At 36.9% G+C, this 233,312-nt stretch overlaps 1 protein-coding gene across 2 annotated transcripts; it reads left to right on the plus strand.

Moving 5' to 3' along the window:
- The first annotated feature begins 17,591 nt into the window (after window positions 1-17,591).
- Window positions 17,592-208,619, plus strand: LOC129067573 (regulating synaptic membrane exocytosis protein 1-like). Of its 2 annotated transcripts, XM_054569621.1 has the most exons (4): window positions 17,592-17,933; window positions 92,896-92,976; window positions 204,892-205,105; window positions 208,522-208,619. In XM_054569621.1, exons 1-4 carry the CDS (start codon window positions 17,770-17,772, stop codon window positions 208,579-208,581), a joined length of 519 nt encoding a protein of 172 aa, XP_054425596.1. In that variant the 5' UTR covers window positions 17,592-17,769; the 3' UTR covers window positions 208,582-208,619. The 2 variants fall into 2 exon arrangements, with proteins under 2 accessions (XP_054425596.1, XP_054425597.1); XM_054569622.1 differs by lacking the exon at window positions 92,896-92,976.
- Window positions 208,620-233,312: the final 24,693 nt, after the last annotated feature.

Below are 233,312 nucleotides of genomic sequence, written 5' to 3' on the forward strand. Positions count from 1 at the left end.
ATGTGACAATAAAAGCAAATATCAGGGGGGAAATGGGGACAACCGTAACTGAACAACCATTTAAAAAAAAAAAAAAGCAAATGTCAGAGTCATGTAGAACCACGGACCAAGGAATGCAGGAGGCCTCCAGAAACTGGAAGAAGCAAGGACACAGATTCTCACCCAGAGCCTCCACTAGGGACACGGACTGCTGACGAGGATTTTAGCCAAGTGCCACTTACTGGATATCTGACCTACAGCACGATAAGCCACAAAGATGTAGGTCATTTCTTACAGCAGCAATAAGAAACGAATATAGAGAGGCTTACCATAATGGGCAAGGGGAAGGAGTCTGGCCCACTGTCAAACAGGGAGATGTGAGGGAAGGGCAGCCCTGAGCTAAGCACCTTCTGAAAGAGGCCCGAGGAAAAGCCCCCCAGCAGGTGCGCCAGAGCCAGGGCCTGACTTGTCCTGGCCAAGCTCGGAACCTTAAATATCCCACGTCTTCTGCTCTCTCTTTCCCCAACCCCGAAATGGTTAATGCCCCTTTACATTCAAGACAGGGCACACCTAAAACGGATTAAGCATCCCCTTGGTTCTATAAGTTTGTTTTTACTTTGTATTCCATTGTGTGATGGAAATTGGTATTTTCAGACAGAATTAGTTTTGCGTATTGTGTTTACTCCTTTCCAACTGTCATGGTAGGCATGCAACATGATATATTTAAATTTTCCTGTCTTCGTCTGAAAAATGAGGAAATGTTACTACCTACCTCGTGAAGTTGCAAGCAGGTCAACGGAGCACGCTGCCTGGTTCTTCCCGGACACCTAGAACAGCAGCCCTCGTGTGATCGCCGTCCCGCTGTTGCCCTCATCGTCACGCCCCCCCAGAACTGCTTACTGCCTGGCCCACAGTAAATGCTGTAAGGTGTGTTTTATGTAAATAAAAGCAAATGAGAAATCAGGCAGGGCCTGGAAATAGGTGACTCTGAAGACCAAATCCATAGATTTCACACACTTGAGGGGGGTTGGAGATTTTTGTGAAGATTAGCTGTGACAAATAAAATCTACACACAGAGTATTGCATCCTGTCTTACCGTGCAACCACTTTGTCCGCTTCAAATAAAGTATGATTATTTCAAGTAGCACTTCTAGAGTTTATTTAATGGAATTAACAATAATTGGATGCTTTTTCTCTTCCTGTATGATCAGATCATTGTGACTACAAAACATTTGAAGAAAAGGTTAGCTATTTGCTCCATAAACAAACAAAAATATATATATATCTCTGTATAGCTTTTTTCCACAGAAATATCCCTGCATTTCCCCATGTTACTTATGTTTTCTTTCTTAACTATTACACTTATAATATATTGGGCACTTAGACTTTATTTAACTCATTTGCTGCAGTGGCGCCTGTCTTTAATATCAACTATTCAATAGCAAATAAACTTTGCACAGGGCAATGGCAATGCACTTTCCAGAATAAATGTATTGGTTTAATCATTTGCATCAACTGGCATCCACATGGCTGGTTGGTCTCCTTAAAGGATGGTGTTACATTAGGGTCTCAGCCCTTCTCTCTGTTTCTGGTAGCTTGAATATTTGGCAGCAGGAGAGCCAGATCAAGCTTGTTGAGTGGGAAATAAACTACTGCCGGGTTTAATGGATACTGGTCATCTAAACCCCACGATTACTCCGTTCATGAGCTTCTTATACCAGCCTTGGGATGAGTCATGACAGAGGGTGACAGACATCAATTGCTGAATCATTCTGTCTACTCAGCTGTTTAGCACCTTTTATCTTTTTTTTACATTTAAAAATTTATTGACCACCAACTTACACTATACAAAAAAAAAACTCAAGATGGATAAAACACTTAAATATAAGTCACAACACCATTAAAGTCCTAGAGGAGAATATAGGCAGGAAACTCTCAGATATCCCACGCAGCAATATTTTCACCGATATGTCCCCTTAAGCAAGGGACATAAAGGAACACATAAACAAATGGGACTTCATCAAAATAAAAAGCTTCTGCATGATTAAAGAAGACATCAGCAAAATTAAAAGTGAACCAACCATATGAGAAAATATATTTGCCAATGGTACCTCTGACAAGGGTTTGATCTCTAAAATATATAAAAAACTCACACCACTCCACTACAAGAAGACAAACAATCCAATTTAAAAATGGGCAAAGGATCTGAACAGACACTTCTCCAAGGACATACACAGGGCCCAGAGACATATGAAAAGATGCTCATCAGAAAAATGCAAATTAAAGCCACAATGAGATACCACTTCACACCAGTCAGAATGGCTACCGTAAACAAATCAACAAACAATGGATGCTGGTGAGGCTGTGGAGAAAAGGGAACCCTAGTCCACTGTTGGTAGGAATGCAGACCGGTACAACCACTGTGGAAAACAGTTTGGAACTTCCTAAAAAAGCTAAAAATGGAACTGCCTTTTGACCCAGCAATTCCACTGCTTGGATTGTACCTTAAGAATCCCAAAACACCAATTCAAAAGAACCTATGCACCCCAATATTCATAGCAGCACAATTTACAATAGCCAAGTGCTGGAAGCAACCTAAGTGCTCATCAGTAAACCGGTGGATCAAAAAACTATGGGTCATTTACACAATGGAATATTACGCAGCAGAAAGAAAGAAAGAGCTACTACCCTTTGAGAGAGCAGGGATGGAACTGGAGAGCATTATGCTAAGTGAAATAAGCCAGAGGGTGAAAGACAAATGCCATATGATTTCATCTATAAGTAGAACCTAATCAACAAAACAAACAAGAAAGGAAAATATAACCAGCAACATTGAAAGAAAAAAAGAAACTGATAGAAACAAGAGGGAAGAAAGGGGACATGGGGAAAGGAAGGGGAAGGGCCAAATCGAGGAACATATATAAAGGACCCATGGACAAAGCCAAAGTGGGGAAGGATTGAGGGTGGGACAGGGGAAAGTGGTGGCGGGAAAATGGAGACAAATGTTTTTGAACAATAAAAAAATGAAAAAAAATTTATTGAATAATAATTCTTGTTATGAGTTTAGAATTACAGGTACACTTACATTCCTGGTTCAGTTTGAATTGAGTTTCAGTTGGGATAAATATTAGTATTATTATTGTTATTATTATTATTTTAATTGTTCAAGTACAATTGTCTCCATTTTCCCACCACCTCTTTCCCCCACCCCACCCATCCCCACCTCCCACCCTCAATCCTACCCGCTTTGCCTTTGTCCATGGGTCTTTTATACATGATTCTTGATGACCCTCCCCCTTCTTTTATCTGGTGGATGCTCTCTGGATGGGTATTAACATGTGATACAAACACATTTATACTTTGTGCCCATTTCCATTATTTCATCACCATGGCTCTTATCCAGATTTCCTTGTCCCACATTTTCCAATATTTCTCCTCCCAAACACATTAACCAAAAAGTTAAGGCATTCACCTACCCATGAGACTCCATGTATTACTTTAGGCCAATTTTTTTTCATGAAAAGTGATTGACCAATTGCACTGCCCAAATCTGTGCCTATTGAGAATATTTCCCCTCACTGCTATCTCTCAGGGTCACCCTTGAGACCAATCCATATGCAAGGGTCACCTACACATCAGCCATGGAAAAGAAAGTCTTCCTTTCTCCTTATTTAGCTGGACATAAGGGACTTTTCATGAAGCCATGGTTATGTACTGGTAGATAACTGAGATTTGGGCCATCTGTTCATACAGCACATTTATGCCCTCTGGCCCTGCTTATGTCTAATAACAGATAGAAAATTTACATCTTAGAACTATTACTTTCGTACATATGTCTTATGACATCATAGAGCTGGCATAACTCAGATTGTTATGGGCAGTTTTGGCCTCATGGCTTCTTGGTATCCCACGGTCAGTGTGCCCCATCCCTACCAGGGCCCAATGTCATGCTAAGAGCCATTTGTCTTCAGTGTACAATTTGCTGCTTCAGATAGCATGGCCTTGATCAAGAACCACAGAGGTCAATATTGTGATTCTTCTATTGGATTGTGACACATCACATCCTTTTCCTCTGCATATATCTGTATCTACCTTGTTTCTGATGGCTAAACACCACCTGACCTCTATAATTTTGGGATCCTATTATACTCATTTCTGTCAGGAAGCCCAGCCCTATAATAGCATCTCCTACTGTCAGCTCTGACCTAGAGAGGACAACCACCATCGAAATTTTAAAAGATACTAGTGCCCTTTTCACCAGCTTGTTGGTTTTTTTTTTTTTTTTTTGATAAATGAAATGTCATATAGGCTTTTGTTCAGAAGCTGTTTGGCTGTTGGTTTTTATGACTTTACATGATATATCCATGCCAGCATACTCCTTTTTCTGAGTCTCCTGCTCCTTACTTCCAATGTACCCCATCAGGTCTGGTCTTTCTAATTCATTTATTGTGGTCCTTCACTTTCTCCATGTTTTGAAGAGCCATTCCAGAAATATGTCAACATTGTCTCCCCAAATCCCATGTTCATATCAATAAAGTCTCTGTAATCTAACTTTATTTCCAGACCTGTTTGATCTAGCACACTCAGGAGCCAGTCCATGTATGTTACAACTCCTCAGTTCCTTCTGGTGTATGTTGGCTAGGTCCCACAGATCCTTCAGGGTATAAACATTGTTCTGTCTTAGCAGGCCCAGCATGACCTCAGTTGGGTTATATTGTGAACCTACTTGCTTTTAGTATGATGGCCAATAAGGGAAGCATAGTAACATCTGTTGGGAGATACTGCTTCTGTCTTCAAATGAGGGGAGAGCTTCAGCATTTGACACAAAGAAGTGGACTGTCTGTCTCAGAGAGTTCAAAGTCCTCTGGGGACTCAGTGCTTTTTGAGTACATAGACCCAGATGTCCTTATCCCATGTCTTGGACTTCAAACCGTTCAGATTCAGGCTCTGATTGTGGTATAGCAGACTTGCAGAAGTTGAGAGTTCTACCATCTATGAATATCTACTGCTCTTATAATTAAGCACTGTTTCTGAATATCATTTTTTCCTGTCCTCCAGCTGCAGATGATGAGGCTCTTTATATATGCTCCCAAGGAGGACCTTTGACTTTTATACATAGACTTTAATTGATGGTTAATCACCCTCAGTCTTTTAACATCTTTATCCAATGCATCAGTCACACCCAGTAGCAGCCATCCAATTCCATAGTCTTTATAATTATACAACTGTCATATTGCTCAAATGCCTGGGACATTCCACTCATTAGAGAAATCCTGTCTATTGGTGTCCCATCCCAGCTCACTACCAGTAAAACTTTTAACTATTGTGTTGTTTCTGGGTAATAAGGCCTATACATATTCTTCCTGCCATTGATGAGCTCTTTATTGCCAGCTGGCCAGCAGGTGACTCAGCTCCAAAATCCCATTTTTGAATCTGCTTCTTTGGACCACTCCTGACAGCAAATGTTGTGGTTCAGGTTCCCAGGGAAACAGATTCGAAAAGTTTATGAGAAACATGCAAGAGGTTTATTGTGGTGTGCTTTTGAGAACCCCTCCTGTGGGAGCAAGGAAGGGAGAAAATTTGAACTGACGCACAGTTGCAACAGTGAACGCCACCAATTGCACAGGGATCTCTAAAGTTAAAGCGCCCCCTCTCTTTTTACACCAACTAAAGAGTTGGATTTTGCACTCTTTCAGCATTGGCCAGTGATGGAATGCAGACTTCCTCTAGGATGGGAATGTATAAGGTGAAGCAGCTTTCTTAGTCTAAAGACACAGCTGTGATCTGTGAGCAGCCAAACTCGGCATAAGGGGCAATAAGTGCATCAGTTCTGAAGGGGGATCTCAGTGAAAGTTGACAACATTTAGATGTAATTTCTCAGTAATATAGAATACTGCATCCAAGATCTCTGAAGCAGAGTCAGTTGAAAAATATAAGATTAAATTGGTGAATTGAAAAAACAAACATGTAGGAACTTAAGATGAAGGAAATGGGGATGATGTTATTGTCATGGATGGTAGAATTTCTCAGGACTTAATGAGACCAGTGATTTCATGACTCAATGACTCCATAATTTTATTATGCTCATCTTTATTTTGAAGTAGGATCATTCTCTCTAGACTACATTGAATGCATATGTTGTAGTACTATACCAGAGAAGGGATAAAATACATAGCTTAAACATTGTTTGGATGAAGTGTGTTTCAATGCAGAATAAAATGTTGTACTACTTTCAACACTAACTCCATAGAATTTTTCTACCTACCGAAAACTACATGACAACCTACATCAGACCATGTGGCCAAGGTAACAGTATGCACTGTGGTATGGAGAAAGGATGCTTACTTGTGGGCTCAGGCAACTAAGCCCCAACCTTGAGGCTGGGATCAATCCCTTAAGACACAAGTTTGTAAGGGTGGAATAGATGTAGATGAGAGCACCATTTGAGGTAAATAAAATATAAAATAAATGTAGTCACCAGCTTTCTCAGATTTTATTTTGTAATATTTATAGTTACAGAAGCCTGCAGAAATAATAGATAACAGTCCCATGTGCCATCACCCAGCTTCCCTCAAAAGTGACATCTTATATAACTGATAAAATAGCAAAACCAAGAAATTGACATTGGTACAATATTGTTAACTAGACCTTATTTGATTTTCAACATTTCTTACACATCCATTCATGTATGTGTGTTTGTGCAGTTCACACCCATTCTACCCCTCATCCCTTTTCTCTGCAAACCTTAATCTACTATCTCTATAATTTTATAAATTCCAGAATGTTATATAACTGCAACTACATCTCATGTGACCTTTTAGAATTATGGGCATACTTTATTTTATTGAACTTCACTTTATTGCATTCTTAGAAACGGAATTTTACTTATTTATTTATTTATTTATTTATTTATTACAAATTGAAGGTTTGTGGCAACCCTGTGTAGAGCAAGTTTATTGACACCATTTTTCCAAAAGGCTCAGATGATGGTTAGCATTTTTGCAATAAACTATTTTAATTAAGGCATGGACATTGTTTTTTTATAGATATAATGTTATTGCAAATTTTATAGACTATAGTTATAGTGTAAGCATAACTTTTATATGCATTTGGGAAACTAAAAATTTTATGTAACACACTTTATTGTGGTAGCTGGAACCAAACCCACACTGTCTCCAAGGTCTGCCAGATCTCTTTTCACTCAACATAATTCTCTCAAGATCTGTCCAAGTTGTTGTGTATATCAGTAGTTAACTCCTTATTATTGCCTAGCAGAATTCCGTCGGCGTGAACCAGATTTCTTTAACATTCACCCAGAGGAGGACTTTGAGTGGTTTGAGATTTTTTACTAGTATTAATAAAGCTGCCATAAACATTTGTATGTAGGTTTTTATATGAATATATGTTTTTATTTCTCTTGGAATAATGTTTAAAATTGTGATTGTTGGATTATTGGATGAGTGAATGTGTAGTTTCATAAGGAATGCTAAACCATTTTCCAAAGTGGCTATAACATTTTGCATTACCACCAGCAATATGTAAGAGATCCATTTTCTCGGCCTCCTTGCTAGCATTTAGTATTATTGCTAATTTTTAAAATAAATTTATTGGGGTGACATTGTTTGATACCATACAAGTTTCAAGTGCATGATTCTATAATACATCATCTGTGTATCGCATTATATGCTCACTACCCAGTCTAGTCCCCTTCGGTCACCATGTATTTGACCCCCTTTACTCTCTTCATCCTCCACCACCCCCTTTCTGGTAACCACCGTGCCATTATCTGTGTCTGTGGTTTTGCTTGTTTGTTGCCTTCTGTTTTAGATCCCACACATGAATGAGTGAAATCTTATGGTTCTTGTCTGTTTTTGTCTGAGCTATTTTGCTTAGCATGATACTCTCAATATCTATCCATGTTGTCACAAATGGCAGTAATTTGTTCATTCTTATGGCTGAGTAGTATTCCATTGTATATATCTATACCACATCTTTTTTTACCCAATCATCCATCTAAGGACACTTAGGCTGTTTCTATGTCTTGGCTACCGTATTATAACTATTTTTATTTTAGCACTACTACTAAGTCTATAGAGATATCTCATTGTGCTTTTAATTTGCATTTCTCTAATCATATTGACAAATGAGCAGATATGACTCAAGTAAATTTGCTACATTACTACTTCTGATTTTATTACCCATATCTTTTCATTAGAATGATACTCTTATTTCACATACACAAAATTCTTCAACTACTCATTAAATACTGCCTGTTATTATTATTCACTGCCTTTTCTACTTTATAATGTTAGAGACAGCTAGACTCAAAAAACTGGTGGAATCTTTAATATTACATAGAGAAAAACTGACATATAGAAATACTAAGTAATTTTTTCAAGACTGGCTGCTGCACAGAGCTGGCATGGGACTCCAGGTGAGCAGTGTCTTGGTTCAGCACCCTTTTTTTGGCACAATTATGGGTTGATGTTTGGTCTCTCCAACTAAACTGGACATCTGTGTGTGTGTGTGCCTTTTCTTTTTTTACCTGTTTCTGCATCAAGAATATTCCCCTGAATATAACAAGTGCTCAAAATATGCCTATTTGCTTATTAATAGACTGAGAGTTACAAACATCTCCCTTCTAACTTCATTTTTCAAACCTGTTTTTGGCGACATGCCTTTCTTTGAAATACCCAGCTCTTGCTTGATTTTCAGTCCAGGTAAAGTCTGCACCCCAGTGATGTGTGTGTACACGTGTGCGCGTGGTTGATGAATGCTTTTAGGTTTACTGCTTTTTCTAGTACTCTAGCCTTGCTGTACCCTTAATCAGAGGACAATAAGACATTATGTATTATGCTTTAATTTCACAAATAATGTCAAGGTCCATCTAGCTGGATAGGTGAAAACCACCCTACCTGGGCTACCCTATGCACCGTCATGCTTCTTAGACATTGTAAACCATGAAATAAATGACAATTATGGAAACTTACCAAAAAACAGATTAAAATAGGTATTTGACTGAATTTGAGCCAAAATCTGATATCCACTGTCAGCCAAATACTTTCAGTGAAATCTCTTGAGAGCCAAATGTTCTTTGAAGCCAGAAAGGCTATGGTAATGAGGGTCTGTAATAGCTGAGTTCCCCTGGCTTTGAGGAAAGCATACAGCTGGCATGGCAGGGAGAAGAGAAAGATGCTCAGAGGAGCAGAAAGCAGGCAGTTCATTGAGGTGCTCTACCTGCTCTTTCTCCCAAACATACTAGAGGTAGACAACCATGGGGATGGGGGAAAATGACTCCCATTACATAGGAAAAAATGACAGAAAACTAGTTAAAAAGGAAGGTAAATAAAACTAAAGTTCAGCTGAAAAAGGAGAAAAACAAGGTGCCAGTGATTATAGGTTTCCAAATTGTCAAAGAATTGTAGGAGTTGTGGTAATTGCAATCAGTGAGGAGAAGTTTGAATTTGTGATTTTTGACAATGATACAGTTTGTGGGTATTCAAAGCCTAAGGATTTGTCATGAAAATGGATGTTGCATGGAATGGATTTGGGATTGAAATATGGAGAGGTCAAGGCGTTGGGTGGGTCATCCGCAGGGATGCTGAAGATATTTTTCATGAGTGCATCTTAGGACACTCATGAGGAAAAATGTGGGCTAAAGTCAGGTAAATGAGAGTTAGTGATCAGGAGGTTGACAGAATAATTCTAAGGAAAAAACAAAGTAGGGTAAATCAAAAAATAGAAGAAATCTTGCAAATTGGAGGGAGAATACTAATCTGGAATTTACATGGAAGGATCAAGGAAAGTTCTGGTTTTACCTCTGGCCCTGAAGAATATAGAAAATGAGAGAGGCAATCAATCATCTACACTGGTCATGCTAAATAATATCAACAGATATTGATAATACCCCCCCCCCCCCCCACTGTTGAAAGGAGTAAATAAGATAACACATGTAGACATCCAGCACAGGCCAGGCACACATAATATGCTCAGGAAGTATTATTGCTATTATAAGAATGCTGAGAATATTTAAAGGAGATATAATTATCTCCATTTTAAAGATAAGGAAATTCAATCTCAAGAAGACTAAGTAACCCCCCTCAATTCTGTAGGGTTAATTAGTGCCAGAATAAGCAGTCAAGCCCTTACGTTCTTCTATCAGTTTTCCCACTTGCCTGTAGGTGTTGTGGCACTATGAATAGAAGCACATGTCTTATCCAGGGATGGCCTGTGTAGGGCTGACTTGCTCATCTCAAACCTGGAAGCTGAAAATAGAAAACTAAGCAAGAACTTGCCAGAAAACAGTATGAGAAGTTGGGTTCGATCAGAGTATCACTTTAGGAAGGAGTGTCTGTTTCAGTCTGATAGTTGTGGTCCCTCTTTCTTTTAATAAAACACTATTTTGAGCAAAATAAAATTAATAAATGCTAAATTCAGTAAAGGTGTTTTTGAGCTCATTTTTAAAAAAATAGTGCTTATAAAATAGTCTAGCCTTAGAATTATTATCCATGGCCATTTTCCATTAAGGATACTTTCTAGTTTTGTAGGTGGGTAAAAGTTAACATATCTTTCTAAGTCAATTCAATTTGTCATACTCTCTAAGAAAAAGTTTAATCACTCACATAGTTGGGAAGATGGCATCAAGACTCTGGCACTTCAATCTAACCAGTGTAAATCCTCAGAAGGCATTCTCAGAAGAAAAAAAGCTAATAAATAGTTAAGACATCTAAGATGGAAACTTTTCATATTACCTAAAATCAAAAATATAGAATTCTCAAGAAATTATTCAATGCAAAGAAGGAAATTGGAAGAAAATAGAAATGGAGGAATTATTTGCAAACAGTGCCAATTTTGCATTCTAAGTTTGACTAATATGGAAGACAAGTAGTCTCGGAAGAATGCAAAAAGAAAAAGTCCGTGAACTCTATTTTTGATTCGGGGGAGAGACATTAAAAGGAAATCACTCAAAGAAAGAATAGCTAAGATTATTACTTAGTTGGAAGAAGTATGCCCAAAGCTGGTATGACCCACCAGAAGGGAATAGAATGATGTCTCTCCTTCTAATTCCAAGGACAAATGCATTCCCATACATTGAATTCCTCATGAAATAAATGACAATTGTGGAAACTTACTAAAAAACAGATTAAAATAGGTATTTGACTGAATTTGAGCCAAAATCTGATATCCACTGTCAGCCAAATACTTTCAGTGAAATCTCTTGAGAGCCAAATGTTCTTTGAAGCCAGAAAAACTATATTTTTGCAAATTACTGTAACTATGTATAAATAGGATGCCCATATACTTTATTATCCAAATTAGAATACTTTTAAGTGAAAGGAGAGCTGTTGATAATAATGCCACCAGAATAGATACAAACTCAGATGGTCCCGGACATACCGGATATGTGATAACTTTATATAGAAACCATTCTTGTGTAAAGGATTATGGCGGTGCTCATGAAAAGGGTGGTGAGAAAATATGTAGGTAGATGTGGTGATAACAAGTCAAAACTCTAGGATTGTAGTTCACTGGTTAATCAACATTGCATCTCAATAGGTGCTAAAGACATTCCTAACTGATTTATTTCAAAATTTTCTAGAAATTAAAAACACTTAAATAACATAACTTTAACATACAGAATCCTGAAATCACAAATACCACTTGCTTACTCCTTGGACTAGAAATTAGCTAGTACTTTGTCCTTATTTTTTACCTGCATGTGCATGTGTATGTAAACTTTTGTTGATTATGCATTAGTCGGTTCTTCAATTTTCTCATTGTGAAAAGAGTAACAAAGTCCCCTTCAGCTCTCAGGTGAATCTTTGATAGAAGCAATCCTCAAGAAAAAAAAAAATCATCTTAAAAAACAAACTTTAGTTAGGAAAAAAAACATTTTGGTTAGATGGATCAATTAGCAATTAATTCAAATATATTTCTCTTTTTGAGAGTTTAAACGATGATGATGATGACAACGATAATGAAAGGTTCTTGCCACTCCTCCCCCACCACTTATGCCTCGCTCACAACATGCGCACACACACCCATCTCAGTGCATGAAACCACCACCCACCCCCTTACTGCTCAGCCCCAAACAGGAATCATAACTGATATCTTCTCCTCCCAAATCCCTCACATCTCATGTTAGCAGGTCTCTCCAGGTTCTACTCGCAAAGGACATCTTAAATATGTCCACTTTCCTCCATTCAGATGGCATCATACAGTCCAAGCTACAGTAAATATCTCCCCTAAGCAGGCACCCTCTCCTACTCCTCTTTCCTGCCACCCATTTCCTGCCACCACAGGCAGAGTGATCTTTTCAAAAATATGAAGCATATCACTTAACTCCCTGCTTAAGCTGTTCAGTGGCTTCCCATTGCACAGGAATAAAATAGGAGTTCTTGTCGTGTCTAGGTAGGTCTGTATCAGCTCGTCTGTCACCATTTTCTCCTCCCCTCACGAGGTCTTGCCCCCCTGGACCAACTTTCTGTTCCTCCAGAGCGCTGCCCTTTCCTGACTCACCGGCTTGTCTCTAGCCTTTCCTCATCTTATGACACGGGCCCAGCTCTTCTTGGGCTAGTTCCTTCTTACCTGTCAAATCTCTGCTCACAAGTCCCCTTCCTTAGACTCCCATGACTACCTATCTTCCCACAGTTTACTTTCTATTATATTTGGCAGGTTACTTTCCAGAGCAATTATCATGATCCAACTGTTCTTATGTTCATTCCTTTATGTCTTTCTCCTCCAGCTGCATTGTAAGCATCTAGAGCAGAGGTCAACAAATTTTTTCCTGTAAAATGGCAGAGAGTAAATATTTTTGACTTTGTAGGATATATGGTCTCTATTGTATATACTCTCTGATTGTAACATGAAAGCTGCTATAGATAATAAATCAATGGGTGTGGCTCTGTTTCAATAAAACTTTATTTACAAACACAGGCTTTTGGCTGCATTTGGCTCACAGTCCATAGCTTGCCAATTCCCTCTAGGACCATTACTCCAAGTGCATTGTTCTCTTCCATATTCTCAGCACTTGGCACAAACCAGGTGCTGCACACATTCACAAACTTTTATCCTTACCAAAACCCTGGAAGGTGGATATTGTTATTTTCATTTATAGATGAACAAAATAAGGCTCAGTGAGGTTTACTAATCTACCCATACTCACAGAACTATTGTATTTGTTTCCCAGGGCTGCTATAACAAAGTGCCACGAACTGCACCAACTACTCAAAACAGCAGGAATAATTTTCTCAGAATGTGGAAGCTAGAAATCCAAAGTCCAGGTGTTAGCAGGGCCACGCTTCTGCTGAAGTCTCTAGATGAGAATCCTTCCTTCCTTCTTCCAGCTTCTGGTGGCTTCTGGGGTTTCTTGGTTCAGGGCAGCATAGCTCCTTGTCTACCTCTGCTTTCACATAGCCTTCTCTGTGTCTGTCTGTATCTTCAAATGGCATTTCCCCTCACATGTCTGTGTATTCTTTCCTCTTACGATATAACCTCATTTTAACTAATTTCATCTGTAAAGGCCCATTTCTAAATAAGGTCACATTCTGAGGTTCTGAGTGCACATGAATTTGGGGGTAGATAGGATTAAGCCAACTACCACTTTCAAATAGTGGAGTATGAACTTGACTCCATTCTGATGATTTTCTACTCTGAAGTCATAATCTCAGCTATTAACAGTTAACAGTGGTATCCAATTTTAGAGTTATTTTGAGAAATGATGATTTGATAGTATCAGTGGAGCAGATAGCTAAAACACTTACCTTAAAGGAGTTTAAGTCATCATTTCTGACTAGTACCCTCTGAAAGGGCATCTGATACATATCTTACAAATAGAGATTTAAGACGTTTTCCTCCAGATATCATTGGTTGAGGAAAGAGAATCACATTAGGAGTTTCACAGTCTCTCTAGTTCACATCTTTGAATAGCAGTTTTTTAAGCCAGGGTTTTTTCCAAAACTTGTCTAAAGCACGTTTTCCCCTTTAGGGGAGAACAAAGGTCTGTTATAGCCCAAAGACATTTGGAAAATGCCAGGCCAAACCAAGTAAAGCAGATTTCTTTACTGAAGTAAATAATTGCTTCTTAGCACTGTTTATTTGTTAAGGTGCCTTGTGAACTTCTAGAAGGTTGGTATTGTACATATTTTCCCAGGTTTATCAAACTTTTTTCTGTAGAGCCTATCTAGGAACTAATCTTGTGTGTTGCACACTTTGGTACACCACCTTTGGGTGTTTGCTTGCTTATCTAAGATCAGATAAATTCTGCTTTTCTGGAGGTCGATTTGTATAAAGTTTATATGTCTTTGGATTTTAGAAATTGGTTTTGAACCCCTCCACAATGCGTGAGATTTCCAATCAAAGGGGAGACTCATGGGTTACACCATGGTAACTACTAATTTATTGGTCAATTCATTCACTCATTTTTCTCATGTCTTCACACACATTTCATATACACTTTTGGTGCCCAAGGAAGTAGCTATGAACATAAAAATGATCAAGATCAGACTTTGTTGTTATTAGGTCATCCAGATAATACACCCAAATCACCATTTTCCAAAGTAATTTTAATAAATGAAACCAGTGGCCTGAGTTGTGCCCCCCTAATCCCCAGTACCTCAGAATGTGACTGTATTAATTACCTTTAAGAGTTAATTAAAGTTAAATGAGGTGATAAAGGTGGGGCCCTGATCCAACAGGAATAATGTCCATGTGAGTATAAGCAGAGGTGCCAGGGAGGGCCTGCACAGAGAAAAGGCCGTGTGACAACACAGAAAAAAGGTGGCCGTCTGCAAGCCACGGAGAGGGGCCTCAGGAAAAATCTAACCTGCCAGCATCTTGATCTTGGATTTCTATTCTTTAGAATGATGAGAAAATACATTTCTGTTGTTTAAGCCACCCAGTCTGTGGAATTTTGTTACAGCTGCCTGAGCAAATAAAAACGCCACTGTTGATTGCTCATGCGGCCCCTGGCTTTAAGAGCTTTACTCAGCTAGTTCCAATGTTCATTGAGGATTTATTCCTTCATTTGTATTTAAAGGAATTTCAGGAGGACCAACTTGATTGTAAATCTCTTGAGGACAAGGCCTTTGTCTGTTGCATCTCCACAGTGACTAGAAGAGACAGGCGTCTGATAGAATCAAGGTGTCATCTGCATTTCTACTCCCTTTTGTGCATTAAAAATTGAGGGTTGTCCTAACTCATTTCTTAGAAAGAGCAAGAAATAAGAAAAAGAGAACTACAGAGTATTATACACATAGCCAGATGTTTCAAATATGTCTTCTCATTAATATTTCTTTTCTATTTTGCGGTAAATATCTGTACCTTATTCTTCAGATGAGAAAACAGACACTCAGAAAGGACTAGTGATTTTGCCAAAATCATAAAATCGCTGGTAGGGCCAGAGTTCAAACAATTCCCCCCACCCCCCTGAATATATGCTGGTCTGAGGGAAACAATGATAATTTTTTTAAAAATGAAGAAATGATGCTGATTCAAGTAATTTCACCAATTACTTAACTAGAGGAAAGAAAAAACCTGTCAGGCAGCAGCACTTATGAAAAAGAACTGGATATTTCAGTGGCCTATGTGCTTATTTCAGGGATACCCTTGTAACTGACATGGCTACCAAAAAGTTAGGCCAATGTGAAGTTGTGAAATACAAATAATGATTATAAAGCACTAGTAAGTGCCAGACACTGGTTTTGGTTCTTTCCATGTATTCTTGATATCACTGCTCTGGAAGGAAAGTGAAAAACCACAAGACAGTCCAAAGGCTGGTGACTACAAGGACTGGCTTTAAAATCATGCGACACAATTACTGGTTGGATAAATTGGGAAGGGTTACTCTGGAGAAAATTGAAGATGATATGATAGACACCCATATAATTGCAAGAGTTTCAGGTACAAGAGGGATTTAGACATAGAAATAAATTTAAGAGGTTACAAGCTTTCCATTATTGAAAGTATTCAAACAGATGGACACCATGTAGAAGCAACACCTGTATCAGTGGGAGATCAAGTGGTTACAAACTTAAATTCCCTAAACTTGAAGATTTTAGGATTTTTAGGATCCATAAATGTCATCATCTTCTTCATGATAAAAATTAGGATTGGATGGAAAAAAATAATATTAGTGCTAGATTCCTCCTGGAACTACAAAAAGAATTCTCTAGGAGGGAAGCGTATCGATTCTCTTATCACCATTGATAAAACAAAATTGTTGTTCAATTTGAACATTTCTCTCTATATAGTTTCTTTTATAATTATGTTAACAAAATAATTCGGTCTCCAGGTCTCAAAGCTGATAACTGCCTTTTTTTGAAATGATTGTCTTCAGTGGGGAAGGATTGAGGGTGGGAGGTGGGGGTGGTTGGGGCAGGGGAAAGTGGTGGCAGGAAAATGGAGACAAATGTACTTGAACAATAAAAAAATTAAAAAAAGAAATGATGGTCTTTATCATCAAGAGAAGTTCATCTTTTATGCCTATCAGTGGGCCAGGCATTGAGCAGAAGCTTCTTACAATATGATTCGTTGGGTGTATTTTCTTATCTGGGATTAGTATTTCCTGAGAAGTACCCACAGAGGCTAAGAAGTGAGTGCATGATGATAGCGAGCATCATTAGAAAAATTAAGAGTAGATAATTCATTTCCAAGCACGGGAGAAGTGTGGCTATGTGAGATGATAGGGCTACCCGCAGCCCAAAACGACAAATTAAAGAGTTGCCGTGTTGTGGGGTATCTCGAGGAGAAATTGGGATAAATTGCAGACCAGTCCTAACGAGGGTGGGTCAAAAAAGACACTGCATACAATGCACCCAGAAAACCTAGGCTGTTGGAGGTGTGTGCGTGTGTATCAACATTATTTTTAAATTTTCCTTGTTGTGGCTATAGATTCTTGACTAGTAATGAGAAAGATAAGGTCTCAGGGGGGAAAAAATGCATCTAAAGGTGTTCCAGGCTGCTGTTGAGAACACCGTGGGCACTCAAATAATGCGAACGTTCCGTAATGAAGATGGTATCGAGGATGATGATGATTAACGCAACCCATGGAAAAGCAGGGATGGGGAGGATGATATAGACCAGGATCCAGGAAAGGAGGATGACTCACGGGCGAGGGGTACCTGGGGATAGAGCGATGTGGGGTGCACGTTGGCGAGCGCGAGGGGAGCGGCTGGGGCACGCGTGGCTCGGGCCAGGGGAGTGGGCGGGTGGGTGCCCGTGGGCGGAGCGGCTCCGGGACTGAGCGGCTGGCAGCTGTGTCTGCGAGAGCAGCAGCATCACCCGGGAGCGAAGCCTCCGAGACTCCGCCTAACTGACACCCAAACTCTCCCTCTCCCTCCCGCAGCCCCAAACTGGGGGCAGCCCTGCCTGGGAGCAGCCTCGGCGGCTGCCGCGGCCCCAGCCCCGGCCCCGCCCCCGCCCCGCGCGCCCAGCCCGCGACGCCCGGATCGGCAGAGCCTGGCGCGAGCCCTCGCCCCCTCGCCGCGCCCGCCGCGCTTGCCGCGCCCGCCGCGCCTCTGCCTGCCCGCCCCCGCCGGCCGAGGCTGGGCTGCGGGAGGCGGCCGGGCAGCCCCGAGCCTCGCTAGGGCGACCAAAACAAAGGCAGCATCCGGGGCTGGGTGGATGCAAACAACCATGAAAGACTGGGTTCGCTCTTTCCCCGGCTCTGCTGCTGTCGCCGCGGCCGGGAGGGCTCCGCTGTGAAAGGAAGCAGGGGCGCAGCTGCTGCTGGGCGTGAATCCGAAAGGTGAGAGCCCAAGAGCCAGAGGAGGGGGCTGGCAGGCCACGAAAATGTCCTCGGCCGTGGGGCCCCGCGGTCCTCGCCCACCCACGGTGCCTCCCCCCATGCAAGAGCTGCCCGACCTGAGCCACCTGACCGAGGAGGAGAGGAACATTATCATGGCAGTGATGGACCGGCAGAAGGAAGAGGAGGAAAAAGAAGAAGCCATGCTCAAGTAAGCCACCCCCCGCCGCGCCATCCGAGCCTCCGTGCCTCCAGCGGTCCATTCACCACTCACTCACCCAATCCTCTCTGCTGTGTGGGGGAGGGGCGGGCGAGGGTGCTGGGTGCGGGCGGAGGCGCCCGCCTTCGGGCCGGGGGCGCTGGGCTTGAGCAGGGAAGAGGCTAGGGGGATGGCAGGAACGAGAGGCTGCCACTGAGTGGAGAGCGCAGGAGCCTGGAGAGGATGGCTTGAGACTGGGGTGCAGAGAAGGGTTAGGTGCACAGAGACCACCCTGGGGCTGGGATATGCCGAGGCTGAGAAGAGCGGATCCCACCCATGTGGAAGGAAGAGCCCTGGGCTGAGAGTAGGTTAGGGGCTGGGAGACCAGTGGAAGAAAGGGGAGGTGGGAAGAAGAGGTGCTGAGAATAGCTCCTCTTCTCTTCTTGGAGTTGTTTAGCAGGGTTACCCCAGTGAAGGGTGTCAGTATTTTCATAAGAAAAAATGCTTATTTTTAGTGTTCATTTTGGTACTCATTCATCTCACAGATCAAGGTTGGGTCTTTTTGGGGGGGCAGTTGCCATTTTGGGTACCCTGCCTCCCAGCTTCTCTTTAACCTTTTATTCCCAGTCTTTTACGCAAAATGCCTCCGTGAAGACACATTTTTCTCACCCCTCTATAATGCCATTGGCAATGCAAAGTTTTTAATAATGGAAGAAGCTGATGGGAACTCCGGTCAGAGTAAAATAGAGGTTCCGTTCCTCTTTCTTGGGTTCCAAGAGACTTCTGGGGCCTGCTCACTTCCTGGTGCAAGCGGTACAGTAGGGGACGGGATGTTTGCACACATCTCCCCTTTTAAGGGATTCCTGTCCAGTGTCCCATTTCCTGTGTCTGGGGAGGGGATGGGGCCCACAGCCGGTGGGGCAGGAGTGCGCTGCTACAAGGTGCTGGCATCCAGAGTTGGTTCTCCTTGCTCCTCAGCATCGCACCTGGAGGGGCACCGAAGGGGACTTCAACATTGCCTTCCCTTGGGAGGTCTTCCTGTATTCAGGAAAGTTTTCAGCTTAGGGGTGAGGGAATTTAGAGACCCTGAGGAACCAAAGGGAACCTGTTGCATCTTGCATTAGCTGACAGTAAAGAAGAGGCAGGGAGCGAACACAGGCGACAGCCAGGCACAGAGCACACCCAGCACGGCCTCTCCCCCACCCCCTAGGGTTGCCTCCTGAAGAGAAGATGCTGCCCCCGGAGGTTTCTTCCACTTCCCCTCAGTGCAGCAGTGCCTCCCAGGACAGAAGGGAGGGAGGCTATATTCACAGACTGATGGGTTCCCACCAGTGTAACTGCTTCCCAGATGGGAGAGGGGAATATTGAGGTAGAGCTGTGGGTGTTGGGTCACAGCAAAAGAGCACAAAGTCAGTCATCACTGCCCTCTCCTTATAGACTCAGAAAAGGACCGTTAACTTGGAAGGCCAGAGCTGGCCTTGTTCTATAAAGAGCAGCAGGTTTCTGAATTCCCTGCTCCTTCTCATCCAAAAAAACAAATACTTTAAGCCTGCCGGCTTGCGGGAGGCAGAACCCTCGTTAATCTGCTGTCTGTCCCTAGTGGAACAATGACGTCCCTGGTGCTGCAGGCTTCCCCTCTTCTGAGATTGGAAGTAATGGATTGTGTCTGATGGCGCTGCTGTCTGTCTGTCTGGTTGTCAGTCCGTCTGTCCTCAGGGGTTGCAGCCCTGGCCACTTGTCCTGGGCACCTTTTCTGCTGGTCAGGGTTTACAGGTTTGCTGCTGTTCCTTTCGGTGTTCGCTGCACACAGCAGGTGGATGGAGGCCTCCAGCAGCCAGTGAACAGCACAGGCTGCTGCTTGACAGGGTCCGAATAGGAAGGGGAAGGCACAGTGCAAGTAGTGGCCATCACGCTCCGTTATTGGCTGTTTCAGGGATGGCCGAGAGTGAGAGATTTTAAGTGGGAGGTGAGTTTTAGGACAGAATCTCAAACCTGCTAACTGCCTAAGGGCAGCAATGATAAGATTGTATGGGCATTTATAGACGAATAAAAATCAGGAGCATGGTCCAATTGCTCTCATCTTTCCCGCTGCTGTTCCTGTGACTGCTGTCCCCTGGCTTGCGAATGTTGTTCCTTTATAGCAGGGATTCACAAAATACTACAGTATGTGATGCTGTTATACAACAGCGTTCTATAATCCGGAACCTCTACATTAACTTTACCAATCAGCCTCCACTGCTAATGTCTTGGCCTTTTGTGCAGTGGCACACTGGTGAGTGTTTTGGAGTACCAGTTTGCTGCCATGTAAGCATGTCAGACTGGCTGCAATTAGTGGAACAGCGCTGTGTGTTTTTCTAGAGTGCACTTTATACCTTAAAAAACGGGGATCATAGGGGCTATTCGGATGGCACATACCTATATACGGAAACTTAATGAACATAGTCAAAGGTGTTGGCCTTTAGAAAAACTTTGCATAAAAATAGATCGGAAAACAGGATGCTTTCCACAGGGTCTTAAATGTTTGTTAAATCAGAGATACGTTTTTGTGGTAATGCTTAGTCTCTCATATCGCATATCTGAGAAATTCTCAATACATCATACAAAGTTAAAGTTCTGGTAACAGGGCAATTAGACTTAAAATTCACTTTTGTCATTACTGCAGAACCATCACCTTGCACTACCTACTGTGCATGCTCTTTCTTTTCACAACGCATAAAGATAGGCATTAATACAGAGAAGATAGATAGATAGAACAGTGATGGGTAAATATGCCAAGGAAACATTACAAAATATCAATTAAAATATAGTGATACCGTTTCATCAGCCTTGATTGTAAATTACTACTTGAATTTGGTCTTGATAATATCTTTACATGTGTATAAGTGGAAGAGAATAATTAAGGTACTTTCACCTCAAGTTTTTGGAAAAATTTTATTTGAAATTATAAGTACTTTGTTGGCAAAGTACACTGATTTTAAATACCATTGGTATATTACAAGAAATAGTTGATCCCTGGAAATAATTTTTAATGATTGATTTAATTATTTGAAAAGAAGAGGTCTTTTCTTAATTTTAGTAGAGTTTTGCGGTGTGTGTGTGTTCTAAAGACTTTTTGAAACTTAACTTCCTCAATGAATACTCCTTTAAGTAACTCTCACCAGACACCATAAGCCAATATATTACCTGTGTTGGACACTGCATTACCTGGGACCTGAATCAGATAAGATCTCATTAGATCTGAAATCTTATTCCTTTTTTATAAAAGCTTCATAGAGAAAGGAGCTATAAAATAGAACAGTAGAGAAGAGAAAAAAAATAGAAATAGAGTTAAAGGGATGGCTTGAGAATGGCGATTGAGAGCCATACTGGAATATTTAATAAAACTACTAACATTTATTGAGCATTTACCTCATGCCGGCCATTATTCTAAGTGGTTATTGACTCACATGCCAAATAGTTGAACTATGCTCAAGTTCAATATATGTATATTTGAATTTTCACAACAGCCTGCACAGAAGGTAAGTTAGGTCATACGATCCTCAAATCCTCATCTTATACTCAGAGAGTTCCAGTAATACCCTCAGCTGACTCACATAACATGGCGCAATCAGCATTCATACCTAGAGCTTTTGTTCTTTTTTAAAAAAATGTTTCAGTTATAGTTGAGTATAATGCAGACCTTTTATTCTAAGTCCAAATATTTTCCCACACATTACACTCTCCTACCAAGAAGAAGCTTGTAGTTCATTTACCTTTTTCTTAAATTAATTTCCTCTTTCCTTGGCATCAGAAAGTGGTTTGGCAAAAAGTTCGGTTGATTAGAAGTTCAACTGCTGCTTCTAGGAGGGCTGCAGCTTCACACACACTCTGTTTAATAGAGTTTTCCTGTGGATTGAGGACAGAGGAATTGTCTCCAGTTCAAAGACTAAAAAGCATCATGTTATGGGGAAAGGCCATTAACCTTGGATCCAAGCATTTTAGGGCTCTAGATCTAGTTCTGCACTTACTCTGTACATGTAGGCAAGAAATTAAACTGGGATTCCATGAGACTCCATTTTTCTTATGAATCCTGCAATTCATGGCTTGAATTGATTTACAAAGGGAATTGACTTTGGACTTCTCGTCTTAATAGGGAGCCAGATGCTAATCTTTCAAACATCCATAATATCCACTTCCGTTGTGTGAGGAGAAAGAAAGTAGGAGTAAAAGTCTTGTAACTCCAGCCTTTCTTTCTCCATTTTCTCCCTCCAAGCAATTACAATATTGTGGCCTGAAATGTATCCATAAGGCTCTCAATACGAGAGACCCCAATTAGCAACCCGGAAGAGACGGAAATGTAGACTGTGGCAGCTGGGGAGGGGTAAGGAAAGAGTCCCCATGTGTGCAAGCATCATGCTTTCATTGGGGTTTGCAAAGATGTTCTTGTTGTACAGCCAAAATTATTCTATCACTGCTGAGGCAGGGTGGGTATGGAGGGGAAAAAAAAGGCAGCAGTAATGAGAGAAAGTGAAAAAACAATGAGCAGGGGTCTTCTTGTTCCAGGGAGATGTGGTGTTAGGTAGAAAAACACAGGAGGAGAAAACTTACAACTTTTTACTCAGAGTCTAGTCTCCTTCACACCATTAATGGATAGGGTTAAGTTTAGGGAAGGCTAACTCTGAACTCCACTGGAGTTTTCCACTTTCAACAAAAACCTATCTTAGTAAATGTGCATGCTCAGTATTGAGTTCTCCAATACTCATGGAGAAAACATAGAAAAGGGCAGCCTGAAAAATGGAAGAAGTGAGGTCTTAAGGGGAATGGAGGGTAAGAGACATAACCATTAGTTCACATTTTTTGCCAACCTGTCTTGACTTTCTTTCAACTTGTTTGTGTTCCTTCTTAACCAGAACTGAGGGGGCACCCTTGTTTAAGTAAATAGATTACAAATTGGAAGTGGAATATGGAAACCTGTGTGGGCTATATGTGCTGCTGCTGACTTGAATAGAAACACTACATCTTGAGAGTGTTATTTCCTCAGCTTGTTAAATGGGGAGAACGATTTCTGTTAAACATGTATAGCAAGCTTCCTGGAAAGACATCAAATATAGGAATTCCTGAAATAATATTGTTCTCTCATATCTCTAATATGCAGATGGACAGGGTTTTTGTACCCTGGATTATAAAGTCCATTGTGTTGCATTTCATTTTATTTTTATGGGCTACTTTATATTTTGAAGCAACTCTTTACATTTTGTCCTATGATATCAGTTGGATAGTTTAGAGCTGGTCTCAAGAGTTGAAGTACATTCGTCCAAGGAATATGGCAACTAGAGTAATAGAACACAACCCACATACATTGACTCTAAGGCTTTACTGGTCTTGTAAGTTTTAACAAGTGGGCATTGTGGTTGGTTTCTGTCTTCTTTTGGAGGGTTGTCTTGGTGTCTCTGTGTAGCAGGCATTTGGCTGGGTACTTTACATATTTTATGCTGCCTCATGCTCACCTCCTCATGAGAAGCCCACCCCGTCAGTATTCTGTTTATTTTCTAATATTAGTGAAATTCTCAGAACTAGCTAGGTACCTTCCTGACCCTTTGTTAATGACATTTGACCCTGGTGTCCAGAGAATAAAACTTAAAAGGAGCAAGAGAAGAATTTCACAGGGCTCCGTGGCGCTCTTTACACTATTCCAAGTCCCCCTGCCTCTACTCTAGACCTGTCCACTGGTGACTCACTGACCCCATGTGCACCTGGGGATTTTCTGATCTCCTTGCTTGCTTGCTCATGGTATTGTCTAATACCTTAGCACGTTTCCACCATCCTCCTCCATTATGAGGTTATCTCTTCTCCCTCCTATTGCTCTGAATTTTGTTTAGTAGGTAGTAGGCTATTTCTAACAAAGTATCATCTCATATTCAATTCAACAATGAGACATTGTTTCAGGTATCAGAATTGGGTCATATTGGTGCCGTTTCAGTAGAATGGAGTCCTCTGCTGACAACCTGATGTTGGCTCAGTTCCTGCCATGTTTTAATTGGTAGGTTTGAAAACTGTCATGGCCAGAACGGGAGGTGAGCATCACATAGCTGGATAGAGTAATGGACTAGATTCTGGCCTCAGTTTCTTTATGTGTAAAGTGGAGCTGACAATGCCTGCCCTTCTTACTTTATGAGCCTTTAACATAATAGAGGAGGAACTTTTAAAGTTCAAATTGCTACACCAAAGAAAGGTTCCATTATTATCTTTACTGTAAAACTATAGAGGAATCCAAGATCACCTTTACCTGTGATTGTTGCAGCTACTAGGGGTCCTGCGGAGATGCATTCTTGTAGAGCCATCCATCCACCGGGTCACGCTCGCTGGGCAGTGTGTTTGGGGCTGCAGCTACCGTTGTGAGAATCTGGCAAGGAGACAAGAGGTGAAATGAGTCCAGGATTAGATCTGAGGTTATATTTACCTTCTTTGCATTCTTCTTTCTTTCTCATTAAATAACTCATAAATGTCTGTAGCACAAAAATCAATGTGGGCAAAATGATAAATTTCGAAATACCTAAAAGGCAACAATCCTAATTAAAAAAAAAAGAGAAGAGAAAGCTTTGGGTCATTTCCTCATCTTTTGGTAGAAAAAAAATGTAGAGAAATAGGCTGATGATTTTAGTGTCACTGAATTTAATAAATTATTATTATTTTTCAAGAAGTAGATGAATGAAGGGCCATATACTTGTGGGGCAGTAGTTTTCTCCTTATGTTAGTCTACTATTGGGTGATGTAATGGATTGTATGTGTTTAAGATTTTTAAAAGATTTTGTTCTGGATCTTAGGTTTTCTGTATGTATATTCTCATGCTCTTATATCAAGTTTGTATACTCTTCATTTGATCTAGGTCAGTTTTCTGTGGATGGCAAGAGGAGAATAGCCCCCGGAATTGACTGTAAATATTCGTACCTCTGTTGCTTTTTGTGAAAATTTTCTGTTCACATGAATCTTTATTTAAAGACAAAATAGAGTTGTTTAAAAAGATGTTAGTTTGCCCAGGACAGTGTCTGTTTATGCCTGTTTGGTGCTATAACTATTGATAGTATGTCTTTTTCTCAATTTTGAGTTTCAATTTGGATGATAAATTATATTGTTTTCCTCTTTATAAATTTTGCTTTCCCTGACCCAAATTATTCATTTTAAACTTCAGGAGAGCAATTAACAGTGATAAGATATATCTAATCAATAAATAATGCAAGCAAGTTGTACCCAAAGAATCTTGAAACTTATTATTTGGTGAAGGAAAAGCCTTTCCTGAGAAGGAGGTGTCTTTGATGGAGCCTCAGTGGGTTGCTACCTTGTAGTGCAAAGTAAAATTTCAAAACATTTTCAAATAACAGCAGCTATGGATTGCAACTGCACCCAGGGCTCTCTGTATGATAATTCCCCTTTGGGCCTTGAAGAAAAGCCTGCAGTTTGGAGGAGACATTTAAGTAGATTTTAGAATGCAGTATTTTGATAACTCTTCTGAAGTTTAGATAGGAAAATAAGGTAATATCATAGAAAGTAATTTTGTGGAACTTGAAAATAATTAATGTGCTTAATTAGACAGTAGCTCCTTTAAAGAACCATAATGAACCAAACAGATATCTTTAGATGATGTAAAGGATAATACTTTACTAATGATTTATATATTATTCAGTATATGCATTTTTAATTCCCTGCTATTGTACCAGGTAATTATTGTCTGGAAGATACCATTATATTTACATAGAGAAGGCATGGAAGTTACAAACCATTTTAGGTGTCTGTACTGTCATATAAATGTCTCACACAGTTTAGCTTTTTTTTTTTTAATGGGCTCTCATGCATGATACATATTTTTACTAAAGGGAGCTAGTATAGTAGTAGTTATTGATGAAGTTTTCTGGCTATATTTACTAGACTTTGTGTAGTCTATTCAATTAGCTTCCAACTTTCTGTGCTCAAAGCATTTTTGATCGATATTTGAGAAATGTTCTTATTCTCAAGAATATCAAGTTATTTTAACCTTGTAAGGGATCAGTGCACAAGCATCATGTGCCTCATTATTATCTTGACCATTTAAACATAGCTCTTAACAAATGCAATGAGAAGGTCTTTATTCAGGAGGTCTAGCTGTTTTGTTTTCAATCTATGGTGTTTACATTTTAGAAAACTAGGCAGGTGGTATCTGAAATATCTAAGGAATGTATAAATCAGTGTATCAGGTTTCTTCAAATACAGGATAGTAGACATATGCACATACAGGCATTCTATCCAGGTCAGGAAGATTGCTTAGTGTATTAGTAGAAATAGATGAAAACAAAAGTAAAGTAGTTGAATGACTTTTTCTCTTCTATTTCACACAGCTTAGCAACTTTATCTCCCTTTGCTATCTCTGTCTTGTAATATATTGCAGCTTAAGTCTTCTTACCTAACCTTTCTTTTCTGGGAAAAAATGGATCTATTTTACATCCTTGTAGCTGAAATAAAGGAATATTGACATGAGCTAGCTCATTTTTTTGGATATTAAAATTTAGGTAAAAGTAAAAATAGTACAGAAATTCTACTTTTATATTCTTCATGAGCATCATGAAAATTGTCATAAAAACATAATTTGAAAAAATATAGTAAAGTATTCTTGTAACTAAGTTATATATTTCCATTTACAGAAGTCTCTGTACCCTAGGCCAAATCTGATATATATATCATAGCCACCTAATATATAGCAACTTGAAGTAAACACTTGATACTAGTCTGAAAAGTAAACTGTCGTCTGAGTATTGTGCCAGACACATTCATTAGAAAGCGATAGTGTGCTACTTGGAGCTCCAAAGCCCTTAGCTGTAATAGTCACTATTGAGTAGAACTATGATCGCTAACGAGTCAGGTGGCTATCTAGTCCCTGCTGTCCATAAAGGCAGCATAGTTTGTGATTCTTGGAGGGCCACATGCAACAATACAAAACAAAACAAAGCAAAAACATAGTCCCAGGCCACAAGGAGCAGACACGAGGTAGTGCAAATCTAAAAAGAATACAAGAGATGTATATTCTGGAAAAATTCTAAATATTAGGTAATTCAAAATAGTGCAGAAATGATAAAGTGGTAGTTATAATAAGAACTGGAAGAGTTCATGGAGCTCTCTCTTGCCCTTCCTTCTATAATTCCATTTCCTACTTATTTGCCTTCTAATATCCTATGTCCACATTCAGTCCTCTCTTGATTCTCAAATGTTGGTCTTCCCTTTGGTCTACTCTCGACCTTTTACTCCTTCCTTTTTTTATGCAGTATCTGGTCAATGTTAAGCACACTCCCAGCTTTAGTCCTACTTAATGATTCCCAAATATATATTATTACATTAGAATTTTCTTCTCAATTCTGAAGTATCTAATTATCTGCTAAATAGCTCCACCTGGATGTCTCATAGGTACTGCAAACTGTGACCTATCATAAATTTCCTAACTTTGTGCTTAAACATGGTGTTTTTCTGTAATCGCTGTCATTATGGGTAGCATCATCATCAAACTCCTTATTCAGCCCACTGTCAAATCTGGCAGATCTACCTTAGCGTAGATTCTCATCGCTGCTCCCCTGGATGCAACAACCTTTCATTCATTTCCCCGCCACTAGTCAGACCTCCTCCCATCTGATGTTCACACTGAGGTCAGAGGAATCTCTCTAAAATTCATCTGATTATGTCCCTTTAGTAAGACCCTTTGCTTTCGCGGTAAAGTGTAAACCATAATCTGCACCCTGCTTACTGTCTCCTTTCACTGGTGCACGCGCAGCCTCCTGCCGCAGCCTTACTGAGCTAGTTCTCAAAGTATCATCATTGCTTCCTAACTCGGTGGCTCCACTGTGCTTTACTCTTTGTTAGGAATTTCCTTCTTAATCTACTTAATTTGTATGGAACATTTCAAATTAGCTTGGGACACCTCACCTCAGACTTCCCAGATTAATTTTAGTATTTGTCCTCTGTGCACATCTTTGTCATAGCCTTTTTCACGTGACAGCCTCACCTTGGTACAGCATAAGCAGGATCATTCTTATTGGGATCCCTCATATAAACACAAGCCTGGCAGGTAATAGTTGCCTGAACTTTTAAAACTGTGTGTATGAATGAATGAATAGATTTTCAGGATGTGGAGTGGAGGAGTCACCTAAGGCTGCTGGATGGATTAGTAAAGTATGAGTGGGTGGATGGAGTGGGAAGGTTATTCTAACTATGGGAATTCTAACAGCAAAATCTGAAAGCAGAGAAGGAGCTGAGTGTTTTTCAGAGAACCAGATTGGCCAGCATTTACGATGAGAATCTACTAGATATTGGATATTACAAGGTTAAATTGAAATACAATGTTCAGATGCTCTGCTTTCCTCTTAATTTATCATTATGTCTTTTTGAAGGACAGTGTTCTTGTAGTGTTTTAATGTCATTGCAGGAAGATGTAAATAATACATTTTAAGAAGTTATCTTCTGGATAGACACACTTAATGGAACCATTTCCTTTGAATTAAAACATTGCTAACTTTAGTAACAGTTTGAAGTATAATATATATTCTCTGATTTAATATTTAGAATTAGATCAGATGCACATGACCATAAGGTGTTGTCCTAATTATATTTTTAATTAGAAAAATGCCCCTCAGTTAGGTCATTTCTCTAGACTTAAATTCCTTGAAAGCAGTTGTTTTCTTAGTCATCTTTGCATTTTTGTTGCGGCCCCCTGTGGTTGATGCATAGTAGGGCCTCAATAAGTGCTTGTTGACCTGAAATCACAGGCTCTTTCTGTCAGGACACAAAAGCACTGGCCTTCGCCATAACGCAGCTGGACTGAGTCGAGGCATAGATGGGAGCTGAGAGAGCGTCTCGTTCCGAGCTGGCCAGGGGGGCGCAAGCCACTTCCTGTGCCTCCAGCAGCATGGCTGACAAACCTTGGAGACCTCGGAGGGCTCTGAATGTCCAGGCTATCAACTGATGAGAACTGGCAATCAGACAGAAACCTTTTAACCACTGAAGATTTATTCCAACTTTACTCTTAGGAAGAGAAAACTGAGGCCCAGAAACACTTTCAGGTTTTCATTATTAATTAGTGAGACAGCCAGCGAGGTATAAGACTTCGGCTCTTTTTCCCTTGGTCCATTGTTTTTTTCCCACCGTCACACTCTCTCCGTATGGTTTCCATTTGCCATCAAATTTAAACAGTTTATTTTTCAAATTTGTTTTGATTTACCTGCTCTGTAAGATTATATATATCCTGTTATAGAAGACTCCAAGGGAACCTCCAATTATCTATTGATTTTGAGTTTGGTTATTGTATTATTCCAAAAAGGTGGATGATTGCCAGGAACTAAGGAATATTTTATTTAAAGTTTGCCTTTGCAATGATATTTATTGCAATTATATTTATGCTTTATCAATACTTCTTAATTGTGATCATTTTATTTTTATTTTTTAATACTTCTCTAAAAGACAGTGTTTTTAATATATAGTAATCTATGATTTAAAATAGCATTTCCTCCCATGTTTTTGAATTATGTACTTATTAAAATCATGTTTTATTTTTCACTTAGAAAAGCCAGTTGGCTTTTGTTCACTGTGAGAAGAGCTTGCTTTGGTCCCCCCTCATTTGGAGCGCTGGCTTCAGGTAGACTGTTGGTCAGTGACCCAGCAAAAGAATCAGCAGGGTGGGAAGGGAATGCAAATTCACATATACATCCATGAACACACATCTCTACATGCATCTACGTGTGTAAATTTTCACACCCACATACCTGGAAACTTAAAACATTCTTTCTATAAAGTATCTTTTACAAAAGTTAATTTTATTTCACTCACAGAACTTGCCTTTTGTAGGAGGATATACATTTTATTTTAAGTAAAATTAAAATTAAATGTAAAATTAAAATCTCTAATGAATGCTGCACAGGACAATATATAATATTTTGATAAGGCAACATAGACCAGGAATTTTAACTGAGATCAGGCTGGCCAGGGCTGGCTCTCCACAGATGATGGTGAGGACTGCAAACTGAGATCTGAGAATGAGTAGGAGGTAATTATGCAAATAGGGCATAAAGGTTCTTGTAGGCAGGAGGAACAGTGGGTCTTGGTGGGAGGGGGAGTGGTGATTCTGGAGAAGTGGAAAGAGGCCACCACGGTGGAAAAGGGGAAAGTCCAGAGGAGGCCCAGGGGGATGTGACTTGAGAGGACTTGGGGGAGGTGGGCAGAAGCCTGACAACGTGGGGGTATCCCAAGTCACGGTATGAAGTTTTTTCTTTATCTGAAGAAGCAAAAGGTTTTGAAGAGAGATATGATATAATACTACTGGTATCTTAAAAAGGCCATTCTGGCTGTCGTATCAAGAACCAATTGATGAAGGCCCAGGGCACATCAGTTAGCGGATAAAATGGCTGGGCTGGGAGTTTACTGCAGAAGTCCAGGAAAAAGTGGTTAGAAGCAAGAACGTTGGTGGGGATGGCAAAATGTTAAGGTTTCAGACAGATGTGGGAAGCAAAAGCCACCTTTAGAAAAAGGATTTTATATGAGCTGAACCCTGACTTGTGCCACCAAGCTGTGGGAGTATCTGGAAGAATGGAAGGAAGACCCTAAATGTGGTTTTCGTTGTTTGGCTTTACAGGCCGAGGATAGGATGTGTTGGAAATGGAAATTTATGAGTCATCTAGATACAGGTGGCAACGAAGTGGCAGGTTAGGATGAATGACTAGATTCAGAGAAGGAGAAAGCCATGAAATGAGCCTTAAGGAACTTCACTTTTAAAAGTGATGTTTTCCAGCTGAATGAGGAAGAGGACAGTAACCTTGCAAAGACCATAGGGAAGAAAGGTAGGATAAAACCAAGAAACCCTTGTTACACCAAATGAAAGAAAAGAGGGTATTTTATCTCACTAAGGTGATTAAAGTAAAAAAAAAAAAAGTAAAGAGGGTATTTTATCTCACTAAGGTGATTCATGATGATGAAGGCAACATCACATGTTGGTCAAAGTAATGAGCAACTAGAATTCTTACACGTTGTTTGTGGGAGCATAATATGGTACGACTACTTTAGAAAACTGTTTAGTTCTTAAAAAGTTAACCATGCACCTATATTATGACTCAAGAAGTCCTTACATAGATATTTATAGAAGAAAAATGAAAACATGTACTTACAAAAACTCTTACATGAGAACATTCATAACAGCCTTCTTCATAAGAGCCCTAAACTGAAAATAACTATGTTATACTCATTCCATGAAAATCTATTCAGCAATAAAGAGGAACAAACTTCTGACACATGAACAGTATAGATGAATCTCAATATCATAATGCCGAATAAAAAAGTCAGACACAAATAGTGAAGACCTTATGATTTTATTTACATAAAGCTCTCAGCAAACTAATCCATGGTGTTATAAATCAGATTGGTGTTCTCTTTTATGGTAGCAGGGGTGAGGGGTTGACAGAAAATGGATAAGAGGCAATTTTCTGGAGGGATAGTAGTGGTTTATGTGTTGATAGGTATGTGTATTGTACATGCTATGCATTTGTCAAATTGATCAAATTGTACACTTAAGGTCTATGCATTTCACTGTGTGTAAATTATATCTGAATTAATAAAAAATATTCTGCTGAGGCATCAAATACAATGAGAACTGATAAATAGCTATTGGATTCAGCAACAAGGGGATCATTGGTGACTTCAGAAAAAGGTTTTTCTATGAAGTGATGGGGCCAGAGCTAGATTGGAATGGTTAGAGTTGAGAGGAAAGTAAATAAATATATATGTAGTTATTATGGGCAAATCTGTCAAGAAGTTTGGGAAGAGAGATATGAGGGGATACCTGGAGGGAATTGAGGAGACTCTTTTAAGTAGAATTTAAATCTGGGCACAGTGTTAAACAGAATAAACATAGGATGTTTAAAAGTTGATGGAAATAATACAGTGAACAAAATGGTTTAAATGAAAGAGAAAGGGTATAGGTTTGTTTTTGGGAAGATGAGGGACCAAGTATCTGATGGTTTCTGTTTTCTCCTGTGAAGCAGCAGTTGAGTCATCTTCTGAGAGTGATTGGAGTTAGAGGCTTGAGGAGGAGGAAGAAAGTTTGAGATTGTTGAGAAGGCAGGAGTGTGGCTTTACCAGAGAAGATGATTACTGACCTACAGAGTGAGGCATGTTGGGCCATGTGCAAGATGAGTCAACAGAGGGAGAGACTGACAAAGACATGCAGAGAAGAGAGGCCATTTGGCCCCTGAGACTTCAAGAGAAGAGTCTTTCATCTTGACCTCCCAGGCTGAGTCACCATGCGGCCTGGCTGAACACTTTGCTCTGTAACTTTGATCTGAGCTAGCTTGAGTAGTTTCCTGTTATTTTTCTTTTGACCAAAAGAGAGCCTGATTAGGACTTTGTAGTTGTTATTTTTCCACACATTACATAGGTATTATCAAGTCTGCATCTTGAGTTTTCATGTAAAAAAAAGAGAAAATTTTCATTCAATAATGGGTCCATACATGCTTATGTTATATGTGCATATGCATGCATATATGTGTGTATGTGTATATACACACACAAATGAAATCTCCATAAATGAGTTCTCTGGTATCAAGGTAAATTGTCCTTCCCTTTTCTACATACATCTTTTCAGTTCCTGTTTTTGTCCTTTGTCCCAGGATGCCCCTTTTTATTTTAACTTGAAAGCATTTGGAGATACAGAATAAAGAGTGACATGATTTGCTTCAGATCCTTTACCATGAGGGACAGTTTGGGACACACAATGTGATAGGAAAAAAAGCTCTGGCCATTCTAGATTGACTTGCTTCCCATCTTCATGGCTGTACAGTCATTTAGATTTGTTGTAGGTCAGGTTTCCCAGAAGCAGACTCTGAGGTGGAGATTATTGTACAGGAAGGTTTTAGAGGGTGTCTTCAGGATTAATAGCTGAGTGGGAAGAGAAGCAGGAAGGTTGGAGAGTGGGAGAAGTTAGGCTGCAGTGCAGACACAGTAAGGCCTGAGTCAGCCCCCTGGGAGCTGTGAAACTAGTTATAATGGTTTTGCATTGAACAGTCATTGATTGATGCCACCTGGGGAATGGGACCTGGCCTTTGGAGAGGTGGCTCTCTTCAGCAGAGGGTCAAAGTCAAAGCGGGGGTGGTTATCAACTAAGTACAACCCCAATATGTGGAGGAGGATGTCCCTCAGTCTTGAAAGGGGCATCTGGGCAGCTTAGCACAGCATCCACTTAATAATTTTAGCTGAAAATCAAAATAAGAAACTTGGAAAAGTTAAATATTTCTTAACTGCCTAAAAATTAGAGGAAGTCACAGGTTAAATATGAAGCCAACTGGATGAGAATAAACCTAAGATTTATGAGCAAATTTGAACCTTTAAATCAGTTGTTAAGAGAGTCCAGATTGTAGGCCTCTTTTAGGGATTGACACTATCACCCAAATCCTAAGTTATAAGTCTTTCTATAGAACAGTTACAGATGCCTGTGAGGCAATGAATAAGATTTGTGGAGGGTAGTAGCTTAACTTGAGACTGATTTGTCTTTCTCGTACATGTAATTGAAAAGGTATTCTTTCATTAAACTTTTAGCTCTGTAAGATATCTTCCCACCAGTTTTTTTGTAACTAAGATAGCCTACTGGGAACTTCAGACAGGATGGAATATATGCAATAATTGGATTTTAATTCAATGCCATATGTTTGGAAAATCCCTTCCTTCCATTTAGGCCTCCCTACCTCTTCTCTTGGACTGTGTGTCTTGAATAAGCACCAAACTCTGAGAACTCCTTGCTACATAGGAAAATAGAGCCATAAATTATAAAAGATCTCTTCAGTGTTCAGTTTAAATATCCCTGTTACGTTAAAAGTATTTACTTGTCAGAAAAATTAACATAATCAACTTTCAGATATTTGTAGCTTACCATAATAAAATTTTATTTCCTACTTGGTTCCTACTTGGTGGGTTGGGTGGCCCTCTTCCATCTAGAAGTAATGGTCATTAGAACATGTGGCCGCAGCCGGTAGAGACAGGGAATGGAGGATATAGAATTAGCATATGTTACTACTGCTCATGGACCATTGGCCAGGCCCAGGCTGGAGAGGGTGGGAAATGCAGGAGAGTGCACAGAATATTTTGTAAAGCATCCCAACAATTTGGAATACTTTAAAAGTAAATATTAATTAAGCTACTTGTTTCTGAAAAGGAGCTAGTTTACTTTTCTTGATATAGAAATAATTAACTGGTTGATGATAGAAATCAGTACTTAGATTCATGGAATTTGAGACAAAGGGCTTAAGCATCCAGATCAGTGGTTCCCATGCTGTGTCTGGTGGAGTTTTCCCAGAGCGTTGGAGGGTGATGTTAACAGGGCAAGGAGAAGGCATGGAGCACAGGGTCTTGGCATCTACGTGCTTGGCACAGCTTCATTCCCAGCTCAGTGCCTTCATCTATTTTATATTTTGTGATTTGGGGATCTTACTGGGAAAGAAGAGCTCTGTAGCAAAAAGCTATATCTGAAAATTACCCATCTATTCCAGTACTTTCCTTTTGTAGATATAGATGTCTATCCATTTAACCAATGCTTTTGAGCACCTGTTACGCAGCAGGCCCCTCTAAAGCCTACATTCTGGTGTGTCCCAGAGAGCTTCAGTGACTTCCCAGTGTCAGAATAAGATCTAGAACCCATTTCCCTAACTCTTCGTCCTGCTTGTAATGACAGTAAGATTGTTCCCTGAAAATATTCTGGAGACCTCTGGAAAATCCTGGTAAGGAAATGGCTGTCTAGGGAGTATCTACACTTCCCACGGAGGAGAATGGCTTCTATTTTGGAGAAAGGACACAAATCTCCTTGAAGTTATTTTAAGTCAAAAATATGGGCAATGTTTGGAGTTCCTTCCTTTCTCACTTCTAAGATTTAATTGGCCCATAAATTCTTCTCTCAGAGTACAGTATGTTTCCTTTACGACAAAGTATTATCATCAACAACTAGCATTTGCACCTATAGCAAAAGTGCTCTTATGCACACTCCTCATTTATTCTTACTATGACTCTGTGAATTCAGTAAGACAATTATCACCTCTATCATCACTCTACATAAAAGACAATAGACCAAAAATTACCCAGGTCCAGATTAGACAGCACAAGTATTAAATATTCTAATGGAACCGGTAAATAAAGTAGCTATTATTACAATCAGATACTAAAATACAAGTAATAAACAAGTGTTTCTCTAATGTATACTCTTATCACTAGGAGTAATAATAATTACTATGGGATGCTGGGAAGTGAGTGCCTGAATGTGTGGATTTCAGAATCGAAGAAGCCGGGTTTGAATCTGGGGCTCACCTCTTACTTTGTGATGTTGATAAAGTCATTCTTCGTCCCAGATGTCCCATCTGTGCAACAGGAATGGGTGGGAGGAGTAGATGAAATAACACTGGTCATGCAATGCATTTGGCACAACGCTTCCTACCTGGGCAGCATTAACAACTTTTGGCTATAATAATTGGTATTTTATAATAGCATGAATTTAAACAGTACTATGCACCCATTATTCACATCTCTTTGAGTATAAAGACAGGTACAACCACACTGTGTGAGCACTGTTCCAGCTTGAAAATACATTACTTGCTCTGTTGATACTCTATAAGGGAATTCTGAGTCTCAGTTGGAGCTTTAGTTCTGACATTGTGCTAAGCTAGAAAACTCCTATTCATTGTAGTGATTTTAGCACAATGCAGTTACCTGAGCTTTAGGAACACATAGAAGTTGGGTGCTTTTTTCTGTCAAACTCAGGTAATATCCCTTATTTGAGCAGTACTTTGGAATAGATTTACCTGGCATTAAGCTTACAGATTTAATTTTTCACGTTTGTTGTTTTACTAAGGGAACATTTTGATTAACCTATTTAATTTATAATCACAGATGAATGGATGGAGTTTTACATGCATAATTCATGTGGTCTGTATTCAATGGGAAAGAATACCCTATCTTGAGTTTTAGCATGGAGGACTACCTCTGACTGGAGTTACTCTCTTTTTATAGGATGCCTTATTAAAAAGTGAACAGATTTGCACATTGAGTCACTAACATTCCTAAGGAAATACAATAAATACTGGATAAATCTAAAAATAATCTTCAAAAACTTTCAATGTTAGGCTAGTGTAGGTAGACTTGTACTGGTGAGCAGCTGACAGAACACTGATATTTTAATACAAAATTAAGGGTGATGAGGGTAATTTTCCAATATTTTGAAAAAACATATACATTATAGCTGGTGCCTTCACTGAGATTAAGACATAATGAAAATATCTTGAAAATAAAGGTATAATAAAACATATAAGCATTGCTACCGAGCTCTAGCTCATAGCAAGTATGCCTCCGTAATACCATATATAGCAAAATGCCTGCTTTTAAATCATGAGAATATCAAGTGTATATAATAAAAGCCTGTGTTTTATAGGTGAAACTCTGGTAATTTGAATCTATATTCCATAGGATTTAATGCAAATTTTGTAAAAGATAACGTTTCTTCTAGATTTGTCTCTATTCTTCATCTGGCAAGTGATTTGTAGGAATCAGTGTAACTGAGAATTAGTCCTTAATTTTGTTTCCTTCAAATGTGACATTGAGAGGCCGAGGTACTTGCCTTTATCCAAGCCGGCGTTGCTGAGGGTTGGTGAGAGGGCTTGGGGGTGTGAAAGGGGAGCGGTTATCTTCCCTTTTGCCCTTCTGGGCTCTTGGTTCAAGTGCGACTGGTGGCTTCCCTCCCACCAACCCCCAAAGAGGGCACTTTTTGGCTTTTAGTTTCTGTTTTTAGTTATTTAGGGAAGAAATAATGGTAATTTGGGCAGAAATGTAGGCACTGTATCTTCTTTCTTCCCTTCTTTGCTCTTATTCCTCCTCATTACAGGAGGCAGAAATATGAGAGCCTCAGTGGGGAATTTTCCCAGAAGCGAGAGATGAAGCAGCCTTCCCTCTGTAATGCCAGTCATTTCCGGGGAGGAGTGGTTCTTTTTGTTTGACCCTTGGGCTCTCCCCGGCTGGGTAAACGTGCCTCTTTGAGCCATTCCCTCAGAGCTGCCTGAAGACCTTCTGGAGGAGAGGACCTGGGCAGATAGGAGAGGGGCACTGTTCTGAGAAGCTTCCTCTGTTCAACCTCTCCTAGGAGAGACAGCCAGCCGCTCCGGGTGAAGTCAGCATCCCTAAATCCATGGGTGGCTGCTTAGTGTATTCAGTTTACTTGTAGGCTCTGAGAGGGGTTACAGACAGAACAGAAACTGTAGAACAGAGGCGGAACAGTGCATTTAGAAAGGAAGAGGATGCTGTGTTGGCTGCATAGTCATTGGTAAAGTTTGAGCACCCCCTATTATTTTCCCTTCAGCATGATGTTACAATATGGTTTGCTCAAGCCTAAATGAACCTTTTCATTTGGTAATTAACATTTTACAGTGTTTTTCCTACCCCCATATATTTTTTGTTTAGAAAATTAAGAGCCAGAGCCAAAGGCAATGAGTAAAATGTTTGTTTTTCAAAGAGTATATATTTAAACCCATAAGAGATGATTAGAGGGTAAAATGAGAAAGTCGAAAATCATTTAATCAAGGGGATGAGGGTGGAGGAGGGTAGAGCGGGGATAAATGGTGATAGACAGAGGCAGTAGACTGGGGGCCCCATTGGCTTGGGGCAGTGAACACACAGTACAGTATGCAGGTGATGTGTGTGGAATTGCGCGCCTGACACCTGTATACTTTTGTTAACCAGTGTCACCCATAAATAAATTTAATAAAAAGAAAAAATAAAAAGAAACAAATCATTTAATCTGAATTTCCTTGATTTTCCCACATATTAATAATTTGAATTTACTGTCGTTATGATTTATTAGATTATACCCTAAGAATCCTGAATCACCAATTCAAAAGAACTTGTATTTTTTAAAAATGTTTCTGGATTGTCTTTTACAAACATTAAGTGATAGATACAGTCACTGAGTGAGTTTAGTGACATACCTTTCATGTCATGCATTTTGACATGTGTGAAGAGTTTATGAAAACTGTAGGGTAAATCGACATCCTAGTCACAAGTTAGCTTAAGGATTCCTGGATTCTAGTCTTGATTCTACTTTTTCTAATCTAACCCTCTAGGGTTTCTGAGTTTCCAAGAATGTTTCATTTATTTTAATTAATTAATTGCTTAATTAAAATAGTGTTTTGGCCCTGGCTTGCATCAGGAAATACAGAGGTGTACTGAAATTAACAACAGTTATGTGATTGTGTAAGTTACTGCTGAGTTTATGAAACTTTCAGGAAGCTCTGTTTTTTATGTATATGTCAGAGCTAGTTTTTAATTTATCTGAAGTGGTTTGTAATTTTTGGTAATGCCGGTAATAAAATTTATACAGTTTGGATCTGAGAAAAAAAATAGCATAGACTCAGCCTGTGATTAAATGCAATTTGGATGCTAAAATGCCCTTCCTGGCCCTCTGCATATGGTAGTCGTTGTGTTTTCTTCTCTCCTGCCATCGAACACAAAGGCAGCCTGCAGAGGAGGCAGCCCGCCTCTTTCCGACACTGATTACTGCTGTAACTGCGTGATCAGGGGACTTCAGCCTGACTGTCCCTGTCTCTGTTTAGAAATCTAAACTGCAGCAGAGGAAAGTTAATTCACACCAGGAAAGAACTTTTTAGTAGGAAGGCTGTGAAAATCAGGCAGAGAGAGATATTTCTCTGCACATATATTTTCCTGGATCGGGAGAAAATTAAAAAATAACTGCCTATTTGATAGACTGTCAGATAAGCTGACAGTCCAAGTCTTAAGGGGAAATTTGAACATTCCATATTTTTAAAATGCATAACTTTAGAAGGGTTGAGAAAAAGTAAAATGAAGGTTTCAGTGTATTTGACTGTGGAAGCTTTGGGACATAGTGAAATATTGTGCACTTTTGGACTGGACATATTTTAGTCAATATGCTGGCTGGGAGATCCCTGGGCTGACAACAGGGTCTGGCAGCATCGCTAGTGGCCAGTTGGTGCACAATGTCCCATCCGTGGATACACACTGGGCCACATTATGCTTACTAAACTCTCAGAATACTTACGATTTAAAAAAAAACAACAACTGGGCATGAAGTCTCATATTCTATATTGATAATATGCAATTATCAGTGTTACAGTTTTCCTATGTATTTAGAGTTTTTAAAAAACAATTTTAAGACTGTGGAGTGAAGGATTTATATTTATTAGGGCCAGGTTGGCTAAATTCAACTAAATGCCTTCTTCTGCCACTCTGAACTATCAGCCAAATTTTATGACTTGAACTCATTCTTCCCTACTCGCTTTCTTGGTCTTGTCAAGGTACTTATCCCCTCCGCTCTGTTCTGCATCCTTTGTGCTCCAGGTTTTCTTTTTAGAGGTACTTTCTGTATCTTTTAGTGTCGTGTGTGGTACACAATGTTATTTTTGGAGTCCCTTTGCATGTATGCTCTGTGACCTAAGTAGAGTGCAGCCTCACAAAACAAAGGAAGTTAGTTGGGACTCTTTTTAAGTGAATTTAGATATTCCAGGGAAGGTGTGTAAAAGGTGTCCTCAGAAAGTTTGCCCCAGGCATAAGGTTATATAATTTTTTACTATCCTTTGGTCTAGTAAACAGCAAAGAACTTGGGGAGAACTAGTAGCTCCAAAGGATGAACTAAATCTGTCAGCCTGGCTCCAGGAGGATGACCAGATTGGAAGAGAATGCAAGGAGACCAGGGTGAGAATTTTTCACTGAATCACTGCAAGGTTGAAGATGACAGTGGAATCCAATATAATTTGGGCATTAGGCTCTGAAGGCAGTGCAGTAGGTAAAGTAAAATTTGAGTATTGGTAAAATTACTTTTAGAACCTCTTTGGAAGGAGCCACACTGAAGGCAAACACATCATCTCTGTTATATCCCATACAGGCAATGTTCCTTCGGCATTGGGTGCGGCAGTTCCATTGAGCACCAGATTAAGTGGTTGGCTTGCGTTTTTAGGTCCATATTCTTTTTGTGTCATTGAATCCATTGGATACCACAGTCTTGCTCACAGAGAAGTCTCCCGTGGATGAGAGCCATACAGGAGCTGAGGCTGCCCTTGGGCAGAAGAGTCTCATGCTCACTCAGGGTAAATGCTTATAAAGAGACTTGGAATGGTGAATGGATTTCTGCCTACGATTTAAACAGTTTTCTTATTTATCTCTGTCATATGCATATGGTTAAATTCTTGTAAGTTAAAATCTGTATGATGCAAATGCACTATTTTTGTGGTCAACTGGCAATAGCAAAGGAAAGAAGCTTTCCTGGATTCTCATACTCTGTTTCTTGGGTGACTTAGCACTGGAAATAAAAATATCCACTGTTAAAGATTTCTCTCTTCTCGATATATTACTTCTACAGAAATAGGATAAACTTGTTCTGACAAAATCTCATTCACCACAGCTTTGAAACATGCAAAACTTGTGAAACCTTTGCTTCCTTCATACACATCAGCCTAAAAGTAGAGGATTGAAGGGGACTTATTTGCTAAAAATCTGTTGGTGCTTACAAAATGGAAGACACCATCCGGCCCTGGTGCGTCAGTATGTAGCGAGGAACACATGCTGCAGGCCTTTATAGAACTGCCATCTGGATTTGGCCTTACTGTTTCTCTCACGTTCGATGTCTCTTAAGTTTGACCTTACTGCCTGTCCCCTGGAGACCTCTGGGAGTCGAGTCCCACCAGTGGTGCTTCTGCCAAATGGAGGAAATCTCTTCTCACCAGTGCTGCAACTCTGGTATTTAGTTTCGAAAAGCGTGGCCTTCTGTCCTCAAACTTTTGCTGCTTTCCCTTAGATAGAGGATTTTTAATATCCTTAAGCTCATATCCTGAAACTAGCCATTAAAGTCCAGAGGAGAATTTGGAATTAAGTGTTCAAAACTTGATGGTGAAGAAGTAGGCTTAGAAACTGGCACTCAGCCTTGCCTTTACTACAGTAAAAGAATGTGTTTCAAAGAGGCAGCTACAGTTCTTCTATTGTTTTAGGTGATACACTTTTCACTTAATCCAAATGTTTATTATTGAAACATTTGGAAACAAAATCTCTGAAACTCAAAGTCTTTACCTCTTCACCATCCTTCCTCAGGTTCTTCATTTCTTACACCATTGTGTCTCTAATAAAGCAAACATAAAACACTGATATGTAAATACTGAAACAGAATTTGTTCTACCTTTTTATTGCTGTTAATCATACTTTATATTATATTATAAATATATTTTTTATTTGTAGTGACTTATCTTTAATGACTCTTATTTCATATGCTAATATATTTATTTAAAATGTCATAGCACTGTCCCCAAGGATGGGCCCATAATCTTCCCCAAACAATGACTTGTTGCAATCACAGGGAATCTTTAATGGTAAAGAACATACTCAGGAGGTCTGGATAAAATGTTTGGCAAATATTAGCCCTTAGAAATGAACACAAGCTTAAACATTCAATTTAATTGAACAAATATTTATTGTGTAAGTATTATGTGCCAGGTGCTGAATCATATTGCCCAAAAGAAAAATCTATTAGTAAAATAAATAGAATTTTAAGAGAGGAAAGTATTTGCTATTTTTTTGAACTCAGTGGCATGGGAAAAAAGTATTTAATGTTTCGATATTATTTTGCAAACGAAAGACAAATATCTTTAATTACAAAATCCTAGGTAAAAACATATGTAAAAAATGGACTTCATGCAAGCTTCTTGAATTTCACACTATTCTTTGTTCTGAAAACAACTGACTACAATCAGATATGATTTGAACTTTTTAACGGAAACAAACTCAGACTTACTTTTTCTTTATTTAGCCAAAAGGTATTTTGATCTGATTATTAAATCTGTGTGCTAATGCCTTACGATATCCATAATTTCTGAACTCTGTGTTGCCTGTTTTGCATTAAAAAACTTATAGTTATTTGAAGTATGTGAAATAGGTTGTTATTTAATAGATTAGTAATACAGTTTTATAATGCAAAATATTTGTAAGCAAGTGTGTTATAATAAAATATTTCTGGGAGGTAGTTAGTCTTGGCTCATCAATCAATAGGACAAATGGACAATTGGATGCTCCACGGGGAGGCTGGAAGGCTGAAAGGAGAGGCTAGTTGCTAGAACGTCAATTATACAGGGTGGGGCAAAAGTAGGTTTACAGCTGTGAGTATGCTAACCACAGAATGTATTCTTGTATTATTATTTATTAATTAGTGTATTATTTTTCATATGAACAATATAAACCTACTTTTGCCTCACCCTATATTTTGACCAACATTAATTTTTTATACTACTATTTTATTTTTGGAAAATCAGTTTTTTAAAAATAAATACATTTTATAATCTTTTAAAATGTGCTTGATGGATCTATTGCCCCCCCCCCCACCCAAGTTTGTTACTATATATACTGGGATTTTCATAATGTAACACCCTTAAATAGAGAACAGTTGCATCTAATCCTATTTAAAATGGTTGCTAAGGGACTATTCATAGGAACTTAGAAATGACTCAAGATCTCTCTTTAAAGAGTAAGGGAGAAAAAGTGAAGAAAATTTATAGACAGAATTTTGACATATGGCTTTTGCCGTGTAATTTTTGGTGTTTAGGATGTAGGGATCACATATGGCTTTTGCCGTGTAATTTTTGGTGTTTAGGATGTAGGAACCATTCCCAAAGCTGTGAAGGTCTGGGCCTTCTGGTGGGCCCTGAACCTCACCCCGCTGCACTGGCATCCTGTGCTCCGGAGGACTTCCCCGGGGAAGGCAGGTTTATGCAGCTGAGTTGGGGTAAGATGGATACATCCTTCCTCCACAACCAAGGTGTGGGAGAAAATGGTAACTAGAGTTTTGATCCGTATCTTTACTAACCAACCCCTTCAAAATAGGAAGTGAGAGTAATTACTGGGAGTAGGGTAGGGAATGAAGCTGGTGGACCCGGTGTGCTCAGTTCCTCAGTGCCCATTTTAGGAAACGTGGAGACCTATCTCATGGTGCTCTGTTTCTGTTGTTTCAGGATGAATGTGCAATATATATTTTCCCCTTCGTCTTCAAGAGTGTATTTTATATTACTTGGGGGCTAGGAAAACATGAACTACAGGGATTGCCATAGACCAGGTGGATTATGCTTCTGTTAAAAACATTGTCATTAACTTTTTCTCCATTTGCAAATATTCAAGAGCTTGTAAGAGGGAACTTTGAATGCCCAAGCAGACATGTCTTCTGACAAACAGAAAATAGCAATCGTTTTGCCCACAAAATATTTAAGAGTGGGTACAAGGGCTTTTTAAATTTGAGAGCTGGCCAGAGATTTTAGAGCAAAGAACATAGTGAAACATTTCCAATCGTAAGTAAAAAGGTTATGGTGAATTAGTTCTCAGGTAGGGGGTGGGTAGGCAGGGAAGAGTAATTGGGGGAAAAATAGGGACAGCCGTAATTGAACAATTAAAAACCCCCCAAAAACTAAAGGCGCTCATAGACACAGAGAGCAAGCTGATGGTTACCAGAGAGCGGGGGGAGTGGAGTGATGGGTGAAAAAAGGTGAAAGGGATCAGGAAGTACAAACTTCCAGCTATAAAAGAAGTCAGTCACAGGATGTAATGTACAGCATAGGGAATATGGTCAGTGATATTATAGTAACTTTGTTCAGTGACAGATGGCTACTAGGCTTATGGTGATCACTTTGTAAGGTGTATAAATAGCAAATCACTATTCTGTACACCTGAAACCAATATAATATTGTATATCAACTATACTTTAATAAAAAGAATGACCTCAATATTTATTCTCAGTAAAAGTTTATTGAGAAACTAATGGTGGGACTATGGAAAGATTAAATATACAACTTGAAGAATAAAGATATCAATTTATTGTTAGATGTTTTTATTTAAAGCAAGAGCTAAATAGTTATGTCCATATATCAATGCTAGCTAATGTTTATTGACTATAAAATCCTTATTCTATAAAACCACTGAAATCAAGTGGGAAATTGTTGCAGTATCCATATCACTTTATCAAAGAGCTTTGAGGTCTATCCAAGGCACCGTAATTCATTATTTGCTTTTTAGGGAGAAAACCTAACCCTTCAGGGAAAGATGGCATCAGGTTGCTAGCCTCTCAAGTCCACACAAATAAAATATTAGAAAACATAGAATATGCTACACATTTAAAGCTTCTTTTGCTGGATTTAGGTTGTGTGAGGGTCAGGGTCTTCCTAAATTGATAATCTTTGTGCTTCCCGCAGAACTCTGAGGCCCTTTCATACAGTGGCCACTCAGCAAATAATTGAGTGTATGACCATGTGTACTCCTTTGATTTAATCCTGTTTGAGAAGCTAGATTTTTAAAATGATAGTACCAATTGCCACCAGGCAAAAATATTGCTAAATTATACACATAAACCTCAGGCTTCCTATTCTTATATGTGGGGATGATTTGGTGTTTTCTCATCACACTGAACCCTTGTCCATCTGTATATTGATGACTTTTCTATTTACAAGGTATTCTGACTAAGGTTACATATGTACATACATTTTTTTTCCTTCCCAGGTCTTTATCTGTCCCCAAGCTTGTCACATATGCCTTTTCATCTTTGCCTCCACTTTCTTTCCAACTCTGGTCAGGTGGTTCCAGAGTAAACCAGCCATGTGCCATAGTGAGATAATCAGCCTTTCTTTAAAAAAAACAATGTAAAAGGCCAGCATCATGGAGTAAGTGTGCTCTGTGTAGGTGGCCTGAGCTATTTTCCAGTCATTCACATTCCTTCTTTTCACACACCTGTGTGTCTTTCTTGCTCAAGAATATGCACTATCCTTTGCTCCTCCGATGTTTCCTCTCCCTCACATGTTAGAACAAGGTGTAGTGACTGAGAATGACAGAGCTCAGGCAAGCCACTTAGCCTCTCTGTGCCTCAGTTTCCTCTTCTCACAGGATTGTTTGGAAGATTATATGAATTAATATTTATAAAGCACTTCAAACAGTGCCAGGCATATAGTGCACATCCTTAGATTATTTGATAAGTAAAATAAGTGAAAATGGCTGTGGTAGATAATTAGAGGCGACTAAAACTGTGATGTTTGAAAAGTGGAGTAGGAATTCCTCACTTCTAGTGCAAAGGGTTTTGAAGTACATGGGCTTGTGCGTGAAGGAGCTGGAATGAGCACCAGGGAGAGCTGTTTGACCTGATCGGTCAAGTCACTTCCAGTAAAAGCCAGCTAGAGTAGCATTCAAAAAGGTCGTTCCATGGATTAGCATGTATGAGGGAGAGTTTATAAACTGTTTCCAAAGAATCAGAGCATTTTTGAACAGACTCCTTAGTTGAACCCATTGCCCCACTGAACAATAATGAAATTTTACTTTCTCATATTCCTTTTAAAAATTCTCTGTCTGCTCTTCTTTTAGTGGTTGATACGTTACCTAAAACATTTGCTATTTGTATTTCTAAAGACTCATTCTATTTTTGAGTAATTCTAAACTGATTTTTAAATTAATCTTATAAAATTATTATTTAGATTTCTGACTATATTACTCATTTGCTAACCTGGAAGTCATTAATAGCTAGTCAAATGAGAAACTGAGAATACATTTTTTAAAAAGTCTTTAAGAATCCAAAAGGGATGCTACTCAGTGAGCAAGTTGAATCTCAAGGACTTGATTCACAAGCAAACCCTTTGTGGTTTCAAATGAACCTGTTTATTCTAACTTGTTTAGGTTGTGATTTAATTGATTCATTTAGATAATTACTTACGTGTTGCTAATTAGGAGGAGAAGAGGGAGAACCAGAGGTAGACACATTCACTTATTCATCCATTCACTGCTTATTTACTGAGTGTCTACTGTTAGGGAATGTTACAATACAGTGAGAGCCAGATAAAGTTCCTACCTTTATGGAGCTTACATTCTAGTGCAGCAAATACATAATATGGTGCAGTTGGAGGTATTTGTATTTTAGTGGTTGAGTAAAGACTTACATTATTATTCTGCTTCTTCCTGTGTGGCCATGCCAAATTTTTTGACTTCTTTATACTTTGACTACTTTATACTTCACCTTCTCTATATGTGAAGTGTGAATAATAACATTACTTACTTCCTAGGGTTGTTTTGAAGATTAAATTATAGATATAGATAGATAGATAAAATGTGCTTAAAACAATGCCTGGAACATAAGTGCTATGTAAATATTTGTTATTATTAAGTAGTTATATAACATTGCATCAAGTAAAAGTATAAATGGAATGGGGCAGAAGCAGGATAAAGGAGACCATTCAGCAGTCTATTGCAGAAATTAAGGTATGAGATTATGATAGCTTGAACTAGAACAGTAGTAAGGAGGGGTTGAGTAGAGATTGAGCGCATGATATATACCAATTGTGGAGTTTACAAGAGCTTCTTACAGATTTGATTGAGTGCGAAGGGGCAAGAATGATTCCAGTTTTCTGCCCGAGTACCCAAACGATTGAGGTGCCATTTACTAAGATGGTGTATAATTGGAGAAGAGGTCTAATTGGGCCAAGGTGCAACATGGGACATAATTTTGAGATGCTGATTAGATATATAGCTGGAAGATAATGAGTGGGTAGTTGAATATTCAAGTTTGGAGTATAGGGAAATGTTGGGGCCAGGGATATAAATTTGGAGTGGTTAGATTATAGATATTTTAGAAAACCATTGAACTTGTATTTGACCACCAAGACTAACGGTAGACAATGAAGAGAAGAGGGCTGAAGATTGAGCTGTGGGATTGCTAATTTTTAGATGTAAAGAAGAGGAAGTAGAGCCTGGAAAGGAGACAGAAAAGAGGTAACCAGTAAGATAGGAAGACTAAAAAAGTGTGAAATCATGGAAACCAAGTGAAGAACCAGTTTTAAGAAGGGGAAATAAAAAAAAAAGCCTGCTGAATCCTTGTGAGGAACTGAGTAACAAAGAAGGCTAAGAGTTGCCCATTGGGTGAGCCAAAGTGGAGGTCACTGGTATCCTTGTCAAGAGTAGGCACCTTGGAATAGTTAGGAACAAAACATAATTTTAGTAGATTCAAGACAGAATGGGAAAGTTCAATGATAATTTTCTTGAAGAATTTTGACATCAAAGGGATGGAGATGTGAGGTGTTATTTGGAGAGGAGGTGGGGTTAAGTTTTTCTTTTCTAAAGGGAGATATATCATAAGTCAATGTGCAACTGAGAATGGATCAAATAATAGTTTAAAAGAAAAATCTTAATGGTATAGAGGAGAGAGAGGACAATTATAGAATCAAAGACCTTAAATAGGCAAGAAGGATGAATGTGAATAGAAAGAAGTAAAGGAGTAGACTGTAGATATGAGCACGGTCAGTTCATCCACTGTAACTGAGAAGAGGTGTATTAAATAGGCACAAAACCAGAAGGTGGTAGATGGGAAAGTTATGGGAAAATGTGGAAATTCTCTTTTGATTATTTCTCTTCTAAGAAATACTGTGATCACTGAAAACAATGAGAAGGTAAGGGGTGTTCAAGAAGAAAGGAGAAAATGCAAAACAGTATGTAGTCTAAGAGAGTGGGTGAAATAATTCACAAGAAAAAAATACAGAGTTGTCAGCAATATGGAGGAATTTTGAAGTTTGGAATTATAAATTTAATCTGAATTTGGTTAGCACGGGTGTGTGATTTTTCCTTCAGCCATGTTCAGCTGTTCGGTTGTACACAGGAGGTAAGTGGAGAGCTGGATTTCCAGGATTAGAATTTTGTCAGGTGAATATGAACACTCAGTAAAAGGGCATCATATTCATTGAGGCTGTGTGTCACACTGTGATTAGAGTCCATGAAAACTAAGTGGATAAAGGGATAGAGTCAGTGAATTGTAGGTACTTCTGGGCTAAAGAATTGTGAAGAGGGGTTTCTGGAGTGAGGGAGCGGCAGAAGAGAAAGTGACGCTAAGGGAGCAGGACGTTTATAGTTGATATTGGGTAATAGCAAGTTCCAGCATGTGATTGTGGCAGTGGGTAGCCATGGCAGTGAACCAGATCCCTGGAAATAGAGATGGAGCACCTGAGAGTCCATTGGTTGGATGAATCATCTATATGTGCCTTTGAAATTATGAGGACCGGTGTTCTAGTCTGTTTGGGCTGCTTTAACAAAATACCATGGCCCATGGCTGATAAGCAACAGAAATTTATTTCTCACCATTCTGAAGGATGGAAGCCTGAGATCCTTTGTGAAGCCCTTTTCCAGGATGCCAACTGCCATCTTTTCATTGTATCCTCACATGGCAGAAAGGATTAGAGCTCTCTGGAGTCCCTTTTATAAGGGCACTAATGACCTCCCAAGGTATCACCTCCTAATCCCATTCCACTGGGGGTTAGGATTTCAATATGAATTTGGGGAGGAGCAAGGACATAAACATTCAGTCCATTGCAGTTGGTGCAGGAGTAGTAGTGAAGAGAAAGATAGTGAGTCTCTATAAAACTCTACAGTGCCTGGGGGTTTGTTTCCAGGAAGCAATAAAGGAGATGGGTGATTATGTAGATTCATGGCCTATGCTTTGACATCTTTAGAAAGTGTTCTATGAGGAAAGCGATATTCAGAAACCTGGGGAGATAAAAAGGTGCATCAGACAGTCATCTTCAGGAGTTTGAAGTCATTTTGTAGGGGAGAGGAAAACCTTGCATGTGTAGTTTAAAACCTTGCATGTGTAGTTTCAAAGCAGGGTAAGTGGGATACCAGAAGCAATAGAGGTATAGCTAAAACACAAAGAGGGGTCTAGTAGAAGAATCTACTTCCAGATGTGGGATCAAGGTGAAGTTGTTTGTTAGAAGTGTCTTTCCAGTGGCATTGAAGGCTGGAAAAGATTTTAGCACAGAGAAAGGGAATTGGGAGCTTCACCCACAGGGAAGAATGTAAGCAAAGGTATGAAAATAAGGACTTCCAAAGAAGCAGCAAAGAGTGCCTTTTTGGCTTTCAGGATGCATGAAGAGGGTGAAAAAGAGAGACCTGGAGAGTCTGATTGGGGCCAGATCAAAGGAATCTAATGCCAAAGAAAGGCCTTTCACTCCATTAGAGGAAGGAGTGGAGTAAGACGTAAAGACATACCAAACGTTTTTTGAGCAAAAGAATGATATGGTCAGTTGTAGACTTCAGGAAGAGAAATTATGCATCTCAAATATCTAATGGATAGAGGAGAGAGTGTCTAGGAAAAAGACAAGTTAATGGCACAGTGAGGGAGTAAATTATATTTGTTTTACAATTTATGAACACCTACTGTGGTCGGTGCTAGCAGTGCTGTTTGCATTGGAAAAGTACTGAAGGGGACAAATACTGAAGTCTAATAGAAAGTCATCCAGTAACTGTTGACAAGTGATTGGATGTAGTATTGAGAAGGGGAGAGAGAAAAGTGAAGAAAATGACAAGGTTTTTCAGTTTGGCTGGTATGAAGGAACATTATGTTATAAACAGAGGACAAAGGCAAAGGAAGAAAGAAGAATTGGTGGGAAGGTTGTCTGCTCACTTTCGGGATAGTGAATTTAAGATGCAGGTTAGCCTCCAGATAAAAGTATCCCTCAGGCACTTTAAAATTGAAGACTGACACTTAGGAGTCAGCAGTGTAGTACAGTGTAGTACTGATCATGAAAGTCATGATACCAGGTAAAAATGCTAAGGAAAAGGTGGGTGTAAGAGAGAAGCAAATTATGTCTATGACAGGTCTTTGTGGCATATTTTTATGGGGAAGAATGAGGAGAAATAGCCAGAGATTGAGACTGATAAGGGGTAGTGAGGTCAGCCACAGAGTAAGCCTCTGAGATTGTAATGTCACTGAATACAAGAGAAAACATATTTTTAAAAAAAGAATGAAAGAGCTATTTAATTTTATGAAAGGATTCAGAAGCTAAGAACAAGAATTGAAAATATGCCATCAGATCTTGTAACTAAGAAATCACAATTGATGGACGTAGCAAAACATTAATGACAAAAAACACCACCGCAACAGCTTCAACTTTGACTCTGACTAATACACTGGCAATGTTTTATCATTAGGGGAGAAAAAAGACACCAAAAAAAACTCACTGTTAACATTAGAATATATTCAGATTTCTAGTTGAGGGAACCAATTGATATAAGATTCAAGGAGTGCGACTCATTTCTGCCAGCCCTGATGGAATAGTAAACTATGGTGTAATAGAGTTGATGTTTATAATATGAGACATGAGTCTTTAAGAAAAGATCCATTCGCTTAAAAATACTTAGTTTTAAAATCAGTGGTGGTAAGTGCAATGTGGTATACTGAATTGGATCTAGGAACAGTAAGAGAATGTCAGTGGAAAAATTGGTAAAATGCAAATAAAGTGTGTAGTTTATAGTCATGCACCAATGGTAATCCCTTAGTATAGAAATGGATGCATGATGGGACGTTAGGGAGACTGGGGTGAATGTTCATGGAAACTTTGCACTATATTTGTAGCTTTTTGTAAATCTAAAATTGTTCCAAAGTAAAAAGCTTATTTTAAAAAATTTGACCCACAACATCCAGTGGTACATGTAATATAAAAAGATTTTCAATTCAGTTAGTTAAATGAATAAGCTCTTAGAACTTACATAGGTAAATTTTAGTTAATGAAAATTTTATTTATAAGGACTAACTAATTCCACAGGTGTTGTTTGTATAAATGAGGCATTATTGTTCTGAGACTAAATAGTAATACTGAATTAAGTATCTTTCAAGTCAGCACTTTTTATAGTTGACTATTAGATGTATAGCCTAAATAGCTAACATTGAGGGACCCTATCTGCACAATGAAATGGACTGCATTTCTATATTCGTATTTGGTCTTTCTTCATAAAAAATAATTTATATTTATGTTTTTCCTTGCTAAGAATTTAAGACCAGAAAGACACATGTGCCCATTGTTTACAAACTAACAACGTGCTCTAACTAAAGGAAGTGCTCATTTGGTTTTGCTGGGATGTATTTCAGCCTAGTGGGCGATGGTTTACATGTATGACTCACATTAACCAAAAGCGAGGCCATGGCCCCGGGGGGTCCGGGGTAAACCGGCACCTGTGCAGCGGAGGCAGGGCCACTCTCTCTGGTCTCACGGGAGCCAGTGACGTTGTTTGGAATACATTCCCTCCTTAAGCCACTTTCCTGTCTAAAGGAAGTTCAAGTTCCAAACTCCTGTTTATCCAATATAGTGTGTTAAAATTCCCAGGTAATTTCAACCACCTGTACACCCCTTGCTGTGGTATGAATTCTGCTGAGCTTAGTGATTCACAGATATGGACTGCGATTTGGGGCTTTGTAGAATCATATTTATTGAATGCATTTTGGCCATATAAGGAGTTTGCCTACTACATTACCAAGCACAGAAGCCAAAATTATTAATGAAAAGGAGGTGGCAAATTATCAAAGGCTTTTTCTCCATGCAGGTATTGAATCATTCAAAATTTAAAATTTTCTTGGATATTACACTTTCTCTAGCGGGAATCACAAATCTAAAATATAGTCATTTTACACAAATAGCAACAAAAAGAACCTCTTTGTTTTTATTATGCAAATACAGTTGAGGAAACTGACCACCATATCACATAGTGTTTCCTTTATGAGAATCCCTAGTGATACTTCCTTTTTTTTTTTTTGTCAGCACTTATCCCAAGCAGTTGTTTGGTTAGTTATTTTATGGCTTTTTTTGTTATTTTGTTTTGTTTTGGCTGCTGTGAAAATTAGAACAAAATTTGCATCTTACGTTTTAACCACTATGTTGGATCTAATGGTATACACATGTTTACTCACCCAATTTCACCCGATTTTCCCATTCTTATTTTTACTTAGTTCCACTCTTCTCTCTCTTTCTCTCTCTCACACACACCTGCACACACACACACACACACTCTCTCTCTGTTGCATACATTTCTGTGTCCTTCCTCAAATTATTTTTTACTGTGGTAAAATACACATGACTTAAAATGTATTGTTTCAACCATTTGTAAGTGTACAACTCAGTGGCATTAAATGTATTCACAATACTGTGCAATCATTGCCACTATCTATACAGAAACCGAAATCATCCCTAACAAAAACTCTGCGCACATTAAGCAACTTTCCCTTCTCCTTTCCTCCCATTTCCTGGTAACCTTAATTGTATTTTTGATCTTTATGAAGTTGCCTATCTTATCTTAGGTACTTCATAAAAATAGAATCATACAATATTTGTCCTTCTGTGTCTGGCTTATTTCGCCAAGCACAGTGCTTTCAATGTCTATCCATGTTGCAGCATATATCAAAATTTCATTTCTCTTTATAGCTGAATAATACTTTCTCAAACCCTTTATGCAAGAAGGCAGAATTTAAAGAAGAAAGAGGAGGAGAAAGATGGAGAATGAAATGAAATGAAATATGAGAATGTGCCTAAGACATAGTAAGTGCTCCACAAAAATAATAGCTTGAGAAAATATTGATGTCACTTTGTTGCCAACCAAGAACTGCCTCTGGAATAAACTGTGAGTTAAATGAAATTAGTGTTGACGACTTTTCTCCTTCCAGTCTCAGGGCCTCTCTCCTGCCCTCCACTGCTTTCGCTCTTCCCTTCCAGAGCACGAGGCTCCCCCTCCGCTTGTCACATGGCCCCTGTTTAAGTCCATTTTGTGAACTCCTCATCAGTACCTTAGGATTCAGTTCTGAGTTATCCTGAACAGGCTACCATGTGACATGTTTACTGCTACTACTGCTAAATACAAAATAAAAAACAACACCAAAAATTAATAAAAGTGAATGTAATACTATTATTTTTGTTTAGTTTAAAGGAATTAGAATTCTGATGTTGACATTTCAGAGCCCACAACTGTCCAACGTGGTGATGATTTTCCTCAGGGCACAAGGTGGTAGGTAAGATAGGAGCCCAGGTTTTTCAGTCTCCAAGCCATGTTACCACCCTGTGGTAAGGACAGCCCTGTCAGCAATGGTCATGGGGCAAGTTCCAGAATAGGACACTAAGGGCATGAGGCGGGGTGCTGTGCCTCTCTCCGTGACTTCTTAAAATGGGGTTTGGGAAATCATACTGCCTAGAAATATTTTGATGCTTTTTCTGCATAGAAAAGGAAGATCGATTCTAACGTCGGTTTGGTTTGGGCCATTACTCAGCTAATCCTATGTATATATTTTCCCAAACTACCTTGGCATTACATTCTCTTTCCCCTCACTTTCTGGAAAGTTGTTTGTTGCATTGTAGGTTGGTTCTGTTAAGCACTTGTACGCATCATACCTTAAGTAGTTTTACTTTACCATTGGAAACATTCTTTCATCTTAGTGGTTAGTAACTGAGAACTAAGTTAGAGCTTGCAATTTGATGAGGAACACAGAACACACTTTTAATGCCCTGAGTTCTCTACCAAGCATTTGGTAGACAAATCAAAGTGCATGCATCATAAAGAAAGCCAAGTTCCTATCTTTGCCTCTAGGGAAAACAGGGCTTGCTGACCCAGCGAACAGTATTCTTTTGGGATTTATTCTCAGGTTAGTTCTGATGAAGAAGTCTGGGGACTGAAAAAATATAAAGGTTTGTTGTACCTGTCTCTGCATTTCCCTCTTTCTTTATACACAAGAAAATATTGCTAGAAATCTCTTTGAGAGCGTTGCCTTCGCCAACGTGACACTACCTCTTATTTTTAGATGTTAAATCTCCCCCTTTGGAAGAGTGTGCGATAACAGTTTGAGTTCCTCAGCTGCAGGGACTGTGCAGTCCTGCTCTGGCCTGGAAAACTGGAACCTAGAAGGTGCTCAAGGAACACTGGAGTGTATGCATCAGTGCATTAATAACTACACGTAGAAAATTGTAATATACACTGTTCTTTACAAAGCAAGTGGGTTACTTGGGAATATTTCTGAGGTTTCTCTGTCATCTTTCATTTTGAGATTATAACACCTTTCAACCCCTGGAGTTTTCAAATTGGACAACTCAACGCCCCCCGGCGTGTGCCTCCCCGCCCCTTGCCGGGCCTTCCTTGCTGCAGTCCAGGACAGTCAGTGTGCTGCTGGCCCAGCCAGAGTGCAATTTATTATGCGTATGATGGAGGTAATAAGGCTTTACATAGAGTTTTTATGAGAAAAGAAATCAGGACAGGGTCAGGCACCTCATAAAGTAATTATTATTTTCACTCTTTTGTTTGAATTAGGAGTTGTGAGGAGTTGTGAGAACAGGTGGGATAAATTGTTGTCAAAAGGCTACAAAGGAGGAAGTTAACTATAAATACTATTGGAAAAAATGATTTAATAGACAACTGGTGTTCTATTAAGTTGGAATATTTGTTTGACATGGTATGTGATAAAATGATTACTTAAATAAAATAACAATTTTTCATTCATATTATCAATTACATCCTAGAGCAGAACTTGTGAGTTGATGCAAAGGTACAAACTAGTCCATCTGTTAAAGATAATAACTGCATTTCTACATAATCTAATTTGAAGGAAGAGAGAAAAATTTAGACATCAAAATAAAGATAGGACTTTGTACAAACAGTAAAAACTAAGAATTAACATTACTTTGAGTGGTTATGATTTTAGTCAGCGATGTTGTTTTCTTACTATATTATTTATACAGATTTTGTCTCTGGTTTTAAAGCTAATGTTTCTGGTGCTTCCTCATAGAAACCATAGACTCTATTATATGTTTAATCAGTTAGGTGGAGAATTGGTAAAGTGTTTAATTAATTTAGCTAGTTTAGACATGAACTTTTTATTGTTCAAATCAAAATATATTCCTCCTGTAAGAAACTTTTCTCTATATAGTGATATAAATATTTTATCTCATTTTCACATTAGTAACGGAGGTCCAAATTTAAAGATTCAATATAATCAAACATGAAAGAATGTAAATAACACACTAAAAACACAATCATAAAGTCGTTTTCATAAAACTAATGCAATCTTTAGATGTCCACATCAATATCTATTCAGCACTGAACAAATAAATCTGAAACATTTTCTCACATCATCAGCAGAATCAAACCAAGTATTCCTAGCACTTTTAGGAGATAGTTGATATCCCTCAAATAAGTTAATGAGTAAAGTTTTATAGAATTCAAGATATAACAGTAACCCAAACACTTCCTCTTGTTAACATCAGCGTGGCAACTTTTATATTAATGAGGATGTGAACTTCAACTACATAGGTACATTTCATCTTATCACTTTATAAAAGCAGTAATCTCTATTAATATTAATTACTAACTAGATCACCGCAAGTCATAGACATTGTGATATCATAGATGGCTGTATGATACAATGATATGATAAAGTAAGGTATTATGAAATTCATTTCACCTATTAGAAAACTGAGTGAAGGTCATACACCCTTAAGTGGCAAACCAACATATATTCTAAGTCCATTTAGATTTGAAGCCAGGTTTCTCCTCTTTTTTTTTCCCCATATTGCCACTCCAAGATGCTCCCATTCCAAGGTGAACTTTATCTGAACTGATTAAAGGTAGAGAAAGAAGGCAGAAGAAACTTGAAAAAGAATGAATGACAATAACTTATATTCTTCATTTGTTTTTACTCTCACGTGGGCTATGGGGAGAAGACAGAAATATCCTTCAGCCACCCTTTTACCGCTCTGCCCTTACCTTTCAAACTGACAGAGCATGGCTACTTATATATAAACCTACAAGAGTTACTCTGTCGATATAGACATTTGAAGTATTTAGACCTGACTGAGTCCACAATTTTCTTACTTGTTATTGTGCAATTCTGTGCAATGGTTTGTAAAATTATTACAGCTAACTGCATAACATAATAAACTCAAACAATGTTGAATATGCATTAGTGTTTCCTGTGATGAATAAAGAGTCACAGTGTATTAGAATTGAGAGGCTAGTTTTGGCTGAATAAAGGCAGATGTTATTCACTGATTAGACAAAATTCAGTGAAATTCTTAAGGGCCTGAAATATGGAGTATATGACTGTGAACTTCGGTGTTTAAATATATGGTAGGTTTCTTCTTTGATTACATGGTAGGAAAATATATTGTTGAATGGTATTGAAGGATATTGTTTAATTGCTAGAGAAATCAGATTAAATGGCCAGGTAAGTAAATTGATGGTTGGCCAATTTTCTTTCTGCAACTGCACAATATTATGTAAGATTCTACAGTTGGCTTATATTAAGAGTCCAGGAAGAGTCTTTATATTCTTCATAAAGCAGACAAGTTAGTATGCTCTGTAAAAATTGTGAAAATCAGAACTCTAACATTTTCAAGTAAAAAAAAACGCGTGATTATTCTTTTCTTAAAAATGTGAACAAATGGGAGTGGGTGAATGAAAAGGGAAACTCTTCCCTTGACCCTAACCCTGTTCTGCAGAGTGTGATGGTGCAGGCATCATTGTTTTGTATGTATCAACAACTTTGCAGGTATGTATATATACATCCTTACCTATACATCCAATTGCAATGGAGAACTCATTTTATTTGAACTGTTCTGCAATCTGATTTTTTTTCTATTTAACAGTATATCCTTGCCATCTTTTCATTTAAAGATTTTATTTTATATTTTAAATTTATTTTTTTGGGGGGGGACAGGAGGGAGAAAGAGAAGGAGAGAAACATCAGGTGAGAAAGAAACATTGGTTGCCTCTTGAACTTGTCCCAAGTGGGGACTAAACATGCTACCTAGGCACGTGCCCTGACCAGGAATTCAACTGGCGACCTTTCCCTTTGTGAGATGATGCCCAACCAACTGAACCACACCGGTCAAAGCCATTTTTTTTCATTTAGAACATATGGATTGGCCTTATTTTTAATATTGTCCCACTGTAAGCATGTGGTAATGTTTATTTAAACAATAGATTTAATCCAACTTTTATCTCATTAAAGTCTCTATGAATCACTGAATTTTGGAAAAGTAGGAAAAAGGACATGTATAAACTAAAAATTTACCCATAAACAACACATATCTATTTATTGTTTATTAACCAATCACATATACAATAAACCAGCTAATACACTTTTTGCCTTCAGCAAGTCCTTGAATTTCCACAAAGCACTGCATAGTACTGTGCTTGTTAATCTTTGCTGCACATTAGATTTTAAAAATCTTTTCCAGGCTGCACCAATTAAATTAGAATCTCTAGGGTGGGACCTGGGCTTTGCAAACCCTGACATATGATCCCAATGCAGCCAATGGTGAAAACCACTGACTCAGAAAGAGTAGGTTGTTTTAAAGGAGAGAAGCAGAGAGGAAGCAAGAAAAAATTCCAATAAATCCGCCTGTCATCAAGAATTTAATATATGTCACAAAGTTGTCCATATAATGCTAATTCCTTTTTTTTGGATGAGACTGAAAGTCTCCATTTTCTGGCTTAATTTGGTTAGCAGAAGTAAGGAGAGAAATTACAACATCTTGCTGTGCACTGGAGTGGTCCTAGTACCAGTTGTAATTGCTCATGGCATTTCTCCTTCACTGCGCTTGTCTGGGGTGTATTTTATATTTTCCACTTTTCCCCTAACTCTTTAATCCTTTCTCTCCCCTGGTAAAGGGTACTCTTCTGGAGAACAGGGCTTCCAGCTGTTTCATTTCAGAGCTGTATCCCTAGGTGCTGGCGCAGCGCTGACACAGTTGCACTTGGTCAATAAGTGGCTCCAGGAATTAATGATGAGCACTTTGGTTCATCAGACGGGGGTAAAAGGTAGTCAGGGAACAGAAGCAGCTGCCACGGGAGCAGGTTACTTTGGTTTTCACTCTTTCAATTCTCTTGTATGTCAGATTGAGAACAAAGTGAATTTTATTTGGGGATATCAGAATGTATTTCACTTACAAATGAATTCTCTATAAGAAAAATGTACTTGCGACAGGTGATTTTCGTGTCATATACAAATGGGGGAAAGTCTGAGAAAATGATAATAAAGATTATTAGGAAGAAAAAAGACATTTTATTCACCATGGTAGTGGGTACATTCTTCAAGAAGGCAGAGCAACTATTGTGTACTTTTGCAAAAAGCTTGTCCTGTATTTAAGCAAGGAGTAATTGGAAGGAAACTTGGTTTCCGTGAAAGTCCATTTTCACCAGAAGAGAGAAGATTTGGCATGGAATGAAGATGGCATCTAAAGGAAGCCGCAAGGGCCACTTCAGCAGGTTTTAAAACGAAATTATAAGAAAATATTCTAAAAGTTCAATTGAGGCAACTGAAAATATGAAAGTTGTCATGTTTTGTGACTAACCCTAAAATTAATGGGGCAGGTATGGCACTGGAAAGGATAGGAATGATTCTAATTTGCTCCAGGATTCTGTAAAAACCCTGCTGTGAAACCTAATTCCATCATTGGAGAAAAAACAGACTATTTGAGCCTATCTTTGCAAAATTTTATTTGTGTATTTGAGGAGATTATGAATAATATTTTCATGGGCAAAGACATTATATAGATAATGACAAATATAGTCAAAGTTAGATAGACTTGATTTCACTGCTGTGTAAATTCAGAAATAGGAAAGTCCCAGATGTATGAGAATCAAGGTATGAGTACATAAGATATGGATGTGTAAAAATGAATAGTATTTTTGTCATGTTTAAAATCATAATTATCTTCAATAAATAATTTATTCCCTGTATTTTTTATACCTTTGTATCCATACTTTCAAAACAGTTTCAACTCTTTTATCAGAATGAAGGTAATAGTGAAATGAGATTATTTTTATAATTCTATCATGCCCTTTCTCCCCTACCAAAGCCAGGACACTTTCATGCAGTTGTTTTATTATGTAGTTTATTATGAACATCTTCAGTTGTCCTGTGTTTCAGTTTTTAATCATTATTAATATTATATACAGGCCTCACTATAAATGTCTTCTCTTAAGACAAAGGGATCTAGCATTTGTGATTTCAAGAGGCCATTTTCAAACAGAATTTGATGGCAATACTGGTTTGTTAAAAGTGATTATCTTAATTAAAGAAAATAAACTAGATTGTCTATTGAAATGCATACAGTTCATTATTTTCTAGTATCTTCATTTCTAATAATACTATTTCTTATTCTGTGCCAACTGAGAAAAGGGCAGAGAAGTAGTATTTTAATAATGTTAAGTTACGGCATTAAGAAAAGTTCTAATTACTATTTAGAGATATATTGCAAGACCAGTTAAATATGATCTCTTTCTTCATAATTTATTTTAAAGTATTTTGCAAATTAAGATAACAAACTTATGATTGTTATAATAAAACCTAAAACTCAATAAAACTTCTATCATGTTCAATATAATCATCTTCCAGATTTTAGGAGGTATGAGCATATCATAGAGTTTGAATTATATTGCTGGTGGAAAACCCTAGAGATTAGTCAGTCCATTACACTGTTTTACAGATAAGAAACTGGGGCCCAACTTAGTTACTTAGGAAATTATGAGCCATGAGTAGTATCCACGCTCCCTGGATTCCTGGCCTGCTGCTCTTTTGTGTTGTGTTTTTACTGACTTTTAAGTGAATAAGGCCCAAGTATTTGTCCTTTACCATCCTGCCAGTGTGTTAACAAACTCAGAATTCTTTTTTCATTGTGAAAATAAAAATTATCCTCTTTCTCCACCCTAAAGCCGGCCTGAAGATGTACAAATGGAAATGATGTTAGCACAGCCCGAGCTGGAAGATGTCTCGTGTATTTAGATTAGGTGAAAGTAAAGGTCAGGATTGGGAAAGTCAAGGTGGATTAAAGGAAAAACCAGTGTAAGTACTAAGACCAGCCATCCACTAAAAATATAAAGCAGAGATTGGCCATGTATTGATCCATTTTTTATTATGAAGCCACTAAAAATAGAAATAAATCTCTGTATAATTAGTCATTGTTGACACTAATATTTTTGACTTTTGGAATAGAGTTTTGTAATTATAATTTCATATATTCATGTACAAGTGCTATTCAAAACACCAACTTTGAATACATTGACCCTAAGGAATTTAATTCTCTCCAGTTCAAAAATAGGAAACTCTGAATAATTTTATCGGAAGGCTACTATACCTGCATTTAAAAGGGCCATGTAAGACTGCAGGAGAAATACTTAGTGTTTTATATTTAAATACAGGGTATTTATGTGAAAGCCTCAATTTCCATATGCTTATGCCATATAAAAGAGCAGAAAGAAAGACTGACAGGAGTATCTTAGGAATGGACCCAAAGAAATGTAACCAGATTTTGCAAGGAGTATACTCTACCATGTATAAAGGAATTTAAGGATGACCGTTCACAAACAGACTGGATAATCTGTCATCTTTTAATAGTAATGATGAATTTATCATTAATGATGATTAGTGGATGTCATTCTAGGATACATATCTTGACATACAAATGTTCTAAAACATGCCTTGGATTTTTAAAAATCATTGACAGATGGAAATACCCCTAGAATAAAATGTTATAGAGTGTGATCGACAAGTATGTTAGTTTGGGGAAATAAACTTGATAGAAGTTACGTATCTGAGTAAATGATGAACAAGATAGAAGGACAATAAAGGCTGTTTATTGGGTTCCTAATATTCCCTTTTTTCCTTTACAAATATGTATCAGGCATATACTTATGTGGCAGGTGCTGTTCTGTTCATTGGAGGATATAACAATGACCCAAATGGACAGCAATCCCTGACCTCAAGTATCTTACATTCTAGTGATGTGTACTTCTTGCTATCAAAAGCCAATCATCTGTGCCTTGTATACATACAAGGAATGGGATAGTAGGGAGTAAGGTGGAAGATGGAGAGACAGAGGTTAGAACAGGGAGTGGTGAAGGGCAAAAAACTTGTGAAGAGGGTAGAGCAAGTTCTGGAGCTTTCTCCACTATGCAGCTTTTCCAACTCCACCTCTACCTGAAGTGTCCTCTCATGTACCCTAGTAGGTCTCTTTTTCCATTTGTGCAGTAATCATATCTCATTCCGCTTCCCCATATGTTTTCTTGCCTTTTCTCTCCTCTTAACTCTGAGCTGCTCTAAGCCCAGCTCAGGTCTCTTTGTATCCCAGAGCCAGCCATAGAGGCTGGCACACAGTAGGTGCTCTGCAATAGTTGTTTAGTGAATAAGGATAGCAGTTATCTGACAAAGTATTTGGTTGTTGTGGAGACCTGCATCTCTGTATTTGACTATCTGTATTGCACTGGGAACTGAAATGGGCTTTTTTGACTGAAAAATGATGATAGAAAATATCTTTCTCTTTGAATTTTCTAAGACCAAATATCAGAGGCAGGAAGAATAGTTACTGTAGAGGAGTTTTAGTGGCCCCACTTCCTTGAAATAATGCCTATAAGCTCTTCCTCAATCACAAATAACCACAACTGGATAAAAAAGTAATGTGAATTTAGCTTCAGAACAGTCCCATAGGCATATTTTCCAATCAGATTTCCATTTTTAATTTTATTTTTAATTGAGTGTATTGGGGTGACATTGGTTAATGAAACTATATAGGTTTCAGGTGTACAATTCTATAATACATCAATCATATATTGTAGTGTGTGTCCACCAGTTCCCTATCATCACCATTTACCCTACTATGCCTTCTCCTACCTCCCCACCCACCTTTCCCTTTGGTAAGCACCATGCTGCTGTCTGTGTCTATGAGGGTATTTTCCCCCTTAATCCATTTTAATATAGTCATTCTAGACCTGCTACCATCAAGTTGCTCACTATTGGAAATAATTTCAGATCTTAGAACCAATTTAATAATCTCTTAACTATTTAGTAATTTTATAAAAACACAATCTGCAAAACAAAAACCCAATGCAAACCTCTCACACTGTGGGCCTTACTAGACAATAAGTGGAAATCCATCCCTTTGAGCGTACAGCAGATGAACATGTGCTTGAATTAGTGCCGGGAGAGCTCTCCCACCTCCTCAGGTTTCCATGACAAGTACTGTTTTAAGTTCTCTCTCAACTCTGTGCAAAAAATCTGGGATGTGGGAGTAAAGGGTGAGCATCGGTGTGTGCTAAGTTCAAACAGTTAAAATTAAATTCCAAGAACTCCCTAGGAAGAACTTTGCATCAACCTGACCCAGCATTACCTGTGGTGTTTGCTTCAGCAAATCATTTAAAACATGTTAACTGTTGTCTTTGGTTTCAAGTTAATAGAGTGTTTTGAAAACTATTGGCACAGAACATAAGAGCAGATGAAAATGGAACCTATTAACACTGTATATAGGTTGTGATGAATCACAGTTTGTCAGCTTTCAAGTATTACAATTATCTATCTAAAAATACACTACTGTACTCTGTCACCATCCCTAGCTGTTTACCTTGCTTGCCACTTTAAAAACTTCTAATGCGGTTACATGTTTGTTTTTAGGTTGTAATGTTAGCATTCTTCAATAGTTTTTACTTACCAATTATCTTTTAATTGCCATGTATTTGTCTTTGGAGATAAATATAGTACCTCACTAATCACAGTAATTGTGGGAGGGCATTGGCAGCATTACTGGGATTTATAGATTAATCATTGTTGCGGGGAGGAGGGAAGTCGAGGTTAGTTGGATTTCATTAGTGCTACTAATTGAAAAGAGGAAAAAATTAATACAGACTTTGATCCTGGACTCTGAGTCTGAGGGATAACTGTCAAATGGTACCAGTTCCTGCTGTTTAATAGTAAACATAGTGGTGTTTTACCAGCACACCTGCCTGATTATTGGAACTCAGAAAACGTCTGCCAATAGTATGCTTATTCAAAATGGCCCTGAATTGTATTTGTAGTAAGACCACCTTTCCCTCCAGAATTAATGTGTATGTACATGCTTGTTTGCCCCTAACAAAAGGGATGAGGTAAACCTTTGTAAAATTAAACTATCGTTAACACTGAGACCAATGATAAAGTAAGCATATTAAATATAAAGTCAGAGTGAAGTCAGTGCTGTTGGAGTGGGGATGGGGAGAGGAGAGAAAGGAACATACAGAGAGAAAAGCAGAAGATAGCCGGGTGGGTTGGTTTTCTGAGAGGTTTTCTTGCTCTCCTGGGTGAGACGAGAGAATGACCTTAAAAATGAAACTTTTTCCTCAATTTTCAGATAAATACTTAATTTGATATATGATGAAAACTATTAAATTCAAACAGAGGTGAAGGATGAATATTTATCAAGTCAAAATGGATTTCTCCTCCATATAATTTTCTCCACATCTTATTCTGTAAATCAGAAAAGATCATTTATGTACCAATTAAACATGTGGCAGAACACAATCTTACCTGATTTAGATGCTGTAGATTATTTTTCTAATACCATATATTTTTTACACATATGCTGTCATCATTTTAGTAAGAAAAATGTATGATCACACCCCTGGAAAAAATTTGGTTTACACAGCATAGAATTATCTCTCTGAAATACACTATGGTCTAGACAAGACATGGTAGGTGAGTGAAGTATAAGAGGAAAAAAAAATGCTTGCTCTTGCTGGGAGGAGAGAGGAGCCGGTTGGCAGCCTGCGGGTTGCTGTTCTCACCCATTTGTTTTTGCTTGTCTCCCAATTTATTGCTACAGCCATTCTTTCTGACTAAGACCCACCCGATACGCCCGTAAAAATGTGAATAAGTACAAGTTGTGACTCATGATACAGGAACTGGGTGGACTTTCTCTTGTCAAAACCATGATTCTCAAAGTTTAAAGTAGATTCTATGAACACGATATTGAAGTCTCCTTCTCATGATTGTCCACCCTTCCCTCTTAGATATTACAGATAGGAGCTTTCCTAGAAGTAATGCTTCATTGTGAACATCAAGGAATCACAATGTAAAGTGTGAAATGTTGAAAAATTAACTAGAGTTGTTCATGCTGGAGACCTACTGGGTAACACCTCCAGGTCACATCCCAGAAGGAAGAGACCAAGAAATCGCCGTGACAGTATTCTCTGGGTACTGATGCAGCCCAACAGCAAACTCGAAGGAAAGGAAATTGTGAGGGGTGGTTACAAGAGGCTAACTAAGGGTGGAGAAGCTCTGCATGTATAAATAACCAACTGCCTACCTAAGCCACCTGAAGCAAAAATGATCAACAAGGAAGGCAATCAAATGCCCACACAAAGCAGGATATTCAGTGCAGTTCTCCCTTTGGAAACAGTAACCTGGAACAATGAGTAGAATTATCTTGAGAAGAAAGTACAGCTTCCTCTATGGAACTTGCCCTAGATTTTATAGTTGGCATTAAAATCATGAACAGCCAAATTTAGAGAATTTTCTGGTAGGTTAGAGAAGTTCTAGAATGGAGACTTTGGCTTTGGGGAATAAAATGCCTCCAGTGGCTGCTCTTCTCTCCAGCACTATGGCCATTTCACAAGACTGACTCTGATGAGGAAGCCCTCCAGAGCCCGCCTTTGCTAAAAAAGAACTGTGATGTGAATGAGAAGTTACTCCCTAACCCTTTTTTCTGTACCCTTAACTCTCAGCTGTCTGGGCCTCTGTCAGAAAGGATGGCTATAGCAATAAAAAATGATAAGTTTGGGTCTCCTGGCAATAGCCCCTATCCCTGGTGCCTTCCAAAAGTCATCTGTTAACATAACAAAAGATAACTTTACTGCTCTCAATGAAAGCAATTCCAAGGGCTTAGGAGCTCAGTGCACAGAAGTGAGCCCTTTTAGTTCTTGCCTCCACAGTATCTCCTGCCCCAATTTCAGGCAAGGCAAGGCTTGTAGATCTGGGAGAAGGGCCCCAGGTACAGGAGGCAATTCACACTAACTTCCCATCACTACTTTCCTAAATGTGATTCCAGTTCTATAAGACCATCCTTTGTGCCAGTTGATAGCTTGCCTTTCAAAAATGGACCATTGGAGGATTTTTGTGTGGACAATGGTTTGCCAAACTTTTTTTTTTATATTCTTCTTCTTAGATTGTTTCTGGGACAATGCTTTAGAATGTTGAGAGGTGAGACCATGTACCATCATGGTGCCAGGGAGGACAAGTCTATTTCATTACGCAGGTCTTTGTGGCGTCCCTTGTCATAGTTGTAATCACAGCACATGATAGTCTTTTCTACTCTGTTGGTAAGGCCAGCACAGGTAACTCCACATTTCCTCAACATGGAGTCATGTAGGCAACTGAGTCTGTGTTTATTGCTCTCTCATTAATAGGAGGATTAAAAATATTCGTAATATTTACCAAATGACAGACATGTACAGGTAGTTTTTTTAGAACCATGGAGGGATTTTTTTTAATGTATTATCTTTTGCTATATTGTCAGAAATTTCCTGGTATTTTGTAGGGAGACAGCAAAAGCAACAAAAAACATGTGGCTTAGAATCAAAGATAGAAACAGAATACTAAACATAAAAATTAAATGCTTATAGATTATAATTTTCCTGAAAGTCTGTCTGAATATTAATAATTATCCATGGACAGTTTACCTAAATGTACCTGTACTAATTTAGAACACTACTTTCAAATGAGAAATGTGTGCAAATATTAAATGTAAATTTATGTAAATAATATAAGTATCCATAGGTATTTAAAGACATATTGAAAAGGAAAAATGTATACTAAAAGGAAAATATATGTGTATTAAGATCAGAGGTGAGTTCAAATCTTGATTCAAAAAATAACTTAAGTATTTCTAAGAGTAAGATAAAGTTTATGTTACTTGTTCTCACATACTGCATTTATACCTGAAGTAGTATTGACATGTCTGTATTAAAACAAAACCAACAAAAAAAACCTTTACCTACCATTATCATAAATAATTATTTTTTATTTATTGCTTGAGTTATCTAGAGGTGAAATTTCACCCACAGATTTTAACTTTAAATTTTGAATTTGGCTACATCATCTGGCTATGCTTAGCTACTTGAATCCTGTGATATTTGTGACCAAGCAGAACAAGATTCCTTTAAGAACAATATCGTTGATCTGTGTTCATTTTAAGGTTATGTAGCAGGGAAAACTATACATTTTATGTTGGATTATTCCGTGTGTGTGTGTGTGTGTGTGTGTGTGTGTACGCGCGCGCGTATTTGCCCACAGACTCAGGACTCTTGGAAGAGTAAGAGTTTACAATTTCTGTGAAGCGAAAGTTTCACAAGGATTTGGGATCAGCCACTATTTGTAAAGGACAAATCTTCCTCTTTAATTTGTTGAATTTTACCTTTGCTCAAAACTCGCACTGCTTTAATAATCAGTAATTTTAACCATCCACTGGTCCTACGCACATCGAAAGGTAGCCTTTTAATGTGGCGTAGCGTAATGCAAACTGGTTATTTAAGGCGGTTCAACTTTGTTCAGCATGTACCATATAATATAGGCAATAAGCAAATTTTCCTTCTCAAAAGTGGCAATTAATTATCATAAATGTCAAGATTGCAGCTATCATGGTCTTTTTGCTCCCAAATTATTTGGACATATCAACTTAATGATGGAGTATTTGAGCACCAAAGTTTTGACCCATTCTGAGTAGCAACCCTCAAATGTAAAATTGCCAATCCAAATTCTTCAATGGTTAAGCCCAACTATGTGTTAGGAAGTTGGAAACTGATAGACTTAAGATATTTTATGTTATTCGACAACACAAATAGGTTATTTTGTTACTAGTTTTAATTTACCGTATAGGAAAATAAATTCCTTTAAAATAATTTTAATTAACCATTTTTCCTTAATTTTCTTGGAACACACACTCGCATAAAATAAAATGAATATAATAAATGATGCCTGTCAACGCTTAAGTATTACTTATATTAATGGTAAAATCTTATGAATATAAATTTGGAACGGCATTAGGGTTTATTTTCATATTTACAATGTGTCTTATTGTAAAAATGTATCTAATAAGGCATTTAGTATTTAAAATAGGATGTATGTGCATGTGATTCTGCATTGTTTAAGACTTTTAAGTGAATGCTGTGTACGTATTTTTAAAAGAAAAGGCTGCTAGGAAATAGATGTGTAAGCATCGAACTGCGTAGATAAGAATAGGCGCTCCTTCCTCCTGCGGGCTCCACTGGTGGTACAGTGGAGGTGTGGAGGGCAAGGCAGGTGTCACCTGCCATCTCTCCCGTCGCCAGGACTTCAGCCAGGGCACACCCTACCTGCTCAACTATGCCGGAAAGTCCTGCTTTTGATGTAGGAAAGGTTGAGTTTGAAGAGGGTTGTGGAAGATGTAGTTTTAGAAAAGGTGAGGCTAGTGTGAGGTGGGTGTCTGAGGGAAGAGGACAAAGAATGTCCACCACCCTGGCAGGAGGCAGAAGAGTAATGAGGCCAGTAAGAAGGGCTTCAAATAGAATTATGTGAAATAAGGCTGGGAAGTTTCTCTGAAAAACAGGAAGATTTAGTTATAAAAGCAGTCAAAATCATAGTGTGAACTTTATTTGTTCTACATAGAAATCATGTGAAATATCTTGGCCTAGAGATACTCAGATAAAATATTACCAAGTCTGAACTGAAATGCAGGTCCTGAGACTATAAATAAAGTTCTTTTCTACTGACTTCTAGTGATTTATCGAGATGTGACTGGTTACTACCTGTAGGGGAAGGTTCTGAAGAAGATTTGATCACTTTTGGAAAAAAATAACACCCATGTTTTCTTTATGTATCTGACTGTGGTATGTGTAAATTGTCTTGACCTCTACCTAAGTTGTCTTCTTAACAGTTGTGATGATAAAATGGGTAATTTGGAAAGAATTTAATAAAGGAACTCACCACAAAGACACAGGCTGTGTGTAGGACAGGCAACTAGGTATTGTGAAGTAAGTCAGAGCCACTAACAGCAGCGGCCATGCCTCCCTAGCCCTGAAGAAATAAGTAGAAAGCCAGGGAGCTGTGTGAAAACGGACAGAGGTGGGGGGGCGTGTGGCACTCACTGGCGGGGCACTCACCGGTGTGCTCTCTGACAGAGAGAATGCTGGGGAGATAAATACCTCATCCAAGTTCACTGTCCACCTTCCTGGTCTCCTGCAGGTGCCTTCCCATGGCAAAGCCAACCCAGATGCAGAGGGGAATGAATCCCATTGATGCCGTTGGGACAGCTGAGCCTCTCAGGCCATAAGAGCAGGGTGGACAGGGGATAAACACCGGATCTCAAGAGACAAACGAAATGTCCAGCACGCAGCCATACCCACCAGTTACTCATTTACAAATGCCAGTTTCATTATTTTCTTCTTGTCACATATTACTTAGAATTCTCTTACTCATTTGTGTATTCCATGCTTCTTTTCTTTTCTCTTTTTTTTGGAACAGCTTTTTTTTTCCTTAATTTAATCTTTATTGTATTTTTTCCCATTATCATTTAGTCCGCTTATGCCCTGCTTGCCGCAGCAATCACCACACTGTTGTCCGTGTCCATGAGCCCTTTTTCCTTTTTGCTCAGTCCTTCCGCCCCCTAACCTCTGCCCCCACTAGCTGTCACCTCAGACTCATAAATGGAGAGCATGCTGATTTTCTGTCCTCTCTCGCTCCATTGGAGCAAAGATCTCATCAGTCCTATTCTCCCTTCTACCTCTGGTTCTCAGGATGGTGTATTGCATGTGGTAGAAGCTGTTATTTGTTGACTGAATACAGGAATAATAATGCATTAAACAGTACACTCATGTATATACACATATATTACACATATTATAAAAATTTAATAGATATATGGATAGTACATATGTCTGTATAAATACTCCAAATGTTTTAGTTGACAGGCATTATGTTTTATAATAGTTTTAGCCTAAGTAGAATGTAACACACAGATCTCAATAAAGCAGCATCTCATTAAAAACTTGTTCAAGGATTTTAAGTGAATATATTCACAATGGATAAATAAATGTATTCAGTAAATAAAGGGATTACTTTCATAAAACATCCATTGAAATCAGCATATGGTCAAACTTGAGTTTATTTTATGCATCATAGGTTATAAATATCCATTTAGTTCATTTATTCAGCATTTGACATAGGCTACAAATATATTGCTAAGCCTGGAGAATAAAGTAATCATCAGTATTCATCACATATTTCTGGCTTTCCTTCTTCTAGGCACTTGCTAGGATTGTACTTCCCACTCTCTTAGTTTAGGCATGGTCATACAACTTGCTTTGGTCAATGATATATGAAGAGAAATGACATTTAATACTTCTGAGTATAAGCACCTAAGGACCAGTGTTGGGTTTTCGGCTTTTCCTTCCTCTGCCCTGGAAGTTCACGATGATACCGATGGAATGAGAACACTGTGGCACACAGTCCCCACCTGCCTGGGATGAACTTGCCAAATCAATGGGAAAAATAAACCTTTGTGATTTCAAACCACTAAGATTTAGGAGCTGTTGGTCTTGTAGCATATCTTAGTTGATTTGGAATGGTACAGCAAGGTAAATGAGATTAAAGTTTGGCTCTTAGGCATCTCATAATTTAATGAAGGAGATAGCCTGAAAAGTAAATTATTTTATAAAGCAACTTAGGAAATGGTCAGTATAGGTGTCAGAGCCCACAAGAACATGAAAAAATGAAACTTCTACAAGAGTTAAGGAAGGATTCGAGAAGAGGTGATACTGCCCTGACCGAGTTGCTCTGTTGGTTGGAGCGTCGCCCTGTACACCAAAAGGTTGCAGGTTCTATCCCCAATTAGAGCACATACCAGAGTTGTGGATTCAGTGCCTGGTTGGGGTATGTACAAGAGGCAATCAACCAATGTTTCTCTCTGACATTGATGTTTCTCTTTCTCTCTCTCCCCTTCCCCCCCTCCCATTTCCTGTCTCTCTAAGATCAATTAAAACAAAAAAGAAGAGGTGATACTAAAACATGGTGTACAGGAAAAATTTAAAGGTTTATAAGGTAAAAAAGAGTTAGAGAAGCATATCAAGGTGAGGAGAAGCATAGGGCATGGGAAGTTTGCAGAATGACAAAAAGCCCTGACTTTTCCTCATGGATTTATACCCACAAGAAACACTTGGATCAGCTTTGGAGCTCTTCAGCACAAGATAATGAAGTGGTGGAGAATACAGCCTCTGGAGCAAGATTACTTGGATTTGAACCCCAGTTTGGTGTGTGTCATTTTAGGCATGCTATATAGCTTTCTAAGATTCAGTTTTTCCCTATTAAGTTAGAGACAAGGATGCTGTGAAAATTAAATGAAATGGTATTTTTTATGGAGTTAACAAAATGCTTGACACAGAACAAGTGTGCACGATGTAAATTTCATAGTTATTACTAGGAATATTCTATGATCCATAATAATGCCATGGATGGAGGTGAGAGAAGGTTGGGCAGGAGGGACAGGCAGTGCTGACCCAAAGGAGAAGATAAGGAAGGCCCCCGCAGGCTGAAGTGACCTGGAACCCTCCTGGGCTGTCAGAACACGGCTGCCTTGGGGATGTGTAAAGACAACTGGGCCTCTGGCCTTGCCACATCATATTCCTCTTGTTTTTAGTCTTTATACATTAGGAAAATCGAAGTTTACCCATCAACCCTATAAATAGAGGCAGGGCATAAGCTAAGTCAGGCCTGCAAAGCAGAGGCAAGGAGCAATTAGCACGACCCCGGGTACACCCAGCATTGGGTCCCTGCTGCCTTGTCTTGCCCCTCATGATCAGACCAATGCATTTCACATTGTGCTGAAGACATTTTTGCAGTATGAGAATTTATCCTTCTAAGTCCTTTTGGGTGTATTTTTATGCCGTCCAATGCAATATCTTAATGTGGATTCAGGGTATAGAAGGAATAGGAATGGAAGAGTGGATATGACTTGCAACTTTGATCTTAGTCTCCTGTGTTAGGATGTGAGCTTCCTTGAGAATGTCACCGCCCAGAGCCCTGGGTCTGTGCAGAGGAAGTTAACAAGAAAGGCCTTTTAAGTCATATAGTGTGCTTTCTTCTTTCTCCAAAGATCAGGAGACAAGAGTGAGAGAGAAACACTCTGCTTTTGCTTTCCGATTATCATTAAATATATTTTTGTAGACAACTGCCAGTTGCTTCCTACACACTGTAGTGGGCTTTAGAGTCAGACTGTCTCAGATAACATTCCAAACTTGTCACTTGTTTTGTGGGAAAATTAGCTACTCTAAGCTTCAGTGTTCTTACCTAAAAAATGAGGATATTAACTATACCCTCCTCACAGGAGGAATAAAATGAGATAAGCCATCTCATGATCTCTACAGATGTTAAACTAATTTAACTCAAATGGTTGTGAATCCTCAGGTCTTCAGGCGATAGTATATAAAATGTTGATGATAATTTTCCATTGAACGGTTAAGGAGTAAGTGGAACTCTCCTATACTGCTGGCAGGAATGGAATGTAAAATGGTGTGGTCACTTTGGAGAAGAGTTTGGCAGTTTCTTATAAAATTCACATACACTTGCTATATAGCTCAGCAGTTCCACTTCTAGTTATTTACTCAGGAGAAATGAAGACATATACTTCACAGAGACCTATCCTCAATAGTCATGGAAGTTTTATTCATAATAGGTAAAAACTGGACACAACAAAATGACCATCAACCAGCGGGTGAATGAACAAGCTGTGATACATCCATAGATGGAGTAGTACTCAGCTCTAAAAAGAACCTAATGACTTATACATGCAACAACACCAATGAATCTTAAAAATATGTTAAATGAAAAAGTCAGACAAAAAAGACATATTGGATAATTCCATTTATTTAACATCCTAGAAAGGACAAAATCATAGAGCTAAAAAAGACATTAGTAGTTGTTGTGGCATAGGGCAGAGGAAGAGGGCAGGATGTTGACTACAGAGAAAGGACTTTTTTGGGTAATAGAAATGTTCTATGTTTTGACTGGGATGGTGGTACAAGATTGTATGCGTTCATCAAAGCACATGTAAACTGTACACTTTAAATGAGGGAATTTCATTGTATGTAGATTATATCTCAATTTAAAAAAAGCTTAAGGAAGTAGTTATAACGGAAACCTCTAGGTAGGGAAAACATCAGATACTAGTCAAGAATTTGCAACCCAGAAAATCATTCTAGAAAGGAGACACCAGTAACTTGGACACTGAATAGTTAGCCTCCCAACAGTGGAGTCTTGTGCATTTGAGCCTATCATTAGAATTTGGTCATGGTGAATTAAGTCAAATGTGAATAAAAATAAAATGCCTCTTAGAAAACCTGAAGTCCCAAGTTTATTAGAATAATTCTAGCAGTCCCTTTCATAATTTGTGTATGAGCATTTGAGAGCTATGACTTGTTCAGGTTTTAAGACATTTAAAAAAATACCTTGCTGTCTAAGCTTTCCTCCAAACACATTTTTTTCCTAACACAGTGTCTACCTTTAAAGTCAGTTTCTAAATGCTATAGTCTGATACTTTTTTTTATCCAAAGTGATGAAATAACACAAACTTCCTTTTAAAAAGGAGGAAAATGTAAAAGGAAGACTTACTGAAGCATGGCTCTTGTAAATGCTTATTTTTCATATTTACATATTTTATTGGACTGCCTTTACAAAGAAAGCCCAAAGTCTAAGATAACATTTAAAATGCAGAGTCATATTATAAGTAGTTGTAAAAATTGGCATTTAAATTCTTTCTTAAATTTTTTAGAAGATTCCATACCAGAACTGCCTTTTGACCCAGCAATTGTACTGCTTGGAATATACCCCAGGAATCCTGAAACACCAATTCAAAAGAAGTTATGCACCCCTACGTTCATAGCAGTGCTATTTACAATAGCCAAGGTCTAGAAACAACCTAAGTGCCCATCAGTAGATGAGTGGATCAAAAAACTGTGGTATATTTACACAATGGAATGCTACGCAGCAGAAAGGAAGAAGGAGTTCCTACCCTGTGGGACAGCATGGATGGAACTGGAGAGCATTATGCGAAGTGAAATAAGCCAGTCTGTGAAAGACAAACACCATATGATCTCACTTATAAAAGGAATCTAATGAACAAAATAAATTACTGAGCAAAATAGAACCAGGGACATGGAAACATGGAACAGACTGACAGCTGCCAGAGGGGAGGAAGATAACGGTGGAAAAAAGAGGAAGGGATCAAAGAACATGTATGAATGACCCACGGACATGGAGAGCCGTATGGGGGTTGGCTGTGGGAGTGGGAGGGCGGGCTGGGTGGAGGAGGGCAAAGGCAAAAAGATTGGGACACCTGTAACAGAACAACTATAATAAAAAAATAAATAAATTCTTACAATCAGCCTGAAGAATCAAATATACTGTTGGCTCAATGACTGTAGGATTGGAAGACATGAGGAATCAAATTAAAAATACATGAAGATTAGGACACTGCTTCCATACTTGTTTTGTAGCCTGATCAGTGATGGAATGTTTAGATCATGTTTCCTTTAACAGATTGAAAGTATGGTAAATGGAGACTTTTTTCCTTATTATTATTTTTTAACCTAAGTCCTATTTCAGCTTGAGCTTGGTTAAATAGGTATTGAAGGAATTTTTTGTCTTGCTCTCAGAATATGGCACTGATCACACAAACTTATGATATTTATTCAACTACATTTTTATATAGAACAAACAATTTTGGAGTGCCTCTATTTCAAATGGACTAAAAGAATACTTAAAAAAACAATATTGTACAATTTGATAATGCTTGAGTGTCTTCAATGCATTTTATACATAACACTGTGTTTGCTGCTGTCCAGAACTCTCCAAGATGGAGTCCAGAAATGTGTTATTCTCACTATGTTCGATAATAATGAGGCAAATAAATTTGTTTACCTAACATTTCCTAGTGGTAAGTGGCAAGCCATGCCTAGAACTGAGTTCTAACTCCTTGCCCTCTGCTATACCATACTGTCTTTCTAAGATAATATTCTTGCTCCCTAGTAAGATGAAAATTGGGTAATTGTTTTTGGGTGTGTAGTTATGTTTTCCATCCAGGTCTTGTGGGGTGAAATCAGATGGAGCGTTGAAAACAGGTTCAAACTGGTGGCCTCATGGCAGTTCCATCGTGTCCAAGCCTGACCGTGACGTACACTGAGTAATGACAATGTAACAGCATTACATTCTGCTATGTGGACTTGGCAGCAGACCTATGTGGGATGATTTGTGAGACTCCAGGAATAGCCTTATAACCCTCCAGGCTTTTCCCCCATTGTCTCCCAAAATTCTCCAGTAATTCTGTTCTTTGAATGAATGTACTAATATATAGCCATTATCTATATCAAAGAATTTTTTTCTAACACATTTATTCATTTATTCAACAAACATATATCGACCACCTATCATGTACCTGATAATTTTCTTGGAGATACAGAAATAAATAAAGTGAACAAAGTTCTGTGTCATGGAGATTTTGATCATTTTCATTGATATTATTATGAATTAACTTCAGCTAAAATCAGGAAACTTTTGAGGACTTCAGAAAATCATACCGAATGAGTATAATTAGTTTATGAGAGAAGGTAGGGTTCCATTCTCAGAGCTTAGGCCTCAAGTAAGCCGCCCACTAGGAAATACCTGGACATGCGGAACTTGGGTATCATGAGGACATGCTAGGCAGAGGTTGTAGGAAGAAGAGTCTATTTTAAAACTGTATGCAAAGATATCTCCCATGGGGCCTAGCAGTCTTTCTAGAGGAAAGAGAAATTAGCTGTAAATCTCTCAGTGCACAAGCATTTACCTCTCAAATGTCTGTGGAATGACTAGAGTGTCCCAACTAGTGTTAGCTGTGTTTACTGTTTCTTCTTAAAGTTGGCAGGGTGGAGGCGATGAAGATTGGGCTTCAAAAGGGGTTGGTTTCAAGCTATAGGTTGGGCTAGATTTGCTGCACATGTCTTGGGTTTGTTTTATGGTAATTGACACTTAAGAGGGCAAGCCACAATGCATGATTGCAAATGCACATGTTAAGCCCTCTCGTCACATCTTGTCAATCGGCTAACTTGCTATTGGCCAAAGCAAGTCACCTGACCAAGCCCAAACTCAAGGAGCAGAAAGTATACTTTGACTACCATGATGTTAAAACAAATGACATGGCTAAACCCAATAAAAAGATGTGGAGAAAAGCTATGGGAGTGAGAGAGTGAATATTTTTGAACAATAATTTAACCAACCACATGAGAAAATAACTTTAAGGGTAGAGAAGTAGATCCACTGATATAAAATTGTCTATGAAAGTATGCTAACATTCTGACTTATTTCTAATTATGTTTTTATTATTTAATACTCTCCCATTACAACTGTTCTTTCCCCTTTCAAAACTGGTTTCTTTCCTTACAATAAAAACAAACTTACCTCTTAGAATAAAGGCGTATTGAAATAGCTTAATTTAGTGACTTCCAGCCAACTCTCCAGGATTCTTGAACCAATTAGGCTGAGTTTTCAGTGTATGAGTAAGAAAGCCCAAACAAATACACCTGCTCTTCTTTTGAAACCTTTGAGTTACAGCAGCTCTAATAAAGACCAAGCATTACAGCTCTGAGACTATTTTCAAGTTTCTCCTCAAACAAATAGATTGAGGTTACAGGAGTGTGCTTTTTACAGCATTGCCTTTGGAGTCCTAAACTATTTATACCTATAGAGAAGATAGACTAAAGAGATTTGGAATATAGTGATGGCTAGCTTTCACATATTAATATTATCTTTAAAATAATAGAAATTGATATGACTTATGACTTTTTGCATTTTTCAAAATTTTTATAATAGAAATAATTTTAAAAAACTCGTTATAAGATCTTGCTCTTAGAAATTGCAACTAATGCTCAAAATGTCTTAGAAAATAAATGTCACTTAGCATATTAAAAGACATATGGCATAAGACATTTCAGTTCTACATAATATGTAGACTGAGTATTTCAGAATACCAATTTTAGGATTTTTTCAGATGTAAATACAAGTACATTTCTTAAGTAATATTTTGTGGAAACCCTGGAGGCAAATTTACCTTTTAAATAATCTACATATAATTTATGACATGTAGTATGTTTAAACATATAGTACCATGGTTTATCCTTTTACTGAACTCTATTTTCAACACTCCTTTAACTTCTTTATGTATATGTAATAATTCATCTTGATGAAAAATATTTCTACAAAAAACAAATTTCTTAGCTTTAATGATATTTATATATAGCCTTCTGATTCTGACAAGTATAAAGGAATACATTTTTCATTGTGAAAAAGTGTATTAATTGTTTGACTTCCATAGTCGTTTATTGGAATTATTGTTTTCCAAAAAACATTAAATTACATTCTACTTGCATGAAAGAAGGCATACACTTAAATTAAAAGATTTTTGCCTTCTTTATTTGAGCTAGCAGTTCTTTTTTATTTATTTTTTATTTTTATTGATATAATTTATGAGATCTGTCCAGAAAAAGTACAGCCATTGTTAATATAAAGAGAATGGTTTTTGCAACATTGTAAAACCAAGGAGAGTGGGCTGGAATGTGCATGTGTGAACAATGATTTCTTCACTGTACTAGTCAGTGGGGATGGTAGACACCCTTGAGTGAGCATGTGTACTGTGTGGCTGTCTCCTTCAAAATGACTGAGCAAGTAGAGCAACAAGTATGCATCAAATTTTGCATTAAGCTTGAACATCCCTTCATGTTAACTATTCAGAAGACTACAGCTAGGGGCAACTGGGGGATGTCAGCTTCGTCACAACAATGCTTCTGTTCGAGCATCATGTCTCATGCAGAGTGTTTTGGTGAAACATCAAATTACCCAGGTGCTCAGCCCCCCACAGCCCAGATTTGGCACTCTGTGCCTTCTGGCTTTTCCCAAAACTAAAATCACCTTTGAAAGGGAGAAGATTTCAGACCTTCAGTGAGATTTAGGGAACTACAATTTGGGGTAACTATGCGAGTTCCAAGATGCCTACTTTGAAGGGGGCTGAGGCATCATTGTCCTATGTACAATGTTTCTTGTATCTTTTTAAATAAATGTCTCTATTTTTTCATATTACATGGTTGGGTACCTTCGGTGCAGACCTCATACTTACAATAAAATTTACTGATTTGAAGTGTTTAGTTTGATGAGTGTCAACAATTGTCTATAACTCTGTCACTACATCTCAACAAGATATGATACGTTCTCAATTCCCCCTCCACACACACCCCCAATCAGATGCAACTGTGTTCTGATTCTTTTCACCACTGATTACTTTTTACCTATTCTTGAACTTTATAAAAATTGAATTGTACAGTAATAAGTTTTTTGTCCAGCTTCTTTGCTCAACAAAATTTTTTTTGAGATGTATTCACACTGCCGCACAAATCAGGACTATATTCCGTTGTATGTATATACTTTAATTCTTTTAACCAACCTTTCTACTGATGAACATCTGTGTTGTTTCCACTGTAGGCTATTATTAATAAGGCTACTATAAATATGTTTATACCAGTCATTTTGTAGACATACAAAAGGTAGACATTTCATTTCTCAAGGGTAAATATCTAGAAATATCTCTGGGTCATAGGATACCTTGCTTTTTTATTGATTTATAAGAATTCTGTCTATATTCTGGATATAAGCCTTGTATGTGTATACATATAAAATATATATGTAAGATATATAGTGTAAATATTTCCTCTTAGTCTGAGAATTGCATATTTATGATTTTAATACTGTCTTTGGAGGCAAAATTTTTAATTTTGTTAAGTCAAATGTTTAAATGTTTATTATTCATGAGGAATCAGTAATTTTTAACTACTTAGTGTCAAAACCCAAAATAGTATTTCCAAAATATTGCCATCATTTTGACTTACATTGCAATAAAATTATGGGTGATTTTTTTAAAACAGTATTATAATATACATTTTATTTGCATTCTTCTATTAATATGGCATATATTCTTTTTAAAAATATATTTTAGAGCCCTGGCTGGTGTGGCTCAGTGGATTAAGTGCTAGCCTGTGAACCAAGGGGTCACTGGTTCGATTCCCAGTCAGGGCACATGCCTGGGTTGCAGGCCAGGTCCTCAGTGAGGGGTGCGCAAGAGGCAACCACACATTGCTGTTTCTCTCCCTCTCTTTCTCCCTCTCTTCCCCTCTGTTTAAAAATAAATAAAGTCTTTAAAATATATATATATATATATATATATTTTAGATTATGCTATTACAGTTGTCCCAAATTTTTCCTCTTTGCCCCCGACCCCAGTACCCCTTCTCCCTCCAGCAACCCTGCTTCCCTTAATTCATGTCCATGGGTCATGCATATAAGTTGTTTGGCTTCTCCATTTCCTATACTATTCTTGACATACCCCTGTCTTTTTCGTACATACCAATTATGTTTCTTGATCCCAGCACCTCTCCCCCCATCCTCCCTTTTGCCCCTCCCAGCTAATAACCCTCCAAATGATCTCCATATCTATGATCCTGTTCCTGTTCAGGTTGTTGCTTAGTTTGTTTTTTTTAAGATTTAGTTGTTTATAGTTATGAATTTGTTGTCCTTTTAATGTTCATAGTTTTGGTCTTCTTTCTTAAATAAGTCCCTTTAACATTTCATGTAATACTGGCTCGGTGATGATGAACTCCTTTAGCTTTACCTTGTCTGGGAAGCACTTTATCTGCCCTTCCATTCTAATGATAGCTTTGTTGGATAGAGTAATCTAGATTGTAGGTCCTTGCCTTTCATGATTTTGAATACTTCTTGCCAGTCCCTTCTTGACTGCAAAGTTTCCTTTGAGAAATCAACTGATAATCTTATTGGATCTTCTCCGTAGGTAACTCTCTCCTTTTCTCTTGCTGCTTGTAAGAGTCTCTCTTTATCTTTAACCTTTGGCATTTTAATTATCATGTGTCTTGGTGTGTTCATCTTTGGTCCAACTTGTTTGCAACTCTTCTGTGCTTCCTAGACGTGTATGTCTGTTTCCTTTACCAAATTAGGACGGTTTTCTTTCATTATTTTTTCAAATAAGTTTTCAATATCTAGCTTTTCCTCTTCTCCTTCTGGCATTCCTGTGATTTGGATATTGGTATGTTTAAAGTTGTCCTAGAGGTTCCTAAGTCTATCCTCATTTTCTGGAATAATTTTTTTCTCCCTGATGTTCTGATTGCATGCTTTTTCCTTCATTGTGTTACAAATCATTGGTTTGATTCTTGGTTTCCTCCTCCCCACTGTTGATTCACTCTAGATTTTGCTTTATTTCACTTAGTGTAACCTTCATTTCTTCCCCTATGTTTTTGTCATACTCAATGAGGTCTTTGAGCATCCTAATCACCAGTGTTTTGAACCCTGCATCTGATAGGTTGGCCATCTCCATTTTATTTAGTCCTTTTTCTGGGGCTTCATACTGTTATTCATTTGGGCCATATTTCTTTGTGTCCTCATTTCAGCACCCTCCCTGTGTTTGTTCCTGTGTATTAGGTAGAGCTGCTTTGACTCCCTATAAAAGCACCCATCTGGATGAATGTGGCTTCTTTAAATCCTTGATTTTGAACTTCATACAGTTTGATTTTCAGATGGTTCTGGTTATTATTTGTTTTGAGAAATATTGTAATTCTGTCTGTGGTTGCAAGAGGAGGTGAAGTGTGTCTACCTACACCTCCATCTTGACAGGAAGTCCCCAAATTACAGGTAAATTTAATAGATAAAGACAATCTTGTCAAAATCATATCTTTGTGGTTAATTTAGTACTTAATTTTATACATAAGAGAAAAAATGGAAAGTTTTTCAGTAAGGTGCCCTGGCTGGTGTGGCTCAGTGGATTAAGTACTGGATTGCAAACTGAAAGGTACCTGGTTTGATTCCCAGTCAGGATACATGCCTGGGTTGTAGGCCAGGTCCTCAATTGGGGGCATGTGAGAGGTAACTGATCGATGTAGCTCTCATACATGGATGTTTCCCTCTCTCTAAAAATAAATAAATAAAATATTTTTAAAAAGAAACTTTTTCAGTAAGGTAATTAAGTGGTTTTAGAGAAAATATTTCATATCCCCTCAGATTTTCTGTACAGAAAATAAGATACACAATATTTGCCTGAAAAAAATATATAAAGTGCATTTATGAACAACCATGTTAAGACTATAATATTTTCTCCAGTATTAGGATAACAGACATAATTTACCTATTGTAATCATTATATTTTTATTCCCCCTATGTCTAATTTAGGAATTGCAAAGAAGGACGTTAGGGTTTCTATGCCTGTTTACTCACTTCTCGTAAAGTTTACACAGGTATATTGATTGCTTTCTGTGTAAAATCCAATCAACCAGCAAACAAAAACTATGGGCATTGCACAAAAAACTGTTAGTTTAGGGCACAATCTGTCCAATTTGGTGAGTTTGAATTGAATGCGTAATCATGAAAGCATTAAGTAACTTCTGTGTGTCATTTCTCTGTGAAATTAATATATGAGTGGAGAAAACATGTATACAAAACTATGTGTCTTACTTGGAAGATAAACTTTCTGAATTTGGTGATATATTTCTTCAATGGACCAAAATTTGAGGCAATTGATCATGTTCAAGCAAACATAGTAATGCTTTTAGACTAAGAGATCACCAATGGAAAATATTCCCTACCAAAGTTAAGTGCTATATGTACTATACTATGATATCATTTTGACAAATTTACCAAGCATTGACTCTGTCCTTTAGAGAATTCATATTTTTATGTTGTAATTACTGTATTACTTTATTATTTCCCAAACTAAATGTTATTCCTTGGAAAATGCTACGTATTAGGCTTCTGTTCTAGAGGTAAACAATAAACACTAACATTTTGAAGATTCTAAAAATTTATGGGGCAAAAACACTACTTAACCTGTTTAACTTAATATTTCCCTAATTTGTTTGACAATTAAATAATTTTCATTCCATGTTTTAACACTTACTTAGTTCCTGTGGAATATTTCCGTGAAATAGTCTTTCTGAGATGCTAATTTCATGTAACATTTCAAATTTAGTGAGATGTCATCATAATATTTATTATTTATTATATGTATACTAGATGGCAGTGTATGATCTGTAAGAAATATTAAATTTTCTAACCTTAATAAAAATTGCATCTTTTAATTTTTTGTATGATATTTTAACTTTTTATGTGATTTTAGTTTGCTTTTCTCAAAAGAATTTAGATATAAAACATTGGTAAAATAGAAATTTAAACTTATAACCAAGAAAAAAGTGAGATCATTAACATGTTTACTGTGTCAACAGAGTTGTTATGATAAGCTTTAGGTTTTCTCTGAACTTCCCTGGAACCCTGGCCAATAGGAATCATGATGGGTATTTGTAATAAACAAGGAATGACATTTTTCTTAGTGCTGTATTAAAAAAAACTGTGAAATGAATGTGGAGTTGTATAAAAAGCACTCCAACTGATGTAATGGACAGTGACCTCACAATATTTTACAGTAAAGGCAGAAACCAACTTCATACAGCTATTTCTTGTATCGACCCGTCATAAAAGCTGAGGGCAGTTAAACATTAAAATGCAGTTCAGGGAAAGCTATTTTATGAGGGACTATGATAATGTGGTCAAAGTTAGGGAGACTTCTTGTGGTTGAGCTTCCTCTAAGGAAAGGACTCAGACTGTCTAGCAGCATGAATGAATGGCTCATTCTTCATCAGTGGTTCCCAAACACCTGCCTGGACATATTAGAATCACCCACAGAAGCTACTCATATGAAAATCCCTGGGCTCAAACTCCAGCTTTGCAGTTCTGGGCTGCGACCCAAGAAATTTGTCCCTTTAAAAACCTCTTCAGATGAATCTGATATATGACCACATTTGGAAGCCACTCATAGATAATTTTCTCTGAATATCACGTCTGTCAGTTGGCCTTTTTATATGACCTGGCTATTAGAGAGAGTTATAAAATTTAAGTTTGTATTTCTTCATGTGGACCTAGAGCAAAAATATTGTACAACAAAGGGAGCCAACTTCTAACAGAGTTGTTATTCCAAAGAACACAGTTTAGAGTGGGCCTATCTCTGGAACACATGCCTAAGGTGAGATCACTGAGGAACTGGTGAGTGAGAGAAGCGAAGAGAGGATGAAGGGGACACAGGACCACTGAATATGGATGTGTGAAGAGATGGTCTTTTTAAAAGGCAGCAGACTTGTTCCATACAGCTTTTCAGGGGCTGATAGAGGACCCATGTGTGGAAGTTACAAAGAGACAAATTTCAGTAAACATTTTAAAAAGAATATTCCCATAGTTGCAAATCTGTAACAATAGAATCAGCTATGTCAAGGCTCGTGAGTTCTTTGTGGCTTTAGGTTTGCCTACAGCAGAAGCATGCATGCTCTAGAAGGGGACAGTCACGTGGATGGAAGGTGTGACAAATTTCCATTTTCAAGTTTGGAAATACCTAAAGTTTTCCTGAGTCCATGGATTTGTAAAGAAGAGTTATATACTAAGTAAATTCCAGGAGTGACTGAGCCACTGGAACTCTGGAAACAACACTAAAGAGCAAGGTGACTATTAGTTATATATGGTGATGTAATTTAAAGTATTTTATTACCTTTGAGAACACTAAGTGACATGATAGTACACATATACATTAAAAGTATAATAAACTAGAGTTTTACTCTTTAAAATAAATGTACTTAATATTTAATTTTTTAGGGGGGGAGAAACAGCCATTATTGCATTATCTATCTAGATTCCTACCCTTAATCTTACTATTTTTATCTGTTTGAAGTTAATTATTTTTTTATATTAAACAAAAAATAATTTAAGCAACTTCCAGGAAATAAATATACACATAACAGGGCTTTGTAAATGCTACATCAAATGGTTATTTAACCTGCCTACAATATGGCATTGTTGTGAGGATCAAATGAGTTGATGCAAATAAAGAGCTTAAAAAAGTCCATGCATAATAAATGCTCAATAAGTGTAAGTTATTATTATTCCCGACTGATTTTTAGGTTGTGATCATAGCACTTGGCATGGTGCATGGCACAGAGAAAGTGCCCTGTAAGTATATATTCATTGATCACAAAGACATCTGAAGCATCAGGGCTGCCCAGTCAAGGCTTTGGATTATTCTTCTATTTCATATCCTATTTCCAAAGCAGACATTTCTTGAACTTCTTCCCAGTACTTGAGCTGCGGCTATTAAACAAAGTTTCTCATGCCTATATAAGGGCTGATTTTTTAGAAGATACTGGTGAAGGATTAATGAGCATCCTTAACCTAGAAGACTTCATGGAATTTAGTACATTTGAGTTGAATTTTGAAAGGACTAAAATTAATGCAAAGGGAAAAAGAGGCAGATAATTTTAAATAAGAAAAATGGCATATGGAGTGGAGATGAAAATCATATTGTAAAAATTTGAGAGGTATTTGCCTGACTTGGAAAATGCGCTGTTATGAATTAAGAGGGAGAGATTACTAAACAAAGGAATTTGTAGGTGAGTTATCCTGGAACTAGGTAACTTGGAACTACTGCTCGTATTTGGTTTGGTAGAGAATGTGAAGCCCTTTTGTAGAAGCTGTGAATTGGAGAAATTAGAGATTGAGGAAGAATACGTGAGTAGTTCATTCAAGAGAGAAAATGAGTTTGGAAGTAGTAGACATAAATATGAAACAGCAATTTCAAGATCCTTCAAGGAAACAGCCAGAGGACTCGGTGACTTTCTGGCCATTAAGGAGAGTGGAAGGTCATCGTGGCATCAAGATGGTGAATGTCAGTAATGGGAAGGTTTAATTGACTACTATGAAGAATTTGGGAGGTGCTTAAGTTTGAGAGGGGAGGAATATTGAGTTCAGCATTTTAGTCTGTTCAAGCTCAGTTGTTACAAGAGGTTTAGGGTAGATAGAGACTTAAGGACTGATTGGTAAAGGGAGGTGAGGTCTTGAAATGACAATTCAGGACCCAGCAGCCCATTTGAAGCCACAAGGAGGAGAGTTTTATCAAGTCAAGTAGAGCAGAGGGCTTGGATATTGTTTACCTTTGTGCATGAGGAGAATGAAGTCCTGTTTCCTGGACTATCTTTCCAAACATCACAGCTTTCATTAGCATATTTCTAGTTACCTATTTGGATGAAGGGAATGAAAAAAAGTCATTTACAAGATTTTTTTCTCTCTCTAAATACACAAAAAATTAATACAAAAAAGTAAACATTCAAGTATTAAAGTTCCCATTGAAGTGTCAAAATGATTTGGTTTCATTATTTGTCATATTTTAGGTAAAAGAAGCATTGTGGCCTCTTGAGAAATATTTCACTTATAATACAAATGGATAGTGTATATTTCTTGTATGCCACTTTGCTATTTATGCACAAGTAATAGTCTACCTACAATATATTTTCACATCTCATTGGCTGCAGTTTTTCTCTAAGTTTCTAGGCAGGTGACTCAATTGAGAAAATAGTTACAATTAATTTAAAGTAATGCTTAAAGTTTCATTAATGCTTTTTCATGTTCCATTTTCCCATTTTATTTTATCTATTTAAAATCCACTTAAATCCCACCAAGGAACTATTACGGATCTCTGGTAGATATTTATTTAGCTCTCTGGCTCCCTGATGAGGAAGGAGAAAGAATGCTTGTGGAGAAAAGGCATATTTAGATACATAAAAACTACCCTAAAATCATTATTCAAAGAGCTGTGGTTTTGTGTTACAAATAAAAAAACAGGAAAATCATTAGTTGTTAAAAAGCTTTGCCAATATCTTTACAGATACCATTCATCCCTCTCTACCACCAAATTGTGTTCTTTACCCTTGCAATTTACGCAAATTCCGTTATTGAGACTATAGATAACAATGATCTAACAACTGTCTATTACTCTTCTACAGCATTGAAATGGGGCAAGGAGATGTGAGGTGTTTTAAAACTTGAAATATTCAATTATAATTGTGATCTTGCTAAAATTTGAATGAAAATGAAATAATTTAATTGCTAAAACGAGTGTTTCCTAGATATCATGTGATTTTTGAAATGATGAATTATGCTTCTCAGATATTGTGGTGTTTCACAAATAAATTGTACCTTAAGTAGCACCACGTACAATGTATGACATATGACCAAATGACATGACATGTGGAATTCTTAGTGCAGCTCCTGGACCACTGTGGGCACTAAAAATTTTAGCTGACACTATTCACTGTTATTTTTCTGTTTTGTTGTTGTGTTATTTTCATGCCTAAATATGTTTACATTTGTTGAAATTCATCTTGTTTTGCTGAAGTGCTTTTTTTCCTTGTTATTGAATTTATTGGGGTGACATTGGTTAATAAAATTATACAGGTTTCAGGTGTGCGATTCTACACTACATCATCTGTATATTGTATTGTGTGTTCACCACCACAAGTTAAGTCTCCTTCTTCCATCACCTTTCATCCCACCTTTATTCTCTTCTACCTCCTCCACCCTCCTTTCCCTCTGGTAATCACCGTAATGTCTGTGCCTATTAATTTGTTTTTTTCTTAATCCCTTCAATTTTTCCCTCCTCTCCTTTCTTCTCTTCTGTTTCTGCCTCCCTCGTACCTACGAGGTGGGGGCCTCTCAAAAACACAAAATCGCCTTCTGGAGGGCGGGCCCCTTGTAGCACAGGCTTCCCCTGCTGGGTGAGTGTTCTAGGAACCCATCTGTATCCCTGTATCCGTGTAGTAGCTGATGTTGTGAGAGGCTGCATTCGGCTTCAGTGAATTTTTTCTAAAAACTTCTTTCAATGCATTTGCCCATTTCATGACAGGTGATTTATATGAGCACACCTGCCCACACTGTGCTGAGTGTTCAGAAGTTTTTGACCAAAAACGGCATGACCCCATGCCCGACCCTCCCTATCCACCCAACCTTGCCCCAAGAGACTCCCTTTTTGTTTCTCTGGATGAAAAAAAAACTCCAAAAAATTTTGCCCGTGTGGCAGACGTGAAACAAAAAATAGCAAAAACACTAAAAGGCATCAAAATCAATGAGTTCAAAAACTATTTTGACCAGTGCAAAAAAAAGTGTCAATACGTGTATTGCATCCAATGGAGAGTACTTTGAAGGTGACTGAAGTTTAACATGTAAGAATAAATACTCAATTTTTTTATAAATAAATTCCTTTTTTTGGGTCCCCCCTTGTATAACTTCTCCCTTTCCGAAAGTTAATTTCCCCAATTAAAATTATGTCTGTAAGTATTAAAAAGACCATCTTCTGTTCTTCTCTCCTCTTTTCTCAGTTCAGCTTTTGTCTACATTTGCAGCAATTGTCTACATTCTCTATCCTTATTTTCACATCACCTCTTTTCCTATTGACCCACTGCAATTTCACCTGAGCCCATCTCTTTTTACCCTTGGAGAGTTCAGGCTGTGATTTCAGACCTCATCTTACTTGATGCCTCTGCTACATTGACTATATATATTGATTGTTTCCTCCCTCTGGAAATTCTTTACTTTTTACTACATAGATATTTCTTCCTCTGTGGAATGAACAGAAGTTCTCTCTTGCAAGTTTAGTGTCAGGAAATTGCTGGTCTTCCTGATTTTGCTAAAGCTGTGTTGTGTTTTGCAGGCTGCCAGTGGCTTTTGGAGACTGTGTACAGGCTAGTGAGTAGCAAAATGTAAAAGGGTCAGTGGGTGGGAGATAGCAGCAGATATAAATCCATTGGTATGTAAAATATTTCAAGAATTGGAGAAACTACTTGTTTCAATAGAAAACGTTAGCTTAGATAAAGAGGTTAATTGGCCGTATTACTGAAATACTGGAATCAATATTAGGACCTTGTAAAACCAAGCCTTTTAGCATTCCGGAGACATAAAGGATGATAAACTGGGCAGATTAAATAATCCAAAGACTCGGGACTTGACTTCTCTCCTATTATTTTCTTTCTTATTAGTCTGAAAAATTTGTTTTTCCACAATTTAAAATCGCCCATTAACCACTGTAGTGATTCTTTATCTTGTTTTCACCTTTATTTTGTCTAGTTTTGTGAATAATTTCCTGGCTTCTTTAGGGGAGGTTAGCAGGCCTTATCATTCACTGTGAAAAATGGCAGCTAGTTTTCCTTTTCTTATAATTAGGAACCTACTTCTCCTGTCCTCATTGTATTTTTTAAAACAATCATTAGTCTTATGTAGCTTCTGAGGGTTCCCAAAGACACATCAGAGGTATGGTAAGCACTGAGGAAAGTCCACTTTCTCCTTCTGGTGTAGAATTTTCACTGTTCCATCTTCATCTTGTGGGTAGTAGTCATCATACTCATTTGTTCACTGTTAACTGACATAAATATGCGATTTTTAAAAACTAATTTTTAAATTAATATTTTCAACTTTTTTGTTTTAGTATTTGTAATGGAAATGAGATCACTTCTGAAGTCCTCCTTTGAAAAATATATTTGAGTAGATTTTTGTCAATTGCATTACAGTATATTTGTCATGCGAATGAATTTTAAAAATCTTTTTGGTTCTTGTTCTTAAGTAAACTCTTTTTCTATACCAGATGACCTGTGTTGCATTTCACATTCTGGACTATTCCCATTGTTCTTATGGTCACTCTACATTTCTAATATAACTCAACCTGACACCCTGATATAGTCATTGTTCTGCTATTACATTTGGAGAATATTGACTTTTGATACTAGAATAATTTTTAAACATTATTTTAGTATAAAATATTCAAATTATTTGAATAGTTTCAGCAAGGTACCTACCTATATTATGAAACAAATGGTATTGAAACATACCTGAGATCCTGGACTTTGTAACTTTGTGACTGATTTTTATTAGTTGGCATTCGTGTTTCAGGTATTAATGGCAGGAGGCTTTTTTTTTTGTAATGATGGAAAGGACATTCCCTTGATGCCAAATAGAACCTTTGACATCAAATTTGATACAAATCTTGACTTTTGAAAAAATCAATATTTGCAATATATTACTGGAAAAATAGTGTAATCTCTCAGATCTGTAATTTCTTCATCTGTCAAGAGGGACAATCATATCTCCTTACAGGATATTGTGAAAACTAAATGAGATATACTGTGAACATTTTGGTACATAATAGGTATTTATAAATAAACAGAAGTTCTTATTTCCTATACTATTTAGAAAAATCAGAATAAGGGATTAATTTTCTGTCTTTACTATTAAGATGTTGCTTTATGTACAATCGTTTTAAAGCTTTATTTGATAAAGTATGAGTACAGGAGATGTTAAAATTATATCTCACTGGTTTAAAGCAATTACATACTTGGCATTAAAAAGTGTTTTCCACTAAATTAGTCATATGCTGACAAATACATTTTTTCTTGCTCAGAACCTTAGTTAAATAAAAACAAATTAGGAGAGTTATTCAAATCAAAAAACTTATTAGTCAGGAATTAATTTATATTTTATAAATATTTTATGGAATTCTGTAAGCCTACAAAAAAAGTATCCTCTAGAATCTGTTCTAAATCACTAAATTTTAGCATACAAAATTACTTATTCAAGCTTGATTGGCTTTTTTAACTTATTCTCTCATTTGACAAAGATTTAGTGGCTTTTATGTGAGGCCTGTGCTAGGTTCTTGCAGTATGTCAGTGAACCAGAGCTCCTTACTCTTGAGTGGTTCATATTTCACCAGGGGGAGGCAATACATTTTAGTAGGTAGCTGAACAAGGTCTAAGGTATTCAAAGTTTGGGGCTATGGTGGTGAAGGAGAAGCAGAGTACAGTTTTAAGTAGGATAATCAAAGTAGGAACCATCAAAAACTGACCTGTGAGTGAAAACTTGAAGGAGGTAACAGGGTATGTCATACCAACATCAGGCAAGAGCATTCCAGACAGAAGGAAGGGTTGGTGCAAATGCCTCAAGGCAAGACCACGCCTGGTGTGTCTGAGGAAGACCAGCATGGAGGCTGCTGTGTCTGGAACAGAGTAATCAGCAGGGGGAGGGAGCCATAGGAGATGAAGTCCAAGAGTTATAGGAGGCCAGATTATATTCTAAAAACTCTGGCATTTTAGGTGAGTAAACTGGAGAGCTATTGCAAGATTTTGAGCAAAGGAGTCGTGGTCTGATTTTTCTTTCAGAAGAGTCCGTTTGGCTGTTGTGCTGAGAATAAACCCTAGGAGGACAAATGTAAATGCCTGACAACCACTTAAAAGTCCATGGTGGGAATCCAAGTAGGTGATAGTGGCTCAGGACTATTGTGGAGGAGGTGAGAAATGGTCAGATTTGGCATCTAGTTTGAAAGTAGAACCAATCTGGTGGATTAGATGGACACCAAGTGTGAAAGAAAAGAGGAGCCAAGTCTAAAGTTTTTAGCTTGAATAGCTAAAGAAATGTATTTGCAATTCAGCCAAGATTAGAGATGCCTGTTGGCAGATGGATGGATGGTGGGGAAAGATGAAGAATTCCATCTTGGAAGTGTTGATTTTGAGAAGCTTATTAGAAAGTCAAAGGAAAATACTGAGAAAGCAGTTGGATGTCTGGTGGTAATAGAGGATTGAGTTGAAGATAGGGATTTTGCAGGTATTTTAGGTACTTTTGGCTAATGACAGGCAGAAGAGCGGTGCGAAGCCCTGAATCTGAGTTTTAGAAGGAAGTGGCAGCTACAAACCTGTGAGGTCTCTTCTTTTCTATTTTTCCTGGTTTATGTATTTTTAATCAGTGGTCAGCAAATCAGAAGATTGCATATTTGAAAAACGTTTCATTCTCTTAAACCTATGTTGTTTTAGCTGCCCCTAAGGTCCCTTAGGACAAATGGAGACTAGGATAATAATATTTGGTGAGTAAGCGCAAATACACTCCCCTGTTTGGGTGTGATTATTGCCTTCATTGATCCCTATAGGAGAAACCTAGTAAAATTCTAAAACCAAAAGATTGAGAACAAAATGTAAACGTCACAGTCTCTCAGCTTTAGTGCACAACAACTCGTTTCCAGGCATTAGTCGTGAAAGATAAAACCATTTTGATCAAGTTCAAAAAAGAGATAAGGTTTCATAAAATAGTGAGGTTTGGTTTGTTTGTTTGTTTGTTTGTTTGTTTGCAGATGTGGGAGGGGAGGGCACTAGTGATTGCAGGCACCAAAATGGAAACTGAAAAGAGAGAAAGTAATTATGTAAATTGTAATTTTGGTGAGGCCTTGAGGATTTTTAATTTACATACTGTATTTGGAAGCACACTTAGTTCTTTTTGGAGAGATGAAAGCCTTTGTAGCCTCATCGGCAGGATATGGCAGTGCTAGTTTCTCCCGTGTGTAGTGCACGGGAGAGTAGAAGTGGCTGAGTGGGCAGTTGGCAGCCATTCATCGCATTGATTGCAGTCATTCATAAAACCCAGAAGCACTGAGGGCGGAGACAGGAGCTTCCCTTGAGGTGGTTGCAGAATGTCTCATTTGCATAAATCTTCAGTGTTGCCTGAATAGGGAGGGGATGCTCACGTGCAGTTTGAAGACTGCTAAGAGCCCAAGTCTGATAAATCCCTGAGTAATTAAATACTTTGCAAAGAATAAGAAGTTAAAATCTTTGAACTCCTAGTCTCTCAACCTGTAGTAAGTCTGGGAAGTCAGCATTGTGGCACCATTTGTGGCCTCCTTCTGTCTGGCTGAAGGAATAAATCATATGTAGAGAAATAGCCGCAACATGCTGAAATATCATTGTGCTTCTCAGAGTATGAGGGGTCTATCTTATTATAATAACTTTAATGCATGGGAGATAGTAGAAAGTGCTGGGGCTAGACATTTTCTTTACATTAGAACTGTCAAAACTCTTATATTTTATCCCTCCAAAACTGAGATATGCAAGACACAACAATTATAACTTTAGAGCTATGGTAATTTACTCAGGCTAATAAAAATCATGTTTCTTTATGTCTTTATGAATTTGAGCATTGGGCTTTCTTATATCTAGAAAAAAATTCAGCTAAAAAGAAATGAAATTAGAAAATGTAGGAATATGTATTATAGAATGTATATTACCATAGTTTAGAGGCCCCTTAAATTGGTTGAAAAATTAGCAATCTGAAATAAATAGTTCTTCCCCCCTAAAAACTCAGATCCAGTAGCTAGCTATATCACTTTAGTCCTGTGGCCAGGATATATGTTGCATGAAAAATATATTGTTGTCCTGCTTTTAAAAAATTAATTAAAGCATATTAATTGATTCAAGTAAATATATTTTAAGTTAAGTATATTATCAGTTAATTCTAAATATATTGCTTTTGAGTATTTATGTTTAGTTCCATTATCTAATAGAACTTAAAAGTTCAGATATTTAAATAAAGTTTTCATTTGAATGACTCTGTACTATGAACAGACAGGAGCAGTATGTCAACTATTGTAATTTTAAACCAAGATTACTGGGTACTTGAGATTAGATGACAATTTTCCTACACAGACATTGTCTTTCACTCAAAAAAAATGTTTTGCTTAGAAACCTCCCTAATGCTGGCTGATATCCCACATTTATTAGAAAAGAATCACTTAAAAGCATATTTAAGGAAAACTAATTAGGTAGCAGATTTATTTCAAAGCTTTGTTATTAAATATCTGAAACTTTAAGGATAAAAAGAAATGAACTAAGAAGGCTGCATAGAGTTTCCTACAGATACAGTTCTTCAAAAATTTTCCAAAGTTGGTGGTATTGCCGATATTTTCACAAACCAGTATATGTAGATGAAAACATCCTGTTTGCGCTATTTTAAGTTGGGTGAGAGTTGCTAAAGATTTTCCAGTGCTATGAAATTTAACTTCCTGGACATTGTACTCTACATAAATTAGATTAAAATTTCAGAGTCCAGAAATCCTAGGATGTTACTTCTCCCTAACAACTGTCTTATCGAATGTTCTCTTAGCTCTGCAGTCTGAGTGGCCGTCTCCTCCCATAAAACTGCAACAAAACAGAAGGCCTTGTGGTTCTTGTAGATGTTCTGGACTCAGATCTCTTGACCAATCCATTAAGAGTTTAGAAGAATCTCTTGACAAGTCACTTTTTTTCTTTACTCCTGGAGGGACATGTGTTGAGGCTTTGCAATGGCACCGTTTTCTTTTATCTTCGTGTTACAAACCGATTTTAAGTCTCACTTGACCTTGTTTGGCTGGTGGGGGCGGGGTGGCGGGGTGTGTGTGTGTGTGTGTGTGTGTCTGTGTCTCTGTCTGTGTGTGTGTGTCTGCGTGCGCGCGTGCACACCGTGTTCATGTCTCCCTGTACCATTTCTTTCAGAGGTGGAGAATTTAGCCCTTGCAGCCTTTAGCTCTGGGAAAAGTTTATCTGCCACTGCCTCATCAGTGATCCACTTCTGGAAAAAACATGACTGGCCCTAAATATAAGCAGTGTAGTCAGCCCTCCAAGAAACCTCTGTGAAAGTTTTAAGAACCCGATTTATGTTTGAGAATCCTGGGTCCCAAAGGGGTATTTCCATTTAGAAAAGTCTAACGTGGGGGTCTCAGCTTTATAACTAAGGCATCCTTATTTAAAGCAGTGTTTGTTTTAAAGCCTTTGAGGTGGAGGAATATCTGAGCTATGGGGGTGTTTTATGATTTCTGCCCATCAGTCTCTCCAGTGCCTGGATGCCCTGTTGACATGAGGGTAAGAGTGTGTCCTCCTGCTGCCCTTTGGAATTCTGTCGAGTCCTCTGCCTTCCTCATTTCTTTATCCTGTGATGGAGGACTTCAGACACAAAGACCTTTTACTACTTTTTCACATTGTTAATGTATCTTCTCTATTTACTTTACACACATGCGCACACATACTTCATATGCGAATATTTTCTTCTAACTCTTCCTCTTTGCTTAGCTGGAAGGGGATTTTGAACATGAGGCTGTCCAGGAGGTCCCTTAGATCTCTCTTTGCATTAGGAGGAAGACCTATGTTGTGATGATGGCATGAAGGGTCTGTGTCTTTTAGTAAAGTAGCCAAAGCTACGGAAATTTCTGCTCATCTTATAACATACCAGCACAGCAGCTGTTCCTATTTTTAAAGCTTTCAGATGTCTTCATATGGTGAGGCCAAAGCTTTCAGTAGCGTTTCGTCTATGGGGAGAGCTGCTGACAGTCATTTATTGGTGCTAAAAGAAAAGTCCAATACAGAGGCTAGCACAGATTTTATCTGGGCATAACTGAGCTCTTGGAAGCCTGAATCAACGATTTCTAGAACTGAGGGCTTTTCCAGGGCCTCCAGGTTAATATTCAAGGGGCTTGCAAAGATTTTCCCCCAGACTGTGTTTTTAGTACCGTGTTTAATTTCCAGGTTTGTTCTACCCTTTTGATAATTAATAGTGCGTTGTGCTGTCTATCATGCGCCCCAGGTGTGTTGTCAGGGACATGGCGAAGCCTGCTGTCTGCAAAACACCAAGAAATGCTGAAACCCAGCCCCACCAACCTTCACCGTGAGTATGGCATTGGTTTTATTGCCTGAAAATGTCATCTCTTACACAAATCACTGGTTACAGAATTTATTAATTCACACTGCATGTGGGCATAGATACTCTGGGCTACTCTGGTGTATACGTAATAAAAAGGCTACTGTTGAATTAGATAAAGTGATCTGTAAACAAGAGGTCTGTAGTAAGTATATTTGTTAAGTGATGTTTCTAATGCTGTATTAGAAGCATAAAACTAATTAGAGGAAAGGGACACATTTTGGGGGCTCTCGGGCAACAGATTCTGTCCCTTTTGGACTTGGAATGTACATGGGCTGGAGACTAAGTCTCCGTGAAAGTAGTGGGGCAGGTATGCAGGGAGGGGCGGAGCAGGAGAATAGGGGGAATGAATGCACAGGCCGTCCATTGCCCACCTTTGCACTAGTTATTTAAAAGCAGTGGGCAGTCTGAAAGAGTGGATTGCCCATCTTTTTTCATTTTTGGTACAGTAGCATCAGGTGTAGATACTAGTGACCAACCCAAGGGCAAAGCAGGAAGTAGAGAAGAAACCAAATAAGTAAACTCTGGGTTGCAAATGTGGATTTTGATTAAATAAAATGTAAAGAGCTTTGAAATTCTGCAGAGTAGCAAGATACAATCAATTTTCTGAGAAGAACTGTACTTCCGGTAAGAAAAATTAAACAGTTCCTTAAAATGTCTCACCAGCGACAATAGTTATGGCCAAGTAGTCACTACTGGGGAAGTACCTCCTTCCAAGATTTTAAGCAAAAGCCTTTGAAGAAATGTGTCCTAAGAGTGACTTTTAAATAGATCTCTTTAGCTATCTGAAAATTCTTTGAAGCAAAACCAAAATAAAGTGATACAATTATAAAAAGTCTCCAAGGAGAAAAGTAAATTTTTTAATACTTTTGCTGTGACAAGTCATTTTTATTAGCATTGGTAAAGACCAAAATTAAATGATATATTTAAATGCCTATATTTTGTATATTACATACAGTCATAAATAATTTGAAATTATTTATGCTTTAGGATATAATATTTTGTTAAATAAATTTCAAGAGGCTTCATAGGTGGTTATATATTTTATCTCAGTAAGTGTATTTGAATACCATTGAATATCATCCTACATTTAATCAGTACTTTTTAAGGAATAAAAATAATTTTTATTTAGCCATAATAAAGATGTTTTATAAGTATATTGAAAATAAGTACAAAGCTTGAAGTGCTGTTAATGATGTTGCCATGTTTTTAATACTGTAAAGCCATTTTCTGATGATGGAAAAACTTACGATTCTCACTTTCAATCTTATGTTCTAGGTCATAAAAAATATTTTACTTATATTAGGTTTCAAGCCATTTCTTGTAAAGTTTTTTGAGGAATTCACATTTATTTTAAAATATGTTCCACACATTGAGATTCCATTTAAATTGTCATCCCTCCCAAGAAGACTTTAGATTTCTAACCCTTTTTAAATTTTTTTTTTAACTTTCCATAGGCTTATAGTTGTAGAAATCTGTAACTTACCTTGTACTTACTGGAACTTTCTTGGTGGCCCCTCTGAGTATAGTGGCTGAAAGTAAAGAGGTTCTTTGGCTTCTCTTTTCTGACAATCCCTTTGCCTATCACATACATTTTTAACTAAATAGTAAGCCTCTCTGTGAGTGACTTGAAGAATTTAAAATTTGCACTCATTCCTTATTTCTGCTGATTCTCTTTAGATAGTGGTATGTGCCACATATGTGCCTTTCTAGGTTAATATGAAAGGACAACGATAAATTGAAGTTAGGGAGTGATTAAACTTGAGCTCTAGCTTGTAGGTCATTGTTTTTCAATTTGTAAGTCCTAACCTCTTTGTGGGTCTGAAAATCAATAAAGGCTAGTTTTTGTTTATTTTTTATTTTGAATGGAATAGATTAGAAAATATAAGAATGCAACTCTGACTGGTATTGGTAGGGCAAATTTAGATTTCAGTGTGTGATAACCAGGTCAAAATATAAACAAACACTACATTTAATTATAAGGTTGTGATAATGGGTTTTAATTAGAAGAGTGACTTAGATTTTTATTCTATGTCTATGTGTGTATATATAAAATACATTACTTTGGCAGAGATAGGGAAAATGGAGTATGAATGTGATGTGGGCAAAACTTAGAGAGAAGCATATCAGTTAATAGACTATTGTAATAGTCCAGAGAAATAGGATATGGTCTTGACCTATAGCAGAAGCAGAGGGTGTAAGAAGGAAACATCCCAAGAGCTGAGTAAGAAGTCAAATGGGGAGTTCGAGACTGTCATTTTAATATGATTTGTAAAGGAAATGTTTGGGGGACTATCATATCTTTGATTTGGGTGATTAAGAACCATTGCCCGAACGACAGAATTAAAGAATCAAACCAGGCCCAAGGGTAGGTGGGCAGTGAGCAGTTAAGATTTTGATATGATGACTCTGTGGTACCTGTGCTTTATTGAAGGGTGTTAAGCCGAAGAGGTAGTTGGGTATATGAATCTGAAGCTCTCAGTTAACTGGGAAAGTAGATGCCCTCACCGAAGGATATCTAATTAGGAGAAAAATACCAGAGAAAGCTGTATGTAAAAACAATGCCTAAGAAGTGGGTAAAGGAGGAGGATCCCCAACTCAAATTAAAACTAAGAGTTAAAGGTGGAGAACCAGAAGTCAAGGTAGCAGAGGGATACAGGGAGAATGGCCAGCACTATCAAATGCAGCAGAAAATCAGTAAATAACTTTAGAAATTGAAAGTGCCCTTTCAGTTTGGCCATATAAAGGTCAAGGGAGACATTTATCATAGCAGTTTTATATATAAGTGGGTGGAAATACTCTATTTCTGTGGGTGTGAGGAGGAAATGAGAAGTGAGGAAAAGGAGCTTGATTGCACATGCCTTTTCCAAAACCCTGAGGAGAAGAAGAGAGAGAGAGTGGTATACAGAGGACTAGGAAGTAGTGTGACTGTACTTGTGTCACTTGGTTACGCAAGTCTAGATTGATGAATACACATGTCAATATAACATATTTTTGATAACTGTGTACATAAACATCCAAAGATATTTTTAGTTATTAAAATGCCGCTCAGTCACATTTTAAGCATGCTGCATAAGTTGTCATCATTTGAAGTAATATATAAAAATATTAGTGGAGTTCAACAAAATGAGGCTTATGCCTACTATTCCTTAGGTACATGATACATTAGATAAATAAAATAGAATTTCTGTCTTAAGAATCCCTCTGAAATTGGGGGCAGCAATTATATAATCAAATAAATTATAATACACGATAAGTTCAACACTAGAAATATGTTTAAAAAGAGAGAAAATGATTTATTCTTTTCGGGGTTGGTGTGGTCAGGGAGGTATTTACAGACCCTCCAATAGTTAGTATGAAATTTGAAGGATGAATAGTTCAGGAGGTAGGCACTTGCGGTTCAGAGTTTCAGGAGAGAACAGTTGCCCTGAGGCCTGACATACCAGCTTGTGCTGGTGTAATTGAAAACGTGAATTCAAGGCTGGAGCTTACAACTGTGTTTGTGTGTACATAGTAGTACATAGGGTAGGATGTTATGTGTGTTTGGGGAAGTGAGTGTGGGTATAAAATGAGAGAGAGAGGAAGAAGGGACACAGGATGGGGAAGTATCGCATCAGAATCTCTGAGGAACAGGACACCTGTGGAATTTGGAGAAAATTATCAATATGTGAGTTTCCTCTTAATACTGTATTTTGAAATTTGACATAACATTATGGGGTTTTTATGTTTTTCAAAGTGACTAGGAATATAAATGCCTTAGTTTGGTTTTACTTTTAAATACCACATTTTAAACTTTGATATAACATAATGGAGTTTTATGTTTTTCAAAGTGAACATGGATTTTAAAAGTCTAAGAAACACTTGTGCATTCATCAGTCTCAATCATGGATGTTAGTGGGAATGAGTAGGAGAGGTAGGAGGCAGGGCGGGTTTGAGAATGTTTCGCAGGTAGTATAATTATGGTGATTCATTAGATGTGATGATGAAGCAAAGAAGAGATGGAATAACTCACTTTAGCTCAAGAGATTAAGTGGATATGATAAAATTAAAAGAGAATTAATTTAGGTACTAAAACAAGTTTAGGTTTCACATTAGACTTGTATATTAGTAGCCAATTAAAATATCCAGAAGGCAGTTGGCAATTCATATCCCAAACTCAGGAGAGACTTAGATGAGGTAAACTAATTTGTGAGCAATTACTTTATAGTAAAAACCATAAAGATAAACGAAATAGCATAGGAATGTGTAGAGCTAGAAGGAAAGATTGTAAAAGGCAGTATAGAGGGTCTCACCAGCACTCAAACAAAGAGCAGAGGAATTAAGTAAATTATTCAAGATCATGCAAGAATAAACTGGTTTTTCTGGAACTTTCTGTGTTTCAGTACTGAAAGTCCCATGTCCTGGGAACCCCTTTAGTCCTGGGGAAACTGGAACAGTTAATCACACCAGAGCTGGTAAAGTTGGCATTCGAAAGTGAAAATACAGAAAAAGAATATAAAGCCAAAGAAAAACTATGTTTTTCAAATAAAGTGGATGGTGACATTATTAGAAAAAAAGTGAGTCCAGAGAGGTATATAGATCCTAATTCAGTTCAGCCTTTTTGTTTTGCTTTGTTTTTGTTGGTGATTGCCTGTTTGTAAAATTAAGATATAATTCACACATCATACATACAACTTACCTTTTTAAAGGGTACAATTTAGGGGTTTTCACAAAATTGTGCAACTGTCACCATTATGTAACTTCAGCACATTTTGACCCTCAGAGAGAAACATAATATCCATTTGCAATTATCCCCTGTTCCCCCTCAAAACCTGGCTCTTGGCAACTACTGATCTACTTTCTGTCTCTATGAATTTGCCTATTCTTAACATTTAATATAAATGAAATTATACAATCTGTGGTTATTGATGTCTGTTTTTTTATTAGAATGTTTTCAAGATTCATTCATTTTATAGCATATACCAGTACCTCATTCCTTTTATTGCCAAATAATATTTCATTGTATGTATATACTAGTTTTTTGTTTATCCATTCATAACTTGGTGGACACTTGGTTTGTTTTCTATTTTTATGCAGTTATATATAAGGCTGCTTTTAACTTTTATGTACAAGGGTTTGAGTAGACGTATGTTCTTAGTTCTCTTGAGTATAAACATAGGAATGGAATTACTGGGCCATGTGGTAAATGTACATTTGCTTTGTTTGGGAACTGTCAGGCTCTGCTCCATTTATACTTCTTCCAGCAATGTAAGAGGATTCCAGTTTCTCTGCGTCCTTGACACTTGTTACTATTGGTCTCTTTTATTGTAGCCATCATTGTGGGTGTGAAGTGGATAAATAGTTTTCTTATGGTGGTTTGATTTGTACTTCCCTAATGAATAGTAATGTTGGAACATCTTTTCATGTGCTCATTGGCTATTTGTATTGCATAATGAAGGGAGGAGACTCCAAGTCGTGTGTGTAAATCTCTAATATGCTTAATAGGTCTTCTGTTCATTGAATATATAATGTATAGGTACATATTTTTTCATAATGTCTTAAGCAACTTAGGTACACAACTGTATCTTCAGTGGCATATATGTAAGTGAAAATTTTAGAACTATCAATTTTATTACTTGAGGTAGCTTTGTATAGAACTTTAAATATTGAAGAAAAAGTTATGAAAAGTAAAATTAAGGAAAAGCTGAAACATAATTATATTTTGCCATTTTAAGGAATTTTTGTGATTTTCACTCTGATAGTCTATTGAGATAGAAGATTTAATAATTTTGTGTGTGTATATACTATAGAGGAAGTAGATATTTAAAAATCTATACTAGACAAAAATATTACTCCTTTCTGAAAGATATCTCATTTACTCAGTAAAATTCATCCAAGAAGAAAGTGAACATGCTTTTACATGCAAAGGCTCTTTAGCTATATATTTTACTATAAATGAAGATATTATTCAGAGACAGCTCTTCTATATTATTTTTAGACACATTTTTATTTCAAAATTGTAATGAGCTTTATTTTTTTGTTAAGTTGAAAATTGTTTTTATACAATAGTATGAAGTGGTGTTCAATGCCACAGCCTGTAGTTTTATTACCAGCTGTGGTAGGGATCATATTGAGCAGGTATATTAGAAAAATAGACTTCCAAATAAAAAATATACATTTTTGTCTTTTAGAATTAAGTACAGTCAGTAACTTAAAAATAGGTAACACTAGGAATGCTGACATTTTCAATTTATGGTTATAATTAGGAAGTGACAGAATTAAAAAAAAAATGTGGCTTTTACAAGTCTTCAATTTCTTTCTGTGATTTGATGTTTTACGCAAATCATTCTCTGCCAGTTCACAAATCTTACAAAGCCTCTATTTCTGCTGTAACTAATTTAAGGTAATGTATTTTTTTCTGACTCTCAGAAGAGAAGGTGTCTTCTTTAACTTCTGGATGTGGTTAGTTCTGTAAGAGTAGTGCAATAGTTGTTTTTTAGGTAACTGCTGTGTCTTGTGGAGCTTGGCTATTATTAATTACTTTCACCAAGTATCCCTTGTTGGCTAAACTATGTCTTCTGTTAATGATACTCTGAGCAGTCCCTATGTTGGTGACATTAGAGAACCTTATTCATTGTATACTGTCTGTGCCTTTTATTCTTGTGAGTAGAAGATGTGTTGGCCAAATACATTTTTTTTCTCCTCCTGTGCAGAGCTCTGACTTGAATCCTATTCTTTTATGATTTTGTTGATTCTATCAGGAAGCCTAAAGGTCTCTTTCATCTTAAGTCTGGGACCAGTCCCAAGCAGCCAGCTCAATGGATTTCCATTCTTTCAGCTTCCCTGGGCCAAACTTAAGACAAACAGTATTTATCCACAGGAACAAAATATTATTTAAAAAAATATATCCTAAAAATACTAAGGATTTACAAGCCCAGAAGATTTTTGATTGGCATGTAATGGTAGCTTTACATCAAGCCATGCAATGAAGGCAAAAACTGAGCTTTGATGATGGTTGCACTTGACCTGCATATGGCAGACAAGACACAAATGAACCTTGGTAGTGACTTGCCCCATAGTCACTTAGTGGGAAATGGGCATGTCTAGGACTGGAATCCAGGTTTCTGGATTCATAGTCCAGGGTGGATTCAAAATGTGCAGATAATCTGTGCTGTTACCAAGAAGAATTTTGCAAATCCTCAGGGAATAATGAGTAAACCATGGCCTTAAAGGTTAAACCATGTATTTATAGTCCTTGCTCTGGACTCACTTGGTGGGTGACATTGGCCCAGGTGTTTTACTTTCTTAAATCTTAGTTTTCCCATCTGGAAAATAGGAACACTATTACTTCTAGTTATCTCATTGGGAATTTTTGAGAGTGAAAGGAGAGAGTACATAAGAGAGTTGTATATAGGTACTATAAAATATTCATACAATGTACAATGAATAACCTCTACATTATTCATCATTTCACCCATTTAACAAATATTTACCAGTACTTACAGTGTGCTCATATTGGCACAATTTAAAAAACATTTTTTGGCCAATTCAATCAAAACATATAGCTGCATCTTTTCATAGCTATTATGAAAGAAGTGGTATAAAAATGCACTGGGGCACTTTTAAAAATGATACACACTACCTCACACTGCCCCATTGTATGTCAAATGCTCCATCCTGTGCTTGAGTAGGGAAGCCAAGACATGTATATTTGGAAAATTTCCCCAAGTTATCCTGACATTCTCTCTTAATTTAGAACCACTGGTATGTACCACTGAGACGCTTAGTAAAAATGAAGATTAGCGGGGGTGAAGGATAATTCAATAAATCAAAATTAATATCAGTATCACTGAAATGGACTTCTCTTCCCAAACTCATGTAGTGTAGATACAAAGGGAGATAAATATTGGCAATGTTGTTGTTATAAAGCTGCTGTGCCTTGGGGCCCAGCCTGGCTACTCTGTGAATCACTGCTATTTCTCTTGCTCTTCTACAGTCTTTTGTCCAGGATGAGAATGGTCTGTCTGTACCAAGAAAATAGATGGTGGTTGTGCAAAAACAGGAAGTGTATAGCAAAAGGAGAATCTGCACCCACTTGCTACTTCTGTGCTGGTATTAGAAGGAAGGGATTAAATTAAAAGATCATACAGAGGACCTTGGACAAACTATGCAGCAGATTAATGTTCATTTAGTAAAAAATGATTTTGGTAGGTAAGTGAATGAACTCATCTGTAATGCATGTAACAAATATTAAACATTGAGACTATGTCTACAATATCTTTAGCAATTTTAGTTAGCATATATAGTTGAGGCCATTGGTTAGACAATTTCAGAACATGGTAAACTAAAGCAGACCTTTTAAGTCTTATTTAACTCCAGGCAATATTAAATAAGATTTCCATTATTTTCAAATGACTCATATGTAGCACATATTTTGACATTCATTCATTCATTTTACTTATTTACTTGATAAATGTTAGAGACTTAGAAAACATTTAAGAGGATATAGCTTAGTTAAGCTGACAGGTAAACAGATAAGTACAACAGTTATGATGTGAAGGCTGTGAAGGAATTTAGAGATTCCATGAACACAGAGATCTAACTCAAAACTGTAGATCGGGAAAACTTGCTAGAGCCAGTAATCCTTGGAATTTTATCATATTTATATTAACAATTATATGTTACCTGATATTTTTCTGTAATTCTTTAAAAAATGTACACTGAGCGTAAGTTATGTTCCAAATACTGTGCTAAATTAGAGGATAAGGGAAGGAATACTTCACCCCTCCCCAATAATATTAGGTATAGGTTCTGCCCTCAAGTAGTTTATAATATAACTTGGGAGAGGGAGGTATATGGATGGATGGATGGATGGATGAGTAGATAGGTGGGTAGACTGGATGAGTTGATGCTTATGTAGGTATAAAAGATACCTTACAATACAAGTAAATGTCAAAAGTAAAGTGAATTACTTAAAAATGTACATGAAACTTCCTCAAAGTGGGCGATAGATACATGAATAATTGTTGCAGAGGTGATCTGGATCCAGGAAAAACTACAGAGGGAAAAGAAGGACTTTATCTTTCCTTCAAGAATGAGTTGTAATGAGAAAGGACAGATTTGGGCGTTCCTGACTAAGAAAATGACTTGGGTAAAAATGGTCAGCGTGAGAATGAAGCAGGCAGGCAAAGGGGGCGTTCAATATATAATCTAGTTCAAGAAGCATATTTGGCAAAAGAGTTGGGACCAGTTTATAGAGATCCTTGAAATCCAGACTCTGGAAACTGGTTTTACTCTGAAAGGAGATATGAAAAGTATCTGAACATGGAGTTTCCCAGCTTAAAGGAATATTTTAGGATGATAAATTTTTCAGAAGTTTGCATGATGGATGATAATAAAGCCTTCCTGGAAAGAAAGAGACCAATTATTAGGTGACTAAAATAGACCAGACATAGTTAATAATAGTAAGAATAATGATTGTGGTTATAGAAGAAATGGATGAGAGGCATATTGAAGGAGAAAGCAGCAGGCTTTTGTGAATTTAGCAAAGTGACTGTAGCAAAGAAAGGAACAAGGAAGAGGAAAGCCCCAAAGACAAAAAATGCCCAAGAATTTGAGCCTGCGAGTTGCCTTAGGCAAGTTAATGAAAAAAATAAGGAAGTGGAAAAGGGACATAGCTCTAGGGAATTATATTCCCTGAAGTATGCACATCTTTTCTGATGCCTTAGGGAGATCCACAGGAAAGAAGACTGGTACAGCATAGAGAAGTATTTCATGTTAGAGCATCAAAAAGGAAAAGAACATACATTTACATTTTCTAACCTCTCACCAACTTTCATTATTCATAAAGTCAGGGCAGAAGAGTGTCTAGTTTTAGCCATTTGCGGTTCTCTATCAACTGTGGTAACTACGTAATTGTAGTTATATTCTATTTTGTTTTAGGCACTTCATGTGCATTTAACCCTCACAAAACTTTATAAAATACCACTATTATTTTCATTTTACAAATAAGGAAACTGAGGCACAGAGATGTAAATTACTTGCATATGCACACACATCCACTAAGACTGAGGCCAAGACTTGAAGCCAGGCAGCTGGACTCACAAGCCTATGTGCCAGACTTCCTCAGAGGGAGTCACTCCTGGTACTTCATCTCAGTGACCTAACTGAGGATCCATTGGCATTTAGCTTCTTGCTCAATCCTGGGCTATGCTCTAGAAGGTTAGAAGACAAGAATGCCATCGGGTTCTTATTCAAAAAATTAACACTTAGTTGTGCATATGGTTGGCAAAATACGTAATCAGTGAGTAAGTCATGCTCTTCGTGGTACTCATGGTGGATATAAAATTTATAGACCTAGAAGAATGTGCAAAATTGCTCAGTGACTTCTTGAATCTAATTTCTTTTATTTATTGTTGTTCAGTTACAGTTGTCTCCATTTTCCCCCATTACTGTCCCCTACCCACCCTCCACATCCCACATTCAACCCTCCCCCCCAATTCCACAAATAAGCAGACTCATTTGTTTTGCTTGCAGAAAAAGGGGTTGATATTTAATTTAAAGATGAACTCCTGCAACACTTTAAGACAATATGAGTCATTTGTCAATGAATTGCATGCTGCCCTTTTGACATGTTTTCTTTGGTTGCTATAGTTGATTTTCAAGAAAAGGAAAAACCTCATTAACTTTAACAGATTTTTTATATCTTGTTTCCCCTCCTGCAGTGTTCACTTCTGAAAGGCAAAGACTGTATTTTTATAAAAGGCATTCATCTACTATTATATGTAATACTCTGTTATACCACTAGAACTTTATATCAATTGCTTTCTTTTGGTTTGAATTACACTTTCATTTCATTTGAATAATGAGTACCAATTAAAAAATGATTTGAAGATGGGTTCTGTTATCCCCTTTATTGCGAAGGCTAAACTGAGCTGATAAACATTAAGAAGTGGAGAATATGGGTATTGAAAGCCTCCTTCATTTGTCCCTCTGATTTTTCTAACTCCGCCTTTTCTTGCAATGCCAGAGAGCTATTTCCACCATCTGTTATGCCTTGGAAGCTTTAAAAGTGTTAAAGTAGTTAGGCTGGTCCTTTTCAGTGTCATTTACTGTGAGCTCAGAGGATAGTTTTTGGGCTATAATTATGAAAAAAGTTCAGGCTTGAAAAAAAGTGGGGGAACTTGGGGGATATATATATATATATATATATATATATATATGGATACATGCACACACATATACATACATACACAAATAGATATAGATATGTTTGTGTGTATGTGTTTGAATTAAAATAAAGTTTAGGTGTTTTGCAATTATGATTAGTGGGCATTCAATTTTTCACTTTTAACAGAGGGAGACTCTCGTTTTCCACTGTACTGTCCACTGAAGTCAGCACAGTATCTTCTATATACATAAGGGCACTCAGGTAGTATGTTGTTTGATTCCAAATAAGACAGAAGTGAACTCCGTGACCTTTTTCACATCATACCCCACCAAACACATGCACAGTCACGCACACACATCCTTCTTCACCTTCTTTTTTCTATTTGTGCCACTTCCATTTTCCCAGTTGTCCAGATGGGAACCCCCTGAGTCATGTCCAGCCTTTCTCTTCCCTGTGCTCTCTTCATGTAATGTCATAGGGTCCCGTCAACTCTAATTCTGAACCCTCTCTCACATCCGTTCCTTCTTTCTATTCTCATTGCCATGCTCTGATGTCAAACTCTTTCCCTTTTCCTTGGAGTTGGAAGCTTAATTGACCTTTTTGTCTCCTACCTGTTCACCAGTCTAAACAGTCCCACTCAGCTTGGTAGGAGCAGTCACCTTCTCAGAGGCCCTCAGGCTTCATAGCCCATGAATAAATTACTGCCCAGTGCCTGGCTTCTAATCTCCCACAATGCCTTCTCTTGGTCATGTTTTACAAAATTGCATTGTTCCTTACTCACTGAAGATGCTCTCCACTCCTTTTTCCATCTTGAGCCTTCCTGGTCCTCCACATTCCCACCCTCACTCTCCTTTACACAAATACTTATAGTTGACTAATGCAGACTTAAAGTTTACCAACACACAGTGGGGCGCTTAGAGACGGCCCATACCAGCTCCTGACAGCTGACTGTTAAATTTTCAAAAATTTTACAAGCTATTTAAAATTAAATTATATAAACTTACTTTAGGTATGTTTTATTAAAACAAATGTAGTAAATACTCAAAACTCACCATTTCCTAATTATTTTATTACCTGTGACTATTTATGCTCTTGAGTTATTCACAATCAGTAAATACATAATAGAAATACTGTATGATGGAAATATTGTGGTAGCACTTATTTTACCATTTCTACATTAAAGTGACATCACATTTGTTGTTTGAAATCTTCCTTAGTGGGAGTAGTTACACCATGGGAATTGGCAAACTATAAATTGGCGTTTTTGTTTTTTTTGTAGAAACTATACAAAAAATAAAGTATTGCATTTATCAGCACAGTGCTGCAAATACATTCTGTTGCTTCTCTCATTCCTGCCATGGTAAAGGCTCTCTCCTTTGCCTGTTACGTCCCTTACGTTGTCTGACACACACTCACAACATACACACACACATTATATATTCAATAAACTCCTCTTAGTCACTTTAACTGGTTGAGAAGTCACTCCTTCTCCAAGATTTCCTAGGCCTCCCCCAGGTACTCTTTTCTCCTTTGTCCTAGTTTTGTAGTGTGAATGCTTTTATTTTAGCATATGTTATCACTTGTTAAACTTGGTATTGCTAGATTTAGATAATAAAAAATTGACTTTCAGATAAATAATATTTTTTTAATGTGTGTCCCATGCAATGATACTTGCGGCATACTTTTACTGCAAAAGTACTTGTTACTCAACCGCTCAAATTTACCTAGGTGTCCTATATCGGTTAACCCTGACTACTAAAGTTTTTTATTTAATGTTTACTATTCCTAGTAGAGAGCAACCAGATCTTTATTCAATGGTGTCCATAGTGTCTAACACGGAAATTGGACCATAATAAGGAAGTTTTAGGGTTTTTAAATCAAATAATACCTAAACTGCTCTCTTATCTTATTCCTTACCTAACATGTATTCTTACATATTTCTGTTGGATGAAATCAGGAAACATGTTTGTGGAATTGGAAATGACATGATAAGTTTTGTATTTTATAATGATAACTTTATATGCTAGGTGGGAAATGGTTTAGAAAGCGGAGATGTTGGAATTAAGGAAACCAGATAGGAAGCGAAGGAACTGGGCCAGACAAACGATGACAGTACGCGATCCAAGGAACTGACAGTGCCTTGCAATAGGGAGGAGAGCATGGATATAAACAAAAATGTGGAGAGGGAACAGCTAGACATGATCACCGCATATAGATATTAAATGAGGAGAAAAGAGAAATGACTCTGAAGTTTTTGCTTGAATAGTGGAGTGGATGGTGGTGCTTTTTTAACTGAGAGAGAAATATAAGATGTATAGCAGACTGGGAGCAGATTGAAAAGTTCAGTTTGTGACATGCTAGGTTTGAAATGCTGTGACCAGTCATGACATGAAAATAATTTCAGCCATCAGTACAGAATGGGCCCTGACAATTAAAATGGGGTACTAGCCAATTGGAATGGACAATGGCCATGAACCGTTATACAGTGCTCTTGCTGGGTGAGACTGTTTTAAACTCTGTAAAGGTGTCCAATAGGGAATCATTAGTATGGGTGTGGAACTCAGAAGGGAATTTGCATCTGGAGGTTTTGCAGTCCTTGACTTGAAAGTGATATTGATGCTCTGGGAGAAGATAAGATGACCTATAAAATATTTGAAGAAGAGGTGAAAAGATGGATCTCTAGACTATATTAATATTTACAGGGTGGGCAGAAGAAGTCAAAATAGTAAAAAAAGAAAAAGATGGAGTGGTTAGATTTTGTGTATGGTAGAGATGATGGATTATGTGGCTTCCACTTCAAACTCCACATTTTTTTCCGATGGGCTAATTTTTACCTTAGAACTGAAGTTACATATATCAAGGGGTCTCTGTGCAATACCAAGCACCACAGAGACTTGGAGGCTTGACCTTTTGTGCTGGGGTAACTCCACCCTTGGTTGGAGCTATTGGTTGCGGAGGGATACAAAATGTCATTATCACTTCAGGAGGATCTGCTAGGACTGAAAACAAAGGTATTCTGACAGGAAGGGATGTGTACTTATTAGTCTGGGGCTCAAAGTGGATTGATTGCCCAGCAGCCTCTCTGGCTTCAGTCTGTGACAGGAGAAGAAAGGGCTTGGAAATAGGAAGTTGCCTGTGGTGTTTCATTGATTGTGTCCTTAGAGAGCTTTTGCTGTTGTTATATTTCTCAAACTTGATGAAAGGAGCAATTTTGAGTTGATGAGAAAGCATTTGCATTTGAACAGTGGGTTGTTCTAGTTCTGTTACTCAAGGAGTTCCTGAGGAAACTAAAGCCTGCCAGAGTCCATATGGTCTGGAATAGAACACTATGCTCAAGCTCAAATTTGTGTGGGTCAGCAGGCCACTAAGATTTTTTTCTTCCAATTCTGAAAGGTTGCTTAATCATTTCTCTTGTTATTGCAAATGTTACAATAATAATTATAAATGGTTCTTTGCTTCCTAAAGCAGCAAATCTAAATTCTTCCACTTGACGTCAATATCCACACTAGCCTGACTTTGGTAATTCCTCAAATTATTCCAACAGCTTTGCCTGGTCTGAGTCCCTGATTGTAATATGGGTAATCATGTTGTTTCCTGCTTTAATGCCTTTATCTTATTCCTATCCTCAAAATTTCATCTAATTTCTTAGAAAACTTTAAAAATCTGTGTATACCCATTAACATAGTTATCCCATTTATGGGAATATTTCTGACAGAAATATGGCAGCAATATGAAGCATTATGTGTACAAGGATACTTACTGCAACAAATTGAAATATACATCAGTAGGAAAATGATTGAGTAAATTATGGTATTGTCCTGCTGTGGAATCCTTTTAATTCATGTGAAGCTATTAAAAATAACCAAATGCCTTCACCTGCCCAATGCGTGAACTTTGATAAATAAACTTAACATTGTGATTGGCACACAACAAAGTTATAATAAAGGTTAGCCATTACTACTACTATTATTATATCTGTTATTAGAAAGCATATCAAAAATACACTTTGAATGAATAAAGCATTTTCTGTGTTACCATCTACATATAGGATCCAGTTGTTAATACAATATCATATGTATGTGCCTAAATAGAACTGATTCAAATTATTATAATTATTAAACAACTTGTAAAGCACAGGTACAAGTCTAGCAAAAGGGATCCTGGCTCTGAGCAGCTAATTTGCCAACAGTTCAATATGAGCTCTGTACCTAAGGGTGTGTATAAACAATGGAAGAAATATTGAAGAATACACTCATAATTTTCTATAGTGGTTTATTATATAAGTGGGACCGGAGTGGAGGAGGGGACTATTCTACTTGAACATTGCTCTTGTTTGAATTGTCATAATAAACATGTATTACTTTTGTAATTAAAATGAAATTAAAAATAATGCTTCTCTAGAACATGGACTAGCACATTGACAGGTGCTCGATATTTGGTAACTATTATTGTCATCATTATAACTGCCTCAAGTTCAACAAACTCTAGAAATCTTCCCTGACAACCTCTACCATATGCTTGTGACCACTGAAGCACAGATACATACAGCTTATTTACAATACATTTAAATTCATGTAAAAAGAGGCTTTGTTCAATATGGGCTTGCCTCCGTGAAAATGTTGTTTTGTTCCTAAAGTATAGTATTTTAAAGACCGAGTTACATTTTATACTTAACTTCATCACATAGTAGCTGAAATGTATTACAAACAGAGTAATTTCAATCAGTTTATTCTGAATGAATAATAATATGAGCCTCAGATTCTTAATCACATTTGGTGGTAATCATTGATTGATTCATTCATTCAACAGATACATATTGAGCATCTGCTGACTACCAGTCACCTATACTAGGTGCCAAGAATGCACCAGTGGACAGACAGATAAGGCTCATGCTGTCATGATTTTGTTTCTAGATAGGGTGACACTCAAATAAACCTATGTTTACATATATTTGTATGTATGTATAGATAAATCGATAAAATCATTAGAGAATGTGATGAGAGCTAGGAATTTAATGAATAGGGTGCTTTGATAGAAAATAACAGAGGGGACTACTTTAAATACAGAGATCAGATAGACCCTCTATGAGAGACCTAGAAACTGAGAGATGGGAAGAAGCAGTCTAGGAAAAGCTGGGACATGTGTGGCCCCAGTAGGAGAGGCAGTCAGCTCCCAAGTGGGAAGGACCATGTTCTGTGGTCCAGGGTGACCAGAGCCCTCTAAGTAGAGCCAGAGAGGCCCAAGGTGAGATTGGAAAAGCAGACCTAGGCCAGGCGTTGCAGGGAACAATAAGGACTGGGCTTGTTTTCAAGGTGATATTCTAAGATAATAGCATGCATTAATATTAGACCATACTCTTAAAAGGCTTCATGAAACGTACTTTAAAACAGTTAAGATAATACAGGATGCTATCATATATAAGAATACTCTAGAGTGTATATCTGTATAAAATATCACATGTTGATCACAAATAATATTTAAAGAACTAAAATGAATACAGAAAAAAATAACAAGTCTCTTCCAGGTTCAAAATTACCAGCCTCCACTAAATGCTGTGTCGTTTATCTAGGGCACTTTTTAAAACCCATACTGAAAGAAATATAGTAACTGCTTTATTTTTATAAATGACTTCCTTTAAATTGCAGACTTTATTTTTGAGATTGCCTCAAGACTATGTGAGTCACTTGTCTTTTTACATTTAAAAAAACTTTAAATTTATAACAGAATTTTATGTCAGTTTACCCAGAACATCAGAATGTGTTTTTTTTTAAAGTCTAATGTTATTCTGTTTACTTTCCCATTTATTTGACCATGTCCTTTTTTCAGTAGTACATCCTAAAACCCAGATCCTTTGTACTTTTTTTAGGTCATACAAATGACTGTGTCTATAATGAATATCCCCAAAACTGAGTGTAGTTTATTCAGCATTCATTTACTCATCAAAGATAAGCCCATGCTGTGTACCAAGAACTAGGCTAAATGCTGTAAAGGAAACAGAGGTGATGTTAGACCTGATCCCTACCTTCAAGTATGTTCAGGTTAGTAGCAGAGTTTCGGTCTCATACTCAAGTGAGAAGTAGAGCCTTTAATGTTTATATACAAAAAAGGGGGACAAATAAAAGGTTGGCCCAAAAGTCCATTTAGTTTTTTCCATAAAAGACATATTTTTCATTTTCACCAATAACTTTATTGATTTGGATATTTTGAATATGTCTGCTATCTCCCACATGATAGAATGTTGATTGTTCCTCAATTAATGTCGTGATGTGATCACTATCAACTTCAACTGGTCTACCTGACCATGGAGCATCGTCCAGTGAGAAATCTCCAGCACAAAACTTCGCAAACCATTTTTGATATGTTTGATCACTCACAGCACCTTCTCCATACCTTGCACAAATCTTTTTTTTTTTGCATTCCAGTTGTGTTTTTACGTTTCTTGAAATAATACAGCATAATATGCCAAAAACGTTGGTTATTTTTCTTCCATCTTTAATGTTAAAGTGGCTACACAAAGATTCACCAATTTCGATTAGTTTTTTTAAATGCATGCCAATATAACAGTTGTCACAATACAATCTAACAAAATTGTTTCTAATGAAGTTAAAGACAAGTGAGCACTGCTAGAGCCATCTTACAGAAAAAAACAAATGAGCTTTTTAGCTAACCCAACTGTAGGAGTTTAGGGAAGTCATAGATCAAGTGGAATAAATTGTAATAGGAATTTATGAATGAAGAAATTACTTTTAGCTACCAAAACACACGCAAAAGCATGTTAACCTGTTCATTATCCTTTACACCTAAAGTGACATTAAATGAAGAGGTTTAAAGAATTATTCAATCCAGCCTTCTTGCTTAAGATATGACATGGAGGTTCAGAGAGGTTAAATTAGAATACCTGCCTCCTGTTACCCAGGGAGATTGTGCTGGAATTTGGTGGTTTCCTGGACTGGCAGAACTGCATGCCTTTCACCCTTAAGGAGCCATAGGTGCCAGTTTGCAACAGGAATGTTATGCATAAGAACAAGGCTGCTACAGAAAATGTACCTTAGTCCTTTTTTATTTTTAAATAATTACATTTCATTTTCAGTGGACTGCTAATTGGAATTTGAATGAGCAAGTACACTTTAATCGGATTCTTCTTATCTAAATACACAGAAGATGGTTAAGAAGAAATTAGATTTAATAAAAATCGGTTAAGACCTTGATCAGTCACATGTAAAGCTGCCTCTTGATGTTCAGGCGGTTTCAGCACCAGAATGCTCTGTAAAGAGAGGTTTTTGAGTCTTAGACCTCAACATTTGAAAGAAGAGAAAAGAAGACTATTTTACCTACAGGTCTCAGATATTAACTTGCCTCAAGGTCTCTCAAGGCCTCTTTCTTCTGTGACTTCATTTACATTCTCGTTGTCCTTGTTTTCAATGCTCTGAGGAGAGTGAAAGCTCCAGGTGGAACCTGTACTGCCATCTGTTTGTTCTCAAGCCCAAAGTTCATGACATGCAGAATAGAAACATCGACAGGAGCATTGCTATTTTGATGTGATTGGCATCTTGACTTCTGGTTGAATATTTTTCAAATACGAAGGCTTCCTGGGTAGAAATCAATCACAGTATAAAAAGTTGCTGTTTCTTCACCTTATCTTTGATTTAAAAAAAAAAAGACAAAACAACCACAAATTTGTCCAGCTGACCATGTCCACTTGGAGCTTCTAAAGAGTGAAAACTTTGAATAGTTGTAGATTGAACCTATATAAATGTTCTTTTCCAGGACTATAATTATTTTCAAATTATAAAGTTTATGTATTTTGGTACATAGGGCATTCTATCTATATTTTCATATAATGGCAGGGAGGAGGAGATTTCCTTACAGTTTTTAAAATTGGATTTCTTATGAAAATTATGGCTTAGATATGCATATTATATGTTTATTTAAGTTAAATGGTCACAAATTAACTTTTTTTACATTGTCATTGATCAGATGAACACAGTTCAAGAAATTTTGATAGTCAACATTTCCATTATGATTTCAGGAAGTGTTTTATTTTCTAAAAATGTTCCTCCAAGTGACTATAATTCAAGGGCATTAAACCCTAAGTCAGGTGGAGAATGATTAGTGATGGTTACAGTTTGTTTTATCAATACAGCTTCTGGAAGATTGCAACTGGAATTCTTCCAACTACTTTTGTTTATTTTCACCTCCCTTGTCATTTCTAATATAGAGGATTTATGTGAGGCATTCAGTGTTATTACTTTAAACTTGATCTTCAAAAAGAAATCCAAATCATTTGGGGTCTGGGAAAAAAATTTATTACAGAAAAAAAGAAAATGTTTCCAGGAATATATGTAGTAGAAACTATCTTCGCTTCTTTACTCTGCCATTTGCTGACATGCCAAGTAAATGAACAGTTCAAATAATGGCCAACTACTGGATGATAAATGTGCTGAGAGTAAGTACCTGCCCTTGAGAAGCAAGCACTAGAAGATGCTGCATGGTATTGATATAAAACATTCTAATGGCCTTTAGAGAGGTAATTGGATAAAGTCATGGGGATATTTGGCTGTAGTCTAAATACAGATCTTTAAATACTTATCAAGGATGAGTTTAACAGATACACTCACGCACTCACTCACTCAGTCGCAGAGTTTCACTCCATTTCTGAGTTTTATCCAAATGTTATTTTCTGGACTTAGCTGTTGCACATACTCTTCTGTTCCATGATGACCACTCAGAAGACCTTGTCAATATTACCAGCTATTCTTTGAACAATGGCTAGTAAAATGACTTGGAAACAGAAGTTCAAGTTTTGCCAGTGAAATGAATGGAAAATATATTTCAAACATATTTAAAAGTTTATTATAATTCCTCCCTTAAATTACATTGCTTTGCATACCTCTGTCTCCAAAGCTTAACCATGGTCCTTAGTGCCCAGGGAAGGAAGAGGTGGGTACACTGCTGCTACAAAGATTTCATTGTTCTGCTTTTGTGTCTCAAAGCTGACTCTTCTATTATTGTCTTCAACAAAGAAATGCTTTTGAAATATAGGCTTTGTTAGAAATAAATAGATTTTCTGAATTATGTTAGATTCATTAATATATCAAGAACTAGGTTAAGATCATAGAATTTTCTTTATTGAATAGAATGAATACTCTTTCTGTTTTGAAGGCTAAGCCGTGGTTCCCTGCTCCTCTAGGAAGAAAGGACATGGGACGTGGAGGAAGTCCACTGAGCTCTTCCCCAGGTATTATTGTTTATAAAGAGAAAGAAGATGAGGCAGAACTCTGAAAGGCTGAGCTTAAACCTGAAAGGCACTGTTGAAAATTAAGAGAAAATGATTTAATTTAGAAATAATCATTTCTAAATTGAATTTCCAAATTTAAAATTAGTTCCTTAAACATTTTTGCCTCAGACTACATTTTCTCTGTACTTGTAAGTACGAAAGTGTTAATTTATAAACTAACTCCTCTTATGGTAATACAGCATGAACTTGGGCAAACTGCTATATCTTTGGTTTTCAGTTTTCCATTATGTAATGTGTGTGTGTGTGTGTGTGTGTGTGTGTGTGTGTGTGTGTGTGTGTGTGTAACAGAGGACCCCTTCTGTATTAATTAGCTTACACTACCATAATAAAATACCATTGTCTGGGGGAAGAAAACAACAGAAATTTATTTATTTAAGTTATAATTGATATGCAACATTATATACATTATATAAATTTCAGGAATGATTTGATACTTGTATACAATGTGAAATGATCACCATAATATATCTAGTCACCATCACAATAAAAAATTACAAAAAGCTTCTTTCTTGTGATGAGAACTTTTAAAATCTACTCTCCTACAACCTTCAAATATACATTACGGTGCCATTGACTGCAGTTACCATGTTGCACACTGCATTCCTACGACCTATTTGTCTCACAAGTGGAAGTAACAGCAATTTATTTTCTCATACTTCTGGAGACTGGAAATTCTAGATTAGGATTTCCAGCATGATCAGTTTCTTGTAAAGGCTTTTGTCTGGCTTGTAAATGGCCACCTTCTCTCTGTGTCCTCACGTGGCCTTCCTTTGGTGCATGTGCGTGGAGAAAAAGAACTAGCTCTCTGGTGTCTCTTCTTGTAAGGACACCAATCCGATTGGATCAGGCCCCCAATCTCATGACCTCACTTAACTGTACATACTTTCTTAGTATGGGCCTTATATCCCAGTACAGCCACACTGTATTTGGGGACAAAGGCTTCAACACATGGATTTAGAGAGGACATCAACATTCATTCCATAGCACCTTCAAGCCTAAAGTATTGTTTTCATATACTCTGATGTTAAGCCAATCTCACTTTAATTTAATGAGGTTGGCTATAAATAACATTCATGTCTAAATGCAAAATTATATTTAAAAATTTAAAACCTTGTCTCCCAGCTAATGCTAAGTGCTTACATTTTATAACTTTAGGTTCTATACTTTCGTTATTATGTTTTTAAAATTTACAACTAGCAGAATCAAACTTAGACTGGGATAAGAAAACAATATAGCAGAGGGGTTCAGGGATAGCTCAAGGTATACCATCAGGACTCCAGGTGCTCCTTTATAATCTGTGTTTTATTCTCCTTTATTGGTGTGTTTTCTCTGCCACTGTGTATAAAGATGCCAGAAAATGACAAACTCATCCATGAGCTTGCAATACCACCTAGCCATAGCGCTAACTGATGTCTAGCATCCTTCTACAGAGGGACTGTGAAGATAAGGAGCAGGAACACAGCCTGGCGCAAATCCCTGAAGGGACAGAGATGGAATAAAATTGTGAGAACTGATTTTGAAGACCCACTATGCTGTTGGAGGGGCAGGTCTCAAAAAAAAAAAAAAGGAATGTTGGTGCAAAGCTACTTCTAATCTACCTAATAATATTTTACTGGGTTTGATTAATTATACAAACTTCAAATTAATAATGAAATTAATTTATAGATGTAACAATTGATAGGCAGTAACTAATCAGAGGTAGTAACTGGTCTATCATCATTAATAAAGTTAAAGTTTGCATATGGAATGACAGACCAATTTACGTCAATATAGTTTTAGTGGAGTTTTAGATTTGTTTAGCTAAATCACATTTTCCTTAGAGCAGTACCAAAATTTGTGTGAAATATTTCTCAATGACTGCTCCTCACAGAAAGTATAATACTGAAGTAAATTAATTACTTTTGGAAGGAGGCATAGCTCACATATATAATTTTAGAAAAGTGATAAAATAAACTTTTTCATATTAATGAAGAGTTCAATTACCCACCACTAAAATGATTAAATCTTGACATACATTTTCAATTTTAGCTTCATTTTAGAACAGTAGAGAATAGAAATAAGAATAATATATTTATAAGCCAGGATATACTTATGCGCAGCAAGGTTTCTTTGCAGAGATATTCAAAATTTCTGGTTATAAAAAGCAAGCCAACTAAAATTCACAAGGAATGCAAAAGCTGTAAAATAAAATAGCCATTTAAAATATTTAATGAAGTGTGAACAAAACTCTTGTGCTTCATATGGTCGTCCCTTTCATCAATTTCTTCTCTAAAGCCTGAACAATTAGGCTGGGATGTTAAAAATCGTTGCAAAACTTAAATAGCACTTTGGAGAATGAGGTGTTTTGAAGAAGGTGTTATTGCATAAGAACTGCAAACATAAAAATAATTTTATCTCATCACAGAAATCAGGGTGTGCTATGTGAGATGGGTGAAAAGAGAAGAGGGAAATTTTAAAATTATGGGCAGAAGAATGCTTGTGAATATGCAGAAGAGAAACTAGCTAATGAGGCTACTATTTTAGAAACTCTTCTTTTTTTAATGTTAACTGAAAGTTAATGGGCATTAAAAATGAGTAAAGCATATTTAAGTTGCCTTTTTTAAAAAACTGTCTTTTGTAGTTAGTGCTGTACCAACCTTCTCCAGAAAACAGGTAAAATAGTTGCTCTTCTTGTAAACTTCTAATGGTGGAATAATTTAAAAAGTATAGGAACTGAAAGATGCCGCTTGTTCATTTTTAGAATTATGGGTGAAAAATCTGATACCTACAGTGTGCAAGGATTGCTGAGAAAATTTAGAGGCTGCTTCCAGGCCCCCCTTTAACTTTGTGTGAATGCTTTCAATGCTCTCTCTATTATTTAGAGGCATTCACTTAGATTGTTTGGATTTTTAGTATCTCTGTCTCTCAAATGTAGAATATTTATTGTGGTCCAGGCTCTAGTGGTCCAGCCATTTATTTACCACTCTGCTGGGTAGAGACTGCCCCTTTCTTGTTGAGTTTTGTGTGCAGGTCACTTTATCAGCAGGCCCTTTCCTGGTGCCTTCATCTAGAACAACAGTCTTCCTGACTTTTCCTCTCTGTGCTGCCGCTAATCCTTACGGCTCACATCACGGCCTGCATTCAAGTGTTTATCTGTTTGTGATTGGTTTATGTCTGTCTCCTCATTAGAATGTAAACTCCCAGAGAGCAGGGAACAGGAATCTCTTCACTGCTGTTTCCTGCATACCTAGAATAATGCCTGGTAAATGGTCACTGCTTAATACATTTTTCGCTGAAAGGAACGCTAAATAAATAAACCTGTATTTCCTCATATTTATTAAATACCTCCCGTTATGTTGATTGCTTTTCACTTTATTTCTTTATTTGTTTCAGATTTATTTATTTATTTATTTATTTATTTATTTATTTTAGAGAGGGGGAAGGGAGGGAGAAAGAAAAAAACATCGATGTGAGAGAGATGCATCAGTTGGCTGCCTCTCATATGCACCCGGACTGGGAACAAACCTTCAGCCTAGGTATGCGCCCTGACCCTGGAATCCAGTCACATCTAGCTGGTGACCTTTTGCTTTGTGGGAGGACGCCCAACCAACTGAGCTACACAGGTCAGGGCTGTTGATTATTTCTTAGAATTTCTTTTAATTTCAGGTTGTTTTACTACTTGTACCATACTTTTTTAATTACTATAACTTTAAAATATACATTCATACATAAGAAAGGAAATGGTCCTCCATTTCTTCACTGTGTCAAATATATTCTACCTCTTTTTTATTTTTTTCAGGATGAGGTTTAGAATAATTCTGTGAGATTCCAATGATCCTCTTATTATATATTAATGCTAAATTTGTAAATGAGTTTGCCTATTTAAATACTGAGTTTTCTAATTCCAGATCAAGGATAGCATTTCACTTAAATCTCATTTATGTGTATTGTGTTACCTCTATAGTCTTTTAAATTTTATCCTTCATAATTCAAGTTATGGTTTTTGTGTTTTTTTGTTTCCATTTTTTAGTAGGATCCATTTCCACTATTTTCTCTGACTATAGTGTAGGAATGCTTTTAATTGCTTTTTTACTTATTAAAACTGATAAGCTGATCAAAATCTAGTTTTGATATTGTAATTTAATTTTAATTTGTTATGCTTTCAAGGTAGCAATCATCCCAAATGTCAGTAACTTGACTGCCTCTTTCCTAATTTTTAGATTTCTTACTTTCTTATTGAAATGCATTGGAAATGACTCTCAGAACAATACAAAATAATGGCGATGACTTGTCCTTGTTTTGCTCCTGACTTGAATGGAAATGCTACTCGTGTTACAATACGCATGGCCCTGGCTATTAGTTGGTGAGATAGAAAAATAGATATACAGAGATTCAGACAGAAATATGCTTATGATATATATGTATCTTTTGTTCTCTATGTGTTGTTAAGTTCCCTCATAAGATTCTGTTGGGTGTATAAATTGGCAAGAATCCCAGTTTCCTTGGATGGTTTCAGTGTAGAAACATTTTGACAGCTTGAAACAACTGGGAGTCTGGCATTTTTGAGATAAGGAAATACAGTTCTTTGAGAACTTTTAAAATTTCTCCAGTATTCTTAATATTTAAGTATTATACCTCATGTAATTAATGTTAGTAGCACATTGCTGTTCACCAGTGTAGCATCAAGTGGTCAGGATGCCTGAATTTTCAGCCAGCCGTAGCACCATTGTTTGTCAGTGGTGGGAGAAGATGTTTTCAAGGGGCGCATTTCCCATCTTTCATAGTTAGCCCATACTTCTGATCTTCCCCTCTCATACTGCTATTGGAACTTTTTTTCATAATTTCTCCCACTTCTGTGTCATTTTACTGCTTTTAAGGATAGTTGAATGTCAACTTTCAGTATCATATTACAATTTGGATTGAAATTTTCTTGATCAGAGAGACATCTCTCAAAATTTGAGACATTAAGTTGATGTTCCCTATTTTTAGCATAAGGATAAGCTTTTCTAGTTTAATATTTTTCATTCATTTCAATCAGTTTCCAGGAACTGGGACCTGCAGTGGGCAAGGAACAGTATAAACTTGCACTTTTGTCTTCTCTTTCTTTGTTATCAATACATGATATGGCTTCTTATAAGTCATGTGGCAAAAATGTCCTGATTTATAGCTAAAGCAGAAAAAAATTAATTGGGATATAATTTGGAATAATAATTTAAACTTCCTCCTATAAATAAGTTATTTTTTATTGATTGAGTTCGAGATACAGAAAATTTTCAAGTTACAAAAATAGATTCATCAAGTATATTTGGAATAGATTAATAACACTATGTAAAAATATTTTGAAAAACTAATGGCTAAAAAGTTCATTGCCTCTAAGCTTTGGTATAATGGTTCCTTCTACATTTTTTTTTCTTTTCATCTTTTCACTATTACAGTTGTCTATTCTTCATACTATGGTGACACTTCAAGTGTACCCATCCAAACTAATCTCATCTGAAAACAAGCAAACAAACTCTACCCTAATGCATTCACCTTACTTATACTACTGTTCTACCTTCTACTTCCTGTTTACTAATAAACCTTATCAATGGAAGGGACTACTTCTTTCCCTACCTTGGTTTGACTGTTGCCCTGGTCACTATATTGCAACCTGCCCCTTGACCACAGATAAATTTCTAATTGCCTAATTCAGTTGATTTGTTTTCATTGTCATATTGCTTACTCAGTTTTAGACATTTGCCACTGTTGGTAATTCTCTCCTTTATAAAAATCTCTCCTTTCATTACTTTTGCAGATACTAACCTATTCAGGTCCTCTAAATAATCCCTTTCTCAAGATTTCCTTCCAAATCTTCTTCTATTCATTTCTTAAATGTTTTTCAACTCCCTCTATGATGTACACATAAACAGACACACACAATCACAGAGAGACAAATTATAATGTCCATTCTCTTTACTGAATATTGCTATCTGTATATTTCTGTCATTTTATATTTAAAACACCCAAGCAAAACACAAACAATCTGCTTTTAGTCAGTTTATTTCCCAGTGTCAATTAAAGTCATCAATTCCACTCTTTCTTGGAAGCCAGAAATCTCAGAGTCAGCCTAAAGAAGGAAACTTGATCTCCTGAGATTACCATATGAGACCCTTGACAGTTTGACCACTTACTACATACATTCCCACATCCTACATCAGCTCAGTCTTACTCTGCATCCCTATTGTGCTCTTTAGTCTTAAATATCACGCTTCTTTGCCTATCTGTGTATGAGGGGGGAGCCCCCAAAACCTGGAATTTATTTGTAAAAAATTGTGTAATTATTCTTCTCATGTTTAAACTTCAGCCACCTTCAAAGTACTCTCCACTTGAAGCAATACACCTATGAAGACATTATTTCCACTGCTCAAAACAGTTTTTGAACTCATTGATTTTGATGCCTTTTACTGCTTCTACTGTTTTTTTTTTTGTTTCATCTCTTTCATATCAGCAAAACATTTCCCTTTGAGGTCTTTTTTTCACCCGAGGAAACAAAATAAGTCACCCAGAGATTGGGTGAATAGAGAGGGTGGGGCACAGGGTTCATGCTGTTTTTGGTCAAATACTGCTGAATGCTCAGGGTGTTGTGGGCAGGGGCACTTGTAAACCACCCATCATGAAATGGGCAAACATGTTGAAAGAGTCATCAAAGAAAATTCACTGAAGCTAAACATAGCCTCTCACAACACCACCAGCCAGTACCCAGGTATTAATGGATTCCTAGAACACTTACCTGGCAACCCAAGCCTGTACTACAAGGGGCCTGCCCTCCAGAAGATAATCCTGGGGTCTTTTTTGGGTCCTCCCTTGTATTTTACTTTGTTCTTCTGTTCTAAAAGATCTTCTCTTGTTGTACAACATAAGCAATGAAAGTTTGCTAAGTACATAAAAGTCAACAAAGAAGGATAGAAAAAAATGTCAAGCATTTCATTTCATTTCCATGGATGAATGCAGCCCAATAATTTGACTAATCTAGTACTCAATTTTATCATTTATTTAGATGCAAACTCTAGTATAAATAGTTTCCTAGGGCTATGTTATAATGAATTTGTAGTCTTTAGGTTTCATGACAGTCAGTGACCAAGGTCATCTCTCTGGTATTCTGCGTGGCAGAACGATCTTATTCAGCACAAATTGTGGTATGGCAAAATTTCTCTGTAAATGAATGGAAAGGAGGACGTGGAAGTCCTCAAAAGATGTAGAAACACTTACTTTATAATCTTCGTATTCCTATCATGTGCGCTAGTCAAACCATTTAAAAATCATTTAAAGTTAAAACTAAAGGCACAATAGGGGAGAAATGTGTTAAAATTCCCCATTGTGTCCTGGCTGGTGTGGTTCAATGGGTTGAGCGCTAGCCTGCAAATCAAAAGGTTGCTTGTTCAATTCCCTGTCAGGGCACATACCTGGGTTGTAGGCCAAGTCCCCAGTTGGGGGCATGAGAGAGGCAGCTGATAGATGTATCTCTCACACATCCATGTTTCTCTCCCTCTCTTTCTCCCTCCCTTCCTCTTTCTCTAAAAGTAAATTAATAAAATCTTTTAAAAAAATTTCCCCATTGCATCAGCAACAGGCCATGGGACTAGATCCAAACTTTATTTTATGACCCTTTCTGGTCCATCTTATGGCTACATGCAGTCTCGGTTATAACTTGTAAACTTTCCCACAAATCTTAGTAGGTTAAAAACACAGAGAAAAAAAATCAAGAAATTTGGATTATCAGGACATTTTTTTAATTGTAGTAAAACCGGTATATACCATTTTATAAGCTGCAGGTGCACAGCATTATAATCTGTTATTTGTATACACTATAAAGTGATCCGCACCATCAGTCTGGTTACCAGGACTTGACGCCTTAAAAAGTTGTTTGAACTCTGTCTTAAAAGCAACTGTCACTGAGCCTCCAACAAGAGGAAGAAATAATGTTATTAGCCAAAAAAATGTTTTAAAATGCATAGAATATGAAAGGTGATATAGCACTCCTGACACCATTATAATTAGACTTAGCAACAGTACCCTCAAACTCTGGGAAGGGAAATTTTTAAAAAGTAGGTTGAAAATAGCATCTAAAGATAAAATGTTTAAAAATACCTCAGTGGGCACTGGTGAGAACAGAAGACCAAATCTGCGCAGGGAAGGGGTGTCCGGAAGCTCCCGCCGCACTCACGTAATCACATCATCTCAGGCAGGGGAGTCCGCGTGGCAGCCTGAGGAGGTGGCAGTGGTGGACTTTACTGAGCAAAGGCAAAAAGCTTGTGCATTCAGAAACAAGGTCACTCATAATGCCTCTGGACCCCGCAGAGCTGTGCGAATGGGTAACCAGGACAGAATCAGGCAGGGTGCAAAGGAAAAAAAAAAGGATTGGGCAGGATAACAGTGGTTAGCAGATGAAGAAGTTGAAAGCCAAAAGTATAGGAAAAAGTAGAACTCACCTAGACTGCTGTTTACCCTTTCATCGAATGAAAGAAAAAAGCTAAACCCATATCAGACATCCCATAAAGAAATAAGGACTCAGTGGAGTAATTGTCCTTGGTCCTAACAGAACCTGTGTACTTAAAACTCCTAGCTTCTCCTCTCTTGTGTCTTTATCTCCTGCATGAACAGGGTCACCGATGTGATTTTTAGCCCCTAATGAGACATCTGCTTTTAAGCTTTTTCCACAACAGTCAGTCTACAAGGTGGGCAGATCATAAGAGAATTAGCACGACTCAGCAACTGAAGTAGGGGCAGAGATAAGGGAGGGCTCAGAAATAGCTCCTAAGGTGATTATGGGGGTGATTGTATTGTGGGTTGGATGTGGGGAGAATGATCTATCAATATCCCCATGTGTTCAGTGATCTCATTGTCAGATCTTCCAGCCCTTTGCCTTAGTTCTCTTTAGCATATCTGCAACATTTAACTCCCTCACCTAAACTTTTCCTTCTTGAAAAATACCTCTTTTCCTATCTCCTGTGGCATCAGACTGTAAGTTCCTTAAGGTCAGTGGTCATAGCCATTTTACTCTCCATAGCATTTTACAGAATGCCTGACTGCTTGCTGAGTAGGTAAACAAAAGAATGAATGAAACAGTTCAGCCATCTTCCTATTTCTATTTCCACTGACTCCTAATTTTGAGCTTGCTAAAATTATGAAATATACCACTTTGCTTGTGGGTATAAATGTGTGTGCATGCGTCATAAGAATTCATCTGGGCTCTCTACCTAAATAATCACTGCTATACTATACCCAAATGTATGTCTTTAACAAAAGTGGTCAAATACTAATTAGATATTTCTACTTTGTACAGCCTTATACTTTTAATTAACTGTCTACAATGTGAGTCCTCTTTTTTCGATTAAATGTTAAGCAATTTGAAGAATAGGGCCACAGCTCCTCCTTCTTTTCTCTGCCATTTAGGAACTAATACTGAGCTGATTAGTGAATTTTTGCTGATTAATCAGTTGCTAGGAGACAGTTTATTGCTCCTAGATTTTGAACAAATTATTTATTATTTGAAAAAATTTTACTTTTTTTCCTTAAATTCAGGTAAGTAAGTAGACAGAACAATTGTCAGGTGCAGAGAAGACAGAGGGTAATACCCTTTCATTAGCTGCCTCTGTTACAGGTTTCTCTGGAATTCAGGGCCTGTTGTGCTGGTGAGCAAGGCTCTTTTCATCAGCATTTACTTATTCATCTAAAAACATTTATTGAATGTCTACCCTGAGTTTCATTCTGGGGATAAAATAGTGAACTAGACAGATTTGGTCTCTGCTGATATAGTACATGTAGATTGGGGGGAGGCAAAGATATTAAGAAAATGCTGAGAAATTTTTGAAAGTTCAGTTTTCTGCAGGTAAAGAATACAGTACACATAGATGGGACGACTAAAGGAGAGTGTTCAAATAGTATCTATCTGAGAAAGTAGCATTTATGTTGAGTCTTGAAGGATGACTAACTAGCTATTCAATAAATCAAAACAAACAATCAAACAAAAAACGGAAGTGAAGTCTTGTGGAAAAAGATGCAGTCCAGGTGTCCGTTCCAAGGCACGTGGGGGACTTCTGAGTGTGCTGGGACCTAGGAGGGCACTTGTCTATTTAATGCACGCTGGACAAGAGGAATAGAACTGCTAGTTCAGGTTGGAGAGAGATGTGCAGCAAGATTAAAATAAAGCTTCTTGGCATTGGTAGAGAATCCGGGTTCTCTTAGGAATGTGATATGAAGCCCTTTGAGACCTTTTGAGCTAGAGAGTCACATGATCCAAATTATCTAAGAAAAGGTTGCTCTGTTAAATTTTAGCATTATGGGCTATGGCAATAAATTATTAAATGTGTTCAGGTTAAATTGTATGTTGTGAGCATATATTTTATGAAAGCATGCATAGTGGGGTTATTAGTCTTAGGGTATTTTTTGCAAAGGCAGCCCTGGATTGGGAATCTAGATACCTGTGTATCAATTATACCTCTCTCTGTGCCTGCGTAGGTGATGTACAAACCACTGCTTTGGTTCTTAGTTTCTTAAATGTTACTAAGGTATCTTTTATCTCAATGGCTCTTAAAGTTTCTTTAAACACTGTAGCTATATAAATCTACTCATTTATTAGTAGCAATAACATATATATTGGGCCAAGTAGATCTATTTAGAGAATGTCTGGAAAATAATTCCAGTGTTACTGATTCCTATATGGAGACAGCTAATAAATCTTATACATGGGCCTTTCCCTGACAAAAGCAGCAATGTAATTTATAAATATTATCTCATAGTAAGCACAGGATTTATAAGTACAGGACTTAGGATGCTTTTACTTTAATTCTGATTTTTCTAACCTAATTCTTTTTATTCACCAACTATCTGCCGGGTGTCCAATGTGCATGTGAACTGTAATGGCTACATAGGTAGAACAAGGCAGAGTATGTGACCCTCACAAGTACCTAGAGTCATGGGGAAGACAGACATGGGAACGTGTGATGGCACTATAATGCCATTGTTATGTAAAAGGATTAACTGACTACCCTAGAAGAGGGAAAAGAATCCAGAAGAGAGAAAAGCAATTTGCTTAAGGAGAGAGTAATGACATTTATAAACCTTGGTTCAACATTTTTACTTTTGCCTCAATTCCTCAATTTCAAATGTTAGGTGCAATAAAGCAATCTTGGTGCTATTTTTTAAAATAGCATTATTGAAATAAAATTTACATAGTATAAATTTAGCAAGTTAAAGTGTAAATTTCAGTGCTTTTTATTATATTCACAGACTCATGCAACTATCATCACTGTGTAATTGCAGAATATTTTCATCACCCCCTCCCCAAAAATATCCACACCAATTCACAATTAATTCCCTGTATTCCACTACACCCAACCCCTGGAAACCACTAATTTACTTTCTGTATCTGAAGGTTTGTTGAATTTGAACATTTAATGTAAGTGGAATTATAAAATATGTGATCTTTTATGACTAGCTTCTTTCATTTTAGCATAATTTTTCAAAGTTCTATCCAATGTTGAACCACGTAACATGCACCAATACTCTATTCCTGTTTGTTGTTGGATAATATTTAATTCTATAGATATACCATTTTGTTTAGTCTTTCTTCAGTTGAGGGAAATTGGGTTGTTTCCACTTTTTTTACTACTATGAATAATGTTGCTATGAACATTCACATACAAGTGTTTATATGAATACATATTTTCAATTCTTATGGCTATGTAAATAGCAGCGTAATAGCCGGTTCATGTGAAGACTCGGTGTTTAACATTTTGCATACTGGAAAACTGTTTTCCAAAGCATGTGAACCTACTTTTATACTCCCACAGTCAATGACTGAGGTTTCTGATCTCTCCGCATCTTTGCCTTGTTATTGTCAATCTCTTTTATATTAGCTATCCCAGCGGGTATGAAGTATTATGTCACTGTGGTGTTGATGGGCAAGTCTTAATGAAGAATGAAATTGAGCATATTTTCATGTACTTATTGGTCATGGTGCATCTTCTTTGGACAAATGTCTGATCAAATTCTCTTTTTTAAAAAAATTGGGTTATTTCCTTTTTTATTGTTTAACTCTCCGGAGGTCACAGTCAAAAAAATTACAGCATAGGCTGTGTGTATCCGATAGATATGTTCATTACGAGTATGTGCTGAAATGAGAAAAAAATTAAAAACACTGCAAATGTGTATTTATTATATTATATAATAAATACATGATTTTAAAATTCATTTTCCATTACAGTCAAGAAATTATTAAACCAAGAAATGTAAAAAAACATGAAGAATAAATTTTTCTTTTCACCTATCAGAAACATGGATATTGCTAAAAAATGCAACAAAAAATATGTTTACCATTAATCAGAATCTTCAATAGTTGGCTCTGTAAAACATTTGTAACAGTCACTGCAAACAATATTGCTATATTCAAGGCATAAGCACTTTTCACAACACTTGCAAAAATATTTTGATGAGCGACTCATTTTGGATGCACAGCACCTAACACATCTTTTTCTTTTTCTGCTTGTCGTGGGAGCCGTATCTATGTTGTAGGTAGAATTTCCTTCACTTTGTGTTTGAAATTGATAAAGTTTCAGGTGTAAAGGCTTATACACACCTGTAGAGATTTCTTTTTTATTAGTTCTGACACTAACTGCATTATGAGGATTCTAATAAATATTCTGCTCCTTATTTTCACATTGCTGTTCAGCATATGAATAGACTGAGCATATATTCCTGCAATATTCAGAATTGTGTAGAATGGAACCATAGGCCATCTTCTGGTTTTCCTGGCCACATTATACGCACCTATCCTTTGGTCCACAGTGTCTACTCCTGACTACATTTGGTTGTTACTATTCTATTATGTCAGGCTTTTGTAAATATAAATTTATGGCATCATCAAAAAATGCATACTTGAAACTGAAATTACATTTTTTTTTCCTTTTTGGACTTATGAGATACAAGTGTGCAATCTGCCAAAAGCAAAGAAGTTGAAATTTTCAGGCCAGTTTTTAGAAGACACAAATTCAGAGGGTAGTTGGGGTTTATTCTTTCGAACAGTACCTACATATGAAGGTCTATTCTTTTTCAAGTCAGAGGTGAGATTTATATAGGGCCCGGCAGAAGTAACCTATTCTTCTGCTTGATTGTGGTTAGTAGGGTAATACTATGGGTGTAATAATTTACAGTTTTAATTTGAACATTTCACCTACAATGTCCTATGGTGTGCTTGACCGTGATCTTGTTATGTTATGGAATTACATGCTTATACTTTTATAATAAAAGATTTTGTAATAAAAAAGAGGCGTTATTTGTGCTGGACCCTTATATCTGCTGTAATATGACATCCTAATGAGTAAATGAATTCTGCAAGCCTTTGATTACGTATGCTGGTTTATTATTGATCAGTTTAGGACCTTCGGACTGCTTACTGGCATATATTTCAAGATTTCTTATGTAAAATACTTCTGAATCGACGATAGCAAAAATGTTTATACCATATTGACTGGGCTTGGGTGGAATACATTGTCCAAAACCACATTTGCCTCTAAATCTAGGTAAAAATTCATCTATTGTTACTTTTTGTCCTATAGAGTAACATAATTTACAGTTTATTAGAAGTGCTGAGAGAATGTCTCTCATGGCTGCTAATTTGTCCATTTTTAGGTGCAGGCTTGTCATCAAACCTGATACAATTATGAATAAATCAAAATCTCCATAAAGATATCGTAAACATAAAAAGTTCAACCCTACTCCCATCTGTAGACCATAATCTGGCAAATTTAACTGATTCCTACGGTGTAAACCAGTTAGGTGTAAGAGGCCTAAAAATGCTTTCCATTCAGTTTTGTCTATTCATTTAGCATCTCTTTCTCGTGGCTTGAGATAGAATCAGTGTATTTATTTGCATATAATAAAATTATATCTAAAATATCATTTTTCATAAAGCACTTACAAGTTTAAAGTTCTGTCTTGGCATTTTTTTTGCATTTGGATGAACTAATGGAAGTTGACAAAATATTCTGAGGCTGTTTTCTAATTTGTCTTATTGGATTTTTCCTCCATTTTAATTCTTTATCCTTTCCAAAAATACTCTTCATTCATGTCTAATTCATCTTCACTTTTTCCACTGAAATACTTTGCTCAGTATCTCAATCTTCTGAACCAACTTCCACAGAGTTTTCATCTTCTAAATCACTTTCATTTTCACATTTGACTCCATCATTCTCATCATTGGACTGGTGTAGCATTTGCTGAAGTTCTTCAATATCTCTTGGATTATTCAATCAATATGTCTTTCCAGACATTTTCCATGTTAAATGAAAACAACAACAACCCAGAAAGCTGACTTTGAAGTTCACCAAAAAACAAACAAACAACTACACCAACAGTGACTTTGGAGTTCATGGTATCTCTAAGATACAATTTATTACCCTTATGAAATGTGGTATATATTTCACCCTTATGAAATGTGCTGTAACCAAACCAATGGCTTAAACACTATGGCTTAACATTAGTCATGTACAAATGTGCAGCTAGTCATGACCTTGATTTATGCACCTGATATATGTAACAATATTTAAGAAAAGAGTTTGTATCTCTCAGATCAGCTCTGACCTCTGCAGGGTTAATCATGTTATTTTTTTAAATTGCTACAGTAGAGAAATCAATGGATTTTTGCATCCTGTACTCTTGCTGAGCTTGCTTGTTATTGTTTTAAAAAATTATGGCTTCCTTATAATTTTCTTCCGTATAGAAGATCATATCATCTACAGATAAGAATACTTTCTTTGACCCACTCATTTACTGATGGGCACTTGGGCTGTTTCTAGCACTTGGCTATTATAAATTGTGCTGCTATGAACATTGGGATGCATAGGTTCTTTTGAATTGGTGTTTCAGGATTCTTAAAGTATAATCTCAGCAGTGGAATTACTGGGTCAAAAGGCAGTTCTATTTTTAGTTTTCTGAGGAAATCCCAAAATGTTTTCCATATGGCTGTGCCAGTCTGTCTTCCCACCAACAGTGAACTAGGGTTCCCTTTTCTCCACAGCCTCGCCAGCACTTGTTTGTTGATTTTTTTATGATGGCCACTCTGACTGGTGTGAAGTGGTATCTCACTGTGGTTTTAATTTGCATCTCTCTGATGTCTAGTCATTCTGAGCATCTTGTCTCTAGGCCCTCTGCACACCCTCCTTGGAGAAGTGTCTATTCAGGTCCTTTGCCCATTTTTTAATTGGGTTATTTGTCTTCCTGGAGAGTGAGTCATTATATATTTTGGAGATCAAACCCTTGTCCGAGGTATCATTAACAAATATATTTTCCCATACAGTTGGCTCCCTTTTCATTTTACTGATGGTTTCTTTAGCTGTGCAGAAGCTTCTTATTTTGATGAAGTCCCCTTTGTTTATTCTTTCCTTTATGTCCCTTGCCCTAGGGGACATGTCATTGAAAATATTGCTGCGTGGAATATCCAAGATTTTCCTTCCTATGTTTTCCTCCAGGACTTTTATGGTGTCACGACTTATATTTAAGTCTTTTATTCATGTTGAGTTTATTTTTGTGTATGCTACATTTGCACAATGGAATACTACGCAGCAGAAAGAAAGAAGGAGCTCCTATGCTTCATGACAGCATGGATGGAACTGGAGAGTATTACACTACATGAAATAAGCCAGGCAGCGAAAAACAAATACATGCTTTCACCTGTTACTGGAACCTAATCAACAAAACACACAAGCAAGCAAAATATAACCAGAGACATTGAAATAAAGAACAAACTGACAGTAACCAGAGGGGAGCAGGGAGAGAGATAATGGGGGAAAGAAGGGGAAGGGTCATCAAGGAACATGTACGGAGGACCCATGGACAAAGCCTAGGGGGGTTGGGGAGGGTAATGGGAGGAAAGTAGAGACAAGTGTTCTTGAACAACAATAAAAAAAGGTCACTTTTACATATTTTCTTTCATTGTTTCCAGATGCCTTTTTAAAATTTTTCTTGCCTAATTGTCTGGAACAGATCCCCCAGTATAATTTTGAACAGATGTGATGAAAGCAGACATCCTTGTGTTGTTCACAACTTGGGGGAAAAACTCAGTCATTCTCTATCATATGGTATTAGCTGTGAGTTTTTCATAGATGACATTTATCAGATTGAGAAAGTTCTGTTTTATTTCTAGTTTACTAAATTTTTTGTCATCGTGAAGTTTTGGATTTTTCAGTTGCTTTATCTGCATTTTTTGGGTGATCATGTGGGTTTTTGTCCTTTATTCTATTAATTTTGTATATTGCATTAATTGACTTTCATACAGTAAAACCACCCTTGCATTCCTGTAATATTACACTTGATCATGGTGTATAGTCTTTGTATATGTTGCTAGATTCAATTTTTTAGAAATTTGTTGATGACTTTTGCATATATATATACATAAGGTATATTGGTCTGAAGTTTCCTTTACGAAGATCATGTCTTTTTCTTCCTTTTGTTGTCAGGACAATACTGTTTTAATACTCTACACTTCTGGTCTTCTTTTATTGTTTCCTGTCTTCTTGCTCTCAGTTTAGTTTACTTTTCTTTTTCTAATTAAGAAACTAACCTCCCAGGCTCTTGGTTTGCACAGATCCTTTGGGTTGAGGCAGCTGGTTTTGAAGGCTACTATGAAGCTAGGAAAAGAGGAATGGGAGTAGGGCAAGTGAAAATACTGTAAAGCACACTCTTAACCAAGATTGAGCCATTTATTCTTGAGTAATTGCTTCTTGGAGTGTTGTAAGTTGTGTTTATTTTCAGAGTTCTGAAAAAAATCATTTTTGATAAGTTTGCCAGTGTTCTCATTACTTGAATGGAAGGTAGAATTTTTGAAGGTCTACCTCTCCCATTCTAGGACTACTTCACTCTGCAATGTCACTTTAACTGAATTTAAAAGAAGGAACATGATCCACAAAATTTTGGAGAGGCATTGATTGTACATTTATGTGAACAAAAGTTAATGATGATGCGATGTAGATGGTAATTATAATCTTTTAAAAATGCCTGCTAATTGGGGAAAATAAAACATGCTTGACAGTCATGGAGTATGTGCCAATAACATGACACCCTGACGATTTTCATACAGTGGGAATCCTGGTTATTTTTGCTCTAATGAGGACATGCTAATGTTTGCAGGGACCTTGCTAAAATATTTCATTTTATTAAATGAGTTGAGTCCATTAAGTCTTTAAAAGGATGCCGTTGGAGAAGAGTTCCCATGGCAGCACACCCTTTGTGGGTCAGTCACGGCGGCCTGTGTGCCAGGCATGGGCAGAGACGAATGCGTGGCCGTGATGGCTGCTGTAGGAGAGCAGCCTGCCATCCACTTCCGTTAGTGTTTATCTCCCATTGTTAGCCCTGCTCTATGTTAATATTAAAATATTTTATTCAGTTATTAACAGAGTTTCATGCTAATGGGAGCACATTAAGGCTGAGATCGATTTCCAGGCAGAGCAGTAGTGGTCGTAATCATTCTTTTTTTTGTGATTGAATGATACACAGTTGTCCTGAAGGTTAGCTGCTAAACCTGCCCTTTGCTTCTTGAGGAAGTAAATCAAGTGCCTCTCTGGATGGGATTTTTGTCCATATCCCCAGTTAAATGTGAAAAGCCAAATTCTATTATTTTATGACACACAGTGGAAAACTGACACTAAATAGGGTGAGATAAAAAAAATCAGCAGGGTGGATGTTCATAGTGCATCACGCTAACCCAGGAACACGAGGGAATCTGTGTGTCCGCAGCAGAATCCAGCGGCCAAGGTAGCAGGAAGTGAGGCCAGAAAGGTTCCACAACTGCAGGTCCTTGTCATCCACTGGAAGGATGTTGGATTTTGCCCTGTGTGAGTGGGGAGGCATAGCAGAGTTTGGCCAGAGAAGTGCCATGGCTGGAGGGACATTTTAATCTGGTCACTCTGGCTGCTGTGCTGAGTATGGCCGTAGGGATGCAAGAGCAGAAGCAAGGGCATCACTTGGGGGCCATTGCAGTAATGCTGGTTGTAGGCAATGACTTCGATAAGAGTAGTTAGCAGTCTAGGTTTTAAAAATTTGTTGGAGTCTGGATTTATGTGGCGAGTGGAGCTCAAGGGATGTCTTTGCAGATAAAATGTAGAATGTGAGAAAAAAAGAGTCAAATATCAAGTTTTTTTGGGGGGGGTGCTAAACAAATGTAAAAACGGAATATCCATTTATTAATTTACTGAGCTAGGAAAGATTTTTAAAGGGACATAGTTTGTGTACCTGATGGGGGAGGGGGAATGAGTAGGGCGGTTGGAATACCAGGAGCTCAGTGTTAGACATGTGAAATTTGAGATGCCTGTTAGACATCAGAGATGGAGTTGTGGAGTAAGCACTTATATACACAGATCCAGAGTTTAAGGAAACATCTGAGCTGGAGGTATATTTGAGAGTTATCAGTGTACAGATAGCATTTGAAGGAGAGGGCACTGGTAGAAAAAAAGCAGTGAGCCCTGGTATGAGCCTTTGGTCATTCTGCTGTTTAGAGTCAGAAAATAAGAGAAGGAAACCCAGAGAGTGTGGTGTCCTGGAAGCCAAGTGTGCAGTGTCCCTTAGGGACAGAGTGAGCAGATAAGGACTGCAGATAGACAATCTGGTTTATCAAAATAGAGATGATTATTCAATTGGGCAGATAATCTCCCCAACATGGGGAATTTATTATTTCCACAGGAATTTTACTCTGTAGTTCAGAATGCTGCTAAATGTTTTAATGGATGGTATAAAGGATACTGAAATGGAATTAACAAGAAGTCCTTTGCTGGTTCATTAGATGAGACAGTAGCAACGGAAGGGGATGGTGTAATTCATACCCTATATGGTAGTACCGTCAAGTTCTGGTGTGAAACGTATAAATTCCATGGCTCTTAATAATTTCATGAGGAAGACTCTTATTTGTTACATAAATGTTAGATGTATGAGAAAAATTTGATCTCATAGGATGCAAATACTTACATAAATTTAGAGAAGAATCAGATTTGGGAGTTTTTGAGCAGTACATGTGTCCTCTCAGAAAATTATTCCTGGCCTTCAATTTAGAATTTGATGTACATATTAAACTAGTATTATATCTGAGACTCCCTTTATAGATCATAGTCAACACAAACCATGGTCAGCAACTGAAGTCACTAATAATTGTTGTGTTTACTTGACTTTTAAGAAAACTCTAAATCAAATGAGAAAATTAAAAGAAGAAAACACATGAAATTACTTTGTTGTATATAACGACCTGTGCATGTGTTAGATTAATTAGTACAGAAAACCCTTTCACATTTTTTTGAGGTGGTCTGTGATATAGGTAATGCAAACAGGGAGTAATCAAAGTATAATTTTGGATTTTGTAGTGTAATTTGAATGGCTATAGACCTAAAATTCTAGAAAATTATTTTACCTTGATTATCTGACTAAAGAAGCTAGAAAGTTATTTAAATACTTGAATATCTTCCCTTTGTTTTTCTCATTGGCTTCTGTGCTCTTAGCTCTCAGGAATAGAGTGTGAGTGATATGCCTTGGCAGGGGCACGAGAGTGGTGGGATTTTGTCAGTTTCGTTTTTGAAATCTGGTAGTTGATGCTTTTTCCCCACAGACTGAATTTGCATATATTGTCCCAGGCCTTGGTCATGATTTTGTATTCCTCATTGTCTTGTAAGATCCTTGAGGATAGGGTCATGACTTGCTTAAGTTTTTGTCTCTGTGCTGAGGTTTACCAAAGCCTCCAGTGAAACAAACTCTTAAAGAGCTTAGGCTTTAAAGGCTGAAAACTAGACTTTGAATCTTGGCCTTATAGCTTTTATGACAGGTCTCTCAACCTCTCAGAGCCTGTTTTATTACTTGAAAATGACAATAATTATATGTATTTGAAATAATCTCTCAAGATGAGTTCTATATATAATCTTTACACTCAATATGACAGTAAATTAATAATTAATAATTAATACTACTAATGTAATGATATTCAGTGATACAGTTTGTATACTTAGCAGAGTATTTCTCCTATCTACTTTGGAGGCACTGGAAATAATGAAGTGCCTGTATTGCAAACCCCTTCTCAAATACTCTATCAGGGGTGTCCAACCTTTTGGCATCTCCGGGCCACACTGGAAGAAGAGTTGTCTGGGGCCACACACTAAATACACTATGACATGTAATTACACACACACAAAAAAACCCCTCATAATGTTTTAAGTAAATTTACAATTTGTGTTGGGCTGCATTCATATCCACCCTGGACTGCATATAGCCTGTGAGCTGCAGGTTGGACACTCCTGGCAAAATGGCGAGAGTATAAACCTTTATAATAAAATTAAAAAAAAAAACCTTAGATTTTTTTCCCCTTAAAACCTGTCACTGATTTCTTTTGGGGAAAAACTTCGTTCTGAATAGCCCCTTAAGACCTGCTGTGAACCTCCGCCTTGACCCACTCAGCCTCTTTAGCTCTGTCTTCCAACAGCTATGGCCTTCCTTCTGCTGTCTTAATATGCCAAATTGCATCCTGTCTCAAGGATTTACTACTGCCAGGGTCCCTCTAACACTCCTTCCTGGCCTCTATCTACTGGTCAACTCCTGGTTTTCTTTTACTTCTCAGCTTAAGAGTGCACTCGACATTTCAACGGTATTTGATGGTATGTGGCCGGAGGAGTAAGGAATGCTGGAATCCTCTTCCCATGGAGTTCCCAAGAACATAAATCATGACAAAGGAACCCTGTCCCATTTAGTGAGCTAGTTCTCAGTATCCCCAAAGAAGACTTTGATGAAGCAAGTTGGATAACATGGGTTAGATTGAAAGGAGATGCTCCAGAAGGGGTTCTGGGTCCATTTTCCTATAAACAATGAGAGTCTCTGGGATGCTTGACCTCTCAGCATCATCACCATGTTTAAAAAGAAATCCCTCACTCGTGGACCTAGGCAAGGATCAAATTTAAAAATTCTAGAAGCAAAAGGCATGAAAGATTCTTTGTGGATTGGGCGCAATCAATGCTGCAATTAGACCATTAGTTTCAAATTTCCTCTCTTATAATCTAGCGATAATGAGGGAGAGTTTTTCATTTCTTTACATTGTCCGAATAGAAGAGTGCCCTGCTCCCTTGTTTCCCCAGACAACAGAATCTGTCTGCTTCTTCCCAGGTTCTTCCTGAATGGGCCTTACTGGTGCTCAGAGGAGCCACTGCCAGCAACGTTCATTGTGATCTCAGAGAAGTTAGTCTCCTTGAAGGTCCCTATTTTTGTTTTCCATTAGAGGTAGTGAACCAACCCCCCAAATCTGAGTTCATTCTGCCAATCACAGTACAAAGTGTCCTGATTTTTTTCAGGCTTCCCTTTTTCTTAGTGAGGCCTGGGAGTGACAAGGGTACCCTCTCTCCTTTCTCACCAGGGAACCTAGTCTGATTTCTCTCCATAAGAACTCCCAGAAGAACTGGCTTATCAAAACTGTGGCATCCCAGTTCCTTCAGAGGCAGATGCCAAGATGGGATGAAGAAGTTTTATTAGGGAAAATGCTGAGTGTGAGAGAAAGTAGAAAGTCAGAAAGGGATAGGAGAGCCATTAGATGCAAATCTGGCTCCTAGCGAAGGTTGGAAGGAGAGGTAAGGAAGGTTGGGTGAAAATGTCCTAAATTGCTGTTATAGTCTACGGACGGTTTGATAAGGCCATCAGAGAGCTTTTAAAACATGATTGCTGGCAGGATGTGCGAATACCTTTTTGCTAGAAAGAAGTTGGCCTTCGTATCTCTGCCTTGCTCAGTGATTGGCTGGGAGCAGCCCATAGGAGGTGTGGTCTCCACATTAGCAAGGACAGGTTTTCAGAGCACTGAAGATTGGGTCCTTGGCCAGTTATACCTCCTAATGCAGCAATTACCATGAAAGGCAACAAAATGCAGTGGTAAAGAGAGGGGCTCTGGATCTCTACTATGGTGTTAGTTTTAATCCCAGCTCTGCCACTTATGAACTGTGTGATGTAAGGCACATTATTTGCCTTCCCTATGCCTCCATTTTCTCATCAGTAAAGTGAGGGCAATAGCGCCATCTAGTAGAGTTGCTCTGATGTTTAAATGAGTTAATACATGTAAACCTTTAGAAGGGTGCCTAGCACATAGTAAGTGCCCAGAAACACATGACTAACAGAATGGCCTTGAGCAAAGTTATTTAACCTCACATTCTCATTTTCCTCATCTCATGATGACAAAGCATGTGTCTTGTGGCTCTTGTTGAAATTAAATGAGATTGTTTTATGTAAAGCTCCTAGAATGGTGACTGACATGGGATAAACTCTGAATAAATAGTAGTATGATAATGTTCTAAGTAGTTTTTTCTTCATTTAAAGCTATTCTAGATACATTTCCTAATTAAAGTTGTAATGATTGCGATGGAGTAGATGATTTAATTCCCTCTAATTTGGCTACACTTGTAGAAACATGTCTATAGATACATAAAGGTTAATGATCTTGCCGGATCTTATGTTACAAAGTGCTGACTCACTTTAGGTTGGAATTGTCTCTTAATTCTTCACCCAAGAAGGCTTTAAATGAGACCCTCTTTTAAAAAAAAATAAAAACTTTAATAAATTTGCTTCCTTCTGTCAAAATTAAAGCACTCAAATAGGTATATCTAAAGAAATTCACGTTTGAGACACATATAGTAGAGGCTCTCAGAGTGCTATTGTAGGGGCTTTTAGTGTTGAAACTGACAGTTTTCATGATCAGGACTTGTCAGTGATATACTCAATACAATAACAAGGCTTTTAAAACATTTACTAAGCCTATACCATTTTTCAGGTACTTGGGGGATACAAAGGTGACATATCCGGACAAGTAGATAAACACAATAGCATGCAGTAAACGCTATATCATGCTTAAGCCCACAGTGTCTGGTAAGCAAAGAAAGGTCACAGTGTCATTTGGGATTAGAATTGCCTGAGTAACAAAAACAAAATACCCCACATAACAACATCAAAGTTTATTTCTCTTTCAAGTCCAAAAAGGGTGCAGAAATCAATCTAGGAGGTGTACGGCCCTGCGCAATGTCAGGAGCTCAGACTTCTCTGATCCTGTTACTCCTCTGGGGGTAGCATCTTTTCCCAAGGTCAATTACGGTCCATCCATATTTGCTGATGTACAGTTATCATGTCTGCTTTGAGACAGCAGGAAGGGAGAAGAGGAGAACACAGGACTTAATCTCACCTTTGAAGGGTAATTCCCAGAAGGGAGGGATGTGTGTGTGTGTGTGTGTGTGTGTGTGTGTGTGTGTCCCTTGACCAGAAGGTGGTTACATGGCCACATCTATAAGCAAAGGAAATTTGGAAATATTTTTATTCCAAGTCATTATGTGCCAGGTAAAATGATAGGTATCTTACAATGAAAGAGGGGGAAAAAATGGGTATCAGGAGACAACTAGCAATTCTGCGACAAAACACAACCCATCTAGGAGTGGGAGTAGAAGAAACTATAAAGTGTTATTAATAAAATAATATTATTAGTGTATGACATTTTAACTTACAAGTATATTGACATTCAAAAATATTTACAGAACATTCAGTCTACTTAAAACCCATGCAACAAATTTTCAGGCAAAACATTTAACTTGCTTGCTAGTAAAGATGAAAGGGTTTGGAGCCTGCTGCAGGTAAATCTTAGCTGTTCTCCGAATAGAATGGAGTTCTCTGTGTACCTGTTTAAACTTGATGGGCATTTCAATTATTATTGTCCCCAGATTGCTACATGTAAATGCTTTTGTGAAAGTGGAAAAGCTTGTGAAGAAGTAGGTGATCTTTCTTTCTAACATATTCCAATATATTATATACATGTACATTATAGCACATATTTGTTGCAGTGTAGAAGAAAAACTTCCTATTTGATTCTTTAGTATATTGTTGCTAACTTCAGGCAAAATACTTACTAATGAGTTCAGTAAGCATTAAATAATTAAGTAATTAGGTTTCTAAGTACTGTGTATTATGCAGGAATCTTTGGTGGGTTGTATGTATATTTAAGAGGGTTTTAGTCATATTTGGTGATAGGGGAGATTTTGGAGAGATGGGAATGCTTTGTTACCTTTTCCCATTTAAATTACTGGAAGATAGGTTCACAGCATCTGAAAATTCATGATCCAACACATTTTAAGGAACATATTAGGTGCAGATAAAGAGGAATACCTCTAATTAATGAATCCTAAAACTGGAGAACAGAGTAGAAAGGAGACTGACTAGGAAGGCAGAGACTTTCTTTTAAATTATATTCTAAATGTAATGTGAAATACTGAAGACTTTATAACTGACAGCAAACACACGCGCGCGCGCACACACACACACACACACACCCCCCCCCCCCCCAGCAATATGTAAATATATAAATGTTAGTTTCTTCTATCACTTTTAGCTGCTTTACCCGTGCACAAGTTCTCCCTCTATGGCAACAGTTGAGAACTGCAGGCTTTTTTTTTTTTTTTTTTAAAGCACAGCTCTGAGTTTGGAGTGATTTTGAATTATTTAGCTTTTACAGAAGAAATTTGACAAAGAAAAGAAGACAATAGTTCAATGTTATCTAGGGAGATTTTCAGTGTTATTTAAGTTATCTAATTCTATAAAGAACTATTTTACATCCTAAAAGGGCAAGAAAATTAAATATTTGATGTTGATAGCTAACAAAGTTTAAGCTTAACTTATAATATAGGAGAATGTCATACTTATATGTTGTATATAAATAACACAGTATGTTTCTAATGTAATCAAAGTTTTTCAAACATTTTAAGGTTTTATGTAATTCATATGTAATGCAGTAACTTTTATCATGGTGTTTTGTAGTTGTGGGGTTTGTTTGGTTATTTTAATGTTGCTAGAATTAGCTCTCAAAAAATCTAGACTTAATATATATTTACTCTAAGAAAATATGACCTGATCTGATGCAATATTTTTCTAGTCACTGTTTAAAATAAGAAGAAAAAGAGAAACACTTCCAGTGATTATTATTTGAAATATGTATTATGTTATTTGAACTATGTAGACATAGATAAAGCTTTGGAATCTTTATTACTTTATAAGGCTTTTGCATTTTCAGGCCATTTATATCTTAATGAGTCAAGAATTTCATTGAATTAATGAGATAGAATTGTTATGTACTGTACTATGCAGGTATCTAGTTTGTGTAAAATACTGAAACCAACGTTATTTCATGTTAAATTGTTATCTATATATGTACATGTATATAAAACATGTATATGTAAATGTATACAAATATAAGTTTTCTTTATAGATGTGTTTAAATAAGCACATCTTATAGTATTTAATAGGAATCAAGTTTTTAGCTCATATTATTTCAGGTACTGTGTTGAGAATTTTATGTAAGCTAACTTGTAAGAGATTGAGCCCTTTAAGTATCACCTTTATTTTTCACATAAGAAGTGTGTGTTTTAGTGAGGCTAAGCTACTTGTCCAATAACACATCATTAGGGTTTCAGTAGGTTACTTATCAAAACAATGAGGACATAAAACAGGATTCTTATGTATTAATAAGCTTTAAAGGAAATGTATTTGTAAGTTTTTGAAGGGAGTTTTGTAACTTGCCTCTGAATTATTTCTGTTGGTACACCTCTCTTTTAGCCTACAGATTTCATTTTTAGTTTCTTCCTTGTTGACTTTTTTCTTTATTGTAATGATTTCCATCTTCTTCTGTTTTCTATGATTTCTTTACAAATTCTTTTTTGGCTTTATTCTAGAAGTTTTCTCTAGAAAGATGTGTTCTTAATTCTGAGTCCAATAATATAGACTTGGATGTTATTCCAGTTTGCACATGATTTTCAGTTTTGAATTCCTCATTTGTGGAGCAGAGATGCTAATCTCGACTTCATAGACTTATTGTGAAGATTAAATGAAATAATGAATATAAAATTCCTGACATATTGAAGACACCGAAATGGTATTTGTTATTTTAATAGTATTTTAATTCCATGACTTCAGCTTTGTCAGTATCTCCAGTCAGAAATGGGTTTCTTCAGCTTCAGTTTGTTCATTAACTAAACTAACATGCAAAATAGAGACAGACTCATAGACAGAGAGCAGGCTGACAGCTCTGTGGAGGCGGGGAGCAGTTGGAGGGTGGAAGGATGGAGCAAAAAAGAAAAAGAACTCACAGACATGGATAGCAGTGCGGTGATTGCTAGGGGGAGGGGCTGGAAGAGGGCATAAGGATAATAAATGGTAATGGAAAAATACAACAAAAAATAAACTACTTACAAAAAAAAAGAGCCCTGGCTGGTGTGGCTCAGTGGTTTGAGTGCCAGCCTGCTAACCAAAGGGTTGCCGGTTTGATTCCCAGTCAGGGCACATGATAGGGTTGCGGGCCGGGTCCCCAGTTGGGGGTACATGGACGGCAACCACTCATTGATGTTTCTCTCCCTTTCTTTCTCCCTCCTTTCCCCACTTTCTAAAAATAAATAAATAAAATCTTAAAAAAATGGGTTTCTTAAGTCTACTCACTTTTCAACAGTGCAGATCATCTTCACCTGATGGCGGAGGACATCCATCAGCTTTCCTCTTCATAGAACAACAGTAGTAAATCAAATAATGTTCTTCCAAAGTCTGCTTTGTGCCAAGCAGCGTGTTGGGTACTGTTCCTTAGGCCATCTTAAGTCTCATAATAATTCTGAAAGAGTGACTTTTTTGGTGCCACCTAAATAATAAGTGGTAGAGCTGAGATTTGAATACAGGTTTCCTAAATATCTTTTCATTTTTACTATGTACTCTTGACATTTTTCTTAGGCTTTTATGTACATTTGCCTCTTTGAATTTGGTTACACTCACAGATACAGTATGGCAGTAAATAGGGCAACTTTGTCCCTCCCTCCCAGTGTAAAGAAGTGAAGTGACTTACCCAAAAAGATGGCAGAGTTGAAATTCAAAGCCAGCTTAACTTCTATGTGCTATCTCTGCTGCTACTCTAAAATAGGGCTAATAATTTTTGGTGATTTTTTCTATGTCTTTAGATGGTAGTTTTTAACTAAAATGTGATATCAGTAATCTGTCATATATTGTTACTCTGCCAATATTGTACATAGAAATATAACTTCTCATTTTCTACAATAATATTGTATCTAGTAAAACTGCCAAGTTTAGTTGCTGGCTAGGACCCCTTTGTATTAGTTACCTGATCCTTCACTCACACAAAGGAACTTGACACAACTGCAATCATTTATTATCCTTTATGGCTTCTGTAGGTCAGGAATTTGAGGACAGTGTGTGAGTAGGTGGTGTGTATAATAGAGACGCAGCAGTGTGGGAGTAACAGAGGCACAGATTCCCTCCTGAGGTTGAAGGTAGATGTCAGCTGGTGCTACATTTGCCTAAAGCGTGACGAGGGCTTTAAGGTCCACTTCCAACATGACTCACTTACGTAGCTGGCAAGTTTGTACTAAAAAGTTGGTTCCTCTACAGATGGATCTGTCCGTGGGGTGTTTGAGTGACCTCACAACATGGTAGCTAGTCTCCACCAGGCAAGCTCTCTGAAAAATCAGGATAGAAGCTACAATGCTTTTATGACCTAGACTTGGAAATCACATACCATCACGTCCCTTGTGTTCTACTGGTCATGCAGGCCAGCTCTGATTCATCGTGGAAAGGGACTGCATAGGGCCTGAATCTCAGAGATGTAGATTATTGGTGATCACTGTGGAGGCTGACTACCACATTTTTCATGGGAAGCAACAGTATTTTGTCATTTACCCAGAACAGAGAGGCAGTGTATTATGTCTGAAAGCAGAGATATGCTCAGATAGGAAACATTTTACAAAACATTTATGGTTCTTCATTGTGAACTGAACAAAGTATAAACACCTTAGCTTGGCACTGCAAGCTCTCCAAAATTCTTTTCCTAACATACTTTTCCCTTCTCTTTTTAACAGGAATAATCTACCCATTTGGGGCCCAGAATAGGTTCAGGAAGTCATCAGAACTCTGGAATTATGTAAATAGTGTATGTAGAAATATATGTGCATTTTTTTGGCTGAGAAATTTTCTAGATTTTCTATTGTTCCTCAGGAATAGTTTAAATGACAACTGCTACATTAAATCCCATCTAATAAACAGAAAGACTATTCCCACCCTCACTACTTCTCCCAAAACTATGTAGTATTTTGTTTTTGACATGTAATGCTATATTTTGCATACTAACTTCTGTCACCATTTTATGAGTTCATGTCTCATCTCCCAACAAAATTTCTAAGGCTTGGGGGTAGAAGTCATTTCTAAATTATTTTGCTTTTCCCAAAACTTTTACTTTTCCAATTCCACTAAAATGTGTTTATTTAGAAAATTTGCAATATTTGAAATGAGATAATAAAATAATTCTCACCCATCTTCTGCAGTTTAAGCTCTAAGTTTGATGGAAAATACAAAACAATGAATTTAATCATTCATACGTGCAAGCATGAATGATTGTAAATGTATTCATTTATTAATTTTGGCCAATCTAGTTGGACAGACAGATTTTTTAGTGTAAAAAAATGACCTTTTATTTTTTATAAGCATTCCAAGACCAAAGGCATTCTTCTGGTTTATTGTCTACCACACAAAATCTGCTTTACATCAGAAATGGATGAACCCAGAGTCTGGGCCCAGGAGACTTTGTGGTTCATTAGCTTGGAAGACTTAAATTACCAAATAGCTCGTGTGGTCCTGTGATTGAAGCAAACAACCTCTGCTTCACTGAAGGGGCAACCATGAGGGTAAGCTACATAAAATGATAAATTTGACAACATCTCTACCACCAAAACTTTTAAAGACTAGTGTAACACATATAACTGGAAGCACTTGGGAATGCCCTCAAAGAATGTAAATAATGCAATTCAAACAGTTTTATTATTTCCTAATAATAAGATAATGTAAATATCCTTTTGTTTTTATGGGTGCAATCCAATCTCCCTAGCAAATTCTTAGAAATGAACTAAAAATATCATTCTGCACTTAGGAATTTACACTTGCCAACCTCTTCATTGATAAGAAATGTCCTTGTTCTCAACCTCTTTTCTTGATTACCTCTTACCCTCATTAAGTTATCACACGAGACTAAATCCTGTGCTGTAACTAATCCAATAACAACTACTTTCATTTTTTGTGAATTTTTTTTATGGAAGTAGGGATGACATTAGAAACTCAAGGATTATAAGATATACTTTGCGCAGTTTGGATTATAATACACTTATTTCACAGATGCTCAAGATAGTATTAATAATAGTGGTCTTGATTTTTATCTTTTGCTCTGCTGTTGAGAGAGTAAGTGTGCCAGAGACAGCCATTTTCATTTCCATGTGTATTTGTCTTTGCTTAGTTAGGGCAATCTGCAAAATTACTTGTCTTTAGAATTCAGATTAAAGAAAAGGTAAATAATCAAACAGATACACACTAGGTGTACAGGCTATCAAATTATTATAAAATGTAGTAAAACATATTCTGGATTCTTACTGGCTGTGTTAAGAACAGTGATTATTTAATATAGCTAAGTAGTTACCAATAGTTCTTATCTAATCATGCAATATCAATTTAATAAACAGAAAGTTGTAGCCCAGTGCAAGTCTAAATTTCTTTACCATAATATTTCTACTGTATAGCCTCTAAAAAGATATTTAATAAGAAGTAGATATTCAGGTATTTGTCAAGCTATTAAGTATATTGACTTAAAAAGTCTGTATAATTATTCAAATGCTATCCTTATCACAGACTTCTTTGAAATGTTTTATTTTTAATGTTGTACCTATATAGAGTGATGAAAATATAATTTGTGATTTGGAATTTCATATATAACTTGGGGATCTGCACAATCTTCTATCTAGGCCAATGATGGAAGCTGAGTAATGTTTGAAAGCCTTGTCCAAAATCAGTATCATTTTTCAACATGGAAAATGAAATGCTTCCTTTCTCAGCTTCTGCATTATCACACTAGTGATGAGTCAACACAACTTTTAGCCAAATCTCCTAACAAGACAAATGAAAGCATGAATATCTTTCAGTAGAGTTAGTTGAATCTGCATATATTAAAATGGGATATTCCTTAAAATATATTAGAGGTTAAAAGTACTCAGAATTCATATTTTTTTCACCAAACATATAGGCTCTTTAGAGACATCTGGATTCTGAAAGAAGAGCCTGTATAAAAGTAGAGATTCAATAAATACCCATGGATTATTCATATCTATGAGCCCATTTCTCTCTCAGAACCAGCTGAACCAAATCTAGACCGGCTTACTTATGTTCAGAAACATACCATTGTGGTATTGAAGAAAACTGACAATGGAGTTACTAGATATTAAAATGATTTTACTTGACCCCAAAAGAATTTTTTCTCTATTAGTTTCTATAGAAATTTTGATTTTAATCTCAGCAGAACACACTTGTAAATTTTAAATTTTACTTAACCTGTTATGCTGTTAATATTAGCATAATAGATATTTAAAACTAATATATCAAAAAGTAACGGAAGAAGTATAAATTATACATGCTATGTAAATATTTTCAGTGCAATGAAATTTTCCATATTTTTTGCTATAATTTTTAGATACTTTGCCATCCTTCTTATAATATGATTTATTCATTTTTCTTAACATCTTAGATGATGTAAGGAAGCCATTGAATCCAAAATATATATGATCGGCTTAAACACGATTACATCGTGTAACTGGAAGAGCAAAAGTAAAGAGGTGTTACTTTCAATTGCTCACCTTTGTTTCCAGCCTTATTTTACCAAGTAGGTCAAAGATCAGAGAAAGGAGATTTATTTCAAACTTTCCTCCTCTAACTGTTCTACTACTGAGAAAGAAGGCACACAAAGTAAAAAGCAGAGGAACAGTTTAAATATACTTTATGTTGATTTTCAACTTTGGTTCTATTATTTATCTATTATTTCATTCTAACTAACCTTATTTGAAAGCTTTGAGATCTTGTTGGAATAAAAAATAAGTAAAATAATAACGATGCATGGCCTGATAATTTTAGGAACTCTGTATCTTGTGATCATAGAACTTTCCCTTGTAAACCTTTGGGTTACTTGCATCACTCCCATGTGAGCAGAGATTGCCAGATGGCCATAAAGAGTAATAAGAACAAACAAGAAGAAGACAGCTTGAGACTGCATTAAAAGAAGTGCTAAAAGGAGAGATATCACCTCCAATTTTCTGTGTGGTAGAAGCGTGGGAATTTTTGTTCTACCACTTCCTCTATCTTTTGCAGTATATAAATGAGTAAATGATACTCTGTCAGAGCCCATTCCCCACTCTTTATTCCCCAGCTTATCCATCCAAGAAATTATTTTCATTTATAATTTAGAATAGCAGTTTATCTATATGTGAAAGTATGATTTGCTAGTGAGTCTAAATAAGCAATCATTATTCTTGTAACTGGGATTAAAATATAGAAGATGTTCCTCAATATGGAAAAGTAATTACAAAATTCTCATACTATCAAACTGATGTAAACTAAAATCTAGGGGAAATAATTGGACAGGCAAAAGCTGAATGTGGGTAAATATTCAAGGAGCAATAAAAATAAATCTACAGTGTGGTCTGGTTTCCAAGATATGTAGTGGTCACTGCTAGACAAAGAGGAAACCTGCTTTGAATGTCAGTATGATGCATTTGTGGTGAAATCCTTAAACTTTAACATCTATTCAATCAGCCATTTATCACTCAAATGCTTATTACTTGAGCCTTTATTAGATATACAGCAATACAGTATTAAGGGAGAGAAAAAGAAGAGCAGAAGAGAAAGCCTTTGCCTTTGAAGTTATGACAGTAGAAATGGAAAGAAGTAAGGATATATATGATAATTAGAACACGTAAGCAAATGTTTGATAATACAGTCTCAAATGTTGGCTTTAAGACAAAACAATGAGGGACGTTCTCAAGGAAGTCTCTTGTAAAGGGTCCTATTGGACCACTAATGCATTTGTATTGGAGGAGAAGAGTTGGGAAAAAAACAAATGTGTAGAGAACATAGAGAGCAAGTAAAGGTATACAGTTAAGAGAGAGAAGGAGGGAGAGGGTGACATGCCCAGTGCAAGGTGTGTGCTTGTGTGGAGGTATGTGTGCATGGAAATACGTGTTAGGGTATTTCTGGTCTTAAAAACAATAGGTTGTTCTGAATTAAACAAAAAGAATGGATTGTATGGGAGGCCTAAAAGTAAAGCAGAGAACTTACTCTTCGTCAGTCAGAAGCACTTCATCACTTATTCATGGTCTTCCTTGGTTGTTTCATAGGTTGACTGTTCAGACTCTTCCCATAGACTCTAGCTTCTAAGTGCTCTCTCTAGAGTACTAGAGTTTGGAGTCTGGATTTTCTAGAGCATTGTACTCTTTCATTTTAGCTGGAAATGGTATTTTGGAAGAGAGGACAGGATACCCCTGGAACATCATGGCTTTGTATTTATTCATGAGGGTTTAATTAAGAGAAATTTTATTTGTATACATTCTCTGTAAATAGAAATGCTTAATTGCATTTTGTCAGATTTATCCCCACTTTTAAAGATGAAACTTAGAATTTTAAAAAATAAAATGTGTAAAGTAAATTCATAATATGAAACAACAGAGAAGAGTAGAATCTGAATGAAACACCCTGTGTATCAAATGTGTATCTATGGTTTGTGGCTCTGATTATTTCTTTCCTCTGCCTCACACGACCACTTATATTCTCATGCATTCATTCAGAGGGGTCTTGGGAATGCTTATGAGTGGTACAGTTCTTGCTCACAAACTGTCTTTGCTTTTTAGGGGAAACAGACACGTAGATTCCCAGCTCAAACTAATAAGACACTAGCTATGTGGAAGCATTGTAGGGTAAGTAAAGAGCACTATGGAGTGCCTAAAGAAGAAACAGCTGTCCATACTATGGGGATTTGTACAGATGGGGTGATAAAAGGCTAAGAAAGATTTCCAGAGGAGAGACATAAGATTTGGGTCCTAAGAGCTAAGTAGACATTTCCCAGGAAGTGAAGAAGGAAAGAGAGCATTCCATGCTTGCCTGACTCTCCTGTTAATTTGGTAACTCACTCTTGCTTTTTCCAGTCTGTTTTTTTCTCTTCTGTTGCATTTTTCTCGTCCACCTTAGATTCACAGGTGTTTTGTTTTGTTTTGTTTTGTTTTGTTTTGTTTTGTTTTGTTGTCTGTCAGTGGTGCCTAGTTAGCTTTCATTCACTAACCATCCACACTGAAGTCCTCCTGGTAAGTTGTGTGTTTAATGCTGACTTCAGTGGGTGGTACAGGACTTTGCATGGATACCGGGCTCTTATTTCACCATATGAGCTCCCGCTATTGCTTACCTTACCCTGGGCAGGTAGTGTTTTATGTAAACTACCTAATTATATGATCTGGACTCCTAACTATCATTCAAGTCTATACTTAGGTGTTTTGGACCTTGGCCATGTGTCTCTTTTCAATTAGAAATTCCATGGATTGGCGCTTACCTCCAAAATGGCCAGATGCTCTTGCTTGTTTTTCATGTACTCTGCCTTTTTACTAGTATTCTAATCATTAAAGAAAACCCTTAAGGGATTAAAAAGCAGCAACTTTGTGAGGTCTGATTTATAGAAAAAGATTTTTAAAAAGATTTACTGCCTGCAGCATGTTTGCATAGTAACCAGAAATGCCATTTAGTCTTTCTCTATATAAATGGTAATTTGGTATTGGGCAAGCACAAATGTCTGAGGAATGAGAAAAATAAAATGATACCTAAGGCCAGCATTTCTCATGCACACTCAGTGGTTCAAGAGTTCTAATTATTTTCTTTTGGTTCTATGTTTTTACTTCAATTGAAGGATTCATTTACCAGTAGAGTTCTTAGATATAGTAAAGGTGCCCAGTTTAATTTAAATTTCAGGTAAATAATAAGTACTTTGTTAGTATATCCCTAGGTTTTATTACATGCCTAAAATTTTTAGTTTGTACATATTATATTAAAACTCATGTCCCTCAATAAGGCGTACTAAGAAGTTATTCATTGTCTATCTGAAATTGCAATTTTACTGGATTAAATCTGACAACCCTATTTATTAGTAATAAAGATTACTATTTGTTAAATCTGGCAACCCTATTTATTAGTAATAAAGGTTAAATTTCTCTTTTTCAGGGATGATTCATAATTGAAGGACATTTTCATAGTACAGACTTGTGTTTTTGCAGTCAGTGTTTCTCAGACTGGGTAACTGTGGAAAGAACTTTGTTGGCTCTCAGGGATGCCTTTTTCCTTGGACATGTTTCTAGGCATCTGCTCCTTACTCAAGATTTTAAAATACTCCTTTTAAAATCCCTCTGTAAAATTATTCTTTATTATCTGGGCCATTATTAAACAGAACAAATACAAAGAGAGAGAATTTGGGGAATTTGGAGCTCAAGGAATAGTAAAGATCCTTTAGTTCAAATAACTTTTTACTCCAGTCAATGAATAGAGCCACGGCTTTTGGCGTTAATTGACTTATTAATAAGTTAACAAGTTAAGCTGGGAATGATCCCCAAACTTCCAGTTCTTGGTCCTATGCTATGAGATATGTAAATATGAGGATGTGTGCTCACTCTTCCACAAGGCAATTAAGATGAATGGTGCTAAATAAGTAAGGGGAGGAAATTAATTGAATGCGATATCCTTTTTAAATGCATTGGTTTGGGCGTTATGAACCATAACTAACAACTTTCAATAGCACTAATTGGTTACTGTACTCTATCAGTCTTCCATTGCCAATGTTCAAGGGCAAGAGCCATACTGTTTAGTTTAAATCCTTGCCTCATCACCAATTAGCTCCATTACTTGAGCCAAGTAACCTCTCTGTTCCTCTATGTCTTTACCTGTTAAAAGGGGGAATTATAGTAGTGATATCTATATCAAAAATAATGGTAAGAAATACATGAGAACACATGTAAAGACTCTCTAACAATATCTGACACTAGTTAGGGTTACCTATTATTGTGTTATTATAATTCTTGATATTGTTAATACATCAAGGAGCCTACAAATGGTGAGGTTAATTTCCCAACCGCTGTCAGAGTAATTGTGATTAAGAATGTGATTAAAAAAACTGTAAGTTATATATAGATTTTTAGTGATTTTATAGCAGGTTTAAGGTTATAGCTTGTAGTGTTTTCTAAGTTATTGCTGTAATAATTTGTAAAAGGTAATGAATGGACCCCTGCTCCAATTTTACCAACTACAGGCAAATATCCAAGTTCCTTTCCTGTTGTCTTGAGTGATACATCTGAGATTAAGCCGAATTTTTTTCAACTTTTCAACATTAATTAGAAAAATGTGCCCACAATAGGACAGTAGTACTTGAATTTGTGAGTTTATGCAATCCTTTTAGAGATTTTATATGTATATGTGTGTGTGTGTGTGTATACACTATTCAGAAAGTGTCCAGCCATGTCATATGAAAAATAGAGACATTCATTGAAAAAGATACAAGATAAAAAGAAACATTGTACATAGGACAATGACACTTCAGTTCCCTTCAAAATAGGTACCTTGGGACCTCACATAGTTCCCCCAATCATCATAAGTTTCCCCATCATATTTTCCTGAAGCTCATCGACAATCTGAAATCTCTTTCCTTTCAAAGGTGATTTTAGTTTGGGGAAAAAGCCAGAAGTTGCAGGGTGCCAAATCTGGGCTGTAGTGGGGCTGAGTCACCTGGGTGATTTGATGTGTAGCCTAAAAACTCTGCACCAGACATGATGCATGAGTGGGCACGTCGTGATGAAGCTGCCAATCACCAATTGCCCATAGCTGTGGCTTTCTAAATTATCTGAATAGTTTCCTCAGAGGAATGATCAAGGTCAATGCAAAATTTATTGCAGATACGTTGCTCCACTTGCTCAGCCATTTTTAATGCAATGGCCACATAGTACACATGCTCACTGATGCTGTCTACCACCCCCACTGACTAGCACACTGAAGTCATCATTGTTCATGCATGCAGATTCCTGTCCGCTCTCCTTGGCTCCCAGGTTACATCAATATTGAACAAACTGTTCTTGTTATATTAACAACAGTTGGACTTTTCCCAGACAGACTATATTTCTGTTTATGTGTATGTTTACATTTATATTTAACATTCAGTCTCTTTAAGTGGCTTCCCAAGAAACTCAATTTTTCACCCATGAGAAGAAGAGAAAGAAAAGCAGGATAGTTTCCTGCTATAGTTCTGGTAATTCTAATTAGAGGTTTATAACCAGAAAAGTCTGGAGTAAGTTTCCAGATTTACTGGCTACGATGTGTTAAATTCCCTTCACTGTTGATTCCCTGTAGATTTTTCTTTATTTCGCTTAATGTAGCCTTCATTTCTCCCTTATGCTTTTGCTATATTTAATGTGTCTCTGAGCATCCTTCTCATTAGTGTTTTGAACTCTGCATCTGACAAGTTGGCTATCTCTATTTTGTTTAGCTCTTTTTCTGGGGTTTTGCTCTGTTCTTTCATTTGGGACTTAATTTCTTTGCTTCCTCATTTTCGCAGCCTCCCTCTGTTTGTTTCTATGTATTAGGTAGAACTTCTTTGACTCTCTGGCTTAGTAGTGTGGCCTCTTGTAGAAAAATGCTCCTGTAAGTTGGATGGGACAAAGCTTAGGTAATCGCCAGGGTGAGGCAACTTGTGTGAACCAGGTTGATGGAGTCTCAAATATGGTGTCACTGCTCTGTGGCTCTCTGTGGGGAAGACCTCAGAAAAGGAACAATGGCCTCTGCCTGTCCTCTGGAATTTTGTCCAGGAGGAAACTATCCCTTGGCACTTGTCCTGTTGCCAGGCACTTCAGTTTCTTTCCATATGTCACAGGTGCCCTTCAAACCACTGCACCGGTGCTGAGCCCAGAAGGAGTGATTCTGTGTAATTTCTAAGATTGTTGTGGACCCTTTAAGGGGAGACACTTAAGAACCCTGTAGTTTCTTCTGCTGCCCCAACCCCCACTGGTTTTTACAGCGAGAAGTTATGAGGACTAATCTTCCTGCCACTGAAATCCTGTGTTGGGTGGTCTGGTGTGGGTTGAGATCCCTCATTCACAAGATATCTCTCCTGATTTTTATTTGCCACATGTGGGCGTGGAACCAGCCTGTTCTGCATCTCTGCATCTCCTCATCTCCACATCTCTGCATCTCCTCCCCTTCTATCTGTCTGGATGAATGTGGCTTCTTTAAATCTTTGGTTGTCAGACTTCCATACAGCCTGGTTTTTCGTTGATTCTGGGTGATAGTTGTTTTGTAATTTTTGCTGTGGTTGTGCAAGGAGGTGAGCCATGTTTATCTATACCTCCATCTTGACCAAAAGTTCAGAATTTCTTTACTTTCTCAAAAGTTGTTGATAAAGAGTCAAATGGAATAGTAGAGAAAGGCAGCACCTTCATGGTGTGCAATGATGTCTGTGGAAAATTCTGCCCATTCATTTTTTCACAGATGTTTGTATGTTAATTTATGTATTCCTGAATGTATCCATGCACCCACTCATTGGTCAAACATGAATTGAGGACTACAGTCTGTGCTAGATATCAGAAATAAAAAGACAAGTACATATAGTTATTGAATTGCTGTCCTCTGTTTGCAATTTGTATTAGAGCCTACAAAATAATCAATTCTAGTTCTAGTCTCTGTTCTGTAGGTCTGGCACTGAAAGAAATCCGGTAAAATGTTGCAGAATGTTATCACCTGATAACTGGGTAACTGGGGAAATTATAATTTCCATATTAGCAGTGACCACATCTTTAACACTCTATACCCACTGTGCCTAGCAGAGTTCAAGGTATAGAGTAGGTAAATAGTTATTTAATGAGTGTGGTAATACAAAGATACAGGATTGTGTCATTTAGGTTCAAACAGACCGAAACTATCTAAAGTTTTCACTCATATAAAAAGCTTCTCTCAAGCTAGAAATTGAAATGTCCAACATGGGAATTTCTAAGAGGGAAGCGAAGCAGTATAACCTCTGTGCCTGCTTTTAGATCAATAAGTACAACTTAGCCTGAACTTTCTCCTAGCAACCAGTGTCTCAGAATCAGTATCACATACAGACCAGAAACAACAGCTGTGATTCATATAAAGTGGCTTATTAAGATGATGAAGTACTTTGCAGCTATCTGGCCCATAACTCTTTACCATCATAAGCCTCTGTGTGATCTGAGTTATGTGTATTTGTTTCCTTATTCTGACAGCAGTTTGCAGGTTGGGGGATGGGGATGGCGGGCAGCGTTCTATGTTGGCATGTGGTTGAAGTGACAGGAGGATTTTAGCAGCTCGTGGGTGGGTGTTCGGGGAGCAGGTGGCAATGGGAGAAGGAAGTGACTGTCATGATTCGGTGGCATTTGGGGGTGTGTATAGGCAGGCATAAAAAAAGAGTTGGGTATTCTAAAAACACTTTGGTATTCTCATGATGAGAAACATAATCCAGGGCATTTTGGTGTTCAAAGGCAAAGCCTTTCAGTTTGTCATTCTGGGAAGAGTTTTAGGAAATGAACCCAAGGAGTTAAAGATAAACTAGAGCAGAAATGGATTTTGTATAGGCTATTAACAAAACCTGCATGATCACTTGATTTTTGAGGCAATGCTTCGGCAGTTCAGTAGTAGGCCTTTTTATGCTCTTATTTTCTTAGAGGGGAAACAGTTTCAACCTTGGCATTTCCGTTGTTGGTTGATTTGAGAGACCTCACTTGCCTCAAATGAAATGAAGCTGTTTCAGCATTTGATTGGAGCCATTTCACCAGCTGGTTACCTTTAGCCCGTGGCATCATGTGGCATACAAGTGCTGAACCGCACCTAGAATTGCTCATTTCTAGAAATCTGGGCACTGTGACTGGTATAACAGAAGAGCCTCTTCTGTTACTGATGTGAACAACATGATTCCAGACTCTTCTGGGATGTGGAGAGAATAAGTTTTGAGTCAGTTCTCTGTTGAACAAACAAACAAATAAATATTAATTTCTACCCTCCCAGTTTCCAAAAAGACACTATGGAATTCTTCAGTGAGGAAGGTTAAACAACATAGATATGAAAAACCTTAATACATTAACCACAATGGCATTACAAAGATATTTCTAAAAATGAAGTCTTTTTTTCAAATAGGCTTTTGATAAGCTGTGGTCATTTGTAAACATTGTCACATCAGAACCATAAAAAAGACCTCTGTACTCAAAATCTGACAAAACAGTTTTTCAGAATTCAGTGTAGTGTTTAAAGATAAGAAAGAATATCCTTCAAGTGCCCAACTCACTTTAGGGACATGATAAGGCTTAAACACCTTAAATTTATAAGTTTAAACATTCACAAGCTCATGTTAAAACAGGAAAAATGGGGGTTTAAAATAAGTGTTTACTTAGACATGTATTAATCAGGACTACAAAGGGGGAACAAATCAAGGTCAGGCATGTGGTAAATCAGCAGTTGTGTGGAACAGCGGTGGTGCTAAGAGGGAGCCCCTCCTGTGTATCTGTCCTCAGAGGATTCGCGGGGCAGGCGCACTAGAAGTAATGAGGGCCTCTCTTGCTCCTCTGGGGTTTGCAGGGATCTCCTGCGAAGGGGTGTAGAGGGCTCTGACATTGCTTGTGCTGGGATTTCTCCAAGTTACCACAATGGGGTTTTTTCCTGTTGCCTGGAGCTGGATGGGTTATAAGAGAATTCCTATGCAATGATTGTTTTAGAGTGTCTGTTTCATAGGTGTCTCCTAGTATATTTATATTTTATAACTTGAAATAATGGTTTCCTTCAATTAAAAGTGATATTCGAAAGAATTTGGAATAGCATTTCACTGAGAATTTAACATGCAAATAACCTTGATTTGATTCTAACAGTTCCAACATAGTTTCGGAAAGCTGTTTTTTAAAAAAAGAATCATTTCTTCCCCAGAAATCACCATTCACAAAATGCTTTCCAATAAGAAGAAATACCAGTATTTTTTAGAAGTATCAATGTGTGTTAGCATATTACCTATTTTGATTGTCTATTGCTAAACATTTTACTATTAGCAGTATAGGTCATATGGAAATTAATTTAATGATTCTTACATACTTTTTCAGCAATGAAAAGCAAAAGCTATGAAACTCATTTCTCTTACTCTTTACAAATTCAGGCAAAAAAATGTCTTTTTTTTTTTTCCTAAAGTGGATCTTCCTTTCTACCTGACATTCATTTTGGCAGTATGAGGAAACTGCAAATGGGTTGATCATGTATATTGTCAAGTATATTGACATTTTAGTGGGATTCACATAATCTTGGTGTTAAGGCAGAGCTGATGGCTTCATTTGCAAGTGAGCTGCATTGTTAAAATCCTTTAACACTTCCTGACCTCTTGGAAAATGATCCTTTATCTAGCATCTAAAGGAGTTGAGGGCTGTATAACTTTATATTAGATGCTTAGTCTGGTTGTATGATTTGAGCAGTAATTGGTTTGCATTTTACCAGTGGATCATGATTAATTTTAATAAGCTAAAAAAAATTTAACCCAATGTATGAGTCTATTGTGTCAAATAGATTTGTTAAATATAAGTACAATGGTTTAAAGCATTTACAGGTCTTTAAAACACTGATATAACTAATAAGGCCTTCTTTGGTTGGCAAGCTTAATGAACCCACTAATAAGGAAGGGGAAAGAAATACTGTATCATGAAATTACTGCCATACTTCCCCTAAAATTATCTTCCCTCTTTTTTTTTTTTGCATAACCAAAGAATATAAGCCAAAATTGTTAATTTTATACTCACAAAGACTGCATATTAGCATTGTTCACAGCACACAGGTTTTAATGCTAAGACAAGGAATATTTCAAAATAGTATTCTGGATTTCCTACTAACAGATTCTATGGCATGGAATAGAAGATGATTAATATCTGTCAATTTTTGTTGTTTCATCTGCAAAATGAAAAGTAGAACTGGGTTGTGTCTATAGCTTTATAAATTGTATTTTTTTTATGCCTCACTTTTTCTTTCACATGGTTACTCCATTGCAAGACTAGAAAAGACAGACTAGTGTCCAGTTACTCTTTCCAACCATCTGTTACTTGGAGCTGAATGAGAGCAATAACGAGACTTCATAAATAATAGTCACAGACTTTTCTGGGCAACATGACAATAGCGGGATGTTTAGAAATGCGTGTTTAGATTTTGATCCTTAGCATCTAGGCCAGTGCTCATATTTTGCAGATTAGAAATACTAAGCCCTGAGGAACACACCTGGAGTCAAGTTAGAGAATTCCTTGAACTACAATTCAGAGCTCTTGGCTAATATACGTATTTGGGGGAAATGGGTGACATTTAAAAAAATGAAATTTGCACTCTTTCATGTATTATTATTATTATTATTATGATGTAAATTACATGGGTACTTTTGAGATGAAATGTTTCACCGAAATGCAGAATCTACTATGTAAAGAACATCAGTGCCATACACTGTGCCTAATCATTAAACAAATCCTAGGGAACCAAAACCAGTTTAATATGTATATATGTCCTCTTTCCACTGACCCATTCTTTATGTTTGTTATTGCTTTAGCCCACTTATTTCATTAAATAATAATTTTGGTTCAATTATGGATGTTTTAAAGTTAGGTAATTTGACTTGCTCTTCGTGGTCCTTGTTTATAGGCTATTAACAATGTAGTTTACCATATATCCGATAATAGATGCAACTTTGAAATCTAAAAATTTTGGCCTTTTCACAACTCTGGATGGGTGAATTGTTAGGTAAAAGAACATTTTGTTATCTCATTTTACTTTGTACTCTCATAATTTTGCCAACAAAATTATTAATTTAAGTGTTACCTTTAATGTTAGAAGTTCCTTTTAGGTGTTGAGGATATGAATAATTGTATTAATAATATTTTTTTTTAACTCTTAATACTCCCACCCCTTGAAAGCCTATTTGTTATCTGATAGTCATTTCAGGCATTTTTATCGTCCTGCTAGACAGAACACATTGGGCTCTAATATTCTGTTACCAGAAAGGGGACTGGACCCTGCGGAGCCCTGCCTTGGGCTGGCCTGTAGTGTGTGGCTTCTTGACTTCATGCAGAGAGGTTTCACAGCACGAGTCCAGGTGATTCTGAGGGACAGTGAGACAAGGACGGGCCCAGGATACATGAAACAGCGAGAGAGCGTAAGCGGGGCTGCTTTGGCTCTCTAGAGACTTTATGGGAAGGAAGTGAGCAAGATGGAGCTGCTCTCACCTCACTGGAGGGCCAGAGAAAGAAGCCTTGGGGACAGGTTCAGGGGGTGAGCCTGGGCTGACCTGCTACTGCCCATTGCTCCCTGGTTCCCAGTCTTGTGGCACTCTCAGAGTTTAGGAGAAAGAAAATTCACCCTGCAAGGAGGTTCGAGTGGGCATGCCCCAAGGAGGGTGCACACTGGCTTCTTTCTCTTGAGGGGTTTTACTTGCTTTCCAAAGGTGGAGATTTTATTTTACGGGAGATCTCAGGAGAGATCTCCATAGAATATTCATCAGCTTTTCCAGGTGTGCCCTTTCAAGGTTGCTGTCTCCACTGATTGGCCAGCGTGGGGTCGGGGTCTAAACTGCATGACCAGTGATAAGCCATGGAATCAAAGGCCACCCTGGGGGTGAGGCCCAGCACTGGTTTTGCCTGTTGCTAGTCACCTGAGGCTTTCCACCCTGGTGACCTTCTGTATCTGGCTGTAAATTGCCTGGCCAGTTTTTTCAGCTGTCTCAGTTTCCCCATTTCTCATGCCACGGAATTCCCCTAGCTTCTTACTAACCTGATCAATACTTTTCTAGAGCATACTGACTAACTTCATGCTTAGGCTTGTGTATGCAACCATTCAGACACATACTTTACACATACATTAATTTCTTTTATTAAGTACTGAAGCCAGCCAGTCTTCCTAGATTTTTGTTCATTTTTGGGTCACTTAGAGAGATTTTGAAAATGTATCTGACTTAATAAGAAAATGGTATAATGTGAAGTCCTGTAAAGCTGTGTGGATATATATTCCAAATAATATCAAAAGTAACAGTTTTTTTCTTAATGACTTAAAATGAAGGAGGCATGCTTATTTATTTAAAATCAGAGGATGAATCCAGCTTTTCTTTTTGTGAGATGATAGCTCAACTTTATGGTGCAAGGTTTTACTGATATGTGTGTGATGTCCATTTTACTAACACATTTTAAATTATATCGTTACTCTTATTAACTTTTCCTGTCTTATATGACATGGCTCCATTCCCTGCAAGTTTGTTCCCCTCCTACACACCAAGCATACACTGGCAAAAATTAACTAGAGCCTGTGCACAAACTTTCAGGCAGTGTGGATACATAGAATTTAGGTATTTTTATTATTTGCTAAGCATATATGCTGAGTGCTGTGCAAGCATCAGACAGACATCTTCCTTCTTTCCCACCATTTAATCTTAAAAGCGATCTTGTAATGAAGCTCCTTTTATCATTTTTGTGTAATAGATAAGGAAACTGAGCCCATGCAAACAAAACTTATAAAGGGCAGAGCAAGGCTTCATACCAAGGCTTTCCTTGCCCCAAAGTCCAACTCTAAACTACCCCATTATTCTACTGGTCCCATGATGAAGAAAAAGTCCTTTATCGCACTTGTTGCTCAAATTCCCAGGTGTTGCTTTACATTATATTTTGTCTTCCTGTATTACAGTGTTTCTGGGTATCATAAAAACATCCTTTCTAAATGAGCATATGCTAAGACAGTAGCATATAGAATATTGTCATTAGTTTTATCAAAAATTTACTAAACTCCAACTCTATCAATCCAGATCAGATACTTTATAAAACTAAGTGGTCTTCCCCTAGTAGAAAGAGGCTAAGTTTGGTTAGTCTTCTCTACACATTCCCAATAGCTTAGGTAAGAAATTCCGCTGGTCAGAAACTGCCCTCTTACGTAGAAAGACCATGTGAATATATTTTTACAGAAGTATCTTTTAGTACTTGTGCCTTAATATTCTGATGAGTTCCTACTAATATTATATACAAAGAATGTTTTCAAACTCTAGGTAAATAAAAGAAAAAACATTTAAATTACTCCTAAACTCACCAGCCACATATAGTTAAGTCTTAAAATGTATATCAATATATTTTATGTCAATAAACATTCTACCACATTATATATAACATTTGGAGAGTATGTCACTGTATAGGTGTGTCATAATTTATTTCAATTTTTTTTATCAATAGACACTTAAGTTGTCTCCAATTTTCCCAAATGATCAATGATGCTGCATCAAACACCTCTGTGCATCCTCTATATGTTGCATATTTTAACTTCCTTAATTGAGGTTAACATGATATGTTTAGGGATTACAAATAAATAACAAGCTAATATAATCTATCTCAAAGAATGCTTCTAATGGAGCTGCCTCTTCTTTTCACACTGTAAAGGTCCTTCGCAGTGGTCCCCAGCCTCCTTCCTGCCCATCTGTGGACTCCCTCTGCAGTACCTCTGGAGCTCCACCCCTGTCTCGCCCACTCCCAGCCTGGTCTATGGAAAAATTGTCTCCGAGATTTATACCACCATACTTAGTGATGAAGCGAAACCTATTTTACTTCAAAAGAGACATTAATTTCTATGCTTCTGACTACTCTACAACTAACAACTTTAACACACAAGTGTAGAAAAACATTAGAGCAAATTTAAACAATTATCGATGTGAACTTTGTTGTTTCAATCACGATATTCTTCCCAATATTAACTTCAAAGCCACCTGCGCCGTATGCTTATGTATAACTGCAGTTCTGATGACATAAATAGAAATAACAGTGCCCAAAGTGTAACACAGCAGTTATTTGTAGCTGTCTTCTAAAGCTTACAATGGAAACTAACACTGCCAGCACCTTTGTTCGGCTGATAACATTCTCATGTATAGAACTAACCAGAATTTTAACTTCCAATCCATTCTTAATCCTATACTCTACCATTGAACTAAGCTTAAATAAAAGGCTTTACACAAACATGAAAAAAAAGAAAGAAAGGAAAATAAAAATTGTCTTCCATGAAACCAGTCCCTGATGCCAAAAAGGTTTGGACTGCCAGTCCTTAGCATTCAAAACATAGAAAAATACTCAAAATGGGTTTACAGGATTTCTCTGATTTCTCCAAGTGAGTCTCATGTAATGGCTAAAGAAGCAAAATAGTATATTTGAAATTATGTTTTATATCCAATTCAGGTGTTGTCTGAAGCTTGTTTTCGGGTGATTTTTAATCGTTAAGACTATTTCTTTGGAGTATTTTGTATATTAAAAGAATATGCCTTCTTTTACTCACTATTCTCACAGTGAACTCTTTCAGTCAGGTATTTGAACTTATCATTTTATATTTTACCCTAATTCCTCTTGAAGAAATTCTGCAAACCTGTGTTTGAGTAGTGTTCTCTATTCTGAATGTTAATAACCTTTATAATGTGAAAAGGAAAGGCAACTCCATTAGAAATAATCTTTGAAGTTGGTTATATTAGATTGTTATTTATTTGTCAACTCTAAACACAACATGTTAACCTCAATTGAGGAAAAAGAAAAAAATGCAACATACAGAGGAAGCACAAGAGTGTTTTATATAGCATTGTTAATCATTTGGAAAATTTGGAGATAACTCATTGTTCTAATGATCAGAAATCACCCACAAGTAAAATTCAGACAATACCTGAATTTGATATGAAAATGAATTTCAACTTTTCTACTTTGCTTCTTTAGCTTTTACACTACACCCACTTGGTGCTAATTATAATTTTTGCCATGTTTCAATTTATCTTAGAATCTGTGGCGTGTAATGCCACAGTCGGAGAATACACGCACACGCAAGATCATTTTGCATCACTGATACTGTGAATGCAAATAAGAAATTCCTGAAAAGGCTAGTTCCGCTGCTCTGCCAAAACAATCCCTCTTATAAAAGAAGAGAGAGAAAAGGAAGTAATAAAAAATAGAAGTGTAAATAGTTGACATTTTTATCTTTCTACCTTAAAATCTAGAAAAATTCAGTTAATAAAATCAAACTGTTATCCCATAATGTTTTGCATGCACTATAAGACACTTGCAAAAAATTCCTGTGATTATGAATGTAATGTCAACATAAAAATTGATCAACATTAAAATTGGGTGTGGTTACATAATGGACTTTTATATCTAAGTCATTTGTTTTTTGTTTTTGTTTTTAAAGGATGTGTTCTGTTGAAAATATTTGGTTTCACTCTAAAATTTTGTCTGTTCTTTTGAGAACATTCAATTTAACAATGAAATTGTCAAATATAGTCTGACATTGCTTTTAACTAGAATTTTTCCCTTTTCTATCTGATTTACTACACCTCAATGCTATTTACTGATATGATTATTTCTGCTAAATTTTAATGAAAAAATTTCAAAATTTATATTATAGTTTATATGTTCATTTAAAAAAGAAATATCAATTAAACATATATAACAAAGAGAAGTAAACCCACAGTATAATCAAAAGCCAATAACCTCCATGTATATTTTGGTACATAACACTCCAGATATATACATATAGTTTTGCTTTTCCAGTTTTTTTCCAGATAACAACATATAATTAACATTTAAATGTATTAGTAAATAATCTTTTATAGAAGCACTTACCACAAAATGTAGTCTCTATTTCTACAACATAATAATTAATGCTCAAAAGAAAATAGGTTTTGCATTAAATAAGTCTGGAAAACTTTTCAAAGGTGCCAGAGTAATTCAGTGGTAAACAACAAATAGTTCTGAAACATTTGGATATTCATATGCAAATAATAAATAATTTAGATCCTTAACTCACATCATCTATCAAAATTAACTTAAAATACATCATATATCTAAAAGTGAGAGCTACAACTAGGAAAACATAGGAGAAAATATTAGTACTTTTTATTAGGCAAAGAATTCTTTGAATAGATTCAAATGTATAAAACATAACAGAAAAAATCGATAAAGGAATTTTATCAAAATTAACTTCTGTTCTTGAAAGATGCTGTTAGGAAAATGACTCCAAACCATGAACTTGGAGAAAAAAATGTAAAACAAATTTCTAATAAAAGATGTGTACCAAGAATAACTAAATTAAGAACATGACAAACTCCCCATAATGTACAAAATATTAGAACAGACACTTTACCAAAGAAGAGAAATAAAGGTCAAAAGCACATGAAAATATGTGCAACATCTTTAGTTATCAGGGAAATGCAGATAAAAACCAAAATAATGTACTTTTCACACCCACTAGAATGGCTAAAATTAAAGACAGAAAATAACAAGTATGAACCAAGACTCGGTGCAACTGAAACTCTCCGGCATTGATGTTGGGAATGTAAAATGATAAGCCACTTTGGAAAACACTTTGGCAACTTATTACCATGTGAAATGCATAGTTAACGTACTACCCACAAATCAAATTCCTAGATATTTAACCAATAGAAATAAAAACTCATGTCCTCCCAAAGACTTATATGCTTATGCTTGTAATAGTTTTATTCACAATAGTCTAGATTTGGAAACAACTCAAATGTCCAAATAGAGGAATAAACGAAACCTGGTATATCTCTGCAATGGACTATTACAACTCAGCAAAAATAAAAAACAGAAAACAAAACCCTAGCCATATACACAAAAATATGAATGAATCTTTCAAACATCATGCTAAGTAAAAGGAGCTACACTCAGTAGACTACACTCTACAGATTTCCATTTGCATGAAATTCTAGAAAAAGAGAAAAATGCTAAGATCAGAAAGAGTAGTAGTTGCCAGGGACTAGGAGAGAGGAGGGGGTTGATTAACTGCAAAGGGACCTACGGGTATGTGTAGAGGTTGTGATGTTTTATGTCTTGATTGTTAAATGCATCAAGCTGTACACTAAAAAATGATGAATTGTATTGTATTAAATTGTACTTCAATCACCTTGACTTATAGAAGAAAAAAAAGACTGCAGAACTCTAGCTCTCTCTTGGAGATTTACAAAGCATATTCATATCTTAAAAGCTCTAAGACAGAGAGAAATAATTTTTATTTAACTTTAACACCCTGGCAAATCTAAAATATTGTCATGGATAAAATATGTTGTACCTTATTTAAAATAGTTTCAGGGGTTTTTTGCAATTATAAAACAGCTGAATATTATTTCATTAAAACAAACTCAAATAAATTTGCAAAAGTTTAAATCTTTTGCTACATATTGGCATATGTCTCCAGAAATGCTGCGATTTCATATTTATGAGAACGACTGTTTCCACAGCCTCACAGGGTATTTGTTGTATGTTGTTTATATGGTTTTCAACTTCATAGGTAAAGAGTGTTATGTTTTTTTAATTTGCATTTTTTCACTATTAATGAATATGGATATATTCCAGAGATTAATTGATCATTTACAATGTTTCTATTTTTAATTTTCTATATACATTCTTTGTTTTCCACTCCCCTTCCACACTTAGGTCTTTGTATTTTTTATTAATGTTTAAGAACTTTTTAAATAAAAATCCTATGATATGATAAAAATCCTATGACTGTTTTTCAATTTCAAATTTGATATTTTATGTTTCATGTTTAGATAATAGAAATTTTCCTTTATTGTATATGTCCTTGGAATCATTTTAAAGATAGTATTTTCTTTGCAAAAAAAATACTGCTGCTAATGTGGATGCAAAATAAAATATTTTGGTTCACATTAACTGGTTCAATAATTGCACCGATGGTGGCTAATCAGTGGTCATATGACTCTTAGGAATCCTCGAGAAGTTGCTGAACTCCCGAGACCAGCCCGGGTGGTTTGTCAACGTTAGCTTCAGGTTCCGTATTTACATAACCATCAGGAATGTTTGGCAAGTTCTGTCTGATGCTTTTCTCCTCATCTATGTGAGTGTGTGAAACAAAGAGTGGATTGAAAAATGGGATAGGTTGGAGGTTTTATTGTTGGAGGAGTGTGTTGATATGGAAGAAACTTGGGCGTGTTTAGACCCTATAGTCAACAGTTCTGGAACAATTTGAAGTTAAAGAGGAGGATGGCTGATGAACTAGAATTCCTGAGAATGATGTAGGGGCCCGCATCCACATGTTTTGAGGAATTAGTCCTGATTAGGAGGAAATAATTAACTACTGGGACTAGAAGAAAGGACGAGAACAGGGATAGAATATTTACAAACAAGATGAAGTACTTTGAGGTGAATCCTATCCCGATGGGCACTATTATTTTGCTTTATTGTTTTTATTTATTATTTTTAGCAACATCATTTTCTGTAAGTTGTATTCTGGAGACAGGTGGCAAATGAATGCCTTTGAAAACTCATACTGAGAACTGAAATTTTAGATTTTATTTTTGCAAACATAGAATTCCAGAGGAACATATTTTACTTTTGTAGAATATTTACCTTGAATATTTGTTTCAGGCCAATAGGTCATGTAAAATAGATATTTTGGATCATTTTTAACAATTTCTGCTAAGACATTTGTACTTCCTTGTTTTTTAATTTAAGCTCTACTTTTCTGCTGTCCTCCTTGAATCTTTGCACAGAATAGATATTTTTTAAAATACTAGTTTAGTTACAGGAAATAAATTTTAAAGTCATATGATCAAGAAAGTAAATACTGTTTATTATATGAATTACTCAAATACCTCTGTTTATTATAGAAAGATTATGATATGCAGTTACCAAAAAAAAAACCAACCTGTTTGTTATATAGCCTTGAATGGTACGCTTTGTAACATGAAGTGACCTGTGTAAAGAAGCCATAGATATTTTTTAAAGCAATTCCATGTTTCTAGTTTTAGATGCTTAGTGCTTTTTTGTGCAGCCCTGCACACTGCAGAGATTGATTTTCTATTTGTGCTCCCCGTTGCAGTTTTGAGCTTCTTTGAATAAGCTCATCAGACATAACTACTTACTAGGGCTTTATTTCCGAGAAGCAGCATCGTGACACAACAATTCCACAATTCCAAATTAGATCTAAATGCAATCCATGGAATTTTCAGTTTCACAGTTTCTTTGAAGGCCTGGTATATACTACAGAGGAGGGATTCTCTGATGGAGTAATTCTAGAAATGATGGTCACATGAAACATTGCTGGGATACCTTATCTTAATTTCTGCCAACCAGGCTTAACTATTTTGTTAATTGCCTGAATTAAATACCTTGCAGTCAAAAATTTAAACAGGTGAACATAAGGCATGAAAGACAGGAAGCAAATGAAACAACAAAAAAAAGTTTTCAAAAAGTTTACCTGTGAGGTCTGTAAGCTTTGGGGGCTAGTTTACAGCTGTTCTGATCTAGCTGACAATGTAGAAGGGAGTGAATTAGAGGAGATACAAACTTAATCCAAATTCTCTTTCCATAAAATTTACACTAGACCTCTAAAAAGAAACAAGTTAGTATTAATTATATTGTGGCATTAGGTCGCTTTTAACATCATCTTCCTAATCTGAAAGTGCTTGTTAATTCTGTGTTCTTTACGTGGTCTACAAATGAAAAACCCATTTGGATACTGTTTTGAACTATGAGCCAAAGTCATTGGGTTTATTGGGCATTTAATTTTGATTTGTTTCACATTTCCATTATCCCAGGTACCAAGCAAGTAATGGTGCATTCAGGCCCATTACTATGACTAGCACAACTTAATTATTCAACAATTCTTCTCGGTGTTTGGATATAGACTGAATAAAACACAAATTCCTCCCCCCCCCCATAGAGCTTACATTGTATTGTAGAGAGACAGAAAATAAATAAACAAATCATATATCATATTAGAAGATGATAAATGGCAGGGAAAGGAAAAACAAGTGGAATCAGAAGTCTCACAGGGAAGGATATATCTGTATATTCAAATAGGATGGTGGGGGTAAGGCTTGCTGAGAAAGTGACATTTGGGTAAGTACTTGAAAGAGATACAAGAGTGAGCCAAACATGCATGTATCTATATACAGGAAAAGGTTTGAGGCAGGTGGAACAGCGGGTGAAAATGCCCGAGGCCAGGATTCCCAATGAGTTCAAAGAACAGTAGGGGTCAACATGGCTGGAGAGGAGGGAGTGAGGAGAGTGGAAATAAAGCAAGAATGGCAACAGATTTGTGGCTATACTTGTAAACCGTTGATGTGAAAGACTATAATGCAGACTTCATAAGCGGTAACTGAATTGTGCATTAACATACTGAAATTTACTTGTAAAATTAGAGTTTTACTTTCTTTCATGGAAAGGATGGCCTGGTTTTCAGCAGTAAAATTAGAATTGAAAGTATAAGCATATATTTTAAGAAATAAGAAGAGAGAAGTTACACTAAAAATATGAAATTACTTAGAAAACGTAATGTGTCTCAATCTGAATTTTAACCATTTATATTTAATACAGTGGCTTTAATTTACTGTAGTCTTAAACTCATCCTGGTCAGCTTGAGTTCTTTTAGTCCCTTGTGCAGTTCCTCAGAGTCAAATTCAGTTCTTGAAAGCAGAACTGACCTATATGTTTTAGTGAAAGTTAATCAATGAGTGTGCTGTGAAGGTCCTAGAGTGGCAGTTGTGTATACAGGAAGGGCAGCTCCGACCGGCACATTTTGATTCTTGGTTGTGTGTCCCAAGCAGCATCCATTGTGTGTGTTTGTGTGTGTGTGTGTGTGTGTGTGTGTGTGTGTGTGTTTTATTCAATATAGTTACCTGAAAGAGAACTACCAGATCTACCTCCATTCTTCCTCCTTTTACAAAAGGATGGTATTCTTGATTGTTAGTTTTACTGTATCATTTCGCAGTGGGCCTCCTATGACAGCCATGTTCTCAGTCACTAGGGGGCCTCTAAGATATTATTCAGAACACTTTGGGTCAATTCCCTTTCCTGTCTTATGAGCTGTTAATTATCTAAGACTTCTACTTGGCTGAAAGGGTCTTGAGAGAACATGATGAAGGCCCCCTCAGATCTCAAAAATAGAAACTAAAGTTTTCTGCTTTAGAGTATTTTCTTTTCAAGTATTACTTTTAAGAGTCACTTTTGTGGCCCTAGGAAAATGGAGTAAAATGCAAAAAGACAAGCTGAGAAAAAAACAGATTTTTATTATGGTACCAGTGGTACAAATTCTAGTTTCAGAAACCAGGAAGACTGGGAGGAGAAATGATATTTTCAGGTGTGGGTTATACTCCTCTCATTTAAAACATTAAAAAAAAAATTAAGGCTGCCTTCTGAAATCTTTTAATATTCTTTTACAATAAGGTGAAATTCAGAGTTACTCTTACAAGAAATACTGAGCTTTGAGAGAAAAGTTATGTAAATTCTATATATCCGAAATATCACTATTATGTTACTTAAATGAAATTATAATCCTTTTTTGAGAGGATAGTGTTTGGATCAAAGGGATTCCCAAGAACAAAAGAAATTATCTCTGTTGGCCTTGAGTGCGACCTGAATTCCCTCAGGACTTGTCCCTATGAGCCTCTTGTGGTTCGGGAGGATTGGTCAGAAAGCTTTTGTCTGGCCTTTTGGTTAAAATAGCATATCCATCAAGACACCTAAAATCTGTGATGATCCATCCACAGTAGTGAAATATATGCATATGTATATCATATTCTTAGGTAAGGTAGTGTTTTTAAGTAGAAATGGTGGACAGTGGGCAAAAAATAAGAACTAAAAATACCCTTATTTACCATATTACAGCAAGAGCTATTTTGGCTCATAGTCTAAGAGTCTAATCTTGCACCAGTGGTTCAGAGGCTCTTGCAAGGAAACATTCAAAAATAACCAGCTCTGTTGGTGTCTGAGTGCTTTCCGTCCTCTGAGGGCCCTGCCTCAGGGCTGGGGCTTAGCCAGCACAGCCTCTGTTTGTTTCTGCCTGAGGTCAGAGTGTTCTCCTGAGCCCTGAGCTTGACGACATCTTCTCCTTTAATGTCCACAATGAAATATTTCATCAATAGCCTGCTGGGAAATGGGATTAAATATAAAAATGTTAATGAAAGAGTCCATTATCACATCAACTTATTTTTCTTACCTTTAAACTTTAATCATGAGAAATAGATTGAGAATAGAGAGTAAATTCATTATTCAGGCCTTAGATTAAGCTACTGGAATTCTTACTGGAATTAAAATAAGTGAGAAAGGCGCTGAGATAGCAGTCTATAAACTCATCCATGCTTTTATCCTGTGACCCACTGTCACTATCCTGCCCTGGTCGTAGGCATGATCCAGGGAAGGAAGGCAGGGCTGCAGACAAATATCGGGCAAAGAAGGGGCGCAGGACCGAGGGGAGCAGATGGAGCCCAGCTGCTATAGAAGAATGAGGGTGTGGCTGGAAGCAGGGCTACCTTGGGATTGAGTTCAGAGTAGACCAGCCATGCCATAAGATTGACGAGGAAGCAGTGGCAGAGAACAAGATAGTGGTGAGCGGCAAGGGCAAGTGCAGGAGATGTGGAGGCAGGATAAACCAGTGAGGAAGCAAAGGTTCAGCCTTGGTCACCACTCCTGACAGTTTGGCAATGAAGGCAAAGGATGAAAACTTTTTATTATAAAACAATCCACAGGTTATGATATCCAATTGTAGTATATATAGTCTAGTTCATCTAACTGTAGTTATAAAGCCAAGTTCAATAACAGTAAGACAGTGGACATTCTAATAATGTTTAATGTAGAATCAGGAAGTCAGAAAGTAGAGGCGGTAAGTGTCAGTGCACAACTTAAGCAACAAAATACAGTCCCCCACATCGCTCAGATCTGTATAGTGCTGAGGTATAACGTAAGGTCAGCAAACAAGAGAAGACCTTGGATATAATTTTTGCTCTGTAGACACATGGCCTTTGTTTGGAGAGAAATAGTAAGGACAATGTAGGGAAAAGCATCCTAAGTGCCTTAATATGTCTTGGTGCTTTCATTACTGAGTCTTGCTATCTATTTTGGCAGTTTATTCTAATATTTCAACATTTTTCTAGAGGAAGCATTTATTTAATGTTGTAAATATAAACTTAAACTCCATACATAAATAATTATTACTGTGTGAGACAGTTACTTTCCTTATTTGAGCCAAGGTACATTTTTTTAAGTGTAACATTGAAAAATCTATGCTGAAGGCATGGTCAGAGAAATTAAAGAGAATCCCATGGCTACAGTTCTCAAAACTCAGAGAATCACTATGGGTAAAGAAAAAAAAATGATTTTTTAAGAGGCTCAAAGGGCAAATAGTGATAAAAAGTTTATAAAATTCCCATGGCCCTGCTGAGGAACTAATTCTGAGCATAGTTTTGTGCAGTATGACTCAACTATGTCACAGATTGCAATATTTTTTTATTAGAAAGAACTATTTTGACTGAGACGACTCAATTCATGAGGCGTGGCCATCACATTATTTTTCTATTTTCAGTAAAAACTGCCTCCTTCAGGCTCAGCAAGGTTCTCTCTTTCCTACTGTGAGTCCATCTCTCTTAAAGCCATCTTGGTCCAATTCTGTCACTTTTCAGTCACTTTTTAGTTAATAAGAATACACTGTGTTAAGAGTGAGTTTATCCACCATCTGTAATATTTCAATATCACAGTGAACAAGTTTCTTCCTTCCACACCGTGTTCTTCCCTCTCTCCTCTGTAGAGGGCGCATGTGGCCAGAACCTACAGTGCACAGTGTGGACTTTAGGGTAGAAGACATGGCCATTCTTCACACCCTTGCCTCTTTCTTTCCTGCTCTTGCCTTTTGGGGCTGGGGTTTGGAGGTGAGAGTGGGAAAAGAGAATCCTCAGGTGGCATTTATGAATTGCCTGACCTTGCTCAGTGTGTCCTCACCGTTTCTCTAACTAGCCTAGGTTTTCCTCTCTGGGGTAGGTGTCAAATACCAGGCTTCTGGCAGGCATTTGTGGTGGGCTTTTAGGAGATTCTAAAGGAACGTGCATATGTAAAGTATTCCAGTGGGGGACACCTAAGAAGGCTCTATTTATCCTGCTTCTAGCTACCTTTCCTTGCCAAACATTGGATGTGCAGTCGGTCAACACTCTCTACCGCCTCTTATTCCAGTACCAATGACATCAGGTCCTCTTTTGAGACAAGAGGCCATTACTAGTCCCCAACTTGGTGGATGGAAGTATCTGGTTCACAGATCTTGGAGAAAGAGAAAGTGAAGAGGAGGGGAGGGTAAAAAGAAAGCCACCACCGTGTCAGTTCAGTAATTTTACCCAAAGCAGCCGCTTTTCTTGCCCACAGGCCTCTTCAGTCTAAGGAAGGGCAGAAACTGGTTTAACTTATTTTATCTTTGAGAGTATGAAGAATAGGATCTGCTTTCAATTTTAGTTTCTTTTCTCAAAAAGGCAACATCTTTTCAGTCATCTTGTTCCATGTTTAGGGGGGGGGGGAGGAGAGAAGAAAGGACTTTGCACCATTTTTATAGTAATATTGAAAGTTTACTGTGTAATTGGGGGTTCTATACTAACTTACTTGAAATGGAGGCCCAGAAAAGTTAAGTATCTTGTCAAAGATCATACAGCCAGCGAGTGGCAGAGCCGAATTTACACCTGGGCTGTCACGCAACAGGGGCTGTGTTCCAACCACTGCCTCTTCAGGCTTGTAAGATGTGATGCCATAGTTTGTGGGTTTGTGGAGGCAGGATTCTGAGCTGATTGGCCATGGACCTTAGAGGACAGGCTGGGAACTCTCCTCTTCCAGTGAGGATTTCGAGTCATAATGCTGTGAAGCCTCACTAAAGCTTGGTGTTAGCTACAGGACAGTAGCACTCACTGAGTCCAGGGGTGGTAAGACCTACTGCGTTTAAATTTACTTTTTGTCCAAATAAAAAGCTTATTGAAAAAATTATAATTATTTTAGTGCACACTTCTTTGACCATCTAGTTAACATTCTAATTTGCAAGTATTGTATAATTCAGTGGCCATTTAACTTTTTTTCATCTAATATACCCCAAGGCAATCAACAATAGATTAGTTGACCAAAGAAGTTGTAAAAAATGATGTTGAGAGATTAGTGGTAGATGCAAGCAAGAGGGAAACAGATGGATAATTTTATGCACTCTTGATGATATGATTTTGCATTGCTAAACTTTCACAATCTATAGCAGATCTCCTAGAATTCTGTACTATTTCTTGGCAAGACAGTGGTGTGCATAGTTAAGTTTCAAGGGGTTAAAGCTGTGTTGAATTGCTCTCCAACTCAGCTGCGTTTTCTCAAGTGAAATGTTGGTCTGTCTCACTGAGATGAGAGTGTGCTTCTTACAACATCACAGCCCTCTGGGGCTCCCCATGTTGCTGGGCTGCCAGTCAGGGCCTGCTGCCTCAGTAGCACATGTGTGTAGTAGCATGTTCTCCACTGTCAGTCAGAGCACCCAATCTGGGTCACTTGAGAGATGCTGGAGTATCTCGCAGAATGCCAGGGAGAAGGATGAAGAAGAACCAGAATAACACTGAGAGAGAGTGACTGGTCCCCAAGGGAATGCTGGAAACTTTCACCGTTAGCCTTTTATCTTTGTATGCCGGCTTACTTTGCTGGCTGGTCATGGATCTCTTGCTTTCGCTTCCTTTTCTTTTGTTAAAATTAGAAAATATTTAGCATTTACATCCTCTGGAGGGTAAGCATGGTGTATACTATAAAGCTGAAATCTGACTGACCTAGATTTTGTAGTTCAATTTTGCCACTTGCCGGTTATACCACTTTGCATGAATCATTTAACCTCAGTTTCATTATGTAATAAGCAATTTATTGGGTTTCAGGGAGAACTAAATAAGATTCTATATATAAAGCATCTGTATTTTTTGAATATATGTTATTATCTTCATTGTTGATTAAATGGCTGCTTGACTAATAATGTAACAAAAACATAGTTGTGTGTGACATTTTATTCGCTCCGGTGCTTATAAATGTGCACTCCTGCTATAAAAGGGAAACTGCAAGGTTGCATCAACAGACTGATGGGGAGCTTGCTGCTGGGAGAGCGCCACTGCGTTTACACAGGTCTACTTTGTGACACAGGAGGGTAAACCTGATTTGATCCATTTACGATGGTCCTCTGGCTAGAGAGACAAGAAAAGCAGGTCTATGCTTTTCCTCAGGGATAGCCTCCTACTTCCTGAGGAGAACGCTGGAGTGTGATTCGGTTCAGGAGCCAAGGCTCTTTCTACAAAAGTGTCTTTTAGGATCTTGCCTGAAGCCTGACCAGCCTTAGTATAGGTCTGGCTCCTCTCTCTAATAGCTCCAAACTCTTTGTACTCAGCATGAGCAGTGACTCTCTATGTTCTCTTCTTCTCCCCCCACCCTCCACCCTGGTCACACATACATATTTGTATCTCTGGTTCACACAGAAATCTTTACGTTATCGTCTCCTTTGATCTGATATGCTAGGTATCATATCTATGTTGCCTTTCTGTGTTTATGAAATTTCTAAGGAAAAAAGAGAATCTGTAAACCCTTGGCTTTTATGGTTAAGTATTAGTTTCATTCTTTATGAGTCAGCCAACTAGCTCTGTGCCTGTAGTAATTTGTCACTTTGTAGACACAGAATTGGATCGTTTGCACCATGGGATGAGTTGGGGTAAAGATTAAACTGAGTGTGGGAGCCTTACTCAGGGAGCCTGCTTAGCAGCTCACTAAAAATTCATGAATTTTGCTCATAAGGCATATGCAATTAGCTCCCTAAAGGGAGGTACATTTCGTTCCTTTGTGAAGAATAATGCTGGAAATCAAGCAAAGTCTAATGTCTGGTATTGGAAGAGAAAAATAACATGGAGAGGTATAAGAAAATAATGCTTCTGACCAAGAAATAAATTCATGTTTGCAAATGCTTAGAGTAGGATGTCAGATCTCACAGTGGTTAGTATATGTGACATGAATGAGTTTACCATATTCTCTAAATACAATGAAGCAGTGGTTATTTGTGATAGTGCTTTAGCAAATATTATAACTAGTCCTCAAGTTTTATTTCCTGGACAATATAATAGAGAGATATTTGAAAAGTGGGGAGTTCACAGAGGTCTTGGGATGTAGTATTTGTGGTTGTTAAGGAGCTGAGTTTTTTCTTAAAATAAAAATAATATTTGCTATTTAATTATCATCTGCTAAACTTAGAGTACATTCCACGGTGTTCCTTATATATTATTATATTTAGTTCTTAAAAGTATGTGAAGGAAATGTTAACCCTATTTTAAAGATGAAGGACTGGGAGTCAAGGAAGTAAATCGTCTTTTCTGAAGTCCCATAATTTACATTTACATGAGTTGTCCAGTAATTTTCAAGAGTACTGTAAAAGAATGCCTTATGCATTATTATGCAAAATTAAAACCATTGCTATGATTTTTCTCCTCAAAACTTGCAACACAAGTGACTTTTTTCTTTTTATTTTGACTTCAGGAAACAAGTGAATCTTCTGCCTATAGGTTGAATTCCACCATGCCACCAGTATGGATTCTAACATTTGTCCTCTAATCACAAATATAATTATTTCTACAATGAGGGGAGGACTTAAAATATTTATTTTAATTTTTAATTGTAATATTTAGCATTTTAAAATGTACAAAGGTATTTAAGAGACTTGTAAGTTAAACATAACAGAAAATAAGAAAATATATAAAAAATAAATAAGTAAATAGATCACCTAAAATATGTAGAGTAGGTAGTAAAGTGTACATAAGAAAAGCTAATTTATACACTTGGTTGCTAAAATTATTCTAAGTTTAATGGCAGTAAAATAAGGAAAATACAATTTGTAATCTACATTACTTTTTCTAATAACAAAAGCATGCAGAGTAATCCATAGATATTTTTTAAACTAAACATAGGAAGAAATTTTCATACACACCAATTCAGGTGTGGCCTCCTGAACTGGTAGATTTCACTTGGTGCAGAGGTAGCATGATTTGAATTCACCGCTTTCTGTACCTATAGTCATATAGCAAATAAACAAACTGTATGTAGGAGAAGAGAAACTACCATGCCTTTTGTTGACTATATCATTTAGTTAGAGAAGTCTTTAACAGTGCTTGGATACAGTAAGTTCTATTTGAGATTCTGCAATGTGGCTGTTACTAGTAGCAGAAAATCTCAACTATTAATGAAAGTTTCTGTGTTTATATAATTTACTATCCAAATTGGGACACTTTTGAGAGAAAAAGGAGAACCAGTAATAATTATACCAAGACAAGAAATGTCAGCAAACTGTCCCAGCAAACTGGGACTATGATCACCCTCGGTAAAAGCAGACACCAGGCTCCAGCGTGGTTATTGCGACTACTGAAGGGCATACTTGAATTCTCAGCCATGCAGAGGCTCACACAGTTGCAAGGATACCTATAAAATGAATCAAGATTATTTTTACAAAATATTTCTCATAATCTCATGGACATTGGAAGTACTTAATTCCCATGAAGTTGGATATCAAGTTGTTAGAGAAACCCACTGGTTCTCTTTATTAAAAATTAAAAAAATCAAATCCTGAACTTGTACAATTTATAAAGAGAAAAGAAGTTTCACAGCATGGCTTTCTGACCTTGACCCTTATTCCTGGGTCACCTTCCCTGTGGGATTTCTCCTCCTCACCACTGAAACCCTCAGCCTGGCCGCAGGAGACTCTGCAAAGGCAGACTCTCTGCATGAGTTCTCTTTTTAGAATTGACCCTACTTCGTCATTAAAACAAAACCTTACAGAAGGCTCAGAGATTACAGATGAATAAAACATGCGAAGTGACAAGTGTCTTGATAACCTGGTTCACCGCGCAGAATTTGCTCGCCTTCACTTGGAAGCCCTGCCAGGTTCTTGGCACAGCCCCGCCTGACGGAGCCCCTCTTGTGCCATCCATGCTTTGCAAGAGTTTCCTTTGATGTGTTTACCCACCTAGGGACCCAGGCAGAGAAGAGGGAGGCCCAGAGAGAAACGTGTTTCTTCTTTTTCCTGCTTCAGTATTCTGCTCTATGTTCTGATTTCTCCCTAAAAACTTCTTTCCTGGATTATTGACAGCAGGACAATAGACCTACTCAGAGGTTACTTTACCTTCTTGCCAAAAGTGTCCCTAGTTTTATGAACATGCCTTATTAAAAACTCCATATAAATGTGACACAGAGAGGGCTGCAGGAAGAGCCTTTTGGTTCATATAACGCAAGGAAGTAGTCCCCGTGGCCTGAAAACATTATTAAAATAGTACCAGCTGACCTCTTTTTCTATATAATAAGTATTGAAAATATTGGCATTATGAAAACAAGGTAAGGGAGAAAAACAGTCTCCTGACTAGATGTTAAAGAAGTAAAATGGGACTATTGATTTAATCAGTCATTTAAATATATTAATAGTAAATGGAATCTTCATTAGGGACTATATACATGCTAATATTGATTTCTCACATTGTTCCTAATTTTAACTTCACAGTTATTATTTGGGACAAATTGATGATATATTCTATGATTTTATATAACTATTGACATGGTATCATTAGGTTTTTTTTTCACAAAAACTATAAATTTCATAATTTTATTTAACTGTGATATTTCCACCAGGTACTGTTAAGTTCTTTCTAAATTATATTGCCTAGATTCGTTAACCATTTATTAATTGATTAAACTGCAAGAAAGAGTAATCACATATAATAATTCCTGCCACTATCCAATTCGATCTATTCATTCATGCCAAGATCATTCTCACATCCTTGGTACTGGTGGTCCTGTTGAAAGCCGCCAGGACATGGACTGAGTTCAGCTTTCCATCATCAATCAGTAGGTCAATTTAAAAAATTATTTAAAATTATTTGACATCTATGAATTTGAAAAGTTCACATCAAAATTTGTATTTCCAGTTTTTCTGAAAGAACTAAAACATCTGGCAAAATTGGACCTGCTAAATTTCTCATGGGCTAGAATGGAGTGGGTCCTTCTTAAGGCTACATTTTACATTTTCTTCCTGGCCTTGATGTACACTTGAGTTTCCAACCCCTGATGTAGACACTTACTATTGCAGTGCGCCCTACACTCTGCCCTCAGATTAAACGTCTACGTGCATTGCAGTCAACGTGCCCTACCTCCCTTACAAACCCTCCACGGCTCCTTCCATTGCCTCTGTCACACGGACCTCACAGCTGTCCCATTCTGACTCTAGAGTCTTATATTTGTCACGAGGTACTCCTCTGGTCAAGCGGGGCCACTTTTTACCAAATCACAGCTTGTGCTTCTATACTTTTTCACTTTCCTGATGTTTTTCTGCTCTCTCAAATTCCTTTTCATCCATATTCATGTATGAATACCAAATCAATTTTTTTCAGGTCCAGTTAAAAGGTTGTATCTTGATATCTTCCTTGAAAAGCCAAGATGGGTAGTAATTCTTCCTTCCTCTACACCCATAACATTGATTCGTCTGACTTTCCAATTCTGGAATATATAAAACTTCATGTTGAAACTATGTGTAATCAAAATGTATCTCAACAACTAGGTAGGATCTAAATTTTGTTCAGTTTGAATCCCATATATACTTGGCACAATTTTTTACACTAACTTGACACTCAATAACTATTTGTTGAGTGAGAAAATTTTCCTCTCTGTTTCAATATTCTTTATGTAACTAACATCCTTTGAGACCTATATATTGATATTTATATTTTCATTTTCCTAAGTAGATGCTAGACGTGTATATATAAAATACTGATTTTTGTGAGACGTGATTATTTAGAGCTCTAGCACCTGTTGTATAATAAAATATTTGACAGTCCTGTTTAATCTTTCTTTTTTTTTTCAGTAATTGCCATGATGTAGCTTGGTTCTTTATAGTTCTTAACTACTAAAATAATTCAGAAAGAATCATGGAATACCAATCATATATCTTTCTTGACATTATAATAGTATCATGTCAAAATGATATGAAAAACTGTTACTCCTAAACTATAATATGGTGTTAAATTTTAGGTTAGCAGGATTAAATATGAAGCTTAATTGGAAATTTGTGGCTCATAGAAGCCTTTTAAAATATTATAGTAAATTTTTAAAAATGTTTCTTTAGGTTACACAGTTTATTAGACTAGTAATTGCTCATTTTTACTAACTCAAGAGTATGTGCTTACACTTAGGATATGCTGCATATAAAGCATGTGTTGACAATCTCATTGATAGATTCCTCTGGTTTGTCTCATGTGACAAGCACTCACTCAGCATCCATACAATTCCCAGCTTTCAGACATCTGATCTTCTTCTCACTTTGTTTCTCTTGCTTCCAAAAGCCTGCGTCCTGGGCATCTGTCCATTCTTGGCCAGTTGTGTTAAGGAGAGCGCAGACATAGACACGGCGGTGGAGGGAGAGCGTGGAGGCTGCCCCTTTTCTCCTGTATCTTCCTCTAGATTTCCTGTGAGCCTGGCTCAGTGTCTCCGAGAGAACAGTTTACTGCCAAATGAAGAACGCTGCCAATGTCAGCCAACGTATACGTTCATACAGTTCAAGTAAAAAGATTGTTCTTTTAATATTTTAAATGTTACCAATGATTCTAGAAAAGATTTACAACACAACTTTAAAAAAATCGTTTCCCCTAAGGGGAATCTGTAATTGTTTTTTAAAGATAGCGACAATTGACTTCTCATAAATATACTTATTACAATGTACACAAATACGATGATTCAGCACAGCTATGTCAAGCAAGAGCTGTAAGGATAACTTGTGCTTGACCTTTAATCAGACTAGAAAAGTAAACATTTTCTGTTGGCACTTTAAATCTCTCCATGGACTGCTGCAGTGGAGGAGTAGCCTCAAATGAGTGACTTTTGAACTTATGCAATATCTAATAAAGTACTTTGAAAATGTCCAGAAATTTTTTATTAAGGACGTATTTTTGTTTATTTTTCAATAGTTCTTGTATAGAGAAAGGTAATAAGGAGTACTGAGGTGACTGAATATGACAGTGCTGTCATGTGACATGACCATGCATGAGCCTTTTCCAAACATTAGTCCCACTTCTTATCATGTTTCATTTATCAATGCTTACATACAAACACTGCAACTGCTTGCATTCTAATAGCCTATTATTGCTTCCCCCCTCCTTCCCCTTTTTCTCCATTCCCTCCCTTTTCTCTTCCTGTTCTTTTTTTTTTTGTCCTTTATTTCCATCTTTATCTATTTCACCCACCTCTCCTCCTTCTGTCTTTGGCAACCGTCAATCTTTCCTCTGTATTTATGAGTTAGGTGTTTTAGATTCCATGTATAAGTGAGATCGTACACACAGTATTTGTCTTTGTCTGACTGATGACACTTAGCATAATGCCCTTAAAGTTTATCCATCTTGTCACAAATGTCAGGATTTCCTTCTTTCCTATAGATGAACATTCCTCTCTGTGTGTGTATGTGTGTGTGATATTTTTATTATCCATTCTTCTGTTATTGGACATGTAGGTTGTTTCTTCCTTTTCAAACTTCTATTAAGCACTAACTATATGGAGAATATTTTGCTAGTTATCAGGAAAGTTAGAAACAGAAGAATGTATAATATTTTTTTTCTAAAGGATCTCCCAATGTAATTGGGGAAATGCCTATTAGCTAAGCAGATCCTGAGATTAAAATTCTAGTACAAATAATTAATTTGGGATAAAAAAGAATGTGGAGTGTTAAAGCAAGAAAACAATTATATTCATTTCCTAGAGCTGTTGTAACAAAGCACCAAAGATCGGGTGGCTTAAAGCAAGAGAAGCTCGCGGTCTTATAGTTCTGGAGGCCAGAAGTTAGAAATGGAGGTATTGGCAGGGCCACATCCTTTCTGAAGGTGCCAAGAAAATAACTGTTCCATGCCTTTCTCTTAACTTCTGGTAGCCTCAGGTGTCCCTTGGCTTCTAGATGCATCACTCCAACTCTGTGTCTTCATGTGGCATTTTCCCAGTATGTGGTCACATTATCTTCCTGCTGTATATTTCTGTCTCTATGGCCCAATTTCTCCCTTTTTTTATGAGTCATATTGGATCAGGGCCCACCATAATGACCTCATTTTAACTTGATTACCCTGTAAATACACTATTTCCAAATAAGACCAGGATTCTGAAATCCTGGGGGGTTAGGATTCCTTTTTGGAGGACACAAGTCAATCTATAACAAGTAAGAGAAGGAAGGCAAAGGATGAACTTAATTCCAGTAAACAAACACTGGCATCAAATGTGAAAACACAAACCTGAGACAAGGGAACAGGAGTATGTGTTTACCACACAAGCAGGAAGTAATTTCTCCCAACTTCAGGACTGCTCTGTGCTTCTGGAAAGCTGGCTTCCTGCGATCACAGAAGGCCCTCAGGCAAGGAAATGCTAGTGTGGGGAGCTGGCAGTTGTGGCCCCACCCAAGTAGTTGGAAGGAGGAAATACAGGAGTGAGTCCAACAGCATCTGGGACAACACCTGAAACAAGTGGAAAATCATGTGACCCAAACTGTACGATGGGAATACAAAGCAAGTTACAAGCTGGAGTAGCAAACCATGACCAGAGCAGGGTCATATCTTCAATCCGTGAAGGAACCAATGGGTGTTGTCAGCTAGTGAGAAGCTGACCAAGGAAGCCACAGACCCAACGAGTCGATAAAATAGAAAGTGGTCTGTATGCGACAGATCAGAGGAGGGACCTTTGTGTACCATGGTGTTGACAAGTACCTGCTTTTCCTTTAGGTGAAAGTCCACATTACATAATGTGGTTTTTAATAATTTAGCCATTGCCTACTTATCAAATCTCATCTAGGGATTAGTTTATGTTAGTTCTATCTACAAAAACTAAAATCTGTTTTCAGTTTCATAGGGCTGTCATAACAAAGCACTGTAGGCTCAGGGCTTAAACAACACAAATTTATTTCCTCACAGTTCTGGAGCCTAGAAGTCAAGATATTGACAGGGTTGCTTGCTTCTGAGGACTGAGAGGCAAGAATCTCTGCCAGGCCTCTTCCTTGCTTTGTAGATGGCTGTCTTCTTGCTCTTTACATGGTCTTCCCTCCAAACGTGTCTGTATCCATATTTTCTCTTTTTATAAGAACACCAGTCATACTGGATTAGAACTCAATCTAATAACTGCGTTTTAACTTGCTCACCCTGTAGAGATCCAATTTCTATATATGATCACATTCAGAGGTACTTGGGGTTAGGATATCAACATACGTATTTTGGGGGGCACATAATTGAGCCCATAAGCACACTCTATCCTCTGCCCCCCAATTCATGTTCCTGTCACACGCAAAATACATTCACCTTTTCCCGAAAGCCCCCCAAGTGAATCCAGTGTCAATTCTAAGTCTAAAATCTCACCTAAAGTTTATGTAAATCACATATGAAGACTGGAAGTATGATTCATCCTGAGGCAAAACTCCCACCTAGGTGTCTGCTCCCTTGGACTCCAGTTTCACTCTCCTGAATTTCTTTGTTTCCTGAACTTTCTCACATCTTGGCCCTTGGACGGGCTATCCCTTCTTCCCAAAATACTCTTCCTCATTCTCTTCTCTTAGTTTTTCCTATGCATCCATCAAGCAGATGGCTGCATGGTGTTCCTTCTATGTCACTCCCGGCATTTCTTTCAGGGCCTGTTTTGCTCGCTTGCCCCTTCAGGAACCCTGTGTTCCCCTGTGATGACACAGGTAGCACACTGTCTCACGTAGCCTGCTTAAATATTTTTACCAGTCTCTAGACAGGGAAACCTAAGAGAGCAAGGGCTCCTGGGACATTTGACTTGTCACCTCTGTAGCCTCAGAATGGTGCTAAGGTAGGAGGAGGTTGGGAAATCATCTAGGGGAAGAAAAGGAGGGGGAGGAAGAGACTGAACTAGGCAGAAGGGGTGGCAAGTAAAGAAGGGAAAGAGAAGAAATAGTGAAATAAAGGAAGAGGAAAAGAAAGAAGGTTTATATAATAGCAGAGACAGGAGCCCACTTGATAGGAAGCTTTGAATGTAGACCGACACCTTGGTTACCCCCTCAGCTGGGTTCAAGAGATGTAACCTCACTGGGTCTCATCTGCCAAATAAAAGAGCTAGACTTTGATTTTCTTTATATCTATGATGATGAGTTAAAAAAAAAAATTTTCAGCTGCTGAGAGTGGGTTTCAGATGTGATTTAGGTGGGCTGGGCTATGAAGAACCACCCAGTAGCCTCTTGTGTAAACACAGGTGGAGGTTCTATTTAAAAGAAAGTTAAAATGATTAATTTGGTTTGGGGTGATGGTTTGGAAATGCAATGCCTGCGTTACATTCCTGTTTGTACCAATACATGCCTTTCAGAGACATGTTTGCTGTAACATAGGCATGGTGTATGTCATCTTATACCACAACCACCTCTTAAAAATATAAACATTGTTATTCATGTACAATATATAGAGGAAAGCAATGGTATGAAGCTATTTATTTTAAGTTTATTGAAAGTATCTGTTCATGTTGTTAATCTGAATTATGCCGATCTCACCAGTTTTAATCATCTGTCGTTAGAGGCGACACCCTGTGGTGAGCAGGACCAGGAGATTCTTCTGCGGGCAAGCAGGAGGAAAAAGAGCCACTTGGAGCTGCACATGTCTTACTTCAAACCCAAGCCTGACAGTTATTCCGTGGGGTCTAATGGGCACCACACTCTTGCCAAAGCTCACATCTCTTCTCTGAATCTGGGATTACCAGTGAACTGGCAGGAGAAATGATCTTCTGTCATGTTGAATCCTAATATCCCATTGAGATCTCCTGAAGACACATATGAAAGAATAACTGCCTAGTATTACCAGCAGAAATTGCAAAAGACTTCTAAAAAATAAATCCTTCTGAATGTTACAATTTAGACAATGACTATTGTTGGTAACTTCTTACCTTTTAGAAATGTGTATCTTTTTAACTCTTCTTCTCCTGGAGAAAAGGAGACGAGGGACGTGTGGAGGAACATGTGGAATTCTAGGTGCATGTAAAAATAATAGTAATAATAATAAGTGGCACACCTTTTATTGATTCCTTACCCTATTCCAGGCACTTTATCAATGATTTTACCAATATCACCTCATTTAATTCTAATAACCCTATGAGGAAGATTGGGTTTTTATCTGCATTTTACAGGTGAGAGTTTCATAAGACAGAGAGGTTATATGGACATGTGCCTGGCAGGAGGTAGAGCTGAGATTCAAATCCAAGCTTTCTGGAAACTATACTTTAAACCAAATATGCTATAGTATAATGGTTGCTAAATAATCACTTACCGAAAAGGAATCAGAAATGATATTATGAGAGAAACAATAAAATTAGAAGCTGATGAAGTGAATGTTGGATACTGATAATATGACTGAATTTATATTGATTTGGGGATACTCTAAGATTATGTACAGGAAGAAGTGAGTTTTCTCTTCCATTCAACTCGTTCTTGAGAGTGATTGTATAAATGCTGATAAATGCCATACGGAAACTCAGATTACAGTGCGGGTTTAGATGGCCTCCTTTCTTGAGCTATTTAGGTACAGTTTAGAGACACACAAGTGTGATAAATGATTCATCATTATCTTCTTACATATTTATAGATTTTAATGTTCCCTTTAAATCTGTAGTTAGCCAAGATAAAAATATTTGGCTTTTTACATTTTATTCATTGCTTTCCAGGTATATTCTTGGCAGATTGAGACTATTATATAAATCTATGACTTAATGAAATATCTCCTTGCATTTCACTGATTTTAAACCTGGAGTTTTTTGTTTGTTTGTTTTGTTTTGTTTGTTTTTTGTGGGGTGGGGGATCATTCTGTATTATAATTAATACTACACTTGAATTTCAGATAGTAACTGAATTTACTGAGCTTATCACTTTAGTCTTAACTTAGGACTAACCCATGAATTTTCTCATTCATTTGTACCTTGCAGCCAGTCTATTTGCAAATTCTGTGAGCTGTACCTTAAAAATAAGTCCTGAGTCTGATTGTTTCAGTACCTTCCTTGCTATCACCCTGGTCCAAACCGCCATTCTTCTTACCAGAGCAGTTGTAATAACTTCTTAACTGGTCTCCCTACCCCCGTTTTTGACCCTGTACAGATTTCTTTTTCCCTCCCAACAGCAGCCAGAGTAATTTTATAAATCTTTAAATTACATTTTGTCCCTCGCCTGCTCACAATACTTTAGCCCTGCTAAGAATAAAATCCATGCAATTTACCATCAGTGATACGACCTTACAGCATCTGGTTCTGGCCATATACTCACCTTCAGCTGCCTGTCCCTGCTGCTCTGCCTCCCTGGCCTTCTTGATTTTACTCAGTTGCATCAGGCTCATCCTGTTTGCTCCCCTGCCTTTGAATTTGCTACTTCCTCTACTTGAATATTCTCCCTTAGATATTTGTATGACTTGCTTTCTCACCTTATTGACATCTCTGTTCAAACTCATTTGCTCTTGGAGGGACCGGAGCAAACCTTTTTAGGATGATTTATCTAAAATTCCCCTCCCACATCCCTAGTCCCTCTCTGATCTCTTACTCTAGGACCACAGTACCTATTATTGATTGTGTGATGTGTTTGTTTATGTGTTCTTTCCCATCTAGAATGTATACTCTTTGAATTTAAAAACATATTTTATTCAGCACTATGTCTCCAGCGCCCACAAGAGACCTGGCACATGGTAGATTTTCAATATGGATTTGTCAAAAAAAAAACCGAATTAATGAATAGAAAGCACATATAGCCTCAAGCACACCAAATCCTCATAAATGTTAGCTATTATCCCTCTACCCTTTTCTAATGATACACACTTAAAATGTTACACCTGTTACATTCTTTATTAATATGTGTCATGCACTTTCAATCACATTTACTTACATATCTTTCATAAAATTTCTTAGGTCAGTATTTCCATTTCACAGATGGGGTAACTGAGGGTTGGAAAGTTGCCTAATGAGCCCAGAATGATGTAATCCTTTGAAGTTTACAGTTGGCCCAAAATCTTGTCTCTATTCCACTAATCATGCAGTAGACGATGATTTAAATGAAATGTCACCACTCTGGATAGCAGGATTTGATTGGATAATATCACTGGCTGGCAAGTGCTTCTTGTCTTACTGCATGTGTTCGTGTCTGAAGAAAGGTAACACATCCCAGAAGGCAGGGGATCTGTATTTGACCCATGGTATCTAACATACTAGAACCAGACATGTTCTAACATCAGCATTATCCTGTGTTTCATCTGCCTTCCAAATCACTGGCAAACTTCAATTTCTATTTTTCTTTTGGTTTTTATGGGCTTTTAACTAATTAAGCAATTACTTCCATACAAATTTGCAGTCTATGGAGTATGATCGGTTGTTATACAAGCCGATTAAAACATTTTTGCTCACCAAAGTTCACCATACTTCAGCACTAGTAGATAAAACCTTCCCTTTGTTCTTAACTGTGACTCTGCTGGGGTCCTCCTCAAAAGCATAAGACACATGCAGGAGAGAAAGCAGAGCCCCTGGGGGCAGCAAACACTGGGAGGAATAAAAAGATTGAAGGAAGGTAGCCAGATCTTCAACAGTGTTTTCAGTGATGAACAAGAAGAGTCAGTAGCTGCGACAAATTTATGAGCTGCCATGTGCTGATGGGAGTGCTAGAGGAATGAAACTGAAGAAAGGCAGAGGAAGAAGGAAACTCCAGAAATAATGACAAAGAGAGAGAATAATACAGGCTACAAGAGATGGTGGGGAGTTCGGGAATAATGCAGTTAAGGAAGTACAGTTGAGGTTCACAATGGTTGTGACAGCTAAGAAAGTATATGTGATATTGTCATGCTGCAGAAGCAGGAATTTGATAATGTACTGAGTTGGAGGAAAAATGGGAAGCTCCATCTTATTTTTGCGGCTGCTGATTTTACTGCCCTGAGATGCTAGTGGCATCCAGGTGCTGCTGTTAAGGCTGCTGTGGTGGAGGTGTTGGGATTGGCAGCACTTTCTGCTGTGGCAGTGCCGGCGGGGAAAGCCACTCACGAACCAAAGCTCGCTGGCCCTCTCTGAGTTCTCTAATTGATTGAGGTCTCTGATGGTTTATTGAACCTGCAAGGACAAACTGAAAGTGCTTGTGCCGAAGAGGCGGGGTGGCATTGAAATTATGAGGAAGCTATAACTTGCAGGTTAGTCCTTCAGCAAAGGTAAAATGGAAGATAGATGTTTCAGGATTTCTCAAAAGGATTCAATCGTTTCTGTTACTTTTGAATGTGTGAACCAATGCTCTGTTTGCTCAGTACATGCCCACTTTGTGATATGCACTCTTTGATTGCTTCTTGAAGCCTTTATTCTCTGTGATGCTCCTGAGAGAAGACACTATCTCTTTTGTTCTCACGGTATCTTTAAGCATGGGCCAGTCACATGAATTTGATTTCCATTTTTCACTAGTGACCCGAAACATGAGAATAAAAAGTTTATCTGAGACCAGTAGAGCAATGAGAACTTGTTGTCTCCCTCCAAGCTTTATTCCTTTTTTTTTATTTTTGGTTGGTTTTTGATGCTTGGTTCCATCTGATTTCAGTTATGTGGGTCACGTCGTGGCAGTGGTGTGGTGCAGATGTGGTGCTCAGAACAGCTATAGGAATTACTACTCCCTTAAAATATGCACTATACTTTACATGTTTTCAAAAATTTCAGTTTAACTTTTAATTTGACATATTTGTTTATCATACTTTTCCATTTTCTCATTTAGTATCATGCACATAGTGCTTATATTACTTTAATTATTCAGTTAACCACGTGAACAGCCATTATGTGTTGGGCAAAGTTCTTCATAATATAATGGTGAGCAAAATAGCAAGACAGCATGTAAAAATTCACATACTCAGACCATTCATGGATTGTTTACTAAAACTGGTTATATTCTCCCGTTTTAATATAGATAATAAGAGGCATATGTATTATTTTTAATACCATTTCAATCATTAACACAATTGATTTCTGTTTATGAATTATACTGTGGTATCAGCTCTAAGGAGCTTTTAATTGATTGGGGGAAAGTCATTGTAATAGATGGTTTTAACAAAATATAACGCTGCCATGAAGTCTGTAAGGGCGGGTACTGTACCTATCTTGCTTACCATTATAGTCTCAGTATTTCATCATAAAAACAAAATATTTTTAAAATGAAAATAAAAGACTCTTGTTAACAACAACAAATTTCAATTTTAGAAACTGTGCTGTACATAAGAAATATCCAGGGAGCAGTTTTAAGATGCACATTTCTAAGCCTCTTTCCTGAGATGCTGAACCAGATTTGTGTGGAGAGAATGCCCTCAGCTTTTGTATTTCTAAATGATCTTTCAGGTTTATTGCTAAGCTTTTGTTATGAAGCAGGGAGGTTTCTCACCGCATGTCAAGGGGCTTTCTTTTTCTTTTTCTTTTTTTATTGTTCAGATACATTTGTCTCCATTTTCCCACCACCACTTTCCCCTGCCCCACCCACCCTCACCTCCCCCACCCAATCCTTCCCCACTTTGGCTTTGTCCATGGCTCCTTTATACTGTTCCTTGACCCTTCCCCTTCTTTTCCCGTTACCCCTTTCGCTCCTCCCCTCTTATTACTGTCAGTTTGTTTTTTCTTTCAGTGTTGCTGGTTATATTTTTCTTGCTTGGTTGTTTTGTTGATTAGGTTCCCTCACTTTTTGTAGTGACTTAGATCAGGAGTCAGCAAGCTCAGGTCTGTAGGCCAAACCCCGCCCACCACCTGTTTTTGTATGGCTTGTGAGGTAAGAATGACTTTTAATATTTTTAAATAATTGGACAAAATCAAAAGAAAAATAATACTTTGTAATGCATAACATTACATGAAATTTAGATTTTAGTGAATATAAATGAATTTTTAATTAGATCATTGTTGCCTTCATTTGCTTTGTATTGTCTATGGCTGGTTTCCTACTACAAAAGCAAGAATGAATAGTCAAGGCAAAGATGATGGCCTGCAAAGCCTAAGCATTTATAGAAAGTTTGCTTACCTCTGTGTTGCGAAGAAAATATTCTTAAACATTTCACAAGATATGAATGTGGGATAAATAAAAAGTTAGATGTCATACTTACAACCCAAAAGGTTCTTATCACTATGAAGAGTTGGGACAAATCAAACAAGATAAAGTGCAGGGGGTAGCATAGTAAGGTCCTACAAGATGCCCTGGCTGCAACAACCACAAAATTGTGCGCAGTTTGTCTTTTGAACATATAAAAATGACATAGGAGTTTTAGTTGACAGTAAGTTCAAATAGATGTCAATTGTGGGATTATGACCTCTAAAAATCTAATGTGATATGGACCTATAAATAAAAGCATAGTCTATAAAATAAGGGATGGTAAGATTGAGCCTAAATGATTGATTCCAGTTTGGAGTGTCCTACTTTCAGCATGAAATAGATATCTGAAGTACTTTTAGAAGGTGCACTGGGATGGTGAAGGCAGACAAAATCATGCCAAGTGATAAATGATTTAGTCTGAGGAAAGAAAAATCTGAGGGGACTTAACAGATAGAAGTCTTCAAATATTTAGATGAATATCATGTGGAAAAGCATTAGATTTATCTGTTTGAGCCAAAAGGGTAAAGCCAAAGCCAGTTATGGAGGTAGAATGTGCAGGCATATTAGGCTCAATATAAATACACTAATTACTGTCCAAATATGAAATATTACACACCTCTGAAGGCGATCCCTTTATCTCCCTGGAAAAACCTGGAGTCCAGGTGTTGTTGATGAGGTCAAGCATCATAATTGAGTTTAAATTAAATTACATGTAAGATCTCTGTCAATGTTGTCCCAGAGAATAATTCTGGTATGTTATGCATGCATTTTGATATTTCCTGTGCATTTACTGAGCACTGATTATTTACAGAGCAGTCTGTTTATTGTGAAAGATACAAAGGAAATCCATGATGTAGCTTGGGGTGGGGAGCACAAAGGAAAATCGCAAACAAGACAAAAACACATAAAACATCAGGATGAGTGATATGTAGACTGATATTCTATAGTCGTTCAGAGAGGGTAGAGTCAGTGAAGACTTCAAGAATGTGGAAGGCTCTGAAGAGAGCTCGAAGATCGTTTTTAATTTGCATAGGTGGCGATGAAAACACAATGGCTCTAGGGGATGAGACAAGCGTGAGCATCTATCAGCGAAGAGGGGGCAAGGAAGGAGACGTACAGTGGGGAGAAAAATGAGTTTTCTGGAACAACAGTCATCCTTTATTCATCCAATACTTAAAGAGCGCCTACTATGGAAAACACAATGCAATGAAAGGGTGACAAAAATAAATAAAGATTCCTGCCCCCCATTCCAGCCCAACAAAAGAAAAATCAATGTCAACACATCTGTACGTCAGCTTAATTCCTGGCTGATTCAACCAGATGATGAGTACTGAAAGTTTCTTGTACCAGTTTAAAAATCTCACCAACACTCATTTAACAAATATTTATTGAACTTCTGCATTGTTCTGGCTGTTAGGAATATATTAGTGAACAAAACAAAGACCTCATGAGCATCACAATGTAACCTTAAACACATCTTTTGTTGTTCCCCGGTCCTTCAAGAAGTGTAAAATATTTTTTTTTTAAACCTTTGAGAAAGCAAAGTTACTACTGAAATATCTTTTTGATCTGTGAAATACTCAACAGTGTCTCTTTAAACCTGTACTTTTTCTTGGGCATTTGTATTTTTGTCAGTCATTCCATTTTGGTTTTGTTTTTGTTTTTTAGCACCTGCAAAATTTAAACTGGAAATTTCATCCTTTGTGTTTCAGCTCTTGTCACTCTAAACATCTCTTGTTGTGCGAATCAGTATTGGCTCTTCATACAAATAAAATGCAAATCATATTCTTGCCAGAGCTAAACACTTATCTCAATGAAATCAGAACAAATACTTGAAGGTTAAAACTGAGATTCATTGCTTAGCAGAATAAAGAGAAAAACACTGAATGCAACATGAATTTTCCACTGAGATGAATTCAAAATAAAAGCCCAAAATTCAGTAGAGATAAAAATACTTCTCATGCCAAACGATGGATTTTGATATCCAGAGCAAGATATCAGGCATATTTCTCAGCTCTTTTTTTTTATGTGAAATTTAATACTGAGCATCTGATTGCTTCTCACTTTTGAAAAATGCCATATTAAATTTCACAAAGGAAAGCGAGTTAACTCTGGCATCCAGGTCAAATGAGTGTTCAAAAGGAATAGCTTCTCTGATCACCAAACAGAACCCAGCATTCTACCCAGTGGTGAGCGCAGAGTGGCCTGTGTTTTGTTCAGTTTTGCCCTTCTCTGGGTAGTAATTGACTTCCTTGGCCCACATTTTCCTCCTAATGTTAACTCTGTGAGCCTATGGATATTATTCTTCAAGTAGTTGCTTTCACTTGTAAAATAAACATGTGGATTCCGTTATAAAAAGTATTATCCTTTATGTGTCCAAGAATTTAAGGTGACTGTTCATATTACTACATTATAAATTTGTTTTCAACACTCTGATAACTTTTTCAGCATAATTGGTTTTATCTCGTGATTCTACATATTTTATGAAATATGCTTAAAACATTCATCTGCAAAAGGACCCATAGACTGCCAAAGGGGCACCTGCCCCCTCTCCTCTACCCGCAAGGCCTCTCCTGGACCTGATGAAGGAGAGGCGCTTCCTCTGACCCACTCTCCGCTGCTGCTGTTGCCCCTGAAGAGAGAGGCAGCCCCAGTTCATGGAAAAATGCACCTTACAAAGCAATATTCACTCACATAGTGGATTGTACTACATAGCTGGTATTTATACTTATTTTTATTTGTTTGGTGTATCTTTTGTTTGAAATCCGGGCGAACACAAAAAATGACGTGTTAAAATCGTCATTAGAATGAAATATTTTCGCAGCTGGCAGGGCCACGTGTGGAAGATGTAGGTAGGTTAATCAAAGTATGGATATTGTTTCTGCAGTTTCAGTAGCTACTGGCTGTAAACAATAAACACTTTCCAAGTGTGCAAACTGAGTTCTGAGTATCAATAACATAAGCAGTTGTTCATTACTGAAATCTTAGACATGAGGTTTGGTGCTTAATGGGAGCTGAACAATTGCAGAACTGTAGTTGCCCTGTTTAGTGTTCTCAAAAAGGAGAAGGACTGACAGGGGAGCACCTGCTAAGGGGTGAAGTCCACCCCTTCAGAAATAATCTCCAGAGGAAACTCACACTATCCTTTGAAACAAAAGATACTACTTTATGTCATGTTCTCATGATGGTGAATTTCATTTTTACTTCTGTATAGACTCTGGTGTGAAGGAATTTCATCTTGGCATCTCATGCTTAATGAGGTTAAAAATTCATTATTCTGCTTAATTAAGAGTAGAAGATGTTTGCGAAACCAAGATCTATGGTTCTCATCAGTTCTCTAGAAAGTTTTACTGCAGGTGTCCAAATAGCACAAAAGTCCAAACAAATTAAATGTCTATATTTGTCTAATAACTCTGAATTAGTGGTTTTTTTAATTTGTAATGATTGTTTTTATAGAATTCTACAATGAAAACTATTCTTTTTAGACTACTTTTTAAAATATTCTTTATGAAAAATAAACAACCAATGATTTGAAAAACTAGATTTTGCATAGGCTCAAATGTTGTGATATAATTACAGATGAATTTTTGCAATCATTCATCTAAGTTTCTTGTGACTGTATGGCCTGTTTCCTCATGTGTAATTTTATGTGACCTATTTTTTGTAATATTAAATATTTACTGGCAAACTTTAAGAATTTTTAAAATTATTGTTCCTAGGGGTTGACCCTTATGTTAATCATTATTTATTACTTTGGAAAATTTAAATGGTATTAATCATTGCTGATATTTATTAAGTACTTTAATACATGCCAAAGTCTGCACCAAACTTTACTTAGTTTATCTCAAGAACTTACAACACAATGGAGTAAACAATATTATCACTTACATTTTACAGTGGAGGAAATTTAGTGCATTAGTCAGACCAAGCTTCTAGAACAAAATGCCATTGCCTGCGTGGCTTAAATAACAGAAATTTATCTCTCACAGCTCTGGAACCCTGATGTCTAAGATCAAGGTGCTGGCTGATTCATTCCTCTGTAAATGCTTCTTCCTGGCTTATAGATGGCTGCTGCTTGCTGTATCTTCACAGGGCAGAGATCTTGACCTCTGACCTCTCTTCCTCTTCTCGTGGGAGCTCTAATCCCACCGTGAGAGCCCTGTCCTCATGACCTCATGTAAACCTCCCAAAGGCCCTGCCTCCGAATACCATCACACTGCAGGACTGCAGGTTGGGCTTCAACATAGGAATTTAGGGAAGATATAAACATTTAGTCCCTGACACGAAAGTTTAAGAAGGTTAAGTAATTTGCTTAACATCACAGTAAGTAGTTAAACATGGAGTAAGCCCCAAAGACTTACTAAAATGATAGTTTACATTTGTGTGATGACCTTAAAAAATCCTCAGTTTGACTTTCCAAAATCCTCAATTGACTCTCCCTACCACCCTCCCCACGGCGCCTGTCCCAGGGCCCTGTAGTGAGCCTCTCTCCCCTGCGCCGCCACCGCCGCCTGTTCTCCGCACTACAAACAGAGGGATCCTTTCAGATCTCAGCCTCACCCTATCGGCTTGTCACTCAAAACCCTGCAGTGACCTCCCATCCGACTTAGAAGAAAACTGAAGGTCTCCTCAATGGTTCTGAGGCCTTCTGATGTCGTTTGACTGGCACCTGATCTTCAATTTCCCCCCACCCCTGCGCCGTGCTTCTCAGCCTGCCCAACCCCAAGCTCTTTCCTGCCAGACCCTGGCTGCCCACCCCGCAGTCTGCCTGGAAGCCTGCTCCCCACGGCCAGGCGCGGCACTCTGCATCCTTCAGGGCTCTGCTCCCCACCAGCCTCCCCGCCCATCCTACCCGTGTAGCCATGCTCCAGCCCTGCAGTGACGCTCTCCACTCTTTAGCCTCTTTCATTAGTTATCATAGCCCATAATGCTACCTGATCTGACTCTGTTATATGCTCTTTTGTTAATGTATTTTATCACCTGCCTCTCTTAATTGGATGCAAGTTTCCTGTGAACAGCTATGTTAGTGTTTACATCACCAGCATCTCAAACAGTGCCCAGCGCATAGTAGATGTTCAGTCCTTATATGCCGAATTTATGAATTAATGCATGAGGACTCCAAGGGGTCAAAGTTTATGATTTCTATAAAGAAAAAGAATTCTGGTCCTCAGATGAGTTAAGGGCTATGTCGGAAGTCCCCACTTATGTGAGTGGCATGTGTATGTGAGCGCTGAACGCCAGGTCTCAGTTTAGTGGTCTTTCCATTACACTCTCGTACCCTTTCCTGGGGGAGCACAGAATAAGCAGCAAACCACAATGTTGTGGAAGGCAAACGTGGTGAAAGAGAACCGAGAGCCAAATCTGTGTCAGACATTACACTAGGTAATCTTCCCTACAATCCTAAAAGATAGTGATCATTATCCTCAATTTACAGACGAGGAGAATAAAACTGAGACAGACTAAATATCTTGTACAAGATCACTCAGCACGTTGCTAGCAGAGCCTTTGTTCAAACCCTGGTTTTTATCTGGCGGTAGGTGCCCTTACCCAGGAGATGCTGAGCTGGGGCCTTGGATGAAACCCTTCTCTGGCCCTTTATTAACTCTGGGGTGAAAGGAAGAAGATGGCTTCACTTCAGATAACAGCAAAGTTATCTAGAATTTATAAAACGCCTTGCTTCATGCCCTGAACTTCTGTTTACTCTGAGGGTATTCCAAGCTAAAACAAAACCCGAAGGAATTTTTTGAACACTATAACTCATGTATCCTTAAAGCCAAGAATATTTATACATGAAGCCTGCAACCTGATTACTTGGTGAAGCTGGAATGAAGTGTTTAAAGTAGCTCTTAAAATGTCTTTTTCTTACGCAGATTCTATAGAAAGGTGAGCAGCAGGATGCGCACAGAGACAAATTAGTGGCGCTTCTAGCCAGGCTGTTTAAATTATTTTTAGGCAGGAGACATACTGTACACACCAGGTCTTAGATGGGAGTAATTAATATGAAATGTTACCCCTCTCCTTGCCTGTAGTCACAGTGAGAATTCCCTATGTCTCTGTCTTTCTTTGCAGCCCCATTCCCTAATATCACACGCATGGTCTCTCTAGCAGATCACCCTTTTACTGTGAAAATCTTTCTTGTTATGTTGGCAAGGGTGCCTGTCCTTACAGAACTGGTGTTGGCTGCAGCAGCCACGCCCCCAGCTCACTATGCAGAGGCCCCTATGTGAGGCCTCGCCTTCCCTTATGCTATGGGCCAAAGATATTTGTTTAGATTCACTAGTGCCTGTGGAGGGAGCAGAGACAGGTTGCTATAAAGGACCTTTCTGTAGTTCACTGTTTACTGAGAGCCTCCATTAACAAGAAGCTTTTTCCTAGACTATTGAGAATCAAAACAAAACCAAAAATGATACAAAACAAATAAACAAAACCAAGCTGTTATAGCATTATTCAAAGAAGCACTTCCTTTGCAGCTGAACCAATGTCCCATTCCTTCCTTCTGTATCTGTATTTATAGCATTGCACAAGGAGAACTCATATTAATATAAAGACCTTGAGGCTGTGCAATATCCTGTATTATCTAACAAAGTTTAATATACACCACACACACAAACATACACATGCACCACATCCTAAAGCATTTCATGTGTTTGAGGAAATTGACATTAAACACCATAGTTTAGATTTCTATAAATAACTAAGGAAGGTGAAATCTATTACAAAAGCAAACAGGAAAAATTTATTTTAAAAAAGTGTTAAAAATTAAAGCTGTTTTTATTCCCTCACAGAGCCTGCATTCTAATAACCATTTAATATAATCTCTACTGTCATTTATGCCTTGGACATAAAATTTGTAACCACCGTGGCTTGGCACTGGAGCAAGAAGAAATGAAAAATGGCCAAGGAAACACTGTTAACATACAATTCCCTTACATGAGATCACTGCGTATTTGCATTTCATGTACATTATTAATAGAGCATATAAAATCAATGACATTTCTGGTAATGTTAAAGTGATTTAATGCATCAATTCAGGTTTGCCTTGATGCTTCAATAGTTGCCAGGTTTCTGAAGTGTGGTCGGTGGTAGGTGGGTACTTCATTCATGATGCCTGAGATAGATTTGAGTATCTTTAACTCTAAGATAAAGTTTCATTGTACTTCTGCACCTCCTTTTGATTATGGGGTAATTCCCTCAGAGACAACTTTTTTTGCTCTCACTCAGCCTGAGAAAGCTGAACACTCATTTGGCGTGGTTCGACAATAATTGTCTTTGATGGTGAGAAAAGATATACAGCATGAAACAGAAAATGCAACCTGAAAATCAGTTTAAAAAAATAAAAACTATGCTTTCGTCATAAAAATAAAAATATGCCCAGCTGCATACTCTCTGGGAAGGTTTAAAGCAAGGTGAGAGGAGGCAGCGTCTGAGCGCTTCTCACCGCCTCTGCCACCTGAGCGCTGGCCGGTCACCTCTAACCTGGATTTCTGCAAGGCCTCCTGGCTGGTGTGTCTGCTTCCATCCCTGCCGTCTCCTATTACAAACATGAGAGCCACAGGGAGCCTGTGCAGGTTCGAGTCCAGTCATCTGATCCCTCCATTCAAACTTTTCCAGTGGCTGCCCATTCACCCAGAGTAAAAGCCAAAAAAAGACTCACTTACCACAGCCTATGAGACTTACATAACCTGCCCCTCATCCCTCCTCTGCCCTTGCTCAGTCCTCTCCAGCCACACAGCTGCCTGGCTCCTCCTCAGATTCACTAGCTTGGCTCCAGCCTCAGGCCTTCAGCCTTGCTCTTCTCTCTTTCAAGTCTGCTTTTCATGACTTTCTCACTTCCTTCAAGATCTGTCCTCAGATTTCACCATTTCATCAAGCCTTTCCTGACTTCCCCATTTCTACTTTACAAATCAGGGACGTCGGTAACAACAACAACGTTACTTAACATTCAGAATCCTCAGATGATGGTAAAATATGAATATCACTCTGTGTGGCTACAGTATTTTATATTATGCTACTAGGTTTAACCCTAAAAGGAGAAAAGGGCGATGCGTAGATTTTTCTTTAGGACTGACGGTGTCATTCCTGGGCCACTTCACTGAATAGCTGCCAGTTTAATGAACTCTAAATATTTACAGATTGCCTGTTCTGTAGGGCTTGATACAGGGGTTATTGATTTGGGTAAGAGAGGTTGGGACCCAGGATTTAAGGTTCATATAATCTGTGAGAGGAGATTAATCAGATACTCAAGAGAAATACCCCCGCAAAAGAGGGTAAAATAGCATGTTACTCATAAGAGAAGTATAGCAAAGTATTTTCTTTTTGACTGATGGGTACAGTATAGATCGGATTTTTGAGCTAGAATTAAATCATTCTTAATGATCGAAACATTACAGTGACATAAACTGTTAGATTTTCTGTCCAGGTTCTGGTATAGTCTCCTGAATTAAATGCAGTTAAAATATTGAGTGTCTTGATATTGTTCAAAATTATTCATAGATAATGCAATATTATAAAATGTAAAGTGGACTATTTCTAGCTTTGTGTGCACTGTGATTAGTGAAAGTTGATTATGACACTTTTTTTAGTACCTGAATATAACATAAGGTGTTAAGTTTTAAAAATAGACTTGATTATTCCTACTCAGTGGCTGGTGGAGGTAGAAGAGGTTGTCTGGAGCTGATTAAGTGGTAGTGGAGATTCTGGGTTTCATGGGAGAGATACAGAGTACATATACGTTCGTATACATTCAAAATTCTTCTGCTATCCTCTGGAATTTTAGCTTCTGCATTTGCAAAACCATTTGAATTATCTGCTTTATGATCTCCCTTTCATGGGTGTAAAAAAACTTAAGTTATTTATGACACCTGTTATATTATTTAGATGATAGTGAGGTCTTAAATGCATATTAACGATGCATTTTAATTAAAGGATGAAAACAGATGTCACCATTAGTGAATATAATAGGAAGGAAATTATATCTTGTCACTTGTCTTGAAATGCACTCCGGAATGGCTTAGAAAATTCTGTACCTAATGATGGCTGACTAATTCAGTGTACTGTGCGAGTGAAACTCAGGAAGCTTGTATTTCTCTGCTTTTTAAAAATGAAAAAGAGGAAACCTTTATGGAATAAATTTATTATTTCTCAGATATATAACTTAGGCTTTAAAAGTAGTATATTTGCTGGTGCCACTTTGAAAAATCTGAACTCAAACACTTTATTTCATAGTTCTAGATTTTACTTACATATTGTAATCTTTTATATAATGTTAGATGTCACAGAACAAGAGCAGATGCTTTATCTCATTCAGCTCAGTGTTTTCTTGGTACATTATAAAAATAGCTAATATTTTGCAGAACACTTACTAACTGTTGAACACCTCTCTATGTGCTGTGTACATATCTGCTATTTTAATCCTCGAAACAACCCTGTAGTAGGAAGGCATTATCATCTGCATTTTACAGAATAAGAACTGGGATCTTAGAGTGTTAAATATCTTGCTCAGACAAAAAAAACTTAGTGAGAAAGAGCCTAGAAAAGATTTGAACCCAGGAAGTTTGACCTTAGAACCCCTGGGCTTTGCTGTCATCTCAAGTATAGGTACACAGGTAGATTGAATCTAAAACTAAAGAAGTATGGTGCACTCACTTCCTGGGGACATGAAGCAGGTAATATATTATCCTTCTATACGCAAAATAGGGTTAACATGCCTTCATTACCCCCTCACTAGAGGTAAGTAGTTGGTACAGAACCTCTGACCAGGTAAGACAGAAATGTTGCAGGAGATGTAATTAAGAACCTGGTAACTGGAGTGGGTAAGCGCTAAGCTTGACCAGCGGTAGAATTTGTCCACGGAGACAGAGTGATTACATGTCTGGAAGTTAGGGGACATTATACATGCCATTTATTCCCCATGGCTCTGTGATTTCTGGGGAACAAAGCAGTTCACAGGGTTTTATGGGACCATTGACATTCTAAATGAATTGTTCTGGTCAAATCTTACAAAAGTAAAACAACATTTCTTTGTCCAACTTACATTGAAAACCACCTTAACCATCACATCCCAGACAATATTTCTCATTCAAAAGAACAAGTAGTAAAATGTAGTTAACTCAATATGTACAAATTTATCAGACATCAAAAGGGAAAGGGAAAAAGAAAACAATTTTTTGACAGGTCAAAAGTTTTCAATATATCATTCTTTCATTCACTGTTTCAGAACATTGGGAATAATTGTGGCTTGGGCAATTTTGTTTCTCGGTTTAAAATAACCTAAGGGTAATATTCTTTTTTAAAATTCAGATTTTAGAATCTTCTATCATTATTTTCTGTCTCTGTGAATTGGCAATGGCCATAAAACAGCTAAAAAATTTTTTCAGACATGGGTGTCCCCTTCCAGTGGCTGTATCCTGGACTTTCCACAAAACAAATTACACTAGCGGGCTCACCTTCCTCTCTGACTTTCATCTTAGAAGAGAACCTTTTTGCCCCTTATTAACAGTGTATCGAGAGATGATCCAAGTCAGTCATAGTGGTACTGATATGCCAGGAAATCTTGCCAGTCGTAGCTCCATCCTCAAGTTATCAGCTAAGTATAGTCAGAAACTTAAAAGCAAAGTACCTTCTTTCCTCATGTATTATCTATGCCTATGTTTAATAATAATAGCTCACATTTATTGAGCTTTTACCATGTGCTAAGCACTTTGCATTGATTATCTCAATAACCCTTCCAATAATCCTATGAAGCTGCCATTATCAGTTGGTGAATAAGGAAATTGAGGGATAGGGAGTTTAAATAATTTCTTTATGGTCTTGACGCTAAAAAAATACAGCCAGATATGATTCTGAGAGGGCTAACCTAAGATTTGTGCTTAACCTATTACATTTAATCCTATCCGAAAAACCATCCAGTTTTAGAGTAAGGTTGATTTATTTTTTTTCTCTCTCTATAGTAATAAAACATAGCAAGTCTGTTGAAAATAGTCAAGAATACAGCAAAGGCAAGATTTAGAGTGTGTCGGATATTTCAGAAGGTTCAGACGTGAACTGATTACTGAACACTGGCTTGATGATATGTGTAGACCCTGACTTCTAAGTTGCCAACACATGGAGTTCGCCTTTTATGTATTAGGTAGATTAGCATGATCAAATGACACATTTCGGAAAAGTTCACATGAAACCTAATTAGGTATATGGTATTTCATATTAATGAATTACATATTTATCCTAGGGATGGCAGGCACCCACATCACCTGTTAGATTATTTTCTTAAAAATTGATTTCACTCCTAAGATTTCATTCCTACTTTACATACTACTTGTAGTTTCTCTTCGTTCACTTGCTTTTCTTCTCTTGAACTGTGCTATAAATGAAATAACCTGTTTGTCAGAGTATCAAAGTGATTCCCTCTCATGCGAGGTTTTCAGTTTTAGCCTCTGGTCTGTCTCAAATATTAGAAAGCACTGATACTGTTCCATAATCAAGAAACAACATTTCTAGGCCCTAACACATGAAACTTCTGTACATGCAGTGCCCTCTGCCCCTGCCAATGTTCAGAAACACAGTGAAGGTGTTTCTTGGGAGATGAAGTGAAGCAAAAATTTAAGTGTATGCTAGTGGGCTCTGTGTCCTGAGATGTCTTCATTCAATGCTTACTCAGGAGTGGCCTCCTATGGTAAATTGAAAGCGGAATTAAAAATAAATGCTTGACTGAAGTAACAGGCTATAAACCACTAATAGCTAATCATCAGTTATGCTCTTATTTTCCCTAAGTGTTGTCTCTCAGTGCTTTCAGAACACTGTAGGATGCTGATTGGATGAACTATATTTTTAATAATGCTAAATGGAGGACAAAAAAAAGGAAAAAAAATATACAACAAAATCCCTAACACATAATTTTTTGTTAAATCATTTTTTATTGTTATTCTATCACAGTTGTCCCAATTCCCCCCCCCCGCCCTTCTCTGCCCACCCCACCCCCCTGCGCTCACAGTCAGTCCCCACTCTGTTGTCCATGTCCGTGGGTCATTCATACACGATCCTTGTCTAGTCTGTTCGCCTTCTTTCCACCATTACCCCCCTCCCCACTCCCCTCTGATCAGTTTCAGTCTGCTCTGTGTTTCCATGCATGTGATTCTATTTTGTTTGTTAGTTTCTTTTGTTCATTAGATTCCTCTTATAGGTGAGATCATATGGTATTTGTCTTTCACCAAATGACTTATTTCATTTAGCGTGATAGTCTCCAGTTCCATCCATGTTACTGCAAAAGGTAGGAGTTAGTTCTTTCTTTCTGCTGCATAGTATTCCATTGTGTAAATGTACCACAGTTTTTGATCCACTCATTTACTGATGGGCACTTAGACTGTTTCCAGCACTTGGCTATTGTAAATTGTGCTGCTATGAACATAGAGGTGCATAAGTTCTTTTGAATTGGTGATTCAGGATGGTGCCAATGGTGATTAGGGTATGTGCCAATGATACATTAGACAAGGATTTTGGTCTCCAAAATATATTAAAAGCTCATATGACTCAATGCCAGAAGACAAATAATCCCATTATATGGCAAAAGATCTGAATAGACACTTCTCCAAGGAGGACATAGAGATGGCCCATAGACATATGAAAAGATGCTCAAAATCACTAGCCATCAGAAAGATGCAAATTTAAACCACCATGAGCTATCTCCTCACACCTGTCAGAATAACCATCATTAATAAATCAACAAACAACAAGTGCTGGCGAGGATGTGGAGAAAGGAAACTCTAGTGCACTGTTGGGAATGCGGACTGGTGCAGCCACTGTGGAAAACAGTATGGAATTTCCCTAAAAAACTAAAAATGGAAATGCCTTTTGACCCAGCAATTCCACTGCTAACATATAATTCTTTAAAGGACATTTAGAATGAGGGCCCTCCACAAAAGAGCAGAAATTTCAGCACTTTATAATTTTCTCTTTTGTTCTTTTTCAGCCACCCCTGAAAACACATTTTTTTCCTAATAAGTTACACCTCCTGCTGATTGTACTAATTTTCTTTAACACACTGAAGAAAAATAGTTTAAATAATTATAAAGGAATTAAATGTAAAAATAAAAATCTTTAGTGCCATCTGCTGGACATTTGCAGTAAGTTAAAAAATATACTTTTAAACATCTAAAAATGCGTTAGACACAAGCTGAAAAACATTTTTTTAACTGTAATAATTCTTAAAAATTACTCTATCTGTGACAAATGTCTGTATTACTGAAATGTTTAGAATATGTACATATTCTGTATATAATATATATTATGATCTTTTCTTGAAGTTGAACTTTTTATGCACTTTATTTTTTAGAGCAGTTTTAGATTCACCGCAAAATTATGAGGAAGGTACAGTGATTTTCCATACACTCCCTGCTCCCACATATGTATAATCTTATCCATTTATCAACATCCCCCCCAAATGGTACATGTGTTACAATTGATTAACCTACATGGATAAATCATTATCACCCAAAGTCCATAGTTTATTTTAGGGTTCATTGCTGTTGTTGTGAGCCCTAACCCTAAGCTATGGATTTGGACAAATGTATAATGCCATGGACCCCCCTTTGTAGCACTGCACAGAGTAGTGTGATTATCCTAAAGTTTCCCACCTCCTCACCCCTCCCTCCTAATAACCCTTACTATAATTATTTTTAGAACCTAAAAATACTAATATGTAAATATACCTGTGACTCATAAAATTTAAAGTTTTAAACAATGATGGATATGAGATTAAAATATATAACGTTAGGAACTTTCGTCAGCATATTTTCACATGGGCGATGGCAGCCTTTTTTCATTTATGATTAAACTGTAGTTATGTGATGGAGATTATTTTTATCAAGGAACTTCCTAGATTTAGATATTGCTCACCTTGGGTGAAGTGGAATTTAAAAAAATCAGGAATTAAGAAATCTGACATCAATCAGAGGTTGTAGCTAAAGTGGAAAACGGGGACTCCTAACACCTTTATAGACTCGATTACAGCTAGAATCCCTGATGGAACTTAGGTCCCAGCAGTCAGATGGTCAGTCTTCCCTGAGACCTGGCTTGAAACTGAGCTACAAGGGAGGCCGCAGTGGCACCCTGGTCTCTCTAGAGGCTCAGTGTGGCTGTGGCTGGGCTCCTAGCTCAGAGCACCTCCGAGGGGGTGCTGGGATTCTTGCACCAGCGATTTGGAGAGTGGCTTTTTGCTCTGCAGCTTTTTAACTGAGGAACTCGGAGTAGCTGGTCTTGTGCTTTTGTTTAGACGTTATTCCTAGAGATCTAGCCAAGACTCTGCTCCTGTTTTCCATCAAATAATTTCATAGTACCAAATTCTATTATTTAATCTTTTTGCATAAAAGTCTGTGATGTTAATTATTTTCAACTCAGTTCTCATACAAGGGGTTGTTAGCTCTAATTGTCATTTTAAAAAAATAGTCTTCATTGAAATGTAATTGAATTTTACTGCTCCTCTCTGTTATAGAGTAGAATTGAAGAGACAGTTTCACTAAAAAAGAGATGATTGTGTTTTGAGCTTAAGAAACCATTTTTTAAGTCCATATATGTGTTTACTTCACAGTTATTTATGTATGATTACTGAGCCGTTATTCAGTAGAATATATAAACTGGGCACTTATTTGTTGATATTCACAGATTTTAAAAGGTAATTTGATTTCATCTATATTTCTGAGAAGTCTGGGAGCGTACACAATTATTATCTTAGCATGCTTCCTTGTTTTTTTGCTTTAGTTATTCTATTAACACTAACATGTGCCATATTTTTTATTAATTCAGAGAACAATCCAAGTTCCAAATGATCTAGGAACATATTTTTAACCAAGTGAAAAAGAAATCTGCCTGATCATTTAATCCAGAATTGTTACTCTACTGACCAGCTTCCATTCTTCATCACATGGTATACATTACCACAAACTACTAACTTATATTTACACACAGGGTCCAGCAGAAGTAGGGCCTGATTGAGTGTGGTTGGTAGGGCAATAATATGGGTGTAATAATTTATAGTTTTTATATAAACATTTCACTTAAAATGCCATATGGTGTGCTTAAGTGTGAAATTGTTATATTACAGAATTACATACTTATGATGATTTTGTAACAAAAAAGGGGTGTTATTTGTGCCGGACCTGTAGAACTTACTTCCTAAGTAGACTGCATATTCCTTGCCATCAAGAACAGTGCTTTAGAGTTGAGGGTATGGTGAATATTTTGACAATAGAGTGTGAGATCAAAATTCCTTTAAAGTAAGCTTCCAATCTATCAGGCTTGCAAAAGGTTTAATTTCAGTTATCAGGGCTCTCTCCTGGGCATCCTCTAGGTCTCAGAAGAACTCTCTTGTTTAACCTCCATGTCACCAACCTCACAGGCTTTTGTTGGTGCCCTGTTCTCTGTGTTCTATGGCCACGTTGGGAAGGGAAACATAAGCCATGTTTATTGTTTTCAGTATCCATGCCTGCCTGCCATTGTATTCACATCCCAAAGCAATTCTCCAAGTTAGGGTGTTATGTGCAAACTACTCTGATCTCTGCCCCTCTCTTCATTTTTGGGAAAGCGCTCCCTCAGGACCTGCCACTTGAGCTTTTGAAACTTCAAAGCACTAGTTCCCAACCTCTTTTCCTCCCCGAAAACCTAGCATAGACTTCCCAAAGGAGAGCCAAGAAGAAAGGTGGAATTGTCGTCTTCTAGCTTCTGACCACTTTGGGGGTGGAAGAAGGAAAAACAAAATAGGAATAAGTGAGGTGCTGTGCCAATTATAAAGATGTCTCTGCATTCCACTACTGCCAGTCACTTAGCAGTGTTCTGTGTGCCTTTTTTATAGTAAGTGATCAACAAATACTTAATTAATAAGAAGCTATTAATAATTTCCTGTTTAAATTACTTATTTTGCATTATAGGATGATATTTGGTTTTTTAGACATTTTAAGAATGATATATAACTTGTTAGGCATTCATCTTTATTTTCTTCAAAAAATGCCCTTAATTACCCAACTTGTTTACATCTGGAATCTTGGAGTTTCTTGACTTGAGTGCACAGATATTAAAATAATACAATGATTTTACGTAGCAAAACAATGGAAAACATCCAGGGAGAAAATCAAGGTTTCTGCATCAACAACTGTCTTTTGAAAGCATTGCATATTTTATAACGCTCTCCATTTTCTATTTAGATAATTTAAATGTGAGATTTGTGATCATATATTTTGTCAACCTAGCTAATCAATAATAATATATTGTTAATTCTAAAATTGAAATGTACAAATAAATTTCACGAAAAGAGTTTACAGTTGCAGTGTTGCATTTACTGTAATACCATATAATAAAATATGTATTTCCATTTATTATTCATAATAGAATACTGTCACATATTTGATATGGATTAAAGCATTAAAACATCAAATAAAAAAATAAATATGCTGTTTATGGTTTCACTCCCAGGATCCTGATTCCAAAGGCATATTTTATTGTGAGGACAGCATCTTAACTGTGTGAGATATCATGTAAGGGGAATACAAATTGAAAAAAAAGGGCATTAAGGTTTGATTTTAAGAGACAGTTCAGTAGAGCATTGCAGAAGGTTATAGAGCAAGGAGATTTTCAGGGAGTGGGAGTAATGAGTGTGGCTCCTTTCTCTCTCCCGTCCCCTTTCCTACCTCTCTTCCTTTCTTCTTTCTTTTATAATCTCTGCTACTAAAAGCAAAGAAAGGAGCACCCTGGGAAATGAGTTGGACAGATTGACAGGGACTTGGGTTGGACTACCATTGCATACCATAATTTATAATTATCTTACTTTGTAGACAATTTTTGTCTACTTTGGGTTAATTTTATTCTCATTCATGCGTTCCTATCTACTGGATATTATATGCTCTATTTCAATTTTTGTTTTTGATGGCTCTCTAACTAAAATTTTATTTTCAGTCACCTATATAAAAGTTAAAACACGTTCTTGGTCACAGAACCTCAGTGAATGTCAATTTACTGTTTGGTAGAAGGGAGGTGGCATTTTCAGAAATAGTAATAATATATGGTAACTAAAAACAAAGTAGTCTATGATTAACAAAATGAAATGCTATTAGATGGCAAGTTAGATTAAATATTAGATTTAATATTAGTTTAGTTTAATTTAATAAAGTTAGGTTTCATCTCAGTGGTCAGTGCTCTGCACACGTATACTGTATAAAAGGTTTCCTGAAATGGATGGCTTTTTGATTGGGCCCCAGAGGATGGCTATAAGTCTTATATTTGAATTTAGCAAAGAGACTTTGAATTTCAAACTACTATACCCTAGTACAATATAAAGCATATACTGTCAGGAATTGTCAAACCCCTTTGCTGGCCTACCATCTGTTTCAGTTATAAAGTTTTATTGGAACATTGTCACATTTATTATTATGTATATTATCTATTTATAGCAGTAGAGTTGAAACAGAGATTATGTGGCCTGCAAGTGCTAAAATATTTACAATCTGGCCTCTTACCATAAAGTTTGCCAACAGCCATATTAAATCATGTTATGTATTACAAAATAAGTTTACAGGGAAGCTTTCTTTAGCCTAGCTCTCTCCTTCTCATTTATACTTACTTAAGTAGATTTGATTTGGTGGTTCTAACAATAAATATTTATTCATGGACTTCCTCTATGCTTAGAGTTTATTTCAGTTTCTTTGATTTGAGATATTTCTTACTCCCACTCCTTAATAATTATTTTCTTTAATAGAAGCTTTAAGATTTTCAGTGCTATTTTGTATGATTACTTTTGAAATAGATATTCATGGTTTCCTTTTATCAACTTTATCCTAGATTAATATTGTTTACACTAAAAATAAAATGTATCAAATAACTTCAATAAATTGATCAAATATTCTTGCATTTATTAACCTATCACTATATCCTTCCATGAACTGAAATTAGCTAGTCTTTCAATTGGAAAGGTTTCAGATTCTAAACTACTTTATGTGCTAATGCAAGTATATTTGCTTTAAGTAGGGGAATTAAATAGGACAAGAAGTATCAATGGGCAAAGCAGGAAAGGGATTTCAGAATTTTAAAAGCAATCTGTAAATTTCTGCTCAAAGGCTATTGATGTTAAAAGGAAAATGTAATGAAATCCCAGCACTTCAATGGCAGACTTAACTCACTTGGTTCTGTTTCCAGGGAGTACCAGGTCCCCACAGGTACGTTAGATGCGGTGCATCAAGCTAACTGCCTGAATTACCAATAGCATGTGTGTGCTTTGTGTCCAGGGGGATACTCACATCCAGCACACCAGCTCAGATACACAGATACATTTGATTAGCCGCTTCCCAGGAGCTTCTCTGTTGATGTAAAGGCCAATGAGTGTTGTCTAGGCCTAGGGAGACTCTCAGTTCTCATTTATATAACTAAGGCATTCTTTCACTGGGGAGTCACTGGATATCCTAATGTTCTATACAGAACAGCTAATGGCTTTCTACTTCTAGCAACTTAAAATTGAGGGATTTGGACTGATGGGGAGAGGAGGAAGCTTGTATCATATTAATTGTGAATATTCTTTTTTTAATGTGAATAATTCTTATTCTCTATTTACTCATTTTTACAGAGAGGGGAAGGGAGGAAGAGAGGGAGAGGAACATCAGTGTGTGGTTGCCTCTCATACCCCCTACTGGGGACCTGGCTCACAACCCAGTCATGTGCCCTGCCTGGGAATCGAACAAGTGACCCTTTGGTTTGCAGGCAAATCCAGTCTGCCATACCAGCTGGGGCACAAATGTGAATATTCTTATGGGAGATCATTTGCCTCAGTGACTTTGGTTGTCCCACAATAAAGAATATTAGCAACCCCCATACATTTAACCTCAGGGAGATCCAAGCAAAAGTGGGGTATATAAAAATCTGAATATGTACAAGGTGTGATTTAGAACTTTTAATGTGACTTGGAAGAAATAGGAAGCTCAGCTATAATGTATAAGCTATCATTCTCTATGTTGTATGAAATACTTGATGCAAAATAAATGGTCTTCAGGAATGGGATGAAGGATTTTGTGGAAGACAGATTGCCTAGCAACATAGTTTAAAACAGTCTTTTTCCAACTATGGATCATGCATAAATAGTGGGTCATGGAATCAATTTACTATGACAGAGTTTTTAAAAATAGTAATCAGTATTAAACTTAGAGTAAGATAGAAAATATCAGAGTACATCATATATAGTTAGGCTAAGTATTTTGTATAATTTTTGCTTCAGTTATATACACACATGAGTGGAAAGTGTTGAGACCTAGTTGAAATACTGTCTAAAAGAAACAAAGACATGGAGTCGATACATGAATTCCACTGTTAGAAACAAAAAAGTGATTACATAGAGTCTCCTTACATCTGTCTGGTTCAATGCTAGTAAGCAAAACTGAGCCTAATAGAATACATGCTAATACATTTCTTACCTTTGTAGATAAGATTACTAGGGGAACTTGTTTTGTATGTTTTGCTTTAGTTCAAATAGCTATGCTTTTCTTCTGTTAGAAAAAAATGTTTTTTGTCTTCCATTTTACTTAGTTGTCTTTTATTTTACTTAGTTTGTGACCATTCTCTCTTTTGCCAGGAGATTGCATCAACAATTTGAAAGCTATAAGGAACAAGTGAGAAAAATAGGGGAAGAAGCACGGCGTTACCAGGGCGAGCACAAAGACGATGCTCCGACTTGTGGAATCTGTCATAAAACAAAGTTTGCTGATGGGTGTGGCCATCTCTGCTCCTACTGCCGCACCAAATTCTGCGCCCGCTGTGGAGGCCGTGTGTCTCTGCGATCCAATAATGTGAGTATTCTGGGGGAGTGGGAGAAATTCTGAATGCAAATACCGATTTGTACACTTCCCAAGCAGAAATAGCACATGCATGGGAGAGAGCGGATACATGTGTACATGTGCACCGTAATAGGCCCCTCCCCATTTTGCTCTTTTGCTTTTCATAGGGTCCATAGCAGTGGAGTAGTGATGAAAATAATTCATAAAAAGATAGTTTCTGTAGGTACGTATCTTAATAAATGATTCCCATTCAAAACCAACCGATTTATCTGTAGGCGTAAATTTATTATCTGAAGAATGAAGTAAATGTAGATGTAGTATCAAGAGTTGTAAATCTCTTGGAAGTTGCTATGGCAGTTCTTGTGAAAAACAAAATAAAACAAACTCCTTCTTTAGTTTCTGCAACATTGCCCTCAGATTGAATGAAGGTAAAATACAAAGTAAACTGTGTGGCATTAAATTTAACCCAAGATAATAATATATATAAAACTGTGACAGGATAGTAAGAAACTAGGAAGCTGGGCAAGTGGAATGGGAAAATTGAGACAGGAATATTAAACAAGGCCAAACAATTTGAGCAACTTACAGCCAGCTAGTGAATCTCAAGAACTCTCCGCTAACCAAGGACACTTGAGAGCAAATGGTTTATACCCCTCTTCCCTAACCAAAGAATACATAGCTTAAATCTCCCTTGTCTGGGGAAATAGAGAACAAAGACAGAATTAATGACATTTGTGCCAGCTAAACTTAAGGACAGATCAAATCAGGGGAACAAATAACAAAAACAAACAAACAAAACCATTAAAGACAAACAGACCCAAGATAAAACTAAAACAGTATAGCAACCAAAGAATATTCCCAAACCTCCTTATGTGCTCATTTTGGCACATCATCATATTAAAAATGCACTTGGAATAATGATGAATATTCTGCTAAAACCCTCCCCTAAGATTCTCACCCACAGAAAATAGATAAAAAGCCTTCAGGACAAAGATTCAGGGGCGGATCGCTCTACAGAACGCCCATGCCCCTTCCAGGTCATGAACATTTTTTAAATTCTTCTTAAATTCTAAGGGTCCTCAGGGAACTTGCAACAAGGGGAAGAGTGGGCAGTGGCATCTTGGCCTGGGCTTACCCCCTAAACCTGTCCCCAAGGCCCCCTTATCTCTGACTTCCCATTGAGATAACAGTAGCGCTGCCTTAGCTCACTCCTTTCCTATAAATTTCTTGGGGAGCCAAAGCAGATCATTGCCTAGGTCCTCCTGTTACTTCGTCTACCATAAGTCATTCCTCATTTCACTGTCCCCTGCCTTAATAAGCATCCTCGCAAAATCATCTGAACTTGTGCTGTGAAATCTTTCCTACGTACAGTCAAGAACTCCCACACTACGAACCGGCCTGAGGCACACCTGCTCCGGGCAGGTCCCCAAGTAACTAAACCATGATTAGCCTCTGTGAGAATAATTTCATATCATGTTAAAGAAACACAGTGATAAGTTTAACACATGGAAATTATTCAGATTTTTAAAGAGTATGTTAAAATACATTTTTTAAAATTGGGTGCTTTTGACTTATTTTTTCTCTGTAAGATGTAGTCTCACTTGATGTAGTTTACTTAGTCAACTTAAATAACAACTACCCTTCCATAAAGCCAGTGCTGTAAATATATTTAAATTTTTAAGGCATTAGTATGCTAATAGAAAGGATTCAATATTATAATTTGTGGAATACTAGATTAATTTCAGTAAATATTTAGTTTAGAGCACATTTTAATGTCATGCTGTATTATATTCCCAATGTTAGTACAGGAATGTCTGTGTGAGTTCTCTTTGATATAGGTCTGCAGTGTAATATAGAAGTTAACATTATCATATACTTAAATAATTCCCATTGTTTGCTTAAAGAATTTTACATATTATCTAATCATATATAGACATTAACTTAATTCAAAGTTATATTTAAAAATAGCAAGAGTGATAGAAGCACTCTTGATATCTTCCTAACTTGGAAAATCACAGTTAAAATTAAAATGAACATCCCAATCAACACTGTATTCTTTGGTAGTGTATTTGAGTTATAAGTAGGTTATTCTAAAATATTCTTCAGTAGAATTAAGGCATTCAGTAAAATAGATATGTTATTATACTTTAAGGTGAGCATACTATTGTCTTTGTGGCCTTGGAAAGATAATTATGTTCTCTAAACAACAGCTTCTTTACCTATGTACCTGGATAGAGATAATTACTCTATGTGTTGTGATGAGAATTCAATTAAAATAATAAAAATTAGTTCTTTATGAAATGTGTTTTTTGAGGTTATATTCTCATGGCCACATGAGTTTTCTTTTTTTTTCTCCAACAGTGATTAGTTTTAATTAATCCTTGTATGTCCCCTGAAAGCCTTTCTAGAATAACCTTGGGTTAAGGTATTTTCTGGCACATAAAAAGTGCACAAGACATATTTGATAATTTTCCCTTATTTAGTATTCTTAAGCATACTGCTTGGAATGAATTCTCACAAATGAGACCTGGGAATGATATTCTAGGGTGCACATTGGCTGAATGTCAATGCTGGTGGAGTGCCCATAGCACAATGTGTTTAACTTCCCATTATAAGTTTGAGGCAAACTAATAAAAATATAGTTAATCATTGATATATTAAAATTATTAGAGTCAAACTCATGTTTTTAAAAGGAGAGGTGTTAAAGGAAATTGAGCTAGGAGGCAATGCTTTGGAAGAGATACTCTGTCCTAATGTAGTTCATTCACTTTAACTAAAGCCAATCCAATTTTGGAAAAAAATACTCAGAAGAACAAAGTAAAAGAAACACAACTTGGAATATTTAATCTTGAGCATAAGACAAAACAATGTACAAAGTTATTTTTGTATAACAGTTAAATGTTGAAATGTATATTACCAATAAATGTTGCTTGTGAAGTGATTTATGGTTAAAAAGTTAATGTATTCTTTTACTTATTAAAAACATTTTCCATTCTTCGATTTTTTCAATTTGTAACTATAAATATTTTAACAGTAATTTGATAAAATTATTCATACAAGTTATAGGCACTTTAATATATCTTTTAATAATAGGTAGAGTGAATATGGCAGTGAATTAAGTTTTCTAAATGGAGAATGATGTAAATTTACATTTAATAATACAAAGTCTAAAAAATTTTAAAAATCATAATGCCCAACTTTTGTTTCTAACATATAGCAGAATTCATATATATGCATTTGTAATGAAAGATTGAACAATGATTATTTGGGGAAAGAATAAAATTTACTTTTCAGTGAACCTGTGTTTTAACACTTTAAAGTGACATATAATTGTTTTTCTGATAAATCTATTTATTAACATATGCCTTATTTTTGTTTTCCTTTTTTTCCTCTCTCTTTACTCTGCTTCCTTGGATGCTTTCCCAAAGGAGGACAAAGTGGTTAGAATCCATGATTTCTTTTCTATCATTTGTTATATAATGTTGTGAACTTTATTAAGTGAATGTTTCACCTAGTATTGGTAATCACTATATTTCAAAAAGAAAGTATATGCTAAGAAAAGCTCATTCCCAGTTCTCATGGAAAAAAAAATAATAAAATGAACATCTAGAAACATTACAAAGTTTTATATTAATAGGTAAAGTCTAGATAGTTTCAGCTTACGGGAATGGTAATATTTCAATATAATTTGAATCATTATGAACTTACATGTCCTCTTAACTCTCTGAGTTTTGAGGATGATTCCATCTGATGTCAGGAATATTAAGTCCAAGAGACTCTACTTTTCTCAGTATGCAGTGGATTCATAGGCAGATAATTTAAAACTTTACTGCAGTAGGAATGGGTTGCACTAATTTAGTAAAGAGAATGGAAATAATTAAAATCAAGAGCTCAAAATAATGATTTTTCTATAGAACACAAGCAACAGAGTTGTCATGTTAAACCACACTATATCCTTCTCCCTCATACATAGAAATCATACCTTACAGGAGTGAAAGGTCACTTTTAACTCTTATCAGCTATAGAAACCACAGAGACTGCACTCTGGAAGATAAGATCCAAGTGGAACCTCCAGTCAGCTTGTCCTGTGTGCGCACATCATGCACTTACATTTGGTGTAAATTACAATTTCTCTATAGCTCATTGATTTCCCAGTATGAGACTGAGACCATTAGTATTTTGGGTTCAGTATATCAACTTAGCTGCCTTTGTTCAACTGTTTTAAAGTTTAAATGATGTATTGCAGTGCATAAGTGGCAAGCATGGCATTCAACTGAACATTAAGTGTGTTTTAAACTTGATGCTAGTATATGTTAATTTTTTTTCTATGAAAAAGAAATCAGGTTGAAAATTATATACAGTAGTTGGTTTTCACTAAATGTGTTTACTTTTACCATTAGTGGTATATGAGGTCATTTTGGGGATTATTATTTTAATGTAAAATGTACTGTATTAGAAAAATATAACTAAAATGTCACACCTTTGGTTTGATGGATGTTATTACTTTGGATGAGTCTACTTTAAAAGTAGATAATTTTAAATTCCTTTAAAAAGTTAAAGTTTAGGTAAATAATAGTGCTAGTGTTAAAACTTCAGCTATTCTTGTAGGATGGGCCAGCCTATTGTCCCTTCTAGAGCACTTCCCAATAATGGGAGGTTATTTATGCTTATTATGATTACAAGCAGTGCAGAGAGAATTCAGGTAGACTTTGTGGCTCTCAGGCTAAGAATAGGGTGGAAAGACCGCTAAAATACTATCGCTTTCAATTATTTTCTTCTCTTCATTAGAATGCATATATCAACCATTTATTTTTAAGTACTTTGTCATATGTAATAATTTCATTAAAAAAACATTTTAGCCTATTGAGGTTGTTCAATGAATTGCCTTTTTCATCCAGGGAAACTGAAACCAGTTCTTATAAGAGAAATTAGAATTTACGGAGAGGGTTGTGTGCATGTGTGTGTGTGTATGTGTGTGTGTGTGTGTGTGTGTCTGTGTTGGTATGAGTGGAAAGGAAAGAGAATAAGGGTAAATGAAACTTTTCTAACAGCAGTCTCCTTTTTAATTAATATCCTACTAAAGAATTCTTAGTCTTAAACTGGTGAATAAATGTGACTGAAATACTAGTGTATATGATATAAAGATCTCAGCATGACTAACATATAAATATTCCTTTTATTTAGTCCAAAAAAATATTATTGATCACATAGTTTGCATCCTGGCAGTATTTTATTTTAAAACAAGCCTTAACTGAATTCAAATTTTTTAGTGTCTTGGAAGATTGTGTACTTATGAAAAAAGTGACTATGATAAAGAGTCACTTTGCATTTGACATATGCAATAGCTTATAATAGGAGATTATTTTATACCAGTGTATATTCTCACAGGTAAATTTATGATTATTTACTTCATTGAAAGTCCTCTCCTATGCCTAAATATACAGAGATAATGCAAAATTCTCCACAGCCAGTTTAAATTGCTTTTGTCTTTGTTTTATCCTCTCTCTAGTGCCAGAGTACTGAATTTAGATAACTCCTTTGATAACATTAACACTTTGCTGTTGTAAACCAGCTAAATGGACTACTCCAGATCCAGTCTCTACTAATTATCATCAGTACTTTTTTGGGGGGACAGGGGGGTGCTGATTGATTTGTGAATAAAACAACTAAAAATGAACTTGCTACATTTCTAGTTCATCTTTATTTTCACAAAAAAAGTCAGGTTTTATAGGTTAAGAATATTTGTAATAAATGTCAAAAGTACTCTGAAAAATAGAACCCTACCTAATTTTTTATTCTTTCAAGAATGTGAAAGCTGCACATACCTACATTTAAACATGTGTAAAAATACCTTTTTATATCAAGATAATAACTAATGACTCATGATTTTTTCAAACTGGTTCCCCATGGATTTTAATTGTTGTTTCTTTTTAGAAATTATGCTTACTGACATGTTGATGAAGCAAGCATGTTTTTGTACAAAAAGCTCCTAAAAGATAAAGATTGGGAGAGATGAGACAGTGTTGAGTTTTTAACTGGCCTTATCATAAGGTGTTATCTATGGTATGATTGATTCTTAACAACAAAGAATTTCACCCTTATAGACTTTTCTCTTAAATACCAGAGTGATGATTTTTTTTTAAATCCCTTTCTAGGGTTAGATAAAGACAAGCAAGTCAGCAGACTCATAACCCTTTTTTAAAATGATTTGCATGATTGCATTAAATATTTATTCTTATTATGACAAGTCTTCTTGGAGTTACCCATATTTAGTCCATGGCGTGATGAAGCATACAATCATAATTTTCAACCTTTGGTCTTTTAAAAAAAGCAACTGTAAATGTTTGCCTGGACCCACTTTCATGTTCTCTTTTAATTTTTCTAGATTCTTTGACAATGGATTCCTTCACAAAAATGTTCTGTTAAGAGTCTTTCCAGGAATATAATATAGACCTAAGTAGGAAAGTTTATAAATATAGATTAAAATATCAATAAGGAAATGTTAGGAAGGGTCAAGGGGAGAACATTCTCTAAGCTATTTAATAGTTTAGTTTTCTCAAGGTGTCTTCTCATTTTGTTGTGCTTGTCGTAGAGGGGAGTAAAACGTCAAGTTGTAAAATCTTTTATATTAGGTAATTCAGAAAGTTGTAAATTTTTATTCCGAATCTGTTTTAGGAATTTGCTACACTGTTTTTCAAGGACATGGGATTTTAATCTCTTGCATTTAGTATCACTGTTCTCAAATTTTTGCTAATACTCAGTAATTATTAGGAAGCGTATGATTTGCCTCCATCCACAAATCATTGTTTATACACTTGAAAAATCTGTTTCTGGGAATTACAGTTTTACAAACCAATGTTAAATATGGATGTACAGTAGCACTAAGGGTGTTGTGGCAGGGTATAGAAAAATAGCCTCTTCTAGTATAAGGAAGTTTTCACAATGCAAAAGATGAAACCATGGTCGAACTCCCTGTTTTCCTGTGAATGTCTCTTCTTTGTATACAAAGGAGTAGGTTTTAAGGATCATATAATAACTCTATAGTTAACATTTTGATGAACTGATGAAGTGTTTTCCCAAGCAGCTGCACAGCAGTGTTTGAGGGTTTTGATTTCTCCACATTCCTGTCAATATGTCTGCCTTTTTTTCCCATAGTCATCAAGTTTCATGTGAAATAAAATGGTATCTCACTGTGTTTTTCATAAAGCTGATTTTAAAAGTATGATATTTCCAAGGATTCCCTGTGATTGTGTGCATTTAGGTTCTTGCATAAAAATGCTTCTAAGTCAGCAATCTCTTGAGAATAGATTTTTCTTAAAAGGCAAGCATATTCAAAGTATTAGAAGTTCAGTTTCTTTCTTCTCTGGGGATTCTTTATTTTCCTTATGTTTGAATTATGTAAAAACTTACTAATCTATTTAAATCAATCAGAACAGGAGTTCTGTTAAATTGAGTTTCCTTGTTATCTCTTATATGTCTGTCAAGACTACCTATCCCTATGGTGCACACAAAATAAGAGGGTTTCTTTTGTTGTTGCCAATTGAAAAGACTCTTTTTTTGATACAAGCAGTGAGAGCTTGCAGCTTCGGTTTGCCACTCAGCCATAGGTCCAAAATTAACACAGAAACTCTAGCCCAGACTTTAAAATGATGTTCTTGCATTGTGCATGGGACATTTTCTTGAGTGATGTGAACTTTAAGTAGCATGCAAAAACAGACACACATAAAGACTAACAATCAGATTTTCTGTACTCTGCTACCCACCTTTCAATATATCCCTGAAGTCTGACATCCAACACATTTCATTACTAGATAGATCCCTTATTACTGCTGCCACTAGTTGGGAATATTTTATTAGTCACAAGCAAAACCTATTTTGTCTGATATTAATATAGCTACTTCAGTTCTCTTATGGTTGTAATTACATTGTATATCCTTTTTCATCCTTTTAAATTCATCCTATTTTTATCTTGAATCTAAAGTATATCTTGTGTAGACAGTACATACTTAGATCTTTTTAAAAAAAAATCCAGCCTGACAATATTTGCCTGTTGATTGCATTTTTAATCCATTTATATTTATTGTTATTTTTGATAGGATTTTATTTGCGTCTCCTATTTTATTTTGTTTTCTATATCTCATATTTTGTTCCTCTCTTCCTCCTCTACTGCTTTTTCACTTTACATTAAACAGTATTTCCTAGTGATATTTTATTTATTTCAGGAATTTTTTTACTGTACTTTTTAGTATTTTTTCTTAGTGGCTCTAGGGTTTCCAGAATATATCTTAAATTAGCAGAATCTATTTTACATTTACACTACCTTAATCCAGTGAAACCTATAAATGATAACTCTACAGAGCTTTATTTACACTTTCCTCTTTTTGTGCTATTATTTTATTTTTTAGTATACTTTATTGATTCTGCTATTACAGTTGTCAAACTTTTTCTCCCCTTTATCCCCCTCTGCCCTGCACCTCTCTCCCTCCAGCTTCCCCCACCTTAGTTCATGTCCATGGTTGTACATAGAAGTTCTTTGGCTTCTCCATTTCCTATACTACTCTTAACATCCCCCAATTTTGTACCTACCATTTATGCTTCTTATTCCCTGTACATTGTCCCTCATTCTCCCCCTTCTCCTCCCCACTAATCACCCTCCATGTGATCTCCATTTCTGTGATTCTGTTCCTGTTCTAGTTGTTTGCTTAGTTTGTTTTTGTTTTTCTTTTTTTTAGATTCAGTTGTAAATAGTTGTGAGTTCGTTGTCATTTTACTGTTCATAGATTTGATCTCCTTCTTTTTCTTGGATAAGACCTTTTAACATTTTATATAATAAGACCTTGGTGATGATGAACTCCTTTAACTTTACTTCATGCAGGCTGCACTTTATCTGCCCTTCCATCCTAAATGATAGATTTGCTGGATAGAGTCATCTTGGATGTAGGGCCTTGCCTTTCATGACTTTGAATAATTCTTGACAGCCCCTTCTTGCCTGTAAGGCTTCTTTTGAGAAATCAGCTGATAGTCTTATGGGAACTCCTTTGTAGACAACTGTCTCCTTTTCTCTTGCTGCTTTTAAGATTCTCTCCTTATCTTTAATCTTGGGTAATGTAGTTATGATGTGCTTTGGTGTGTGCCTCCTTGGGTCCAACTTCTCTGGGACTTTGTGAGCTTCCTGGACTTTCTGGAAGTCTATTTCCTTTTTATTTATTCTCCTTTATCTTTTTTATTTGATGAGCCTTGTTGTCAAAACTTGATTCTTTGAGCATGATAATTTCAAATTAATGGTTAGTGCCATATAAATAAATACTTTATGCAAGACACATTTTTTAAAAGATTTATTCATTTATTTTAAGAGAGAGGGGAGGAGAGGGATAAAGACAGGGAGAGAAACATCAATGTGTGGTTGCTTCTCAAGAGCCCCCTACTGGGGACCTAGCTTGTAACCCAGGCATGTGCACTCACTGGAAATCAAACCGTTGGCCCTTTTGTTAGCAGGTTGGCATTCAGTCTGCTGAGCCACACTAGCCAGGGCTATGCAAGACACTTTATGATCATTTTATTCTTTTCCCTAATACACATAAACAAAATAATGTAATATGTAGTGTGTTTCTAATAATGGAAATATTTAATGAAATATTACTATATCAGACATCAAATGAACATTTGAAGTAATTGCTTTCTAATGCATATGAAAATTATTTTGAAAAGGAAAATGTTTGGATTATTATAAATGTTTGGTAACAGTTAGTTGCAGTTCAGTGAATTTACTACTGAACTGCAACTGTTTCTAAACGTGGACCCATTGTGGGGGGAGTCCCAGGAACGATTACTGGAACAACGCCCCCCTTTCCCTGGGGTCCCTCTGTTGTAGGTCCTTTGCCTGCTGCCCTTGAAATTATTACTCTCAATGGCAGGGTTTGGTGAAAAAGAAAGAACTGTTTATTCAAAAATTATACAGATTTTGATTAATAGCTAAATGTTACCCTTAAATCTCAAAATCCCTTTAAAACACCCACCATTTAAAACACCCACCAACACACAGTCCTGCCTTCCCCGTACCCCTTACCTAGTCAGATCAGTCAGGCCTGTTAGAGGTACCGTCCTTCAGAAGGAAAAAAAAAGAACAGAAGTCCAGAGCTCAGCGAAGCAGGCCTCTGGCTGTTCCCAGCACCATCCGCTGCGCCGCTGTGATCTCCAGTCCTCAGTTCAGAACCACGTAGCACTTTCTCACAGCCCGCTAGCAAGAGTCCTTTCTCCCCTTTCCTTTCCACATGGTCTTCCCATTGTCTCCTCCTGGCGTGGAGCAAACCATCTCTGAACTCTGATGTACACACACTGTAAGGGAGGTGGGGCGCGGGGGCGGTGGACACCTGCATGGCTGCTACATCTTGCATTCCTGCTTCCTGAGCCCCGACTCAGCTCCCAAAACCGTGTGGTCAAAAGCCTCTAGCCTGGGTCCCAGGATAGGCGGGAAGCCTCCCCAGCAACCCCATCTCCGATCCCGTCAGCAGGCCCTGCAACTAGGGAAGCCACTTTGCCAATTACATTCTGGTTTGAGTGTTACAAACCTTACTGGTGAGCCTTGTTGAAGTGCAAAATAACTACCTTTGCATATGAGGTCTGAAGCTATCTTGCTGTTACTGACATGCAAAATTACTTTCAATGGCTCTGCTCCCTGCCTCCCGTTCCCCTTGGCAGCCACCTTGGGGGCGGAGCAGGGGGACCGCCGCGGGGAATATCCTGTATTTTTCTTGGACACACCAATTTCTGGACCCCATTACAAATCACCTTTGGGGGCGCCTAGCTGTACCCGGTTACACACTGGTGAAGTAAGGTATTGTGACAGAGAAAATAAGGGCATTAGAATTTGTCTTGGCATAATTTAGTAAGTACAGATGAACCCAAAAATACTTTTATAATTTACTTTTAATTAGTTTAGCACTTTTTAAATGTTTTGCGAAGTAATTTCCAGTTGTATTATTTCATGGAGTTGTATCCACACTGGAAATTATTATATGTATTACAGGCAAAATTTCTTTATTGATAGAGATTAAAAGTATGGCCAGAGAAGTTTGGGGATTTTCTATATATTAAAATGTTGACAGAATGTAATTGAAAATCCAGAATACCTGCCTCAGAGCTTGTTGCATTTAAAATCAGATCAGGTGATTAATTATTTATTTCCAAGGTAAATTCTCAGATTATAAACAGTCTCTTTACGATAATTTTTAAAGGAATATTAAATATCACATTTTATTTGTAGACATTTTAATTCCTTTGCTTTGCTCTAATTACGTGGATGACATGGATCATACTTCATCCCCGTGCTTCCTCGCTCAGCGTTTGTCACACACAATGCTGCAGATAAAGTCAGCACTCTCCGAACTCTGAATGAACAAATGAATGAGTGAATGAATGAATCGCACTTCTCTATACTTTTTATTCCTGGATTAAGTCTTTTTGAAATTCCCATGTTTGAAATTCTAAAACACAATTTTGCACTTTAGTGTATCTGTTTTCTAAAACAAAATCATTAAAACTATACTTAGTTTTTCTATGGAGTTGTCTCTTTGAACCGATGACCTCTGGCTTTGCCTGTTCCACTTGGTTCAGATTACATGGTATGAGAGAGATATTTGGGTCTCTTTTTCTCACAAAGACTCTGGGAGATACTTGAGTTGAGAAGAATCAAAGGAGGCTCCCCAAAAGCCATTCTGCTTAACCAAGTCCAGGTATGAACCAACCTCAGGAGTGAATGGTGTGGTGGATTGATAAAGGATGGCAGCAGATAGATTTTAATGTTTTGGAGCATTCATTTAGGATTTGTAAGGAATCTAGTTTATATTTTATGAATGTGTAATATAAGATTAATACACTTCTTGGTTAGTTCTTTATTGTTTACTGGAATGAATTACTTCAGTTTGTATTTTTGATAGGCACACAGTTTGGTTGAAAGTCAAATACAGGCGTTGAGTTCTTTTAGTTGTACAAAAAATAGATAACGTGTTATTGACAAAGTATGGTATTATTAGAGACTGATTTCATTTGTTCTTTCAATTCACTCTTTTATAAGAAGGAGCTTATTTTTAGAAGTATATGACCCAAATACATAATGCATTGTATTTTTGCCATCATATGTAAGGCAATTAAAATAGAAAACAAGTTGGATTTACAAAGTGATTATATTTGTTACAAACATTTGAGATTGTCTTTAGACAGACTTTTCAATACTTTGTAAGACTGTCTTTTCCTGCATAGATTTTTGTTTAATGTATTAGAAAATATTTGGGTAAATAAATATAATAGTATAGTCTAATGTAGTATTCTGTAAAAGTTACTGCATGTTTTTGTGACTTCTAAATGCTTTTTGCAAGTGTTATTTCTTTTTAATTTTATTTCAGAAAACTGTAACTGTAGTTAATTCTTCTACTTAAGTAGTTGACTATAGCAAATGTATAATCTTCTGTGCCTTATTTGACTCTGTGGTTATAGTCATTTAATTTGTAGTATACAAATGCAAATAACCTATCACTGCAATTGGAAGATCATTCCTATTTCTAATTGCTTGTATTAAGATGTTTTCTTTTGAACCTGATTTTTTGTTTGCATTCACAGAAAGCATTAAAAGTTAAATTATTTAATAAATATTTAATTTCCAGTTGTGATACAAATATAAATGTCATGCTTAAACATATTTTAAAACTAGAGATTATGGCTAGCAGGAGTAATTCTTAATGACAGAGTATAAATATATAACCACTGTCTATTTTTGCTTAGGAATTGTACAGGATTTTTCCTATTTCTGCTTGGTATACTTTGCTGCGACATTGCTAAGAGGCAAGCTGGACTGAAGTGATGAGCATTAGCGTGAACACTAGAGAGTCTGGGTTTAGTCACACATCCAACCCATCTTCTAAGGATTGGGAACTCACTTGCGCTATCTCTGTTTCAAGGCCTGCACAGAGAAAATGGGCTGGGTTCAATACCAATCTCCTTACTGCTTAGCTTAGACTGCAAGGATCCTTGTTAGGTTACTAACAGCAGTCATTCAGATATGTCATTGCAGATGTTGGAAGGGGAGTTGTCTTATCAGTATCTGTAATCCTGAGTGTAGGCTGAGATTTTGGAAAAGGCAGATGAATGGGAATTTGATCAAGGGTTCATTGTCAGAACCCAAGGTAACTGGAAGTAGACTGAAGACAGCTTTGCTGTGCTCTATTCATACTGATGTAACACAGAATGCATTTCCAAGAATTCATTATTACATTATTTACTGTTTCAGAACCTCTATATGATTACATTTTAGAGAACTATTTAATTTTCAGCATTTTTCTACTCTATAGGGATCAGAGACTTTTTCTGTAAGGGCCCAGGTAATAAATATTTTTGGCTTTGTGGGTCTTACAGTCCCTGTCACAGATATACAAATCTATGTAAATATATAGCTAGAGCTGTGGTGCAGTATAACTTCACTTATGGTTACTGAAATTTTACACTATTGACAACAAAGTGTTCTGTTGATTTTTCTCTCACCATTAAAAATAGTTATTCTCAGTTCCTGGGCCATTCAAATGAAAAGTGGCAGGCAGGACTCAGGCCACAGGCGGCCTGCTGCCAACCTGCGCTTTTGTACAATCTTTTAATCAAGACTACTAATCAGCCCTGAGTAGAACAAAAAGAATTAGTGTCATTGCATCTTAAATTTTATCCACTGTATCTCTAAACGTGAGTGTTTGTGTGTGGGAGATAATACATTTTTTCATTGGCTTAGAAATATTAAATAAAATGATTATAGATAAGTGATTTAGCTAAATATCTGACATCATACCATATATTGCTGTGTATAATGTACTCCCATGTATATTGCACACCCACATTTTTGCACAAACGGTTAGGAAAAAAAAATCTTTTGTTTTAATTTTTTAATTCAATTTTAAATTTATATTTAGAAATAAAACCGATTATCGTATTCCAGGGCATTATTTTGCATGTGGATATTGTTATTGCTTTCTAGAGTTACACTTTTAATGCATAAGCATAAATCAAAGAATTAAAAACATATAGATAAGGAATTAGTACTACCCACGTATAATGCACATTCTTATTTTTCCCTCAAAAATTTTGGCCAAGAACTGCACATTATACATGGTAAAATATGGTAATCATTAATAAACTACATATTATATGAGTACATATATAACATTAATATAATATGTAAGTAATTTTCTAATATATAATGCATTATACAAACTACTGAAAGAACTTACATGTGTGTATATATGTGCACATGTGTCTGTGTTTATTTTTATTAAATCATGGGTTCTTAAGTATATAGTCCAACTGAAATTCCTTTTTATTAATAGAAATTATCCTAAGAAGCTCAGTGTATAAATTTTAAAACTAACTGTATGGTTAGAAGTTAATAAATGAAAACTGTCTCAATATCTAATCATCAAAGTATATAAACTTTTTATTACAAGTAAGATATCTGTATTTTAACATCAGACTAAAAAGAAACCTATTTTTATAATATACTCATTATAATGCATATCTCTGGTTTTCACTCTTAAATTATTGATAAATTATGACATTGCAAGTTTAAAAGGATGAGAAAGAATTCTTAGTGTATTTAGAATAATTCTTCAACAGTTACAGAGTATTATAAAACTATAAATGATAAATTCACTTCTTTTTCTCTTTAAATTGTGAGAGTGGCATTTCAATAGTTGAAAGTATTAGAAGTATATATAATTACTTAGATTCCCTCATTTTCTTTGACTACAAAGTTTTATCCATTTATAGCATCTTACTAAAATCAGCACTCTGCTATTTATTAAAAATATGATTCTGATTGCTTTTCCAACTGCATAATTTTGAGACTGAAGATCCAAAGTTCCCTTTCAAAGCTTCTTTGTATTTATATCTTCCAACTTTCCTTCTATCAGAGAGGACACACCCATCCTGATACATTAACACCTCATTACAGGAAATACTTTTCCCATGTTTTGGTGCTCAGTGAGGGTATTATTGATGCTAATTCTTTTTATTGGCCTCTTGTAAACAAAAAGAAAATAAACGCATTGGGCCACTTTTAATTTATGAGCTTCAGTACCACTTCCCCAACTATGACCTGCATTCTTTCATGCTGTAGGCTGATACCGATACATACCGTGAAGATTCTCTTTCCCCAAAATTTGTGTCACATGCAAATATTCTGCTAAACTGTCTTCTGTTTTTCACATTGAAGATTTTCTTTCCCCAAAATTTGTGTCACATGCAAATATTCTGCTAAACTGTCTTCTGTTTTTCACATTTAGCAGTATTAACTGTGTGGTGAGTACATAAAATCACTTGAATCATCTTAAGTTACTCTCCTTAACTCAGTCCTCTGAGATTTCATTTTATCAGGTCAGCAGGAAATTTAGGCTGAATAATCAGTGAAGTTTAATCCCCCTGACACTGTACCTCCCTGACTCCCAGAGATTTCCTTTTGTGTACACTACCAACGCATTGTAAAGGCTTCTGCAGTTTTCAAGTCCACATCAGTGACCACAGAGGCTACTGGGAGGTTCTTTCTATTCCACACTTGGAGCATGGCAGTCTTCGATGAAGCAGACATTCTGTGCCTCTGGTCCAGCTCTTAGGGAACTAAACTAAAACAAAGTCTCCTCTCAACCCAGAAAACCTCTCCACAAAGATAGATGAGAATGAAAACAGTTTTTCTATTGAGTAAACATTATACCAGAATGTGATTTACAGGCAATTCACTAACATCTTTAAGACAGAAAGAAATCTCACCTTTTTGCATAGCCAGATGGATACAACCTGTGTCCTTAAGATAAACAGTAACTAGTCCTCAAGTAGGAAGACTTGATGGCGCCATTCGTCACCCACAGTTCATCCTAAATTCATTTGGTAAATCGGGTGACCCTACCATTGGCTAACTGGCTTTATCCAAAGGTAAAATGAACTTCTCTTGCTTTATGATGGGAGGTAGTTTTGTAACTTGGAGGGAGGCACCTGGAGAAGTTAGCCTCCTACTTCCCCCCCCCCGCCCCCCGCAGAAGCTGAGAGAGGGGTGCTATTTTCCTTGATGATTGCATTTCAGAGTAAAGGCTGCATGTCCTTGGGAAAGGCATCTCTGGGTCTTAAAGCTGCAAGAGGCTTACTGAGCTTTCAAAAACATTTGCATATATTTCAAATAGAGAACTTACAAATTTTCCAAAGTAAATGCTCCAAGAAAATGGGATGGAGGAGTCTTTTCCCTTACTTTCAACAGGGAGAATTAAGCCTCATTTTATTTATCTTTTTTAAATTTATATTTGCCCATACACAGCCTTCCTGCGGCCGTCCCCTTAAAGGTTTCGCCACGTGCCCAGGGCATTCCCAGGTAGCCTTGCGTGAGTCCCTGCTACCCCCAGGACTGCCAACCTCCAGCCTCTTCAAGACTGGGGGATCTTCCAGGATTCCTGTCATACAACCTACGGTGTCCTTCTTTATCTTCTAAAAGAAAAAAAAAAAATCTTGAGACAAAGAAATAGAAAATAGCCTGATTTGAATAGAGCTAGAGAATCCGAGGACAAAAATCACAGATTAATACTTTAATATGTTATTTTTTCCACTGTTCCACTACCATTATTCTTATTCCTTAAATATTTTTGAAGTGAACAAACTGCCCAGATTATATTAATTACAAGATTTATGTGTGTGTAAATATATTCCTTTCTTCTGTAGCCTTAGTAATATATATGTTATTGAAGTCTTATTTCCTTTGTGAGTAAAATATTTTCTCTGATATTCCCACATGGCATGATTCCTGATCATTTCATGACATTAAATTAACTCATTAGAGTCTGTACCTTAGCATAATTATCACTCCCATTTTGCAAAGTTTTACAGATGTTTCCTCTGTGTTTGAAATTTCTCCAGAATAGCTTTCATTATTTTCTGTTCACCTGTCTAGGCTCCAGGAAGTCTATGGATATTTACCCTTCTTGCTCTAAAGTGATCTTTAAGTTAAACTTACCTGTCCAAGTCCATACGTGGTTAAAGAACCGTTTATCCTGATCTGTCCTTATACGATACTGTCTGTGAAGTATTACAGTGTTCCATAACTACTTCAGTAGCATGTGAATCTGTGTTCAAAAAAGCCAATGAATTCCCTATGTAATAGAGCAGGTAACTTTCACTGGGTGTAAGAAATGATCATGTTGAAGGTGATGACAACAGTGATACACTGGGAGTTGGATCATGTTGGTTTGAGTTGCAGCCCTATGTCCTAGAAAAAGTACAGCTTCTCTGGAGTTAGTTGTCTACTTGAGAAATGGAAATAATATTATTACACATTACCGACTGCTTAGAGATATTGAATAAATAAAAATAATAAGAAATTTCTGGTATTAGAAAGCTATACAAGTATAAGTCCTTTTTTATTTTTATTATTTTTATTTTTAGAGAGAGGTAGAGAGGAAGTGGGGGAGAGAAAGAGAGGCAAACATTGATTTGTTGTCCCGCGTATTTATGAGTTCATTGGTTGATTCTTGTACGTGCCCTGACCTTGGATCGAGCCTGCAACCTTGGGGTAGCAGGACGATGCTCTAACCAACTGAGCTGCCCAGCCAGGGCCATAAGTCTTTTATTCATGCTTTTTTTCCTTTGTTACTTAAAACTTGGGTTTTAAGTAGAAAAGAAAGATCTAGGTAAGCTTTCAAGCATTAATGCATTTGGACATTAATTGGACTGTTTTCCTCTTAAAATTGATGAAACTATATATTTTTTATTCATTGCAAACTGATAAAAATAGATAGTTAATCTCTGTTAGCTTCTAATATCTGTAGTAAAATGGTAACTGCATCCAGCCATGACTTTATGGCTGCCTACCCGTGTGCAAGCATCCGTGGATTGTAATAAGCAAAATGTGGCCTGGACATTCACGCTACCAAACTAGACTGTTATTTGTGATCCCTCTTCAGATATTGTAATAGATGACTCTCCTGTGGTTTCTCTTTTACACATATTCTCTTCTACCCACATTATTTCAGGAGGAGAGCATTCTGAATCATGCAAAATAGTTAGAATTAAAAGCTATTTCAACCAGTTGTTTATTTGGAATTCTTCAAATCTTTTTTAAGTTATTGTAGAAAATAATTTTATTTTATTTCATCTTGCGGGTGTTTTGAATATTTTTTTCTCTTCACATGCTGATTATTTGTGTTAGCCCAAACTCTCTGGCTAGGTGATTAGTTCAGAAACTTTATTAGTTAATATGCTTGACTGACATTTAATTTTCTGTGGTGTATGCCACTCCCGGTTACTTTTCTTCAAATATTATAATTTCTTACACCAGTTGTAATTTCCAGAGAAAAGCATATTTTACTTTATTTATATATGCATTCCTTTGCTGTTAGGTTTGATAATTTTAGGTCAATGTTTTAGCAATGCTACTGCAACAATTAAGCATAATTTCTATATATTTCACCCACATTCATTTTTTTAAGTAAAATATCAAGGTAGAGCCTGCTTATGGAATTAGATCATAATGATGGATAATCTTCATAGAGACATGTGTTTGAGGGATTGTGTGTGGTTTGATTCATTATATTCTCTTACAGCAGCATCAACATGATTCTGTTAACCATATATTTTTACTTTAATGCTTTTATTATTTTGTTTATTATTTGCTCTTTTACAAATAACACATAGTTTCAAACAAATTTAGGAGCATATATCTTATACCATTTATCTTGTAATGGCAAAACTCTGTCCCACAGACTAATTGGGAAGTTGTATAAAAGGACAATGGATTGAAATTTTGATACTTCCTGAGGAAAGTACTGAGGTACTGGAAAAGAATATTCACAAGCCCATATTAATAGATTAAAATAAGGCCAGACTCTTCTTTTCAAAATGAGAAAGTTGAAAAAATATTAAAAAATAACCTTAAGGAACTCCCCCAAATATGAAAATTTTTACATTGTTATTTTTAAGAAATTGGGTGATTTAGAAAGCACACATTTATAAAGGAGAGGGTGTCTGAAGAATGAAATAGGAATTGATAAAATTGGTTTCTCAGTCATTGATTAATTACCTCTGGTGTTCTTAATATTTCTTTTTACTCTGTTGCTCTCTTTTAGTGGAGACACCTATCTCCAACGTCTGTTGAAAATATGTATTGTGATTAGCAAGAAATTCATCAATCTTTATGTTCTCAAAAATCAAGATAGTTAGAATCCTCCTATGCTGAGCAGAGTGGAAAGTGGCCCAGTTTCTCTATGAAGATAAAATAAGAAGACAATGGCCCAAATGTGAGCAATTTTGCATTAGTGATAGCAGCAATATCATAATGAGAGTGAATATGCAAAACATATCATTTGAAAATATCATTGATTGTGGAGGCAGTCATTTTTGAAGCTAATATTATTGAGCACATTATACGGTTCTCAGTGTTCTCTGATGTGTGTCTGTGTGTGTAATATACATCTGGATATTTTATTTAATCATTTAGACCACTTTATTATTATCTCCATATGACAGAAGAAGAAACTGAGTCACAGCACAATTACTCAAGGTCATGCTTGGCTTAATCCAAGCTTCACTTGGAGAAGGCTTTTATGAGAAATCTGGGCACTTCAAAATCTAAACCAATGCAAACTAATCACTTGAGGGGCTGATGTAAATGCTGGCTTCTAGATCCCACCACCAGAAATTTTAATATAGTAGATTTGGGATGGAGCTTAGAAATCTGCATTTCTAATAATATTTTGGTGATACCTATCCACAGACCACACTTCGAGTAGCACTGATCCTTGTTGCATGCTATCATATCCTGAATGCAAAGTGTGGTTCGGTAATATAGTAACATCCTATTCATCCAAAATTCAATCTATGAGCTTCTGAAAAACAGTCAAGAACCAGAAAGAAAGCCAAAAGATAGTGCAGAATTTCTTAAGTAATTTAACCATGTCCAAACAATTAAATCCATACTGTTAATTCATAGGAGAACCTAGCATGCTCTTGGTTTATGCGTAATCATAACTAGATTTTATTATTAGTCTTCAAGTTTGTAAAATTGAATTAGAAGGAAAAAAAAGACCCTACTCCAGGTTAGCAACTTCCCTAGTGAGAAGTACCTGGCATCTTCAGGAGACAATCAAAACTAACAAAACAGTCAAAAGAATTGAAAAAATATAGTAGGTTGGATCTATGATATGCATAGTCCAACTTGGCTGTGCATCTCAATTGGACTTCAGTATTTACAGTTCGTATTTGTTGTGGCACAAGCAAATATATCTTCTTCTTAGAATGACAGCTCTAGGAGGGAACAAACATGGAAATTGAAGTCAAACAGAATAATTTCAAATCCCCGCTCCTCTACTGATTTGCTTTAGATAACATTCAGCTTCTGCAACTAACTTTTCTCATCTGTGAAGCAGTTATAGCAACCACTTTTCTAAATGGAATAAATGAAGCCGGCGGTCAAGTTTCCCAGCAGGATACCTAGTGTAACAGAGACCCAAGGCTCTCCTCTGCTGTCCTCCAAGGGCATGGGAGGTAGTAAGAAGGGGAAGGATTGGAGTCAGCCAGACCTGGGCTCAGATGCGGGTGGCATACTCATTATCTGGAGAGTTTCAGGTATGCTATTTGAACTCCCAGGGTTTCAGTTTTCCCATTTACAGAGTAGAGTTAGTAATATCTTTTTTTCAGGGTTAGTATAGCAGTTATTAATAATATGCACATAGTAGTTGGTTTATATCAGGCCTTCAATAAATGGTAACTGTAGTGGTTATATTTGTCAATCTGCCAATATGGTATGTGTATTATATATTTTGGAAAGATTTGTATCCTACAAAGCAAAAACTTAAAATTAAACTAACAAAAACAAAAAAATACACTTAATGAGTAGATAAATGAATACTAATAAGGGTCATAAATGCTTTAGGTGTTTTGAGTAATTTCAAAGGGGAGAAAGAAAGGGAGTGATTAACTCAACTTGGGGATATCAAGAAAGGCTTTCAAGAACATGACATTGGGTGTCAGTTTATTTAGTTGAAATTTTTGTTAAAATTATAAAGACTGGATCAAAATACTGAAAAGAACACATATACAAACAGCTCTCTAGCTATGCAAATTTTCTTTAAATAAGAGAAAAATTAAAATACCAAAATTGAGAACAGAGCTAGAATGTAAGAAGAGGTGTGATTAGCAGACCATAACTTTTTAGATACCCTTCAAAGACAGAAAGCCCAAAAGACTTACTTAACAAAAGCAAACACTATGCCAGGCCAAAACACAAGCAATGGAAAATTATTACCAAAATAAAAGCTAGAGAGTAAATTATACATATTGACAGCCAGTATAAATATAAAATGGGGAAAGTACCAATGCGATTAGTTAAGAAAATCATTCATAAGGTCAAGGGCAAATGAGTTCACCTCACCTCTCAGCTCTACTCCTACACTGTTCACTTAAGAAAACAAGACAGCAGAATAGGTGACTAAGTCCCAGGCTAACACTCATACAACTGAGGACTTGAGGACTGTACTCTAAGATTATTTAATTACTTATTTGAGAAAGGTCCTTACTATGGGTGTCAGGGCCTAAGAAGCAATCAGAGCCTGGAGTAACTCAGTATAGAAGCTTGACACGGATAGAAGAAGAGAAGCACCTATATCTGAGAGAAATTCCCAAGAGTGTTCCACCATTGGAGAACAGTCAACTTTGTTTTGATAGTAAAAGTTAAGGAATGTGTGTGTGTGTGTGTGTGTGTGTGTGTGTGTGTGTTTGGTAGGAGTGGGTGGTCATTGTCACTCTCCGTATCTGTTATATGCTCAAGCTGTGAAAACAAAGCCAGCTGACCCATGCACTCACTCACTTACCCTGAACCCATAGTAAACTGTCCTGTTTAGAAGACGAGGACCTTAGGAAATAGCCCCTTGCCCTGCAGAGTGGCAGAAGTTCACTGCAGAATGAACAGAGATTTAATGAAACTCAAAGAGAGATTTCGATACATTAAATAAAAACACTTTGCTGTGGAAAAGGGCTATAAGTGGATAAGAATGAATAGGAAAAAAACACATTTGCATAAATTGTTTTTAAAAGTTTACAGAACCGGTGAATAGGGCAGATGCAGCTGAAGATCAAATCAGGGATTGGTGAGACAATAAACAGACAATACTTCACTGAATGAACAAAAGATAAGTAGAAAATATGTTAGAAGAGTTAGTCATAGTTAATTCATCAATAAAATCTAATTACAAGTAATAGGAGCTCTAAAAGATGAAAAAAAAAGAAACTGGAGAACATAAAGAGAAAAATGACTAAATTCTTGGGAGACTTGAATTTGAGGTTGAGAGGATATATATCAGGTAGTAAGCTAAATTATTGAGAAAGACTTACACAAAGACATCCCTTGGTGAAATTTTATCACTCTAAATATAAATATAAAAATTCTAAAAGGTTTCAGAAAAAAGGAAATGTTTAAATACAGTAGAATGAATGTCAGATTGTCATCTGACTTACTGACACAGTTTTACTTAATTGAGCCATATCTTCAATGTTCTGAAACAAACTCAAAATTCTGAATATGGAAATTTATATGTAACGAATTGTAAGTGCAAAATGAATGTATTTTCAGACATAAAAATATTCAGATAGTTTACCTTCTGTTACAGGATAAAAACTGAAGTCTAGACCCTCTTTCCCAACTCCCAAGCTTCTCCCTCAGTTCTTGCCTTGCTCACAAGAGAGGAATTGAAGCAAGAGACAAACACATATAGTGGAAATGAGATAACAAGTTTATTTACGAAATTATAGGCAGGCACCCAGCCAGTAAGGATGCCCTATGAAACTAGTCTTAGTGCCCTATATATAGAAGAAATGAAATTTTAAGTGTGTTAGGAAGTTTGTTCTATACACTTGAGCCAAGGCTCTAAGTGGGCACTCAGCTAATCTGAGTGCACCGACTTTTGGGGTTCAGAGTTTATATACCTTAGTTGACCCTAGGTTTCCTCTCCTTTTCTCCCTTCCAAAACTTGGGAATCATTCACAGCTACAAAGGCTTTCTTTTTCAGCCAGTAGACGCTCTTTGTCTTACTGCAATTACTGCAGGAGCTCCCTTTCCCGGCACAGAGTCTCAAGAACTCCACTCCTCTGGCGCTTTCCCTGCTTCTGACATTCGGAACTCCTGGCAGCCCTATCAGACCCAGCTCAGCACTGCCGCGTCAAGGGCGGAGACATGTCTCCCTCCTGCTCCCTGCCTTAGTTTAGTACCTGTCCTCCCTAACACTTCTTCATACCCATTCTGAAATAATCACTCCAGGATTTAGTGAAACCAAATGATAGGTAACACTTACTATAGGAATGTAAAAGGGAACAATAATATAATCATATTAAAGCATTTGTTAAATTCGACTGCTATTTCTAATTGAACTCTAAGAAAGTTAGATATATAATAAAGCCTTCTAAGTATGAATAAACACAGTTACCGAAAACGAACAGTACATTTTATTCTTACATATGAAACCCTAATACCATTTCATGAAATATCAGCACTTAGGATAATGATAATCTATTATTATTTAACTTATTGAGCTATTTTGGTGAATGTAATAAAACAAGAAAATAAAATAACTTGTATAAAAGCAGGGAAAAAGTAAAGAGATTTCCTTTTGCTAACTAAGATGGTATACCAGAATGAAAATGATAAATTTAGTTATGTGGTTAAATATAAAATAAATATGTAAAACTCAACATATGCACATAATTTATTCAACATTCTTACTGTTTCAAATTTTTTTTCATGTTAAGAACACTACAGTGAATATTCATGTGCATATATTCTTACTTTCTAGTGATTTATGTCTTAGGGACAAATTCCAAAAAAGTTTTCCAAACTGCTTTCCAAAAGTATCTTAATAATTCAGAAATGTTTAATAGTACATTTCTCCACATATTCACCAGTGATAAATGTTAATATTTTTTTATTCCTGTCAACATAATGCATGTAATTAACATTTTATTATTAATTTAATTGTTTGTATTTGACTTTAGTTATACTTATATACTCATTATATATTTTGGGCCATCAGGATTTGATTTTCTGAGAATTCCTCATTAATAACCTTTGCTCATTTATCTATTAGTTTCTCTTACAAGTGCTCTATGTATTAAATATATTCACATTTTATCTATTAAATGCATTATAAAATTTTTTCTTAATTTATTTTGTTTACTATGTTTTACTTTCAGAGTTTTGTTGTTTTTGCTTTCCATGCTAAAATTAAGGTACAAAGATGTGTGCAAAAATTAAAGTGTATGTGATCTAAGTAATGCAAAATCATGTGAGTCTGTGTGTATATGTGTGTATAAAAAGTACAAAACAGTATATTGAGACTATATCTACTAACTTATAGGGCTATCCATGATAAACTATTCTTTTAAAAAGCAAGTTTCCAAGTAATATTGGTATTTCTTTTTAGGAAATACTTTGAGATAAAATATACATATAAAACCCATCTCTTTCAAGTGTACAATTTTTTTCAATAATTCTTGATAACTTTACAGAATGGTGCAACCATCACCATAAGTCAGTGTTAGAACATTTTCATCCCACCAGTAAGAGTCTTCATATCTATTTCAATTAATCCTCATTCTTGACCCCAGCTCCAAGCAACCACCAATCTATTTTTTGTCTCTATAAGCTGTCTTTTCTGGACTTTTCAAATAAATGAAAATCAAACAACTATATATATTTGAAAATAGGCTTGCATATGTTTATATGAAGAAGGACAAAGCTGAGAAAAGATGCACATCTAGCTGTTGCCATTGATTAAAATCAGAGGATTGGAATGAGATCATGGGAGTCAAAACAAAAACAACCAAATAATCACTCTTTAAAACAACAGAAGTATAACTGAACAAAAAATTATATATAAACATGAAATTCACATTGGGCATATTACAAATAGCATAGAAGTACATTAAGGAAAATAAACTATAACATGAATGAAATAGCACTTTTCGCTATCACACTGAGAAAAATTCAAAAGATGGATGACACCTGTGTTGCTGGGGATTTTGAAAATGGCAGTTCTCATACTTCGTTGGTGGGAAATGAGTACTGCCGGTTTTGAAAGACAATTCATTAGCATCTATCGACATTTTAAGTGGTTTTGCCATGAGCAATCCCGTTTTCATATTTTAAATCTTAGGGATATTGCAATGTTGTATTTTATAATAACTAAGTAAAAAATACATACATACATATACAAGTATGTATTTATGTAAATACACACTCTTTATATATGTATATACAAGTTCTGTCCAGAAAAAGTCCATCTATTGTTAATATAATGAGGACAGTTTGCGTGACATCAGTGTAACCCGGCAGCCAAGGAGCGTGGGCTGGAATGCACATGTGAACAATGACTATTTCACTGCACTAGTCAGTGGGAGCTGTAGATGCTTTTGGGTGAGCATGTGTACTGTGTGGCCACCACATTCAAAATGACTGTACAAGTAGAACAATGGATCTGCATAAAACTTTGCATTAAGCTTGAGCATTCCTCCGTGGAAAGTATTTGGATGATTCAGAAGGCCGTAGCTATGGGTGACTGGTGATTGGCAGCTTCATCACAATGACATGCCTGCTTGTGCATCACATGTCATTTAGGGTTTTCTGGCAAAACATCAAATCACCCAGGTAACTCAGTCCCCCTACAGTCCAGATTTGGTGCCCTGCAGCTTCTGGCTTTTCCTAAAACTAAAATTTCCTTTGAAAGGGAAAAGTTTCAGACCATCGATGAAATTCAGAAAAATATCACAGAGCAACTGATAGTGACTGGGAGAACTGTGTGAGGCCTCAAGGCGCCTCCTTTGAAGGGGACTGAGGCGTCATTGTGCTGTGTACAATGTTCCTTATATCTTCTTCAATCAATGTTTCCTTTTCATAGTACGTAGCTGGATACTTTCTGGAAAAACCTCATATGCATGTATTTTCTATCTATCATCTATCTATGTATCTATAGTGTTGGGAGGATACATACAAGGAGAGACTGATACGCTGGCCCCTTTACTGTTCACAAACACAGCACTTCGGTTTCCTGTTCTTAGAACACTCTTTCTTCATGTGTAAGTCTGGCCCTCAGCTTGTGCCTCTGTTCAATTGGCAATTGGTACCTCATTAGAGGTGCCCTCTCTGAGAACTCTTTCTAAAAGAGCGCTCCGACCTCCCACTCCTGCCCCCTCCAGCCCTTTATTCCAAGTTATGTTTCTTACAGTGCTGCCTCACATGGTATATATTCTCAGTGCATCTTTTCACTCTTTGCTTCTTCCCACTAGAATAAAAGCTTATTGATAATGGGGGCTTGTTTCCTGATTAATACCTGCCAAAATAGACACTGAATAATATTTATTGAACGTTAAATGAATGAGCTATATTACAATAGTTATCTGATTATCTGAAAAGAATGTTTCAGATTGCAATTTTAATCTTTATCTTTAGTTTTAATTATTTTTACTGTTTTTTCCTCCAAAAGTATGTATATCCCTAATGTATATATTGTTGTTTTATTTAGTTATTTTTAAAAAAAATCACAGATCAATACATCTCAATCTCTCACCTTTCCACATTAATCCAAGAGCATGTTGTTAGTTGCATACTTCAAAACCTAAACAGGTGTAAACATAAACTAAGTTGAAGACCCTTATTTTAGTTAGGATGAGAAGTTTGAAGAGTAGTTTGAGACGTTCCATGACCCGTTATGAAGGAAACAAGTTAACTATTTTGTGTTTAACTTTGTGGCTCAACTATAGCTTTGGTCCAAACAAACTAGGGATAACTTCTGTATGCTAGACTAGAGGGAAAACATTCCTCATTCTTATGGACATCCGATTTATGACTGAATGGAGCTATATTGGTTTAGTAAATGGTTATAATCACTAATCTACAATAAACTGTAATGACTTCTTTTACTGTGACCTTTCTTTTGATTAAAATAAGTCACTTTAACTCTCAAACTTTATTCTTAAATTTTTTCTTCACTTTTCTAAAATTTTCACATCACTATTCTTAATTTATAATTCCCAAAAAGAAACACTATTGTTCTAGTTTATATGTAATCCTATCTGCCTAGTAGTAACAGAATAAAATCAGAAATAATGTGAATAACACACATAAACAGAGACAGAGTGAATGTATCTAGATACCTAATCAGTTTAAGATATTTCAGCACATTTAGAATTTTTAAAGAATATTTTATGATGTGCCTGGAAGAAGTTACAAAGCATTAGAGAGAGCAAATATCCCTATTATATATATAATATATTATGATTTAATATTTCTACGTGGTATAATTACTATATTTACAATTTAATGCCTTAAGCTCCTTACAGGGTTTGCTTTTATTTTTTGAGTTTATGAAAAAGGCCCCTAAAAACAGAACCTCAAACATGGAAACATGGAACAGACTGATAGCTGTAGGAGGGGAGGAGAGAAGGGGGGAATGGTGGAAGGAAGGGGAAGGGACTAGACAAAGAATATGTACGAATGACCCATGGCCGGGGACAACGGAGAGGGGATTGACTGCTGGAGAGAGGGGTGGGCTGGGTGGAGGGGGCGAATGGGAAAAAAAGTGGGACAACTGCAATACAGTAAATAATAAAAAATGTTTTAAAAGGCCCCTTCACTTCTCCCACAGGAAAGCAGACCTCTGCTATTTGTATCAGTGCTATCAGACCTCTCACAGCCCAGAAGCGTTCAGATCAGCAGTAAAGGCATCTAGAGTTGCATTTCCTGTATCCAGGTTTCCAAAGATTAAGTGACCATCTTGGTTCATATTTGTTGTCTGAAACAATTGTAAAGTTAACCACTGGATAGCACAGCTATGGAGTTTGGATAGAGATTCACTGAGAAGTGATGTGGTATAAGAGATCTCTGCCAGGAATAATATAAATAAAATGCTATCCTATCCCCAGCACCAATGATAAACAGTGCAGGTGAACTGTGCTTGGCAGTCATCAACATGCTGTTAATAGAGAATAATTTCAAAGGGGGCATCTATACTACTAATTTACCGAATTTCTTCTATCCAGAAAAGTTTTATTCTTTTTGAAACAGTTGTGAATGGGACTGTTTTCTTAATTTCCCTTTCTGACAGTTCATTGTTAACATATAAAAATACAAGTGATTTCTGGATGTTAATTTTGTATTCTGCTACTTTAT

Source organism: Pteronotus mesoamericanus, unplaced genomic scaffold (genome assembly GCF_021234165.1).
Source record: "Pteronotus mesoamericanus isolate MK-2021 breed Mesoamerican mustached bat unplaced genomic scaffold, CSHL_Meso_final contig_20, whole genome shotgun sequence".
NCBI classification, from domain to species: domain Eukaryota; kingdom Metazoa; phylum Chordata; class Mammalia; order Chiroptera; family Mormoopidae; genus Pteronotus; species Pteronotus mesoamericanus.

Bases quoted from the DNA above. Each gene is read 5' to 3' on its own strand.
- LOC129067573 (XM_054569621.1), top strand. From the start codon at position 17,770: ATGTCCTCGGCCGTGGGGCCCCGCGGTCCTCGCCCACCCACGGTGCCT. The intron at 17,934-92,895 runs GTAAGCCACCCC...CATGCGCCCCAG, and splicing joins AAAGAAGAAGCCATGCTCAA to GTGTGTTGTCAGGGACATGG. The intron at 205,106-208,521 runs GTGAGTATTCTG...GCTTTCCCAAAG, and splicing joins TGTCTCTGCGATCCAATAAT to GAGGACAAAGTGGTTAGAAT.